Source organism: Liolophura sinensis, chromosome 10, assembly GCF_032854445.1.
Source record: "Liolophura sinensis isolate JHLJ2023 chromosome 10, CUHK_Ljap_v2, whole genome shotgun sequence".
Taxonomy (NCBI): domain Eukaryota; kingdom Metazoa; phylum Mollusca; class Polyplacophora; order Chitonida; family Chitonidae; genus Liolophura; species Liolophura sinensis.
The window spans coordinates 25,096,996-25,326,885 of record NC_088304.1 but is presented as its reverse complement, the minus strand read 5'-3'; the positions used below and the strand labels follow the sequence as shown (position 1 = coordinate 25,326,885).

Genomic DNA, 229,890 nt, shown 5'->3' with positions numbered 1-229,890 from the left:
ATTGGCCAGTAAAATCATCCAATGACAGAACGTCACTGAACAAATCCATCAAACAGTGAAACCTTCAGTAAAGAAATTGATCATCCAATCAAATGGGCAATAAATCTGCATATACATACACATAGTTGGTAATGGCCAGTAACCTAGACAACATTGTGAGTCATCATATTAGGAACAGTTCAATATGCAGACGGAGAATCAATATGTCAGTAACCTAGACAACATTGTGAGTCATCATATTAGGACCAGTTCAATATGCAGGCGGAGAATCAATATGTCAGTAACCTAGACAACATTGTGAGTCATCATATTAGGACCAGTTCAATATGCAGGCGGAGAATCAATATGTCAGTAACCTAGACAACATAGTGAGTCATCATATTAGGAACAGTTCAATATGCAGGCGGAGAATCAATATGTCAGTAACCTAGACAACATTGTGAGTCATCATATTAGGAACAGTTCAATATGCAGGCGGAGAATCAATATGTCAGTAACCTAGAGAACATTGTGAGTCATCATATTAGGACCAGTTCAATATGCAGGTGGAGAATCAATATGTCAGTAACCTAGACAACATGATGAGTCATCATATTAGGATCAGTTCAATATGCAGGCGGAGAATCAATATGTCAGTAACCTAGACAACATTGTGAGTCATCATATTAGGACCAGTTCAATATGCAGACCTAGAATCAATATGTCAGTAACCTAGACAACATTGCGAGTCATCATATTAGGACCAGTTCAATATGCAGGCGGAGAATCAATATGTCAGCAACCTAGACAACATTGTGAGTCATCATATTAGGACCAGTTCAATATGCAGGCGGAGAATCAATATGTCAGTAACCTAGACAACATTGTGAGTCATCATATTAGGACCAGTTCAATATGCAGGCGGAGAATCAATACGTCAGTAACCTAGACAACATTGCGAGTCATCATATTAGGACCAGTTCAATATGCAGGCGGAGAATCAATATGCCAGTAACCTAGACAACATTGTGAGTCATCATATTAGGACCAGTTCAATATGCAGACCTAGAATCAATATGTCAGTAACCTAGACAACATTGTGAGTCATCATATTAGGACCAGTTCAATATGCAGACTGAGAATCAATATGTCAGTAACCTAGACAACATTGTGAGTCATCATATTAGGACCAGTTCAATATGCAGGCGGAGAATCAATATGTCAGTAACCTAGACAACATTGTGAGTCATCATATTAGGACCAGTTCAATATGCAGGCGGAGAATCAATATGTCAGTAACTTAGACAACATGGTGAGTCATCATATTAGGAACAGTTCAATATGCAGGCGGAGAATCAATATGTCAGCAACCTAGACAACATGATGAGTCATCATATTAGGAACAGTTCAATATGCAGACTGAGAATCAATATGCCAGTAACCTAGACAACATTGTGAGTCATCATATTAGGATCAGTTCAATATGCAGGCGGAGAATCAATATGTCAGTAACCTAGACAACATTGTGAGTCATCATATTAGGAACAGTTCAATATGCAGGCGGAGAATCAATATGTCAGTAACCTACACAACATTGTGAGTCATCATATTAGGACCAGTTCAATATGCAGGCGGAGAATCAATATGTCATTAACCTAGACAACATGGTGAGTCATCATATTAGGACCAGTTCAATATGCAGGCGGAGAATCAATACGTCAGTAACCTAGACAACATTGTGAGTCATCATATTAGGACCAGTTCAATATGCAGGCGGAGAATCAATATGTCAGTAACCTAGACAACATTGTGAGTCATCATATTAGGAACAGTTCAATATGCAGGCGGAGAATCAATATGTCAGTAACCTAGACAACATTGTGAGTCATCATATTAGGACCAGTTCAATATACAGGCGGAGAATCAATATGTCAGTAACCTAGACAACATTGTGAGTCATCATATTAGGACCAGTTCAATATGCAGACTGAGAATCAATATGTCAGTAACCTAGACAACATTGGGAGTCATCATATTAGGACCAGTTCAATATGCAGACTGAGAATCAATATGTCAGTAACCTAGACAACATTGCGAGTCATCATATTACGAACAGTTCAATATGCAGGCGGAGAATCAATATGTCAGTAACCTAGACAACATGGTGAGTCATCATATTAGGACCAGTTCAATATGCAGGCGGAGAATCAATATGTCAGTAACCTAGACAACATGGTGAGTCATCATATTAGGAACAGTTCAATATGCAGGCGGAGAATCAATATGTCAGTAACCTAGACAACATTGCGAGTCATCATATTAGGACCAGTTCAATATGCAGGCGGAGAATCAATATGTCAGTAATCTAGACAACATGGTGAGTCATCATATTAGGACCAGTTCAATATGCAGGCGGAGAATCAATATGTCAGTAACCTAGACAACATTGTGAGTCATCATATTAGGACCAGTTCAATATGCAGACGGAGAATCAATATGTCAGTAACCTAGACAACATTGTGAGTCATCATATTAGGACCAGTTCAATATGCAGGCGGAGAATCAATATGTCAGTAACCTAGACAACATTGCGAGTCATCATATTAGAACCAGTTCAATATGCAGGCGGAGAATCAATATGTCAGTAACCTAGACAACATTGCGAGTCATCATATTAGGACCAGTTCAATATGCAGGCGGAGAATCAATATGTCAGTAACCTAGACAACATTGTGAGTCATCATATTAGGACCAGTTCAATATGCAGGCGGAGAATCAATATGTCAGTAACCTAGACAACATTGCGAGTCATCATATTAGGACCAGTTCAATATGCAGGCGGAGAATCAATATGTCAGTAACCTAGACAACATTGCGAGTCATCATAGTAGGACCAGTTCAATATGCAGGCGGAGAATCAATATGTCAGTAACCTAGACAACATGGTGAGTCATCATATTAGGACCAGTTCAATATGCAGGCAGAGAATCAATATGTCAGTAACCTAGACAACATTGTGAGTCATCATATTAGGACCAGTTCAATATGCAGGCGGAGAATCAATATGTCAGTAACCTAGACAACATGGTGAGTCATCATATTAGGACCAGTTCAATATGCAGGCGGAGAATCAATATGTCAGTAGCCTAGACAACATTGCGAGTCATCATATTAGGACCAGTTCAATATGCAGGCGGAGAATCAATATGTCAGTAACCTAGACAACATTGCGAGTCATCATATTAGGACCAGTTCAATATGCAGGTGGAGAATCAATATGTCAGTAACCTAGACAACATTGTGAGTCATCATATTAGGACCAGTTCAATATGCAGGCGGAGAATCAATATGTCAGTAACCTAGACAACATTGTGAGTCATCATATTAGGACCAGTTCAATATGCAGGCGGAGAATCAATATGTCAGTAACCTAGACAACATGGTGAGTCATCATATTAGGATCAGTTCAATATGCAGACTGAGAATCAATATGTCAGTAACCTAGACAACATTGTGAGTCATCATATTAGGAACAGTTCAATATGCAGGCGGAGAATCAATATGTCAGTAACCTAGACAACATTGTGAGTCATCATATTAGGACCAGTTCAATATGCAGGTGGAGAATCAATGTCAGTAACCTAGACAACATGGTGAGTCATCATATTAGGACCAGTTCAATATGCAGACTGAGAATCAATATGTCAGTAACCTAGACAACATTGTGAGTCATCATATTAGGACCAGTTCAATATGCAGACTGAGAATCAATATGTCAGTAACCTAGACAACATTGCGAGTCATCATATTAGGACCAGTTCAATATGCAGGCGGAGAATCAATATGTCAGTAACCTAGACAACATTGCGAGTCATCATATTAGGACCAGTTCAATATGCAGGCGGAGAATCAATATGTCAGTAACCTAGACAACATGGTGAGTCATCATATTAGGACCAGTTCAATATGCAGGTGGAGAATCAATGTCAGTAACCTAGACAACATTGTGAGTCATCATATTAGGACCAGTTCAATATGCAGACGGAGAATCAATATGTCAGTAACCTAGACAACATTGTGAGTCATCATATTAGGACCAGTTCAATATGCAGGCGGAGAATCAATATGTCAGTAACCTAGACAACATGGTGAGTCATCATATTAGGACCAGTTCAATATGCAGACTGAGAATCAATATGTCAGTAACCTAGACAACATTGTGAGTCATCATATTAGGACCAGTTCAATATGCAGACTGAGAATCAATATGTCAGTAACCTAGACAACATTGTGAGTCATCATATTAGGACCAGTTCAATATGCAGACTGAGAATCAATATGTCAGTAACCTAGACAACATTGCGAGTCATCATATTAGGACCAGTTCAATATGCAGAGGGAGAATCAATATGTCAGTAACCTAGACAACATTGCGAGTCATCATATTAGGACCAGTTCAATATGCAGGCGGAGAATCAATATGTCAGTAACCTAGACAACATTGTGAGTCATCATATTAGGACCAGTTCAATATACAGGCGGAGAATCAATATGTCAGTAACCTAGACAACATTGCGAGTCATCATATTAGGACCAGTTCAATATGCAGAGGGAGAATCAATATGTCAGTAACCTAGACAACATTGCGAGTCATCATATTAGGAACAGTTCAATATGCAGACTGAGAATCAATATGTCAGTAACCTAGACAACATTGCGAGTCATCATATTAGGACCAGTTCAATATGCAGGCGGAGAATCAATATGTCAGTAACCTAGACAACATTGCGAGTCATCATATTAGGACCAGTTCAATATGCAGGCGGAGAATCAATATGTCAGTAACCTAGACAACATTGTGAGTCATCATATTAGGACCAGTTCAATATGCAGACGGAGAATCAATATGTCAGTAACCTAGACAACATTGTGAGTCATCATATTAGGAACAGTTCAATATGCAGGCGGAGAATCAATGTCAGTAACCTAGACAACATGGTGAGTCATCATATTAGGACCAGTTCAATATGCAGACTGAGAATCAATATGTCAGTAACCTAGACAACATTGTGAGTCATCATATTGGGAACAGTTCAATATGCAGGCGGAGAATCAATATGTCAGTAACCTAGACAACATTGTGAGCCATCATATTAGGACCAGTTCAATATGCAGGTGGAGAATCAATATGTCAGTAACCTAGACAACACTGTGAGTCATCATATTAGGAACAGTTCAATATGCAGGCGGAGAATCAATATGTCAGTAACCTAGACAACATTGTGAGTCATCATATTAGGACCAGTTCAATATGCAGGCGGAGAATCAATATGTCAGTAACCTAGACAACATTGTGAGTCATCATATTAGGACCAGTTCAATATGCAGGCGGAGAATCAATATGTCAGTAACCTAGACAACATTGCGAGTCATCATATTAGGACCAGTTCAATATGCAGGCGGAGAATCAATATGTCAGTAACCTAGACAACATTGTGAGTCATCATATTAGGACCAGTTCAATATGCAGGCGGAGAATCAATATGTCAGTAACCTAGACAACATTGTGAGTCATCATATTAGGAACAGTTCAATATGCAGGCGGAGAATCAATATGCCAAATGCATCGATCTTTTAGGCGATCTGATAATTTAAAGTTCAGTCATGCCGTGGTAGCAGTCTTGGTACATGTACTTGCCTGTGTGCTTAACATAGGGTGACAGCTGGATTAACTATCCAACAGGGCAGATGGTTATGCCTTGTAATATGTAACTTTTGATTGATTTCATTGATAAATGGTTGATTGATTGACTGCTCCAACAGCCACACAAGTCTCATCAACCAGTTATTGTAACTAAGGCCCTACTAGCAGCAGAGAGTGGGGGAGTTCAAAACTCTGTCCAAGGCTGGAATTGATCCGACAATGTACCATGTGGTTTGGAGTTGTTCACCATAGGTACATCTCATACCCTTTGACTCAGACATGGCACACCAGACAGACAGCACTATAAACATGTCCACACTGAGATGGGTCTGCTGCAGGTAGGTTAGCATATACATACTCTCATGATATGAAATAATATTTAAAAGTGATGTTTAACAGCAAAGTAAAGAAATATTTAATACCCTGTCAAAAAATATAGACATATGTGACAAAACAGAATGTGAGGTATAAGATCACAAGATAAATGCTTTATTGTCAATCTGGCACATTCATAAAAGTATCGGTATTTTATATTTCTTTCAATCATTGAAAGTTCAAGGATATACAAACAAATGCCATAGAATAGTGCACATATCTTACACATGATTTAAGAGTAAAATGACATGTTTCCATCATGGCTGTTGGTTGTCCCATAAGAACACAAACAGATATTACGGTTAGGTTTGCTTTTAGATACAGACTAATGTTTATACACCGGTGGCTAGCATTATGGTGGGAGAAAACCCGAGCAGAAACTCATGATCATCCGTAGGTTGATGGAAGACCTCGCTTAGTATGATCAGAGAGGAAACAAGCATGCGCTGGACTTAAATTCACACCGATCGCAAAATTGATAAGAGGTTTGTGAGTCATTGTGTTGTGAGAACACGCTAACCTCTACGCCACCGGCTGAGATCTAAACTAAAGTCAATCAGACAACATGGACTGGTATTCTTGTCTACCACCCAGTTAAAAATGATGGTCATCATATCTTTTCAACTTTAAAATATCAATACTTATTAAAGTTAATGAAATATTCCATGGAGTAATTATGACTACTACCTTTAATAATTACAAGAAAGATACACAATTCACATGACGATATAGTGTTTTTTAAATTACATTTTTTAAATATCAAATAAATTTTGAAACATAATTACAAGGGGAATTTCAATATAAATAAAATTGGCTCTGCCTTTCAATATATATATATATATATATATATATATATATATGTTCTGAAGTCAATCAGGCAGAAAATTTATGTTTGTCATATCACATTACATGTATCAACAAAATATTTTGTTCACTTCTATTTTCTAAATAATTCTGACAAAAGTATTTAAAGTGAAGAAATTCATAAATAGTATTTTCAAAACAAGTACTGAAAAAACATAGTCCAACATTATTGGCAAGAGGTAACACTGCAAATTCTGAAAGACAGATGATCAAATATCCAGGGCACCCCCCACCCACACAAATTACACAAAAAACATAACACTGAGGTTTTGTTGTATACATCACATATTAATCAAAACTTACCTCCACTGAGACTAATAAAGAGGCATTTGACTATAACTGGCAATACTTCATGTAGTCTAATGCTTGATATCACTTGTACACTGATGGTGTCAAAGTAACATGGACTTGACTCAATGCCACATGTCAGTATACATGTATGATTTTAATCACTCTTAATGAATTAATTTTTTATTTCATTCTAAATACTTTATGAGCTTCATATAAAAAATATTTTCAGCATTTTTTTGACTCCTGTTCATATTATTTTCTCAAAACAAAACTGGCATACACATACTTTGTAACTTCTATACATATATAATCCATTATCTCAGTAATACAGCAGGATCATTACACTGTATCTAGTGACTATACTCAGACACAGAATTTCTTTAGATGCCTTTCTTGAAATATCTATACACACTAATGAAATCAAATACTAGTATGGCCCATAACACCCACCTTACAATCTGAATATGGTACTGTGAATTCATACATGTTTTTAGACATGGTTTCCACGGTCATTCTGATGACCCTTATTTGAATTTTTGTTTTTCTTCCTGTTAAATGCATGTGCACACTAACATTTCATGTATATCTACACATCAACCTGTGGAATATGATCTTATTCCAAATGTGACTGAGCTAGATGTAGATGAACATTTTCTCTGTGGTTCAAAATCTAGAATAAAAAATTTTTTTAAACTGTGTTGAACATAAACAAGATCAACATATCTACTTAATTTTCTCCCTGGATGAAAATACAGATTCAAAACATTTGTTTCAACTGTGTAGAATATACACTAGATGTAAGGTAATGAAGTCTTTAACTTAAATCCCATGTTGATATTTTCCACTAAGCTTCACCAGTTACAAAAGCAGCAGCTGATAGCACACAGACTTCTTGTAAGACCACATACAATCTTTTCAGGAATGCAAAACCCTTTGACTTCATGCATCCCGGTGGATTTGTAGTTAAAAAAAAATAATGCTCACCAATAATAATTATATCAAAACCTTAGAAATGGTTTGTAATACCATTAGCGCAACTCACTGTTCAAGGCTACAGGTAAGTTAAAACCGGAAAATGTGAAAAAATAAAATCAATCAATACTTGTAAAAAATATACTCAATACAAGACAGATAACATTGCACGGAATGATTCTAGGTGTTATTGTTCGAAGTCAAAATTGCCCTTTGTGTAATTGATATAATCCATCAATCAGATAATCAGGGGTTCAAATCCAGCTCTTGACACTTTGTCAGAAACTACGTGTGGAGAAGCCTGATGAGTGCTGATATACTTTTGTTTTCCTGACACTCTCTTAAAACATTTCTTCTTCCATGACGGCTGATGACTCCCGTTCCGATAGAAATCTACCTCACAGTGAACAAAATAAATTCTGCACTGTTCTACAGGCAATATTAGTTGCAACTGTACAGTGTACAGGTGGAAGGAAACTATAAGATTCCGCCGTGTTGAAGCGCCAATTCAAGAGGTAAGTCAAAAGCCATGTCAAGTGCTTTACAAAACATGGATTTTCTTTTTTTATTTATTTATATTTTTATACTTAAGTAAAACATTCCATGATTAGCATAAATTCCCTTACACTGATCGACACGACGACGACTTACAAGATAACTTGGTCTTTGTAATAGTCGATATGAAAAATCAACCATCCAACCCAATATATCAGCCATCCACAACATCATGTAGCTGTATACAGATATGACAACTCGGTAATATTACATTATAACTGAACTAATATACAGCCACATATGGGCCAACAGAAGTCAGCCATGACAAAGACTTTACAACTTGGTCATTTCTTATGGTCAACATGACAAGTCAACCACATATATAAGGTCATATGGACCAACAGAAGTCAGCCATGACAAAGACTTTACAACTTGGTCATTTCTTATGGTCAACATGACAAGTCAACCACATATATACGGTCATATGGACCAACAGAAGTCAGCTATGACAAAGACTTTACAACTTGGTCATTTCTTATGGTCAACATGACAAGTCAACCACATATATATGGTCATATGGACCAACAGAAGTCAGCTATGACATAGACTTGACAACTAAACATATACGGTCATGTGGGCCAACAGAGGTCAGCCCACGACAGCCTGGTCACTATAGGAAGATATGACTTGCCTTATAACTCAGAGCTTTGCTGCGTCATGGAATAAACAATTCTTTGTCCCCATAATAACGTACATGATCATATCAATATCAACACTCAATCACTCAATCACTCCACACAAAGGATCATAATATCTGAAATATTATCTTGATCTCCTAAAATTTTGTGGCTGTCAGGTATCTGTGCCATTGACAATTGCTGCGTCTGCTTGCCCTACTTCCTTCCACACCTTGGTGGCACCTGTGTCATCCGGTACGAGCACCTCCACAGAGTATAACACCTGCTTACTTCTGGCCCAGCTGTACGTGTTGTCAAAACGAAGCACATCTGGCAACACCAAACAAAGACGAAGCAGTGAATTCATTTATAAATACATTCAACAACAAAAGAACATATACACGTCAGGCCAGTGAAGGTGTATAGGCGCATAACTTAACATCAGGTGTTACAGGTGTATTACAGACACCACATTTTGTACAGGTGTATAACTTACAGACACCATTTTTTGTACAGGTGTACCTTACAAACACCAGTTTTTGTACAGGTTTATACATGTACTTAGACACCACATTTTGTACAGATGTATGACTGTCACCAGGCTTTGTACAGGAGTATGTCTTACAGACACCAGTTTTTGTACAGGTGTATAACTTACAGGAACCAGTTTTGTAAGATGTATCACTTACAGATGCCAGGTTTTGAAAAAGTATATCAAACAGACACCAGTTTTTGTACAGGCGTGTAACTTACAGACACCACATTTTGTACAGGTGTAAGACTTAGTCACCAGGCTTTGTACAGGTGTATGTCTTACAGACACCAGTTTTTGTACAGGTGTATAACTTACAGGAACCAGTTTTGTAAGATGTATCACTTACAGATGCCAGGTTTTGAAAAAGTACATCAAATAGACACCAGTTTTTGTAAGGTGTATCACTTACAGACACCAGGTTTTGTAAAAGTGTATGATTTACAGACACCAGGTTTTATAAAAGCATATGACTTACAGACACCAGGTTCTGTACAGGTGTAGAAGCCGTCCTCTGGAACCATGTGACTGTTGACACGCTGTGTCGGGATCACTTCCTCCATGTCACCTGCCTTCTGTCGAACACCATTCTCTGTACGGCGGTACACACCAAAACCAAGATCAAATCCCTCTGTGGTAAACTGCCACCTGGTCAGAGAACACAGACAGTTCAGCATTTATTTATTTATGGGTGTTAAATGCTACACTCAAGGGCTTTCCCTTTATACATAGGAGACAGCAACCAGTTTTAGCGACAGAGGAGACTGAGTTTATAGTGTTGTAAGATATTTTTACTGGAATAACTGACACATAGCTTCACAGGCAGAAAAGCAGATCCCATTTTTAGAAATATGTGAACGGATACAACGGGCTACAACCATAGCTCATGGAGGCTTACCGCAGTCCACTGCCAGCCACCTTTATGTCAAAATCCAGCTGTACTGTTGACCCCCGTTTAACAAGGACCTCTTTGAAGTTCAGGCTTTCAGAAGATTGCATCTTCAGGTAATACGACTCAGGAACTTCGCCTCCAAAACAGATCTGGAAAAATGTCAAGAAATGTCTCAATAGTCCAGTCGGTAAATTGTGGGGGACTAGCCAACCGTACGATGGGAAAACCACAAGCACCCCACATGTTCACCATTGGGTTACCTGCTGACTGATTTCAATATTTATTTATTTACTTGATTGCTGTTTAATGCCATACTAAAAATGAAAATTAAGACTTTAGGAATATAAGAATTTTTCACTTCTAGATGTGAATGGAGATTAGTTTTATGGGTGGACAAAGCTGGAGTGTCCAGGGGAAAACACCTAGCCATAGGTAAGTTACTGATGAGCTTTCCCACATGAGATGTACAGACGTGCACACAACACTGGTGGAAGATAACTGACTTCAATGAACACTTGACTGCTTATTGTTGCTGAGGCCCCACAAGTAGTGAGGGTGAGAGATTCTACATTTTATCATTAAGGATTGTATGATAGCTCCACAGGGAAACATACACCCCCGCTCAACACATACCTTAGAGGAACATTTCGGATCCCCGTTGTCATCGCATGCCGTTCCTCCCCAGTGAATAGGAAGCTGGTCTGCATCTATGTACTTCTTTAGCACATCTTTATAGTTGCCTGAAACCATCAGAGCATTTCTGCACAGTTAGAACACAGTAGCATGATTTATTTGTTGCAGCTAAATGATAGGCTCTAGAATTATTTGTGATTCATATAAAACAATATTTTCATACAGGTGCTTGTTTATACCTCTACCATAACCAAATTAATTCAGTTTAATTTGGTGTTTTGGACGAAATCTCATTTTTCAGTTTTCAACATTTTTCGTCCAATACTACCCCATGTAGTCACATACAAGTCCTACGGATTCAAGTTTGGGGCAACACTGCTTTTAAAAATCAGCCAGAATAATAAGTTAAAACCACTTACTTCCCAAAACATGGACCTTTTTTGCTGTTCCCTCATTTAGAAATGGCTTTACAATGTTGTATACTACCGGGAAAATGGTTGGTGCTGCAAAGCAAGAGATGTTAAACTTGGTGATATAAAGGTATGTACATAATTACATTTATTTGTACAAGCATATTTTTTGTCGGATTTGAGTTCAAACCCATAGCCAGAAATGTTTCATATGCAAAATGAATTGGCCAATTGAGCCAGTGACATGAGTGAGGGCCCCTGCAAGCCTATACAAGCTTGGCACAACTGGCTGTACATGTCTGTGTTCATATGTGCATGGAAGGAATGGTAGAGAGCCCAGACAATATGTGAATCTTGTACAAAGGTTGTACGCTCTATTTTGTACACTAAATCTTCCCACCCAGAGTGTTGTGCGTTGAATGTTGTACACTGATGGTTGAACACTGAATTGATGGTATATAGGTTGTATGTTGTTGCACACTGAATCTTGTACACTAAATTTTGAACCTTGCAAGTCGTACCCTGAAGGTTGTACACTGAATGTTGTACACTGAATGCTGTACCTTGAAAGTTGTACCCTGAAGGAGTGTTTTACACTGACTGTTGTACACTGAATGTTTTTCACTGAATGCTGTACCCTGAAGGTTATACACTGAATGCTGTACACTGAAGGTTATACACTGAGTGTTGTACACTGAATGTTGTACCTCAGATGTGATAGGTTGTACACTGAATGTTGTACCTCAGATGTGATAGATTGTTTACTGAATGTTGTACCTCACATGTGATAGATTGTACACTGAATGTTGTACCTCAGATGTGATAGGTTGTACACTGAATGTTGCACCTCAGATGTGATAGGTTGTACACTGAATGTTGCACCTCAGATGTGATAGGTTGTACACTGAATGTTGCACCTCAGATGTGATAGGTTGTACACTGACTGTTGTACCTCAGATGCGATAGGTTGTACACTGACTGTTGTACCTCAGATGTGATAGGTTGTTCACTGAATGTTGTACCTCAGATGTGATAGGTTGTACACTGAATGTTGTACCTCGGATGTGATAGGTTGTACACTGAATTTTGTACCTCAGATGTGATAGGTTGTACACTGAATGTTGTACCTCAGATGTGATAGGTTGTACACCGAATGTTGTACCTCAGATGTCATAGGTTGTACACTGAATGTTGTACCTCAGATGTCATAGGTTGTACACTGAACGTTGTACCTCAGATGTGATAGGTTGTATACTGAATGTTGTACCTCAGATGTGATAGATTGTACACTGAATGTGGTACCTCAGATGTGATAGGTTGTACACTGAATGTTGTACCTCAGATGTGATAGGTTGTACACTGAATGTTGTACCTCAGATGTGATAGGTTGTACACTGAATGTTGTACCTCAGATGTGATAGGTGTACATGCACTGTATACCCATAACAGTTAAACCCCACATGTTACCTTGACAGTCATCCTTACATACAATGGTCAGGCTATCAATAAATAATATTGTAACGTTATTGTAATATAAATAATGCCTACACATATTTGAACAGATGGCATATTAAAACATTTCACTGGACACATGAAATCAAGCATTCCAACTAAAACATGTGTTCTACAATGACATCTTTCTGTATGTGTGCTTGAAATAGCTGGCAATGTCGAGTAAATCAGCTGTAGTCATGTTAGCTATGAGCTATGATAATTCCCTCGCCCACATATTTACACTGTAAACATAAAATTATCTATTAATAAAAAATTCTTACACGGCAATGGTATGCAGCATGTTAGAGCCACCAGAAACATTGATGTCACGTCAACTGCACCCCACATATACAGCTAAAGATCGCTTAAATCACACCTGGCACGTTAAAATTGATAACAATGGTGGCGTTTTCGATTTTCTCAATGTCCACAATTTTGCCTGCCAAAAACAGCATCTTAGCATGACAAAAAGAGAAAAAGTTATGCTTTTACAACCCACGACAACCACACAACTGGCCATCTCCCACTCACTTGATTTGTTCTCTAAATGTGTTTAGAGGGTTCCAGCCAGCAGGAGGGGCAGAAAGGTGTCAATAACTGGCCGTCTCCCCACTACCCTATTTCTCCGGCTGGTTGAGGCAGTTGTGGGGACAGCACTTATTGGTTGCATTGTGGTTTTTGGTAGGTAGGAACGTATGTAGCTGCACTTTTCAAACTACACGATGCTTTATCTGGACTCTGAAGTACAAGTGTCATATATATATTTGTTTTCACTGGGAAGACCTTGAGGAAGAATAGTTCCATTGTAAGCTGACCAAGCTACCTTCAATAAATAGAGGTATTATTATGTACATACCGTTTATGACAAAGCATGTTTTCTGAGTTTCTGGGTAATGGTCCTCGAACAGCTCCACCATCTCACAGAAGAGGTCGGCGCCTGTGGTGGGGGGGAGGGGCAGACAGAGAATAAATGAATTTATTTATTTATTTGACTAGCGTTTTATGTCACACTCCAGAATATTTCATGCACTTACATGACATCTGCCAACATTTATGGTAGGCGGAAACCATTCGCATGTTCCATAGAGACCTTCCCATGTGCAGCCACAGAGGAAGCCAGCATAAGCTGGACAAATGAGTAAATGATTGTGGTTTAACACCTCTTCCACAATATTTCAGCCTTTAGTGCTAAAAAGGAAAATAGACATAACAGCATTACTGGAGGCAAGTGAACTGCATACAGATTCATTTTGTCTAAATATGTGAATTGGCAACATACCCAAGAATTGTTGATACATAAAATGGATGTGAGGGTCATGGGTGGAAGGGAAACAAGGGGCAATGGGTGGAAGGGAAACAAGGGACCATGGGCAGAAGGAAAACAAGGGGCAATGGGTGGAAGAGAAACAAGGGGTCATGGGTGGAAGGGAAACAAGGGACCTTGGGCGGAAGGGAAACAAGGGGTCATGGGTGGAAGGGAAACAAGGGGCAACGGGTGGAAGGGAAACAAGGGGTCATGGGTGGAAGGGAAACAAGGGGCAATGGGTGGAAGGGAAACAAGGGGTCATGGGTGGAAGGGAAAAAAGGGGTCATGGGTGGAAGAGAAACAAGGGGCAACGGATGGAAGGGAAACAAGATGTCATGGGTGGAAGGGAAACATGGGGTCATGGATGGAAGGAAAACAAGGGTGCAAGGGTGCGTTCAGGTTAGCTAGGAAGGTAAGATGATAACCTACTAGGAAAATGTATGTTACAGTAGTACAGAGCTACAGAGCTAAAACAGTATTTCACTGGGGTTTAAAACTATTCAATAAACAAAACTTCATCACATGCAAGACAACGGCTAGAGTCATTACATGAAGAAAACTACACAGCCGAAAGGAAATCATACAGCAGGGAGTAAACCACAGCAATCTGGCAAGTAACAGATAAACTTTTCCACTTCCCTCACAGACCCAGCTCAATATGTATGTGATACTGGTGGATGGTACTTCCTGTAAGACTGCCTAAAAACACCCTCCAAGCACTGCTAACCCATTATTGCCATCACAGCCTACAGAAGGCTGCCTAAAAACATCCTCCAAGTGCTGCTGACCCATTCTTGCCACCAGAGCTTACAGAAGACTGACTAAAAAATCCCTATGAGCACTGCTGACCCATTATCGCCACCACAGCCTACAGAAGACTGCCTAATAACACCTACAAGCACTGCTGACCCATTATTGCCACCACTAACTACAGAAGACAGCCTAAAAACACCCTCCAAGCAGTGCTGACCCATTATTGCCACCACAGCCTACAGAAGACTCCCTAAAAACACCCTCCAAGCATTGCTGACCCATTATTGCCACCACAGCCTACAAACAACTCCCTAAAAACACCCTAAAAGCAATGCTGACCCATTATTGCCACCACAGCCTACAGAAGACAGCCTACAAGCACTGCTGATCCATTATCGCCACCACAGCCTACAGAAGACTCCCTAAAAACACCCTAAAAGCGCTGCTGATCCATTATTGCCACCACAGCCTACAGAACACTCCCCTAAAAACACCCTAAAAGCACTGCTGATCCATTATTGCCACCACAGCCTACAGAAGACAACCTACATGTATAAACAACCTATGTGTACTGCTGACCCATTATTGCCACCGCAGCCAACAGAAGACAGCCTATAAACAACCTGGTTGCACTGCTGACCCATTATTGCCACCGCAGCCTACAGAAGACAGCTTATGAACAACCTACGTGCACTGCTGATCCATTATTGCCACCACAGCCTACAGAAGACAGCCTATAAACAACCTACGTGCACTGCTGATCCATTATTGCCACCACAGCCTACAGAAGACTCCCCTAAAAACACCCTAAAAGCACTGCTGACCCATTATTGCCACCACAGCCTACAGAAGACAACCTACATGTATAAACAACCTATGTGTACTGCTGACCCATTATTGCCACTGCAGCCAACAGAAGACAGCCTATAAACAACCTGGTTGCACTGCTGACCCATTATTGCCACTACAGCCTACAGAAGACAGCCTATAAACAACCTACATGCACTGCTGATCCATTATTGCCACCACAGCCTACAGAAGACTCCCTAAAAACACCCTAAAAGCACTGCTGACCCATTATTGCCACTACAGCCTACAGAAGACAGCTTATTAACAACCTACATGCACTGCTGACCAAGAAGAGTCTGCTTTAAACAAACCATTTATGCAAGTGTCCTAATTATCAAAAGAAAACCACTTTAATCGTTATAGGGTATACATCATAATTCATCTAAAACTCTCAGACTGAGGAACCAAGTTAGCTCAGTCTCTATAAGTAGGGGAGATAAAACTCATCTGGATTCGGAGCCGAAACACAGGAGATCCAGAATGATATATACAGTACCTAAGGTTAAAAGCTGCAAAAAAGAGATAGGATTACTTTCAAGCTGTACAAAGATCAACCTGATTGTTAACTGAACAAACAGACAAAAGAGATAAGATAACCTAAATTCAAATAATCGTTTAAGATAAGGAGACCGATCTTGCACAAAGTACAGGTACTGTAATTCTTCAAGCTTTTCGCATGTTTGCAATGTTTTTACTCAAGCATATTCTGAAGGCTTTATTCTGCAAAGACCGAAAAAATTATACTTTTTGTGAAGCCCAAAGTAGCTTTGTCTCAAAAATCAAATTTAAAATTTGCATAAATTGCACTAAAAGTTGCTCTTTTAATTGCGAAAAGGTTGAGAAATGAGTATATTTCTGTCACTGTATTCTCAAGTGTAACTTTCTATAGTCACATAATTGTTAACAAATAAGAGAAATTCCAGGAAAATATTTAGTTGTACCATATAGGTTGTGGGGATTTGGCTTTCCCTGTGCCGACTGAGATATCTCTGGACACCAGTGGAATGAGCCCCGAGGTGTGAAAGCCATAAGGCCACAGTGGGCTCACCAGGAAATAAAATCCATTTATTAATGGTTTTCTTTGACTAACAACATGTATCTGGTTTGTCTTGCGCAGTGATCTGTCCCTCACTGTTCAAAAACTTGATACCTGAAATGTGTTTCACCTGAAGCTTAGCATTTTTCAAGTGACACATTTCGCTTGATTTTCACCGATTCACCCAAATTGTAGGGACACTTACAAGATTTTTTTGAAGTCTCTCCAAATATCTTTAAAGAAAAATTTAAGTGTGGAATCAAAAGTATCATTTTAAAGTGTTTTTGTGTTCCTGAAAGAACATTTTTACACAGTTACCAAACTTATGGTGAAATACTGTAGATGGAGAATTCAGGAATCTGCATGTAACTGGTGTAAGGCATTTTTAGGGCAACAAAATGTTGATAAAAAAAGTGCGCCGATTATTTGTGCAAATGCAGTAAAAGATGTACGTGTCATTAGTGACAGGTGAAAAGGCTGAAGGGTTAGTACAGAGTCAATTTACAATGAGATTCTTGAGAGCACATGAATGAGAAGACTACGTGTAGGCTGCATACATTGTATTTTACCTAAAATTTCGCATTTTTCAAGCAAACACATTTTGCTTGATTCTGATTGATTCATTCATCTTATGGGGTCAAGTAAGAGTTTTTTTGTGAAGTTTTATTAATTTCTTATCACAAGAACTCAATCATCAGAAAGTGCATTTCTGCATGCCAAACATTAGGGAATTACACTTTATAACCTTAACAGTAGAAACTGGTTATTTTTTCACATGAGTGGCATTTTGTCCATGTTGAAGAATCCATATACATGTAGGTCACTGACATGTACAATGCTTCACAGCTTACTGTGGTCGAGGTACTAGAGGAGGACCAGGTCAACAAGTGTTTTCAGAACCTCAAGGAGCACATATATGCCAGTTACGGCTGAATGGATAACATACAAACTTCACATCAAGCAGTGATGACATGAAAAACCCAATATATCACAAAACAGGGGCACATGCGATGGGTCTCCTTTTCATTAGCTTATGTTCCGGTAGCAGAGGCAAAAAAAAAATGATAAACACACTCTTATTCGTAAGTGAATACACTGTACTGAGTGTTCCAGTTTACTGAATGATTCCTTACAATACAGGTGAATAAAACCGTGACGCCTCACTGGAACGCCATGCTGAGGATATGGTGTCCAGACAACCATACAGGTCAAACTTAATCTAACTGTAACAACACTGCTAACTTTTAAACCTCAGACAATTCCCATCGCAGTAATGAAGCCAGGTCTTCTGCCTATACACTCTACACAATAGGCATTCCATATGTTTCTGTATATCCTCCAAATGTGGACATTTCACAAACATTTGAGATATTTTCTGCAGAAGTTTTCATATGTACCTGGTTTCCATAAATGTCTTCTTCCAAAGTTTTCTAAATCAAATAAGCATGTGATCTGGTCCACTGGTCTACCTTGCTGCCAGCCAGGTGTGAGTAAAACACAAAGAAGAAATATGTCAGCAATAGGGTGCACACGTTTTATATCCCTACCTGGTTTCCATAAATGTCTTCTTCCAAACTTTTCTAAATCAAATACGATAACGATTTGGTCCACTTGTCTACCTTGCTATCAGGTGTGTAACATGCAAAGGAAAATATGTCAGGAATTTCAGTTTTTTAGCTCACGAACTACTTGCATAGAAGTAGTTGCTTATCAAATTTTCAAATCACAATTATGATAAATAAAAGAAACTGAAACTCTCAAATTATATGTTTTACAATTTTTATGGTTTCGTCAATTTTTAGTGATTTTTTGCAAGCAAGTATAATTGAAACATTAAACAGAGTAGAGATGGAAATCCATGTACTTGGGATGGTTGGGTTAGTTGGACACCAATTAGCTCTTAGTGTCTGGAGGTTGCATTATAGAGTCTTCTCCATGTCTAAAGGGGGTTTCCCAGAATTCTGTCTTCTCATTGTGGCTGACCTGACAGTGTTCTTTTCTTTTTAAAACAGAGTTTGGGTGTTTGAGTGAAGGAAACTCATCAATCTCTGCGTAGAATCAAATATCAGATCCAAGGGAGAAGGTTGAGCAGCAGTTATGACAACCTAGTTAAAGGTCAAGTGAAAATACAAATGTATCTTTTGCAATTAATATTACTTTCAGTCAAGGTTAGCCTTTCTTGCAGGTATTCATCTGTCTCTGTGTGTCTGTCAGCAACTTCACAGAAAACTCACATCTTAAAGAAAATTTTATGCACAGGATGGCTTTGGGTTAGAAATGAAATAAGCAGATGCCATTTTCTCCTGTGAAACAGTTCAGGTCGGGGAAGTGTCACAAACTAGAAAGCAAATGCCTCTTTAGAAAGGGGCGGGGTAGGGGCTGTGGGGTTGCAAACTAAATCAGTCCTATGCAACTTCATACTTTGAAGCGCAGATCTTCATGCAGCACCAGCCCTATCTTTTTACAAGTACATACCTCTTTGGTCAGCTGTGCAAACTTCCTGTATATGGTCTCCAGCAAGTGAATCTTGCTTTTAATAATATCTCGCTTTTTCACTGATCTGCAAATTCCTGAAATATGAAATAACATAAGTTATTTCCATCTTGAATTAGACTATGAAATTTGCAATTAACATATAAACAATGGTAACATTCACATTCCAACTGCAAATTTATTTTGAACAACCCAGCTTTGCCAGCTGAGGACTTGAACCAGCCATTTCTGGATGTCCAATCCACAATCCTACGAAGAGACTAGACTATGTGGACATTACCTCCAGGAGTTACAATAGTCCATATACTCCCCCAGTTTTGAATAAAAGGCCACCTGTCAATGGCATGTTTTATTATCTAGTACAGGGGCCTCCGTGGCTCAGTTGGTTAGTGCGCTGGCGCAGCGTAATGACCGAGAAGCCTCTCACCAATGCGGTCGCTGTGAGTTCAAGTCCAGCTCATGCTGGCTTCCTCTCTGGCTGTACGTGGGAAGATCTGCAAGCAACCTGCGGATGGTCGTGAGTTTCCCCCCTGGTTCTGCCCGGTTTCCTCCCACCATAATGCTGGCCGCCGTCGTATAAGTGTAATATTCTTGAGTAAATAAATTATCTAGTACAAGAAACGGTTTAATATGTTAAAAAAAAAAGAAACAATGTTATACATTTTTTCTGTTTCCTTTTGCTTTGAGAGAATCACATCTTTAACATGATCACAAACCTTTGAGGTCAATGTGTCCGAATGGGTCAATCCAGAGTAGTGCCCCTTCCTTGTCCTGTCCAAACAGTCCACCCGTGTAGTACTTCTCCACCACTTCTGGCACCGCCCAATCTTCAATGATCGTGTCTGCCCCGACTTGCTGTCTCCACACCACATCCTGAGGCAAAGGACATAAAGTTATCAAAATGTCACCATGATTTACTTAAAATGTATGCTTGGGGTTTTACGTCATACCTAACAATTTTGACAACACATGACACATGACAACAACTTTACTTAAACCTACAACCACTTGCTGAGAGTACAAACAAAACAATTGATAATCTGTTTGTCATATGCAGGAAAGTTAGTCGCTTGTTTGCAAAGGGCTAGTGGTTTAATTACTTCACGCACCCTGTTTTTCTCCACCCAAAAAACCGACCCCCTTAATAATATAAGTGAAAAGCTCTTCAGGGCAGCCTTTGACAATAATCCAATAAATCTATGTAAGTATATGTAAATATATCAATCCTTTCATAATGATGAATGAGCCTGTACTTACATTACGCATCATGGTCTCTGTTTTCTTGACATCAAATTCTCTGGCTGAAAATAAATGTCAAAAAAAGCATATCTCAGTATATAACAGCATATCTCTGCATGTTATAGCATATATGTACATGTATCTCTGCATATCACAGCATATCTCTGCATGTTATAGCATATATGTACATGTATCTCTGCATATCACAGCATATCTCCGCATGTTATAGCATATATGTACATGTATCTGCATATCACAGCACATCTCTGCATGTTATAGCATATATGTACATGTATCTCTGCATATCACAGCATATCTCAGCATATTACAGCACATCAGAGCATATCTCTGCCCACATGACCAATCCCCCAATCTACAAGGTTACTATAACAATTATTTATCAGTAAACATGCCACAACAGCAACATCAAAAGTCATCATGGACATATCAATATCAGAAGCAGGGTCAAGTATTTAAGTTCAACCAATATGTGCTTATTTTTTAGTTCATTTGTGAGATAAAACTACACAAGTTGGATAAAGTCATCTCAGGGTCTCACAAAAACTCTAATATTATCAGTCTACACAAAATAAGGCCTTCACAATATGCTTGAGTAAGACTGGATATTTATGCTGACCAAGGTAACTGAAGATGCTAAAAACACAGATGTCAAAATCTGCAATGCCATCAAGATCACATGGTGCAATTTGTCATAACGAATCTTTGTATGTATATGTATGCATGCTTGGGGGTTTTCAGTCATATGAAGTCATTAGATGTGTACATATATACATGTACTTTGTCTTCTTGTGGCAGGCCAAGTCCGTGCCACTGCCATTGAAGTATCATGCCAAAGACACCAGGCATGACACCCCACCAGGTCACATTATACTGACACCACGACGACCAGTCCTGTTTCCCTGCTCTAGCCTCTTAAAGCTGAGCACCAAGCGAGGCAGCAATAACCATTTTCAAAGTGTTTGATATGATCCAACCTGGGTTTGATCTCAGGTCTCCCGAGCCAGATGTTCTATCATCTAGGCCAACAAAGCAGTCTTTATAAGATCTGTACTTTTTGATTAAAGTCAACTGATAGTCAGTGTGACACAAGGTATGAATGAAGCTATACCTAAACAGTGTTTTTATCAGCAAAATACTGCATGCACATGTGCTACCAGCGATTCTGGGTGTAAAATACTGATTTAAAATATATAAGGAGATTGTACATACCTCTTAGCCACCTAAGCAAGCAGTGTTCATCATGACTGGGTGTCAATATGTCCTTCACAGCTTCTCTTAACTGGAAAATCAAACAGTCAAGAAAAAGTTGAAGGCAGCGCCAATGGTGACTAACATAAGGTGCTATTAAATAAATGGAAGGCTGTTTTTTGTTCGCTCTTTGGCTTATCCTTAAAGAGACTATACTGGAGTTTTTGAGCAGGGTTAATTTGATCAAATTTTTATTATTATGTTTTAATAGCCCAAAATTACTATTCACAGAATATCCGCCACATCTGTGCAGAATTAAACAAGAGCTGTTAAAGTACACTTTGCACAGAGAAATATTATTTACCTAAAACAAGCCATCAACAGAGCCTTGGTGGTGTACTTGAAGGCTTCTTTCAGGCAAATCATATTGCCTTAATTTTTAATCTTCTTCACAACACATGTAGCTCATAACACTGATAAGCAAAGCTTATCCCCATCCTGTAACTCTCCCGACCACCACCTCTTCCTGCCCATCTCACGTTCCCACCATCTAGCCTGGCCCTATGTTATAATCAGTATACAAATGTGCATCACACAATGATTAATACTAGACCAAGACCCATTTCCACCACTCCTGACACCACCCACCAGACACCACCATCCCTGACACCACCCACCAGAAACCACCCATCTGACACCACCACTCCTGACACCCCCCCTGACACCACCACTCCTGACACCACCCACCAGACACCACCACCCCTGACACCACCACCCCTGACACCACCACTCCTGACACCACCTCCCCTGACACCACCCACCTGAAACCACCCATCCAACACCACCTCCTCTGACACCACCACCCCTGACACCACCTTCCTGCCAGCAACCACCCTTGACACCCTCTCCCTAACCTCCTGACCGTTCCACCAAACCACTGCTTTGGGTGTGTTAACAGGCCAGCAAAGCTTGGCATGACCCAAATATGTCAGTTGACAGGGAGCACAACTTTCTGACAGATCTGAACAACCAGCTACACATGCCTCTAAGGTTGTGAACAAAAAGATGACTGTAACAGCCAGGAAAAATGAGACAGGTGTCACTCTTTGGCTTGTGGTTGAGTGTATGTGAACAGTATCTGATACACTGTACCCTTCTGTCGTAATACTAAACAGCCTCCCTGATTTATTTATTTATTTACTTATATATTCCCTTCTTTACTTATTTACCTGACTGCTGTTAAACCCTGGGCTCAAGTACAAATTTCCCCAAGGCCACACAAATTTAAATTGTTATTTTACGAGCAGACCGTATCTTTTTTCAATGTCAGAAATAAACACAAAACTTGAAAATCCTCGTGGAAAATATTAACTATCTCCGCAATTTCTCTTGTTGAAGACATACTGACACAATCAGAAAGCCTTGAAAAACAGGAAATTCACAAAATCCTAAAGATAGGACAACTAAAAAGCCAGATTTTCGTTGTATTCAAGCTGTACTCATGAGTATTTCACTTATATGACCGGGAGCAGCATTATGGTGGGAGGAACACGGCAGAGCCTGGGGGAAACCCACGACCATTCGCTGACAGCCCTTCCCACATCTCGGCCGGAGAGGAAGCCAGCATGAGCTGGACTTGAACTCACAGTGACCACTCCTAGGTCATTGCATTGCGTTGGCCTGCTAACCACCTTGGCCATGGAGGCCCCGCAGTTTTATAGTCGTAGGAAACAGGAGTGCATGGTGTAAACCACCACGTGTTGCCAAGCTACTGACAAACTTTCTCATCTGGGACTTACAGATAAACACACACACAAACACACATTCAACGGTATACAGGGTAGTAGACCAGGTTATAAACCATAGCATTTCCACATACACACTACAAGTATGTACTGGTTCATCGGAATCCTGCGTGTTCAGATCTACATGTACATCCTGCATAGATGAGGTACCTACTTCCTTGCTAGATCCACATCTCCATGTATTATAACTAATACATGTACCAAGCCTATATCTAGGTTAATCTATTTATGTACACATATTTATGTACACATATTTATGTGCACACATTTATGTACACATACTGTATATATGTGCACACATTTATGTACACATATTTATGTGCACATACATGTTCAAGTACAGTTAATGACAGAAAATTGCATTCATCACTAAGTTGCACATTTTACCTGATTCTGAGTGCTCTATTAATCTTACACGTAAAGGTGTTTTTAATAAGGTTTATTTGAAAGGTAGAATAATATCTTCCACCAGAAGAAATATTTTATGACCATAATTTGTCTATAAAAATGCACTTTTTGGAGTGAAATTTAAGGTTGTTTTAAGTCTTGACAAACACATGTACATAAACAAACACTTTACTGGATCTTCTCCGCTTGAGCAATCCCAGAAACATTAAAACAGGGTTATTCAGCTATGTCCATATAAATGAAGTAACAACGACAGTTACTGAACTAACGTACGTAAAATCGTACCTCTGAGATCGGTTAGCCATATTCCAAGCTTAGCTTCCACATTAACCACATTAAGTTAGGGTCTTTAATATTCACGAATAACTAAGTGATATGAAGTAAGAATTGCTGAAGGGTTACAGGAAACATATTTTTGTAGCATACAGCTTTGACATATTCAGGACAGCACAGGCGGAAGGACCGAATTCTAGGTAAGTAAATAGAAGAGTACAGATCTGTATTTCTGAAAACTAAGCTGGGGAGAATGAAACAGATCTCAGATCAAGTACAACTGTTGCAAATGCTACCCAATTCAAAGCTGAAAGTTCGTCCCCACACCTTACAGTTTTTGAACTGCAATCCTCGTGAACTGCAATCCTCCTCAACTGCAATCCTCATGAAGCAAGAAACACTGAGAAACCCACTTTTCGATCATATTTTCCCTGCAGCAGTGCTGTAACTCACTAGAAACAAAATATTGAACAAAACAGCAAAAGCGAGAAGGTATGCATCTACTATCAGACGAAATGAGTTGTGTACGAGACAATGTGGTGGCTGGTGACCTGTTCAAGTGAGTGAGTGAGTGAGAGATATTTCCTTTCTCATGAGTTACAACAGCAGTGTGGAGAAAATATATGACTGGGGAGCGAGCTTCTACAATGTTTCTGCTTCATGCGGAGCACAAATGTGACGTCAGGCCTAAACTGAAAGGTGCGGGGATGAACTTCAAACTTTGAATATGTGTATGTATACTTGGGATTTAATGTCGTATACTTAATAATTTTGCAGTCATATGACAATGAGAAGTCATTCAATGTGTTCAAGTATACTGTTTCTTTTCGTAGCAGGACGAGTTCACGCCGCCAAAGTGCTGCTGTCACTGAAGTATCATGTCAAAGACACCAGTTTATTGTGTCACCAATTATTTCAATTACTAGCTTCTAACTTTATCTGATCTGACTTTGTATACTGAACCATGGTCTCCATCCAAGTCTGGCTTGATGATCCCTACATGTAAAACCTTGCTTCAGGAGTTGAAGTCCAGCTCATGCAGGTTGCTGACAGACGTACCTTCCCACATACGGCCAGGTTTTTAAAGCCTGGTTTCCTCCCACCATAACACTGATCACTGTTGTAGAAGTGAAATATTCTCCATATGGGGATCTTAACCTCAATAGCAATTGCCTATAATTAACCCAGAAGAATACAACAGTTCATGATCAATCCAAAACCCAATCAAATAATTAAATAAATAGGCCTAAATAAAACCTAGCTACATGTATCATTAATTTGCCAATAATCTGTTTCAGTGAGAATAACTTTCCAGGCATATCGTTGGAAATTAACTAAATATGTTACCTGGAATAAATGCATTATGGTATTCATTTCAAATCGTCACGGCCTGATTGTTAAATGTCGTTAGGCGTACTTAGCCAAGCCAAGCTCTAGAAATAGACCTGCAAACATACCTTTTCCAAAGCCTCGACCTGTTTTGGGCTTAAATCCCCGACTCTCCCGCTCATCTTGTCTCTCACTATCAATGACCTTTCAGGCTGAAGTGGATTTGCTTGCCGTGTGAGGTGACATTTATGTCATGACAGCCTGAGGTAACATTCGACAGGTCTGTTTAGAAAACGGCGTTGGCGGATGACACCTGACCCTCAGTGACAGACGAATTTCCAAACCCAACACAAATCCGGCAGAATGACTATCACATCGAACAGAGTCATAATTTTAAAAAGGCATTTTATTTCATACCCATTGAAAATTAATTAGGCTTTTGTAAATTTATTCGTGCAAAATAGACAGATTCCTGGAGTTCCACACAGTTCTATTCATGGTCCTCTGCTATTTTTAATTTATATTAACGATATCGTGTTTGCATCTAACCTTGAAATTACCCTGTTTGCCTATGACACGAGTGCCGTTTTATCTGACTCCGATCCTGTACCGTTAAATATAAAACATAAACGAAGAATTCGATAAGCTTTATCAATGGCTGTGTAGTAACAAATTATCATTGAATATTAAGAAAACCAAATATATATTTATAACACCAAGCAGAAAAAATAACACACATTTCCAACATCATATTAATGTATAGCAACAAGAAATCGAATCTGTAACATCTTTCAATTTTCTTGGAGTAACGATTAACTATATATTGACATGGATGAAACATATCAGCGAAATTTGCAAGAAAATTTCATGTAATCTAGGTGCTCTCCCTCATATTAGATATTTTCTGAAGAAGAAAACGTTATATATTCTTTATTATTCCCTTATTTATCCCTTACTTACATATTGCAACGTAGTGTGGGGTAATACTTGCAAAACCCACCTCCTCCCTCTGATACGCCTTCAAAAACGTGCTGTTCGACTGATAAATTTTCCCCAAAGACATGATCATACTGGCCTATGGTTTAAGCAAAACAAACTATTGTCGATTGAATCTATTAACGTATTTCAAATAAACCAGTTAATTTTTGAAGTGATTACACAGTCCTGATCTTGTCCCTTCCAGCTTCAGTTCTTATTTTATCAAACAATCAGCGGTTCATTATTTCCCCACACGATCTTTGTCAGTCAACTGACAGAGGCCTTTCCATAAAACCAATCTCAGTTCTCATACTTGTAAGATAAAAGGTTCCATAGAATGGAATAAGTTGACCCCTCCCCCCCCCCCCCCCCTTCCCGACTTAAAACACTGTGACTGTTTCTCTTTTTAAATCCAGGTTAAAGTCCTATCTCACCGTCTATGCTTACCGGTACCGTCAGCCAGACTTCAATCCTTCCATTCAAATGTATATACGTTAAGGTAGATTGACTTTGTAAATACTGTCACTCTTAGCTTCAGTATCTTAATTACTATCACCTATATCCTCAGTTAAACTATGCATATCTTTCATTATATAATCATATCGATACGCATGCAGTTTTTATGGGTATGGGTAATTTAATACGGGAATGTTTCAAATACTCATATATTACCCTTAGCTCATATTTTGATATTCTGTTCCCGCCAGAGAGCGGTAGGCCTACATCATCATAACATATACACTTTCTTTACCAATGTCCTCTTAATTTATGTATGCATCTGATGCAATGTGTTTTGTTGGACTCTGCTGCATTTCTGGTGAAATAAATAATAATAATAATAATCTCTAAAACAATGTCCGTAACACCGATAATTTGTCATATGCTATTTTTTGTATGTGTCCACAGAAACGCCTACAACAGTCAGACATCAAAATGTACTTAAGGTCGGGTGACAAATTAGGTCACTGAGATCATACAGGTCTGATCATGTCACTGTCTTTTCATTTTGGAACTAATCCATGGAGAATAGTTTTGTGCTTATCTGACATATCTTTGACGTTGTTTTTTTTGCATTTACAATGTGCTTAAGTTTTGGGCTAATTTCTATTTTATGAGGGCCGTCTAAAGCCATTACTTCGATCTGTAACTTACGCTTTTATTGCAGAAAATTTTTTTCATCTTATTTTTGTGAAATCACAAAGTAGCCTTAAGTTTCCGATGCGACAGGAGCGTCCTCTTTTAGGGACAAATTCTTCATTTGAACCTAACAAGTTCCACTGAAGTTTTGGTCCTCTACATGCTACACTATTATGCATTGAGCCAATGTGGAAACTTTCCCATGGCACGAAAACTAATCACATGGCTTAAGCTATATGTACAGCCTGTTGTTATTCCTGCCTTATAACGCACGTAGTACTCTCATACACTCAAGACAAGAATGATCAGTTCGGCTTGGACCTGAGTCGCCATTAGTCGCAGGGGAAAGAGATATAACATCACAAAATTGACGCTGATTGGCTTATTAACTGAGATAGTATTTTATACCCAGAAATACACACTTTTGGCTTCCAGGATGTCACTTCCGATTTTGCAGAAATTGCAAGAAATCGGAATCAGCGTCATAAACTACATCAAATAGACTATTTCTCGCAGTAAAATTTTCTACAGCGTAAATATTATTGGCAAAAAAAGAGTTATTTGATCACAGAATAGAGATCGAGCGTGTACAATTTTAAACCGAGAAACTCGTGGTGAAAAATTTAAGTATGTCTGGGCTATGTGTAACATGGCCGCCACGCCGTCAAGAGATCAAAAGTTTCCAGAAGTTCCAGAAGTGCACAAATTCAGGTCCTTTCCTAAAATATACTGACGTTTCATAAATGGTAAGCGGTTTTCTACCCCCCCCCCCCCACCCCCACCCCCCACCCCCACCCCCCACCCTCGGTCACGGAGGACTCTGGGCGCATTTCGAAATCTGCGTTTAAACTTGTCATTCAGTTTTCATACATTTAACTGATTACCTGCATCGCGTCTAAATCTTGTACTTCATCAAATGTCTCAGTTTATCTTATTAAACATACTGAATAATATTCATGGCTGTGGTTCATTTTTATGGAAGATTCCTCATCATTGTTTAAGCAAAAAGTATTAATATTTTATTCACTATGCCCTCGGATCGCGAAGCGACCTTGGACTAAAGTCAAAATTTTAGACCACTTTAAAATGGTTATTTCTTTTGCAACCACGTCAAAATATTGCTTGTTTAACGTAAATTCTCGGTAAGGGAATTATTGTAAAACAAATTTCAGCTAAAATAACAGAAATGAACATACCAAGCTTAATGACTGAAATTGACTTAAGCCGAAGATCGCTGTGTGATCCTAGGGCCATGTCTAAAATGGGTCAGGTATTAAGTTTAAAATCAGCTGTTTAATGCCAGACAAGAACGACGGGAATGTGTTCACTTATACGATGGTGGTCAGTTTTATGATGGACAGGAAACCGGAACCACTTTGGCAAGCTGCTGGCAAGCTTTCCCGTATGCACACCATACTTTATAGAAGACCAAAAGACAAACGTGAGATTGTGTCAGCGGTCACAGGAGCGTCTCCGACCCCACCAGCAGTGAATATATTTATTTATTTATTATTTGATTGGTGTTCTACGCCATGCTCAGGAATATTACACTTATATGACGGCGGTCAGCGTCATGGCGAGAGGAAATAGGGAAAATGGGGAATCTACAGTCTTAGCCCGGGTTTGAACCCTCACCTCGTTTGCATCTCATCCAGTCGGTCATGACCCGCTCCTTAAAAGTAGAGTCGTTATTTGATTTGTTTGATTGGTGTTTTACGCCCTACTCAAGAGTATTTTACTTATACGACGGTCGCCAGCATTTTGTTGGGTGGAAATCAGTCACAGATGCCCCCTAATAGTATAGTAGAGTGACGCATGTCTGGTATATGGTTTTAGGGTGTCTGGGTTATTTGATTGGTGTTTAACGCCGTACTCAAAACCGAGCAATTCACTTAATGCTTGACAGCTGTCCGGTTTATGGGTCGAGGAAACCGGAGTGCCCAGAGTTCCGATAGTTTGTGAGTCTGCAGATGTTAGTACAGATGAGGAAACGAACTGGAACTATACGCAAATGGCTTTCAGGTTTATGGGTGCACGGAGGAAACCAGAGTGCCCAGAGTAAACTACCACACCCTCCAGGTGCCTCAAAAACCTTCAGATATCAGACCAAAGCTGAAGTAGCGAGAACTAGTCTACATATGTGGAGGGAACGACTGGTGCCACGTGGCATGTAAGTTGCTACTGTTTTAAGCGTTTACATGAACTGTTAAGAATAAAACCCCGACTGTGGAAAATTGACAAGAGACCGTATTTCGCCGGTTCTGTGTGAACATACATATATGCCAGCTATGACACTGTCGTGGCTGCTCTCGTGTTATTCTTTATGTTGAATGTACGTCTATAAATATGTTGCAACTGTACAAAAAAGCGCAGCCAGATTAATGGGTCGAGGATTGTTGTAAACTACCACACTTCACTATAGCTACCTCATACACACACTTTCAGACATCAAACCGAATGAATAATTATGGCAAAATGCCACATCGGCAATTTTTCTGCCACACCATGGCGAGACATCAAGCCGAACCCAATTCAGCTAGAGCTACACTGGTAAACTGTGCGTCTGCAGATCTTTGTATAGATGAGAAAAGAACAAGGAACTGGATACCATATTAGCGCATCATTTAATATATATGAATATATATTTTTTAATCGCCTTGACAATGGCCAGCAGTCTCTTGATGGAGCTGCAACATTAACTGCAGAGTAAAAATTTTATCGCACACACAACACTTAAACGCGCTACAATCTTCATCGCCGATCGTATCTGATTTTGCTTTCCTCTTGGCTCTGGTGAAAAGATTTGAAGAATCCTGCCGAACTGATAGAGAACCGGCATCTTTATGTTCTAAAAACGCCTGTGCTCCACTCTTCTCCACAAGTGTTAAATCCGTATTCCAAATGCCGGTACTGTTTACACTGTTGATGTCCAACAAACGATCGTTCTCGGGTGACCCAGTCTCTGACACTTCTGTTATTGGTTTGAAGGTATCCATACTTCGCTGCGGAGAAATCCTTGACACGCTAGAACTTGGAATTCTCGGCAGTACCGGGTTTGGCTCAGTAACGCTATGAGTCTGGTCAGTGTCAACAACGTTTAGGTCGATGTGAATAAGTTCTCTACAGTCCACGTTGGGAATATCAACTAGTTCTTCGTTCGGAAGGTCTTGCAATGCTCTAGGATTTGCCGAGAGTTGTTTTTCCAAACCAACTTCTCCTCCCATAACTTCACTGGTAGGCGTCTCACACCCAAAAGCATTTGATATGTCGAACTGACCAATGCCAAAGCTGGTAGCCAATTCCTTGCTTCCAATTTCACCCCCCTCCTCATGTTGACTCCCAATTTCCTCAATATGAGTAACTGTTGAGGAATCAACACATGGATTTGTGCAATCATCGATGGTTATTCTCCCGATATCAAGAACTGGGAAAGTCCCAATACCACGTGGTTGGCTTTCCATTCCAGAACAATCCTGTGATTCTTTACTGCTTTGTCCATGGCTATCATCTACATTTCTGGTGGTTGCATCCGCCGGTGTTCTACTACTCTGATCATGGCAATTTTCCAAAGACACGTCTTTTTCACTTGCTGTCCTTTCACCACAACCCACCATTCCTATGCCGTCCAAGACTTCAGGTGGCAGCCTTTCACTCGACGGTGTTTCACCAAAACTACCAGGGTTTCTATGCGCTAACGCCATCCCCAAAGCTGATGCCGGTTCCTCGACAGATGGTTTCGTACCATTCCCATGGCAACTTTCCATGTGCAATTTCATGCGCCAGTCCATATCAAATGATTGTTGGCAAAAAGGACATGCGTTTTCGGCTTCAGACATATTATTTCCCGAGTGCATCTTCCTCACGTGATGCCTGAGAGAGCAATCATTAGAATAGCTCTTCTTACAAACAGCACACACCAACAATTTCTCAGCAGTGTGTTTTCGCATGTGTTTTTTTCTGGCCCAGCTATCAGTGAACGAACGATCACACTTTTCACAGGGGTAGGGTTTTTCCCCCGTGTGGCTTCTCATGTGTCTCCTCAGAACATGGTTGTAGGAGAATTTCTGATGGCAGTATGTACACTGGAAGGGCCTTTCTCCTGTGTGCTTCCTCTGATGAATTCTCCAGGAGCTATGGTTGGGAAATGAGGCTCCACAAAAGGAACACTTATACACTCTATCACCAGAGTGCATCTTCATGTGCCTTTTGAGACTGTAGCTGTCACTAAAATCTTTATGACACTCAGGACATTTGGATTTTACAGCATCGTCCAAGTGGATTTTAACATGTGTTTTCAGGTGTGTGTTTTGTCTGAACCTTTTGTTGCAAACCTCACATGCAAACGGTCTCTCTCCATTATGGATTCGAAAATGGCGTTTTAAATTGCTGACGTTGGGAAAGCTTTTGGAGCAAATTGAACACTGATAGGGTGCCTTGACATTGCTAATAACTGGCACAGGACGCTTTACAAGTCTATCATGTGATGCAGTTTCCAAAGGGAACCGTTGACTTGCCAATAACTCAGGGTGTCCTGAAGCCTTGGTTCCAGATTTTACCTGATGCTTGGCCTCCAAATGCTTCTTCAAAGACCAACGTGAAGAAAGCTTAAGGCTACAGATCGTGCATGAGAAACGTTTTTCGCCGCTATGAACAATGACATGGGTTTTAAGCACTGAGGAATCAGCAAAGCTCTTGTGGCACACCTGACAGGTGAAAGGTTTCTTCCCTGTATGCGTCCTGTTGTGAATTATCAGGGAAGATGAGGACCTGAAGGATTTGCCACACTGATCACATGTAAACGGCTTCTCGCCTGTGTGCACCAGCATGTGTCGGCGGAGAGAGTAAAGCTTGGTGAAGGTGGCCTGGCAAGTTTCGCAGTGGAATGGCCTGGAATCCGAATGAACACTGCTCACGTGCGTGTGGAGGTGTGCTGACTGAGAAAACGCCTTTCCACACTTAGGGCATTTGTGTGGTCTTTCTCCCGTGTGGCTTCGTCTGTGGCGTGACAAGCTGCTTCCATCGGAGAAAGATTTCCCACACTGCTCACACTCTAGGGGTTTCTCTCCAGTATGCATCCTCAGATGCAGCCTCAAGTATGACTGTCGAGAAAATCTCTTGGAACAAATGTTACACTGGAGAGCCCGAGTGTCTGCTTGACTGGTTAAACTGCTGACCGAATCTGCCACCAGGGGCATAAGCATGGCGTTCCCATTCTCTTTGTCTGCAGACAGAAAGGTTGTCAAGGACACAGTGTTTCCAGTCTCTTCCAAAGGAACAGAAGGAGAAATCTGAAGTTCTGTCTCATAGCAACTTGGGTCATTCTCCTTGACAGAATGTTCAGCCTGTAAAAGAAAAATAATGTCATGATAAGTAAGATTTGTCATTCTCCTCGACAGAATGTTCAGCCTGTAAAAAAAAATTAATGTTATGATAAGTAAGATTTGTCATTCTCCTCGACAGAATGTTCAGTCTGTAAAAGAAAAATTATGTCATGATAAGTAAGATTTGTCATTCTCCTCGACAGAATGTTCAGCCTGTAAAAAAAAATTAATGTTATGATAAGTAAGATTTGTCATTCTCCTTGACAGAATGTTCAGCCTGTAAAAGAAAAATAATGTTATGATAAGTAAGATTTGTCATTCTCCTTGACAGAATGTTCAGCCTGTAAAAAAAAATTAATGTTATGATAAGTAAGATTTGTCATTCTCCTCGACAGAATGTTCAGCCTGTAAAAGAAAAATAATGTTATGATAAGTAAGATTTGTCATTCTCCTTGACAGAATGTTCAGCCTGTAAAAGAAAAATAATGTCAAGATAAGTAAAATTTGTCATTCTCCTTGACAGAATGTTCAGCCTGTAAAAAAAAATTAATGTTATGATAAGTAAGATTTGTCAATCTCCTCGACAGAATGTTCAGCCTGTAAAAAAAAATTAATGTTATGATAAGTAAGATTTGTCAATCTCCTCGACAGAATGTTCAGCCTGTAAAAGAAAAATAATGTCATGATAAGTAAGATTTGTCATTCTCCTCGACAGAATGTTCAGCCTAAAAAAAAAATAATGTCATGATAAGTAAGATTTGTCATTCTCCTCGACAGAATGTTCAGCCTGCAAAAGACAAATAATGTTGTGATAAGTAAGATTTGTCATTCTCCTTGACAGAATGTTCAGCCTGCAAAAGACAAATAATGTTGTGATAAGTAAGATTTGTCATTCTCCTTGACAGAATGTTCAGCCTGTGAAAAAAAAAATAATGTCATGATAAGTAAGATTTGTCATTCTCCTCGACAGAATGCTCAGCCTGCAAAAGAAAAATTATGTCATCATAAGTAAGATTTGATTACATTTCACCCTTTGACGTTTTAAATTGGTTTGGAGCTTATACGGTTATGGTAATCCTTATTGATTCATTACTGGACAGCTTTCTTGACCCAAAGATGTCACCCAGAAATCTGCAGTATATACTAAGCCATTACAATATTCTTTCGCAAACACTCCCCCCCCCCCCCATACACACATAAAAAAAAACGGTGCCTGACGCATATGTATAACATTTTAGCACAAAAGTAGATGCAGCGAAATCATTTATACTAAAACATAGTTGGCCTTACTGTTAAATTACAAATTGTATTCTGAGTTACACCTGTACATGAAAACAAACATGAATTCCTAAACTCAAAAAAATAATCTGTTAATTTTAACAGAAATTATGTTGTCTCAGTGATGTTAGAATGTATTATGCTACTGCAACAGATTATTTTGTTAAATTGAACACACATATTCGATTAATTTAACAATTCCATTACACTAACAGGATATTATGCTGAATAATGCAGAGCATTATGTTATAACAGAATACATTCTAGCATCACTCACACAACAGAATTTCTGTTACTATTAACAGATTCATTTTTTGGAGTGTATAAGGGAAGAGTTAATTCCCTTGGATACACTTGCGAAATTTGCGAGGGTTTTTCTTCTGTAAACCTTTTTGGACATATTTTGCTGATGATCAAGTTCATTTAGAAAACCCACAGTATTAAGACAATTCAAACTACGCTGTGTTTGGACAGTAATGACTTTTGTGGTAGTTTATTTTATGAGATTTATGAAACCTCCGTCTTGGGCTGTGCTTCTGAGAGACGGGTGGAGAGCATAGGTTGAGGTTTAAAATACCACACTCTTGCCTTCTACCTGACAGACTGCCACATAAGGTACCATGCATGCCTGGGTGAACTGAGAGGTGGAAAGCCACATGACTGTTCTTTTAGATCTTGACCAGAGTAATAATATGTTTCTTAGTTTACACTTTGTTTATTAAAGTTATCAGTGAGTTTTACCACCTTGGTGTATGAGTTCCACACTGTACGGCAGGTTCTGGTTGGTATGTACTTTATTTCACTCTGTTTGGAATCCTAACCTAAGAACCAGGGTAGGCCAAGGGTGTCAACTCAGTTGCTCCCGTTACACATGTAACAGCTATGACTTTTCACAAAAAGTTGATATCCTCCTGCACTCAAGCCTCTCCCATTAAGAATAACACATGTTAAAAGAAACTAACTCATTTTTCACCCTTGAGGCGCAACTTACATTGAGTGATGCTTCTTCTGGTAGAGCTGTGGGTACAAGATAAACAATTTCCATCATGAATTGCTATCACGGTGGGACAGGCCACACTGAGAGCAGAGACAATGTACTTCCCAATATTCTCCCATCAGTGGTTAACAGGCATTCCTACAGAGCAGCAAAGAGAACAATTTATACACAATTAATAATATATCTGATCTTAAAATGTACATACACAGTGTAACATACTGCACCTTCATAGAGTTTAAGAACAATACAAAACTTTCTAAACTAATATATTGAATTTACCCTAAAAACTGACATCAAAACATGCATTTTTAAAGCAAAATAAATGTGCTAAAGATGTGCTTTTGTGGGTGGCTGGCAACGGGCCTGCTGAGTCTACAGATTCGACTGTGCATGATGTATACTCAGTCTTGTAACTACTGTAAAATCAGTCCTCTTGCCTGACGGCTCACTATGTCTGTGGGTCCCATGTCTGTGGTTTCTTGATACTTGTAGATGAAACGGAGGGATCGACGTCGTGCTATTTTGATTACCTGAGCAGGAGGGAAGAATCAGGCTGTTTTCATGGCAAAAAGCTATGACGTCTATCAGCATCAAAGCAACAGAAATTCTGAATGTGTTGGCAGCGCAGTTTATCTACATGTAGCTGAAGCTCGAAAAATCGCACAGGTCTGTATAACGCGTGTGTACCACAGGGCACCCAATTTACGTCACCTAGTAACAGCCGAACGAATAATGTAACTACATCTTGTGATGTACAGAATACAAACTACTGCTCACCCAACGTTTATATACACAGCCCTAGATGTACATTTGATGTTGGTAACATATTTATACATACCACAGCTCTGGTATTTCCAAAGGCTAAATGTTTCAGTTCAAACAGTTCGTTGACACAGCGATACGCGAGGCAACAAAGCGATAATGTTCCAAACTCTAAATTGACTTAAGAAAAAAAAAATCCTTACCGGTACCTGGATTGCTTAACCAGCGTTCATAAAAACAGCATAAAACAGACTGCCCACCAATGTACATAAAACAGCCTTACCAAGATTGCCAACCAGTGTATACAAAACAGCGTTACCAAGATTACCAACCAAAGTGTACAAAACACTCTACCCAGATTGAAAACGATTGTATACAAAACAGCTATACTCAGATTGCCAACCAGCGTGCACAAACAGCCTTACCCAGTTTGCCAACCAGGTATACAAGACAGCTTTACTAAGATCACCTACCAATGTGTACAAAACAGTCTTACCAAGATTGCCAACCAGTGCATACAAAACAGCCTTATCCAGTTCGCCAACCAGTGTATACAAACCAACCTCACCCAGATTGCCAACCAGTGTATAGGCTACAAAACAGCCTTACCCAGATTGCCAACCAGTGTACATAAAACAGCCTAAGCTAGGCCAACCAGTGTATATAATACAGCTTTATACCAAAGAGCATTGACAGGGATTGCCACGGTCCAGCACATAATGCTTTATATTTTTCATAAGTAACGATATTGAATTGCATGCTTTTAAATCTTATTCCTATCGCGTGGTCGTCGTGAGTTTCCCCCGAACTCTGCCCGGTTTCCTCTCACCATAATGCTGGCCGCAGTCGTATAAGGGAAATATTCTTGACTACGGCGTAAAACACCAATGAAATAAATAAATAGATACTGCGTGGTCCCTTCCTACCAACAGTGCATGCAAAATGAGAAGTTAGTTCTCCAAAAAGGGCGAGATACTAATCCTTTGCAATAGTTAATTTTTCAAATAGATTAAGAGCGGCTAGTCATGTGGAATAGTCAGTATGGAATCCAAACTGACCACACGTCAATATTACGTGTCAACGAAAATGTATAAAACAGCCTTACCAAGGTCCCTACGCAATATTACAAAATAACCTTACCAAAATTGCCAACCAATATATACAAAACAACCTTACCAAAACTGACAACCAAAACATACAAAACAACCTTACCAATATTGCTACCCAATGTATACAAACCAACCTTACCAAGATTGTTAAACAATATATACAAAACAACCTTACCAAGACTGTCAACCAATATATACAAAACAACCTTCCCAAGGCCGCCAACCATGCAATTATTTTGCTCATATAACAACTCAAGGAATTTGCTAGGCGGATAAGTGAAATCAGTATTTAAATCGTGTACCATGCTAGTATATAAGTTGTCGATAAAATAGATTATTACATTCTCCGAGGATAGCGAATTACAAATTATGACACGAATGGAAATTATGGTGTCATGCACATAGGAATATCTTCCTTACAGGAACTCTATCGAGTTTATGGATGGAGTAGCCTCCACCGGATAGAGCTCGAAGAAAACCATTCCCCTTCGGCAGTTCTGGCGTAACGTTTCAGCCGAACCAGATAGAACTGGATTCGAGCACGCACTAACCTGATTTATCGATGTCTGATGACAATGACCTGCTAAATTCCTCGCACCTTGACATATATACAGGTTATTCTCTAACAGTTAAACCCGTGCCAACATAATCAAATAAATAAAATAACACAATCCCGATTGCGGAACAAAATAGTCGGACGGCTGGTGCGGTGGGTACTCCGTATACACATAGGCCTACATGCATAATCAAAAACCGTATCTGTGTCACGAGTAGAAGACAGACAACCACTGTATAAGGCCTAATGTTTTACCGATGAGCTATTTTATGATCTGTCCGATCTTACCCGGATGTCCGAAGTTACCCGAATATCCGAATTTTCGAATGTCCGAAGTTACCCTAGTTGTGTGAGCTTGGCCTGCGGGTTTGACGTGACAGACAGCTTGTTCAAACGCGGAGTTTATGTGTGTCGAGTACCTTGTACTAAAACGGTGGCATGTGACAGAGAAGTGATTAAGGCATATCTTGTACAGGTATAATAATGTATTCACAGCAGCTGAGGCAGGTGTATTGACGGGTGTCTCGTCCAGCCTACAGATATAGACCGTCTTCATTATAAGAGACGTTAGTTGTGTGCCACGATGGCAGCTACGGACACATACGATGCCATTGTCATCGGCGCGGGGGTTGAGGGGTCGTCTACAGCTTACCACCTCGCCAAAGCCGGTCGATCTACTTTAATGCTGGAACAGGTAAGGGACCATCTCCAAATTACATTTATGAACGGATACTTGGTGAGTATGATATGGAAACAACTATTTAAAAACGTAACTTTATTGTATATTTACACAGGCAAAGCTTAATATTCCGGCACCAGGGTAAATAACAGGATTATATGTTGTAGGACTAATACTTATCAAAACTTGTTATTTGGTTTGCATTAAGATGTGATTGGTATTTAGACTTGATTGGCTTTTAGAAAGACTTTCAATAACAGGTCCCCTGTATACGCACAGCTTATGCGGTACTAACACTCTGTAATACATGTGTCTATATTCAAAGTTTCCGCTGCCTCACACTCGCGGAAGTTCTCATGGCCACAGCCGAATCACACGTAAAGCTTACCCACAAGATTTCTACGTCCGCATGATGAGAGAGGCCTACGACATCTGGGCAAATCTGGAGGAGGAAACTGGAACTACCGTCTACAAGTAAGTACAAATAAAACGACAGAACATTAAGTAACCACAAGAACTTACGGCTGCCTTCAAATCTGCTTTTGTTTGCCATGGTTTAATGTCCCTTTCACCAGTATAGGCCTTATGGTCATATTATATGGGGTCTGTATTTCTGCGCTATATATTGGGCCGCTTGGGGGGTTAGATCGTCCGCATTGAATTCGGGAGACCTGCATGGGATCAAACCTGGGTTGGGTCAAAAATGGTATTTGTTGATGTCTCACATGACGCTCAGCATTGAGAGCTTAGGGTGAAGAATCAGGACTAGATGGTCGGGTGTCAGTATTATCTGACTGGGTGGAGTGTCATGTCTGGTGTCTTCGGGATGATACTCAAGTTGGGGCAGAGCTTTTGCGGCATGCACTCGCATGTCACGGCCACCTTGATAATGTAGTGTATATATATATAGACACTGCGTTGATAAGTTCAACCGTGATGATGAATAAAATGTCCTATCTTCAAAACAAACACTAAAATTCATCTTTACAACAGAACAGTACGCCTCGGCTTGGCGATGAACAGTGACCTTGAACATATGACCGCCTTTGTGCTTACTGCATGTGCTTGTATATTAAATGTGATAACAGCATTGCATTTGGGGTAATTCCTGACCAGTGACGCCTAATAAATTATAATGAACATCCCTGCATTCTTTTTTACCCAGTTCTGCTTGAGTTATATGGTACTAAGGGGCACAAACGTTCCTACCAATAAAGCATATACATGAACAGTTGGAATAAAACCCTGATTTCGGTAAACTGACAGATGGCCGGGTTTCACTGGTTGCGTGTGATCATTCGTCAACTATCACTCTGTAGCCACGGTTGTGATTTTACCACCTATGCTGTAGTCTTTCATATTAAACAATAATTGTGCTTTGAACTTCTTCTTGCCAACGAAAATGACTTTTTCCCAACAGGAAGACAGGCCTTATCATGATTGGAGAAGATGGCAGTCCGTATTTATCACGTTTGGAGCAAGCCATTCGGAGTTCCGGGGAACATTGTCAGAGACTATCCCCGGAAGAGTTCCGGATGGCTTACCCAATGTTGAGGTACCCAACCGAATATGGGGCGGTGTACGACGGTGTGGCGGGTATTCTTTACGCTGACAAGTCTCTAACAGCTTTACAGGTAAAGCAGGATACACTAACGCGATAAGATGATATGGTCTTCTGCATGTGTAATCCTTATTGTCACTATATTAATATGAGTAATATGTTCAGAACCTGGGCATCAAAGTAGACATTCGTATACTGGCCGTCAACCAAAATGGACTGTACATGCAGGTCAGTAATCCCACAACGAATTTCCAAATCATCATTCAACACAAATTATCAAAGGAGTAAAAAAAAAGTATATGAAGCATGAAATTATGACGGATTATTGCGAAGAGATGAATAGTCAACAGTTTTCAATGATCTTGGAAAGACGGGAGGTGTGTTCTAGGCGAATGAGGGAAGTCAGTATCCGAAGCTGGATACCTATACGTGCTTTGAGCGTTGTATATATTACATGCACTGGATTTATATTGATGTAAATCATATAGTATTTCTGCGAAGTCAAACATTTGATAATGTGGACCTGTATAATAATTGTGAATATATGTTTAATATTTTTCATGCACCAGTATGTACTTCTTCTCAATGCATGATATACCTTTTTTCTAGAACGTGAAAGTTGAGGACTCAGGAGCCTCTCAACAATGACACCGCTTTGAGTTCAAGACAAGGCAGGTTTTGAGAAGGTCTGCCAGCAACCTGCTAATGGTCGCTGGTTTCTCTCGAGGCCTGTCCTGTTTCTTCCCGCCATCATGTTGGCCACGGTTGTATAAGTGAAATATTCTTGATTATAGGTACGGTTTAAAACACCAATCCAATGAATAAATAATTATAGAATCAAAAGGGTGTTGGAAGGGGGAGATATAGCATTGGACACTTAGATTTTATACATACGCTTGGATTGTCTGCATTTTCTGCATTTTCCTAACTAACAGGAAATGTTTGTGAAAAATGGCGGAGAGATCCGATCTGGAGAAAAGATGACAGGGTTGTTCCCGGGAGAGATTGTTACCGTGAGGACTACAAAACGATCGTACAAGACTCGCAGCGTGGTCATCTGTGCGGGTCCCTGGGCACCTGAGCTTCTCAAGCCCTTGGGGTTACATCTACCACTTAAGGTATGTGTGTCTTGATTCTACATCGGTTTTGCGCATGTCATTGTTGAATATCGACTTAGATTGTAGCCAGTATGAAGGATGGGCAATGGACGATGCGTCTAATTCAGACAGACATTTTGCTCTGCGCACGGCCCAACACAAGGGAAATGTGACGTCATACAAAAAAATGTGACTTGTCATAAAGTGTACACACAGATGATGAAATCATGGCATTATACTGTATCATCTGCAAGTACGACAGCCATCCGTGAAGATGTAGGCGACAGTAGATTGTCGCACATTCTGGAGTCAAAATTAATTTTTATCGTTACAAAGGATTACATTTTCCGGACATGGCACATATTCAAGAGCTGAAGATCTGCCACCAGCTTGCGGATCGTCGTGGGTCCCCCCCCCCTCCCCGGCCCTGCCCAGTTTCTCACCACGATAATGCTGGCCATCGTTGTATATGTGAAATATTCTTGCGTAAAACACCAATCAAATAAATACATAGTTTAAGTGCCGAAAACTGGCTGCTACCACTCTAGGTTTCGAACTAGTAATATGTCAGCCGTTTAAATTGACGAAACGATGACGATAATGATTTTATTTAAAATCGCTTCGCCCGTCGGATGGCTGCGAGGAGTGTGGGTGTAATACCAAAGACTTTTAAAATGGGACTTGTTGCTGCCTGGTTTGACCCTCAGCACTGAGAGGTGAGAGTATAATGTGACTGGGTAGGGTGTCATGTCTGGTGTCTTCGTCATGATATTTCAGTGGCAGCACTTTGGCGGTATACTGTATGGAAGATACAGTATACATGTATATGTAAGCACACCTAATGATTCCTGGTCGTCATGTGACCGAAAATTGTTAAGTATGACGTCAAAAATCCATCCATCCATCCATCCATCAATCCATCAATCAATCAATCAATCAATCAATCAAACCACGTTCAGTGCTTAGCGGGCTGGCGCAGTACAGTACTTCAGAAGCCACAGACGCATGCGGTCCCTGTGAGTTCATGTCTACCTCACGCTGGCTCTCTCTCTCCTGTCGTACATGGGAAGGTCATAAATTAATTGATATTTCATACTAGAACTGTACAGAGCCAGTATAGCAGCATAGATCCAGGATGTCCACCCGTAGTATACATTAGAGAGATCAGCAATTCACGGCGTTTTGCAATGTGTGTTCCGGCAGTCTGCTTCATGGCTATTTCATGCACCCATATAGACGTTGCACATGTTTTTGCATGTTGCTAAGGCCAACAGTTCATAAATTTCAATTTTTGTGACGAAAATGCATTTTCTGGATACAGTAATTGTTCCATTATCTGGCTTCGTCTCGCACCATATGCATCAGTGAATTAAAATAAGTTCAACTTTCATGGACATCGGGGGGTCTCTGTGGCTCAGTTTGTTAGCGCGCTAGCGCAGCGTAATGACCCAGGAGTCTCTCACCAATGCGGTCGCTGTGAGTTCAAGTCCAGTTCATGCTGGCTTCCTCTCCGGCCGTACGTGGGAAGGTCTTGCAGCAACCTCCAGATGGTCGTGTGTTTCCCCCGAGCTGTGCCCGGTTTCCACCCACCATAATGCTGGCCGCCGTCGTATAAGTGAAATATTCTTGAGTACGGCGTAAAACACCAATCAAATAAATAAATAAATAAATAAATTCATGGACATCGCTAGTGAATGCAACGTTATGAAAACACTCGCGGAGTCGCGGAGTGAAACGCAAGTTTTTGTGTGTACATGTGTGGAAATCTTTTGTACATATGTGCAAATAAGAATTTATTTTACACACATATATATGCAAAGTGTTCCAAATGTACCAAAAAAAAAGACTTTAGACACATCGGGACTGGTATATAAAAATGATTTGAAGACTTTAGACCCACCGGGACCGGTATGTACAAATCTTTTGAAGACTTTAGACCCACCGGGAATGGCATGTATAAATGATTTGAAGACTTTAGACACACCGGGACCAGTATGTACAAATGCTTTGAAGACTTTAGACCCACGGGGACGGGTATGCACAAATGATTTGAAGACTTTAGACACATTGGGGCCAGTCTGTACAAATGATTTGTAGACGTTAGACACATTGGGACCAGTCTGTACAAATGATTTGTAGACTTTAGACACACCGGGACCGGTATGTACAAATGATTTGAAGACTTCAGACACACCAGGAACGCTATATGTACAAATGATTTGAAGACTTTAGACACACCGGGACCGGTATGTACAAATATTCGTAAAAGAAATGAGCATGTGTATGTATATGCAAATATATATAATTATCTGAATTAAATGAAACATTGAGATCAGTTTCAACAATTTCCGATACTTACCTGACACAACGTACTTTGACAGTATACCTGAACATTTAATTTAATTGAACTAATGCATAGTCTGAGAATAAATATCAGAACATCTTGTCATACAGTTCGGTCGAAGTTGATATATAGGCATGTAAGTAGGTTTAAGTTCCCATTTTTCCCTCCGTTCGTTATTGGAATAACCAATTCTTATTTCAGCCGGTCAGGATAACTGTGGGTTACTGGAGGGAGAGAAAACCCGGCGTCCTCAGCGCAGATAACGGGTTTCCCTGCACGATAGAGTTGAACGCAATTCACGGCGCAGATGTGTACAGCCTACCTGCGATGGAATATCCGGGGCATGTGAAGGTAGGGGGGCTGGGGAAAACTTCCCTTTTAGGCAAAGATTATCCCTCTTGCGCGCACGCACAATAATTAAGCTTACACACTGGCAATAGGAGACGGCTGTCAAAAAGTTGTAAGTTTTCACCTTCCATCTTTGCGATTGTATTATTTTCTATTTGATTATTATCTATGAACGATACGGCCTCATTGATATTTCAGAAGCGTACAACATGTGAAGTAGAAGTATATGTTTCCACATTCTTCTGAGCCATAACGCAAAGAATAGAATAATAGAAGAGCCCAAAACAGGTAATGTAGAAACCACAAAATAACCCAATATATATATATGTGTGTGTGTGTGTAGAGAAAGAAATAAATATAATACGTGAAGAACGTTCTAACACAAAGTTGGCAGTGCAGATCATGTCGCTGTAACAACCAGCACACCTTGTAACCTGAACCTGGATTTTATTAAATACGGCAACTTCTAATTTAGCAAATTAAAAATTCTCGTTCGGTTTAAGATCGTCTTACACACGGGACCAGCTATAAACCCCGACTTCCGTGATGGGGTGGATGATTCCTGGGTGCTGAACTCCATGGTGAAATACGTGAAGGAACACTTCCCTGGTGTGGAGGGGGAGAGACCTGGTATCAGGGAGACTTGTATATACACGGTAAGCTATACTCCTGGTACGTGAGGGAACACTTTCCTGGTGTGGAGGAAGAGAAACCAGGTATCAGGGAGACTTGTATATACACGGTAAGCTACACTCCGTACGTGAAGGAGCACTTCCCTGGTGTGGAGGGAGAGAGACCGGCATCAGGGAGACTTGTATATACACGGTAAGCTACACTCCGTACGCGAGGGAACACTTTCCTGGTGTGGAGGGAGATAGACCTAGTATCAGGGAGACTTGTACATACACGGTAAGCTATACTCCTGGTACATGAGGAAACACTTTCCTGGTGTGGAGGAAGAGAGACCCGGTATCAAGGAGACTTGTATATACACGGTAAGCTACACTCCGTACATGAAGGAACACTTTCCTGGTGTGGAGGGAGATAGACCTAGTATCAGGGAGACTTGTACATACACGGTAAGCTATACTCCTGGTACATGAGGAAACACTTTCCTGGTGTGGAGGAAGAGAGACCCGGTATCAAGGAGACTTGTATATACACGGTAAGCTACACTCCGTACGTGAAGGAACACTTTCCTGGTGTGGAGGGAGATAGACCTAGTATCAGGGAGACTTGTACATACACGGTAAGCTATACTCCTGGTACACGAGGGAACACTTTCCTGGTGTGGAGGGAGAGAGACCTAGTATCAGGGAGACTTGTATATACACGGTAAGCTATACTCCTGGTACATGAGGAAACACTTTCCTGGTGTGGAGGAAGAGAGACCCGGTATCAAGGAGACTTGTATATACACGGTAAGCTACACTCCGTACGTGAAGGAACACTTCCCTGGTGTGGAGGGAGAGAGACCGGCATCAGGGAGACTTGTATATACACGGTAAGCTACACTCCGTACACGAGGGAACACTTTCCTGGTGTGGAGGGAGATAGACCTAGTATCAGGGAGACTTGTACATACACGGTAAGCTATACTCCTGGTACACGAGGGAACACTTTCCTGGTGTGGAGGGAGAGAGACCTAGTATCAGGGAGACTTGTATATACACGGTAAGCTATACTCCTGGTACATGAGGAAACACTTCCCTGGTGTGGAGGAAGAGAGACCCGGTATCAAGGAGACTTGTATATACACGGTAAGCTACACTCAGTACGTGAAGGAACACTTCTCTGGTGTGGAGAGAGAGAGACCCGGTATCAAGGAGACTTGTATATACACGGTAAGCTACACTCCGTACGTGAAGGAACACTTCCTTGGTGTAGAGGGAGAGAGACCTGGTATCAGGGAGACTTGTATCTACACGGTAAGCTACACTACTGGTACGTAAGGGAACACTTCCCTGGTGTGGAGGAAGAGAGACCCGGTATCAAGGAGACTTGTATATACACAGTAAGCTACACTCCGTACGTGGGGATCTACACGGTAAGCTATACTACTGGTACGTGAGGGAACACTTCCCTGGTGTGGAGGAAGAGAGACCCGGTATCAAGGAGACTTGTATATACACAGTAGGCTACACTCCGTACGTGAGGGAACTTCCCTGGTGTGGAGGGAGAGAGACCGGCATCAGGGAGACTTGTATATACACGGTAAGCTGCACTCCGTACGTGAAGGAGCACTTCCCTAATGTGGAGGAAGAGAGACCAGCTTCAGGAAGACTTGTATATACACGGTAAGCTACACTCCGTACGTGAAGGAACACTTCCCTGGTGTGGAGGGAGAGAGACCAGCTTCAGGAAGACTTGTATATACACGGTAAGCTACACTCCGTACGTGAAGGAACACTTCCCTGGTGTGGAGGGAGATAGACCTAGTATCAGGGAGACTTGTATATACACGGTAAGCTATACTCCTGGTACGCGAGGGAACACTTTCCTGGTGTGGAGGAAGAGAGATCGGCATCAGGGAGACATATACATACACGGTAAGCTACACTCCGTACATGAAGGAACACTTCCCTGGTATGGAGGGAGAGAGGCCAGACATCAGAGAAATTTGTTTATACGCGGTAAGCTACACTCCTAGCTAGCCTGGATGTCCCCTGGGATCAACCCATCCTAACGCTGGCTTAACGTCGTTAAAGAGAAATACCCTTCAAAAAGGCATAAAAACCACACCAAATAAGATGATGATGGTGATGAGGAGGAGGAGGAGGAGGAGGAGGACGACGACGACGACGACGACGACGACGACAAAATCCTAGCTAGCTGTCTGGTACACGTGTGTCTACCGTTTGGAAATCGCTGATAAACTTCCCCGCGCATGAGGTACAAATACCCACGACACATGGGTCGAAGGCAAGTGATCAATGGACGTTAGGCTGGGCAAACGTTCACCTGTGTGTGAGCATCACCAACCCTTTATTGTTACCAAGGTCTCACAAGTGATTGAGTATAGGTGAATCCTTAAAGTATACATCTACTGTGTATTTCCGGTAAACAACAGAATGTGCCTCCATGCAGTCTTACAGAATCCATATTTCAAACCTGTCAATAAGATTAAGTTTTCGTTAAGAGTACTTTGTTTCACCGTATATATACTGTAATTTGCAGGTGACCCCTGATGAAAACTTCATCCTGGACACACATCCACACTGGAAGAACATAGTGATAGGGGCGGGGTTTTCAGGTCAGTGAAACGAACAAAAAACGAAACGTCAATCTTTCAATGAGCGTATCAGATAAGATATCGTGATAAAACTTTTCACCTCAAGACCGGGATACAAATAAATTACATCTATAAACTACAATATCTTTACAACTTTATTTTGATGAAAGAAAAATAGTAAATGCAATTTATCAGTCAATCTGTTTGCAGGTCACGGTTTCAAACTGGCCCCGGTGGTAGGGAAGGTGCTATCAGAGCTCGCACAGGGAAAGTCACCTTCGTACGACCTGACACCTTTCCGGATACAACGCTTCTTCACCAAGTCCTCATTGTAGTAACTGAGTTGATTGGTTATATCCCATAAGGTGTGCTCGATTGATAGCAACATGTGAGGAGTACACAGCTGATTACAGAACAAGTGAAATGAACACAATCAGTTGACCAATCAGTGGCCTAATCAGTGGCCTTTACCTCACCTGATTGAGTATATCCAGTGATATGTAAACACTTAGCTGATTACAGAGCAAGTGAGGTGAACACAGTCCATCGACTGTAATCAGTTGCGTGTACACACCTAACTGAGTATAAGCAGTGATGTGTAAACGCTTTATTGATTCTAACCTATAGGCTGGCCTCCTCTCCAGTCGTACGAGGAAAGGTCTTCAGCAAACTGTGGATCGTCATGGGTTTCCCCCCATCGCAATACTGGCATAAAAATCCTCTAAAAAAAATTAATAAACCATTGTAACCAGTGAAATGCACACATTTGGCAGACTGTATTCTGTAACGTACGCACACATTTGGTTGATTTTCCTGTGACGTGTATGCACACTTTTGGTTGACTGTATTCTGTGACGTATGAATACATTTGGTTGACTATTCTGTGACGTATGAACACATTTGGTTGACTGTGTTCTGTGACGTATGTGCACACATTTTGGTTGACTGTATTCTGTGACCTATATGCGCACATTTGGTTGACTGTATCCTGTGACGTATGTGCACACATTTGGTGGACTGTATTCTGTGACGTGTGCACACATTTTGTTGACAGTATTCTGTGACGTGTGCACACATTTGGTTGAGTGCATTCTGTGACGTATATGAACACTGTATTCTCTGACGTATGTGAACACAGTATTCTGTGACGTATATGCACAGATTTGGTTGACTGTATTCTGTGACATATATGCACACATTTGGTTGACTGTATTCTGTGACGTATATGCACATATTTGGTTGACCATATTCTTTGAAGTATATACACAAGAGTATGTACTGTTAACACTTATAGATACTCATCTCGTTAAAATCACAAATATCTTTCTTTCTTCCAGTCTGTCAAGTGAGCAATTCATCATGAGGAAAAGTCCTGGAACATGATGTATACACAGATCAAATACACGAACAAACTCCGTGTATATGAAATACTCGTTTCCCCATCTTTCTGCCACTTTTTTTCAAAAATAATTTAAACTCTCTGACTTATCTTGAATTTCGTCTCAAAAACTGACAAATTTAGATGGTTACCATTTACATTTTCTACTAAGGCTCCAAGAGCCCTGAACAAAGGATTCTTTAAACATTTGAAAATAAATGATTTGTCGGTTACATTTCAACATTTCTTTTCTTGAATTTGTTGCAGCGAAAGTGTAATCAGTATTTAGGACTTCGTTTTTCAGTGGTACTATTTTTAAGGTTTTGTTTGCTTTGGTTATTTATTTTTGGAAAAATGTACTCAATAATATTTCATCTGTACACGACGGCGGTAATGTTTGTAAGTGGAAGAAACGGGAGTGCAGGGAAGGAGGAAAAGGCATTTACCAGCAGAGATTTTCACGGCATAGCGAGCTTAAGTCTAGCTCATGCTGGCTTCCTCTCTGGCCGCACGTGGGAAGGTCTTCAGCAACTTGCGGATGGTCGTGGGTTTCCCCCGGGCTCTGCCCGGTTTCCACCCACCATAATGCTGGCCGCCGTCGTATAAGTGAAATATTCTTGAGTACGGCGTAAAACACCAATTATATAAATAAATAAATAAAATATCTAACAAAATAAAAGGACAAATATCGAATAATATTAACTTTTATTTCGAAGAGGTGTGGAAACGGACGTGATTGGCCATGACAATTCTTTTGTGACGTGTTTGGTAACTCTATAAATCAACTTTTAATGTGGAATTCTGACGAGGCTAAAACATTCAAAACAAGGTCTATGTGACGTCAGAGAAAGCATCTGCTTTCACAGTTAATAGAAATGCCTAACCAAGTGGGATTAACCAATATGCCGAGCGTCCTAGCGACTGAAAAACCAGGAAAGAATCTAAACCAATCTGCCATAACCCCTTCGCCCCACCTGCTAACTCGTGGGAAAAAAAAACCCTGTTATTGATTTAGTAGGTGTACTTTTACGATCAGAACTGAATTTCTATCGCCATGGTAAGTATGTTGTAAATATATTTGTGCCTCCGTGACCTAGTACAATCGTGCTTGCCCAGCACAGTGATCCAGGAGCCTCTCGCCAGTGCGATCGCTGTGAGTTCAAGTCCAGCTTATGCCGATTCCCTCTCCGGTGAGAATGTCTGGCAGCAAATTTTGGCAGATGAACATGAGCTTCCCCGGACTCTACATGGCTTCTTCCCACCATAATGCTGGTCGCCATTGTATAAGTCAAATATTTTTGAGCACGACGTAAAACTCCATTCAAATAAATAAATACACAATGATGAATTGTAATTCATGAATTGTAACTTCTGACTGTTTTTTTTCCACGAGTTCTATACTTGTCTTTTTTTTCTTTTTTTTTTTTTGATTTGAATGGTGTTTTACGCCGTACTCAAAAATATTTCACTCATACGACGGCGGCCAGCATGATGGTGGGAGGAAACCGGGCAGAGCCCGGCGGAAACCCACGACTATCCGCAGGTGGCCGTCAGACCTTCCCACGCAGGGCCGGAGAGGAAGCCAGTATGAGCTGGAAGTTCTATGCTTGACATTTCATGATCAAAGATACATGTAAAACAGGTTTTCTTGTTTAAGGTGGTACTAATCGTGCTAATTTACTACAGCTTTAAGTTTTGGCATCAAAATGCCAACCATGTCATTGCCTTCCTGAAGATCAGCAATCATCTATTTTTTTTCTGTAAGGTGGAATCATAAACATATAGCATCATAAACATATAGCATCATAAACATATAGCATCATAAACATATAGCAAACATTCTGACCCTAAGCGTATTTTGGGGAAATGGTGTTTTGAAAAGCGTAATGATGTAGACCAAGTAGAGATCCTTGACTTACCTGAAATGACGTAACTCCGAGTACCGGTATGGATTATATAAACACTGCACCAATGTAGAAATATCTGGGAATCACAATTAACTACACTTAAAAAATTAATGTGTTAATTTTAACCTAAAGTCTCTTGCTTGAGTGATGCTAGAATGTGTTATATTATTATAACACAATACTGTGTCATATTCAAGATAATATCCTGTTAGTATAATAAAATATTTATGTTGAATTAATTCCTTTGCTTTTCAATTATAGTTTTCACTGAAACCAGTAAGGCGTAAAACACCAATCAAAATCACTGAAACCACTGAGCACGTGAGGACCGTTTACAAAGCCTTCCATGAGGATCAGTATCGTATGTATTACGTCGCAGTGAACGAAGCGCTACATGCGTTTTGTGAATCAGGGCCCTGATAACCTCGCTTAATAATGGTTTGTTATTGATGTCAAGCATTTCACTCGTGTTGCACCTTTAATTTTTCGCCCCTTCAACCTGCTATATTTATTCCATCCATCATTATTCATATAATATTCCATCAAAAGCCTTCACTCTAAATTTCTTAAATGTTATAATCAGCATAGTTCTCTTGAGAGCAAATATGATGGGTGGCTGGGTGTCAGAATAAATTGTATCTGCATGTGCGTTCTCACAATTCCGACATCAATGGTAACACTTCAGTTCATCCGATGAATGTCAGAATTTATAAAATCAGCACACTGAATCAATCTATATGGACTAGCGTGGCACTCTGCTTTGTAATGCCGCTTAACCCGGATTTACAGTATACGCCATAACATGTTGAATAAAATCGACACATTAAAAGCAGTGAACAGGTGCAATGAAATATATATTGATTAACGACAATTTATAAATTAAAAATAAGGGTAGTACACAATCCGGATAGTAATCAAATGTATGCGCCTTTCGGGCATCATTGCAAACTGATAACTGCTTCTATTTTCAAGATTCGGTCCTAATTAACTTTAGTAGGTTTGTGTTATACGTCATTTTTGAAATTGGCCTTGCCATTATTGACCAGGGTCGTCCATTATAATTGACGTTTGGTGTTCAAGCGCGGCACAATGACACAGAAACCTCTCACCAATGCGGACATTGTGACTTGAAGTCCAACTCACGCTGGCTTCCTCTCCGGCGGTACGTGGGAAGGTCTTGCAGCAATCTACGGATGGTCGTGTGTTTCCCCCAAGGCTCTGCCCGGTTCCTTTCCACCATGATCATGGCCACCGTCGGATAAGTGAAATTTTCATGAGTACGGCGTAAAACACCAATCCAGTAAATAAATAAATCTTGCATACGGTAAATGACCTAAAATTTCGCCCAAAAATGTCCTAAAATATTACATTCGGAGCTGAAATTTACATTTTTTCCTGGTAGGATATCACTCTACCTTCCAAACCAACCTGAAAACTTCTTTGTAACAGAAATGGAATTCTCAGTATTAGGTAAAATGTACAACTTAGTCATGCCCGTTGTTTCAGGTCAGTTACCGTAGGTTATAAATGATTGATGAATTGATTGTTGATGAATGTCATAATCAAGAATTCTTTCAGTTACGCGATGGCTGTCAGTACTGTGGCTGACAAAAACCCAGAGTGTCCGGGATAAACCACTCACATTTGGCAAGCTACTGTTGAACATTCCCACGAGTGACATACAGACATGCACATTACATTCACACATGGATTTACTTCAACCATAAAACTGATCATCATTCCTGCAGGAAAAAAAAAATCCGTATTCAAACCTTTAACCCATAAACTTGAATAAAGAACATCTCAATCTCTCCTTATTTGTTCAAAATGTGCTCTCTTTAATCCAAACAAAATAGATCATGAATAAATATGAGAGGGGATGAAAATGAGAATTAATGATGGGGTTCACGTAATTCCGTGTAACAATTATTCAGTTTTCAACACCGTATTTTATATAGTTGTCACAAATTTATACAGAACAAGTTCCCCAGGGTTTGTTTTCACAAATATAGAGATCAATCAGCTGTAACATGTTAACAGGTTTCCTGGTTCTGGATAGGTATGGTACAAGAATATCTCGCTCAGCGTAACAAAGCTGGGTTTGCCTTCAGTAACATATGTGCATGTTTAACGCTGAAAATAAGCAGCAGGAAGAAGACAAGGTCTTGCACCAAACAGTATTGTGACACAGGTCAACAGGGAGGTGACAAAACTAGCCTGTAAATAACATTGTTACGGCCATTCTTTTTAAATAATGCGAATAGCTGGAAGAAACGCCATTATGTCCTTCTTGACCTGCTTCTCTTGTACAGAGGAAGTTCCAAGATTACCAAAAACTTGTTTCTTTTTCGCTGACATGTACGACAGGATTGCCGATCCTACGTCCAATCATTCATACATGAACTCAAAAGATGTCCGTGGTAGCACCCATGATTAAGCTCACCTACATCATGTATATACTGTCAGCCAGTCCGTGGCAATTCTGTGGAAAATGTTGTTCGCTGAACTTTCACAAATGTTCTTGTGACATCAGTTGCAACCTGGTGGTTCCATGATAACTGTCATTAGACTTAACATAAAGTACTTGCACTAACGTACATATGAACGTATATATAAATAGTTTTCCTGTTAGCACCGGGCTGTGCTGAAAATAATCACCCGCGGACAAAATATTCTGTTATCTTGATGAAACTTTTTGATCACAAACACTGCAGGCAAACTACTTATATCAACATTTTGCAGGGATCGAAATTAGATGTTCCAGCCGGCTGACCCCAAAACGACCATTGTCTCAGTGCTAGAAATATATAACTGAACCTAATGAAAGCGCCTGGTTGTGGTTGTCCCTAGCAAATTATGTCCACCTGGGGCAGACTTACAATGTTAATTTCGACCTTTGCTTTATGACACAAAATTTAACGAACATTCCTAGACCGGAAAGTAGGCTGATTAATGCAGCATTTTGTTATGGCTATTCACATAACACTAGGCTTTCAGCAAGGCTACTCAGTAGTTTTCAACAATGTGGCCTGGTTACACCCTGTTTGTTTTCAAAGATGGCACTCTATTTCGCCACCTTTTGCAACAAGATTTCTTGGTTTCACCTCATTAGTTTTCAGCAATTCCACTCTGTTTCACATCATTATATTCCACAATGTCATCTTGTTTTTACCTCACTGACTGTCAGCACTGGCACTATGTTTCACCTCATTATATACCACAATGTCATCCTGTTTTTACCTCACTGACTGTCAGCACCGCCTCTTTGTTTCACTTCATTATATACCACAATGTCATCCTGTTTTTACCTCACTGACTGTCAGCACTGCCCCTTTGTTTAGTTTCATTATATACCACAATGTCATCTTGTTTTTACCTCAATGATTGTCAGCACTGGCACTTTGTTTCAGTCAGTTAGTTTATGCCAGAATAAATCTGTATGTGAACCTGAAAACGGAAAAATGATCCTGTTTAGTGTCACTGCAGGACGACAAGAAGACCATTGATGAAGATATCAAACACGGCTGCCATCATGTTCCAACTTCTAACTTAAGCTCGCTGACACTCTTCATAAGGCTGCAGATGTCTTCATTTCTGAAAACAAAAATACAAAATTTTAAAATCAAAGAACACACCAAAATCAAGTATGTATCAGATGAAAGACCATTCAAAACTGTCCAGAAAAACAGTTTGATTCATGTTTTTAAGAATTTTTTTCAACAAAGTAAAACGATTAGAAAACATCCAATTCTACTGTGATCTCTTGGGACATAAAGGATACCGATTACGTCACATTCGTATTTAGGTCATGAAATAGTTCATTTCAAGGTCCATTCTGTGAAAGCCTTCATGTTTCTGTACATTTGTGCATTTCGATTCATTATATCTAGCAGTCTCCGTGTCAAGTGTCAAAAAACCTATGTGACGGCAGGGTCCCTATGTGTTCCAAAATGGCCACCGAAGAATCCAAAGTTTCAAATGCAATTCACTACGTCAAAAAAATTCTAAGAAATTAAATCAAACTACTTTCCTAGAGAGTATTTATTGGACTATAATCAGAAATATAGTTCATATTAGTGTTGAAAGACATAAAAAATCTTCTTGTGCCACAGTTAGACATGAAGTACCCACATTCGGGAAATGTGTACCTTTACTAACATACTCAGTCACATCCTGATCCTGTTCAAAAGGTCAAGGCCACACTAAAGACATTAACACATACAAATGGTGAAGAGTCTGGTTGAATTAAGGTAAGGACCACTAACCTATGACTGACAAGGTCGCAAGTTCAAATCCAGCCTCAACTGGCTACACACACTTTTAGCTTTACTTTTCAGGAATAAACGTTCTACTCACTGTTGATTCAAAACTTCTTTTATCTGCGATGACTGGTTAGTATTCAGGACGGAACTTGATGATCCTGCCTTTCTGGACTGGTTGATTTGGCGCTCTTGATACTGGCGCTTTATGCGAATCTGAAACAAATAAAAAGGGAAGTCATTAAAAACACAAAATATTACAATGAGATATGTAAAACTGTTCAACCTTTTTGCATGTTTGCATCTTAGGAAGGGATCAATTTGTGTTGACTGATAAAACCATACTTTGTGTGAAACTACACTTGATCCAACGGCATAACATTCCACTTATTGTTTGTCAACCGTTTTCTGTGAAAAATATAAAATTAGGTGAAGTTCCCTACCAAATGTCCATGAGGCCAGTGTTGTAAGGCACTAGATATAAGGCTGTGTTCACATGGCATGGTTTACAGTATGAACTCACCAAATGTAACTACGACAGTGGAATTCAAGACAAACACTTATCTCCTTATGGGAGCCTCCGTGGCTCAGTTGGTCAGCGCGCTAGCACAGCGTAATGACCCAGGAGCCTCTCACCAATGCACTGTTGAGTTCAAGTCCAGCTCATGCTGGTTTCCTCTATGTGGGAAGGTCTGCAGCAAGCTGTGGATTGTCGTGGGTTTCCTCCGGGCTCTGCACTGCTTCCTCCCACCATAATGCTCGCCGACGTCGTATAAGTGAAATATCTTAAGTATGGCGTAAAACACAAATCAAATAAATCAATAAATAAATCCTTATGACTAAAAGCAAATGGCTGTTCACCAAATCACACCCTTTGAGCTCAAAAAATAGAACTTATTTGTCAGGAAAATCATGCTTTTTTATCCAAACACTGTTATAAGACAACTTATTCCCACAAGGATCACCTGTTCTAGTTGAGCTTCCATATGTCTCAAGTTGTCCTTCATCTTGCTGAGATCTTTCTGAAGTTCTCGCTCAGCATCAGACAGAACAGGAAGTCGCGACTGGAGCTTCCTTGTCACACCGTCTATCCTGTACAACAGAGCAGGATAGATAGTTAGCAAATTACACAATGATTAGACAAACACAACCAAGGACATAACCACACACCTCCAAACCCCATCAATTTTACAAACTGACAGTGTGTCCTAATTCCCTAGTTTGGACTTACTTCTTTTTTGAGGATTTACCTCCCTTTAAAGCAGATGTCTTGCTCTTCTGTTTAGTATTAAAGCATACAAGACAATGGAAAATATTGCTGTGTACTTTGTCAGTTTTGCACTGCACAGAGGCACACTGCAATGATTATTTCACAAGTTGATCACCGTGGCTGTTTAAATTCCATCACATTAGTACTTCCCAATGCCGACAGCATTAGATAGTTGAACTGATATCTCCTGTCAAAGAGGGGAAAGGGAAATAATCACTGTGTTATGAAAACATGGAATAGTAGACTGGTCACAAAGATGATATATTTAAAATGCTGTTCCACTGAATGGCAATACCCACGACACCAGACATCATGACCAATATGCATGTAACCACAGCGTCTTAACACTGCATACAATAACAAATCTGCATTCAGAGAGAATTGCAGGTCCATGGCAATGCGGTAACCATGGCAACCTCTGAACTTATCTTCTCTAAGATATTCCTGACAAGAACAAAAAAAAAAAAAAACCCCAGTGGCGAGACTAGTAAATGATGCAGCTTACTGCTTTTTCACAGACTAAAGTAGATTTTCCATTCTTTGTTTGATATTTATTTATTTGTTTGTTTAATTGGTGTTTTATGCTGTACTCAAGAATATTTCGCTCATACGACAGCGGCCAGCATTATGGTGGGAGGAAACCAGAAAGAGCCTGGAGAAAACCCACGGCAATCTGCAGGTAGCTGGCAGACCTTTCCACATACGGCTGGAGAGGAAACCATCAAGAGCTTGATTTTAACTCTCAGCGATCGCATTAGTGAGAGGCTTCTGGGTCACTTCACTGCTCTGGCATGTTAACCACCTTTGCCCCCTTTTGTTCAATATGATAAGTTTTTACTTAGCTCTGGATTATTATTTTTGCGGACAAAGAACCAGGAAATCGAAAAGGAGAGATAACGCTTTATGGCTATTGTCCATCCCCACTTCACCCCCCACCTCCCTACTACCCCCTCCCCCCCACCCCACACACACGTGTATTGTTGTGTCACAACTCATACATGTTGACATTACCATCATCGAATGAAGCAGTAATCTGCCCATGTTTGCAACAGACAACGCAGATAATGGCTGTGTTCAGCCAATGAATAATCATCATTTGTAGTGTTTCTTTTTTACCCCTTGGCTTGACAAGATTATGTCCACCAGTCACACACCTCTTGAGAAGCTCGTCTTGTTTCTCCTGGGTCTCTTCATATTTCTCTGCCAGATTTTCGGCCATGTTCCTCATGCTACTTTTGGTCTGCTCCAAAATCTTCAAATCCTTCTGCTGTTGTTCCTTCTGTCGCTTCAAGATATTCACACTGTATAAACGCGATGAGAAAGAAATTAAAACTAAACGATTAAGAGTAGCATAACAAACCCAAACGAGTGTTCAGATGAACAAAACATGTGCCGCAACAAATTTATTTGTTTGAAATGTAGAAAAAAATTCCAGCAGCATTGTAGTCAGTATAACCCCTGAGGGGAATCTTCATCTCAAGTGAACAAAGGTGTCCACCTCAAATCCAATCTTTATGTGGAAAACAGTTTGAGTTGTAGCCTGGAGATAAAACCATATCTATCCATATAGTATATGTAAGGAAAATGGCTGTCTGGTTACCATGACAACCTCAAAAATGGACAAATGTGAGTCTTAACACATTGTCATCTGTGTATCTATGTATCCACCAAAAATTAAAATTCTATGCAGAAAACTGTTTTAAGTTCCAGCTCGGACAGAAAATTACATTTTTTCATATAGTATACATAGGGAAATGGCAATCTGGCAACCATGACAACTGCGGAAAGGAACAAATGTTAGTTGCAACACATCGTCATCTGTGTATATATGTATCCACCAAAATTAAAACTTTATGCAGAAAACTGTTGGAGTTATAGCCCGGACTCCGATAGACAGACAAAATCGCAATAACATAATGGCGGTCATATAAAAATGCAGACAGCATAAAAGAAAAAAAAAAAAAAAAAAAATAAAGACTAAAAAAAAATATATATATATAAAATAAAACGCACTACATCCCTCACAAAATGCACAAGCCATTACAAAACATGTATTGGGTAAAAAACAACGTTCACTTCAAAAACGTTTCCTAGTTATGTTGAGATGCACAAGTTTACAAAATAACATAAATGGACTTGAATCAAAATTTTTAATATTTCTTCACAATTGAGCCAAAATTAAATTTAATGCAACAATGTTTACTTGCAATAAGCTTCCTACTCCCTGAGATTTTCTTAGATTTTATATAAATCTATATTCAAGATTTTTCCACATCACATAGATGAATTGATGACCAGAGGGATAGAATGATGTACTGAAATTTCATAAAAATGAATACTGAGCAAAAAGAATTTAGATTTAGTGGTTAGAAACCAAACAAAGTCCTCACCGTTTTTCTACTTCCTCCCTGACCAGATCCTGTTTTTGGATGTACTCTTCACGGAAAACTTGTGTTGCTCTAGTAAGAAGCTCAAAACATTCTTGTGGGGAAAGGTCAGCTTCATGGCTTGACCTTGACAGAAAAAAACGACACAAATAACTCAAGGTCAACATTTTACAATGATACCATTCAAGCCACAAATACTGTACAAGATATGCTTATGTGTATTGTTTGAAAACTGCTTCAAATCTTTATGGCTATAAAACTCAGGTTAAATATGAACCTCTAGCTACCTATATAATATTTCTGACCTTTGGATGTCCATTTATAACAGGGTTAAACTACTCATGCAATCATTTATCTATTTATTGGATTCGTGTTTTACGCTTTACTCAAGAATATTCCACTTATATGACCAGCATTATGGCCTGAGGAAACCGGGCAAAGCCGAGAAGAAACCCATGACCATTCGCAGATTGCTGACACACCTTCCCATGTAAGGCCAGAGAGAAAGCCAGCATGATCTGGATTTGAACTCACATCAAGCTAGATTGGTGGGAGGCCTCTGGGTCATTGCTCTGTGCTAACCCCCTTGGCCATGGAGACCACCTGGTCCAATTAGGAGAAGACCTTAAGCTACGTGAAGCTGTGTTGTGTGTGGGTGACCAGGAATTCTTCACTGAAGGACAATAACACCCTGGGAGGGTCATCCAGCAATCTGCAGATGGTCGTGGGCTTCCCCTTGTTGTTGCCTGGTTTCCTCCCACGATCACATTGGCTGATGTCGTATAAGTGAAATGTTCTTGAGTGCAGCGAAAAACTCCAGTCAAATAAAGAAATAAGAATTTCTTGCAATAAACATGAATTTTTCTTTGGTCAAAACATCACATTTGGATCCAGTTCTAATAGTAAGGTTTCCTAATGAGTCTACAAGAAACTGTGCCTATCTGTCCAAGGGTAAATCTGCTCAGTCACAGTTTAATATTGAACAAAACAACCAAAACAGGAGTTTGAAGTTCACACTCTTTTACTGCTTAAGGTAAAAAACATACCCTTCTGTACCATGTGACCTGTGATATGATGGAATGTGAACAATGGAAAGAATTGAGATGCTGGACGTTTGTGTATGAAGTTCCCGAAGGAAAGTGGTGTCATTGATGTATCCAGAGCAATGCAAGATGGGTAATCAGTGCACCAATGTCAACAAAAACTGCCAAACATTTTTAACAAGTCACATGACACAGAAGGACTATTTTTACCTATAACAACAAGAGTTCAATCTTGTAACTCCCCTATTCTCTGCTAACGGAAAACATGGACACTCACCTCAGCAGAGGGTTGGAGGTCTGCCTCTTGAGTAATCCTCGAATGTGTTGTTCAAATGGCTCTTTGCTTAATCGCCTCAGGGGTGACTTCATAGTCTTACTGGGTGACAGTGACACCAGAGGGGTGGGGGCACTTCTGTATTTTGTGCTGTAACATACAAAACAAAGGCATTATTATTTCCACCTTTTTCTATGTATTTATATGTATTCATTTAATGTGTCTCATTATTGTTTCATTATTCATTTAATGTGTCTCACTATTGTTTCATTATTTATTTAATAATGTCTCATTATTGTTTCATTACTCATTTAATGAGTCTCATTATTGTTTCACCCATCTCATTAGTGTTTCGCCTCTTACTCAAGAATATTTCACTTATACAATGAAAGCCACAATTATAGTGGCAGGACACCGGGCAGAGCCAGGGTGAAACACATGACCACCCAAAGGTTGCTGCCAGACCTGGTGAGAGACTTCTGGGCCCGGTTGTTCAAAGACTTAATATCACATTTAACTTTAAACCAAGTCCTCAGTTTTGCACTTTACCCAAAAATAATTGCATAACAGTATATTAAATATGAACCAAGCCTGCTGCTGATAGATTTTAGCCTTTGGTCAGCTTTATTGGCTTCTGAATTTGTCTAAAAAATCCTTATTATAAAACCGACTCAATACCAGTTTTAGCTAATACACTTTCAAACAACTGGGCCCTGGATCATTATGCTGCGCCAACATGCTATGCACTAGCCCATGGAGGTCCCTCTTCAGCTTTACAGATTGTTTTCAAGCTGGCTTAGGATGTGACTTCTTACAATGATCTCAGCTAAAGTATATTATCATAGATAGAAAAAATGGAAAACCCTTTAGAGTTCGCAATTATTAAATAATGTCTTGAACATAAGACTCTGACATTTCACACGTATAAAGGAGGAATAATATTATTATATCATACTTAAGACTCACGGTTGAACGTGGATTTATTATTATTATCTATAAAACAATCTGTTGTCCAATATCAATTTTTCCTGACTAGTTACAGGGTGTGGCCATACCTGAGTGGCAGGGCAATAAACTCCATCTCATTAGTCAGTACAAGAAGGGTGGGTCCTGGGGTGTGGTCACTTACTACACAAACTCCGCCCACTGGTGATGAGGGACTGAATAAAGCATATACCAAAATCATTCATTAAATGTAATTATCATTCGTACAATCAATTCAGATTTTGAAACTGGACGACAACACGAACAACTCGCATCTGCCAATAATGGTGAAGGTGCCCACACAAGCTGGTGTTACAAGCTCAAATGCTTCTGAAAATTGCAGAAAACAGAGTTGTACTGTAAACAATAATCACTGTATCGCACACCCAGTAGACAAATATCTGATTTCATTTCCGAACTGCAACAATTCAACAGCAGTGGTCTCCCTTTGTGCCTAAATATCCTTGCTTTACTAAATTAGTGCTTGGATTCAAGTTGAAGGTCAGCCCCATTTTAAGTATTTGGCCCTTTACCAATCAAATTGTACGTTCCAGTTCACTGTTGCACTATGTCGAGAGGTACACATTGAGATGGCTTGATTTCCTCACAGTCTTTCACACACTTTAAATCTATCATGTAAGCAAAATAGTTTTGGGCATGGCGTTAAATAGACCAAGTCAAACAAATAAACATATGAAAAAATGTATAAAATGAAAACACTGCAGCCTAGTACAGTAAAGTTAAATATAGACCACATTACCTGCTGGCTAAGGGCTTGGTACAGACTAGATGCTCCACAACACACTCCTGGGCAGAAGATAGGTCCTCGTCTGTACCGTCTGTCACAGACAAAACACAAATAGCATAACATGTGCAAAACGATTACATATTATCAAAAAATATCAATAAAATTTTATACATAAAAAAAAAAGATTACAAAAAGAGAGCTACACTGAGCTTAGATAAATTCAGCTGTATTTGAAGCTGAAGTTGTTCATAGAAAGCTGGTCTATGGCTGAAAAGAAAAAAGAAGCCAAAATTATTTAATACAGCCTTCCACGATCAGAGATTATATACACGAGACTGTATTCACCATCTGAGCAGTAGTTGATGATGTTCGTGATCCACGGCAAGGCCACGGTGTGGACGCCAGCAGCGTGGGTACAGTAAAAGCGGTCAGAGCAGCCCGGATCTACAAAACCAGAAACACGGCTACAGTAGTTTTATTCCACTGGAAATATGTATATAAGTATATATGTATGTGAAACAGTTTGTAGTTCAATCAGGTCTTAACATACGTGTTATTTAGGGACAAGATACATGTACATCCATAAAAAATTCACAACATTTGACCTCATTCTGAAAAGACAAATGAGTTGAAAAGTTAAGGCCACGTATAAATCTGAAAATACTTTATTTTCTTTACTCTGATGTGGCTTCAGCCAACCAAAAAACATAGATTCATGTATTTATCTGACTGACGTTTTACTCTGCACTCAAGAGTACTTCACTTATACGACATCAGTCAGCATTATGGTGGGAGGAAACCGAGCAGAGCCCGAGGGAAACCCACGACACTCTGCACGTTAGTGGAAGACAAATATATACATCTAGAAATTTACATACAGAATCTAGAGATTCACACATCTGGAATAATTCTGGCAGATTGATTTGAGCGTATAAATAGCAAGTTGGATTATCAACACCCCATTTTGAAACGTACTGTGAATGACGTTACATTCAGTGCACGACAAACTTGCTAATTTCCTGATTCTGAGAAATCTGTTGATTACAGAAATGTTTAAGGTTAGTTTGGATGGTAGGATAATATCCTACTGGTGAAATGTAAGTTCCAGCACAAAAAAAAAAAATATTTTATTGTATTTAATTTTAGGTTATTTAGGGTATTTTAAAAACTTTCTTGGTATATTTTGTCTGGCTTCTGTCCAAACACTCACCTCGCTCCAGCCTGATTGGACAGCTGAAGTCATCATCGATGATCTCTCCTGTCTGCATTGACATGGTGGTCAGTGACAGCTCTATCTCCACACTCTCATACACACACATGGTCATCTCGGGGACATCAGCTGACAGAACTGACGAGTCAGGTGTCCGCCAATAGGACTCTGACTGTGCTCAAATAAAATTAGCATGAATTCAAGCTAAGTCTTGCAAGACCTAATTTGCTTAAAACCTAAAATCAAACATAGATCACAGAATTTACCAATGTTTCAGGACATGTAACAAGAACATGTTATTTCAGAAAAAGATTCAGTTGACTGTTACAAAGGTTTGAAAATGTACACGCTAATAAAGAAATAAAAATATATATTACCTGTGAATCCTCAAATATCATTAGCAACTGTAAATATAATACAAACGGTCAACCATTTACATTACCTGTAAATCATCAAAGTCCTCTTTAGACGGTGACAAAACACACAGGTGTAGAGTTCCTGAGCAGGTGGCAATGACCAGGATAGGGACGTCGCTGTTGAGGGACAGAATGGAGCAGGCGTCTGTTCCATAGTTGTCCTCAGCAGGTGGGAACATCCGCAGCGGGCCTTGTACCGGGAATTTATTCTTCGCTGGTTTGAGGCTGGCAAAGTCAAACATTGTTTCTTATTAACTTACTTATTTGATTGCTCTTTTACTTAAATAATGCACTGAAGGACTTTAGCCTTATATGGCGGTGATCAAATGTATGCCTGGGCACATCAACCTTTCTTCACCAGGTACCTGACAAATCCCACATTCCTTTACTGATTTATTCCTGTTTGACACCATACACATTTACTGGGCCAGAAGGTTTCAGACGCAGAATTTGGGTGGTTGACGTAACCCAAAAATCGATTACGGGTTTTAAGCCTTGAATAAATGATTCAGTTTTCACCATGACACGAAAAGAGACCAATTGTTTGCGCAAATTGGTTACATAAACATGTGGCTAATAAAGTCATGAACAGTATTTCCTTGGAGATTTTTTTCCTTTCGTCTACTGTAACTTCGGCAAAGTCTATAATAATTTTGCGTATGAAGTTGGTTGTATTGCAGTACTGTGCGCCATCATTCATGTCCAGCAGAATCCATGGATAGCACAATGGCTACACGTGGGGCCACGGCATGACAGGTGATCCGCATATATCAGGGTGGATCAGGAAGCCACTATAAAACATATGTGTCATACATGCTGAGAATCCATGGATAGCACAATGGCTAAATGTGGGGCCACGGCATGAGAGGTGATCCACATATATCAGGGTGGATCAGGAAGCCACTATAAAACATATGTGTCATACACGCTGAGAATCCCCAGATAGCACAATGGCTACACGTGGGGCCACGGCATGAGAGGTGATCCGCATATATCAGGGTGGATCAGGAAGCCACCATAAAACATATCTGTCATACACGCTGAGAATCACGTGGCCTCCAAGGCCAAACCAGCATGCGTTATATCCCTGAGTATTTTCTTTATTTGATTAATAATTACTTCTACAGTAAGCTAAGTGTAGTGTCTGTAATATCCAACTGGTTCATGAAGCTCTCACCATCCTTGTCTGATAAAATGGTTTCGTCCACAGGGTGAAATGATAAAACCACTGACACAAGGGAATGTCAAGGCTGACCAGCTCATGGAAAGTTGTTGGCTAGTGAAAGTTTACACTGAATGTCACCTTTCTCTGCCTACTGTTACTCTCTCCACCTACCGCTAGATCATTAAGAGCGCAATACATGGCTGACAAATGTCACCAGCTAGCACGTGTTGTGTACATAACAAAGGAGACATGTAGTTCGCACGCTCACTGTGGGAAAATGTAGCCGAAAGTCGAACAGTGCTTTCTTAGCCAAACGTTTTTTTTTTTTTTTTTAACACAGAAGCCTTCTCACGAGTTGCCTATACACCATCGCTAAGTTAATAGGTGGTTGTAGGCTGGACTTGACGGCAAAAATAACAGGAGTGGAGACGCACTGACCCGATTAATAAACAAAACCCAGATCTCAACAAAATTTGGTCGGAACAGAAGGCTGGTGACTCCATTTAGAACATACCGGCATTGAGTTCAAGTTCAACAGAACACTTTGTAGCATTACGCCAAATGACAGCTTTCGTTCACAGATGTATTAGCGATTGTGTTCTGCCCCAGGACAACAGAAAACAGACAACAGATAGCTCTAACAACTGACATGACTTCTGTTTTGTGTTAGCTGTCATGATATCCTACCCTGAGGATAGCCCTTAACCTTGTGTGGGCAACTCTAATATACCCGTTCAGAGCTACACAGTTCAAATGCTGCATTTGTGGGAAAGCTCTGGGGGACAGATCAGCGTAACAGATTTATCGGTCTGCACAATTACACTCCATGTAACTGACAAGTGAACGATTATTTCATTTGCTCCTAATTTCGTGGCCTACAGACAGATACTTACCTGCTGGTGTAGAGCATAGGGTTGGAATATGCCATCAGCACATCTCCATTCCCCCTCAGGATGTACACTGGCCATGCCGTCTGCTTCTGTTTACCCATTTCCACTGGCTGGCCGAAATCGAAACTGACGGCGACATCCCCCAGAACAGCCTGAAACCTCGAAACATTCCCAGCATCGCCGTCAGAAAGTGTGATAATTTCTATAGGTTGCTCAGGCTGAATGATGTTGTAAGTGCTGAAGAGTAAAATAAAGCAAAACAACTCAGCGATACACTTCACGCTTATCAGAATGTTTCCAATTCCGAAGACAAAGACATTTTACCTTTGGTTAACTACATGTACCTCAGTTCTTCATAGATACTTAAAAACACTAATATAATTGACCTGTAATTAATCAATCCAGGTAATTGGTGTGATGTCGTTAGTGTGACCCCTCCCTGAATACATTATCTGAGGTCAGCAGTGTGATGTGAATGGTATGATACAGTTACCTCGACCTCCTTGAGTACATTATCTGCAGTGAGCAGTGTGAGGTGGTTAGTGTGACCCCTCCCTGAGAACATTATCTGAGGTCAGCAGTGTGATGTGAACGGTATGATACAGTTACCTTGACCCCCTTGAGTACATTATCTGCAGTGAGCAGTGTGAGGTGGTTAGTGTGACCCCTCCCTGAGAACATTATCTGAGGTGAGCAGCGTGATGTGGTTAGTGTGACCCACCTGAGAACATTATTTGAGGTGAATAATATGGTTACTGTAACACACCTGAGAACTTCATCTGAGGTGTGCAGTTTGATGTGAACGTTGTGAGACAGTTACCTTGATCCCATTGAGGACATTATCTAAGGTGAGTAGGCTGATGTGGTTACTGTGGCTCACCTAAGAGCATTATCTGAGGTGAGGAAATGTGATTTGGTTCCTGTGACCCACCTGAGAGTATTTTCTGAGGTGGGCAGTGTGATGTGGTTACTGTGATGCACCTTGGAACATTACCTGAGGTAGGCAATGTGATTTGGTTCCTGTGACCCACCTGAGAACATTATCTGAGGTGAGAAGGCTAATGTGGTCACTGTGTCTCACCTGAGAACATTATCTAAGGTGAGCAGTGTGATGTGGTTACTGTGACTCACCTGAGGACATTATCTGAGGTGGGCAGCGTGGTGTGGTCACTGTGTCTCACCTGAGAACATTGTCTGAGGTGAGGGCTGTGATGTTATTTGATTTGATTATTTGAATGGTGTTTTACGCCGCACTCAAGAATATTTCACTTATACAACGGCGGCCAGCATTATGGTGGGTGGCAACCAGGCACAGCCCGGGGGAAACCCACGACCATCCGCAGGTTGCTGACAGACCTTCCCACGTACAGCCGGAGAGGAAGTCAGCATGAGCTGGACTTGAACTCACAGCGACGGCATTGGTGAGAGACTCATAGGTCATTACGCTGTGCTAGTGCGCTAACCGACTGAGCCACGGAGGCCCCAGAACTGTGATGGTTACTGTGACACACCTGAGGACGTTATCTGATGTCAGCGGTGTGACGTGGTCACTGTGACCCACCTGAGAACATTATCTGAGGTGGGCAGCGTGATGTGGTTACTGTGACTCAACTGAGGACATTATCTGAGGTGGGCAGCGTAATGTGGGTCACTGTGGCTCACCTGAGGACATTATCTGACGTGAGAAGGCTGATGTGGTCACTGTGACTCACCTGAGAACATTGTCTGAAATGAGCACTGTGATGTGGTTACTGTGACACACCTGAGAAATTTTCCTGCGGTGAGCAGTGTGATGTGGTTACTGTGACACACCTGAGAACATTATCTGAGGTCAGCAGTGTGATGTGGTTACTGTGACACACCTGAGAACATTATCTGAGGTGAGCAGTGTGATGTGGTTACTGTGACACACCTGAGAACATTATCTGCAGTGAGCAGTGTGATGTGGTTACTGTGACACACCTGAGAACATTATCTGCAGTGAGCAGTGTGATGTGGTTACTATGACTCACCTGAGAACATTATCTGTGGTGAGCAGTGTGATGTGGTTACTGTGACACACCTGAGAACATTATTGGAGGTGAGCGATGTAATGTGGTTACTGTGACACACCTGAGAACATTATTGGAGGTGAGCAGTGTGATGTGGTTACTGTGACTCACATGAGAACATTATCTGCAGTGAGCAGTGTGATGTGGTTACTGTGACACACCTGAGAACATTATTGGAGGTGAGCAGTGTAATGTGGTTACTGTGACACACCTGAGAACATTATCTGCAGTGAGCAGTGTGATGTGGTTACTATGACTCATATGAGAACATTATCTGCAGTGAGCAGTGTGATGTGGTTACTGTGACACACCTGAGAACATTATTGGAGGTGAGCAGTGTAATGTGGTTACTGTGACACACCTGAGAACATTATCTGCAGTGAGCAGTGTGATGTGGTTACTGGGACATTATCTGAGGTTAGAAGGCTGATGTGGTTACTGTGACACACCTGAGAACATTATTGGAGGTGAGCGGTGTAATGTGGTTACTGTGACCCACCTGAGAACATTATCTGTGGTGAGCAGTGTGATGTGGTTACTGTGACACACCTGAGAACATTATCGGAGGTGAGCGGTGTAATGTGGTTACTGTGACCCACCTGAGAACATTATCAGAGGTGAGCAGTGTGATGTGGTTACTATTTGCACTACCAGGGTGCCACTCAGCCTTTAACAACTTCATCTGTTTACGGTTTGAAAAGTACCGCTCCCCAACTGATATAGTTCTGAAATACAAAAAAAGAAAAAAAGAAAAGCAAAAACATTTTTATACTTTCTTGGATAAAACAACGGCAACTAACAAGGCTTAATTTGATATGATGCCAGAAATATTTTCATTTCGACCTAAATTTAATTGAACAACATTACACATCAATGGTATTACGTATCATGGCTTCCTGTTTGTCACACAAACAAGTCTTTTGTAGTAAACTGTAAAGCTTATTTCAACAACAGCATTCCCATACTTGCACAAGACGGCATCTTTCCCTCCTTCATACTCTGCAAATCTTCCCCACCGTTGAGGCAGCTCCAGAACGATAACGCCCCCAGGCCCAGCCAAGCTCAGGTGACAGCCACTGGGTGAAAACTGTAGTCTCTCCACTTCAAAGGATGGCGTATTTGTACACAGCAATGTCTGCAATCATGACAACATGATATCAATACAGAGTAATGTCTGCACCGGTCAAACAACACGAAAGAATGAATAAATGCTTGGGATTTTACATGACCTTCTTGTGACACCAGACAAGACACCCCACACAGTCACATTAGTAGTGACACCACGCCAACCAACCCTGTTTCCTTGCTCTAACCTCTTAGTGCTGAGCGTCAAGCCAGGCAGCAAGAAGTACCATTTTTAAAGTCTTTGGCATGACTTGACCCAGCCGTCCACTAGTAAGTACATGTACATTACACAGAGTAAAACAGTAAAATAACACTGAATTTATACTCAGAACAGTCAACCAACATGCTGTAAACTCAGGTATCTTAAACCCATTGTTAATACACCAAAATACTCATTCTTAATACTACAGACCATTAAAAATCAGTGTTTAAGCCAATAAATAATATTTAGATAAAATTATAATAATAAAATTATAAAACAATATATTATAAATAATATAATAGAGAAATCTCTCTGCGAATTGTATTAAGCCCTATTTACCCTGCATATGCAATGCTCAGGGTGACATGACAGGAGTTGTTCCCCTTGGGACAAGTCTAACAGAGCCTTGTTCTAAGGTCTGTAAAGCTTATAGATGGATGTTTAGGCTTTTGTGCCCTAACATTTTAGTCATATGATGACCAGTTCTGTTTCCTTGCTCTAACCTATCAGGGCTGAGCACGAAGTAAGGCAACAACAACCTTCAGACTTTGGTATGTCCGGACCAGGGTTTGATCCTAGGTCTCCCTCCTTTGAGGCAGATGCTCTAACCATTAGACCACTGAAACCGTCCTAGATTAAATTTGAATAAATGAATGAATGAAGTTTAATGTCGCATTTAACAATTTTTCAGTCATATGACGATGAGTAGTCATAAGGTGTGTAAGTATATATACTGTGTCTTTATGTGGCAGGGTGAGTCCATGCTGCCAAAGCTCTGTCGCCACTGAAGTATCATGCCAAAGACACCAGACATGACAAACCACCCAGTCACATTATTCTGACACCAGGCCAACCAGTCATGTTTCCTTGCTCTAACCTTTCAGTGCTGAGTGCTAAGCGAGGCAATAAAAAGTACCATTTTTAAAGTATTTGGTATAACATAACCCGAGTTTGATCCCGGGTGGACGCACTAACCATTAGGCCACCAAAGTGGTTGATTAATTTGAGAGGACAGTCAAGTTTTACTTGTTACATATTAGGATGATATTGATATTATTGTAACACTGAAACCTGAGTTGTAACATTGAAACCTGAGTTGTAACATTGAAACCTGACTTGTAACATTGAAACCTGAGTTGTAACATTGAAACCTGAGTTGTAACATTGAAACCTGAGTTGATTCTTAATGTGCATTTGAGCAGCCCAGCCCACTGGCCAATTCTAATACCCTCATTATTCTAATTTTTCGAACAGACATTACCAGTGACGAAAGTAGAATATTACATTCTTTACCAGTCTTTTGGAAAAGTAAAGAAATGAGTATGTCGTTCATTAGATGGTCTAACCGTGTGAGACAAAAGAAACGGAATATTTCTGCTATAATTACATATATATTGGCTAAAATGGGCAGGCGAGGAGTACCAAAAATTAGCAGAAATAGGGTAATATGACATAATAAAACAACTAAACCAATGCAGTTCGCCCAACAAATTAAAGATACCGTCTTAGCTACGCAGACCTCGATTTTACCCTATATCCTCAATGGTCTTGTCTGATCAGTTGAGGTTGGAGGTTTAATGATTTAAAACACGTCTTTTAAACATCAAGATGTAATGTTCAGTACCTAATAACTACTTGCATGACTTCATTATGCATTAGAAAAATTTCTTTCTCCTCAAGCCATAGCCGTTTTTTTTTTTTCATGAAATGCTGCAAGTTAAAACTACGCTTGTTAAGATACACAAGTATTTTACAGTTAATAACAGCCTTCCATTTACCAAAAGTTAGTTTTAATGTTGACTGATTTGAATCATCCAGATTATATTGATATGTGTTAAAAGCATTATGAATACGAAATGCATTTAAGGGTGGGGGCGAGGGGGGGGGGATTATAGGAAGGAGAGGGGCACAAAGTACTTTTAGATAAGAATTAATTCTCAAACCAAACCTGACCATAATGATAAACTGGAACAACTGAGAGATTGATTAAGAATTTTAGGAAATCAAAGCATTGTCACCCTGAGAAGGACAAAATGGTGCGTGCGGCCAGAATTTGCTTATCAGATTATGTTGTTGTGTGCAAAGTACACCATATACCACTTGACACAGGGAATTATCTTTTCCAATGGTTTGAATAAGATTAAACTATCAAAACAGAGACCCTTTTGTACAACTTCATTTATAAGGATGAGGTGACAGGGGGAGGGTTTTTAAGCTTATACATCCTGACTGGTTAAAGATCAACTTTGCAGATAACCAATTTAATTCCAAGTCCAAATCAGAATCACATATTGACTGATTAAACATGTATTAATTTTGTATTCAAATACACATTAATTCAGTTACAATTTGTTCCTACAAGTCTACTTTACCGAGTACAAATCTAAATAAATAAACAAATAAATACACTCCAGTTAGTTCTGATTAAACCGTCATTGATTTGATGGAAAAGAAATTGTAAAAATGAAGAAAGCACAAGTAGAAAGATCATTAAACTCTGTATCTGAAAATGTTATTGATTTTTTTTCTGTTCAATGAGTTAATACAATTACCATAAATGACCTAAAAGTTCGTCCCTGACTAAGTCGCTCAGTGTTCCAGTTCTGCTGACTTTAGAAAGGTGCTTTGAGAGGTGTTTGAAAGGCGGAGTAATATTATCTTGCTGGGAAAATGGGAATTTTCAGAAGTGTCAGATGTAATATGACATGATATTTATTTGCCTCCAAAAATGCTCTCTTGTAGTTGAAATTAGATACATGCCTGGGACGTTTTTACACACCGCATCAATAATGTCTGTCACAACATCATAAAATCTCTTTACACCTTTACGTCCATTTCGGAATAAAATTCTTGTGATTTGTACTAATTTAATGTGGGTCTGTTCATGAAAAAAAATGCTGATATATTAAATGCCTGTTTTAGCTGAAGATAAACCCCACCATACAAGAAAAACAGTTGACTACATGGCCTAACTTATCCAAAATATCACAGACCTTTCACTGTAACTTAAGTTGAATATATGTATATATGTGCACTCCTGTGGAGCTTAACAACAATCAAATAAATGAATAAATATATATATATATATATATATATGTATATATATTCACTCATTAGTGCTAATCTCTTGTGCTCACTATGTGTGACCGAACCCGATAGCACAGTTGGTAGAGCATCCGCTTCGGGAGGCGGTAGATCCAGGGTCAATCCCGGGTCGAGTCACACCTAAGATCTTAACAGAGGAAGTTGTAACTTCCTCCCCTGGTGTTCAGCATGAACGACTGGTTGACCTATGTCAGTGTAAAGGCTCAGGTGGGATGGTTTATTTGCCTTCGGTAAGTCGTCTCAGTGAAGCAGCACTACATAAAAGAGCGGTGGAAATATGTCCTGCAAGAGGGAGGCACATTACATGCACTCTAAGGTCTCCTTCGCCGTCATATGACTGAAAAATTGTTAAGTACAACGTTAAACCCTAAGCACTCACTCACTCTGTGTGTTCGAAGTCGGGAGACCCGAGATCAAACCTGGGCCTGGTCGTTCCTTAAACTTTAAAAAATGGTACTTGTTGCTGCCTCAGCAGTGAGGGATTAGAGAAAGGAAACATGACTGGTTGACCCCTTTTCCATATAATATGACTAGGTGGGGTGTCATCAATAGTGTCATTGGCATGATACTTTGCCAGCGGCAGCATTTTGGCAGCATGGATTTGCTCAGCCACAAGAGGAAACACCATATGTACATAAACCTAATGAGTCCTCATCATCAAATAACTGAAAAATTGTTAACTACAATATAAAACCCAAAGAATACAAACATACATACATGTACATACATACATGTGTCTTTATGTTTGTTTTGTTGACATATGAATCAAAGTAATCAACAACCCTAAACAACTTTCAAAGTTGCCTGCAACATGTCATCAAGGTGACATCAGTCATGAAAAATGGTACATAAACTTGATTTATGATGATTTCTGAAGGTAATACTGGAAGATGCTTAATACAAGACAGCCATGATGCATGCTGTCTTCGAGCATTTCAGTTCACCATTAAAAGCCATAAAATTAATTACATTAGACATATGTAATATATGATAAAAATGATGCTAAAACAACCAGCAATCAATGAAAGGCTTTTTCCATCTCAATATTTCATAAATTTTACAAATATTTAATACATCTGCCTAAAAACAGAGATCATTATTGAGTAACCATATTTAAAGTTCATCTATAAAACTGAGTTTCTGGTGTCTTAACTTTTCCCCACAGAATTTACTGTGTCAGATTTTGTACAAAAACAACACCTTCCAGATGGAGGATATTTTTTGTAAACTAAGTTAGGAAAGTATTAAACGTTGCAAAGTTATATTCTATCCCAGAGTTAATCACATCGATCTAAATTTCATTATTTATAAACTAAGGTAGAATTCAAAAATTGGTCTGTATTTGATCCAGTTCAAAGTAAAAATACAGACTCAAGACAAGGTAAAGTTAATGTTATTGTAAAGCAAGCATTTAGAAACAGGTTTCACATCATTATTCAACTGCAGAACCTAAATCAGTATTAGAAATTACACAACAGTAAATTCAGGTCCAAATATAATATCACCCAAGGATTTTTTCGTCTTGTGTGTCCTTCAGCTAACACTGCTCATTTGAACGTGTACCAACATGAAGTAAATGGAAGTGTTTTTCTCAGCCGCTAAAGAGAATTGATGAGTGATAGATAAGTTAAGCTGTTATCTCTTTTACCTTTTTCACTAGATAAGTGATGAGTCAATGCACACTATACCTCTGTAGCCAGCAGCCACATGAATAAACTAAGTTACAAGTAAACTCTGTCCGAGTCTAAATGTAACTTAGTGAAGGCAGTGATCGCACTGTCTGTTGTATTTGTTTTGGGCGGATCGAAGTACGTCGAAAAGGTGAGTATTCTATGGACAGACAGCTCAGTATATAGCCCCTGGAGATTGGCGGGCACCTTACTTCGATTGACTTGACTTTTAATGTTGTCATTTAACCCTTCGAGTACCTGAAACTGGCTTCGTTTCGATTTCCTAGCCAAATCGCCGGCACCAGAATCGTCTGCCGTAAGCTGTCTCAAGTTTGTATATAGACAACTAGCCGTGTGGCTGTCCCAAATGTACAAGTCGCTTCCTTGGACTGCGATCAGACCTCTAGAATCCGATCGTGTCTTTCTTTTCGGATCTTTCTGGTTTGATTCTCGTAAAATCGCGCTGATCGGATGGACATTTAGAACATCACTCCAATCGCTGGCGGCTGCCATATTGATTTGCTACTCTATACATCGAAGTTGTCCTCACTTTAAAACATTTCCCGTCGTTCTGCGTGAGTGCGTCACGAAACCAGCCAACCATACGGATTTTGGCGATTTATAATGTTTATTTAGCTGAAGTCTGGCATTTAACTTCGATGACTTTATCTGTGCATTTCCCATTTACGAATTACACGATCGGTCGACGTTTCAGTTTGAGAGTATATTCGATCTGAGTCGGTCATGTGATCAATCGATCGAGCCTAACTCCCGTTCAAGATGGCTGCGAGTGTGCAGTCGATGTGTCACTATTGGAAAAACTTTGATTTACAAGAGCTTCAGGTAACGTGGAATTTTGTTAATTTTTGTCACATGTACCATGACTGTGTGAGAGAAGGGTGTATGCGTGTTGTGAGAAAGTTTCAACGTTGTGGCGTTTTTCTAAAGGCGAGAAAGTCTTTCGTTTGATTGATAAAATATTAGCGATAATCAATATGGCGATCAGAGGATGCGAGTCTTTGTTCTGCTTGCTTCAGCCAGCGTGTGTGCGCGCTACGACAGGCCTGCGATGGCTATGTAGCACTTGTCAGTTCGCCTGAAGAAAGTTTCGGGATGCGATAGTGAAGTTTTGAAAGTTTTTCCTATGTTTATTTGGCGGCGAACAATCGCGCCGAGGAGTAGAGTAGGTCAGCGTGCGGGTGATGCGCGCACCCCAATGATTTTCCCGTCCGCTAGTTCGGCAGCTTAAGTGATGTCATCCCGAGCGAGGCAGGCAGGCTGGCTGCAGCGGGCGAGGGGGCCGCGCTCACAGCTAGACAGCCGTGCCCTGGACGGCCTGTAAGCAGGCCAGGGCAAGGGGAAACCGAGAAAACTTCAGGATTACTTTTACAGCTAGATGTATAGTCAGACTGAGAGAGCTGTAAGTTAGTGGTGGCACAGGCCAGAGCTGTGAGTGTAGAGAGAGAGGGGAGAAATGAAATTGCACTGACTGCTTGTGCCTCAGCGCTAGGTACAGTGATATTGTTTAGATTTTGACAGAGGCTCGCGTGTCTTATTTGTGTGCTGACTGAGAAAGCTTGGTGATGTGAAATGTTTGTTTGTTTGCTAGCTGGATTTAATAGTCAATATGAGAGAAGATCGTTGCCCCCCCACCCCCCCCCACCCGTAGCTAGCCACCAGTTAACTGCATTGCTGCAAATAGTTATGGGAACAGCTCAGGCACACATCAAATTGTGATGGATCATGCAGTTTTGAACTCCAACAGCTGTTGAATGTTAAATCTTGAGCTGGCAAAATTAGAGTGGTTTATTACAGCTCAATGTATTTGCCACAAATTCATTGTTTTTTCGTTCTTCCATGGCATGAGCTGATGAAATGGGATAGGTAGACAGTGCCTCATTTTGTTTATTCTATGCCCTCTCTGTCAGATTAAATTTTATGAAAAATATATCAGTGAAGCTTGTTATTATTGTACTTTACATGGTATTTAACTTTACATGGTATTTTACCAGTTAGTATCATTATTAGATTTTTGTGTAATTTATGGAAAGCTAACTATACATGTAGAAAGCTGAAATATTCCTGCTCCACCCATCTCCTCTACCCTGACCCAAAATAATAATAAAAAAAAGCATCCTAATAGTGAGTTATGAAAACTTAGTATGACATAGCGATTATTTTTCTTAATGGTGGTCATAACTTTTATACATGCTGCTTTTTTTTCTATTTTGTCAGATTTTTTTTCTGTTCTTTTTTTTTTCTCTGGACCACCTGAGATAGATAGATGTAATTTTTTAGTCATAAAAAGGTGGACATATCAATTCTTGACAAACCTGCTGTGTTGAAAAGCAGAAAAGTTGACTTAAACCAATACAGTGAAAAACAGATATTGATTTTGATGAGAGAAGTAAAAAGGTCGCTATTTTACTTAGTGATGTTGACAAAGAAGCTATTGAACGAAGTTGGGCCAAATTGCGCGCATGTGCATAGAGGAATCTAAAAATCATGTTGTTATAGATTTAGCCTTTTTCCTGCCTTTGTCATGGGCTATACAGGTCTATTGTATCAATCATGCCTAGATGAACGTCTTTATTGAGTCGCGGCAAGTCACAGATATCTCTGATGTCCTGTTACCGATTTTAATATTTCCATGAGCTATTGGCTATTTGCAAACCTCTTTAGGCTGTGTAAACTCCAGGTACTGTGAGGATTTAGCTTTCTGCACGCTTGTCGTCCGCACTGTTTGTATGTTTGAGAAATTCAGATTGTGTGGGGGTCGGAATCTGTTGGGATGTCTAACTCTATGTTCTTGTATCTGTCCATTATTGATCTCGCCGTACATTGATTTTTAACCATCCTCCTTGTTTTCCTGGGGAAGACATTAGGGCTTGTGCGAGATCAGATTAGTGGCTATCGATTGGCAGCCATGGATTGATACCCACAGTTTTTAAGACACTGCCCCCTTGAAGGCAGGAGCCGGGCATCTTCTGACTGCAGTTTGTACCTTTTTTCCTCCATCCCACCAGCTCCTCAAAGGGCTAGCAGCATGTCTAGTACATGAAGAGCTTCCTTCCAAATCACATCATATTGACACGACGACACAATGAGGCTACATCGTGTTTGCGACGATCGCATTGTGTTACTTACCCAGGCCTACTTAAGTACATTAAAAAGGCTGGTTAGATTGCGCAGCGATTATTGATTGATAGGCTTTTGGAGGAGCCACTGTGTCTTACTCCGTGTCAAATGCTAATGTCAAAGAAGTGGGAATTCCAGGCTAATGCTACAACAGACTTATGGTACACCTGGAACAAGGGGAGCTCCTAAACGTCACATGTCACCCATATAGATCAATATTCTGTTCTAACGACAAAGCCTACATTGACCGGCTATGCTTCGGAAAATATCGTATGCTTCCTCTTAATGGAGACTTGCATGGATGAGACTACAAATTTAGTTACTAGTGCTTATCGATCTGAGTGGGTCGATATTAAGAATAAAATTTTGTGTGTTGTGTCTATGTGGGAGATGGGAGCAAACTGCAAAAGGGTATTGAGCAACTGAGAGTTCGAGGAGGGATATAAAAATGAATTGAGTGACGGTAAGAAGAAGGAGAGACTATTATAACTGGTACATTTATTCTCGGCTGTCTAATCCAGTGGTGGATATTGATTCTGTTGATCTATTGTCCATGGCATCGGAGAATATACATGTATGTCCCCAGAATACCTGGTCAATGAGGGTGCTGTAGAAACAGCCTATTGTCCCCTCGTCGGTCAAGCGGTCACTTTCGGGTGAATGGCTCGCCTTAAGGACACTGTCTGCATTTAATCGAGAGGATCTGGCTTTTAAGTCACAGCTGTGTGACAATGAGAAGTCAAGATTTACCTGTGTCGGTACTTGATGGATTTATCCGGCCAGCTTAAACCCACCTGCCCACTCAGAGGATAAGGCATAAAGTTGGAGGGTGGAATTAATGATGTTCTGTTCAATTATGACAGGAATTAAGGTAAATTAAAGGCAGGTAGAAATTCTGAATGTCATCATCATAAACTGCAAAGATTGAAAAGAGCGCCTTTGTTAAAATTTTTTTTTTTTTTTTTTTTTGCTCATTATGCTGACGAAAGATGATATGATTTTTTTTTTTTTTTTTAACACTATAAACTATCATTGGATTTCCGAAGACTACAAAATTTTGATACAATAACATATGCCGTGTCTGGTGGATAGAGTATACTTTTCTCTAACATACTAGGGTTTTTTTTTTTTTTTTAGCAATGACTCCACACCGATGCGGCCTTGGTATTAGCAGTATCTGCGATTAGAGCTGAAGTCATTTTATATCGCAATGAGATAATACCGCTGTATTCCCTTTGATATTTAATTCTGCAAGATCAGACATACTATAATCAAGCTTTTTTTTTTTCTTACGAGTTTTGTGCTGTATGTATATTAATAAATTTATCTACATGATAATGTCCGTGTTAAACCTAGATACAATTTACATATTGTGTGTCATCATTACATATGTGGCATATTGTTTTTTATACTGATTATACAAGACAAAGATTATGATACAGATTCCATGCTTTTAATGCAGTAATCTCTTTGTAATTACATGTGCTGCAGGTAAAGATAAAAGAAATACATCATGACTGAGACAGGCTTAAATATTGCTGTAGCAACAGTTGCTCTGGTAATTGAATTTTTATTCTGCCAGAGCGACCAGTGGCTTTAGGTACGGCTTAAGAGTTCATTGGTTCGGGAAATTGTGATGTGCGGATCAATATATTTTCATCAGGAAAATTAACTTTGGCAGAGCCAAGCCCCAGCTGCACCATTGATTTATTGAGTTGATTGATGGCGGAGCATCGGTCTTCGAACAAGGTACGTCTGACTCACGGACGTTCTCGAATCTCTGTGGACGATCGATCACGCAATATTCTGGTCGATATTTAAATGGGTATTTGGCGATTGGGCTCAGCTGTGCTGTTTGGAGTCTCCAGCATCTAACATAAGCATGTTCCCCGTATATGTATGTACATGTAGATGTATGCCTGTACATGTACATATGCGAGTGAATTCCTCATTAAAAATCCGGCTTGGCAGTGTCATGTGTTCAACAGACAGGCAAAAAAAATGATAAATCATGTAGGGTCAAAAACCTATAAATTCACAAACGCTTTGATCTTAAAATTTTAAATAAGTTCCACAAGACTGCTTTAGTGCAAGAACACATCAGTAAAACTTGTACATAATTCAGAAATATTTGAAGCTGAAAATCTTATGTTAGCAGATGTGCCCTGCTCAGGTTGTTTTGAAACTAAAATCACACAGGTTGGACCATGTTTTAATCTATGCGTGGAAACAGACATTCGTGTGCCATCCATCAACCAATAAAGACATTCCAGATGAATAATCATAACCTTCCAGATGAAGACTGCACCATTGAGAGAAATAGACATTATTGTCCTTAATAACTCCTTCAATGCATTGACATGTATCACCTGGCAATGGACGTTTGTTCCTTGGATAAGGAGCTCGTCGGCTTCAGTCAACGACCTTGTTGACAAAACGCGGTAGAGGGCGCTGTTTGTGCAGTCTATCACTTGTTGAAGACCACTTGACTTCCACCCATTACAGAGCATGCATATTCATATTCGTATGTTACAAGTGGAAAAGTTCCCTAATATCTTGGCAGACATTGCTGGTTTTCCAAGGGCAGTCTGGTTTAGTCCACTGATAAAACCATCAGTTAGCACCATCAGTTGAATGAAAATTCTCCAAAATCTTGTTAAACTACCATCCAACCAATTAATCATCCATCTTCTCCATGCACTGCCTTTTTGCAAAATGATCACATGAAGCTCACTTGTTGATTCAATGCAGATCTCGGAGCTGGTGAAGCTGTGGACTGAGATTTTACACCAATGGTTTAGGGGGTAAATTTTTTTAAAAAAGGCTAATTCAGTTCAACCAAAGATCAGGTTTGCTGTGCATTGGGGTTGAAGGTGAATGGCATTGATGCTTTTCTTCATTCACTTGCCCACTATGGCTTTGTGTTCCTGTTTGAATCCTATAAGCCAGGATTCCAGTACAAGCTCCTTGCCAGCAGCCAGACAGCCCAATTAGAGGGTAATTGACATGCTGTACGGCTCTACCCAATAACTGAGGGATCTGGAACACAGAGAGACCCAGGTCTGGGCCTAATCAAACAACAGTGATACTGATAGGCCAATAGACTGGTCGAAAGTTCCAAATGCCTCCTGTCAACCAATTAAAATCAGTTTTACTTGTGACAATGATCAGTGGCTTTGATGGGAGGTTTAGTGATCCTTAACCGATGGACGTGTAAGCCACTTTGTGTGACATGTTTTGGTCAAAGTGTTTTAAGACTTAACTGCCGCCAGATAACATACTAGTACATGTCTCTTAGAAAAGATTCAATGGATATTTTCAATACATCTCCTCACAGCTTGATATCCGAACATCTTACATCTTTACTAGTGCATCCGAACATTTGATTGGTTAATTTGAAGCTTGTGCACTTACCAGTGCAACAATGAATTAAGAACTTCTTTACGCTTTAAAATCAAGCAGGCATCAAGGTTCTGTATTAATGCTATCAGTGCCTCAAACTTTGGGTAGAGGGCTGTAGTATGCTGTTGACAGCTTTGTGCGAACTCGCACTTAAAACAAGATTCTGTTGCTCCATTGCAGTGGCTTAGCAGTAAAGATGAAGCATTCTTGGACAATCAAGGAGTGGTGATTCATATCCTGTATTGTACATCATCATGCTGAATCTGTCAAAGTGAAAAGCAGCTGTAAATCAATCGCGGGGTATACATGTATACCAGGAGTGTACTGGAGATGTCTTAAATGGCATGTGTAATAGACAGTAGAACTGTTATCTGTAAAGTCTGTATGAAAACTTTAATCTAGTCTCTTTAGGTAGTAGTACGACGTTAAACCCAAGCACTCACTTTAGGTAGTACACCTGTAATTATAACAGGAATACACAGTTTCTCTTTTCTCAAGTCTCTTAATCAGTCTAAGAAATGTCACATTCATATCGTTACTGTTTTTGACAAAGCTGGGAGAGAAGTGTAATTTTGAATTTTACTACTAGGTACTGCTAATATCTGCCCTGATAATAAGAAGAGTTTACAGTTGAGTATGTTTTGTGCGGCATGCCAGTGGCAGCAGAAGTTCAAATCCTGCCAATGTGAATTTGTTGTTTACTTGTGGAGGGTTTAGAAGTGCTGGAAATGTGTATATAGTGATTTTGAATTCGTCACAGTTTCCCTGGCTTTCTGATGTTATCTTCCATGATATGAAATGTAAAATACATGTACATGTATGAAGCATCTGCATAATTATTTTGAGTGAAATCAAAATGTTGACTACAAAGTGTCCCATTTGTTTGAAGTTCATTCAGTATCGTTTGAAGCGAGTTGAGGTTAGCACTGCAATAATAGTTCTGCGATGAAGTTAGCAGAGACACACCTTCATAACAAAATGCAACGTAAATTTGCCCCGATACAGATACAACATGCAACGTAATGTATATTTATCTATTTATGTGTAGACGAGAGCTTTTACCTCAGGTACTGCTCATTCTCACACAGCCTTAATAAGACTCCAGTTGTTGCAGCTCTGCGCCAGGTCTTAAATCACATCTTTAGTCACCGTTTTTCTTATTTATGATGGAAACTCATAGCCAGAGTTTTTGTTACCATGGCAACGGATTAAGAAGTAAATGAAAAGCGTGTCCACAGAAATGGATGTGGCTCGAAGCAGTTGTATTTACTGTGGAGAAATGATATGTGGTGTGAAGTATTGAAATCTTTATTTAAGGAAAGTAATTAATTCAGTCAAGTTTAACAATTTACTCTTCCCAGTGGCACTTAAAAAAGGATATTACAACAAAAAGTAAAAAGTGTATTTAATACACTCATTATATGGGATATGTTATCAATATAAATACAGCTGCATTATGTCGTTAATAATTACTGCAGTGTCCAAATGTTGAAAGGCACAAGACGGCTCTAGCTGGTGTTTGATAGTGATAATTCTTGTGGTCCGGTTGGTCAGCAGGCTAGCACAGCACAATGGCCCAGGAGAGGCCAACCCACCCATGCAGTCGCTGTGAGTTCAAGTTCAGCTCATGCTGGCTTCCTCTCCACATATACATGTACGTGGAAGGCCTGCCAGCAACCTGCTGATGCTTGTGGGTATTCCCCCGGGGTCTGCCCGGTTTCGTCCCACCATAATGCTGGCCACCATTGTATAAGTGAAATATTCTTGAGTATGGCATAAACACCAGTCAAATAAATAAGTAAATATTTTTCGCTTTACATCGCTGTGACTTCAAGTTCAGCTCATTCTGACTTCCTCTCCAGATATAAGTGGGAAGGCCTGCCAGCAACCTGCTAATGCTTGTGGGTATTCCCCCGGGGTCTGCCCGGTTTCATCCCGCCATAATGCTGGCTGCGGTCATATAAGTGAAATATTCTTGAGTACGGCGTAAAACACCAATCAAATAAATAAGAAAATAAGCTTGCAGCAAACTCTGTTTGATTGGTTGAGTTTGCAGAATTGATTTCTTTGTTTGTGAATACGACAATTGTCCGTAATAAAAATACAAGGTACTGAGCATGATTTATTGATCTTCTTTTAGTGATGTATGTGTTGATGTGGAAAATCAATATGTACATGCACAGTCAGTTGTTGAATCATATTAATGCAACCAGTGATATTCCTAAAAGTTCATATTCAGCGTCTGCAATCTGTCAAGAAATTTGTCCGGTACTTTGCCCATTTCTTCTGTTTGAATGTTTTATGAATGATCAGTTTAAAGATCATAACGTTACTCAGAAAAGCAGCAAAAAAAGAAACTGTTCGGTTGATATACATGGACAAAAATCTATGAATGACAGACAAAAAATCTATAAATGAAAAACGTGCAACGAGATTTTATGCTGACAGAAAAAACTTCTAGTTTCACTGGCTTATGTGAAGATACATGTAATGGAAAAAAAATTTTAGAACAAAAGATGATCAGACATTTATATCAGCACAAGTGAATTCTTGTCACACTTTGAGTATGGGATTTTGATTGAATTTATAGTGATACCTGTGCTTTAAACTGGAGGTTTTGTTATACCTGCTGCTTTTGGCTGTGTGTTTATTATTGTACAGTTACACAAACATATCCATAATTTTCCCTGACTTCATGTTATGTATTACACCGCAAGCGGATTAGTTGGTGAAAAATACCGTCAAATTATTGGTAGTTTACCATAATCTTGAGCATGCTCAGTACACTGCTAAGCATTCATATCTGTACGAACCACATCGGAAAATCACTAGTCAGGTTTGATGGTACACATTCCTTTGGTGTACTCACATCGGGGTACACATTACATGTGTACTACATGTACTGGCCGTCCAGAGACAGTTATTATTGGCTGATATGAATTGACAGGTCCAGCTGTGCTCTCTCCCCACTGATTATGTCTCCCTAACTGTTGACTATCTCTACCCAGGATGTGTGTTTCCCATCACTCCTGGAGGACAAGTTTGGCCCCTTGGCAATGAACAGATCACCTTTCTGATCTCAAAGCAGGTCAATTCCTGAACTACATGTGCATGGACTTCTGATACACACGGCACACAACATTGTACAGTGCTGACAGTGCATGCTGGCTCCTAATTCTGTTGTCATGATGTCTTACAAGAATATTTTTGGCCAGTGTTTTGTTGGGTTCTTTTTGTTGTTTTTTTATCAATCTGCCCCTTGCAATCAGTACATGGATATTTATCTTTAATGCGATCTTTTCACTTTTTTTCTGAATTTTTTCCCCCATTAATATGTACAACATTTAATTGTAATCAGATCTTTCCCCTTTTTATGGCTTTCAGTTTATTCTGATCATATCATTTCATTTTTTTTTTTTTTTTTCGTTTTTGTCCCATGATTATTTGATTGTGATCAGATCAGTCGATAAGTCTTGCAACTTTCCCATCGGTTATATATTATTTTATCATAGTAGGTCACCACAATTTGGCAAATTAAAATTTTTCTATTTAGAACACATTAAACTGAAAAATATTTTTAACCATGTGCCGTGATTGGTTGTAGACATGTATGGAGTTTGACAAGGGGCAATATCTTAGCCAGTCATATTTTCCTGTCAGCTTCTGTATCGGTCAGTTGCCATCATTTAGTGTGAACATAAAAACTTAAGTACTATTTTAAATCTGCTAGAACTTTGGGTTTTCGAAATGCTTGCTTTATGACTTTTGGAAGCTCTTTTGCCTCTTTGTGAAATCCTTAGGCTAGAACCATTTTAATACTGTTAAAAGTTGCTATGTGGAATCGATCAGCTGTTGTAAACTCAAAACCTGTGACGTCCACACATTGTGACTTTCACACATTGTGACTTTCACACATTGTGACATTTGCTATTTTAACAATGAGAAGCATCATAATTTTGTAAAACTGCACTACTTGTAGTTTGATGTTGTATATACAAGTGTCTGACCTACACATTCTGTGCTGGGGATATCAGATAGGTCGAAGAATGCTGCTTTCCATACTGATATGTGAATACAAAAAATTTTTCCAGAAAGTAATACATGTTGGCTGATGTCATTATTGTTTGTTCAAAATTGACTGGTACATTGTCTGACTCATTCTTGTTGGCTGTAGAACAATCCAGCTCTTATTTTCAGGGAAGGGGACGCTGGGGAGAGGGGGGAGGGATGGGGCAAGGGTATATGATGAATGCATGCAGCCCTGAAAGTATGTAATTTCAATCAATTGGACTTGACTAGCGGGCAAGTGGAGTGTGGGAAATCGCAGAGCGTAAATTCTGCTGGTATATTGATAGTATGTAATTGGTATATGTGCCAATGACCTTTGACCCCGGAGAGACGGAATTGAGCAGATGGTGATTTGAACAATTTTGAATTATCGTACTCTTATATCTACAGTTTAGATTAGCGCTAACAGAAAGAGGATATTCATGTGGTCTGATATGAGGCATCATTCATGGAGGAAGTATATTATCTAAATTATTTGAAAAAGTCAAACAGAAAAAAAAAGGAGACTGTGGGCTGACTGTTGTCTGAAAGTAATGTACACTACGCAACAACAATAAGAAGCTCCAATAGGCTTGTGTGTAAGTGAGTATACATGTAACTGTACATGTACATATAAGTTCACCTGATTGGTCCTGATGACACACTGACAAACGCTCTGCTTGTTCTCGAATGACTTCCCTGATGACCCAACTTAGTCATGTGCGTTGGTATAGTAACCAGAATTTGCGGATCATTACATATTTATCTATCCTACGAACTTTTCTCTCCTACCCCCCCAACCCCACCCCCCTTTGCTTTCCCGCTATCTTGAAACCTGGCTTCAGTCTTAAGTGGAGATGTGTACATCTGAGTGTTTTCTGTACACAGTTATTTCTTAAGGATAAAGATGATGGATCTCTAGCATGTGTTCGAGCCACTGTGATTAGTGCTTAGGAGTTTTTTTTTTTTCCCTCTCTGCTCCCCTTTCTCGCATCCCTCAGCGGCCTTTCTTGTTTTTATTAGCCGCGACGCCTGGGTAGGATTATGCAGTCACAGCCATATCCATATGTGATTTGTGGTATTGTATGATTGGTCGGACCGAGGCAAACATTTTTCATGGCTTCTGCTGTGTGATAGTTTACTTGTCTGCTCCACCAACTGGACTTTCTCTCTGTTTCTTTCTGTCACTGTAGTAACTCAGTCCCACAGTCATAGCCGTTTGTCTTTGTTAAGATCAGGTTTACACGTATGTACTATTCTCAGTATTTTGAGGACCAAAATGAACTTGTGAACCTGTATACTCAGCAACTGAACCTGAATCAGCAACTCTTTTGGTTGTAAAGCCTTGTAATGATTATTCAGTAACATGAGTACTTGTTAACACATATGAATACACAGAGCCACAAACTTCATATCTGGGCTTAACAACTTTCCATATTGTTGTATAGATGTATATGGAAACTATTGATTCATATAGGACTGAAACTTGAAAGAAAAAGTTTGTCTGGGCCACAGCATAAACTTGCAGACCTTTTAAATGTTGTTGTGGTTAGAGAATTCCAATTCTGTGAAGATGCACATCATGGTACGGTAATGTCCTTGAAAGCTGGTGGGAATCTTGAACTAATGGAATTGCACGAAGTAAAATATGCAAAATTTCAAGGCTTCTCCCAAATTAAGAATTATCCTGTATACTTAAATTGTAATTAAAGTATCGAAATCCTAATTCATTTGTGTGATTGTCCACTGTATGTTTGTGATTAAATTATTTGGAGATAGAACTTTTGGTGTTTGGAGTTTTCTTCATTTTGTTCCACTTCACAAAAGTATACTTTTATTAATCTTGGTAAACATCTCAGATTTATCAATCTAGGTCCTTCCATTATACACAACAAGCAAACACTGACAGCTTTAAGAGCTGAATCGTCATTGATCATTGTACCAGAATCCAGAACATGTAGAGATAAAACCAAAACATCACTTGTGAAACAGACCGTTCTTTTGTTTAATTAGGAGAAATATAGTAAGTGTTAAAGCTGGTCTATTGTGCCCACATGTTTGTGTCCCTGCCATGTGGTATTATGAAAGCAGATTAATTTCAGGCCTCTATTATTGGAGAATGTGGGTCAGGGGTAGCATTGAACCAGTCTGTCTGCTCTCAATGTGTATGCAGCCAGATAGATTCATCAAACATTGACTGTGACCTTACTTAAGAGATGTTCTCAAAACCAGATCCAGGCGTACTGCAGGGTTGCCTGCTGGTAACCCCTCTCAAATGTAATTCTGCTCAGCATAGATTATACATACACAGGTTTGATTACTCTACGGACTTGAAAATCGTGTGTACACATAAGGGTGGGAAAGGTGTGATCAGCAGGGATTGGGTAAGGGGAGGAGGTGGAAATTGGGAACGGGGCGAATACTAACTATTAAACGGCTGACAAATGACGGAAAATAATTACTTTAACATTTTGCTCAGCCCAACTTGTTGCTGAGTTTATTGATTACATAGTGCTGGAGGGGATGCCTTACATGCACTGACCCATACAGCGATGCTCATTATTAGCATACAATTACAGCTGCAGACTGCATGTACATGTGTAAGCGCTACATTCATATATGTCAATTATATGAACCGGATATTGTTAACAAATGATTTACCATTATTATGGAATTACGGGTATCTTTCATTGATTTCTGGAGTTGTTCCGCTTCCACACTGTCCCTTATGTACATGGGATACCATCAGGGTCAGTATTGCAGTACTTTTACGCTTATAGAATTATGTGCCATGAACCCATAACTATATTTTGTGGACGTTCTCATATTCACATGTTATCAGTACTACTGTAAAGTATTTATTATTCGCTGAGATTTATTTTTGCAGATTTTTTTTGCCAAAAAATATGTTCGCGGGAAAGAATTTTTGCATATTTAAGAGAATAGTGAAAAACAGATATTAAAATGTTAAAATGTAGTATGGTTGAAATTATTCAAACACGTTTTTTTTTGCAGGAATTATTTTTTTGCGAAATCCGCAAAAATTAGTTAATTCACAGTGTATTATTGCTCATGTCAGAAGTTTTTTGTAGATGCCAATTTAATTTTCACTCGTGAAGGATTTTTAACTTTGGGCAATGAGTAATATGAAGGTATGTGTACGTATATGCATTGCCCTTTGTTACGTGGGCTGTTAAAATTGAGAAAAATGGTTTGCTTGATTAAATGTTTTGGTAAGTTTCAAATATTTAAAACAGTATTGATGAAAACCATACTAACATGTTCATACAGCCAACCCATTTATTACTTGTGTATTTTCAACATGATTGACTCATGCCGGCTTCCTCTCCAGTAGTATGTGGGAAGGTCTGTCAGAAACCTGCGGATGGTCGTGGGTTTCCCCCCAGGTTTTGTCCCGTTTCCACCAACTGTAATGCTGACCGCCGTTATATAAGTGAAATATTCTTGAGTATGGAATAAAACACCAATGAAATAAGATAAATAAATCAGTCAACATCATTGGTTTACATAGATATTATTACATTTTTCACGCACTGTTTGTTTTTTCACAAATTCTAGTTAAATGTTGCCAGACTTCATCTACACATACAGTTACATGTATGTCAACACTCCAGTTTAACACAACTGTCATAAAAACATACACAAATCTCAATGTTCACAAAACCTCTAACAAAAGCCAATGTGCAGGAGGGTGACAGTCTCAAGTGGTGGCTGAAGTGGTTTTAACTTGTCCACATGGAGAGGCTCTCTCAGAAGCTATTGAAGGGGGTACAGCATGTTGTGTAGAGGGAAGGGACAAGTTTGTAAATATTTGCAAGGGCAGGGGTGCACTGAAGTCACTGGGACCCCAGGGCCTGGTGGAAGCCCTGGGTATGGTTCTTGTCCTTGTAGCTGATGGTCAAATGATGGAGATCAGGTGAAACCTGATAGTTTCTCTTCAGCTTTCCACTTCCCACCATCTTCCCTAATCCACCTCCCACCCTCCTCCCTACTCAATACAGTGCAGTATTGTGGGCTGTAAATTTGCAAAAAGAGATTGTGTTTGGTTGTAAATTTGCTGAAGTTTTGGTGATGGGTTGGCTAAAAAAGAGGTTGTGTTAAATTGTAAATCTGGTGAAGTTTTGGTCATGGGTTGGCTAACAAAGAGATTGTGTTAGGTTGTAAATCTGGTGAAGTTTTGATCATGGGTTGGCTAAAAAAGAGGTTGTGTTAAGTTGTAAATCTGTTGAAATTTTGGTGATGGGTTAGCTAAAAAAGAGATTGTGTTAGGTTGTAAATCTGCTGAAGTTTTGGTGATGGGTTGGCTAAAAAAGGGATTGTGTTAAGTTGTAAATCTGCTGAAGTTTTGATCATCGGTTAGCTAAAAAAGAGGTTGTGTTAAGTTGTAAATCTGCTGAAGTTTTGATCGTGGGTTGGTTGAAAAAGATTGTGTTAGGTTGTAAATCTGCTGAAGTTTTGGTCATGGGTTGGCTAAAAAAGAGATTGTGTTAAGTTGTAAATCTGCTGAAGTTTTGATCATGGGTTGGCTAAAAAAGAGGTTGTGTTAAGTTGTAAATCTGCTGAAGTTTTGGTGATGGGTTGGCTAAAAAAGAGGTTGTGTTAAGTTGTAAATCTGCTGAAGTTTTGGTGATGGGTTGGCTAAAAAAGAGGTTGTGTTAAGTTGTAAATCTGCTGAAGTTTTGATCATGGGTTGGCTAAAAAAGAGATTGTGTTAGGTTGTAAATCTGCTGAAGTTTTGGTGATGGTTTGGCTAAAAAAGGGATTGTGTTAAGTTGTAAATCTGCTGAAGTTTTTATCATCGGTTGGCTAAAAAAGAGGTTGTGTTAAGTTGTAAATCTGAAGAAATTCTGATTGTTCAGGGCTGTAAATCTGATTACGTGTACATGTACATATATGTTCTGGTCACGTACATGTACATATGTGTTCTGGTCACATACATGTATATGTACTGGCCAAAAAAGAGGAAAGTTTGAGCATGTATATCTGCTCAAATACCTATCACCTGAACAAAAGGAGACCACCCATTAAACTGACCACATTGTACAAGCAGTATTTAATCAAATAAAGCAATCTGAAATTGTTGATGTGAAGAAATTAATATAATGGCAAATTTCAGCTCCAAAATGTGCATTTTAGGGACAAATAAATGTCACTAAGTCGCATTAATTATTGAAACTTATAGTTTTCCACTAGGAGATCATCCGACCACCCAAACTAACTCGAGCGCACCTGTTAAGGATCCGTAGAGAACTCTCAAAAATAAGAATAAGACAAAAGAGTAACTGAGTGATGAAATGTTAGGTCATCATTATCTGTGTATATTTTGTGACATCATCATTTTATGCATCTACTGTGCATGTATGCAGCAAAATGTCAACCTCTTACACAGGTTTTATTTAGGTTGTACACGTACATGTATCTTCTCTAAAGTGGCATATCTTCCTTAAGTTATCTTCCTTAACATTCTAGCTATACATACATGTACGTACGTGAAGCCCAGTTTAATGTGTACAAATTTACATACTGAGAACTGACAGATCACCAGTGGTCTCTCTCTCTCTACGTAAAGCTACAGTTACAGTTTGTATTTATGTACCATCGTGCATCTGTAGGAATCACGGAGGCATCATCTTTCCACCTCTGTGTTGCTTTTATCATGCGTCTTTTTATAGACCAGGCATTTATCAATCTTTCTTGTTTAATACAGGCGTTGAATTTCGCTTGATAGTTTTCATGGATGTTAGGCTGATTGCGTTGATATGTCTAGACACTCGTGCTATTTTTTGCGTCTCATTTTTTGATTTTTCCCCTCCTGTGCTCGCAGACTGGTTGCCTCTTTCTTCCTGGGGACATTAAATGATAGTTTTTCTACTCAGATTTCCTATGTTTGAAGGAAGTTTGATCTAATCTGTCTTGATCGATGTGTGTTATGGGAACTTGTAGATGAGACCTTTTAACCCAGCAAAACATGCCTTATTCTGTTAGCAAAACGGTTTTCCTGCTAGTCTAAAAACAGTTATACTTTATTTGTCCGAAAGTAAAGAAAGCCTTTTTCATAGGATTAACAAAAAGGACAGGTTGAACCCATTTTTTTTTTTTTTTTTTGCGTCTTTATGGAAAAGGAAAATATATCAATGAAATCTACATATGGTTTATAAAAATAAAAAACAGATAAAGACATTAACTTACCTTTATGATTTATACTGCACATGCACGTAGCAATATGATTTTTATTTGGATATAAACCTCACGTTTAGGTGTTGATTTTTTTTTCCTAATTATTAAGATTCATTATGTCATCTGTTATTTGGCCTCATTCCACCCAATTCAAGTCAAAGCTTTTATTGTAGTGTTTTCCATTTTTCTTTAGTTACTCAAGATCTGTCAGAATTGATATAGATTTAGGAGAAGAAATATTTTTGGAATTGATAATGACAAGTGTAAGACTGGTGTAAAAAGGGTGTAAAAAGTTCAGATAGAGATGAGAATTGGCATGTAGTTTGGCAGTTGCATATTAGAGATTGACATTTAATATATTTTGTAGGTGTAATACATGAAAAATTGATTCTGTCCTGTCATTGGCATTGTTGCCTAATGAATTACCTGTGTAGATATCGATAGTTTCAAGGTTTTTAACGAGCTGTGTACCTGTGTGACATTCTTTCCAGGTACAGACCATTCCCTGTATAGACTCTGAACTAATCAGCCTTGCTCTGAAGATGAGTGACAGTTGCTCTGAGACAATTGCATAAAGTTACCGACTCTGAGCACGCTCAATAAATTCCAGGGTAAACAATCAGAGCAGGATGCTCTAAACATTGGCTTTACTGAAAAGACAAGATGGTACTAGTATGAAGGGAGGAGGAAGTTAGGGGGGCAGGGGAGTTGGGGATGGGGGGGGCGCATGGAGCCTCTTCTGCCCGTAATGTACCGCGATATTGATGTAGACAATGTAGCAGTGTGTATTTACTTGTAAAGGATGAGCAGGGAAGCGATTATAGACTGGGGACGCACACAACGGAAAAGTCGATATATGACTTATATAGGATCGATGGCTAAGCTGCCTATTGACCAGCCCAGTCTTGGCCAACTCTGCGTATTTGTTTGTCGTGAATAATTAATAGAGCACTCCAGACTGCCACAAAAATGGCCATTAGCGGCATTGATAAGAAAAACACAGCACCCCCAAGAAGTCGATGCCGGGAGTATTGACTTAGAAGTCATCTTGTATCGATGTGTAGAAGTCACTGGCATCCGTCGTCGCTGTTAACCCACTATGGGCTGTCACAGGTATATACCTGGGTGTCCGCCTCGTATCGCCGCTGTGTAGTCCTTCCTGTACAACAGCCATCTTCATATTGGCTCGTGGGCTTCGATCAATCGGATTGTTTGGAGCCGCTGCGTGTACAGAGCAAAGCTTGAGCCCACAGCCATTGTTTGGTATCCACATGGAATGTTTGACTGTTTTAGCCACTGTTTGGTACTTTTGTTTCCCTATCACACTGTGATGTAAATATACATACATTGTGTACAACCTCGCGCCTACTATAACACATATGACGGATAATGGTTTTTTTTTTTCTGCATGTAAGAACACAGTCACTGGCTTCTAATGTTATGTACATATATTTGATCTTTTTGATTTATTTATTTGATCTTTTTGATTTATTTATTTATTTGTTTGATTTGGGGTTTTGCACACTACTCAAGAACATATCACTAACACTGTCCTACAGCAGCCGACCCTGTCTTGGACAGAATTTTCGGAAAAATGGCATTTCAACCCAATTTCAGTTTGAGCCCAAACAATGACACTCATAAGAATGCCAAGATTAAGGAACCAGTCTTGACTCTGTGATGAGTGGATCAAGTGTTAATATTTCTGCTATTTTATGCTACTGGTGGATTGTTATCAGCATATCAACTTGTGATATATGAGTACTTTGTTTGTTTGAAAATTTAAATGTTTCTTTCCACAGTTTATTCTTTATCAAGAAAATAACATTGATAATTTTTTATGAAATAAAGGGTTGAACGGCTGCTGGGCTTCTGTAACCTACAGTATTCAATGTGTGCAGATAACAATCAGCAGTTGTAAAGTTGTAGGTTGACCCTTTTGTTAGTTAGCGAGCCGTTGTTCATTGTGAAAAGCTGGCTCCTCCAGGAGTTGACATCACTCTATCACGCAGCAGCAACCTCGGCTTTAAAATCCCGTAATAATCAAGCAGTGATTGTCGTTAAGTTGTTCTGTCGACCATATCTCACCCTCTACCCCAAAACAGCCTGTTTTTCTACTGTGATTTCACATGTACATGTATGCGGCCTTGGTCGGTTTGTTTTAGTCAGACCATCACACAGGTAATCACTGGCCATTGTTTATGTCATGCCCCCCTCATGCCTTAACTCTTCACCTGACCTTCATCCACAGGTATTTTTAATCTCACGTTCTGCCCCTCAGGTGTGTCGCTCTGATCAGGTGCTAACAGTGTCTAAGTTAGCCACATGACCTGACCAATAGCTGGGCGATCATAATAGGCACACAAAACGCATCCAGCATGAAAGAGTTCAGATCAGTTCCCGCCAACAGATCACATTGTTCAGCCAGGCAAACTTTCGTACATGAAGCTCTCCCACTGTTCACACCCTTTGTAAATGTGAGAAAGTTCATTCTATGCTTTACTTGTACATGTAGGTAGTTGTATATTGTATATACATGTAATATAGTAAGTATATTACGTTCATGTTTAGTCCTGATTGCTTGCTATTTTTTTTATTATTATTTAAAAAAAAGCTATGGCACCATGATGTTGTGCAGTTTTCAGATATGAATTTATTTTTTCTTTTTGTGGTGATGGTTTATTGCTACATCTATCTTTGGCCTGCATGACTTTAGTATGGCGCAGATATTTGAAATACATGACAGTACATAGTTCGTATCGACATGGAGAGTGTGCATTTAATTTTTAGGTGTAGATTAGCCTGGGAGTCCTTCTATGTGACAATGTTCATTCTACCGATCCTTGCAGTTCACAGAGAGAAAGGTCAACGTCTGCTCCAATTTTTGATGTAATGTTTTGATGTAACTGTACAATTACTTTCATGATTCATTTTTATGCTTTCACTTTCCACTCCATGGAGCATTGACTATAAATACAAGGACTCTTGTTTTGTTAGTTAAACTGAAGTGTTATAGTTTGTTTGGATGAAGGGTGTGTGTGAGGAGGGGGGGGAGGTAGCATTCATTTTTCTGGATGTAACCAATTCATGTTTATATACATATACAAGGTAATGTGCTGCAGATTTGGGGAGAAAAGCCTACCTTTCTCTCGCTGCCAGTAGCAGTCTTGTTTGCTTTTAATATCTACAGGTAATTGGAAATATTTGAGATTATTGTCTCCACAGCGACGATAAGCGTGGATGAAGTCGTCAGCAGACAAAATTCTTGTCAATCTTTGGCCAGGTGTACGAAGTGTGTTCATTATCGTTGAGCTCTCGTCAACCTGCAGGATCCGGGGATTGGCCGCAATCGGTCTTCTTTTCATCTCACTGAGCCGAACAATCAAAGTATCTGTTTTCTTTACCTGATCACACACTTGCTGGTCTTCTTTCTCTGTTTGAGCTTGGCCACTCTGGGCCTCCACAAAGGATTAAACTAAATACACGCCAGCGTGCGGAAAAAATTTGAACAATTTTTGCGTTAACAGGTCAAACATTTGTGACCGGCCGTATCGGGCAGCATTATGCCCCCTCCTCTCCCTTTGCCTGCCCCCATCGGGAGTGATCGCCCACAGAAAATTACTGGAGATTATTTCTGCCATTAAAGGGGTCTTCAAAGGGCATGTATTCATGTATTCTTCATGCCGAAATTTCTTTATCATCTACTGATAAACATGTAGAACAGGGTACATTTTAGCATTGCATCCTATCATCAACAGTGTATTCTGAAGGTGTTGGTTGGAAACATGAGAGGTCACAATTTTCAGCGCTTAGTATGGCATGTTTACCTGAAATAATGACAATACTGTTACTTACACCAAGTTCTAAATGACTTTCTTTATTCTCACCTATTCATGCAGTGAAGAAGAATCGTCCCTGACATTCATAGACTTCAATTTACACCTTTTTGCACCTTGTTCAGATTGATTCAAAATTTTCAAAGTACATTATTGGAAATTGTTCATCCTCTTGTCTCATGCCTGGTCATCTCTTTGTGGTTTATGCATAGATGTGCCTGTTATCTCGTCATCCCACATCCCCACCCCCCTATCACATGTTGCCCCCTCCCCTCAGCTCCCCAGCTTTCAGCTTTAAGCTTTATCATCTATCGATACAATACAGTACTTAACATTGACCTGTATGCCTTGTCCGCCACCAATCAGATGGCTGCGTTTGCCGACACAAGTCCTCATTTACCCAATCAATAGCCTATAACACATGAACACCAGGAGAGCGGAAGTTCTAAGCTAAAGGACAACTAAATAACCCGTTTGGTTCTTTAGTTGCAGGGATGCACCACTAGTGGGGCCTTGTTTGCGCAGGATGGCCCGGCATTTAGCGTGTGTCAACTTCACTTGGTTAGCTAGTCATTTCACTGCCATTATTTGTCCATTGGAGTCAACAGTACATATCAATGAGTCGAGGCGGAACCGATAAATCCTCGGCCAGAATACATGTAGGTGCTACAGGTACAGTACCTGGATTATCCTCACCTGAAAGGTTTGAAAAAATGACAAGGTTGCTTTGAGTTTTGAAGGCATGCATGAAATGTAGGCCTAACCTTCATCTATAAAGTAGGTACCTGTACATACATTTTTAGTCGTCAAACTTCTGGGAAAAGTTGGTAACTTTATTTATATCCAAAATTTCGATAAAAATGCCTCACCTGAAAGATTTTAAGGTAATAATGCATAAAATATAAATAGTGTATACATTGGAATCTGGTTGGAAAATTATGTATGATTTTGCTAGATGTACGTTTTTGGGGGTTTGGTGGTGCAATTTTCTTTCATACCTTCCAGAATAGGTCTCCAGGTATGGTTTTAAAAAGTTTAAAGAAATCACCAGACTTAAATGTAGACTACTAGTATTTGTGTGTCACGCCTGTTGAAGAAGCCTTCTTTGTGTTTTACTCTGTCTTTATGGTAATGGTGCCCATCTACATTTCAACTTACCTGAACTCTGCCTGAATCAGTTGAATATACAATTTTTAAGATCTTTAGTAAATTGTAAGGAAAAAAGGCAATCAATGAAAGAGGCAGAAGGTTCTTGAGGGAGGGGTGGGGGGGCACTTTATTAGGTAAAAATCCTCTGTTCATGTTCCTAGGAATAAGGAACCTTAACTTCTCTAAAGTATCATGATATGTTTAATGAATAGAAATGACTAATTCCGTGAGTTTTTTTTTTCTGAAGTAATTAGTTTGATCTTTATAACAAAAGGAGTGTTAATGTACATCCGTAATGTTCACGTAAGTTATATCTCATAGATCTTTATTATGCTCTTTTTTTGGAATCTCTTTTTTTGTAGCATGTGCGCTGGAAAACTATTAGCTCTTCACAAGAAAAAAAAGTTTGGCGATCAGACTTATCCATAAGCAGGAAATTATGAAAAAACTAAAACAATCCCACTGATCGGCATAAGGAAATGAGTAGATAATGCATTGTAATAGGTATTAAGAACATTGTTTCTTTAGTAACCATTTCAGTGTTGTTTTTTTTTTCTTCTTAACCTCTTCATTGATTATGATTACTTGTGGAGAAAATCATCAGTTTTTGTACTTAGCCTTGTTATGTTTGTGAGTTACTTCCTCATATGGGGACATCACACACCAAGGGGCCCGTCATAAGTACACATGTACTTTGTTTTGTGCTGCACACTATACAGTAGGTATTAACAGGTTGTCCTTGGTCATAGAGTTCAAGATATGTTTACGTATTTGTATATATGTACAATGTAGGTGTATAGTTTTTGTCCAGCCACAGACAAATAAAAAAAAGAGCATTAAGCACCATATAAATAAATAATTTGGATTTAGATAAAGACCGATCGCTGTGGGCAGTTGTTATTCAAACAGTGTATTGAGGACAAATGTAGTTAATAAAATGGAGAGAAAAAAGAACTAGATTTGCAGCTGCTATATACAGTATTGTGTTAAAACACTGGTTGAAAGAAATAGCACAGTCCTAATAGCAGAAGCTTACCTCTGAGTCTCTGTAGGGGAAAAAATGAACTTCTTACAAGTGAGCAGTTCTTTTATCACAAAAAAAGTAAGCAAAGATAAAACCTGTTTTTGAGTGGCCTACACATTTGCTTTTGATTGAGAGTTCTTGTTGTTCCAGACTAAAATATGACTTAGGGAAATTGTTCAGGAAAACTTTCAAATCACTAAACTCAGAGTTTTCTTCAGCTACAGTTTGCCTGTCACTCCCTGTATTGTTATAACTTTCAATACAGTATTCTATGAACTTTGTTGGACCAGGTGTTCAGACATGAGCTTAACAATTGTACCTGGACGAAAAAAATCAAAACAAAATCAGCATATATAGGCTGTGTCATCATCGTCGTGGTTACGTGTTGCTGGTCCTGTGAGGAAGATCCCCCTACTGCCTATGTTGAGACATTGCGACTATAGATTGTGACTACACCACCCTGAATCCCATACCTGAAAAACAGCCTGATTTAAAGCTGCAGCCAAAAATAACGCAAACAAATATAAGCAATCCTTGTTGAATGAGCTTTGCTAAAGTTTAAGGCCAGTTTCAGAAGGTTACTTTTGACTGATATAAAAACTGACAAGCGTCAGTGTAATGATAAAAAAAAGGCTACACCAGAGGCTGTTCAGGGAAAAAAATCCATTTGCTAATCAAATCAAATTTTCTTTATTTACCGTGCAAGAACAGTTCAAATTATTGCCTTTCAGTAAATATTAGACTTTTATCTATATTATTTATAGTGTTAAGATTATTCTAAAATTTGAAAAAGTTATAATGTAACCCGCTTTGTGATTTTTAAGAACTGTATCACTGATTGTGAATGGTAACATGTGCACATGTGAGGCTAATTTTATTAAAGATAATTGTTTGAGCTATTTTAACATAATACCAAAAATGTTATTGGGATTGCCCTAATAGATTTTTTTCTCCAAAAATTTCCAGTATAGCCTCTGTAAATAAATATTTTCAATCATACATGTACTTTAGATCAATCATCTGGACACATAATTAACTGAACATGTAAAAAAAAGGTAAATTTTTTTGCCAAACTGTAAATTTTGACTTGCCTAATAATTACAAAAAATGCTGATTTTGCGAAACCTGCCTGGGCATTTGATTTTAGTAAATTTTGCAAAATTGCGAAAGATTTATCAACTTGATTTATCTTGTACCATCTGAAAAGCAAACCCTTTACATCATGTTATGTACAGACAAGCCCAGCATTGTAAAGTCAACAAAACATACTGTATGGTTGTAACTTTGTCTCCGGCCGTACATGGGAAGATCTGTCAGCAACCTGCGGATGGTCGTGGGTTTCCCCCGGGCTCTGCTCGGTTTCCTCCCACCATAATGCTGGCTGCTATTGTATAAAGTGACATATTCTTCAGTAGGCTGTAAAACACCAATGAAATAAATGAATAAATATACAGTATTAATATTCTGTATCTTGTAGTTTGCTTAGACAGGATGTAAAACATAACTTAGAAATGGATTCTTAGTTTCAGCTAAAATGTTCCTGGTCATATGGATCAGTTCCACGATGTTTAGTTGAGTATAAAAAGTTCAGAAAGCAGTCCCTTTATGTTACGCAGAAGTCTACATCTTATATAAATTACATGTAACCAAAGCACCCGAACAGCTGCCAAAAAAAAAACCAAAAAACAACTGAAGCCATAATTTTATTATGCAAATGGCTTTCATTGTGAGCTAATCTAGGTTGAAAGGTGATAAGTGGTACGATTGCAAAGAATTCGTTTTCTTCTCCGCGCGGAAAGTGAGAGAGAACATCCAGAAGAGACAAGTCATGTGTGTCCATCATTCCAGACATAACGCACATGAGTTACTAAGTCAGACGTTCAAACACTCATGTCCCAGTGGGGTTGCACACAAAACTTGTCTGTGTTCACATGGAAGAGGAGAGGGGAGGGGGGCAGAGATAAATCAACCATTACATCCAGTTATGAGTACGGTCATCAAGTTTTTCCGATGGTTCAGCTCACAAAAGCTGGTATGAACTTTCTAGCTTATTACTGATCCAGTCTATCACCCCTCTCCAGTTTCATGTCCCAGTGTGGGACGGGGCTCATGAGTAGGGGTATCGACTGCGAATACACACGTTGCTACCCTTTTGGGATGGCCTTTGTGCAGTTTGGATGTCTAGCTAAAACAAATTCTGTCCCAAGCGGAAAGCGATACTGAGATTCCTGAAGTGAAATGGCAGCTTCTCATTTGTTTCTCTCAGCAACCACTATCACAGAACTTCCTAGGTCAATTATTTATAATTTTTCTGGCAAATCTCAATGATATTATAACCAAGAGTCAGACTACCATACTTAATCTGAAGGTTACACATATTTTTACTAGTCAGTTAATAAATCAATGGCTGGAGTCAGTCATTTATGGAGCGAAAAAACTTTGATTTACAAGTTTTGTTAAAATATTCCCAAGTTTAGATTTATTTCTTGCACTGAAACAACTCAAATACAGTTTTCTAAACAAATACCATTTATTTTTGTCTTGTGTAAAGTGCAGGCACTGGTGGGGTTTAAACTTGTGACATCAGACACCACCACTGACCAATCAAAAAACGACCTTGACCTTGACACAAAGGCCATAGGTTTCTTACAGATTTTCTCTGGTCATAAAATAAACACCTGGGCCCGGTTTCATGAAACTTCCTAAGTCCAGTAAATTGCTTAAATGGGAGTTTTTTGCCTAAGTCCGGGACGGAGTGTTTCTCCTCAAAACTTAAGTCAAACGGTCCATGAGTATAGTGTTGTATTACGTAAGCAAAATAACTTAAGAAGTTTCGAGAAACTGGAGCCACTCTAATAAATACATTGGTATAAAATAAATGACAAGTAATTGTTGTTACATGTTTATTGCCTATTAATTGGTAGGAGTCCAAAACATTTTGAGGATTCAAAAATTTCTTTTTTAAAATGTATAAATTTGTATTTATGTTGTCTATGTTATGTATGTTCATACTCAGGAGTTTAGGATTCAAAGATGAACATGAAAATGTTAACAAGATTCATTTTATCACTTCATAGTGACATGAACCTATTCCCGTTAATCGCAATACATTCCTAGTTTCCTGTCACAGTTGTTTCCTGTCACAGTTGCAACTTCCTCGCTTGGCATTCAGCATGAAGGGGATAGTGCGACGACTGGTTGACCCGTATCAGTATAATAGCTTGGTTGGGGCAGCTTACTTGCCTGCGGTAAGGCATCTCAGTGAAACAGCACTAGATAAGAGCGGTGGAAATCCGTCCTGCAACAAGGAGGCACGTTACATGCATTCTAAGGATACCTTCATCGTCGTAAAAATTGTTAAGTACGACATTAAACCCCAATCTCACTCACTCATTCACTCACTCCTGTCACAGTCTGCACTGGAACTCATTATTTGGGTTTTGTCAGTAATCATAAGATAGCTGAAATATTGACAGTGAAAAAGGACACTTGTTCCGCCACTTTCACCAGTTTTCAAACATACATGTATTGTGACAGGAACCAAGGAATCAAGAGTCATTGGCCTTAAGTGTGCATTGTACGAAATATGCACTCCTACGGAAAGATTTATTTAGTTATTTATTTGATTGGTGTTTTACGCCGTACTCAAGTTTATTTCACTTATACAACGGCGGCCAGCATTATGGTGGGGAGGAAACTGGGCAGAGCCCCGGGGGAAACCCACAACCATCTGCAGGTTGCTGCAGACCTTCCCACTTGCGGCCAGAGAGGAAGCCAGCATGAGCTGGACTTGAACTCACAGCGACCGCATTGTTGAGAGGTTCTTGGGTATTGGCACTGAAAGATAGTCATATACATGTATGTGTATGTAGACAACTCTACTTTTCAGCCATGAAATTTTTTACCAGAAGAAATATGTACAAAAAGTAAATCAAACACAGATAAACTTGTAAACAAGAAAAGTTCACGGAAATTGTTGTTGTACCAGTGCTTTGATCACTCAATCAGTCGGTCAGTAGATCAATCACTGGAATCAGTCACATTGGTAAAACCTGCCATGATGAAAAGTCTAGGCAAAGTTTAGCAGTTTTGACAAGAGCATTTTGCAGAGAAAGCGGGATGTGAAAATGCAAAGGGCGAAGAAAATTGCTTTAATTATTTTGTCAGGCTCCGAGCGACATAGAGAGCCACATGTGTGTTAACTGGGATTGATCAGTCTGGCTTATTACCTCTCCGTTCTTGGCTGAGTCAGTCTAATGCGTAGAAATATGAGCTCCTCTGTCGGCATTCTTAAAAAAAAAAAAAGAGAGAAGACTTTGGGTAGGTACATGTACTTGTTAAAAACCAAAGCGCTTAAAGGATTTCTACCACTTTTTTTTTTCTTCCTCTTAGTGTTTTTTATTTTTAACCTCTGAACTAACTGCGATGATCTGATAAGTAGCAAAAGTGATCTTGGCAAATCCGCCAGCCTCAGTAAATTACCCGATAGTATCAGTATTGCCAGAGCATGGAGAGAAGCCAGATGATTGGAGCAAATGGGGGGAGGTGCATGATGGTTCAACTAAGGCCCCACAACATACCTACAAATAAAATCCGTCTCTCGATCTGTCTCTCATCGCCAGGCAGCAATATGGTATGTTGATTGGCCACATGGACATAAATCAAACATTATGTGGTACACAAGCATCAGTGTGTACAGCCAAACTGGAATTCTGTGGTGTAACAGAGAGAGAGTTTGAGCTGCCCATTATTTCCTTCGTTCTTCTGACAAAATTTTTTTTTTTTTATCTTTCTCTTTTTTTTTTTGTGCTTCCCTTTTCCTTACCAATGGGGTTTTGGTTTGTTTCTGTGCGCCTGTGAAGTGATTGCCACGGCAACACAACATGTAATTACTAAGATACATCTGCGTTCAGGAGATACTGCGACTTTTTGTCGTACCGGCAAAGAACTTTGGTCGATGTGTTACCATCTGGAAATGAAGCCATTCGTCATCGCATTCCAAAAATAAAGAAATCGCTCTCTTCAGATGATTTTATTGGCATAGACTAGGATTATTGCACTCTAAGGTTTAAGAACAGTTTTTTTTTTAGGATTGGCTTTTCTTATATATATGTACACGTAGTTTCTTACATTAGAGTTTGAAGAGCTCTCTGACAAGGGAGATAATTGTTGTAATCCATGACACACAGAATGGCTGTTGAGTTTGTACTGCTTTGGTTTGACGAACTGTTCAGCTAACGCATGGTGGTAGCATTAACAATAGCCTACAACTTTGGTTAAAGTAGAAATTAGAACTGTGTTTATGAATCTGATAAAAATACAGGTAAATGTATTTATTTGTATTTATAGGGAAAATAGATTTACATGTATTTTCTATTCCTGTCCAGAATTTATGTGTTCCCTTGTTCTTACAAAAAGTTGTTCTTTTTCTTTTTGTAGAAAGAACTAGACCTCACTGCCACAGAACTCGCTAGCAGACAAGACGAAAGTGACGCATCGAGAAAGAGGCTGGCGGAACAAAGTAGGGAATTCAAGAAAAACACACCTGAGGTAAAAAAAAATTAAATAGCAACCACTTTTTTATGCTATCAGGTGCAGATAGATAATCAAGGGGATCCGTATAAATTCCCATCTTCTCCCTATGAAATAATTAACAAAAAAAAAGAGTTAAAAATCTGTGGTGTAAGAGAAATTTGATGATGCTCAGGTCAGAGCTTATAGTACATGTAGCTAGAGTGTGATAGGAAAACATCACCGTGATTCATGTGAGAGACCCAAAATTCCCCCCACGACTACATGTAAGGGGCACATTTTGCCTGCTCGAGTTTTATTCAACCTAGAAAGGGTCGTTGTAGTTCAAGTCCAGCTCATGCTGGCTTCCTCTCTGGCCGTACGTGGGAAGGTCTGCCAGCAACCTGTGGATAGTCATGGGTTTTCTCCTGGCTCTGCCCGGTTTCCACCCACCATAATGCTGGCCGCCGTTGTATAATTGAAATATTTTTGAGAACAGCGTAAAACACCAATCAAATAAATAAATCCTAGAAAGGTCTTTTGAGGTGTAATTAGGTAGGATAGTATCTTGCTTTATGACATCTACATATTTTTGTCTGTAAAAAATACAATTTTTGGGGGCAGTTTTTTTTTAGGTCATATACTGTACATGTGTGTGTTTTTATGAAGCAGTTGTGTTCATAGTGATGAAAACTGTCTATCCAAATGGTCTACAAATTGAACTTACCTAATAATGCAGGTGTAGAGTACCACAGCAGACCTTATCTTCTGGCATAGGCATGTATACATATAGCCAGAATCTACATGTAGAGTGAACATGTCTTATGATTAATTGCCTATAGTATGCCAGTTTTATTGTTGTTGGAGATTCTTTATTTCAATAAGACTAAAGTTGGTTAAGATAGATGATGCTGATTTTCAAGTAGGCCAATTTCAGTTTTGCTACTTTTCTCAGATATAGTGCATGTACCCTAGTTCCTCAACCTCTTCTCATGTGAAAGAACGACTTTCAGTACAATTTATGCACATTTATAATTAGATTTTGGAGACAAAATTACATTGGTTGGATTGGCCAATCCCAAGGCTTCATAAAAGTATAACTTTATCTGTCTACACAGAGTAATGCCTTCAGAATATGCTTGCAAACAACACCTTGCAAACATGCGAAATGATTGAAGAATCAGAGGATATTATCAGCCTGGCTGTTTGTCTGTCTGTCTGTCTGTCTGTCTGTCCCTGTGTCCATCTTCTGTGTGTCCGTTTTCTGTGTTTGTGTTACTTAGTGGTACAAGTACATAATGTAGAATGGAAGTGATTAAGCGAAGCAAGCGCAGTACATTTATGCCATGCATGTAACAAAAGTAGGTTAGAAGACAAAGGTCAGAAATCTTCAGGTCGGAGTTTTTAAATTATCTGTGGTATGATTGGCAAAGCTCTGCTTTGTTTCAATGAAATCTCAGTTGTCTGCATTTAGTATTCCTATAACTTCTGACAGAAATATACTCGGTATCATTTATGAAAAGCTGATGTTACAGTTGGACCACCATACATGGTACATCCTTAGCTTTCCTACTAATCACATTTTTTTTTTTCCAGACTCAGTCCCAATTTTACTAGATGTAGACTATATCTGTGCGTCAAGTCCTGTGGATAGCTTCTCTATGTTATTATTGTACATGTATGGTAAGGTATCTCCTATGTACAGTAGGGAGATGGCCAGTGATTTTGCTAAAGATTGCTTTGACCTACATAATGAATGTATGCATCCTAAATTTTTCCACCTGGTCACGCTGTATTGTCTGTCTAACTTTTCTCCTCCGTGCCACCCACAACCAACGACAACCACCCACAACCAACGATAACCACCCACAACCAACAACAACCACCCACAACCAACGACAGTCATCCACATCCATACACAATGACAACCACCCACAACCAAGAACAACCATCCGCAACCAATGACAACCACCCACAACCAATGACAACCACCCATAACCAACAACAACCACCCACAACCAATGACAACCAACCACAACCAATGACAACCACTCACAACCAACAACAACCACCCACAACCAATGACAACCACTCACAAGCAACAACAACCACCCACAACCACCCACAACCACCGACAGTCATCCACATCCATACACAACCACAACCAATAACAACCACCCACAACCAAGAACAACCACCCACAACCAACGACAACCAGAGAGCAACTTGACTGTGCAAAGCACAGAGAATGGTTATATTTCTACATCATAGTGAATAATTTGGTTACAGATGTTTAAGTTATGCAATATCAAACAACAATCAGTTAATCAAACTTACATTCCGAATTTCAAAGTATTCCATTCTCCAGTTGATAAAACCAGATCATTGGTGGCATATTTTGAACTGGCGTTTTCTTTTGCTTTCTGCGTACCAGGGGAAAATTTAGAATGTATACGTTATCAGTGTTTCTAAGAGAAAATTAAAAGAACAAGGTCTTTATTCCATTTTAACTGGGAGCATTGATGCATGGATTTTCTGAGTGTAAGAAAATCAAAGAATTGAAGAACTTCACCAAATAAATATATTGAAGGGAGAAAGGAGAGAGGGTGAGGGGTGGGTAAAGATAACCAAACAAAAGGTTGGATTTTGGGGACGACATTTGAATAGATCGATGGAGTTACCTGATCTTTACCGTGGTACTGCTTTATTCAACCAGGTATGTAGACTGGAACGAACGACAAGGTGAAAATCTTTTAGACTTGATCTAGTGTCAGTATTTGTATCTGAACATGATGGGTTTTCATTAAGACGGCTTTCTATTGAATTCCTGTTTGGTATTGGATCTTTATACTGATCTGAGTGTGTGATGGGACCTTTGTGTTGAATGTTGATCATTGGCTTTTGAGGAGATGGATTTACATGTACCTTCTAACAGGCATAAAACCTTACCTTCCAGTGTACACAAGTCCCCAGGGTCTGAGTGATGGACATTTAAAATGTAACAAGGTGAAATATTACTAAAGATAGCAAAGAGCAAGCTTGCGGCTTGAAATTGAAATTGAAAAAAGTGTAAATAAGTAAGAGGATTTAGAAGCAGATCAAAAACTAAATGACTTGTCTTCTCCGATTTTATTTTCATTGATTTACCCTAAATGACCTAAAATTTCGTCCATGACTAAGTTGCTCAGTGTTCCAGATTCTGGGAGTTCTGTTGATTTTAGAAAGGTGCTTTGAGGGGTGTTTGCAAAGTAGGATGATATCCTGCTGGGAAAGAGTTAATTTTAGCACCAGATGTAATATCTCATGACATTTATTTGCTTCCAGAAATACTCTCATGTGGTCGAATTTTTAGGTCATTTAGGGTAAATATAGTAAAATTCTTGAATTTTTAGGTATGATGGAAATTTCAAATGCCATTTATTTGAAACACACTGTAGTATTGAGGCAAATATAAGTCACTAAATCACTGCTTTTGGTACTGAACTAAGATATTTCCAGTTTTATTTCAACCTTCCAACCAAACCTTAAAACTTCTTTCTGGCTTCCTCTCTGGTCGTAAGTGGGCACGTCTCCCACCAACCTGTGGATGTTCGTGTGGTTTGCCCCGGGCTCTGCCCGGTTTCCTCCTACCATAATGCTGGCCGCCGGCGTGTAAATGAAAAATTCTTGAGTATGACATAAAACACCAATCAAATAAATGAAACATCTTTGTAAGATGAATTTTTACTCCCAGAATCAGACAATGTAGCTCAGTTACAATCAAAATGTGAAGCCTAATACAGTACATGTACCAGAAAAAAGGAATGATTCCACCAAGACTATTTTTTATTTTTACCTGAATTTAGTCGAATTGATCACAATCTCCTTATATTGTTCTCCCCCTACAGAGCCTCATGTCCTCCCCCCAGCTGTACCCCCCACTCTTTTGTGTCTCCTCCCTGCCTTCCTATACATGCTTGTTGTGTAAAGATGTTATGGTCTGCCTTCTGTCCTGACATAAAAGCAGTTACTCCTCAGAAGTTCATAATTTTCTGCTGGTTGTATTGAAGCACCTGGTACAAGGGTTTAGGCAGATGGAAATAGCTGAATGTCAGCGCCCAGTAGATGTCCCCTCACCCTCTCTGTTGACATATCACATACAAAGCTGCTCAAAGCAGAACAGCCCGTAGATATTCTGCTAATATGCTAACAAACTCAGACATGTCTTTGGTTGGCTTAGTTTTTACAGGGAATAAGGGGACCTTTGCAACGATCAGAAATTTCATTTTCGCAGGGTTCTGCTGTTTTTGCTGTGGAGTCCTTCAGTTTTAAACAATTTTCTTGACAGGAAATATAATTTTGGGGGCTAAAATAAGTTTTGGTCAAGTTTCTATAGGTGCCATGTGGGATTAGTGTCTGACTGAAAGTGTAAGCCTGTGTATCACGAGGAAGATTAGTGCTTGCCAACAAATACTTGTACCTGTACCTGCAACTCCAACTCGAGTTTCATAAATCAAAGTTTTGGGGTCAAATTCTTGAAAACCCCATTAGTGTAAAAACTAAGTTTGATCACTTCAGAGTTCATTTTCAGAAAAGTATGTTTTTTTTTTTTTTTTGAAAGCCCAGGTTTCCCTGGTTTAGGTTTTTTCCCAAGCGCAGGCTTTTTCCCAGGTGCAGGTTCTTTCCCACGTGGAGGTTCTCTCCCAGGTGCAGGTTCTTTCCCAAGTGCAGGCTTCTTCCCAGGTGCAGGCCTCTTCCCAGGTGTAGGGTCTATCCCAAGTGCAGGTTCATTCCTGAATATTGTCTTATTTACGGCATTTTCAGTTGGTACATCAATGTCCCCTAAAGTTGCCTAACATTTTTGATGAGTGTCTTGGTACAGTCGGACTGCTTTTACCTTCAGCGAGAAAAAAGTTCGAGCTCAAAACTTCCCTGTGGACAATGTTAATACTAACATGGCTTAACACTCTGCAGAAGGGCACAAACCATACATGTACTTGTTGACCTGGGGTTAATACACATATACACTGTGACTGGATGGGGTGTCTCCAGCCTGATGTTTTAGTGAGGCAACATAAAAAATATCTCCATATTTGTATATTCCATATGAATGGAACCAGTCTGCTAAAGGTACAAGGAGACATTGTGGTAATTCTAATTAAGATATCTACGGCTTCTGACCATGACAGATTCCATTGAATCCTGTCAATTATATGTTGTAAGTTGCATAGGCAAGGACAGGCTCCTATGGAGTGAACTTGAGGCTCATGAGGAGGGGGGACTGTGGTGACAGAGGGTTCAGTGGGGTGGGGAAAATGACAGTAGTGTTTGCAAACTTATAATTATCAATACAACAGGGTGGTCATTGGACCTTTGGAGTTTGTAATATGTGTAGGTACATTTACCTGTAGATATGTCACTTTGAAGTTTTAGTCAGAGAAGCCAAGTCACCAGGGCTTATGGAAATTCTCTCTAACATTGCACAGGCTGCAAGCCGTAAATATCTTTTATTTATTAAGAAAGCATTGTTAAAGAATGAAAAATTCCAGATTTTTGTTTGTTGGAAGCTTTTGGGCTAAATAATGCTACATGGATTAAAAGAATTAGTCCCAAACAAACAATGTGGAATTTGTTCATATTTTTGTGGTTTTCTGTTTTTTTTTTTTTTCCTTCCTAAATAATTCTATATACATGAACTACCAATTTTATAGACGTCGGCTCAGTAATAAAAAATTTTAAAACTTAGGAACTTACTGGTTTGTGTAATAATACAGTGTTAGCTAAAAAACAAGGAAAACAAGAACAACTTACGTATAGTATAGATATGAGTGTCTTTACTGGGTCTGGGTCTCCCTCCATCTCACCATGAAGGAATCTTTGTTACCAGGGGGGGTAGGGATAGATAGCTCCAGTGAAGGATTTATTGCTTCTGGTATTGACATAGTTAAGGGTGATGCAGCCAGGATGGCACCTCAATAATCAGACTCTTCCAGTTTTATGTTGTTTCTGACATTATCATGGCTGGTCTACTATTCCCTGAGCCCCAGAGTTTTCACAGGCCCTACCTTCACAGGTTAGAGAAGTCAACTTTTTGCAGTTTCCATGGAAAGGTTCCTTCTCTGATATATCTAAAGAAAGTGAAGAGGAAGCTGTATATTTATATCGCTATAAGTCTTCACTTTTGTCTCTTATCACTCTGTTGTTTTTGATTGTGGGTATAGTTCTTTGGATGCAAGAAAAATGTTGTAAACAATTTTAAATGTTTTTTTTTTTTCTTTGTCTTATTTCATCGCCTTGTGATAAAACTGTATAGTTTAATTGTAGTGTACGCCAAAATTTTATTCAGTCCTTAAAGTTCAAAAGACTTAATCAATCCAGTAATGTACAGACATGTATTATTTTTTACATGTTGCCAGAGTACTGTGAGTGGACCTGCCTCTATAAATTACTGGGTTATTTTTATTAGATTGTATAAGTAGGTGCCTTCAATTCCGGATACATTGCTCTATAATAAAAGTAGTCTGACTTGCCCAAGAGTTAGGAATATGAAAATTCTTGTATGAAGTGCAGTTTTTGCTGGACGTCTGTTTGAAAAGTTGGTGGCTACAGGCACGACATTGCGTGGTGATTTGACCAGTGTGTGTTAGGTTAAAGGTCATGTAACAAGGCTCAAGTGTGGCGAAAACTTTATGCAGTACCTGGAAAATTTTGGGAACAAAATGAAGTTATATATATATGTATATATGAGGAGAGGGAGTTTTATGAGTGGGTGTCGGTATGAGTGTACTGTGATCTGACCCAGTTTTGCAGAGTTACTGGTGGTCTTCAATCAGTCTGTAGGCTGCATGGGATATGGATGTAGATGTATTGAGGAGGGCAAGTTTTTGAGGGAGGAAGGGAGTGTAGGGGGGGGAGGGAGGTGCAGGAGGGTGGCAGAGGGGATTTGGTGAGTCAGTATCAGTACACATATGGCATTGATTTCGATCAGGAGCCTGTGTGTTTGATGAATGATTAGTGACTGTTCCTTAAACCCCACTCCCCCTCTCCCCTGCCTCCTATCCCCACCCCTCTTTCCCTCATCTCCTAGGCTATACCATGTCTCTGTCAATAAGAAATAATCAGCTAAACACTGACTGACTGGCTGGCTGTTGGGCTGGATTGTGTGCTTTCTTTCTTTCTTCCTTTCTAAAGACCTTGTGGAGTGTGTAGGTACTTTGTGGTTGTGGCTAAAGTTTGGTGCCAGTTATATACACAGTTGTGTTAAACTTCACAGCTTTGTCTGCATGCTTACGGCTTCAAATTGGGATCACTTCAAGTTTGTAGATGAAAACATTTGTAGAAGTAATGATGAAAAAGCTGAGCGTCCAGGTGACATTGTTTTCTGTCATAGAATCTTGGTGTTCAGGCACACGTGAGAAGTTTTTACATTACACATTTGTTTTAAGGATGTTACTTGATTCAGTATCAGAATGGGACTTTCCAATGGTCAGAGTAAATCACTTGACCACTAACTAAGTGACTTTCTCCCTGGTTCTCCTTAATGGCTTTGTTTACATATGTTTACATATGCATGTGGGAACTTCCTTTAAAGTCATAAGATTACAGTAGGTCCACACACATTAGTTGGCAGTGATACAGTACACATCTGGTGACTGCAATACACACATTTGTTGACAGCAATATACACTCATTGACAACAATACAGTACACCTTTATTGACAGCAATACATGCTTATTGACAGCCATACACATCTGATGACTGCAATACACACTTGTTAATAGCAATAGAGTGCACCTTTGTTGACAACAATACACTTGTTGACAGCAGTGCACATTTGTTCAACAATACACATATGTTGACAGTAGTGCACACTTTTTGATAGAAATACAGTACATGCAATGCACATTTATTGACAGTAGTACACATTTGTTGATAGCAATGCACATTTGTTCAACAATACACATCTGTTGTCAATAGTACACATTTGTTGGAAAGGTTACAGTTATGATCACTTTACTAATGTCCAGATTCTTTGTGTACATATATACATGTCTGCTTGAGTACTTACTATTTTTTTAGTCATTATATGACAACGAGGAGTCATTAGGTGCGTTTGTATATTGTATCACCAAAGTGCTGCCGCAACTGAAGTACATGCTGAAGACACCAGACATGCCACACTGTACTTGACACCGGGCCATCCAGTCCTGTTTCCGTGCTCTAATATCACAGTTCTGAGCGCTAAGCTAGGCAGCGACAAGTACCATTTTTAAAATCTTTAACATGACCCGACGTGGGTTTGATGGATCCCCATTACTCAGTATGGATGGTGTAATACACGGTACAAGAAAATAAATACCATCAAATTGCCATCACTAGGTTTGTTGGGCCTCATTGGTGTAATTTTTGCCTTACTTTTGTGGTAAGTAGGAATAACATCTTCACCACTGGTTAATAGTGTTTGCAGTCGACATGTCAAAACTAAGCTGTCATATCCATGGTGGAACTTATTTTCCTCACTTATACAAGTCTTCTCACATGAGACGGTTGCTGGCGAGTTTAATGGGGGAATTCCCTTGATGCTGTCTTAGAGCTTCGTTGTTTCTTCTGATGTCTGCCTCCATTACCTCAAAACAAGTTTGGCGAGTTGCTGCGCAGCAAATTGATGCACAAACACATGGGTAATGAGGTCAAAGCTTGCGGAAAGCTTTTAACTTCATTTAGAGCCAGTGACAAATCAGATCATTTTCCAGTCACTTTTATCTAGGTCCTGTGCGAGTGTATTTGCTTCTTTTTACCAAAGATTTTCATAGAAAGACTTTAATTTATGTTGATCATCAGCGTTTACCCTAAATTCTCAACAACTCTAACCACATTGTGCATTTTATGGTGTTCTGTAATTCATTTAATATTAATTAATCATTTTTCAATGAAGCGTCACATTTTACTTGATTTTGATTGGTTCATCCACCTTATAGGGTCAACTTTTGTGAAGTTTGATTGATTTATTATCAAAAAGTGTTGGATCTCATTAAGGCCTGTATGTGAATCTGAAAGTGCAGTTTTACATTCATGCATTAGGCAACAAACTGCATTAGGAGGACGTTATTTTCTCTAGACAGCCTATTTTAGATTTTCGTTAATTTCTCATTTGTCTCTACTTGAGCAGTTCATTTTGGCTTTCAAAATCTTATTAACCAGGTTTTGAAATTGCATATAAATTTATACTTTTATACTGGTTAAATTTGTTGAGGATTTAGTGTAATTTCTGCTTTTTTTTTTATTATTATTTTTTTTTTTAACAATAACACCTTGATTGATGTTATGGCCACCTTTAAATTTGCTTTTTTGAACTACATGTCATTTACTTGGCTAGGCAATAAACAATTGTGCCATGCATACATTCTAGACTTTATTTGAATCTTGGATATACAAAAACATGACATGATGTCGTTTCAAACTTGAAAAGCAGTAAGGAATGTACATTGTGTTCAAGTTCATTGTGTTCATGCTTGTTGTGTTCATGTTTATTATGTTCATGTTTGTGGGTTAATGTACATTGTGTTCATATTTTGGTGTTCATGTTCATTGTTTTCATGTTCATTGTGTTCATGTTCGTTGTGTTAATTTTCATTGTGTTCATGTTTGTTTGTTCATGTTTGTTTGTTCATGTTCATTGTGTTCATATTCATTGTGTTCATGTTCGTGTGTATATATTTATACATCCAATCCTCCTATGAGGTTGACCACCATGTAAAAATGAAAACTCCTGGAGTATGACATTATACTTCAATCAAACAAAGAATTAAGTGTAACCCATTATCTTAAACTAACATTTGATTTGAGAACAACAGCAAAGGGTGTGTTTAGTGTGCTTCAAGAAATCACCCAAACTTCTTATTCTTGTATTTTGATTTGTCTTACGAGTTTTGTATGTATAAATCAGGTTGCTTTTATTGCATGTTAAGACAGTGGATTCGGAGGGATTCATCCCCTTCTATGTGATATCTATCCCATCCCCCTAACTACTACCCCCACCCACCCGCAGTCTACCCCAGCCTACTCCAGCCTCAGTCCCTTCAGATTGACTTTATTGGACTGGCCATTCACTGGTATAGCCTTCAAGACGGCCCTATATATATATACTTCTACTGTTCAATAAAAAAGATCAGCAAACCAAACATTCACCTGGTTGGTATTGACAAATCTCTTCCCTTCTCTCGACAGGATATCAGAAAAATCGTAGCCCCGTTATTGAAAAGTTTCCAGTCGGAAGTCGACGCACTCTCTAAAAGAAGCAGAGCCTCGGAAGCCGCCTTTCTCTCTCTCTACAAGAGGCTCATTGATTTACCTGGTAAGCCTATTGTTCCTCCTTCCCTGCCCATAACTAAGTTGTTAGCTGAGATCTCAGGTGAAAATGATCAGTCTTTAATTACTGCACGCTGGCCAGATTTACCTTCTGTCATGGCCCAGCGCTTTTCTGTTGGTACCTGGAAGATCAAGAGACTCTGAATCTTCCAAGACCAGCTTTGACCAATCATAATGCAAGACCTAACCAATCTGTGACTGTATAGTGTGTGTGTGTGTGTATATATATACATATATATATATACACACACACACTCACACAAACACGTGTGCTTCAATGGTGTGCTGTAAAGGTAATCAAAGATTAAATAAAACTTTTTCAAAAAGTTTTAAATGTTGATTGTTTGGAAATTAAATGTATTTACAAAAACATCTAATTCATCATCATTCTGTGTTGAAATGAACCAAAAATGTAAGGTCTTACTAATTATTTCAGTCAATCTTATATCCAGTTTTCGCAGTTGGCACATTATTTTTGGCCTGAGATTGGTCATTTGCCAAAGTTGTTACATGCACTTCTTGGCGTGGCACTCAGTTTTTGTGAACATCTGGGGTTTCTGTTACATGTAATCATCGGTCAATTAACATGACTGAAAGACTCACTAAAAAAAGACAATACGAAAAGAATGATCCTTCCCATTTTTAATTCTTTTGTACTTATATATGAAGGCTGTGTGCTAGAGAGGGTACCTGCATTGGGCCTAGAAATCTTCTGTTGGAGGAGGTAAAAGTGCTGTAAAAGATTGCAAGTCTCTTGAAAAGGAGGAAAGAAACATCTCAAAGCATTAAACAACAAAAAATTATCTGGTGAATGTAGGCCTCACCAGTTTAAATTGTTGAGCAAAAGAAAGATTTTTACAGTGTTGAAGGAGGGTATAGAAGTAAAATTTAAATGTCATGTAATTTTGAGAAATGTTGACTGTGCCAGCAGTTTTTTTCCAGTTGAAGACTTACTTACATGAAGGGAACGGCATCGGAAAAATTTGAAAAACATAAAAATATAGAGATCAGACAAAATGAATACATGGATTTTCAGTTGTTTTTTTATTCCATTTAGATTTTTTACTGTCCACTCGGCCATAAAACACAAAATAAAAGGTATGAGGGATTTTATTTTGAATAAATTGTTTTTGAATTGGGTCCTGTATTTTGACAACTTTGATGTTTTTTTGTTTGACAGACCCAGTCCCATCATTAGAAATCTCTCTGCAGTTCCAAAGGAAGGCGGAGCAGTCTCAAGATATCAAATCAGAAAACGAAGAGTTCAGGGAAGCAGTCGACGACAGCAGCCAGGGATTGGCACAAGCTAACAAACAAGGTGAGACATAAATTTTTTTTTACTGTGCTTAAAACTTCCTGTTTTAAAAAACAACACTAGACCAGATGTGTGTGTATATATATATTGATAAAGAGCAACATTTAAAGTTTTATAAAACACGTTTTTTTTTTTATTTTAGTGATGTAGGATAACCAAGATATCGCAGTTCAAAGTAAGCAAAAACACTCATGTAGGGAAAATCAAACGGGCCTCTCAGTTTTAACCAGTCAAGGGCGAGATATTTCTACCAACCAGGAAGGCATCTGTTCCGCTGTGACTTCACCAGATCCTAGTTCAGCATTTTGCCATGCTAAAGTAGCATTGAATGAGCTTAAAAAGCCATTGTCAAAAAAAAAAAAATGAGCAACTATCTTTCAGTGCCAATACCCAAGAACCTCTCAACAATGCGGTCACTGTGAGTTCAAGTCCAGCTCATGCTGGCTTCCTCTCCGGCCGTAAGTGGGAAGGTCTGTCAGGAACCTGCAGATGGTCGTGGGTTTCCCCCGGGCTCTGCCCGGTTTCCACCCACCATAATGCTGGCCGCCGTCGTATAAGTGAAATATTCTTGAGTACAGCGTAAAACACCAATCAGATAAAATAAATAAATAAATCACACTACAAAGGATTGTCCCGCCTCTTACACTCTTGTCATTTCTCTTAAACTTAGGGATCAGTTTTCCCAGAAACAACATCGTCTTGGGATACCTATTGTGTTAAAGGCACAATCATTTACTTTAAATGTTTGTGAAAAAAAGGATTTTTATCAAGATTCCTGAAAGTGTTCTTGATATTTAATGTTTTCATTAAAGTGAAAAACGTCCAAAAACCAGTAAAACACACCATATTCTGCTGTAATGCCTCAGTGCTTTTGTTCTACTTAAGTGTTTGTGTAAGAACACATACCCCCAAAAATGTACTTTGTGACAGAAAAGGAACAGAAGAAAGGAGTACTTAGCTTTAGACCACTTTAGTTTGTTGTACATGTATGCAGGAACTGGTTTTATGAGTTTTGTCATTGGCCTTGTTGCTTATAGACATAATCAAAAACCTAACTTTAAAGACAGATTCAAATTATTGCATTTGAAGATCAATTAAATGTTTTGGGCTTTTGATATATCTTTTAATATCCTAGATAAATGTCAAATAATCTGTATTGGTCATGATGGATCAACCCATTCAAGCCTGATCCTAGTTGTAATTTTATTTTCCCAGTATAGTTTGAAATTTCTGTTTTATCATACTGATATAGCTATATGTATCGATTACTCTGTTTCATTCTCTTCATTATATTTTACTCCTTATTGCGTTTACTTTTTCAACATGTCTGTCATCGCTCTACTGGTACATTACAAGCTTAGATCTAAATCAGTGAGTCAATCAATCTGTAGCCATGGCAACAGCCCGCCCTATTTGCAGGATCATTACTCTGTGGAGTTTGGACGACTGCCACCGATCTGTCCGGAGGGTGATCGATCCTGCCACTTGTGATCAATATTTAGAATGATTGATCGACAGTGATCAATTCCCTAATTACCAAGGGCTATCGCAAATGCCGTCTTTTTATTGATTACCGGTAAAATCAATCCATCCAAGGAGTTCAATCCTCACCTTACCTCTGCTACATTCCAATTCCAATTTCGTTTTCTCTGGGGAGGGAGAATTATGTTTCCATGTCAGGCCATGCTGATTTGGTTTCGCTACAAGAATCGATACAATTCACATTCTTTCCTCGTTTTCTTTGTGGCCCAGAACACGACAGCCGTAATTCCTGCCTGGAAGGTTTCTGATTGAGCAGACCTATCAGGTGGTTTTTGACAATTTTCCTACGATTTCCGATCAGATGCCGTATTGATGAAAAATCTTAAAGAGGGAGTGGGGAGGGAACTTTATTGAATTTGACGGAAAACACTTGCGTGGGAAATTATCGGATTTATGGCGCAATGTATTGAGATTTATCCATTGATTTTGAGACACTCAGGCAAAGCAGTCCTCCGTGGACTATATAACCTGTAATTTAATCAGACTTCTGGGAAGCTACAGTAAAACTTCCGAACTATATCAGTATTTTCTTTAGTGTGGTGCTTCCCAGAATTCAATAGAACACAAACTAGCCACTTTGGAAAGGAATCAGCAAAAGCTGCATGATAGACAGAGGCCTTTTGAACCGAGCTTAAGCACTGACGTTAAGGACAGCTAATTTGCCGTCACCAATAATCGAATATGGAGACACGATCAAATCTTGTATTGATCATTTTGAGAAGTGTTCAGTACCAGCAGTATAATTTTATAGATCTCTTTTAATTTCATATTGAAATATTGACTTACCCTAATTCCTCAACCTTTCGCATATGAAAGAGCATCTTCCAGTGTGGTTCATGCACATTTTAATTTTAATTGGCCAGTTTCAGGGCTTCACAAAAAGTATAATTTGCCTTCAGAATATGCTTGAATAAACACCTTGCAAACATGAGAAAAGGTTGAAAAATGACAGCAGATTTGCTGATAGCACTTTTCAGAAAAGCTTCCAAGTCTTTCAAGAATGGTCCATATTTGAACTACATTTTGGATTCATAGTAACCTAACCAGGTAGTTGATATCCAGCAGAGCTTGTAGTGGTAAGAACCTTCAAAACAAAAACAATTGTATGGGAAGGTCTGGCAACAACCTGCGGATGTCCGTGGGTTTCCACCGTGCTCTGCGCCGTTTCCTCCCACCATAATGCCGGCCGCTGTCGTTTAAGTGAAATATTCTTGAGTTTGGCGTAAACACCAGTCAAATAAATAAAATAAAAAAAAACAATTGTAGACACATTGTGCATCTGCTGATAGCCGTGAAACGTTGTTCAAGCACAATTACTGTTGATTAAAGCTAAGAGTCATTTATAATCTGGTGTATGTAACCTTATGTTTCTCTAAAACACTCAGAAGTAAAATTTTGGTTCTTAATGTCACAGTGTGTTTAAAAGTCTGGAAAGTTGGTAAATCATAAACTGCAAGATTTACCGTAAAAGTTAGTCTTAGAAAGTTGTTTTGAGCAAGCTTTTTTGTCAAAAACAGTGGCTGCACATTCTGTTATTTTTGTATAAAAAAATAGCTCAGTAGTATTTGTAAATCTTCTTACGCAAAGTGAAACAAAAAAAAGCTTTGGTAGAAACTGTTTGTTTGACTCCATGCATGTATCTGTAATTTAGACAGTAAATTTACCATACCTGTAATTATATGCTTGATTGTCTGTGGCAAATGGTCTGTTGTCTTGGTAAACTTTAAAGTTTGAATTAGCCTGCTCTATTTGTAGCACCTGTTCAACATTTAATGTCAGCTAAACGAAAGTTCTACCCGGTTTCTGCTAATTAGCAAGTTGATCTAAGAAAAACAGGTAAACAGGCTTCAAGGTTTGTTGTATTGAGTTTGAAAACAGCAAATGAAATGTGCTAACATTAAACATTATGTGGAGATAGTTTTAACAAAAGCGAGAGACCAGTGTGGCTGGCAGAGTTTTTTTGTCTGCACCCTGTTATAGACAAAGGTACATATAACTGAATTCTACTAAATTAAATGGTTTTCTCACAAGAAAGACGAGTCAGATTCCAAGAAGGCATTGAAAGATTGTTTGACTTTAAAGAGCCTATACCAGCCATATTTGGCAGAACAAAATGGGGGTGTTGCATATCCAAATGAAATTTTGCTGTTATTTAGGGTAGCTCAAATAATTACCTATGATACAATATCAGCCTCATCTGATCACACGTTAGCATTTAAAATTGGCTCCTAAATTTATAAAGCAGTTTGCAACTTTTTCAAACTTTAGAATCATTTTCTAAATTTGTGATCCAGAGTATGGGTTACACAACCCTATAAACTTGAGTAAGAAACAAACTCGCAAACACTATTTGGATCTTATCAGTTGTGACCCTAAGTGTGGAAATGAAGATGTCAATTTATACCCTTAAAACAAAAGTGATTGAAATTTTAAAACATGTCTGTGGACATGAAAATATTTTTCTGTTCCTGTCCACATTTGCCACGTGGCTGCTTGCAAAAAGGCGAGGAGAAAAAGGTTTGCGGTACAGGAAAAGATTGGATTTGTTTTGTCAGTTAGTTTCAAATTCTGGTCAGCTTTATAATGATCATGCATTATTCAGGCCCATAGTCCAGTCAGCGTGTGGTCTGGTCGGGCTGTAACAGGTAGTCGTGTCATGGAATCTCATCCCAGGTAGAAATCGTTAACGAGCTCAGGTAAAAACCACGGGTGATCAGAAATTGACGCCCATTGTAGAACTTCTGCTTAGGCAGGTACGGCATGCCCTTACAAAGGTTAAATGTTTATTAAAGGCAAGGGCATTAAAGACGCGTCGCTCACTGTAGAGAGGCTCTGCATGACGTTTTCCATGAAATATTTAAACCTCACCAGCAACATGTGTTTTGTACGCTTGTAATATATCTGTGAAAATTCTTAGGTCTTTTTATTGCTGGAAAGCAGAGAGAAATGCTTTATTCAACTTGATAATAAACGCATTTATCATTATGATGCCTTGAGTATTGAAAATATTGAAACTGGTTGGTTCATTTGGCTGTCATCTTTTTTCACAACTACCTGTTTCTGGTGGATATTCTCATTTGTTAGTCCAGTTCACCTGTATGCTCAATACAGGTCAAATTCAGGTGTTTTCGTAAGAACTACCTGTGTTAGGTTATCTGGGAATATACAGACACCTATCATTAGGTGTAACAAGAGTTACGCTCCCTCTTAACACGTCCTGCTATGATAGTACATCAGTAAGGTCCATCAGGATTAGGTAATGCAATATCACTGTATAGCCCTCATTTTATTTTGCCTACATATTTACATTAAGGTTTCCACCTTCTTGAATTGATTACCAGCAAAATCTGACAAGAGCTACATGTGTATTAGATGTTAAAGAAAGTAGAAGGCACTTACCAGAATATATGTATATGAAATGTTATGAATATGTTTTTTATGCATTACATGTACTTATTAATATTGTACCCCCAACTGTACTGTGGAAAGAGTCACATTGAAAATGCCTACAGTAGTAATTGAAACTTTAAATTCAGAATTCGCTTGACAATTCAGTAAAGGTGATAGCTAAAAGTCCACTCTGCCAGTCTTTAACTACAACCCTGTTATGGGGATTTTTTTGTTTGTTTGTTTGTTTGGTTTTGGTTTGTTTTCTTCTCTTTACGCTTTTTTTCTGTCCGTCATTTTGTGCATGGGTTGCCCAGCCAACAGATTTGACATTTTTTCATGTACTTACATAACTGTGGCTTGAGAGTAAACAAACTGACTGCACTTTGTTGACTGACTTCTGCTTTCTGCCCAGATTCACCTTAGCTTTGCATTATCCCAGTGGAAGGCCACATCATTTCAAATTTTTGTTTTACAGGCAAAATTTTTGTCTTTTTTTTTTTATGGGTATAAAAATTAAAAAAGTGGAAAATCATCTGATTTGTATGAAAATTGAACCATTCCAGCAATTGTTTCTGTTAAATACTTATTCACTTGATCGGAAAGCCTTACAATTAAGATAAGACACAATAAAAAGATGAAATTTTCAATTTTATTTTTTTTTTCAATTTTCTCTGTGTCAGCTCACCTGGGGAAAAAAGCAAAATGAAGTTGGTCTCTCCTCGCAGCATTAGCAAACTTTATCAACTGGCCATTTTGTACCTACAGTACACCTCTACATGAATATATCCAGAAATCACTTAACCATTATTTTGGCTTTTCCATTAACTATAAAAGCGTTTCTTACTGCAGTTTTGTTAGAATAAGGGAAAAAGGTTTTCAAAAAAACATTACGTTTTAAAACATTTATATATTTTTAAATTTTATTCATGTTTTTATTTATAGTTGTTTAATTACAAAGCATTTCACAGTAAAATGTGTTTTATAGACAATGGATAACCTGCAGATGTGCTTTCCATGTCCTACAAAATCTTTAAGTAATTTTTCCCCTGGACTTGTTCATGTAGGTAGCAGCCTGAAACTGATTTTGTGTGCGGTGGACAGTCTTACTTTTATGTTTAAAAAAAAAATTATGTTTCTGCTCACTTTTCACGTTTTTTTTTGTCATGCTCTTGCAAACTGTTCTGTTGTGAAAAAAAAAAATAGTACGATTTCCCAAAGAGAAAGATCTTTGATGAAAAATGGACGACGACCAAAACTTCTTACATGTAGAGATTTGCAGATGTCTTGTAAACTGAGGATATTGAACAAAAGTGTTATCCAATTCTTACAGGTACAGGTGTCATCTCAGAATGCATAGATGTGCCTTCAGTGCTCAATGTTCCACACAGTTTATATTCACTTCCTACCTTGGTAGTGTAGGCGAAGGACAGTTTTGCAGATGTCTCACTAATGCAATAATACAAATAGTTGAACCTGTTACACGGAAAGCCTAACTCGATTATTACAGTGATAGTTTTGTTTTATAAAATGCGGAAAAGGATCAGGAAGGGTGAGAATGTGGTGCTGTATTTAACGATGGCCTTGTTTGACACTGACGCATTTTTTTTTTCAAGTCATGCAGTCGGCAATGGAGGTGGGTTTTTTTTCTTTCATCGGCAATTCTGCGATTAAGTGTGCAGATGTTGTTAGATGCCGATATCAGATCACCCATTTCCGTGGAGATCAATGTGAACACGGGTATGAAAAAGCTGTGTCAATGCACGCAACTTATTCCAGTCAATCGGTTTTTAATTGCCATGGAGGCAATGCTATCATGCATTCACGCTGTTTTGTTATACATCACTGTATTAACCTCTGCCATCACCATGATTGTTCCCGAGGTTTATTGCTCTGTGACGAGCGTTTAAATCAGTTGTGAAGCTCTGTTCTTGGTTTTTGGGTAGAAAAGGGGAAAAATCATCAAGGTGAGTTTATATTGGGGTAAGGGGCTTGACAATCAGAATGTTCTGCAGCAGACGTTTGGACACTCTGTACCAAATTGTTTGTAATCCAGTTTGGACAGTCAGTGTGAAAAAATTGCCCAATACGGACGCCCCTTTTTTCTTCATTCAATTAACTGCTAAAAAAGCCTGAAATATAAGAAAATGGGAAAAGGAGCAAAATGTTTAGTTTTCAATTTACACCTGCGTGCCCATCAGAATCATTTATTAATTATCAGTAAGTGTCACGTAGGCTCTGCAAGTTCAAATCTCAGTTCTGCCAGTTTTGTTTTTTGTTTGTCAGAAAGCAGGGTGCCAGTATTTGCCATATTTGAAGTTAAACTCTAATCCAACAAATGAAAATCCAATCTAAAGAAAAATTAGACTTTTGATTTGAGAAATTCGTGTATGCATCCTTCTTTAATCGGAGGGGATAAATCAAAGCAACGAGAGTTTGAATATACACGTAGGTATCTAACATGTACATGTCCAACAGTTGATCAGTATTCACGTTCATAATCATCCTTGTGTTGGGAGATTAATTCCAATCAAATAAACGAAATTACACTTCTCATTTTTACTCTTTGCACAGCTGGATTGGATGAATTCCACCAGTGGGAGATTTCTAGTATATACACGTACATGTGCCATGTGCAGAAAGGTTGATCAGCATTCAGTCTCTCAATAATCCAAATATGTATGATATGGATCAGTATAAATTCAGAGATATTGATCCTTGGAAATAAAGCTGAAATAGACAGTACGCTGATCGCCTGTCATAATAGTGGTTGGGTTCGTATGCCCATAGGGCCCGTGGTTGTGGTAAGTAGAAAGAGAGAGGCACATCTGTCGCTATCAATACTCAGTATTGAATTGTTCCTGATACATTCACATATTGATTGATTATTAATCTGTGATGTATGGCCGCGCCGTACTTAGTCCCCCATAGGGACAGGTCATAAGATGCGATGACTTGTATGCGGTTGAAAATCGACTGCAAATGATGTCATTTGGGAACCCATCGCAGACTGGTCGCCACGGTTACGGGACATGTTGCAAGAAAGGTACAGTCTGCTTGTCACTGAAGCAGCTACACATGCCAGATTGCAAAAACTGTGGCATGGCATGGCATGCAGTTCTGACACAGCTGAAATGTGGATAGCAAATTTTTTGCAATTAAAATCGTAGTGTTTGTAGGGAAAGAATTGTTTGTCATAGAGGTAGAAAAAATTTATATACATAGATATGAATTACATGTCTTGTACAGTATAGAACATCAAGATACTCAACATTTTAATATAATTCATAGGAAATCGAACTCTTCCTGTCTACATTTATGTAAACGTTTCTCAGTAATAACCTCAGGCTACCCTTAATACAACAACAACTTGATTTCAGAATTTTGTGTTAGTGATGGAGAAATTGGAATATACTTATATTTCATTTTTCTGCAGATGTTGCAAAATTAATGTCCCATAACAAAGCATTGTAAGGTGAAAATCAGTGAAGAATGTTGGAATATGACCCTAGCACTTGTTACCTGAATAACGGTACCTTGTCCATTGCACTCCCCCCCAAAAAACGTGACTGAAACATCTTTATTGTGTTTACATTTATCGCATTTAGCTGAATATGTATGATAAAAAACTGATAATGTTGTGGAACTTAACAACACTGAAATTATGAATGGCGACGCTACGGGCTGTCAGGCATGTTCATGTTCTATAAAATTTATATTATGTTAATATAGAAATTATCGTAAGAATGCTGAACAGTCTCAGCGTGTTAGTCTACTGTAGTACCAGTATATACACGTGTTTTAAATATTACATCTGTATGCCATTACAACATATGCCACAGTCTAAACTGCTATACGTATTTGACGGAAACATAAGCAATTAGCGGAAATTGTCAGCGGATATGCGAGTCTCTTCCAGCTAAGGTGAGCTGTAGAAGGAGTCAGAAGTACACTCGACTGATTGTCCTTTGTTAGGCATGGCCTTAGACAAGCATCCCTTACCGATCGCCTATGATCAACCAGGCCATATTGATCGGCTACGATTATTACTGAGCGGAAGGCCCTTATCGCAGCTATCGGGGGCCTAGGCCGAAACCATTTCTCTAAAATCAATAATGCAAGGGTCGAGGCGACAGATGTGCCCCTATGGAAATTTTTACCAATTATTCTGTGAAATCAATATCGTGTCGAGTTTGAGGTAAAGTTTTCTGGCCCCCCCAGGGGGACGACGAGACCTGGCAGACTGCGAGGAGATGACCCCCTCCCCACCTCCGGCATACGGGCTGGATTACACCCAGTGTATGCCTGTATATGTTGTATAGATTTATCGCTCCAGCCTTTAATCGATCCGGGTAGAGGAAATGAAAATTAGCTAATTCAGTCGGATGCCACTGGCATTAGTTTATTCCCAGCCTGACCCAATTATTGGTCATGATTACTCTATAACTATTCTTTCCGGTTGTGAAGCTGTGGTGCATATGCTGATATAGAATTCACATCAGTCTGCATAAGCGCCGTGCTACAATTTACTGCCTTAACGTGTACATGTAGATATGTAGATATACCGATGACCTATAAGCCAGTCCTGCACAATTACCCTGGAGTGAAGGTGTAAGAGTTATCTCACCATGTCTTTGCGACCTCTTCCTGGCTGTGAGGTAAAAAGGTTTGTCTGAAATGTAACCTGTTGATTAAAGGTGAAATTATTTAATGGCTCATAATGCTTAATAGGTATTAAAAAAATTAATAAGAACCATTTACACGACGTATATGCAATCACTACATTACACTATTGCTTTCTAATTAGCATTTAAGAATTATTTGCCTGGAGAAAAATTCTATGGCATTTTTTATGTGATCAGATTGTGACGGTCTTGATTTGGCTTTGTTTGTTTTTTCCTGGTCGCTGTTAGTCAAGATACACCCGTGTACGTATAGGCGAAAGAAACTGGGCTAAAGAAGAGCTAGATTAAAGAGTTTGTGGTTGGGTGATCAATAGTTGTGAATTGTTTGGTCCCTAACTTTCTGGGAAGTCAGTAGGATAAGGACGACATGGTCAGAGGAGTTCATATCTCTGTAGGTTTGGCTTACAGGGAATTTTCGAAGATTATCGAGCGAGTTCGAGGAATTCGCAGATTAATGGCCAGGCATTATGGGAAATCAGTAATCCCGAGACGCGATGCCGAAGGCTAGTTGAGATGACTCGGTTATTGATTGGCTGATCTGGGTATTGGCGAGGAAGCAGACATCCAATCAGTCAGAAGAATCAATCCTTCAGCGTAAATGTGACAGCTGGTCTGAACTGGGGGAATTATATCCCTGCCCCCACAAACCTCCGACAGCAGCTTCCCTTGTGTAAAAAAAAAAAAAAAAAAAATGCTTTTTTGTGCAGTGAGGCAGTGAATAGCCATTGAATAGCTATTTAGGAATTAAGGACGGCAGTGGAAATCAATAGAGAGGCCAGTATAGGCTTTATCTCTGAAACTGTGAAATATCGGCTGTGTTTTGTTGATCAATTATGAATGAGTTGCCTTAGGGAGATGAAGGACGGATGGTCGGGAGAATGGAGAAGGGTGAAAATGGAACAAAGCTGCTGGGAAAGCTTTGCTGACCAGACTGTATTAAAGATGTAATGGAAGCTTGAAGAAGTGTGAACTTGAAGAAGGTTGGGTAGGCCTACACATATAATTAATAAACTTCACGGAGATGTGACCTCCATCTTGGGATTAAACCTACATGTGTGTAGTTCTTAGCATCTTTACAGGGTTTTAGTAGAAATATTTTGATGACATTTTTTTCCTGTAGGTACCGATAAGGGTATCTGTATGAACTTATTCGCTTTAAGATTTTATGCCCCCTAAAAAAGCGCATGCTGTATAAAACATAAACACATTGTAAGTAGTAAAAATACATTGTTTGTGAAGACATCAAGCTGGATGTTGTTTAGCCGTAGGTGATGGATCCATAACTTACAGGGTCAATCCCAAGTCTCAGTGGCTACATGGACTGTGGTTAAAGACTAGCCTTAGGTGATGGATCCATAACTTACAGGATCAATCCCAAGTCTCAATGGCTGCATGGACTGTGGCTAAAGACTAGCCGTAGGTGATGGATCCATAACTTGCAGGAACAATCCCAAGTCTCAGTGGCTGCATGGACTGTGGCTAAAGACTAGCCGTAGGTGATGGATCCATAACTTGCAGGATCAATCCCAAGTCTCAGTGGCTGCATGGACTGTGGCTAAAGACTGGCCGTAGGTGATGGATCCATAAACTTACAGGATCAATCCCAAGTCTCAGCGGCTGCATGGACTGTGGCTAAAGACTAGTCATAGGTGATGGATCCATAACTTACAGGATCAATCCCAAGTCTCAGTGGCTGCATGGACTGTGGCTAAAGACTAGTCGTAGGTGATAGATCCATAACTTACAGGATCAATCCCAAGTCTCAGTGGCTGCATGGACTGTGGCTAAAGACTAGCCGTAGGTGATGGATCCATAACTTACAGGATCAATCCCAAGTCTCAGTGGCTGCATGGACTGTGGCTAAAGACTAGCCGTAGGTGATGGATCCATAATTTACAGGATCAATCCCAAGTCTCAGTGGCTGCATGGACTGTGGCTAAAGACTAGTCGTAGGTGATAGATCCATAACTTACAGGATCAATCCCAAGTCTCAGTGGCTGCATGGACTGTGGTTAAAGACTAGCCGTAGCTGATGGATCCATAACTTACAGGATCAATCCCAAGTCTCAGTGGCTGCATGGACTATGGCTAAAGACTAGCAATAGGTGATGGATCCATAACTTACAGGATCAATCCCAAGTCTCAGTGGCTGCATGGACTGTGGTTAAAGACTAGCCGTAGGTGATGGATCCATAACTTACAGGATCAATCCCAAGTCTCAGTGGCTGCATGGACTGTCACTTTAAGAAAAGTTAAGAAAGTTTGTTATAGGGGCCTGTGGATGTACAGTGATCGACCCTGATTTCTCCCACTGATAAAAATGTTTGCTTAAAATATTGTTGGATATAACTGCCATAGAACTTTGCCCAAAAAGTCTATGTATAGAGGTGAATAAATCTCATAAAATATTACTTTTGGTTCCGAAACCTACACCACAAACAAACCTCCAAACACCTTTCTAAGATCTTTAAAAATCTCTCAGAATCAAGCAAAATAAAAAAGTTAGTCATGGACAAAATTTTAGATTTATGACATCAAATTGACTAGGACGGAAAGAAATTTACCTGTGTATTGACAGGCAAAAAACGTTATTCAAGTTATCATAGAAAACTAACCCAAGAATGTTGAGAATATTGACACATGAATTCAAACACAGATCAACAAATCTTTTAAATGGGTATAAAAATGAGGTGAGACAGCAGAGAAGAAGCAATGTGCCCTAGTTTGGGCTGTAAAAGTAAAGTTGAATAGACCTCAAATGTTCTTTGTCTGCTTGCCATATTGTACGTGGGTCCATCATTGAGACCAAGACATCAGTGACCCTTGAGCTATATTGGCACCCAGTGTGAAGTGGGAACAACGAATAGGATACTGTATATAGATTTTCATTTACCGTAGCAGAAAATCACGAGCAGCCTTTGTAGCTAGGACAAGAGGCCAATGTGGCAGTGCTAGAATGTGTCCAGTTTTATCACATCAGAGCGATTTCAATTTGTGAATGAAATGATAGTACGGTGAAGAGGCCCATATCTGGATCCCTTTTAAATCTGGAAAGCATTAGGGCTCCCAAACTGTTGGGCACCCAAACTAATCAAGCTATATTAAAACTAACAAGAAAACTGAACAAAAATATGATGGTTTATCGGTAAAAAGTTTAGTTTTTTCATACAAATTTCTTTCGTTCACGCACTCTGAGAAAGCCTGATTTTGAGTTACCTTTTCTAAAAAAAATTGCAGGCACAGTGACGATGTCACCTTTAAAGTTTAGGATCAGAATCTTCAACTTCCTTTCTGTATATGGCCCTGACAGATCATCTGTTAGTTTCTGGCGGAAAGTGACGTCGGCTCAAATGCCTAATATACTCACATTTTTTCCATTAAATATGATAATCATAATATGTGAAGAGAAACATAAATTTTAGAGTGGGGGAAGGCTATTTTTTCTGTTGTTGTAGCTATAACCATTATAACCATTCTCCCCTCCCCCTGAAAAAAAAAAAAAAAAAAAAAGCTTGACTTGGTGTTGAAGGATGTAGGGCCGCTACATATCATTAACAGTAAGCTAATGACATTGAAAACTAAGGAACAGAGAAAAGATAACTTCTAGAAAAGACGAAGGGTTTCATGCACCATATGTGTACCATATTCTTGTAACCGTTAATCTCATGACAAAGAATATTTACAATGTCCAGATTAGTTTTGGACAGGAAAGAATGTCACAAGTTGCAAATCATTATCAAAACAGCTATATTTAGATTTGTCTTTAAAAGCTATGTTGTATTCAGAGTAATTCGTTGAGTTAAAGGACAAGACAGCACCTTCATAAAACATATTTCAACCGAAAGCAGGATTCTCAAGTTTTTTAAGAAGTATCGTCTTTATTATTTTAATGAGATTTCACCGAATAACATGTAGAACTAAATGTCGGAATTGCACAAATGGCTGGTGTGAGTCAAGGCAGTCACAGAATAACATGTAGAACTAAATGTCAGAATTGTACAAATGGCTGGTGTGAGTCAAGGCAGTCACCGAATAACATGTAGAACTAAATGTCAGAATTGCACAAATGGCTGGTGTGAGTCAAGGCAGTCACCGAATAACATGTAGAACTAAATGTCAGAATTGTACAAATGGCTGGTGTGAGTCAAGGCAGTCACCGAATAACATGTAGAACTAAATGTCAGAATTGTACAAATGGCTGGTGTGAGTCAAGGCAGTCACCGAATAACATGTAGAACTAAATGTCAGAATTGCACAAATGGCTGGTGTGAGTCAAGGCAGTCATCTTGAGAATTTTACCCAATCAAAACACGTTGCTATAAGATTGCGTGGCCTAAGCTGTGACGTAGCCTTTACCCATTAACTCTATGAAGTGACATATGATAAGACACTACTACTGCATTAGACATCGTTTTGAGATCATTTACAACGGTTTAGATACATATAGCCGAGGGGCCATTTCACACAGATTACATTCATTTTAGCGTTTGGTCGGCAATTTCTAAATAGAAATATTAGAGTGGGTGAAAAATTCATCAGGGTTGCCAAAGGTTTATGGGAATGAGGAGATGGCTTCTCACTCGACAATGCTTAAAATTAATTAATTTTTATGATATAAATTTGTTTCTCTCTAAGTTTGTTAGAATTGAAGAATTTAAATTTTGCTCCTTTATCTTTCTTGGATGCAGGGAATGATATTTTTTTTTGTTTTATTTTATGGATACTGTAAAATTATTGAAATTACGTGTTTAAGCTAAGGTGTTTTCTCTGAAGTCCGCAATAACTAGGTCAGCACTGCTCTCATCTTAGAAGCCACCACCACAAAACTGAAGCATAAAATCCAGCGACAGTTGAATGCCTAGATCAGCCTCTGTCGTAGTTGTAGTTGTACAACAATACTATTTTAATTTTGTAAACATTTAACAGGGGTCAAAATCACCAGTTCAAAGTCCGCTGGAGGCTTGCACCTGAACCAGGAATTCCCCTGGCCCTTGTATCTACAGGCTAGCTAAACTGTAAATGATATAGCAGGCTTACTGTATCAACAGTTCAAGCAGTGGAAGAAATATCCTTCCAGTATGTCCAATTTCCGAGAAAGCTGTCTATCATTTGGACCTTCATTGCCAAAAGTCCGCAACTTTTATCTGCCCTAAGCTATACTGCTTTGACTATAATACGGAGAACAACTTCAACGTTAAGAGAGGTAAAATAAACGTGACATCACCTTGCTGTTGATAATGGAGACGCACTGAAGTTGTGTAAAGACAAAGTTTCACTAAACTTCTTCTGGATTGAAACAAAAAATTAGTAAATAAAATATATTTAATGCCAGTTTAAGATACTAGGAATAGTAGTCTTTCAGTGGACATAAACATTTGTCAGGTGCTGTCTTTCACTTGACGTAAGAATGGGACAATCTGTATATTATATACGAATTACTCCTGTTGACTAAACTCAGTTGACAGTTCACTCGTTTTTATTTTGTTGAATTTTACAAGTTGGAATGACAAATCACCTCATGCGAACAGGTTTCATGTAATGTACGGTGTGCGTGGGAGTGTGATGAGAAAAATATATATCCATAAATTTGAACCATCGACACTTCAACAGGTTGGCATCTAATTCATGCAATGGAAGACTGCAGCTATCATTTACAGCTGTGCCTTCAATTGTTATCAAAATAATTTTATTGTGTTTTCCTAATTTTTTTCCATCCCAGGGTCCACAAAGTGTAGTTATTAGCGGTTTCCATGACAACTATATTCCACCCATTTCTGTGGTAAAATATTTAAAGGTTTGCTTTAGGGCTTCTGGTTTTTCAATAATTCCTACAAATGCCCTGTTTTCAATCAATATCTCCTGGTGCATTTTTTTTCATCGTCTGAAATTCTGCTCAGTCCATTCCCAATAACCAATTTTCTGCACAAGCTGAATAATTGATTTGCTGATCAACCCAAATGGAGAAAATCTTTTTGTTTCATGTAGAAAAAAAACGGAAACATTGAGAAACGACTAAGATAGCCTTATTTGTTTAATGTGTTCCAGAGCCATATTATCAAACAAACACAGCAAAATGTTGTGCATGGCTAACCGCTCGAATGTGAGATGAAAACTGATGAGTTAGAAGAATTACAAAATGCTGTCTCCGATTAGCCAAAGTGGTTGTCTCCCTTGAAGTTAATATTCAACTTGTAATGTTGTAGAATTTAAATAAGATACAGTTATAACGCCAACATGTATATGTAGCAAAGACAAAAATATTAGGTATTAAGAAGTCAGTACTTTCCGATAATGAATGTACTTGCTAGTTATGAACTGTTGTCAATAGATAAATATTCCATCTGCCTATATTTGTTTCTACACAGTATACCTAGCTGCTACATTTTTATGCTGGACTGCCTGGATAAGACAAACTTCAAAAGAGAAGAAATCATAAGAAAGGTACCACAATCAGATGGAAGAGCATCAAAACTTGCAAATATAGTTTTCGGGTTTATTTTTTTTTTGGTTTTGTCAGGAGAAAAGGGTATTTGAAATATTTTTGTATAATGGGTATCTGAAAGCACCTTTTGTTGTTTATCAGTGTTGCATAATAATGCTTAAATAAGGATGTGGTGCCTGTTTAATAAAATTATTTGAATGTAAATTTTTTGTTAATACACAAATATATACATTTAATCCGAAGTATGATAATATTTAAGAATGTATTTAAAATATAAATATTACCAAATCCAGTTTGAACACATTTGTGAGTGTAGCTGAAAAGATTAAACTCTAGCGCAAGTGCATATATTAAACATGTGTTACATCCTTATTTATAACATTATTACACAAAGACTATATATACCAAAATACGTCCCAAACACCCACCATCCAAAAAATATATTCAAATGTCTTTTTCCCGAAAAAAATATGAAAAACCACATTTATGACTAACTTTTTGCACTCTTTCATCTGAATTTATGTTTTCTTAACCTTTAACATAAGTAATAATCAATCAGTGGCACTAAGATTCGTGCAAAGTCTTTTATGGTAACCTCTACTTGTAAATTCCCATGGGTCTCGAAAGATTTGCGTGAAAGTCAAGAAGCACTGATACTTAGGGATTTACTGGGGTATCCACGCTTAAATTTTCTCAGTTAGTTTAATTTCACATGAGTTTGTTTCCTACGTTAAAAACAACAATAAGCATATATGTACATATATGTAATATGTCTTTTGTAGTCTTAATGTACTCAAAATTCTCATTATTGTTTGTAAAAATTTGAAATGCATTCGGATCTTTTGTTATTCATTCTACCATGACATTTATATCTTTAAGAACTGTTGATAGGAACAAAGAGAATTTCTGCGAAGCTGCCAAGAACTCCCACTTTTTTGCAACAAATTCATGCTTGTAATGACTGATCTTATCAGCCGGGTTAGAAAGTCGTCATACTTGAGCAAACAAGAATTTGAGCACCTCATCTAACAAAGATTAATGTCTAAAACTCGTTTTGCCCTTAATAACGCTAAAAATTCATCACGACAGACAGATTTATCATGTTTTCATAATTGTTCAAATTACTGAATAATATTTTTTATTATGAAGATTGGTTTGTTTTGTGGCCATTAGTTTTGTAGATGGGGGAAAAAAGAAGAGAGTAGGTGGGGTTGCATTCTTCAGCCAAGGGGAAGTAACTGCACAATGTTATGATGTCTTACAGATTTCACTCCCTTGTCATTGTTACCATTGAAACCCTGAATATGGTTGAAGCTGCATGTTTCCCAATGACATGAGAGATAGTTTATTTATCTGAGTGAAACAGCGTTCCATTGAAAAACTTGAAGCTTGTGCAGCAGTTGTCAAAACAATTGGTCCATCCATATTCGTCAGACCATAATTAACACTGAAAAATAATTACAAGAGTTTCTACTTTGAACTCTATTATAGCTAAAGGTAAGTAAAGTCCATCTGCATGATGTGGCCTCTCAAAGAATGTTCGGCAAATATTATTTACTACAACATGAACGTCTGAAAAATGTTTTGCGAAAAAGTTATTTAGAGTTGATATACGGTGGAGAAAATTGAAGAGCTGAACGCTTGTCAACTTTGGAACTTGCTGAACAGATGGTCGTGGGTTTCCCCCGGGGCTCTGCCAGGTTTCTTCCCCCCATAATGCTGGCCACTGTTGTATATGTGAAATATTTTTGAGTGTGACGCCAAACTCCAATCAAATGAATCAATAATTATTATAATGAGGCATGTTTTCATTAGCTTACATGCTCAGAAGTACATCTGTAATGCAGGATTTATTCGGTGCAGGGGAGAGGAAAAGTGAAGGTGGTGGATAGGGACATTCCCCATCTGAAAGCGTGCTTGTCATTTCTTACTGAGTACTGGCAGACATTTGCTGACGGAGAGCAGGTTCCACCGGTTTTTTCACAAATCTTTTTGACCCAGGATTCATTGACACACCTTTTACTTTAAACAACTAATTATGTTTTTAACACGTAAGACACCATTGAACGATAACTGTTTTACACTGAATTGGGTTTTTTTTTGATGGTTGAACTATTATGTATGGGTCATCTGTCAGGTATCCACAATCTGTGTCATGACAGACCAGCCCTTCAGCTCCGGGCTATCTCGCTGTATACCTATTAATTACATATCAACTCAGATCATTTTGTTTATCAATTCGCCCCCCAAAAAATGCGGAGAAAAAAAGAAGAACATTATGCGAACAGTTTCCTGATCACTTGTTTTGCTTAATAAAAAATACCCTGTGGAAATGGGTCCTTTTTTTTCCAGCTTCCTTTAAGTTGCCAAGAAGAAAGAAACAAAAAAGCAATAAACTGTTGAAAAAATGAGGAATTTGACTTACTGAAAATTAAGATTACATTAAGGTATTGATTAATGAAGCTTTTTCGTTTGGTAAATAAGCCTTAGTTGACTAGCTTTTATTATTTTGGTTTCCTTTTTTTTTCTGTTTTATAGCTTGTGGGTTATTATTTATCTTGACCTACTCCCAGTACATGTATAGTCAGTCATGAGATAGCGTATGCCTCGCTCATAATTTTTTTTACGCCTACTGTATGTCGTGTGAACTAATAAATTGCTGACAGCAAGAAACGGTCCTAAGACCAATTAATCTGTGTTAGTCAAATCACATGATCTTTATTACGATATGGCTTGAGGTAACGAGTCAGACATTGTCATTGTCAGTTTAACCTGGCAGCTGATGAGAAGCATTCTTATCTTCCGTTTTTTGCGACCTTTAAAATTCATTTGCTTATTTAGAATTAAACATGTGTAATACCTTCTTCTAGTCCTACCTCCATTTACCTACAATTTCTAGAACCATGGTTGGGGACTCCACCAGGATTTGAACCACAACTTTGAGGATTGTAGCTTGCACTTGTACTTCTAGACAAAGGGAATTTGTCTTTAGTCTAGTGGTAGAAGCATAGCGTACAGTCCCAAAGGTCACTGGTTCCATCCCCAGATACGTCACCCAACACATTTGTCAGCATGTTTGACAGTCTGCCTTCATGACTGCCTGTACATGCCTGAAGATTTACAATGTGGGTTTTTTTTTTTTTTTTAAGTTATTCAAGTGTGTGACTTAAGCTACGAAAATGACACAGTTTAATAATAAGACGAAATGCAAGACAAATATTGTGGAAGAAATACATGGCTCAGTGCTTAGGAGTTGATACCTGTTGCAGTGTGGCTCCCGTAAAAAGATGGTGACTGGCAGCATTTAGTGTTTCCTTCTTTTTTTTTTCTTTTGGTGTTTTTTGATGGGTAGGATGTATTTCAGATGTTTTTTGATTCTATTTAATACATTTTCATTCCAGTTTTTCCCCCATTTCTGGCCTGTTTCCAAACATGAATTAAGTGTAATGACCTTATCTTTACCTCACGTGCATATCTCGCGTGCATATGCATCGGCCCAGATAGCACAGTTGATAGAGCGTCCGCTTCGGGACCGTTAGATCCAGGATCAGTCCTTGATCGAGCCACACCTAAGACTTTAAAAGAGGAAGTTTTAACTTCCTCGCTTGGCGTTCAGCATGAAGGGGATAGTGCAACGACTGGTTGACCCGTATCAGTATAATGGCTCGGGCGGGGCAACTTACTTGCCTTCGGTAAGTCGTCTCAGTGAAGCAGCACTAAATAAAAGAGCGGTGGAAATCCGTCCTGCAACAAGGAGGCACATTACACGTACATGCACCCTAAGGATTCCTTCGTCGTCATATGACTGAAAAATTGTTGAGTACGACGTTAAACCCCAAGCACTCACTCACGTGTATATGCATGTACATTTGTGTATGAACAAATCAGATAAGTCACATTTGCACATGTCATATTTGTCAAGAGAAAACACCTCTTTGACTGATAAAATTTTTCTTTCTGTGAAGCAATGAAACTGGCGAATCCAACCAAAGTAGTTTTGTCACCAAAGTCAATGGAAAAATGTGCATTAATTGCACTGAAAGTTGCTTTGTCACAAGAGAAAATGTTGAGGAATTATTTCATGTATTTAACAGAGCAAATAGATGTGAACTACCACCCCATTGTCAACCTGAATACAAATACTCATTGTAACACTGTATCAAAACGAAAAATAAGTCTTCCAGTTGACTTAATTTATTTCCACCTGCACAAACACACAGGATGGATTGAGGCAAGGAATTGACTTGCACGTAGGTGTCAGGCAGGATGTTCTCAGGGTTTTCTCCTGACTCATAGTCCTGATCTACATCATAGAAATAAAAGAAGACTTTGAGATTTGTGTAAAACAAAAATCAAATGAATAAATTTGTTGATAGGTTACTGGGCTATTTGTGGTGAATGTTTTCATTAATTAATTTCTGGCAAAAAAGTACCCCTCATGAGTACATTTCAGCACATTTTTGTGCATGTTTTGTTGTGGTTGTTGAATGAAAAAATCAGAATGGTGAAATCTCTTATTTGTTCTTCACCTGTCATGAAGTTATCTCCCTTTATTGTCAACTTAACAAACGCCTCGAAACCAGAACTTTATTGTCTGTTTTTATGAAATCAGTTGTCAACCTGTACACAAAAGGCATTTGTTTAGCAATTGGAATTTTAACATTAAGAATTAAAAAAAAAGTATAACTGTCGTGTTAACTAACAAAGGTGCTCATTCAATTTTGTTTGATTTGGCTTTCATCTGGAAATTTCATATATTAACAAGTTGTGTTTGATACTTATTTTATTTAGGTAATCAGGTATGTTGATTTTGGAATTGACGCATCTAGCGATGATGATTTAGTGACAGGTGTCACACTGTTTTGTAATAAAAGACTTTCTCTTTAAACCGCTTTTAGTTTTTGACTCTAGGCATGTGGCTTATACACACATGCAAATGAAACATTACAACTAGGCTAGGATATTTTACTTTTCAGTGTCAAGAGTTTTCTGAAGTATCTCGTATCAGGGCCCGAACTAGACTTGTCAGACAAGTCGACACTAAATATGTTTTTCGATACAGATTGTTAGTATTCTGCCTGAGGCATATCACTCTTAATTTTTTTTTTCTTCTTCGTTATTTTATTATTACTCCCTGAGTGAATAGATGGTTTGAACGAGGAACTATAAATCTTAATGATCTTGTAATTGCCGAATGGTGGTCGGTTGAATTTTAATTTGCTGCCTTACAGCATTGATGAAATGAGCTCACAACCTACTCAATGAATGAGGAGTCTGTGACCGGTTTTTCTTGCAAACCCGGCACTAATTACATCTTTGTTAAGGGGTAATGATAACCATACCGAAGCGACACCTTCATTTGTAGCCACAACTCTTGTGTCGTTTTTTAGCTTCGGTAATTTGGACTCCTCCGGGTGCGTTACGTGTTTGTCAATAAGCAGATAAGCCTTGAATTTGCAATGATGTCTAACAAGGGGTTCGGACACACAGGTGTTGTTGCATGAAAATAGCGACTTTATCTGATTGAGTCTGACCTATGCGTCTATGTGTCGCTTATGCTAATTCCATTTACAAGCTTTAATAGACTGTCTGTCTTTTTTTTTTTCAATCTATAATTTGTTTGTTGGGTTTAAATTTTGTTTTAATTGCAAAACACCTTGAGGGCATTTATTAATGTTAAATCTTTTTTGTGGAATGTAAAACTTCCTAAAATTTTATTATTCAGGTATATACTTTACATAAAGCTGTAAGTGTAATGTTTTCACCAGGTGTTTGTACACGAAGAACAATGTAGAAAACCCTGAATACAGATAGAGGCGATTCAGTTGAAAACCATTGTGGGCAAAGTAAAGCCTAAACATAAGTCCACCTGATACCAGTAATTATCCAGCTGTTCATTGCTCAAGTGTATGTCCTCTGTATTGGATGTAGTACGCAAATTCAGTCTCTCCAAAAACCTAACTTAGCGCCTTACTTCCGTGACACCTCAGGTTTAAATACTTAATATGTGCAATCTCACCCAGGAACACGTCAGATTCACTGTCTGATAGTCATGTTTTGTGCCTGTGTCTGTCTGTCTGTCCGTCTGTCGCTCCGTCTGTCTGTCCGTCTGTCTGACTATTTCCTGGTTTGTGAGGTATTGTCTACAGTTTATGCCCTATGCGTACATCCTCTTCTACAGGCTTTAATACTATAATTTGTCATAAACAATACTTGCTATTTTTACTTTCAGAATTAACAATACAGCAGCTACGGGAGAAAGTTAAAGACTATAAAGAAAGACTTGAGTCTGCAAGAAAAGTAAGTTATAGTCTTTTTGTGGCCAGCGAGTGTAAACTTAGATTAAATTAAACTGGGGAAACAGTAGGTGGATCATTAGCTTCTTTGGCGGCAAAATTTGCTGGTGATATATAACACATAAATCGCACACCCACTAGGCGATTGCATACCCGAAAACCATGAAACATGTGGTGGTTTCAGACTGGGTCTTGTGTCATCAGGTGCACTCGTTAACCTTTTGGTTTGTCAAATAACCATGGTAAGGAAATGAACCCTAATTTTCTCATCATCTTTCCTCTCATTTGGCATTGAAAATGTCTTGATCGTTGTAACGAGTGCTTCCACTTTATCTGGACATATTTATTAATTTACTAACATATTTATTTGTTTATCTAGAGCAATGAATCTGAGCATAAGGTGACAGACAAGGGCAGACAACCCAAGGAGAATGAGTCGGGTCTAGAAAAGAAGCTTGGGAAAGCAGAAGAGAAAGTGGCATCACTACAGCGTGGTGAGTTTGAAAACTGCAATCAAAACTTTTCTGTAGACATGTTACCTGATTTTTATGAAATCCCAAGTCTATGACTAAATCGCCAGTCTAATCTCTGACCTGGACGTGTTTCAGTACTGGAAATGTGGGTCGTCCGTCTTTCTGTCTGTCTGTTTGTTCGTCTATGTCCGTCTGTATGTCCCTGTGTCTGTCTGTTTATGTCCATCTGTCAGTTTGTGTTCATCTGTGAGTCCATCTGTCAGTTTATGTTCATCTGTCAGTCCATCTGTCAGTTTGTGTTCATCTGTGAGTCCATCTGTCAGTTTATGTTCATCTGTCAGTCCATCTGTCAGTTTGTGTTCATCTGTGAGTCCATCTGTCAGTTTATGTTCATCTGTCAGTCCATCTGTCAGTTTGTGGTCATCTGTCAGTCCATCTGTCAGTTTATGTTCATCTGTCAGTCCATCTGTCAGTTTGTGTTCATCTGTCAGTCCATCTGTCAGTTTATGTTCATCTGTCAGTCCATCTGTCAGTTTATGTTCATCTGTCAGTCCATGTGGATGTCTTACATTGTATCTGAGTTTATTATGACGTAATTTACTCTTATTTTGGAAAGTAATAAGAGGAGGGCCGTGAAAGTCCGAGGTAAAATTGACCAAGTTCATTGAAGCTCACCTTGTTTTATATGTAGAGAGACACCAAAGATTAATGTCAACATTGTTTGGTATGCTATATTTCAGCTCAACTGTGAAGCCATCTTTAAGATGGTGAATAAAGAAATAAATGCCACGGACTCGGTTCCACCCTTATCTAATTGCATGTCCTATCTCTACAGCTTATGTTATAAGGGCTTACCTAGCTATAAAGTGTACTTCATGAAACTCTAGCCTGACTTATATACCTTTATAGCAGAGAGCACTGAGAAATCCAGCTTGTTCAATAACAGAAGACGAAAGAAAACCAAGCAACATGTTAAATTAGACTTTGTTTCTGGTGTACGGTGCTGAATATGGCTGCTAAGTTTTGCTAAATAGAGACCTCTTTACCAGTTTCTCTTGTGTCGGTTTACAAAAAAACTGATCTGTGGTCATAGTTCTTGTTGGATCTGTATGTGTCTTGTGATCTGAGAAGTACACCATCAGTATTCAGCACACCACCAATATTCAGGACACACCTATATTCAGCGCACCACCAATATTCTATACACACCTATATTCAGTACACACCTATATTCAGAATACAACCAATATTCAGCACACCACCAATGTTCGGTAGACCACCAATATTCAGCACACCACCAATATTCTGCTCACCATCAGTATTCAGCACACCGCCAGTATTCAGCACACCACCAGTATTCAGTACACACCTATATTCAGAATACAACCAATATTCAGCACACCATCAACATTCTTCATGCCATCAATGTTCATCACACCACCAATGTTCGGTAGACCACCAATATTCAGCACACCACCAATATTCAGCACACAGCCAACATTCAGCACATCACCAATATTCAGCTCACCATCAGTATTCAGCACACACCTATATTCAGTACACACCTATATGCAATACACCACCAATATTCAGTACACCACTTGCTAGGCTAGTGTTTTATATACTCGACCACCCTTATCTTCATTTCCCAGAATTCTTTTGTTTTCTGTAGTTACCATGGTAACTTAATTACAGTTGCTTAGTTCTAGGTTTTTATTACCCAGCAAACCAGGAATAAGGCATATTTTTTCCTGAGAAAAATATGAAAACTGATTTCAAAGAAGTGTTTTTAATGACAAGAATAATCAGAATACATTCAATTCAGCCCAAGGCCAACGTTAGACATCACGTATCTATGTAGAAGAAGGAAGTTTTAGTTTATCAGACACATTAGAATCAGAAATTTTACATGTGTGTGAATGTGATGAGAATTATATCCTTGTTTTGTTTGGAGAGAAGACGTTGATGTGTTTTTGAACTTCTGAGAACTGTTTAAAATCGATCCCGTGAGAAAATTAAGGAAAAAAGAGAAACAGAACTGTTAGAGAGTTAGAGTAATTATGTGGCGTTAATAAATGATAGACCAGACATAAAATTGAAAATTTCTTCTTTCCTCATGTGACGAAGTAGCATTCGTCAAGATCGTTTGCTAAGGTCATTTGCTCGACTAGGTCAAATGCTACAGTTGTACTGTGTTTACGCATGCACTGGTAATTGCTTCCGCCAACACTCATCTTCTGGATACATTTACATTCATAAGTGGAAAAATTGAAGGCAGCCCTAATAGGATAACTGCTTGGGAGAAATAGACCTTTATTGTTCAGAACAACAATCAGCGCAGACGTGTCACGTTAGATTGATTTTTATTGAGTCAGAGATAAATTAAAAGTCTCACGCTGTGTCGTCAAAATTCACTGCCTGCAGCCTCAGTAGCTCATTTTTCTAAAAGTTCTTCTCTAATTGTTCGATGTTAATGAGTTATATACGTGGTCTTTGTAAAGAATTGTTCAAGCAGATAGGTTTTGAACAAATTTATTTCCATATTTGATCAAGAAAATGAGATACCCAGGTCGTATTAATTAGCCATTTTTTGTCCCCTTTTGTGCGTCTTTTTTTTTTTTTTTACCTTGTAACGCATCATTGATTGCATGCCCATCAAGATCAGCTCCAGTCAGTAGGACTTATTTCTTCTCAAGACTGCCTGATCTTGTCGGCTTTATGCTGGAGGAGAAGCTCACATCTTGCAAACATCTTACGCATATCATTTTATCAGATGTGATCATAATAACCATTCCTTATCAAAACTGATCTTATCTCCCTTATTGCTTACAGTGCATTACGGATCAATCAAATGCCTATCAGATCTGATCAGTCCCAAGCCAGATTGAATGCTGATATCTGCCGGGGATCGCGTTTAATTGACCTCGGTGAAAACTTCCGAAAAAAAAAAAAGGGAAAAGATGAACGCACAGATCAACCGATAATTTATTATCTTTTGTCCAATTTGACAAAATTATTATCTTTGACACTTTTTTCCCCCCCCAAATCAATAGCTTCCTTTTTTGAATTCTGATCATTATTTTATCAAAAGAACAGATTTAATTTTTCGCATTTAGATTATGTTTTACACACATATGCTGTGTATGAATTGATAGAAGCTTGTGGGCTTTTTCACAGTTTTGTGGTATAGCTCAGCATCTCTAGCTCATGACCATATGTAGGGATTTGCTTTCGTGTCTTTTTTTTTTATTATGTGGTTACATTTTTCTTGTTACACTTATAGAGATAAAATTTGGTTTTAAAGAGGTAAAAGTTAGTTCGCTGGTCTTTCTATTGAACATTCCTCAGTATGAAGAGCTTTTATTGAAGAGAGTTATCAAGATTGTCCAAGGAACAAATAGTTCCATCTTATGGAATATAGAATGCTTAAATAGTACCAAATTTCATGCCCCCTAGCACCATTGATAAGGTAGAATAAAATAAAGAAATATGGTGATGTTAATTGCAATATATTTGGCCTCACTGATCCTTCGGGCATGTTAAGTGCCTTAACTCATAGGGTTTAAGTTTGTCATTCTCATTTTTTGGCAGTAAACATGGTATGTCTTTGAACTTTTATTTCTTCATGTTTTTTTTTTTTTCCAAAGGTATGGTTAAGCAATTAATTTGGCCTAAAATTTTGTCCGTAACGAAGTTAATCAATTCGTCTGATTCTGAGGGCTGTATTGATCTTGTTCTATTGTTTGGAAGGTAGGGTGATGCTCTACAGGAAATTTTCAGGTCTTTATATACAGAAATATTTGATTACATTTGTTTTGTTTTGTCATCTAACCATGTGCTGTTTTGGGTGGATTTTAGGGCAAATTCTGGAATTGGATAAGAATGATGAGATAATAATTACTGTGGCTAATTACCTTATTTGTATTAAAGCTCGGAAGAATTTAGGATGAAGAAAACGTTTTGCCAGAGAAATACATCATGGGATAATTATGACAGGCTTTGCATGGTTGTGTAAAATGAAAGAGAAACAGTTGTTTTGCTTTACAACTGTTCACACATCTGTTGTACAAATAACAAAAAAAAACATAAAATGATGTTGATTGACCATGTAATAAAGTGTGGAAATTGTCTTAAATTTATAAAAAGGAGAAACTACTTTCAAGCATGAGAAAACCCCGCAGCTAAATAACACTTTGTGTTAGCCTGCAATGTACATGTATGCAAGGTTCAGGCAACCTAGATTTAGGCCAAGGTAAGCCGTGTTTGTCAGAATTTCAATTCTTCATGATTTGAAGTGTAAAATTATTCAAAATTAAACTCAGTAACTAGAAACAACTTGCTTATCCTATTGAGGTCAACGGTTCAAATCCAAATGTTGCTAAATTTATATTAGTATTAACTTGCTTTACACTAACAGTTTTGTTCTTTGTCAGGTAAGGATGCCATTTAAATATTCACCAATAATTCACCATACCATGGAATGTGAATTACTTGTAACATTTGTTGTTTAATGTGACTGAGCATGTCCGATTTCCATTAAGCTTATATATGTTTCATTTGTTAAGTCATTTTGATGTAGAAGGCACTGTGTGAACAAAGCATAACCAATTCAAGAGGTTTTCAAGTCAGAAGCCAGATAATAAAGCTCCAAGTTTGTCTTCATCTTAAAAAGGATTTTCATGCTGGCTTCCTCTCCAGTCGTACGGAGGAAGGTCTGACAGCAACCTGCGGATGGTCGTGGGTTTCCCCCCAGGCTCTGCCCAGTTTCCACCCACCATAAATCTGGCGCGCGGTCGTTGAGGCCAAATATTCTCATCTACGGCGTAAAACACCAATCAGATAAATAAATAAATTAAAGGAATTTATACCTGTGGACCTTCCTGGGGCAGATTCCACACAGATGTTTCAGACTTAAGTCAGAATTTAAAAACTCTTTACAATGCTTAGTTTTTGATTCTGGAAATTTAGACACGTTTGTTTTTAGATGACATTGGAATGGGGGGTTGGGGTTTACAAAATTTTAATTTCCCAAGCCCAGAAATAAGCTTTGAGTCAGAAATGGTTTCATGTAATTCACCCCTGATGTCTTTCTCTTTCTCTTTATTATATCTTTAGATTGATTTGTATATGTTCTTAGCAGTTTTTCAGTTGTTGGTAGAATTCCTATCTTTTATCATGGGCCTGTGTGCAAGATGTCATGAAATCGTAAATGAGTATGTCGCATGTAGCCGTTGCAAATTTGCTTTTGTGTAATTATTCAGCTGAGTTCACATGTGAAGATCGTTGCTGTTAGTTCAAGTACAGCTTATGCTGGCTTCCTCTCCAGCCTACATGGGAAGGTCTGCCAGCAACCTACAGATGGTCGTGGGTTCCCCTGCAAGCACCTGTCCGAATTCCTCCCACCATCATTAACGTCACTCTTGTATGATTAAAATATTCTTGATTACTGCCTAAGTCTTTTATTTCCTCCCACCATAATGCTGGCCACCGCCGTATAAGTGAAATATTCTTGAGTACGGCTAAAAGCACCAATGAAAAAAATAAATAAATAAATAAATCACCAGTGAAGAAAGTGTTTGCATTATTCTGATCACAGTTGTTTGATGTCATTCACAGACATGAACATTTATGGCTGATCAAATTATCTTCAACAAAAATTTAATAGAAATTTGAATGTTATTCGATCTTGAGTAAGAGGAAAACCACAAATCATATAAGTAAATACATCAAGAAAATTTACCTGGAAAATTATGTGTGCTTCTACCTTTTGTAATATAAGTAAATAAAAATGAGGTCCGAGTAGTATATTAAGCCTGGATAGGTCATAGTTAAAAGGTGCTGTGCACATGTGCAGTGAATGTGACATACACGCAGGGCTTCAGGCTTGTTTGGTCTGCTGTAGGCACATAAATTCATTCTCCTCATCACGTGTTGTACCTGTGACTGGTGTCATCAATCAGTCAGTCAACCGTTGCTTGTGTGCGCGTACATCATTCACTTATCGCTTTGTAGTCAGTGGTGTGAAACGCTAGACTTTTTGAGTAGTCCACCTGTTGCAAGTTGGCAACCTTTGAAGATGACTAAAAGCTGATTTTTTTTTAAGTGGAAAGTTCTTGAGTTTGGCACATTGAAGAACAGTTAAAGAAATAAAGAAATGAATTAAAACTGATTTGTTGAGCGGTGTCGAGTGAGGTACGACTTCTAAAACTATGAGTGATAAATTTCTGAAGAACGTACGTGCTCACTGGAGTTAAGTCTGTTTTTTTTTTTTCTTTAGGATGGATAAATCACCCTTTTTGTTCGAGGCTCAGTGATTCTGTGGCGTACCTTGTGGACATAAATTAACATCAAGACAATTTACGTGATTGATTGAGTACAACTGCGATGGTTACATTTCAAAATTTTCAAAATTATCATTACCAAGGGGGAAAATGTAGAAATACTTGTTGAGCCTGTTAGATTAAGAGAGTGAAAAAAATAATGAAAAAAAATGTCATTTTTAAGGTCGATTCTGATTTTTTTCTCCTTGATGTAACCCGAGGAACTAGGACTGTCCTTTGTTTTCAATAATCACTGCGCAATGAAACACGTTTGGTTACATTGGCTTGAGAGTTTTATAAAGGGTGAAATGGGCTCTTGAAAACTAATGCAATTTGACAGGTTTTGACACAGGAAATGTGACAGGCTGTAAAATCTCCCTTATCTCACACATTTGCTTCTCTAATAACCCACTTTATCGCTTTTTTGTGTGTGTGGACAAGATTTCATAGATCTGATTAGAAAAATCCTGAGAGTTGAGAAAGTACAAGTCTTCACTCCTCACTGAAAGGGTTTATTTTTTAAGGAGTCTTACTAGAGACAAAAAAGTAACATCAACTAGAGAACAAACATAAAAAGCCTCACTCATTCCAATGGAAAACATGTTTTGTGGAGGTAAGAGAAGAAAATCAATCACGGTAAAATTTGGACAGTGTTTTTTCGTTTCCATGGAAATAGCACACATTTTTCCCTGAGTTTTGACTACTGTCAGCCATGATGTATGTATTGATACACAGATGCATAAAAGCTTTGTCATTCAGAATTCAAATTCCACCAACCTGTTTTCTGTTCACTTTGACATCCCTCAGTCAGTTCAGTCTCTACAGTCATTTGACTAATTCATTAACCCTTATTTATTTATTTATTTATTTGATTGGTGTTTTACGCCGTACTCAAGAATATTTCACTTATACGACGTGGCCAGCATTATGATGGAAGGAAACCGGGGGAAACCCACGACCATCCGCAGGTTGCTGAAAGACCTTCCCACATACTGCTGGAGAGGAAGCCAGCATGAGCTAGACTTGAACTCACAGCAACCGCATTGGTGAGAGACTTCTGGGTCAATGCGCTGCGCTAGTGCGCTAACCGACTGAGCCACGGAGGGCCCCCTCATTAACCCCGATGGTATGAAGTAAGACAGCGTATTATTTTTAATTTTTTGAACAGAATTACTTGAACCTTTTTGCTTATGAAAGAGAAACTTTCAGTGCAATTTATGCACATTTTTGAGTTGATTTTGGGGACAAATCTACATTTGTTGGATTGTCCAATTTCATGGCTTCAAAAAAAGTATACATGTAATATTGTTGGTCTAGACAGAATAAAGCTTCAAGAATAGGCTTGAATGATCCTTGTAAACATGCAAAAAGGTTAAGGAATTACAGTAGTGCTGGAGCCTCTGTGGCCGAGATGGTTAGCACGCCAGCACGGCGCAATGGCTCAGGAACCTTGCACCAGTGCGGTCTGTGTGGGTTCAAGTCCAGCTCATGCTTGCTTCTTCTGCGGCCGTACATGGGAAGGTCTGCCATCAACGTGCGGAGAGTCGTGAGTTTCCCCCAGGTTCTGTTTGGTTTCCTGGCTGCCCACTGTTGTATAAGTGAAATATTCTTGAGTGCAACGCCAAGCACCAATCAAACCAATACAGTGCTATAGAACATTTTAATCATATGAGTATTAGCTGCAGTTCTTAAAATAACCACAGTAGAATAACATATTTGATGGGGACCTCAGTGGCTCAGTTGGTTAGTGCGTTGGCGCAGCGTGACGACTCAGAAGCCTCTCACCAATGCGGTCGCTGTGAGTTCAAGTCCAGCTCAGGCTGGCTACCGCTCGGGTCGTAAATGGGAAGGTCTGTCAGCAACCTGCGGATGGTCGTGGGTTTCCCCCAGGCTCTGCCCGGTTTCTACCCACAATAATGCTGGCCACCATCGTATAAGTGAAATATTCTTGAATAAATAAATAAATATTTGATGATGTGTATGTTTGTCACCAAGTTATTTTGTGACATCAGATATACAGTGCTGATGTCTTCAACATACAGTATATGTATTTTGCTGTATAAACTGTTAATTTTGTGTGCATGTAATTGTGATAGTTATTCTGATAGCTCTTGGTCATTGATATTAAGGGTTTTGCACATTACTAACTTTTCCTCTAGGATTGCACTTTTTGGTGCTTCCTTTCTGGCCCCAGCAATTATCATGTGCTACATGTACCTGGTGAGTTTTGTCCTGACCATAAGTATTGAATTTTCCTCTCGTGCGAGCAGGCACTGAGCGTTGACATGATGGAAGCGCAACAAAGGCTCAATTCTTTGGGGCAAAAAACATCACGTGACAGTATCAAAGGAGCCCATTGGCTGAATTTCAGTTTGAAATTGATCATATTTCATTTTCATATGTACATGTACCCAAATTCTTTAACCGTATGAACTATGGAGTATAGAGAAATAATTGGTGCATTCTTGTGAAGCTTGTATTTTTAGTGATGGATTTTAGAAAGGTGTTTTGAGGTGCAGAAGGTAGTATATTAAAAAATATCAGTGCCAAAAATAATATTAAATATTATATATTTATAAAATGGTGAAATGTCAGGATCTCCTTCAAAGATAAAAGCGATATCTCACTGGGTCAGTTCGATATCACTTTTGTTCTTGCACACTCAGACACCATGATGTCACAAATGAAACATTTTGTTCGATGGCGTTCCAATGCGAGCGGAATGATGTCATAATGCAAGTTTAGTCAATTTAAACATTTCTTATGTCACGCAACAAGACACGACGACATACAAGACATCACATTTTGTTCTTCGTGCTATATACACAAGTCTGTGAAGGTCTACATCTAAAAACATTGCTCAAACTTGTTCAAATACATAAAATTATGATATTGTTAAAATATAAATAGTAAATAGGATATTGCAAAGTGAAGGTTGAATACCATAAATATTTTTCTCGTGCAAGGTGGATGTGATAACCCACTCTGTGCTTTGACTCTTGTGGGTTATCTTTTTTCACCTCTCACTCAAAAAATATTTATAATATTCAGCATTCACTGAACAATATCCTCTATTTATGACGTGTATTTTCCTCCAAATACTCGCATTTTGGTCCAAATTTTACTTTGTTTAGTGTATTCACAAAGTTGCCGTCTGGTTATTCTGTAGAGTTTGGAGGCATATCTCCTAGATCTTTCAAATTAAGTACCTAAATGTAACTTGAACTTTTCATATAATTTGTCATGAACCTTAAAACACGCTATACAGTTTTCAGAGTTTTGTCATGAGTATAGGAAATTATCCGAGAGAAGGAAGGAGAAACCCCATGTGTTATTAACGGGGTCTTGTAACTAATCTGCTGTAGATGCCCCAGTAATCAGCCTGGAAACCAACTCTTATGAAAAGTTATGCTACATGCATTTCTCAAATGACCTCCACACCACACATGACTAGGACTCTTGTCTGACTCTTTACTGACGCACTTTGTTCGGCTGGTGGAAGTGTTTTTGTTGTTCATTAACCACAAAGCATCTGACTGACTATAACATCTTGGTCTAGTTCTTCCTCACTATTCAAGGCCTAGCTTCAGTTTTGTGGCTTCCCGGCTTTAGTATATATATATATATATATATATATATATATATATATATATATATATATATATATATATTAGCCATCAGGGTTTTATATTTTTCACTCTCATCTCCTTCATCTGAGTGCAAGACTGGCTAAAAAGTCAAGATATCAGTTTTCTCAGCATTGATGAATGCTGGCTGATAGTTAGGCTGAGGCTCCACATGCACCAAATCCACTGAACCAAGAAGTCTGGCCCATATTGCCAGTATGCCCTCCACCATTATTTATATATTTTTTTTTTTTAATGTTTACTCATTTTTACTGTCATATGGTCTCCCCAAAATATCATTGTAACAGTGGTATGTTTTTTCAAAGTATTCTGTAAATGAGATTCAGCGCTATACCACTGTACCCCCCCCCTCCCCCACTCCTCATGAGCCTCATCTGTTTTACCAAAGTGTGCCTGATAATGTTACAATGTATTAGTGGCTGTGGATGTTTGTGATATAAATGTATATATATGTATATAAGTATATGTGTTGATGCAGACTTAAATGTTTCGAACACCAGCTCTCTCTGGAGCACTGGAGCATGACGATTGACCCCCCACAGGATGGGGGAATTCTCACCAAAACTTTTCAATGACCTACTTTGATATTATATGTGATCCATCGGTATATCTGTTCCTCTTTCTCTTCACAAACAGCTTTGGATGGAGTACAGTCGGAGCTGAGTCAGGTTCGAGCCAAATACGATGAGACCACATCAGCCAAGTAAGTCCGTCATTCTCTAGCTCAACTTCCCATATATACGTCTGTCTGACACTTCTCTGTGCTTTATCTACTGACTGACCTCAAAATATGTAACACATTTACCAGGGGACTTTTGTACCATTTTTTTTTCTTTGGTTTTGAAGTTCATAGTCTTTTGCACATTGTTATAGCTACCTACTTGATTGCATTTTTCTCTCCTACAGAAACAATTTTTTTTTTTTCCTCAACTAGTTCATTTTTTTTTCTGGGTGAGTGTGTTAAAAATTGTGAGGTCTGAATTGACCTGTCTGGCCAGTGAGCAAGTTGTGGAATGCCTGTAATGAAAAGAAAGCCTCTCTCACAATATGGCCTTTGTTGTTTGATATTGAACTCGCCATTGTTTTCTAAATGGATTCCCTCTCTGGGATGGTGAACAATAAAATCAGCTAATACATTTTGAGTCCATTAGGCCTATCCCAGAATCCCGCTGGAATCCAGGTCTAGTTGAGCCTAATTGAAAACATGTGATTGATTTCAAACTTTTTTACAGGGAAAGTTAGGCTCTAAAGGCATTAACTGTAGAAAGATGACCTAAGGTTACGTATGAAAGGCTGAATTGATGTTCTAATCTTAGTGGCGTCGTGCAGTTTGCCATATGCCAAAATATAAAAATATGTACTCTAAAATTTTTGTGTGAAAATGTGTAACTTCAGTGAAAACTTTAGGCATTTCGTACTTTGTTAGTGAATAGGTTTCATGAAAAGTTCACTTTTTAACTTGTATTATAAATCCACAATGAACAGTTCCTTTCAAATATGCACAGAGATCCGCGATGTAGACAGGTCGAACAGCATGAAGAACTAAAATAGGAGGCATGGTTTGGCACCTTGTCAAACGCCCAGGTCTCTGAGATGCATCTGTCTGAGACTATTTAGTGTAGACTGTGTGTTGGTGTGTGGTTTGACCGTGAAGTTAGGCCATGGTTTGGATGTACATACACATAGAATCATAAGAGGATAAACATCCCTGTAAGATTGCTTTACGGTACCCTAACTACTACCATAATGCTGGTTGCCGTTGTGTAAGTGAAATAGTTTTTAGTATGCCATAAAACACCAATCAGATAAATATATTTTCCCAGATTTTGTTTTAGAGCTTTAGATTATCTTAAAGATATTAGTCTTTTATTTCTTGTGTTCTGTTAAAAGTAAGTTTCTTATATTTTTATGTAAAATGCATAAGGTGATTGTCATATGCATGGTAGCCCAGAACTTCATGTAAATGTACATGAACTTTTAAATGATATCCATGTTAAGGTACACGTACTCCTCTGATTCCTATCTCTGGTTAATATTATCACAACATTTTGACCAGTCGTATTTCTTTGTCACGTTTTATGTTTTGAGAACTGTAAAGTGTTCAGGAGATGAGCCACTTCAGTTATTTCCAACTTCAACCTGCAATTCTTTTGTCATTTTGTATATCATATACAGTATTATCTGATTTTTTGGTAAAGATTGAAGTTTTTGGTTGCCTGAAGTCTCTATTTAACTCCTGTTCAAACCATATGGTATGAGGAGAGAAGTTAAATTACATGTATAAGAAGATGGAAGTTTTTGGATTACCTGAAATTTGACTACTGTTCTAATCATGCCATACATGTTATGCTGTGTTTAATTCTCTTCTTTTAAAAATGTAAATTTATTGTTATAAACCTTATTATTATACAGTATTACATATGCTACAGGTGTAGTATTCTCAAATATATACAGGACAGACATGTATAAAGATGAGGAGTGTTTCTGTTTTCTCAGTGGTATGTGTTTTGCCTTTAAAAGACGATGAACAGTTTTTGTTCTTGATGAAGAGCATTTTTGCAAGAATAGTGTCTTCAAATAACCAGAATTTTCCTCTAATGCCAGTGTATCAAATTATGCAGTGAGAAATTGTATGGAATGGCTGGGGAAAACAGAGTATAGTAGGTAAATGTGAGTTTGCTTTTTTCTCAATCTTTATTGGTTCCTGACATAGAGAGGCATTTTTGTTTAGGTATGAAGGAATTGCTTGAGGGACAGTATGCTTTCCTCGGAATGTGTCAAACTGTACAGTGAAACTTCGTGAGAAATCGGTATGGAAACAGAGTATAGTAGCTAGGTGAATGTGAGATTTTCTCAAGCTTTGTGAGAAATGGATAAGGGAAGCAGAATATAGTAGCTAGGTGAACGTGAGATTTTTTCAAGCTTTGTGAGAAATGGGTAGGGAAACAGAGTATAGTAGCTAGGTGAACGTGAGATTTTCTCAAGCTTTGTGAGAAATGGGTAGGGAAACAGAGTATAGTAGCTAGGTGAACGTGAGATTTTCTCCAGCTTTGTGAGAAATGGGTAGGGAAGCAGAGTATAGTAGCTAGGTGAACGTGAGATTTTCTCAAGCTTTGTGAGAAATGGGTAGGGAAACAGAGTATAGTAGCTGGGTGAAAGTGAGATTTTCTCAAGCATTGTGAGAAATGGGTAGGGAAACAGAGTATAGTAGCTAGGTGAACGTGAGATTTTCTCAAGCTTTGTGAGAAATGGGTAGGGAAACAGAGTATAGTAGCTAGGTGAAAGTGAGATTTTCTCAAACTTTGTGAGAAATGGGTAGGGAAACAGAGTATAGTAGCTAGGTGAATGTGAGATTTTCTCAAACTTTGTGAGAAATGGGTAGGGAAGCAGAGTATAGTAGCTAGGTGAACGTGAGATTTTCTCAAACTTTGTGAGAAATGGGTAGGGAAGCAGAGTATAGTAGCTAGGTGAACGTGAGATTTTCTCAAACTTTGTGAGAAATGGGTAGGGAAACTGAGGATAGTAGTTCACTTTTTGATTTGTTAACACACAAAGAAACATGAACTGTTAAGTTCAGTATTTTTTTTAAAGTTTCAAAACTTTGTAAAAGTTTTTATCAGAGAAACCTGGAAAACACGTTCTGAAGTTTGTCCTAATTTTTACAAAAAATTGAAGTTACACAACTATTATTGTTCTTTGCTTGCTAAAGGTGCAATAAGGTTTTTGGAATATTTAAATTATGTGGCTCATAAGTACAGTGTGTATAAACAAAAAATCTCTGTGAAAGTCCTTTGGTTAACCATGGCAAGTTATGCAAACGTGTGTGAAAATTACAGCTCAGTTAACTATGATACATAAATTTTCGGTTTGTTTGTCTTTTCGAGAGGAGGCAGAGGAGAGTGTACTTCTAAATTTTTTCAGTCCAAAAACAGATAACAGAAATTTGTTGCATTGATAATTTTTCAGAAACAAACTTATCAGCTTTTGACATCTCCACAAGAGTGAGCCCAAACATAATATCAAGGCTATCTCTGATTGTGACATTAGATGGTTTGCCGCCATTTTAAACTTTTGAGAGATCAGATTCTAGTTAATATGCAAATTACCTGGCGTTGGGAGTATGCCCGCACTGAATCTGATTGGGTAGATAAAGTCATACACATGTGCTGTTGAAGTTGACTCTGATTGATTGTTCTTGAGAGAAATGTACGTCATTTGTTTATAGTTAAGCAAAAACGAAAAGACTTCATGACAACTTCATATTGATTAAATATGCTAAAATTTTGACGGGATTGAATTTCTGGACAGATAACAGATAAACCAGGAAGTAATCCATGTTTTTGATGCTGTCAAATGCTTTTTACAAGATTTCAAATCAGGAAACAAAACTGTTTTGTAGTGGACATCTGTAAGTGTAACTAAACTTTAAAACTTTTTTTAAAGCTCTTATTGGGTGTACATAAGTGCGTACGGTGCTTATGTTGTGATACTTTTTTCCACATATTTATTGTGTGTAAAATATGTTTTCTGATTTGCCAAACTTTGCTACACATGTGTGATATATATCTCTGAAGTATGACAGTCCCAGAACTATTAACATGCATGTAGACTGATAGATAACAGTCTGAAGGTTTTAGCGTATCTACTGGTGAGGCAATTCAAAAGCATAAGCAATAGTTAAGAGAGAGTTTTGTCATGACTCATTTATTGATTGATTTATTTTTTTTTGAATGGAGTTTTACACCATACTCGAGAATATTTCACTTATATGAATGTGGCCAGTAGTATAAATATGCCTGGGGGAAACCCATGACCATCTGCAGATTGATGGCAGACCTTCTTACGTCTGGCCAGACATGAGCTGGACTTTAACTCACGGCGACCGCATTGGTGAGAGGCTCCTGGGTCATTGCCCACATGACCGATTCAATGTTGATTTCATCAACGGTGAAACAAATCTTGATGTTTCTCGTCATTTTTTGTTTAGGTCAGACGAAATTGAGATGGTCGTGGGTGACTTGGATCGAGCTAATGAGGTATAGTATCTTAATTCTGTCCACTGGTGTATACTAGTGAGTACATTTGTTAAAATGAAAGCAAAGCAGAAAAATAAAATATGTTAGCTTCAGTGGGAATAAAGATCTTTGAATAATAGAAGGGAGAAGCTTGTTTTTTTTCCCCAATGTAGATATTTTGTTTTGATTCAGGTGCAGTCAGATGCTTGTATGCTGCGTTTTCTTTTATAGCCACAGTTACAATAGTAGATACCATTGATGTGAAACCAAATTTTCCCCCTTTATTTGAAACGTTTTATTTTCACATGTGACAGAGGTTTTTGTGAAATTTATATACTGGTAGGCGTCTGTTTACTCATTCACATTTTATGCAGTGTTTGGGATGCAAGAAAGATTTTTTATGTCGTGGACACTTAAAATAGGTCAAGTCTGTCTTGTAACTAAAACCTTTTATTGTGTAAAAATGAAAAAATTTTGGAAAAAAAAAAAAACAAAACAAATTTTTTTCTTTACTAAAATGCTGTATATATCAGAAGAAAGACCATTAAACATTGTCTAAGAAAGTACAAATGCGTAAATTATTTGAAAACATCGTATTCTGTGGTTGTCTGTAGTCAACTAGTGGGTATTAGTGTTGTCACAACCTTATAGTTTGCTTGAAAATACCCTAATTCTTCTCATTATAGGGACAGACATTAGTAGTGTTGAAAGTAGAATATTACATTTCTTTACCAGCCTTTTGGAAAAGTATAGATATGAGTATGTTCATTGGTACAACCATACAAGGAAATAGAAACTCAATATTTCTGCTACAGTTTTAAAACTTTAAAAGAAATAGGCTAGTTTGTGTCAAAGTTGATTTTAACAAATACTTTCACAGCTACAGATTATGTAGCTGCATTTTGAATGAACAAATCTAGCAGTCTGTGTGTTTTATGTGGCAGAAAACAGTAAGTCTTAATCTTTAGAACCCAACTTACAAAACATCAGTGAAACAAAAGCTAATATTTATTTATATATTTTCTTTGATTTGGGTTTTTACTGACCCTGCTGAAGAATATTCGACTCTTGTAATGGCCATCAGGTTGATGGGTGGATGGAGAATACCAGACAAAATCCTTGTATTGTCCCCAATCATTTACATGTACCTGATAAACCGTCAAATAATGGAACAGACATAATTCTAATGATTTAAACTGTAATCCTTTCTGTATTGTACATGTATGCAGTTTTTGATAATAAAAGATCTTGTTCCATTGGCCCTAAAATTTTGTTTCTGTAGGAAAATCTAGTTTTTTAAGCATAGACGATCCATGTGTCTCTTTTCTTGATTATATACAAAGATTTCTGATTTTTTCACACACTAAGCGCAGCGATTTTTCTCCAGTTTATTACCGTAAACTATTAAAACGTCACCTTATTGACAAATATGCATAAAAGCACGGTATCCGGAGGGGGAAAAATTGATCAATAGAAACACACAGGACATGATAAATTAAGTGCCAATCTAATCTGAAAGGAAAAAAAGTGGGAGTTAATTCAGGAAAGAAATGATGTCGAATCTGGTAAATGTGTGTGAAACATGCCCAGGTCGACAAATGCCAGGAGCTAAATGACGAACTATGTAGACACATGACTGAGCGGAGTAAGCCTATGTCAGTGCTTGAAATAATACCGCAGTAGCTATGTCAAGGGCAAAACATCTTATGAAGTGAAAAGGTCTGTGAGTCAAGTGTAAGTTTTGTCAAGTAATCGGCGACTTAATAATTAACAGCCATGCTTTTAAAACTAAATTTTCCTTAAAAGACTTAAATCTTTACTTTAATTGCCAGATATTATTGTACAGGTGAATAGTTCTTAACAGCCTGAGCATTTATGTAATAAATATGTTACAATGTTTAATTAATTTTATAGTTAGAATAAATACATTGTATAAACTATTGTCGCCCTGCTGCATGAACTGTAGCATAAAATGCCGATCAGTTAGTCCAGAAAATCACGTGAACATGTAAGTTTCGTCTGATCTGCTCTTAAATCGCTAAAAAAAATTTTCCTGATTTTTCATCAAGTTGATTCAGAAGTGTGATGTGTTTGTGAAATTTCTATGAAATCATAGATGGTTGTATGCAGTACATGATAATGAATAATTTTTCGCTACAGTGAAATTTTGAAAATGCCAATAGGTTTCAAATATGATAGGTGATGTAATATTTTGATTCAGCTGACAAATCTCGAAACAAGTTAAAACTTTTGAATCTAAGAAAATGACGGGCCGGGGATTTTGGGGCCGATAGATCGTGGCTGTGACAGATCGTGCGATTGGGGAATTAGACAGAAGGGAGGTAGATCGACAACTGTGGCCAGTTCAGTCATGCACACATTTCCTGTACACCTTATAAATCACCTGCAGCTATCAGCAGAGACGACTTTAAACTCCGGTCCCGCTCCTTCTGTCTATTATGTATGACTTTCAGAGCGTGGTAACAAACTAATTTGAAAACAAAGATCTGAAAAGCGATAATCAAATGTTATGCTGGTTTGACACATAATGCCGGGTGAGGACAACAAGGCTGCTATTAATCAGCGCACACCTTTGTCGTCAGTAATACATGCGAATTGCTATCATTAATAAAACTCTCTCAGGTGATGGGAATGAATAGCGGGAAAATTTGGATGATGACGACAACGACGAAAAAAAAAGTAATATATCAGGCAATGTAACTGTGAATTAAGAATCATTAAAAAAAAATCCCTGTCTGTCTGTGATAAGTTAATGGAAGATATCTAAAGTTGCTAATGACTTGAAAATTATTTTTATTTGTGCATGGAAAACTTCAGCAGCCAATCCAGCTGTTCATTATTATTTACTGTTAAGCAGATTGAAAAAAATTTATTGCTTTTACTACATGTAATTTAGGACAACAGTTCACTTTTTTCCCCTCGGATATTAAGGGAATGTAGTTATTAAGAGAAACAAATTGGATCAGTTTTTGCAATTTTAATTCGTGTTATATGAAAGTGATGTTCATTCAAGCATCTGTATGATTCATGTAGTTTGTAGTCACTATAATTTTTCAAATGCCTTTCAAGACTTCGTGTAGAAAGTTTCTGCGTTTTGACATGTTACATGTAGTCTCAAGAAATTGTTTTAAAGCAGAAAAAAATTAGAGTGAGAAAAATTTCTTTAAGTCAAAGCAAGTTTTTGGGTGGGTTTTATTCATTTGTGCTGTGATTTGGTGTTGGTTTAAGATTGTCCGGTGAGAAATTTATAGTTTAATGGCATAGTTTGAGACTATACAGATTATTTGTCCCCTAAAGTGACGGAAGTCTTCAGCAAACTGTGGAGAAGAGTATAACACGTTTTACTTAATTCTTAACTTTTTAGGAAGCTCAGAGTAGGTCAGTACTAAGTCTTTATAGCAATATACGCTATCCATATTTGTGAATATATATCATTGATAAATCTATGTATACTTTTAGAATTCAGTTTGACATTACATCATGCCTCGGTCATCATGGATGAAAAAATGGAACCAAATACATGTAATATGTCTGCAACGAACTGAAACTCCACCTCCCATATCATGTCCTCTTCTCAGATAATGTAACCGTAAAGCGTTGCCAAACCCAGCCCATGATTTTCCCAGATAATGTAAAGCGTTGCCAAACCCAGCCGATAATGTTCCCAGATAATGTAAAGCGTTGCCAAACCCAGCCCATGATTTTCCCAGATAATGTAAAGCGTTGCCAAACCCAGCCGATAATGTTCCCAGATAATGTAAAGCGTTGCCAAACCCAGCCCATGATTTTCCCAGATAATGTAAAGCATTGCCAAACCCAGCCCATAATGTTCCCAGATAATGTAAAGGTTGCCAAACCCAGCCCATAATGTTCCCAGATAATGTAAAGTGTTGCCAAACCCAGCCCATAATGTTCCCAGATAATGTAAAGCGTTGCTAAACCCAACCCATAATGTTCCCAGATAATGTAAAGTGTTGCCAAACCCAGCCCATAATGTTCCCAGATAATGTAAAGCGTTGCCAAACCCAACCTATTGTGTTCTCAGAAAATGGAAAGCATTGCCAACCCAGCTTGCAATGTCCCCAAAGAAAAGAAAACCTTGCATTTTCCCCCGTTATTTTCCCCCAAAATGAAATGCTCTCAACCCACTACTGCTGTGTTTCCGAATTGTGAAACTTTTCTTCTGGAGGAGGGGGGAGGAGGAGGGGAGTGGTGATACAATACTCCTTGCTGTGTTAAATATTTCCATTAAAGCAAACTGTTTTGTTTTGTCTGCAATATATAGAGGGCCACTGCAGCTGAACGCGAAATTGAACAGTTAACTCGTCAACTGGCATCTGCAACTCAAAACCTCAACCAGGCTGAAAAGATGCAGAATGCTCCAGACATGGAACAGGCTATTGACATTCTGAAATGTTCCAGTCTGGAACTGGAGCTCGCTTCTAAGGAAAAAGAGGTAAATTTAGTACCTAGTACACTGTAAAATAGTTGTGTTTAACATTGTCTGTGTGGTTTTAGCTGGGAGAAATGTTGGAATCGGAATGTGCCACCGACATTTGGATGGTCAAAGTAACATAAAATAAACAAAGTGACATAAATAAAAATCTGATAAATTCTGATTGGTTTTCCCCATTAAAATTATGATCTAAACTATGCACTTACTATTGTTTGTTTTAATTTCAGTCAACTAATTAAATAAAATTTGACAAATTGAAAGCAACTCTATTTAACTCTATTTAGGCTCAGGTTATACCTCTGCTATATAGTATAACTCTAGTCATAGTCATTTAATTGGAAAAAAAATTGTTCCTCTCCAATTGTATGTGGGAAGTTTTGCCAGCAATGTGTGGATCCTTGCAGATACTGCAGGCTCTGCACAGATTTCCCCCACCATTATGCTGGCCGCCATTCATTAAGATAAATATTCATTGATTGAGGTGTAAAATAGCAATCAAAGAAATAAATTTGCAAAATTGAAAGAAGTGCGGTTGTGTCAGATCTTATTTCAAGTCTTTTTCTTTCATTTTGTTTCTTCTTAATCGTTTAAAACCCAGAAGGAGGATGTCAATTTTTTTTTGTTGCAAATCTTTGAATTTGTCTCCAGTGCTATTTTCACCGAGACAGTCAACATATTGACCAATGAGCTTGCAAGATGAGCTCCGGCTGGTTTGAACTGCACTTGTTAAAGTCAAAAAGCATTTTGAGGTAACTACTGAAGAGCGGTGGATTTCTCGAGAACTTCAGTGTCCCCCAATTACAATCCTGACATCGGTCAAACAAGTATTAAAATATTCTTGAGTGTGGCGTTATTAACACCGATGAAATAAATAAATATAATAAATGTAATTTTGTTGATCACAGATCAGTCAGTTGGTGAAAGATGTTGAGAATCTGCAGGCCTCCATTAACAAACTCAGGGAGACCAGTGAAACTCAGGTGAGAATGCTCCTCATGATCAAGCCATCTGAGAGCTCAATTCCTCTTAGAATCTGCAGGCCTCCATTAAAAAACTCAGGGAGACCAGTGAAACTCAGGTGAGAATGCTCCTCATGATCAAGCCATCTGAGAGCTCAATTCTTCTTAGAATCTGCAGGCCTCCATTAACAAACCCAGGGAGACCAGTGAAACTCAGGTGAGAATGCTCCTCATGATCAAACCATCTGAGAGCTCAATTCCTCTTAGAATCTGCAGGCCTCCATTAACAAACTCAGGGAGACCAGTGAAACTCAGGTGAGAATGCTCCTCATGATCAAGCCATCTGAGAGCTCAATTCCTCTTAGAATCTGCAGGCCTCCATTAAAAAACTCAGGGAGACCAGTGAAACTCAGGTGAGAATGCTCCTCATGATCAAGCCATCTGAGAGCTCAATTCCTCTTAGAATCTGCAGGCCTCCATTAAAAAACTCAGGGAGACCAGTGAAACTCAGGTGAGAATGCTCCTCATGATCAAGCCATCTGAGAGCTCAATTCCTCTTAGAATCTGCAGGCCTCCATTAAAAAACTCAGGGAGACCAGTGAAACTCAGGTGAGAATGCTCCTCATGATCAAGCCATCTGAGAGCTCAATTCCTCTTAGAATCTGCAGGCCTCCATTAAAAAACTCAGGGAGACCAGTGAAACTCAGGTGAGAATGCTCCTCATGATCAAGCCATCTGAGAGCTCAGTTCCTCTTAGAATCTGCAGGCCTCCATTAAAAAACTCAGGGAGACCAGTGAAACTCAGGTGAGAATGCTCCTCATGATCAAGCCATCTGAGAGCTCAGTTCCTCTTAGAATTTGCAGGCCTCCATTAAAAAACTCAGGGAGACCAGTGAAACTCAGGTGAGAATGCTCCCCATGATCAAACCATCTGAGAGCTCAATTCCTCTTAGAATCTGCAGGCCTCCATTAACAAACTCAGGGAGACCAGTGAAACTCAGGTGAGAATGCTCCTCATGATCAAGCCATCTGAGAGCTCAATTCCTCTTAGAATCTGCAGGCCTCCATTAACAAACTCAGGGAGACCAGTGAAACTCAGGTGAGAATGCTCCTCATGATCAAACCATCTGAGAGCTCAATTCTTCTTAGAATCTGCAGGCCTCCATTAAAAAACTCAGGGAGACCAGTGAAACTCAGGTGAGAATGCTCCTCATGATCAAGCCATCTGAGAGCTCAATTCCTCTTAGAATCTGCAGGCCTCCATTAACAAACTCAGGGAGACCAGTGAAACTCAGGTGAGAATGCTCCTCATGATCAAGCCATCTGAGAGCTCAATTCCTCTTAGAATCTGCAGGCCTCCATTAACAAACTCAGGGAGACCAGTGAAACTCAGGTGAGAATGCTCCTCATGATCAAGCCATCTGAGAGCTCAATTCCTCTTAGAATCTGCAGGCCTCCATTAACAAACTCAGGGAGAAACTCAGGTGAGAATGCTCCTCGTGATCAAGCCATCTGAGAGCTTAATTCCTCTTAGAATCTGCAGGCCTCCATTAAAAAACTCAGGGAGACCAGTGAAACTCAGGTGAGAATGCTCCTCATGATCAAGCCATCTGAGAGCTCAATTCCTCTTAGAATCTGCAGGCCTCCATTAACAAACCCATCGAGACCAGTGAAACTCAGGTGAGAATGCTCCTCATGATAGAGCCATCTGAGAGCTCAATTCCTCTTAGAATCTGCAGGCCTCCATTAAAAAATTCAGGGAGACCAGTGAAACTCAGGTGAGAATGCTCCTCATGATCAAGCCATCTGAGAGCTCAATTCTTCTTAGAATCTGCAGGCCTCCATTAACAAACCCATCGAGACCAGTGAAACTCAGGTGAGAATGCTCCTCATGATCAAGCCATCTGAGAGCTCAATTCCTCTTAGAATCTGCAGGCCTCCATTAAAAAACTCAGGGAGACCAGTGAAACTCAGGTGAGAATGCTCCTCATGATCAAGCCATCTGAGAACTCAATTCTTCTTAGAATCTGCAGGCCTCCATTAACAAACTCAGGGGGAAACTCAGGTGAGAATGCTCCTCATGATCAAGCCATCTGAGAGCTCAATTCTTCTTAGAATCTGCAGGCCTCCATTAACAAACCCAGGGAGACCAGTGAAACTCAGGTGAGAATGCTCCTCATGATCAAGCCATCTGAGAGCTCAATTCTTCTTAGAATCTGCAGGCCTCCATTAACAAACCCAGGGAGACCAGTGAAACTCAGGTGAGAATGCTCCTCATGATCAAGCCATATGAGAGCTCAATTCCTCTTGGATACAACTTCTTCGTTAGGTTGGCAGCTTGAGAGCTTCAAGTCGGAAGGTTTGATGGGTACTTCCATCTCCCCCCCCCCCCCCCCAACAAACCCACCCCACACCCCACCCCCACTCAAGTTAAATATTGAATAGGCATCGAAATGCTGATCAAATAAAGCAGACAGCATTTTCCTCCATAAATTACCGTCTATTAATGTTAAGACATATTATCATTTCAGTTAGGACACCAACCAGATAGTTGAGTTACTCCTATTTTTTCTTCAGTATTTTTCCCGATTTTTCCTTAAGGGGAAAAGACAGCTGAAAATAATTTTTGTATGGTGTATGGTGGGTATTTGTGAGCACATTTTGGTATTTAAAGTCTTTGTTTAATAATGTCATAAATAAGGATGTAACAAAGGTTTAATAAATATTTTTGCACTACAATTTGTTCTTTTCAGTACCCAATACAAACCATACAAAAATATTTTCAAATACTCTTTTCTCTTTAAAAAAAAAAATCCAAAAAAATATTAAAGATCATATTCGCAAATAAGTTTTGAAGCTCTTTCATCTGATTTTGGCATCATTTTTTTGTTTTTGTTTTGCTTCTGTTATTATTTGTTTGTCAACATTCAGATCCAATGGATTGTGAACTCCCCAATTAAGTGCGATCCTTCAGTTATTATTTGTTTGTCAACATTCAGATCCAGTGGATTGTGAACTCCTCAATTAAGTGCGATCCTTCAGTTATTATTTGTTTGTCAACATTCAGATCAAATGGATTGTGAACTCCCGAATTAAGTGCCATTCTTCAGTTATTATTTGTTTGTCAACACTCAGATCCCGTGGATTGTGAACTCCTCAATTAAGTGCGATCCTTCAGTTATTATTTGTTTGTCAACACTCAGATCCAATGGGTTGTGAACTCCCCAATTAAGTGCAATCCTTCAGTTATTATTTGTGTGTCAACATTCAGATCCAATGGGTTGTGAACTCCCCAATTAAGTGCGATCCTTCAGTTATTATTTGTTTGTCAACATTCAGATCCAATGGATTGTGAACTCCTCAATTAAGTGCGATCCTTCAGTTATTATTTGTTTGTCAACATTCAGATCCAATGGATTGTGAACTCCTCAATTAAGTGCGATCCTTCAGTTATTATTTGTTTGTCAACATTCAGATCCAATGGATTGTGAACTCCTCAATTAAGTGCGATCCTTCAGTTATTATTTGTTTGTCAACATTCAGATCCAATGGATTGTGAACTCCTCAATTTAGTACGATCTTTCAGTTATTATTTGTTTGACATTATATGGACTTTTGCTCTTAGATCGCTAAGCTGGAGGAGGAAGTAGCGTCCAAATCGCGTGCTTTCCGCAGTCTGGAGGAAAAAATGAGGACACAAGAGGATTACGAGGAACTTAAGAGAGAGCTCAAGTAAGTTCATCACATTTTTGGATCAAATATATTTTAAATACAGGGAGAAATACTCAGAGGCTATGTTGTGAAATATCCATTGTTCGTGGGAATGGAAATTCATTCAGTGGTTGTCAAGTGTGAACTCCTTATTTTGCATAGGAGTATTTAGATGGAAATATTCCATGGCAAGTGTTAAAGTATCAAATTCACTATTCCATGGCAAGTGTTAAGGTATCAAATTCACTATTCCATGGCAAGTGTTAAGGTATCAAATTCACTATTCCATGGCAAGTGTTAAGGTATCAAATTCACTATTCCATGGCAAGTGTTAAGGTATCAAATTCACTACTATTTTTGGAAATTTGTCAGTGAAATCCTGGAGGATATATTTTTTAAAGGTTTTGAAGTGTGTTCTTCTAGGTTTGGTGACCATATTGGATTTCAGGCAAAATCTTTGAACATCTTGTCAATAACCAGTGGACAGATCCTTCTAGGCTTGTAGAGCAATACATGTATTTGTTACATAAGGTTTGAATAAGACGTCAAAATCTGTTGAACATATTAGAAGGTCACCATTGGTTAGATATGATGTCATAAAATGTTATGAATTTTAGATAACTATAATTTTTTTCTGTGTATTTTGGGCTCCTAACCTGTTGTTTGATCAGTTTTCATAACTTTTGGAGATGTTAGGGTTTGAAGTGACGTGTTCGCTTTGTTACTGAATGGCTGTTACAAACATGTCACAAACTGCTCTGTACTAAAAGAAGAAGTGAAACCGTTATTAGAGGCTGCTTGGATGCTGCTAAGCTGCAGGCAGTTCTAGACTTGGAGTTTTTGCTCCTGTTCGAGTAGATTAACCTCAACAGATGTAAAACCAGGTTTATATGTCATGACCAGCTTTGTTGCTAAACAGCGGCCTGCATACAACATATTTCAGCTTGCAAATCAATACATAATAAAGATTACAATTTTTCAACATCGTCATCACCGAATAAATTGAGTCGCTCATGCGTGGAGACATAGTTAGTAGGGTGGGTTGAAAGTTGTGGGTGGTCCGAGCCAAGATTAGGTATTTGTTGACTCTAAAATACCCCAACTTCTGTGTCACAGGTAATTATCTATTGGCCTGTGTGATGAAACTAATGAGGCAGGCTGTTGTAATTAGGGCACCTTGGTATAAGTTTGAAACTCTTCCTAAGCAATTAAAACCTCCATAAAAAATACGTCAGACTTAATTGTATAATTTAAACCATTATGTAAACTTTGATATTTCAATGTTAATCTTTGCGTCAGAACAAGACATTCCTATATCAGTCTTTAACCAAGATGGTCCGTTCTGGTCAATAAAATGATGTTTAACACAAAATGCCAAAGAACTAAGAATACCACTAAGCATTGTAAGCTGACTGGATAGCAAGACTACACAAAGAGTGATCATCTCTGTTCAGAGTTAAGATTTATGCTATTATTACTCGTGTGAAAAACTTATACATGTATATTCGTAAGGAGCATTTTAACAAGCCTTTTATATATTCCTATAAAAGGATTACAATCTCTCTTATTTTGCAAGGGCCATTAAACAGTAGAGGTTTCATAAGTTACTAAGTAAAATTGTTATAAACAATAGAAGTGTAAGCTGTCACCCCTGTCTAATGCAGATTTTCATTTCAGTAAACTTTCTTTTAGCGTGGCAATTGGAAGCTCAGCTCCATGTTTTAGTGCTGAAGAGAACTTTTGTTCAGTTAATTATTGTTTAAAAAAAAACAGCATTGTGAACTTAAACATCAGATTAGCCGTTCCTAGTTTAAAACAACAGTGTTTCTTATTTTTTTTTTTCACTTTTTCTTTTCTACATAACATTTGTATGAGGATTATTTGAAGATTTTCGTGGCCTTTGTTATGTGGTTTGTATAAACAGCAGTCTATAGTAACACGCAAATAATAAGCCTTAAGTGCTGATTTGAATATTCAGCCTTATTAGGAAAAGCTGTGTTATAAAACTACATGTATACATTTACCTGTGCATATGAACCTTTGGAACGTGCGATTTTACCTGTGGTGGTGGAGCATGATGCAGGTGGGGGGGGGGGGGGGGGGATTGGGGGGGTGCAAGGCTTTATTTAAGACCATCTGTTTGTTAAAGTTGTAATTAAGTATCATGCGGAAATTTGGAAAGGATGCAGTGGAAATCAGATGTAGTCTAATTCCCTCACAGCATATTTTTGTTACCCTAAAAGGTGTTGGGTTTTGGGGGATATTTTGGGTGTCTGTTCAGTGTAAAGCATATGGAAGTATTTCATGAAACCTTTCTTTCTTCTTCAGTATCCTAAAATCCACGGACTTCCGGAATTCCAGAGAAGGGGAAGAAGCCCAGGGGAAATCTCTGGAAACCTTGTTGTTGGAAAAAACTAAAGCTCTGCAGTCCGAAAGTAAACGGTCCAAATTGAGCAGCAGAGATGTCCTAGGTAAAGGTTGAAACCTTCTGATTAATAATTTTTGTGTAAAAATTCCACTGTTGGTACATAATTGTAATCCCTATTACAAAACATAGGGATTTGAACATTGTACATTGATTTTTGCTGATGAAAATGTTGATCCTTGTTGGAATATGAAGAAAGAGTTGTTTTCACGTTCTAAACTTTTGTGTTTTCTTCTCAGCTGATTCTCCCAGCAGCGTGAAAACCTCCGAGGATTTACCCAACCTGACCACTCATAGGAGAACATCGAACTCCGCGCGAACGAGGGCCAACAGTGCAAAATCCAGTGGTGACGCCAGGAATTCGTCCAATCACATGACACCTAGCCCCGTCTCCAGCATGAACGGCAGCCATAATCATTTGGGATCCCCTCCCCCTCAGTTTTATGGACTTCACGGTCACCATGAACTTGTCACCCGATTGAACGGTCCGAAACTGGACCAGAACAACGGGCCAGGCCTAGAAACAGCCATTGTGGCTAAAACTGTGCGTGAACTGCTCAGCATTCATAACCTGGGACAGAGGCTGTTTGCCAAACATGTGCTTGGGCTGTCCCAGGGAACTGTCAGCGAACTGCTGTCCAAACCCAAAAGTTGGGACAAACTCACGGAAAAGGGTCGCGAATCTTACAGGAAAATGTACGCGTGGGCGAGCGATGAGAGGAACGTAATGGCATTAAAGGAATTATCCCCTCGTAAAGGTGAGTAGCAAGTTTGTTTCTTTCTTCATTGATTTTACTCTCTTTTTCTCTGATTTTGTGGTACAGAGGGTTGGATTTTGTCTCCCTTAGTGTGGCCTTCAAAATTGGAGGTAGCAAAGATATGCATAGTCTTATCCACCAAGTTTTCGTCCAACATGGAAAGAGCGAAATCGTTTGTCCTCTTCTTCTTGTGGAATATATGCACTGTCCAGGAGCTCCTCCAAACCTTCTGGAAGATCTTCTGGGAGACTTGCATAAGCTTTTGGGGAACCAGGATGCCCTTTGTCATATTTAAAAGAGGTGCATATTTAACCCAAATATTTTCCAACCCTTCAGGCTCCAGTGTTTCTGTTTTAATATATTGAATGTCTGGCACTGTATCAAATCTCAAGGGGAGGCAAGTCCTATGAAAAACTCAATGGAAAGTCTAACAAGCAAGGGGAGACAACTTCTTCTTTAGACACTTGTACTAAAATCTCATTAACAGAGCAGAATTTGTCTAAGTTTTATAGGAATATAGTTGGGTCAGTAAATGAGTAGCTCGACCTTAATAGCAAATAGGGCTGACTAGTTTTTGATTGTGAGATTGGATATTGTGACTGTGAAGGGACCATGTGTTGTACAGATATGAAAAAGTCTTGCATATTGCAGTAAACAACCATAAAATAAATACATGAAAACATTCACTCATAATATGTATATTTTTACACCTGTCCTATCTGACTACAGGTACTCAGCCCCTTGTGCAAACGGTCAAGCGAAGACTAGCGGCCACAGAGGAGAGGATAGCACAGATCTTATCCCAATGCCAAACAGGCGATGCATGGCAAGAAGGGCAAGAACATGCAGATGGAACCTGTAGCACTTCAGGTTCATGTAAGTAACAACAACAACTGCGTCTGTACTTGTCTCTGCTTTGTTCCCACATTGCAGATATTTGCAATGAGGCATTGGCTCACACCTGAGACTCAGACTTCCTCTCTCTGCATCCTCTCTTGGCATGAGTAGATATGCCTAGGACTGATTGTCCAGGTGTGAGTTAACAGTGACGGAGTTTGATGTCAGGTTTGAGGGCCTTGATTGTCCAGGTATGAGTACACAGTGACAGAGTTTGATGTCAGGCTTGGGGGCCTTGATTGTCCTGGTGTGAGTATGCACACAGTGACGGGGAGGGGGGGGGGGGAGGATGTCAGGCTTGGGGGCCTCCCTCAAGGCATTCCAGTGAGGCAGCACTAAAGAAATGTTTGCAATGAAGTTTGCCTAAAACATGGAAACAATGGCATTGGCTTGGGGCCTTGATTGTCCAGGTTTGAGTACACACACAGTGACGAGTGGGAGGGAGGGTGGGGGGGGATGGGATTGTCAGGCTTGGGGGCCTCCCTAAAGGCATTCCAGTGAGGCAGCGCTGCAGACATGTTGGCAATGAAGTTTGTCTAAAACATGGAAACAACAGCATTGGCTTGACGGAAAAATTGTTTTGTTAAAAGCATTGAATAATGTAACAGAAAATTTCAAACTTAGGGCTTTTATTCTGCAACATTACACCTGAATATCTGATGACAGAGAACTGTAGTATGCATGTATTGTACATACTACAATATGTCCCCTGATGTACACGGTGTTGTTGTTGTTGACAGGAGCAGCTTAACCCTGCTATGGTGGCCAATATCTATCAGCAGGAGATGCTTAAGATGGCCCGAGCTGCAGATTCTCCAGATGGGATCGCAGTCAATGCCTCTGTAATGCCACATCGTGTTCCCCATGCCCATAGCAACGGGCCGATCCACCATAACAACCGACGTAAGGAGAGCCGGCTGCGTTCACCGTGTGGCTCTAGCAATCGTGACAGAGAGGCTCATGGGAATGGCCACTCGCACCAGAGCGAAAACGAGCAGAACGCACAGGAAATGGTGGCAAGGATATACCGCGCAGAGCTGGCAAAGTTGGCGCAGGCGGCAGAGAAAGCGGGGAATATCGCGGCAAGCACCATGTACCAGCAGGAGCTGGCGCGCATCGCACAAAACGCCCAGCATCAGTTACAGCATCAGCGCAGTGGAAATGATGCGCAAGGGCATTCTCGAGTCAAAATGGAGATGTCTGAAGAGGAATCCCAGGATTGCGATATGCCCCAGGACTTGAGCAAACACTCGCGTCACTCGATGGAAAGTCGAGACTCCGCCTCTGCCAGACATGCCGGCAGTGCCTTCAAACTGGTCCATCCACGCCTCAATGGTCATGCTGGATCTGATAACCCTAGTTATGGCACGCCAATCCCGCCTGACTGCGTGTCACCGTTACAACGAATGCAGAACATTGCCAACTCACTTATGTCGCGGAATACCCCTCCGTCTGCCAACCAAAAACCTCTGAAAGCGGTGCTGCCCCCTATAGCACAGGAGCAGTTTGATAAATACTCAAACATCAACACGGAAGAATTAGTGAAGAAAGTCAAAGAGACGTTGAGTCAGTACTCCATTAGTCAGCGCCTGTTTGGCGAAAACGTCCTGGGCCTCTCTCAAGGCAGCGTCAGCGATCTCCTGGCACGACCCAAACCCTGGCATATGCTCACTCAGAAAGGGAGAGAACCCTTTATTCGGATGCAAATTTTCCTAGAAGATGCAGAAGCCATCCCGAAGCTTGTGGCGACTCAGTACCGAATTTCCCCGGACAAGTTGATGCGCCACGAATCCTCTTCCCAGCAACCTTCAGATGGACGTGAGTATTGGTCAGATAACTTTTACTGTAAAACATGATGCTGTTGTTGTTGTTGTGGTTTATTGTGGTGTTCTGTGTTCTCTCTGTCATTCAGTATCCTGTATAATGAGACTATGGTGGAAGTGCAGATGAAAATAACATTTGAACATGGCCTTTTTCAGTTGTTTCATCTGTTTTCTTATAAAATAATGATAAAAATGAATTTGACAATGATAACTGATATATACATGTAAATGACTGACTGGCAGTTGCGGTCATGCTAGAGCCTTGACAAAAGAACATATTGGTCTCTTGTGGAATGTGGCTTTCTCCATACATGTGTGCCGAACCATGAAATTCTTTTATTAGAGATCCAACATGGCCGTGCGTGCGAGCCAATCAGTGTACATGTACCAGGGACAAAATACATATTATTAAATGCTTAAATTCAAATTTAGCACCAACATCTGTAGTATACATGTAGTCTCATTTAATCACAGGCTTCTTCACCTCAGCTACAAGTTCCCCAAGCTTGTTATATCTCATATGTTTATTTTTATTCCCTCCCTGCCCAAAAGCCTCTCCCTTTTAATTGGTTGAAATCTACATGTCATGTACAATGGTTACAAACAATATCCATAAAAAATGTGTTGAGATCAAAAAGACAGAACTCGAACTGGAATCAAATATGATGCAGCACATCATGTCATGATGAAAGGAACGTCTCAAAGTCTAATTTTCATGTTTTTTTTCTGCATATAGCCAATCATTGTTATCATCATTGTCTTATTATCATTGAAGATAATTGAATGGCCTTAAATTTGAAGAAGGGAAAACAAAGAACAATGCACATCATTAAATATGTGTTTTTTTTTAAAGAATGGGAAGAAGTCACTGTCCCTTCATTAAGCTGTGTGGAAGCTTTTTAATTGATGTGTGTGTTTTTAAAAGTTTTGATTTCTATAAATTAAGTGAAAAGCACTTGACAAAGATTCACAGGACAGGTTTCTATTACCAGCACTGATGTGTGTATTGTGAACTGTTTCTACTCTTTCAAACACTGCAAACTAAGTTTTGGGTGAACCTCAATTCTGCAATAGGTCTACATGCAAAAATGAATCATGTCTAAATGATACACATTTCTTCATTTTTCCCGCTGTGGCTTAAAATTGGTTATACAAATGGGGTTAACTTTGTTGCCCTCCTCTTCCTTTTTAAAAAAGAATTGATCACAAATGCCAGTGATTAAAAACTAAAAAAAAAATTGTAACACATTAAAGGTGAAATAGAAACATGATTTGTTGAGTTATGTGTCTCGTAATCAAGCTGCATGGGTATATTAGACATTTTTAGACTTTTTTAAGAGTTTTATATTTAGAATTATAGTAGTAGTTATTCACTTTTGTGGTTCTTTATTTGAGTTTGGGTTTTTCTTTCTGTTCTTTGTTTTTCGGTGTAGCCCTGTCCCCTCCGCCCGACACCCCTCACTCTCTGTCGCGGCCTCCCACGGTCACACCTACCTCGCAACAAGATCCACTGATTGAAGCAGCTGTCTGCGGACACTACTTTGGCTTTTACACCAACTCCATCTTTGAAATTGCTGCCATGACCCCTGACCTTGACACGGTTGACCTGACAAGCAAGATAAAAGACGTTCTTCAGTTCCACAACTTGGGCCAGAAACTGTTTGGGGAGGCCGTCCTGGGCCTTTCCCAGGGGTCCGTCAGTGAGCTACTTTCTAAACCAAAACCTTGGTCCGTACTCAGCATTAAAGGGAAAGAACCCTTTGTTCGGATGCTTATTTGGTTGAACGACCCTTTCAACATTGAGAAGCTCAAACTGTACCAAACAGAGGCTAAAGGTGGGTCGGGAGGTGCTTTCAGGAAGAATCATCGTTTTGTCACCCAGAGGTCTATGTGACGTCACAAAATTTTGCTCAGTCATTGTCAGAAAGTCGGCCATCTTGTTTTTCTAATTCATCCCCTAATGCAAATATTTGACCTTCAGTTTGATCAAGGTTTGATGGAATGAAAAGACAAGGAATTAAGATGGCCTGATTAGGTTTAAACTTTCCAGGTTCAATCCATAAGTGTTTTTCAGTCTTACAATTACTGACAGTTTTGAAAATTCTGGTGTGAAGGTCATTGTGCAATGAAACAAGTCTGATCACCAAATCAAGGAGTGAAAAGTTCTACTCCCTTTTCTGAAATATGTAAAAAATTTTTAAAAACATAATTACATGTATATATATTTGAATAAAGCATAAGTTTGAGCTGATTAAATTTTTTTTTCTAATGGTTAAAATATCTAAATTTGCTGTGTACATGTATGTAGAAAACTAAACAAGATGGCAGTCTTCACATTTCCAGATGACTGGTGGCAAAACGTTTACACTTTCTGCAAATACCATAATTCTTCAACCTTTTTACAGACGAAAGAGCCACTTTCAGGGCAATTTATGCACATTTATAATTAGACTTCAGAATATGCTTGAATAAACACCTTGCAAACATGTGAAAAGGTTGAAGAATTACAATAATTCTAGAGCCTATCCAATAACGAGCCGTGTCAGGTGGTGGTAGCGTTCTGAATCACACTAGCACCACCCGACAACCGAAGCGGAAAACTTACAAAATGTCAGCGCTCGTTTGTTGGTAAGCTCCAAGATTTGTCGAACTCCAATTACAGGACTTATTTATATGTTTTACTTTTGGTGTTTGAATTAAAAACTAGCCATTTTAGTTGATGCTTGTACATGTATTTTTATTTTTGTGGGTACACACTGGACATGATTTAGAACATTTTTGTCTGTCTTTATTTTGTATAATGTATGCAAACAATTAGCCATTTTAAGCTCTTCCTTAAAAAAAAAAATTCAGTTTCTTAATTGGCACACCACCCACGTGCCAATAAAAAAAAATTGTATTTGTATTAAAGGTACATATATGCTGTTATATAATTGATTGATTTATTTATTTATTTGATTGGTGTTTTACTCCGAACTCAAGAATATTTCACTATTCACTATATGACGGCGGCCAGCATTATGGTGGGTGGAAACCAGGCACAGCTGGTGGGGGAAACCCACGACCATCCATACGTTGCTGACAGACCTTCCCACGTACTTATATAATTGAAGGTAATTGAAGGCTGCATTGATCAATCTAGTTTTTGTCACCCCATATTTTAACCTGGGCTATTAACTTTCACCTGATGATGGGCTGAAGCCCAAGACGGTGTCAGTTTTTTGTGGAAAAGACCTAACTATTGAGAGTTTGCGCTCTTTTTTGTCCATGATTAAGCATAATGATGTTGAGCTTTTTTTTTTCTTTTTGTTTCCTTTCAGCAAACAGACGTCGTAAGAGTAGCATGGATGAGCAGAGAAGTTGTGAAACTCCTATCAAACGTCCTCGCGTGTTCTTCACAGAAGATCAGAAAGAGACGCTGCGAACAGCCTATGCAAATGATCCCTACCCTAATCAAAGCACAATCGAAGCTCTCGCCAGTAATTTAAGTGTGGGCGTGAAAACAGTAGTAAACTGGTTCCATAACCACCGCATGCGTGCCAAGCAGCAGATACACACTGGAGGAAACTCAAACAGTAACAGCTTTGACTACAACCCGCTGTCTGTCAAATCAGAGCCAGGGGAAGATAACTCTAACCTCAGCGACGGGACGTCAGGGTCTGGCGACACTCCGGCACCAGCAGCCTTCAGGCAGGGCTCAGGGGGAGAGGAAAACAACCAGTGGCTATTCCCACAGTTTGAGCTGGTGAGAGGCTCTCAGCCGTCTGATGTCACAGCAGAGGACGAGACAACAGACAGTCGGACACCAAGTCATCTGTCAGAGAAGGAAGGTGGCAGGGTGAAGGTAGAGGACACGCAGGCCCCTCTCATGGTGGCTGTTACCAGTCAAACGGGGGTAAAGAAGAGGAAAAGTTCACACCCCAAGTGGGTGTACGAAGGCACGCAACTTGATAAAACTCAACAACGAAGCCCAGTGGGTAAGGCCACAGAAACCCCCTCAGAGGATGTGGAGCAGGATTTTAGCACAGAAATAAGCGAAAAGGTCTCGCTGGTGAAACACGAAGAAAGCGAGGAGAAGGTGGAGAGCGATGTAAGGGGAGACAACTCCGCTTCACCGGTAGATATATCCGAGTCGAAAGATGAGTCAGCAAAGTTCGATAAATCGCCAATGAGCGACAACAAAAGTGAGGACTGGGACCAGAGTGAAAGTAAAGGCGACATGAGTCAGCGTAGCCCAAGTGACAACACCAAACGTGAAAAGGACTGGGAAGACTGGTGACCTTGGTAGAAGACTGCAGTGAAGCTCCTGCGGCAGGATTAACTATAGTGACTGCTGTTTATTTTTGAATCTTTTTCCTGACGATGTGTCAAAAATCACAGCTTCAGAGCTGTTAGAGTTGATATTTTCAATACTGTTAAAATACTGATGGGTGAAGTCTTTTCTTCTACAAGATCAGCTCATTTGCACAGATCGACTGAAAGTGGTGCATGAAGGTGAGGAGAGGTGAAACTGACCGAGGACCTTTTTTTAATTTTATTTAGGCCTCGACTGCAATACTGGACCCCATTGTTCCATGGGTTTATGGCCATAAGTTTCCATGGGAACGCTCCTCAGGGGAACCAGAGACAGGTGTCAAAGTTTGTGTCAAATATATATATATATATATATATATATATTCCTTTTTCTATTACTTAATACAAACGTGCCATTACATTTTAACATTTATTATTACATGTATTACTATTATATATGATCTACTAAATCTTCACACTTTACCTATATTAACCCACATTGATGTACATGTACGTACAGCCATGTGATGTGTGCCAGACTAATACAGTTGGATATTTTTTCTCATATTGAAATACGTTGCTAAGGTCCTGTTTCACGTACTGAAGAATGCATGCTATTGTTATTATTATTATTATTGCTGATTTTTTTTTTTTTTGTGTGTTTTTTTTTTGTTTTTGTTTCTTTTTTGTTTTGTTTCTTTTTCTGTATTCGGCAATTGTTTGTTTGTTTGTTTGTTTGGACGAGTTTATCCAATTTGTCAATGTGAAACAGTTAGTCATCTTATTACGGTTTTATTGTTTATGGTAGGAGTTCATAGTGCATTCAGTGGGTATAGACTACATGTGGTTTGCTTCACCATGTTGTTTTTTTCCACCACATTTTGCAATATGTAGAATGACGTGTAGACATATATACCAATGTACATATGTAATTATAGGTTCTCATCCATGCTTGGCATAAAAACGGACTTATTTAATATTGAGCTATATGTAGTGTTGGAATGTGGACTTGACTTCGTTGACTACGTTAATTTACTTACCCAGATATTATTGATAGTCAGCAAAATCTGACGTAATTTGAGTTATAGTTGAACACATACTGTTTTTTCATCCTTGGTGTTAACCGAAAATCATAGAAACAAATTCTGAGGCTTTTTTGCAGGTTGTGTGTTGCACTGCTTAATAGTGGTTGATACATCTTAGTCTCACAGACGAGCTGTGAAGTGTAACTGCCCAACAGTTCGAGATTGCAACAAATCTGCCTTTGAAATACTGTAGACTTAGAAATTCTACGTTTAATTGTCAGTATGTTGCGGATTTTTTTTTGTTTGTGTGTTTTCGTTTGTTTAATACTACAGATTTAGTTCAGTATCACAAGAGTTTAGTAAATGACTTTAAAAGAGAAGCAACCATTCTGAAAACAAATTAGTATTGATTGAATCTCCAGCCATTTAAAACTTGGAAGAGTTTGATGTTCTCACTGAGAACATTTTCCAGGCTTGGTTCTCTCAGTTCCAGCCATGAGCCATTTTAAGGCTCATTGTTTTCTCACTGAACCTTTCTCAAGTCCATTGTAAATTTTGTTTTTCAGTTTTACACTTTCTCAGTTGAGAATATGGATGGTAGCTGACAAACATCACCCTACATTGAACCTGAAACATTCTGTAGACTTTCCACATTTTTGTTGGAAAAGTTTATCAGATAACAGGAATTAAGATCTGAAATTGTTTAGCTAACAAAGCATTTGATCTGCAAATTGTTACAAGACTTGCAGCTGTGATGCGTGCTCATAAACAACTGTATGTTTTCTTTGTTTTTTGTTTTCTTTTTGTTATTTTTGGCAGGCAGTGTACAGTATATTTTTGAAACATGTTTCAGTTATCGACCCTGATCTGAGAATTACATGTAAAATTCAAGTTCACACTGGTGCCTTTTTATTTCGCTCTTGATTCTCTCACAAGGGATGAAAGTGGTGCCTTAATTAGTGTCAGTCTCACCTGGGATGTTTAGGTAAACTCGATTGCCAGTGTTATCTGAATTAGTGGACAGCTCACCTGAGACGTTTAAGTAAAGCTGATTGCTTTCATTATCTTAATTAGCCAATCTCAAGTAGCCATTATTGTTAACTTGGTAAAGTTATATGATCACCACAGCAAAATCCTTGTTTCTTGTTTATGTCATTTAATTGTTAATCCGTTTTGGCTTTTTATATATTTTCTGTTACCCTCATTATCAAGAAAGGCCATATTGTTAAGAAATTTGGTGTTTTGGTTTTTTTTTTTTTTTTTTTACTGAATCTCACGAAGGGGCCAGGCCAGACATCTTTGCAATCATTTCCATGAATTTATATGACTGAGGTTAATAAGAACTTTGTAGAAAATAATGCCCAAATCTGATCAGATAATCTGTTTTGATCTGGGGTTTTTTTTCTTGGCTTTTATTATTTTTTTTTGGGTTGTTTTTGTGTTATACCATTGCAGGCTAAGTTGTATAGCCTTTGTAATGAGTAGAAACCGATACCTCATGCAACCACATGCCCCAGTTATCCAGTGGTTACTTAACCATGGGGGAATTCATTTTTTTCTACATTACTATGAGATTTCTCAGATATGTAACGACTGAATGTGTGCCCTAATCTAACGGTTGTCATATGCTTGCGTGTTCTCATGAAATCACCCAGCTATTATTAGCTCTACTGCATTGTTTTATGTTACACTAACATGGCTACCAGAGGAATTCCAGCACATCGCCATGGTAACATCGTTGTTGTTGTTGTTGGTGCGGTATTTCAGTGACGGAGGCGGTAAGCCCAATGTACGTTTGTGTTTGTCTTTTCCTACTTGTAGTTTGCCAACACGAAATCCATTTTCTGTATTTATGTGCACCCTAGTTTGAGTTTTTTTAAATGTTAACTTTGTAATCTTATGAAATCCTTTTTAAACAATTATGTAAAAGAGCGGGTATTAATTATTGGACAAGTAACATGTCATGGGTGGGTTTGTGTGAACATCCGGTGCTTCTTGTTTATGCTATGTAATCACTAGTCTTGCTAATTAATGCTTAATTAATGCTTAATTAATTCATATTTATGCTGTGCAATTTAAGGTCCTAGAAAAATATTTCATTCTCAAACCAATTAACTTTTTCCTTTTCTGACCTTTTTTAACCAGGATTCCGAGTATGTAAGGTACCATTCTTGCTTAGGGCCTACATACCAATCTTGCTTGGGGCCTACATAGCATTCTTGATTGGGGCCTATGTACCATTCTTGATTAGGGCCTACCTTTGACTTTAAACTTTCCACTTGCACATGTTCACTGCCCCTATTCTCATAATTGGAGAAATTAACATTATTCATAATTTTCATATATTTTCTCTTTCCTAGGAGAGCAGTTTTAAATGGCTATATATATTAAGAGACATAGTAGAAGTAGGCCTATGTATTTTGTGCAAGATTTAGTTCTCGGGTTGTCCTATTTGGTATGGTATAACGATGTATGTATGCATGCGTGAACTGTCAAAGGTCTGGTTGTCATGGATACTAAGAACATTATTCAGTATCTGTATTTTACTATTCAGCTGTAATTGGTGCTATCTACGTTTTCGTCCTCATTTAGGTGTATGTTATTAGTCGTGCAGGGTCATCATTGAGAAGTGCCCCATTTCCCAATCCATATCTGTGTAGTATTTTGTTTAAAAATCTTACTCCAGGCACTAAATCAGTTTTCTTCACCTAAATCCTACATTTATAAAGTGAAAAAAATTCTTGGGCATGGCATTAAAAATCCGTTAGTTAATCTTTAAATAAATCCAAGATATAAATGTATGTACTCTACATGTACAGTGCTGTTAAAGTAGGTTGTGGCCGTTAAACAGATGTTGACCACAGAAACAGTTTCTTCGACACAAAAGGGAGACCACTATATTCAGAACTGAATTGATTTTTTTTTTCTTCCAGTCAAAAAAGCACAAGGCATCGATCATTTGACTGATAAACCATTGTTTTGATATTTTGTTTGCCAGCAGCATTTTGAACTGTAGCTTATTGTAACCGTTTATGTGACTGAGTTCTTTGATTAGGAACTACTTTTAATTGTTTAAGGCCACCTTCTCAGTTCTAAGCCTGTTATGTGCGAAGAGCAATTACATGTACGTATTTATCCATCAGTTTTGACACGCTTGATTCAACCAGGATCTACTTTTATGCCTTAGTCCCTTAGCTACAGTTCTAAATCTCTAATCTTCAGTTTCTGTTATGCTCTAAGAACACCTTTTTAAAGTGCAATTTTGACATCCTTCATTGAATTGGGAACTACTTGTAACAGCTTAATTAACTTTGTCTGATCAGATCTAATTCTTGGATCTTCTTTTTCTCTGTTTTTAAGCGTATTGGGCAATTATGCTTTTCCTCTGCAATTTCGACATTGCTGCAGAAGCCCCCCAAATTGTGGGTCATGCAATGCTTTAATGAGACAGCATTAGAAAAGTTAGGAACGCTTCAGGATTATAGCATTGAAACAATGTTGTAGTGGGGCTAAATTTTGGATCTTAACTCACAGAATTATGGCTCTCTTTATATATAGATTATTAAATGTCATTGTTGACCTCTAAATGATGAACAGACGATAGTGCTAGGCTTACCGTATCCCGACAACTGCATGGTTTAACCAGACGTCAGTTCTGCAGATAGTTTCTTTACTAAAAGCGGTATAAATCTTTAGGTATGATCCGCAAAGATTCAAATTGTTTTGGATTCTATTTAATACAACACGTATTGCATGTTCACAGTTTTATCTTGAATTGGACAAACTCTTACGTGTACATTACAATATCTTCTCTGTAATTTAAGACACCCGATAATTAAGACACTCTGAATTAAGCAGGAAGATCGCGGAAGGTATACTTTAAAGTTTTAGTGAAATGAAAAGTCTACTTTGTTGAATTAGCCCTATGTTTCTGTCTGTAATGATACATGTGCTTCCAAATTTCCTCCACGGTGCTTTTTTTTTTTTTACCGTCCGCATCTTTTGGAATAATCTGTAGGTTTTGACGTGAAATCCTCAGATATCATGTGTTTGACTTGATCTTATCATCATTGCCCCTGCATCACGAATCGATCCTAGACTTAAGTCAGTATTTTGGATCGCTAAATTTAGAATGTTCCTTTCTGTTATTTTAGCTGAAACTTATTATACAATAACTTACGACAATTTACAGTGTCAGGTAATATTTTGACCTTGTTACATCAGAAATAACAGTTTTGAAGTGATTTGAAATTTGGACTTATGTCTAAGATTGCTTCACGATCTCAGACCAGGGATCAACAGTAAATGTGAACACTACATTTATGATTAATTAAGCTCAATCTAACTTGTAGTCTGATCAAGAGCCTTCTAAAACCTTCCTCTTTGTCTCAGATAATCAAATACACTCTTAATTTTGCAATAGTAATTAATTTTTTGTTGTTTAAGTTTTCTGTTTGTTAAGAATTTTCGTTGTTAAAAAAGTGCAATATGATTACTTGAAGATTACAGTTGGCCATGGATAATTATGGCTTAGCTAAGCTAACCCTAAGTACAACCTTAACAATCAAAACTCTTGTGTACTAACATTACACTTAAGGTTTGTGGACTGGATTCTGATCCTGGTATCAAACATTTGTTTTGGGGTTCATGCCTATGGCAGACAAGATCTGCTTCAGCCCAAACTTCAGATCTCTGGTCACATAGGATTCTTTTTTGAATCATCATCTTGCAAAATCAGAGTTTAGATTTCTTAAAAAAATACTCAACACATAGATTGTGTTAAAATAAAATGGAGATGTTCCATATTGCGAGTGAGAGATTCTGAAAAAAAAATATGGATGTTTATTGTTTTTTTAAAGTAGGCATGCTTTTGTATGTGGACTGTTTTGTTTATGTAAACTTTGATTCTCAATGAACGAAATCCCCACTTCTTCAGAGGTTAAGGTTGTTTGAAGAAGAGGTTGCGACTTTTTCAAACTCACCTGCTGTGAAATCAGACATTGATGTCAACTTTATTTTGAATTCATTTGGCTCATTGTTTATAATTTACTGGTATCTTTTTTGACAATCAGTTATTGGCTGTATATATCAGTCCAATAAAAACAACTATCTGGTGCTACAAGCACTTGTTGTTCCCAACAATACCTACATGTACTTATTTCGTCCTGGCTAGTCTGCTAGGCTAATCAGATGTCTAGTTTCTTTCAAATTTGTCTTCCTGGTCAGTGATTGGCTGTTTGTCTGTTTAGTGCTTATGCAATGTTCATGTTCATTGAACATCTAGATGAGCAAAGCATGAATATCTTGTGCCTTTTGTAAAAGATTTTTAATTCGATATTGTTGATTCCTCAGTGCTCACTGCTGAGAAATGAATGACCTTGAACTGTAAAAAGTATCAGTTTAAAGACGAAAATTTCTCACTTTTACTAACCGTGTGTGCCAGTACTTGTATAATTTACTTTAAATACTTCTCAGTTGGATATGGAGCAGAAGTTGGAGGTATTACATCATGTCCGTGACTGAGGAGAGGTACAATGGTCAAATGTGATACAGAATCCCACATCTCCACTTGAACTCCCTTTAAAATAATAGAACTGAGCACGAGTTTCTTGCAACGTGGGAAAATCCAACCCTGTTGCGTGATTGAACTGATCTGACTATTGTGCCGAGATAGTGCTGACACAGATTTTGTCATAATTGTTGTTATTATGCTCTAGTTCAGCTGCCATTTTTTTTTTGGCAGATTTTTGCTGCCCGGTCACTGAACTGTCAGCCAGAGAAAATTTTAGGCTGATTCTGGTCTGATATTAAGCAAGGGTTGATTGGGACTATCAAAATGCAGTTGAATTTTTTTTTTTTTTTTTTGCAGCCTTTTGATATCTGTGTAGACTGCTCGCTAATTTCCTTGCTTTTGTCTTGACGTAAGTGTCTTCATAGTAAAGACACAAAAAAAAAACACGCAACTATATTTTAATAAGCAGATTGCTTTCCTTATAAACTGCCGTATAATTTGTTCAGGAATTAATTTTGCAATGTTTTTTGTTCCTGTTTTATAACTCTTTCTGGTACGACCACAGTACTACCCTTTTAAATGTTGTATTAGATTAGTCTTGTATATAAATATATAGCTGTACTTAAGTTACCATTGTTATTCTGTTTTTTTTTGTTTGTTTGTTTTTTTTTGTGTTTTTTTTTTTCTTTTTTTTTTTTTGTGTGCAGATTTTAAACCCTCATATTGGATAAATTTACAAAAGTGTGTACAGGAAAACACCAACCTCGGCATACATAAATATATATATATCTATATACATACATATATTCTATAAACATGTTTGTTGCACCCTGCAATATGCAAGACTTTATTATAATATGAAGATAATACACTGAACATTAAGTTAATAGTGGCATTTTTTTATTATTATGATAATTATTTTCTGTTTTCCCGAATTTCCTTGATTTTTGTTTTTGTCTTCTTCCCTGTCAACTCTCATCTTCATATTGTATTACTTTCGCCAGTGCATGGTGATGTTACCTGTCCTTTGCCTTACCATCAGAAACTTTCTGGTGCATAAATAGATCTTACAACTTTCCATTGTTTTCTCGATGGCTTTTCATGCGGAAATGGGTAAGCCTGCGATGGACCAGCACATTCAGTGAGAAAAAGATTTCAAGTTATACATGTATGATATATTGTATTTTTGGCCTTTCTTAAGGGCACTCACTGGTGTGTTAACTTAAAATTACTCGTTACATCTTTTTTACATCACTGTTGTTTCGAAACTATTATCATGAAAGAATTAACTTTTCTAATGAATAAAATTGTTTCGTAATAAAATCGCGGAAGACAATTACACCATACAAAAAAAAAAGAAAAAAAAAAGATTAACACTTAAGAAAACTTATAACCATTTTAATCTCTTATATTTCTACGCTATTATTACTGACAAATTAGATATGTCTAGGAAAACAATTTGCATACTATTGTTTGGAAGTGAAGGTGTGGCTTCCTGGTGGTGGGGTTGCCATCGGGAAAGGGAAGCTACTCCTGATGTTCGAGTGAGCAGGTGCAATGCTGCACAGTGTACATTGGCATGCAGTTTATCTAGTCCTTATTTTTGACTGTTGGATGTGCATTTATAAGGGTGTACACTATAGGTGCTCACTTTATCAATAAAGACATTTTTGATGCAGAAAAAAAACATTGTTCGACGTCATTTTTGTTTTCTAATAATTTTAACAGGATCCTGACATGTTTTACATGTACATGCTTGTGATGTGTTTAGTGAAGCCCTCAAATTGGCCAATTCAACCTATGTGGTTTTGTCTCCAAAATGAAATTGAAAACATGCACAAACTGCACTGAAAGTTGCTCTTTCATATGCAGAAAGGTTGAGGAGTTAGGGTAAGTCTTAAAACTATTTTATTCTTGCAGTTGCAGCAGGAATTCGAGCTTCTTTTACTGTATTCAAAACGGCCATGTTCCTGTGTCTGTACTCCAGGCTGTGATTAGAATCCTCTGAAAATACACTTGGTTTCCTCCAGTAAGCACTCAGTTTTTATAGGCCCCCGCCTGTCTGTCCGTGCATCTGTATTTGTGTCTGGGCTGTAACAGTTTTCTCCGTAGAGTTTTAATTTCTTGTGGATACATACATACACAGATGACGATATGTCACAACTCACATTTGTCCATTTCTGCAGTTGTCGTGGTTACCAGATTGCAATTTTCCTTATATATAATATGTGAATAGAACTGATATTGTGTCCGGGCTACAATTCCAACTGTTTTCCGCCTAAAGTTTGGATTTGACATGGACACTTTTGTCCATTTGTGATGAAAATTTCCCTCCGGTGTTGTACTCACCACAATGCTGCTGGTATTCTTTTATACATTTCAAACAAATGCATTTGTTGTGTTCACTTGAACTCTTGTTTCCAGGCTGTTGTCAGTTTTGTTTGTGCTTAGTTTTACACAGGCTATGATGAGCTCGCTCCAGTCTGCCATCGGTTGCCCTCAAACTGCACACAGTTTTATCCAGCCTATGATCAGTTTTTCCCTATCAGCATCCAGTTTTCCTATCAGCATTCAGTTTCATCCAATCAGCATTTAGTATTATCTAATCAGCATTCAGTTTCATCCAATCAGCATTCAGTTTTATCTAATCAGCATTCAGTTTCGTCCAATCAGCATTCAGTTTTATCTAATCAGCATTCAGTTTCATCCAATCAGCATTCAGTTTCATCTACTCAGCATTCAGTTTTTTCATCCAATCAGCATTCAGTTTTATCTAATCAGCATTCAGTTTTATCCCATCAGCATTCAGTTTTATCCCATCAGCATTCAGTTTTATCCAATCAGCATTCAGTTTTATCCAGGCTGTGATTAATATCATCCAAACTGCACTAGGTTTCATCCAGGTTATGATCAGTTTGCACTCTGTCATGCTGGTTCCTCTCCTTAGATGGTCTGCCAGCGACATGCACATGGTCGTGTGTTTCCCTAGGGCTATGCCTGGTTTCCTCCCACCACAGTGCTGGCCGCCATTGTATAAGTGAAACATTCTTGAGTACGGCATAAAACAGAACTCAGAAAAATAAATAAATGATTAGTCTCGTCCAATCTGCATTCAATTTAATCCAAGCTATGATCAGTTTCCTCCAAGCTATGATCAAGTATGATCAGTTTCGATCAGGCTATGATCAGCTCCCTCCAATCTGCCCTCACTTGTATCCAAGTTTTCTCTGCATTAGCATACTGCAGACCACTGATTTTATAATAGCTTCCGTCAATATCCCACATATCTGAGACTTTGTCAGTAACTTGCCAAAGGTCGATGGTTTAATCCTGACTCCACCCATAGAACTGACACTGCATGATGGAAACAATTTATAAAGCAGTGTAAACCCCGAGCAAACAAGCAACTTTAGTCAGTGTTCATGGTTTGTAGAAAGAACTTGAAGAAAACTGCTGGTCAACAACAACAATGCTGCAGAAAATTCTCATAGCAAGATAAATTACCCTCCAGGAATAAACTTCGCAGAATAAACAATATCATCCATTAGTGTTTAATGAAGACCAAAATTTACACGCACAACACAGTTTAAACAGTACTGTACCCCAGAAAAAATCTTTGTTCAAGGTCATAAAAATTTCACAAGGTCCCCAAATAACGACCAATAAATAATTTTACATTTATAATCTAGCAATCTTGGATTATACAATGTATAGCTAGTGCACCCTTTTATTACTGTTTTTTTTAAAATAGTGTACACAGCAATATATATTGTTTTATCAAAATGTCAATATTTTGAAAATATCAAATGAAATAAACAATTCTTAAAACCATCACAAGGTACAAAAGGAAGGAAACATTATTTGGGAGACTGTTAATGTGTACAGTGAAAATATTTTTCTTTCAAAACTGACAGATGGACATGAGCCTATCTAACATGTCTAACAACGTGCTAATCTCATTCTGAAGCATAAGTTCACTAGCTTACATGAATTTCACACGTCATTAGGCTTGGGCAACTTCCTACAGTTCTACGGACATCTGAGCAGAGTGTCCAGTGTCCTCTTTGATGTCCAGTGTCCTCTCTGGTGTCCAGTGTACAATTCTAGTAGATGTGGATGAGTTTTAACACTTACTGCAAATCATAATTCAGATGTATATTCTTGTGTCTGTCGTATAGATGTATACAAGTAAATTAAATACAATTCTACGCACTAAACATTTCTAAATTTAGAGAACTCTTCAAAACATTAAGCCATATGTAGGAAGGTCTGCCAGCAACCTATGGATGGTCATGGCTCTGTCCGGTTTCCTCCCACAATAATGCTGGTTGCTGTGGACAAGTGAAATATTCTTGAGTGCAGCGTAAAACTCCAATCAAATAAATAAATAAATCAAAACATTGTGCTCTTCATATATACTGTATTATAGCTATAAAGGTTAAGCATTTTTCACCAGACACATTATATTTGATTCGGACTGATTCATCCATCTTATAGGACCATTTACGGGGTTTTTGTTAAGTTTGATTAATTTCTTACCCGAAAAACTTAATAAATGTTGGCATCAAAACTATCATTTTCCTGCCTTTATGTGTCCTGAAAGTGTATGTGTGCATATCAATTTTCAGGCGAAATACAGTACAGGTAGGTCTTAATTACATATATGCCTGGATGAGCCTTCTATGGTGCCCCAGTTGCACTTCTTAGCACATTTCTCACTCACAGTGTATATTACAACGTTACCGCACATGCATAACTCTGCAAATGTGTCTGTTTTGACTGCCAGAAAACAAGAAAATATATTTTTCGGATTTTAATTTGTGGTATATTTTGACAGCTGGATCATTACTGTATATGTTCTTTGTGAGGGTGAAGTGGAATATCAAAAAAAAAACAAAAAAAAAAAAAATACAAAATCAAACTGCTCTGGCCTTGCTCTGTTGGAAGAATACATAGTACTTTTGAAGTTTCGAGAATTTACTGTCCGCTTCCATGAACAACAAGCTCATTTCAAAGTTTTATGTAAATAATTTGTGCAAATTTAACAACAGTTGATGTCGCGAAATCAGGCCTCTCCTTAAAAGAACAGTCCATATTAAAAAGATAGTATAGTATGATCCTTCGAGACAAATTTGAAGGATCAACCACCAGAGGACGACATTCAGACCTGCAGGTCTTAGCCAAAATACCAAAATCCCTGAAAAAATTCATAATTCAAAAACCATAACTGATATGTCACTAGTTCATTGCATATTGATGATAATAAAAAGACAGGTAGAAAGCTGAAATATGCACAAAAATAGCAGTACATCTATGATATTTTCAAAATCAAAAGAAACAATGGAAAATGTTAAAATGTACCATGGTAAAATAAATGCCCTGAATACAACTGGTCTGAAAAAGTTTCAGGGGAGAATTATATGAGTCAATTATAAGACTAATTATTAATTAGTATTAATAGTAATTGGTATTATTAACTAAGAATGAATGCACTGAATGATATGTACAAATTGAAAATGAAAAATGTGAACATGAGTGAAGAATTATTTAAGACAAAATCAATTAATGCCCTGAATTTTGCCCACATATGGAAAATTTATGGGTAAAGAATGGTTAAAGTCAAGCGTAAGACTAAATGAATTAATGCCCTGAATAATGATCTGTACAAAAATGAAAAATTTGAATTTGAATGAAGAATTAGTTAAGACGAATTTAATGAATGCCCTGGATTCTGCACACATATCTGAGTATGAGAAAAGAATGGTTTAAGTCAATCATTATATAAACTTACTTAATGCCCTAGATTCTGCACACTATCTGAGAGTGAGTAAATAATGGTTTAAGTCAATCATAAGACAAAATTGCTTAATGCCCTAGATTCTGCACACTATCTGAGTACGAGAAAAGAATGATTTCAGTCAATCATAAGACAAAATTACTTAATGCCCTGGATTCTGCACACATATCTGAGTACGAGAAAAGAATGATTTCAGTCAATCATAAGACAAAATTACTTAATGCCCTGGATTCTGCACACATAATCTGAGTATGAGAAAAGAATGATTTCAGTCAATCATAAGACAAAATTACTTAATGCCCTAGATTCTGCACACATATCTGAGTATGAGTAAAGAATGATTTCAGTCAATCATAAGACAAAATTACTTAATGCCCTGGATTCTGCACACTATCTGAGAGCGAGTAAATAATGATTTCAGTCAATCATAAGACAAAATTACTTAATGCCCTAGATTCTGCACACTATCTGAGAGCGAGTAAATAATGGTTTAAGTCAATCATAAGTCAAAATTACTTAATGCCCTGGATTCTGCACACATATCTGAGAGCGAGTAAATAATGGTTTAAGTCAATCATAAGTCAAAATTACTTAATGCACTGAATAACGATTTGCACACATATGAAAAATCTGAATCAACAACAACAGGACTCATATGAGTAAAAATGGATTTGAATCAAAGACATCCAATTTCAGTAAAATATAGAAAATTTTGAGATCGGGGATTGTCAGATTTAACATTAATAATAAAGACAGCTGTATATAAAAATTATCCAGTCTATAGTACATGCTATGGGTATATACCCCTTTCTAACATCTTGTAACTGGAGATTTAGCTACTACTGCTTCATTTCACAACTTTTTGGGAACATTTAAACCTCATGTGAACATTCAAGTATAGAATCTGGCTAGTATGGACCCCAGTTAAAATCAATGTACATAAAACTGTCATTGTTCATGAAATTCAAGCTGAGCATTTTCATCTTCACTTTTAAAAGCTTTAGTAATGATAAACATAAAATACTTCTCTATCATGATTTCATCTGTGAAAAATGATTCACAATGCATTGAAAGATGAAAAAAAAAATGACTCCAAAAAGATGAAATATGATTGAAAAAAGATTTTTTTTTGTTAAAGTCTACTTTTAAGGGTGTTACGTTATGACACAGATTTATGGACTTTTGCAGAAGAGGTCCAATGTACAATGATATTATTTTCAAAGATAAAACTATTTAATCTTACACGCCTATTTGTAAACAAAACCAATCAGACTGTGGCAACTCTGCAATCCACTGATTGCTGCAGTAACACATTTCGGCAGGCAAAGTGGTGAATTTTAATGATGGCAGTATGCCTATCTTGGTCATCAGCCAAAAACTGGGTATTGTTGCGCATTAATTTACAAAAAAAAACAGTGAGGTGTACTTTTTTTTCAATTACAACCACCAAAAGATCATAAAAAACTTATCAAGTTCACTAAGGCCCTTAACTTCCTCAAGTTCATTACTCCTGCCTTCGTTTGTCATCAATCAAGGACAACATTACTGAACTCATTGACCTTCCCTTCAGTGTCAGTTGCATCGGTGTCAGTTACTTGTGGTGATCCGTCAGTTGACCTGTCAGTTTGAATGGATCCAGCCATGAGTTGCCGCAGCACCAGTTTTTTGTAAACGCCATCTTTTTGCACAAGTTCCTCGTGTGTTCCTTTCTCAGCGATCTCACCTTTATCTATGACAATTACCTGTTAAAAAGAAAAAGTTTTGAATATTGATGAAGAATTGATCATTAATAGTTCTTATTATCAGATGAAAAAGAAAACAACTCAACAAACCCTGACAGAGACAAAATCTCTAATGATATTAGTGATAAAAAAGAACCAGAAATGGCAAGAAGACTAGAAATGGCCCAAATCCAAAACAACACGTTTCTTCCAAGCACTGTATTTGTCACATCACTCCAAAGTCACATACAGTGACAATGTAAGGTGATACAAATTTAATTTAGTGTTTTAGTGGAAACACCAGACATGACACCGTACCCAGTCACATGATACTGACACCAGACATGACACCGCACCCAGTCACAATATAGTGACATCAGACATGACACCTCACCCAGTCACAATATACTGACACTAAACATTACACCTAACCCAGTCACAACATACTGACACCAGACATGACATTCCACCCAGTCACATTATACAAACACCAGACATGACATCCTACCCAGTCACATTATACTGACACCAGACATGACACCCAACCAGTCACATCATACTGACACCAGACATGACACCTTACGCAGTCACAATACCCTGGCATTATACACCATGCCAACCAGTCCTCTTTCCTTTCTCTAACCTCTTTTTACTAACCCCCAAGTGAGGCAGCAACAAGTACATGTAACGAGTTTTAAAGTCTTAGGAATGAGCCAACCATGGTTTGATCTCAGAGTCTCTCAACTTATGGGAAGAAACACCTGAACATCCAACAAGAATGTGGACAGAATTACATTTGGCAATGACAAAAATTTAACATTTCAGAAAAACAATTTATTGGTTTTCAACTTCGTCCTAATAGAAACTTTCACCTGCATGCAAATGACAAATAATTCCCCCTGTTATTCTGTGCATTGTACAAACTGACATTACCTGTGAGGCATCCCTGACTGTAGACAATCGGTGTGCGATGACTAAAACAGTGCGCCCCTTCATGGCCCGGTCAATAGCCTCTTGTACCAGGTGTTCACTCTCAGCATCCAGAGCGCTGGTTGCCTGATAACACATACACATGCGCATATCAGCATGAAATACTGGTGTACAAAGCCTAAAAAGTATTGTCCATAAAGATGGCTGCAGGTGTATTATAGTTTTTTCAATGTTGCTCTCACGTTTACTTGTATTTATTAATTTATCTGATTGTTGTAAAAGAATGTTTTACTCACACCACAGCAGTCCAGTTCATCAGTAGCGGGAACTGGGGTTCCTTACTTATTCATTTATTTATTTGACTGGTGTTTCAGCCAAGAAAATTTCACTTATATGACAGCGGGCAAGCACTACTGTAATTCTTTCGCATGTTTGCAAGGTGTTTATTCAAGCAAATTCTGAGGGCATTGTTTTGTCACTTGCTACCTTGCTACTTTTTGCCAGAGCACGGCAGAATGGTTGAAAGGCAACATAACAGCAGCGCAACTAGGACACGCAAGTGACTGACCTCATCCAGAAGAAGTAACACAGGGTCCATGAGAAGAGCGCGCGCGATCGCAACACGCTGCTTCTGTCCGCCTGACAAACGCACGCCCCGCTCCCCAACCATCGTCTTGTAACCATCTTCGAACGACATGATGAAGTCGTGGGCGTTGGCTCGTTTGGCCACTTCCATCACCTGTAGAAACATGAAGGAAAGTTGACTTTTCTTTCTCAACGTGCTTTTTTACACCCTGAACATTTATTTCCACCTTATCGCAATGTCAACATTTTATGCACTAATCTTTCAAAAAAAAATTGGATCAGTTTTTATGAAGCCGATCAGTTGTATGGATTCAGCAAGCGAGAGAGGCAGGAAAAACCATCGGCCTTTGGCAAGTTACTGACAAACTTTCCTGGCTATGTGACATACAAATACAGCCTTACAACCGACTAGTCCCACAAGAGCCATTGACGATTTACTGTCACCAAGGCCCAATGAACAGTGAGAGTAAAATAATCTAGAAATATCCCTTCATGGCTGAAACGTTTTCGCCAGCAATTCTCAACAACTTGTCTATGTACCTCCTCATCAGTAGCTTCGTCTCTTCCATAGGCGATGTTATCACGGATAGAACATCCAAACAATGTAGGTTCCTGGCTCACCATGGAGATCTGTTTGCGGAACCAATGAGGATCCAGTGCCTTGAGATCAGCTCCCCCTGGAAGAGAGAAGGGAAACAACTCTGGTACCAAAATATCATCATTACAAATGGCAAGAAACATCAAATCACACTGAGGACTACATGTACCTACAAACTTTCTTTTTACCTACCATATTTACTAATAGAAATGCGTTTAAAAAATATTTAACATTAAGAAACTCTAAGAACTGATTGGCTGACTTTCTTTTCTCTGTCATCTCAGTTTTAGTGTGAGCTATTTTCAAGGCTGATGCTACACTTATTCCTGTTATTCCGAAACATTCAGAATATATGTACACATAAACTGACATTGTCCTCCATAACATCAGAAATGTCCAGGTGATACAAAACATCTCCATGAAGTTTTTCCATGAAGTTGAGAAACCTTTTTAAAGAAATGCATACAAACAATGAGCCGGTACATTTGAAGAAACAATATTCATTCAGCAGACTTAATACACATCAAGTTTCAAGTGGATTGGATTTTACAGGGGTCCTACATGTTTACTGCTGTCTAAAGGGAGATAATTCTAGAGAACACTAACATGTAAAACAGTGCTAAAAACTTGCATGAATAAGGTCTGGGTACCTCTTATAAAATGGCTGGTGAATATCAGGGCCCGTTTCACCAGCTCTCAATAGTTTGACAGGTCCCCACTCTACATTCACACTGTTGACTTATTTTACTGAGTTACAATGAACAAAGTAAATATATAGGAAAATTGCTACTATCATCTTATACTTAAGCAGATGTGACGATATTTAGACAATGAAATGTACCTAGAGTGATGGTCCCTGATTCTGGGTCATAGAAACGTTCCAACAGGCTCACGATTGTGGACTTCCCGCCACCAGAGGGCCCCACCAACGCCACCATCTGACCTCGCTCTATCTCAAAGGATACACCCTGAAACAATGTAAGTCTAAGTAAACTTCTGTAATCAAAGTGAATTTGTTTGACAGTAATAATTTTACTGGCTATTCCTCTACATAAAAAAGACTTATTTAAATGGTGTCTGAATTCTAGTGACTAAGTCTATTTTTCAAAGTAAACTCTATAAAACTGTAACTACCACAGCTGCTAATAACATAGGATATTTATTCATTTGATTTGTATTTTTATGCCCCTTTACGTAAGAATATTTCACTTGTACGACGAAAACGGCAATCATTATGGTGGGAGGAAACTGGGCACTGCCTGGGGGAAACCCATGACCATCCGCTGGTTGCAGGCCTTCCAACATAATACTGGAGAAGAAACTGACCTGAGCTGGTCTTGAACTCAAAGCAATCGTATGCTGCTAATAACATAGGTATTCAGATAATTGTACTCGTGGGGCCCGTTTTTATGAAGTACGCGCAAACCCACGACCATCCGCAGGTTGCTGACAGACCTTCCCATGTATGGATGGATATGAACAGTTTTTAATACTGATAAGGAAAAAAAAAACTTTACAATCTTTCTCCTATTTCCTTAAAACTTGCAAAACTTGTGTCTCTCTGAGAGTCTTTGAGATGAAACTATAGCTGCAAGATTTGGGAACTCACAAACTATGGATTGTTTGAAGGTGTACAAATAGTTTTGTAAATCTAGAGAGATAGATCTCAAAACATTATGATTTAGCATTTGACATCTTGAGACATAAACACTGTATGAATAAAGATAGAAAAAAAGGAAGATTGCAATGTTTACACTGAACAGTGACACCCTGAAAATATATATATGCAAATAAAAGTATACAAGTAGCCACTGTACCTTCAGGACTGGAGTCTCAGGACGAGATGGGTAGGTAAACTTCACACTGTAGAATCCTGTGTCTACAAGTCACAACCAAACACAATGACGGAGTTCAAATATATGCATGAACCAGGTTTAAAGAAATCATACTGTAGACTGTGAGAAAAATATTAACATATGTTAATCAAGTCAAATTGTCTTCATTTTTTCTTCTGAAAAGTCGAACTTGTAAACTCTCAGAAAATAACATTCTTGCCAACGTCAATATAATGCAAAATTGTTATAATGTGGGTCACTGTACAATGCCTTACTACTTTGTAGATGGAGCCAGAGTTAATGAGCTAAAGTAATTTAGTCCCAAGCTTTGTAATCTATCGTGCATTCCCGCTTAACCCGAAGTTGTGGTTGTGCAGGAAAATGGCACCTTCAGCAGAGCACATTTAAACTCAGAACTGTTGACTTCACCGGTACATTGACCATCATTGTGAGGCAGACCCCTCTATCTCTGCCTTGTCCATTACTCACCCCCTTGTAAGCTGGGCAGGGTCATTCCTGTGTCCAGGGGAATGTCAGCCTTCAGGTCCAGCAGGTCAAATATCCTCATTGATGCACCCACAGCCTGAAACACATTTATTTATTTATGTATTTGATTGGTGTTTTTGCCGTATTCAAGAATATTTCACTTATACATGACTGCAGCCATCATTATGGTTTGAGAAAACCTGCTCAGCCTAGGGAAAACCCACGACCCTCAGAAGGATGCTGGCAGACCTTTTCATGGCCTGAAATCCACTAATGTCATCTCTAATAATGCAGAGTTATTGATCATACATTCCCATGTTAAACACTTCCACATTTCTTATACTGTACATACATATACATGTTCATGTTAAACACTTCCACGTTTCTTATACTGCACATAAATATACATGTACAGTATAAGAAACGTGGAAGTGTTTAACATGGGAATGTATGATCAATACATGTATGTTCAATAATTAATAATGTTGTCTGGCTGCATGGCCTGAGTAATTTTCATTTCTTTAAATCACAAAATGAAGATGCTCTATACACAGCAGAGGCCATTATGTCAAGATTTCTACCCTCATGTAGAACCTGAAAAGACTTACGCCGGATAGCAATTTGTGATAGCATCAGATATTGTATGAGTTGTCTCACCTTTTGTAGCACACCATCATGAGTCTCCACTATTAGCATGAATTATTTGTTAAAAAACTAACCCTTCCAGCATAATTATTTGTTAAAAAACTAACCCTTCCAGCATAATTATTTGTTAAAAAACTAACCCTTCCAGCATAATCATTTGTTAAAAAACTAACCCTTCCAGCATAATTATTTGTTAAAAAACTAACCCTTCCAGCATAATCATTTGTTAAAAAACTAACCCTTCCAGCATAATTATTTGTTAAAAAAACTAACCCTTCCAGCATAATCATTTGTTAAAAAACTAACCCTTCCAGCATAATTATTTGTTAAAAAACTAACCCTTCCAACATAATCATTTGTTAAAAAACTAACCCTTCCAGCATAATCATTTGTTAAAAAACTAACCCTTCCAGCATAATTATTTGTTAAAAAACTAACCCTTCCAGCATAATCATTATGCCCCATTTCACAGTGTCAGGTGGAGCTTGACAATGATATCCTTTTAAATCGATTAATTGGATTGTTTTTTTATTTTAATAACGAAAATTAAACCATAATGCTGGCCCCCACTGTATATGAAGTGAAATATTCTCGAGTACGGCATAAAACACTAATCAGATAAAAAAAATAAATAAATATTAATAAAAATGTTAACATACCTGCATAAAATCACCATAGAGAGATGAGAGTATGGCAAATCCCAAAGCCACCTGAAGGGTGTACAGCAAAAAGGCTGGAAAAGTAAAAAAAAAAAACTTTTTGTGTGTGCACACTGAACTCCCCCATCCTAAAACTGGACAGCCTTTGATTTATTTATTTATTTATTTATTCATTTGATTTGTGTTTAAATTTGTGCCCTCAGGAAACCTAGAACCATCCCTAGGTTGCTGGCAGACCTTCCCACATAGAGCTGGAGAGGAAGCCAGAATGAGCTGCAAAGTTTTAAAGTTCTTGCATTTAAATTGCTAGGGTAGGTCACAACATACAATTCAGTCCTATTTTGATACCATTTTTAACATACATTCCCACTGCAACACACAATTTATGAAGTCATGAATGTTGATTTATTTATTTATTAATTTGATTGGTGTTTTATTTATTTATTAATTTGATTGGTGTTTTAGGCTGTACCTAAAACATGGGAGGAAACTGGACAGAGCCCGGGGGAAACTAACAACCAATGTTGTAATTTACAATAATCAGTATGCACCCAGAGCATCATTAATGGAACATCAAGTTATTATGGCTTCCTCTCCGGCCGTAAGTGGGAAGGTCTGCCAGCAACCTGCGGATGGTTGTGGGTTTCCCCCAGTTTCCTCCCATCATAATGCTGACCGCCGTCGTATAAGTGAAATATTCTTGAGTACGGCATAAAACGCCAATCAAACAGATAAATAAATAAATCCAGTTATTATGCTTCACGTGTATGCTAACCTGGAGATCAACACATGCAGAACTTTTTAGCTCACCACACTTAAGATTCCTTTAACTGTTTTTGCAGTTCATGCTTGGGATATGACATGAGCTCCTGCTGTAGTTTGCACAGATGAGCTAACAATGGACAATTTGCACTATATCTTTATCTTGCTCTGTGGATTTCAAACGTTCTACACCATACTAAACCACACAGCCTTTTAATCTCCCTAATTAAGGGCTTACCTGTAAGAATTCCAGGTGACAAATGCCCCTCATTAACGAGCTTGCCTCCATACCACAGCACAAGGGCAATAGCTCCGTAAGACAGGATCCCTATTGTCCCATCAAACATGCCTGAAAATTCAACAGTCAAACTGTGAGTCAGTACAGTGTCCAACAGCATGATCATAAGTAGTAAAGCCAATATGATAATACATCTAAAAGTAGTATATTAAAAACTGGAATAAAACCATTCAACAACATGACAAGGTCTGTCAGCAACCTGTGGATGGTTGTGAGTTCCCCCGTACTCTGCTCGGTTTCCTCCCACCGTAATGCTGGCCGACGTCATATAAATGAAATACTCTTGCGCATGGCACAAATAAACACATCAATCATGCAAATAAATCACTGAATAAAACCTGTCAAGACCAACATTAAATGTCTTCAATCTGAGACAAGGTCTGGAGCAGAGTTACTACTAATCCTATGGCAAACGTTATTTGTATCTTTATCATTTATACAACAGTGAAATGTCAGGATTTCCATCACCAATAAAAATGATATTTCACTCATTGCTTATTTGTAAAAAAAAAAAAAAAATATTAAATGTAGTTTTGGTGGCAATGTAATTGCCATTTCCCTCCATTAAGCATTTTACAGCTACATGTATTGATATATTCTTTAACTTCAGTGAGGCAATGTAGCCATAAATCCTTAATCCATTCAATCATGAAATTCCACAACTGCAATTTTATAAGTGCAATCTGGATTAAACATCTCCTGAAAAACATATCTGTCTCAGATTAAAATCTACAGCTTACCTTGAATCAGGGAGAGTTTTTTGCCCTCTTGATAACTTTTGTCGATATCCACCCCGTAACTTGCCATAGACTTGTTTTCAGCAGAGAACGTACGGACGGTTCTTACACTAGAGAAGCTTTCCTCTGCAATGACACCTGCATCGGCCAGTCGGTCTTGGAATGTTTTCCTCAGCTTTTTAACGTACATGCCTAGAGGGGTAACAGAACAAAAATGTGGGCAATTTTAGGTGAACTTAATGTCTCATCAGCCTCTGCTCTTTTACATATAGGTCAAAGAAATCTGATGGTTGAATGGTGAAAAGCTGTCCTTTATAACTCCCTCTAATGAATCCTTAGGGAAAAAGCAGAAACTTGAAAATGTATCACTGGAATTTTAGATAATTTTTAAAGTTATTATACATAAATATATATGTATACAAAAGTACCACTTTATGATTCTGAAAAAAATTTAGTTTGCAAATTCCACAATACTGTCAATTCCGAACATTCCAGATAAGGTGATTGAAAGAAGCACTTAAGTTAAAAAAGTTAAGCAAATTGGTCAAATTCTGCAAAAAATGTTATGGGTGACAACATTCTAATGGTTACACAGGGCAGCTTCTACAGCCACAATGGGAACCACAGCCAGCAGAATCCCTGTTATCACTGAGATACTCACAATAGGCACCACAGCCAAAAGAACCCCTGTTATCACTGAGATACTCACAATACTGGATAACTCTTATAGCCACAATGTGGATCATAGCCAAAAGAACCCCTGTTATCACTGAGATACTCACCACATTGGACAGCTCCTATAGCCACATAGGCATCAAAGCCAAAAGAACCCCTGTTATCACTGAGATACTCACCATACTGGACAGCTCCTATAGGCACAATAGGAACGATGGCCAAAAGAACCCCAGTTATCACTGAGACACTCACCACAATGAACAGTTCCTGTAGCCACAACAGGCAAAACAGCCAAAAGAACCCCTGTTATCACGGAGATACTCACCATACTGGACAGCTCCTATAGCCACAACAGGAACCACAGCCAGAAGAACCCCTGTTAAGGCTGGGTTAAGGATAAACATGAGGAGCAGAGATCCAAATATCTGCAAAAGGTTCCTCACCAGCATGGAGATATTTACCTGGGAACAGGAAAGTTATTTTCACATCAAGATAAAATAGAAATTCACTTTCACCAAAGTCATTTTGATGTGGAGACAATGGTGGTCACTTCTTGAACTGGAGGAATCTAGATTGATTTATTTGATTTGCATACAATATGTGTTTTTCAAATGCAAAAATGCCTCACAAGAACCACCAACCAATTACTGTCTTCGTGTCCCAAAGAAAACTGAAAGCTGGATGATGTACAAGATTCCTGTCCACGGCAAGATTTGAAGACACACCTCTTGTGTAAAACTCTCCCGGCCATTCAGAAGACATCCTACATGTATGTGACTATGGTAAGGTTTAACACATGTATGGATTAAACTGAGCCAAGTAAGTGGCCAAATACCAGAAAACAAACTCTAGTAATAAAGACGGTTGTGAAATTTGAATCTTCAGATAATTTTCGACACTGTCGCAGCTTGTTGTGTTTACCCCGCTTCAAAACCAACAATTTGAAAGCACTGCAAATTCATGCAGTGACAACGTCATTATACTACAGGACCCACATTTATCAAACATCCTAACACTTTAGTCAAAAATTCAAACACAGCTACAATTAAAATGTTTTGCTCTAGGAAGTTCAATATTTGTACACTGATTCTTCATTGCCCAACTGAGTTTACTATTCTGAGTTTAAGTATTTGCAATGTATGACTTAAGTTGGAAGTTGCTTAGTAAATGTCAGCCCAGGGCTCTACAGTCCATACCGTGACGGCATTTGACACCACTTGTGTATCTGACGACAAACGATTGGTCAATTCACCAGTTCTGAAAAAGACAACACAAAAAGTAATCCCACTCTTTTTCTCAGTAATCAGATTTACATGTATAAAGTCCTGCCTGCCTAATCGCACCTCCACCCCTTCTCTCTCTCTCTCTCTCTCCCCATGCCCCCCCCCCCCACGTCACAATCAACCCCTTTCATTGCTAGTCCACCCCTCTTCCCCTATCAAATAGACTATTCTTCCGAAATTCATGTTCTACTATGTTTGAAAATGGTCTCAACAACACATACATGTAAGGCAACATTTTGTTTTTCTAAAAAATCCCAAAATGGACAAACAGAAAATTCACCTTTTGATTTTTTCTAATCTTTCATGTTTCGGATGATTTTCCTGTTTTTCAAGGCTCTACAATCACATAAATGTGTCTTTAACACGAACAATTGATGGGACAGTCCACATTTCACATAAATCATGTAGGTCTGAATCACAATCTTCATAGAAAACGTGAAAACATCGAGGAATGAATCTTACCTAATTGATTTATTTATTTATTTATTTGATTGGTGTTTTATGCCGTACTCAAGAATATTTCACTTCTGCGACGGCAGCCAGCATTATGGTGGGAGGAAACCAGGCAGAGCCCAGGGGAAACCCACGACCATCTGCAGGATGCTGACAGATCTTCCCACGTACGGCCCGAGAGGAAGCCAGCATGAGCTAGACTCACATCGACCGCATTTATCTAATGGAAGTAGTCTTCTCAGGTGCACACACTAATTACTAGTAAAAAAAAAAAAAAAAATGAAAACAGCTGCACTTAAATAACCCATAATTCTTATACTGCTGTGGATGAATGGAAGACCATTTCATACCTGTTCGTATCAAAGAAAGCGATATCTTGTCTGATGATGTTGTTGTACAGGTTTTTTCTCAGTCGAGCCACAAACCTGTGCCCGGCCAGAGTGAAGAGCCAGGACCTAAACATGGAGCCTATAGCGCCCCCTATGTAGATGCCCAGGAGCGTGAGAACTGTCATGTTAAGGTCAGCTGAAGAAAACAAGGAGGTTTGGATGATGATGAAGCAAGTTGATGGAGATGGAGTGGATGAGTTAACAAATGAATGAATGAATGGTGTACCTTATCCCTACTTTAACAGAACTGCGTCATAGGAATGGAAAGTTGGACACAAGTTTGTAAGATCATAATACTAAGGTGTATTAAAATATCAGTTGACAGTTAATATGTATTTTTCTTTGGGACACAAAGGATATAATTTCCAGATTTCATTAAATGTCAAATATTTACAACAAAAGCCTGGTGATGTGAAATTTATTGATTTGATTTCAGATTAACATTGTTTTCTTTAATGCCATACTCAAAATGTTTTCAATTCAATGTATTTATTTATTTATTTGATTGGTGTTCTACGCCGTACTCAAGTATATTTCACTTACACGACGGCAGCCAGCATTACGGTGGGAGGAAGCCGAGCAGAGCTCGGGGGAAACCCACGACCATCCGCAGGTTGCTGGCCGGAGAGCAATTCAATGTACTTGTAATATATATTAATTTATTTTACTGGGGCTTAGCGCTGTTCTTTTATTAACCTGTGGATGGTTTTATGGATAGAGGAAAACCATCGAGGTGCCCAAGCCACTGGTCAGTCTTACACTCCTCTCAAGTTTTCAGGCAAGCAGTAGGAAAGCAAGACACTTATCACAACCACATCGTGTTTAAATCTTACCCATAGATTTCTGTGCAGCATCCACCACTTTCCCAAAAAACAAAGGAGCAACCATCTGTGCTCCGCTGGAAACAAGCAAGCCTATCACTCCAAAGCCTATCAGCCCACATTCCTATCAACAGATACATTTACCATCATACAATGACATTAAAGAGGGTCTTCATACAAGGGGAGACAACTCTAAACCATCAATAAATATTAATATTTTGGCTTTCTCACAATTTCTTACAGATATTTGCATAATCCCATGCCTCCTGCAAAATTTCTCACGAATGTCAAAAAATTAAATGAAACAGCTTTCTCAAGTTTATTTCACAATTAAATATGCAATCATTAAAACACTTTTAGACAGTTTTTCCGCCAAGGATACAACTGATCTGAGTAAAAAAAATGTTTATAATACACACCGATTTCGCCAACTTCACTAAACGCATGATGCTTGCAGATTTCTTCTTCGGTTTTCCTTCCTCGTCTAATTCCTGGCCCTCGTCATTAAAACGATGAAGAATGCGCTGTAGTTTGAGACGTCGCATGGCTACAAAACTTAACAGAGCCACAACAAGCTCGACCAGACTGAAACATGGAGCTGAGATAACTAAACCATAATATGTGGGGTGCAAAGGGACGAAGGCTGGGTCGTTTAGAAAACTGTTCAAAATAATCCCACCTTTTGTCACACAATAAGCTAGAAACACGATGGCTGCTAGCAAAGCCGCTGTGTGAAGCAGACGTACGTTACGTCTGCGTGTCACCTCATACGGATGGTCAATCAGTTTGACCGTCTGCTCTTCCAGTTTCCAGTAAATCAGGAAAGTCAAAATGACCTTCACACTGGCCATTAGGGCAAGGTCAAACACAGACTGCTTGTAGTGGAAATGTAATATGTTGTCTACAAAATAGTCTGAGTTGCCTCCTGAAAAAGAGAAAATAAAAGGAAAATTTAAAATTAGTCTGTAAAATTACGCTCGCTTCTTTTACAATCTATTCTACAACAATCTATCATTCAATATAATACTTACAAAGGGCCTTTCTGTGGGTATAGAGGTACTGTCAAAATTTTTGGTGTCTGTGATCCATAGACATAGCTGTCTTATTTCTACAGACATATATTTGACACCAAATAAACATCTGCATACCTCAAATAAGCCCTGGTCGTGGGTTTCCCCTGGGCTCTGCCCGGTTTCCACCCACCATAATGCTGGCCGCCGTCAAATAAGTGAAATATTCTTGAGTACGGCGTATAACACCAATCAAAAAAAAAACAAAAAAAAACAAAAAAAAAACAAGTAAGCACAATACATGTCTAAGAGCCCTTAATTTGGCCATAATGACCTCTTCGAGAAAAAAAAAAATGATAAAAAACACTTATGCATTGGCAAAGTTTTTGATGCGATTCTAAAGCCAACACTGAATGCAGTTAGGCATTTGTGGTCTCTTCATTGATGCTTATTCCATTTTTGGGCTTTCCTTCACTTTAAGTAATAAAAAACCTGTCTTTCAAACCATAAATATGTAATGATTCATTCAGTAACAAGTGCAAATTCCCAATAGACATGACATCCCACACACAGACGACACTGTTTTACACTTGTGCCCCTCGTTATGATAACGAATCATGGTGGCAAACAGGATGTCAAAACTTTGATTGACCAATGGACACACAGCTCTTTTTACAGCTGCTTGCCACGCACGGATTTTTTTTTTTTTTTTTTTTGATTGGTGTTTTACGCCGTACTCAAGAATATTTCACTTATATGAGCATTATGCCAGCATTATGGTGGGTGGAAAACGGGCAGAGCCTTGGGGAAACCCACGACCATCCGCAGGTTGCTGGCAGACCTTCCCACATACGGCTGGAGAGGAAGCCAGCATGAGCTGGACTTGAACTCACAGCAACTGCATTGGTGAGAGACTCCTGGGTCATTACGCTGCGCTAGCGCACTAACCAACTGAGCCACGGAGGCCACGCCACGCACAGATAAAAATTCTTACCAGTTAACCATAACACCACGGACACTACTCCATCCACCATTGTCAAGGCTCTCACGAAGTTTGTGTAGCGCAGCGTTGGTAACGTGTAGTACTGGCGTGCCACAGTGGTCAGCGGCGTCTTGTCATCTGCCAACTCGGCAGTATCAATCCCATGATGCCCTGTTGTGATGATGCCATTTTCCTGCTGGTTGATAGACCCAGGTCTATCTTGATCAGTCGCCATGGTTACCATGTAGTGCTTATCACCTTGCCTGTTATTTGGTTTGAATTAATAATTAATGGTCTGGAAAGAGAAAATAATAATACCAAATCTTGAAAATTTGCCAACCAAAAATAACAAGTCCATGCACTAAACATTATGCATGAACAGACACTAAAATTTATTCTGAAAAATATTATAATCTTTTTTTGAAGCAGCAATTAAAGATTTTGTACACTTGAAATTTATATCTTTCTGATTTCTTGCCTAATATCAGGTCCTCTACAACAAGCACAGAAACTGTCAACAGAGTTTGTTCTGCAAAAAGTATATTTCAAAACGAAAAGAGAGTAGGCTAACAGCTGTAATCAACATATGTTTGTGTTTATTTCCCTATAATTTCAATCACCCTGTAAAGTAAACATTCCACATCAAAACTGTAAGCAAGCAGATGGCATAAAAATGAACACAGTTCAAATTCAGTCAACACCAATTTCGTTTTATTACTATCTCACTCTAGTAGACAAATCAATTTCTTATCTTAAGCTAATAATGAAACTTTACATTTTAATGAATTGATGCAAATTTTATCAACATAAAGTTTCCATCAAACAATCTTGTTAAATGTCATTTTCTCTGCGTAGGAAAAAACATGAACGGAGCATTTCTAACCATTTCTGGCTTTTGCATTCTTCTGTATATAGGCATAGCTACAGATTTTTTGGGCTGGCTAGTGGGCTGGCTATTTACAGGCTTTCCTACCTGGATAGTATGTCTACCAGACATTGCCATCATCATCATGAGATCCAGGTGATGCATAGTTATAAATAGATACTTCTGACATGTTAAGTAAAGACTTGGTGAGCCAGTGACACCACACGATAAATGCAAACATCACATTTATTATTTCCTAAGCACTGAAACATATGCACGAAACAGGATATGACAAGAGAGAGGTGGGTAAGTGGGGGGGGGGGGGGGGAGGACAGAGGCTGTACCGGTAAATAAAAACACATAGTGGGAAAAACTGACGTCATTTCCTCAATGTTGCCTCCGTACCGGTACCTCAATTAGGCCTATTATCAATACTAGGTTATTATTGTTTGCACAAAACAACATGCACAATACTGTATGTATATTGTCATATATACTGTGAAAATCTGCCGCATGATTTTTAAACAATCTACCATAACCTTACTTCATTAACAACAATGCACAATTATAAACGCCTTGCTTTTTTTTCAGAATATTAAACTTACATGTTAAATAGCTTTAACTACTCACACAGTTTTGGTCTGAAGAAGAATCCATTTTCAGTCAGTATATACTGGTATAACTAAAATAGTTTTCATTTGTACACTTCAACCTAATCTAGTGATATATGGGTCAGTATCTAGGACATGCCTCCTTGCCCTGCACAGTACATAATCGGACGGGATTGATGCACGTGTGTAACTGTCTATACATATGTCTGCCCTGTCACTGTCAGCCTACAGGGGAATTTTAAACTTGCGAGTGCTGTCACTTTGTAAAGCAACGCCAATTTATTGAAGAAGCAGCTTTTCACAATGAGCATCTGAAACCCCTCTCAACTTCAGTGAAGCACACGCCCAGTCATGCAAAAATCGAACATGCCGGTAGCTTTAGGCCAATCAACACGAGCAATCAAAAGAGTAAACCGTTCTTTACACCTTACCTGCTCAAAAACAACGTTCTGTCTGGTGCGGTCAGAGGCAGACTAATGACTGATGAAATCTCATTCTTGCTCGTTATATGTTATCCTGGTGTTTATCACCCAGTGAGTAGTTCTCGCTTCATCTTCAATTATTTTACCTCCTTAGACAGGAGAACTCCAACATGCGTTATAGTTATTTTTACCAACACTTCACCAAGGTGATGTAATGGGGACCCGCGCATGTTTTTGTCTGTACAAGGGCATTGGTCAGATATATATTGCATTTATATACTTATGTGAGTACTAAACGTATGATGCACACTCTTATTCTTACAAGAAGGGGTATACTCAGGCAAAATAATAAAATAAAATAAAACATTTTTAAAAATTAATTAATTTAATTAAAAATTAATTGAATATGCATGTCAATATTGTAGTAACACAACTAATTCTCATAAAGAATGGCGTATCTTTCTTTCTATTTCTGAAGCTAGTATTTCAAACCGGCCCACTTCATTCATCTGTTACGGGGTGAAATGTAATTACCGTGCAGTGCAAGTCGTGTATATTGTATACTGGCATATATCATAGGGTGACATAAAATATAATGCTGCTGATATATTCATTATTAAGTTAAAAAGAATTTGTGACATAACACACAGAAGGTAGTGATTTGTCGGGTAGTTTTAAATTTACATAAAATACACACACTATACATATAGATGTTATGCATACTTGATAAAAAGCACATTAATATAATTTAAATAATAATTTCACAATTGAACATATTTTACATATACCTTTTCTGAACCTAGTCATTTGTAGTATTATAGCGTATAAAGTATTTTATGGCATACACTGTTTGCATAGGCTTAGTCTTTTGTAGGTTTGTAACGTTAAAACATAACCCCATGTATGAAAGCTCCTGCCACCAAAGGACACAGCATATAAAAAAATGTATGTAATCTAGCATATGGAAAAAAAATGAATGTATTTCGAGCTTACTTTTGTCTTCTCTCTGTTCACATTATATCATTTGACAACGATTTAACTTTTTTTTTCTACATTATAATTTGAGTGTTGAGTAATAAAAGAATGTTCATGTGTTTGTGCCAATTATACAATACACTGCAGCTGTCGATGACCGCTTTTATTTCCATTTGCTCGGGAACCGCGAGAAATTCGGTCAGCTGTTGATTTGACCTCCGACCTTAAAACGTCATGTCGCATTCATGCGCTTGCGTGTTCGACTTCTGCCATTACTTGGTTGCGTTTCAGCTGGTGGCCCGTTCTTTGTATCCTTTCTCAATGTCGCGAGAAAGTCAGTCTGCGCTGTTATTGAAAAACCAGCTTGCTGGTGAGTTAATCAGAGTTTTCCTACCAGTTTTACAAGTCATGGGTTTAACCCCGTAGGGCAGTGGAGCCCCACGTTTTCTCGAACACGAGTGAGAGATATGCGGAGTTGTTGTGATACGCACTAAGCCATCACTTCAGTCCAATGGGGTACACGTAGGACGACGAACTGTTTGCTTCACTTACTCCTTGTGGAAAAGTTGTTTAAGTTATTTTTAGATGAACAGCATACGCAAATAGCAGTTATATATGTGTGTGTATGTGTGAGTGGATAAAGTGGTTGCTGAACCACGATTGTTATCAATGATGGAGATGCTAACAGTAAATAACAGTAAATAAAACGATGAAGATTTCAAAACCAAACTCAACTGTTTACTGTCACAGATATTGTGATATACACTGTTGCTTTTTTAAAAGTTTAGATCAAATTAGTCTTACCTTTAATTTAAGGGTGACTCATTTGTCAGATATAGTTAATGTACAATAAGCAGTATTATTTGCTATTAGACTTCGCTAGTTTTAGCAAGGTAGGGGTAACAGATTGTGGAAAGGCCAATTACTTCACCTTGGATGTCTTGGTTTGACACCAATGTTTTCAACAAATTCCAGAGATGCCTAAAGTTCTGAATGAAAGACACCCGGTAGTTATCTGCAAATGGACATTGGTTTAATCAACATCCAAAAACACCCCATGTGTCAGAGTGACTTTGCAGGGCCATATCAAGAGTCGTTTTAGTTCCAGCAAGGGTTTGGGCTCCCAAACTAATCAAGCTGTATTAGACAAGTATCGAACAAAAATGGGAAATGGTTTACCAATATGAAGTTTCCATACAAATTTCTTTCATTGTCAGTCTTAAGAGCTCTCAAAAGTCATCATTTTGAGTTGCATGTTAAAACCTTCAAAGGTTGGGATCAGGACATTAAACTGATCTCTTGATATAGCCCTGACTTGAGACACCAGACACGATCATGACACAAAATGACAGATAAACAAGTGTTTGTGAAGACAAGCTGGTCACACTTTAATGAGAAACTCGTAAAATTCCTTTCTGCCTGTATCAAGACGGCCCAAAGCTGTGAACTCAATGTCCTTTCCTTTATTGCATCACAATTACAGGTGAACATGTGACGTTACAGGACCTGGGGCCAGTTTCATGAAGCATATGTAGCGTTAAGTATCCCTTAGCTAAGTGCACTTTATATTTCTACAACATACATTGCCATGGTAGTTAAGGGCTTACTTAACTAAGTGCGCTTCATGAAACTGGCCCCTGACATCACTTTGTCACCTAAGCAACCTAAATACAGGGTCAGACAGAGTAATATTCACATGTGGATCAATCTCATACAGTCAGTAATCTGATCCAGTTCGCTCTGGGTCAGTGAAATTTGTCACATGAATGCGAAATCTGCTGTTTCCATGAACCTGGCGTCTTTTGTCTTCCCAGACAACTGTAGCTGATACATCATCACGAATCACACACCGTTATGATAATCTCTATTTCATAGGCTTTGAAAGTATGTATCTTTGTATGGTAAGTTTGAGATTTTATGCAATCGTTAATAAGAATCTCACTTTCTCCTTCAGTGTATTTACAGGTATTTAACAAGTCATTGTTAAAAATTCCCTTGTTTTGTCTCTTTGTGGGGCCTTGGAGACAGTATGTCAATGAAGGCACTTGTGTGGCGGCTCACTCAGCCTAATGTTTGTTGAAGACCGCTTCTCATCTGCTAGTAATATACATGGTGTGCATATCTTACTTTACCTGTAGGAAAGTTTCTTTATAACTCACCAAAGACAGGTGGTTTAACCCATCACTGTTCATATTCCGTAGCACATAACACTGATCTCTATCATACATGTCTTATACCCTTTTTCTTCTAAAACTTGTGACACCTGGTCTGCTCATGTTAGCCCATATATATGTAATTCTAGCAGGAATATTGAGTTTCTTTTTTCTCACATGGTAAGACCATCTAATGAACAACATACTCATTTCTTTCCTTTTCCAAAAAGCTGGTAAAGAAATGTAATATTTCACTCTCAACACTACTAATATCGGTCCTAAATTTTAGAAGAATTAGAGCAAGTTAAAAATTCCTGACTTGAGTCACAGTCAAATGATTCGCTGTCGAAAAGAAGACGGAAAGGAGAAAAAGAACTCTGCAATAAGTACAATTACCTTGTACTTCTAGCAATCTGCATTGTTTGTCCTGTGTTTACAGAGCTTAGGCGGCGACCCATGGAGGGATTCTCTGCAGGCCTCATAGATGACGATGATATTTACAAGTGGGAAGTACTGGTCATAGGACCTCAGGATACTTGCTTGTAAGTCTTGTTCAAATGTAGATATAACTTATAGTGATGTCTAAGTACTAGACATAGGGTCTCAGGATGTTTGCTTGTAAGTGATAGTAATGCCTATGTACTGGACATAGGGCCTGGTAATACCTTCTTGTAAGTGTTCACTTGTACATGTGACTAACAGTAATGTCTAAGTACATGTACTGGACATAGGGCATGGGGATACCTGTTTGTAAATGTTCACTTGTACATGTGACTGACAGTAATGTCTGTGTTCTGGACATAGGGCCTGGGGATACCTGCTTGTCAGGAATGTTCACTTGTGCATGCGGCTGATAGTAATGTCTGTGCACTGGACATAGGGCCTGGGGATACTTGCTTGTAAGTAAAGTTCGCTTGTACATGCGGCTGATAGTAATGTCTGTGTTCTGGACATAGGGCCTGGGGATACCTGCTTGTCAGGAATGTTCACTTGTGCATGCGGCTGATAGTAATGTCTGTGTACTGGACATAGGGCCTGGGGATACTTGCTTGTAAGTAAAGTTCGCTTGTACATGTGACTGATAGCAATGTCTACATGTATGTACTGGACATAGGGCCTGGGGATACCTGCTTGTAAGTGGTATTGACTTGTACATGTGACTGAAAGTAATGTCTGTGTACTGGACGTAGGGCATGGGGGATACCTGCTTGTTAGTGGTTTTCACTTGTAAATGTGACTGATAGCAATGTCTATGTACTGGATGTACATAGGGCCTGGGAATACTTGCTTGTGAGTGATGTTCACTTGTACATGTGACTGATAGTAATGTTTGTGTACTGGGCAAAGGGCATGGGGGATACCTGCTTGTTAGTGGTTTTCACTTGTAAATGTGACTGATAGCAATGTCTATGTTCTGGGTGTAGGGCCTGGGGATACCTGCTTGTAAGTGATGTTCACTTGTACATGTGACTGATAGTAATGTCTATGTTCTGGGCATAGGCCGTGGGATACTTGCTTGTAAGTGATGTTCACTTGTACATGTGGCTGATAGCAATGTTTGTGTACTGGGCATAGGGCCTGGGGATACTTGCTTGTAAGTGATGTTCACTTGTACATGTGGCTGATAGCAATGTTTGTGTACTGGGCATAGGGCCTGGGGATACTTGCTTGTAAGTGATGTTCACTTATACATGTGACTGATAGTAATGCCTGTGTACATGTACTGGACATAAGGCATGGGGATACCTGCTTGTAAGTGTTCACTTGTACATGTGACTGACAGTAATGCCTATGTACTGGGCACTGGGCATGGGTATACCTGCTTGTAAGTGATGTTCACGTGTACATGTGACGGATAGGAATGCCTATGTACTGGTCACAGGGCCTGGGAATACCTACTTGTAAGTCTTGTTCACTTGAACAATTAAGTAATAATGATGTCCAAGTAAAAATTTGGTCTGTTTGTTAGTGTGAGTGTACTCATTATTAGTGCATGTGTCCTTGTCATTAGTGCCTGTGTACTTGTCATTAATGGCACATATTGACTTGTTAATATACTTGATGAACTCTTGTTGTCATCTCCCTTGTTTTTCTGGCTTCATTCACAGTGAGGGGGGAGTATTTAAAGCGCATCTGATATTTCCCAAAGAGTATCCTCATCGACCTCCAAAAATGGTGTTTATATCAGATATCTGGCACCCAAACAGTGAGTATTGAATATATATATAAATACACCTGTATGTTAAAATAATATATTGACCTTTTTGAATGACTGTCCCACATGAGTTTATCAGTCACCAGTTGGTGCCTATCATTTATGGAAACGCCCCTTTGGAAGATGTGGTGACTTCCATATCATCTGTCTTATTTAATATTGGACCAGGGATACTTCACACAAATAACCTTGATTTAATATTAAGTTACGGGATCATACTTACCACTCTTACCGCTTTCTCCAAGGGTACATTATCAAAAATGTCCGGCACCTGTTTTAAGATTTGGTATTAAATTTAATTCTGAGTGTATTCCTAGTTTTGAGCATAGCATCTGGGTTCTGTGCAATGAGCAGGAGGTCATAAATAACATGGAGCTGAATCAGCAAAATGCTGATTTCTAGTGTTTTATGTACTACAGGGTTCTGGTACTTAACTCTCAAATTTGTGGTTAAGACATACATGTACTCTGATTACTTCTCCAGTTTTATTTACCTGAAACTGAAACATTTTTCACAGTAAAATCTTACTCAGGGGCCAGTCTTGCCTGGGTTAAATTCGCTTTGTTTTACACCTTAGTGAGTGTCTTGATAGGACCAAGGAGAATGTTGAAGATTGGCACAGAGTAGCCATGAATTGACATTGTTTAGTTTGTGTTTCATGTGTCGCTGTGTTGTTGTTGTGGTTTCAGTTGACAAAGACGGCAATGTGTGTATATCAATCCTACACGAGCCCGGGGATGACAAGTTTGGTTACGAGAAGGCCTCTGAGCGCTGGCTACCAGTACATACTGTAGAGACAATACTTGTTAGTGTGATATCAATGTTAGCTGACCCCAATGATGAGTCACCAGCCAATGTAGATGCAGCAGTGAGTATACAGAGAAATGAGGCTTACGTGTAGAATAAATGACCCCAAATTTGGCCTGTGACTTACATAGCACTTTTTTCCTGATTCTGATTCTGTTTTTCTTAGAAATTTTGTTCTGGGGTTTGTTCGGAAGGTAGAGTGATATTGTGCTGGAAAAATGTAAGTTTCATCACCCGAGGTAATATTTTATGACATAATTTTGCCCATAAAAACACACTTTTTGAGGGGATGAAATTTTAGGTGATTCACCGTGTATCTGTCATATCTGTGTTATGATACTGTATGATTATTTTCATTACTTATCGCTAGCACAGTTGGTAGAGTGTCCGCTTCAGGAGTGGTAGATCCAGGGTCAATCCTAGGTCGATTCACACCTTTAAAAGAGGAAAATGCACCTTCCTCGCTTGGCGTTCAGCGTGAAGGGGATAGTGCAACTGACCCATATCAGTATGGCTTGTTTGGGGTGGCTTACTTGCTTTCGGTAAGCCGTCTCAGTGGAGCAGCACCAGATAAAAGAGCGGTGGAAATATGTCCCGCGACAAGGAGGCACATTACATGCATTCTTAAGGATTCCTTCATCGTCATATGGCTGAAAAATTGTTAAGTACGACGTTAAATCCCAAGCACTCACTTGGTACATTCAACTGCTCTCACTGTTCATATGGGCCTTTTAGACAAGAAGGGCTTGTTAGACAACACACTTGTAGGGCCATTAGCCATAGTTGGGAGACAACTTCTTTGTCACCAGTATGGCATACGTGGAACAAGTGGAAAGTTCATCAGTAACTTGCCAGAGGTCTGTGGGTTATCCCAGGTTTTCTCCAAATATCAAACCATCTTACCAGTGAAACATTTTTGAGTATGGCATTAAACAGTAATCAGCTGAACAAATAATTTTAATAAATAAGGAATAAATCTTCGCAAAGATTTGTACCTAGTGTCCGGAAGCTTACTTAGCGTTAAGTAGCTCTTAGCTAAGTGCACTTGGTACCTCCACACAATCTATCTGCATGGTAGTGAAGCTAAGTTTTTGTTTTGTTTTTTTTTTGTTTTGTAGAAAATGTGGCGAGAACATCCAGAAGAATTCAAGAGACGAGTTACTCAGTGTGTGCGAAAAAGTCAGGAGTGTTGATCTTCGTGTTCAGGAATTATTAACCTATATGCAAAAGGTGAGCACTGATAGCCAGACAGTGGTAATAGTGTAAGTGTGTGGATTGTTTAGTACGGTGAGATCTGTGTGATACAGTGGATTGTTTAGGACAGTGAGATCTGTGTGATACAGTGGATTGTTTAGTACGGTGAGATCTGTGTGATACAGTGGATTGTTTAGGACAGTGAGATCTGTGTGATACAGTGGATTGTTTAGTACAGTGAGATCTGTGTGATACAGTGGATTGTTTAGTACGGTGAGATCTGTGTGATACAGTGGATTGTTTAGTATGGTGAGATCTGTGTGATACAGTGGATTGTTTAGTGTGGTGAGATCTGTGTGATACAGTGGATTGTTTAGTACGGTGAGATCTGTGTGATACAGTGGATTGTTTAGTACAGTCAGATCTGTGTGATACAGTGGATTGTTTAGTACGGTGAGATCTGTGTGATACAGTGGATTGTTTAGTACGGTGAGATCTGTGTGATACAGTGGATTGTTTAGTGTGGTGAGATCTGTGTGATACAGTGGATTGTTTAGTACAGTGAGATCTGTGTGATACAGTGGATTGTTTAGTACAGTGAGATCTGTGTGATACAGTGGATTGTTTAGTACAGTGAGATCTGTGTGATACAGTGGATTGTTTAGTACAGTGAGATCTGTGTGATACAGTGGATTGTTTAGTATGGTGAGATCTGTGTGATACAGTGGATTGTTTAGTGTGGTGAGATCTGTGTGATACAGTGGATTGTTTAGTACGGTGAGATCTGTGTGATACAGTGGATTGTTTAGTACAGTGAGATCTGTGTGATACAGTGGACTGTTTAGTACGGTGAGATCTGTGTGATACAGTGGATTGTTTAGTACGGTGAGATCTGTGTGATACAGTGGATTGTTTAGTGTGGTGAGATCTGTGATACAGTGGATTGTTTAGTGTGGTGAGATCTGTGTGATACAGCAGATTGTTTAGTACGGTGAGATCTGTGTGATACAGTGGATTGTTTAGTATGGTGAGATCTGTGTGATACAGTGGATTGTTTAGTACGGTGAGATCTGTGTGATACAGTGGATTGTTTAGTGTGGTGAGACCTGTGTGATACAGTGGATTGTTTAGTACGGTGAGATCTGTGTGATACAGTGGATTGTTTAGTGTGGTGAGATCTGTGTGATACAGTGGATTGTTTAGTACAGTGAGATCTGTGTGATACAGTGGATTGTTTAGTGTGGTGAGATCTGTGTGATACAGTGGATTGTTTAGTGTGGTGAGATCTGTGTGATACAGTGGATTGGTTTAGTACAGTGAGATCTGTGTGATACAGTGGATTGTTTAGTACGGTGAGATCTGTGTGATACAGTGTATCTCAATGACTTCTGGGTCTGGCAGCAACCTGTGGATGGTCATGGGTTTCCACAGGGCTCTGCCCAGTTTCCTCCTACCATAATGCTGGCCGATGTCGTATAAGTGAAGTATTCTTGAGTATGGCGTAAAACACCAATCAAATAAATCATTGACTTCTGATATGTCTGTCTCTCACATTTTTGACATCCAATATTATAAATTTGGCTGGTGTCTCAAACATTTCATATCCTATCTTTTAACATGTACATGTCAGTTAAACTTTTGACGCTTTAACTTTTAACGTTAGCTGGTGAAATTTTTGACAACTTATCTTTTAATTTGGTCCTGTGTGCAAGGCTGAGTGGACTGAATTTTGGTTTGTTTTAGAGTGTCATCAACCAGTGCTGGAAGTCTGGGTATTTTTATATGAAATGGACATGGGTGATGATGATGATGATGGTGGACAGCCTTCAGCTCACCCGTCAATCCTTGTCATCGTGTCACACAGACTTAACAAACAGTGTGCGAGTCCATCCTCACCTGTGTATAAATGTTATATAAACAAGGATCATCCACAACAAAGTGTACCTCATCTGCGAAAGTGAATGTAAAGCTGAAACTGAAAGTAAAACCAAACTCCAGTAGTACGTCTGAGTCTTCGTCACGTTCTTGCAACTTTTGTGTGTATATTCTTGGGATGGATGATCAGGTTCAGGAACAGCAAATGCATCTGCTATGGTAGAGAAAATGAAAGTGAAACCATCTACAGTAGGACGTCAGAGTGGTGGTGACGTGATGCTCTCGCACCTTGTGGGTATATTCATGGGACGAATGATCGGGTATGGATTCAGTAACAGCAAACACATCCTCATCGGGAGAATCACTCATCATTTTACGATTGCTGTCGTCGAACCTGATTGACTGTCCAGTGTAAAAACGTCTCCTCCTGTATGTTTATGTAAATAGGTTCGTCAGTATTTACATATATATCTCTGTGTGTGTGTCTTGCATTTACTGTATCTTACTGTATCCCCAGGAATGCAAAAAACTGCCGTAGGCATGGGAAAGTGTTTATCCTAAGCATTGAGAAATTTAAAAGCCAATTCCCTTTAAGCTTCTGACAGAAATAGTGCTCTGTAAAATTTGTCACCTTGGTACAATGATGAGTCACCAGCTAATGCTGGTACAGGTACATTGCTTCAAAATAGACTGCTTGTTTTATGGGAAAATGTCAACATTCTCTTCAATATCAGAATCGCCTCTGAGCTCTTGTCATAAATACATACATACATACATAGAGACTGATGCCTCTGAGCTCTTGTCATAAATACAAACATACATACATACATACACACATACATACATACATACATGTCGTGTAGCAAATTGAAATAGGTCTCAGGTCGTTGTGAACTTCTGATGCCGTAATTCAGGAATCTTACAATTGTTAGAGCAGGAATAATTTGCCAACAATCCATCTGTTGGATGTCTCCACTGTTTGGGAACAAAGATGCTGCCAGTGAAGAATTTGTGCATGCTTTTTCACTGGGTGTTTCATCACTAGGATGCCACAACAGTGGTAGTACTGGTACTGTTGCAAAGCAAGAATACTTGACATATCTTTGAATGCTTAAAAACATGTTGCGCGTAAGCTTACCTAAACATTGCAGTCACTGGTTGGGGGGGGTGGGGTGGGGGGGGGGGGGCTGGAGGGGGAGGGCTTAACAGGCTAGCACGGCCAACTTACACAAAGCACTCTTAGTGTAAAGGGAGCCATTTCCATAAAGCCATTCCTGACTCGAGTCAAAATTGAAAAAATCTCTAGCAATTTTTACTTTTTGATAAAAATTACTAGCTGGAAGAAGCTGGAATTTAGACATATTTGTCTTAAGATAACATTCATGAAGTGGTCAAGAAATTAACTGGTCCAAGACTAAGAATATCATATTTCAAGGTTTGACTAGTAGAAGAGTCAAAAATGGCTGCGTGGAATCGTTCCCTGACTGCCATGGCGAGATAATTCCTACCGTGCTTGATCGCCATGGTAGTTAAGAGGACTTCATGCAAGCAGACCCAGGGGTTAATTCCACAAAGACACGTCCGACTTCGGTCAAAACTTCAAACATTTTCAGAATGTTTAGTTTTCGATAATGGAAGATAAAATTGTGACACATTTGTCTTAAGATAATGCTGATGAGATGCTCGAAATTTTAATTTGCAGGGCTCGAAAATAAGCTCTAATATCCTATTTTAAATTTTTGACTTAAAAGTCAAAACTGTCTTTGTGAAATCAACTTCTGATATGTTAAATAGTGGTTAGCATAGCGGCTTAGGCCCCATCTGAATCTTATATACACATACATACGGATTGGATAAGCTGTATAGATTTGATTAAGGTGCAGATTTTGTAGACCTCATAAAATAATATGTGTGCCCGTCTAAAATGTAGAAGTATTATCATTATTTCTGTTTTGGAGCTGAGCACTTTTTTATGTAAACGTCTCTCTCAGTTTTTTTTTTTTCTTAAAATATATTTTGCTTGAAAGCTATGGGGGTCATCTACACGTATAAACTGGATTGTTTTGCAACTTCTAGAATTCAGAGCTCATTTCTGTTAAACTTTAAAAACTTGAATAATTGCAGATTCCAGAGTCGTTTCTGTCAGAGCAGTTTGAGATTACCTGTCCATTCACTTACTGTAGCAGTTACAAGAAGTTATCTTTTGATTGTGTGTATGCATTTGGCTGTATTGCAAAAAGTGTATATCACCTGTAAAAACAGTAACCAGTAATTAAGAAATAGAGTTTGTTAAAATTTCACCGGCATTGGTATAGGCCGGCGTGCAAAGAGTTTTTTTCTTTTCTGTTTTGTTCCACACGCATGAAACCAGCTTGTGGAGATACATGTAATAGCCAAAAAGTTGGAAGCTATGGAAAGATAACTCTTTCTTCACTCACCTCTTCCAGTGATATAGGACTGCAGGTACATGTATGATTTACCATATTTATCTTCGTGTACTGTTAATTAGACTCACCTGTTTTGAACTTTCAGGCGATTCTGTAGGACTTTTTCTATACTGCTGTATACATATTTAATTATATTAATTTTATTTGAATGCCACAGCTAATGTTACAAAAATGGATCACCCTGTATTTAACTTGTCTGATTGATTTTAAAGGGAATTCATGAAGAATGGAAAAATGCTGTTGGTAATTTGGAGGAAGTAGAATATCTGATGAGCTATAAGGCCTTCATCAGTATTGTGTATGACCTGGTCCCTGTGTACAAACCAGCAAAGGAAACTGAACAGGGAATTCAACACCACACCCGTCCAGGCATATCACTCGCACGAGGCAGTGGCAAACAGATGGTGCAGTGAAAGAGAACATCGTAGGTATATGGAAAATTAACAACGGTGGATGATATTCGGAAATCGTAACTTGTGATACAGAACAGTCTCCGCGTGTATACATGTGTACGAGCTGCCCAGAAGCTTTGGTATTTTGGTATGCTGGGTAATAGCTACATGGAGGTTTTACTTTGCATGTACTGCTTGGAAGGAATGGTTTCATTATGCTTGTTGATAGGTCAGTGGGCAATGGTGGCCATAGATATGGGCTATACCACGTTGTGATTAGTGTTTTACCCAGACACTGTTCTCTCTCAGTCTTGAGCATTTCAGGGCAGATAACTCCACATTTGTTAATAAATAACTGTTATGCCCCCCTGAGCTGCTACAACACTGCCAAATCACTATCATGTCGTTGGCAAGACAGCAGATGTGAAATGGCACAGTCACTCATATTCAATATCATTCCACCCAAATTGTGCCTTCTGCGAGGGAGAAAAAACCAGCAGTGATGTTCGTCAGCTCAGGGCTGTAGCCCCAGACCATAAGTAACGAGATAACATCTTCATTCCATCGATTTACATATATCTTAATGGCAAAAGATAGCAATTAATGTGTTCTGTTTGAGTACAAACAAGGTCTAAGGGGCCGATTTCACGTTACAATTTTAGATTTAAGTTAAAACTTTAAAATCTCAATATAGTTTGCAGTTTATGGTCCCAAAAATTCAAATTTTACAGGTGAGGTTAGTAAGTGTTCCCGATTTTATCTTCTTGGTCAGAAAATGTTTAAATCGTATTTGCATATTTTGGCTCCAGTGGAAACTTTGTGGAATTGATCCTTGATGGGCATTAGGCCTACTTAACTGTATTGTTTTCTTTTGGTTATAAATGTACATGTGCCATATTGTTCTCAGCCAGTTACATTGCTTTTATCCTCAAGGCTTTGATTGGCTCTCAAGTGCTGAAATCAATTCTAATCCAGTGTTTGTGTGAAGCGTTAAAAATTAAGTGGCGATTGATTTCTGGAATGAAATACATGGTCATTAAGAATGTGTTTTACTGACTTTGATTATGAAGTCATCCTACAAATGACCTTTTGGCTCAGATCATTTTTACAACTGGTAATAGTTTCATATACATGTACAAAATGCTGTTACCAAGATCGCAAATATCATTTGGATCTCCAGTTTACATTGTAAAATAGAGCTTTATATAAAGTTGAATTTATTTTGAAGTTAGATATATTGGTTTTATTAAAATCCTCCAGGAAAAATCCTTACGAGCATAGTAATACTAGATTTCTTTCTTATCTTACCTCAGTGAGTGCTACAAAAGTTTTTGTGAAAAGGCAAATTATGAAGTTGAATACCAGCTTATCCAGTGCATTTGTAGTCGCTGAGAAATAGAAGTTTGTTTATGCAGAAATTGAGTTCCAGTATCCAAAATAACAATTTGCCTGCCCTTCTTCATGCAAAAAATTTGAGTAAATGATTAAAAAAAATAGAAAATATGCATGTATCAAGTACTGCAAAGCTTGATGACCAGTCCGAAAACAGTCCTATGTAGGTATCTTTCTGCCACGTCAGCCTTTCGACATTCAGTGCACATGTACTAATTTCTACTGCCAGAAGTCCAAAGCGGGACGTATTACATCATTTCAGTGATGCTGGACAGTCCACTGCGGAGTCGTAACACAACGCCGCAGTGGGTTGACCCAATACATCACAGATGAAACTGCATCATACGACAAAAGACTGGTGATGTGCAATTCCAAATTTACAGTAGTGCCACCTTTTGTGAGAGGAAAATCTGTCAGTACCCCATTGTTTTGCCCCTTCAGAACTTTTGGTTCTCCCATTTTAACCATTTCAACCCTCCTTTGACTGTTACTCTTATGGGAGAATGCATGTAGTACAGCTTTCAAAAGATTCATTGCAGATTCCATGGCTCATCCTATTTAAATCAGTCAGCTTTACATGTAGTTGAGTTTTAGTTATCGTTCAAATAAGCAGACAAAAAAAAAACTGATGTGAAAATGCCTTAATTCCAACTTTAAAAATCTTAAAAATGTAAAATAGACAATTTTGATTCTATAAAAAAAGTTGTTTCCTGTACAAAAATTGGCTAGGCAATGCAATTTCTTATGTAATGAGTGTTAATTTGTGTTTGGCAAAACCATAGAAAAACTCAAGTGTTTGCAACATATGGGAAGACGTTCATGAACATGTATTACTGTATATCAGCAGTCTTCACATATTCAGATGTTCTAAACATAATTTGTCAGTTGATCAGGATAATTTATTACGTGTTTCTCACTTCACACCTGAGTTTTGTTTTTCGTGTTATGTTTTCCTTTCACAAAAACAATAAATTATCATCATGTTTATGTGAAGAGTTCTGAACTTTTTTTTTTTTTTTTTTTTTTGTTGCCTATTCCTTACCATGAACAGAGTTACATTACCAGACACATATTATGCAACTACCATACTTGCATAAGAATCATAGGCGCTCTGGTTTCCTCCAGCGATGAGGAGACGGTTCAATCCCAGCCATGGACTGGGACTTTTTACATTCTTTTGCTCCCACTTTTCACAGAGCCAGCCTGTTCAAAAGAAGTGGTTGATGGCCCTTATGGGATCGTTTGCAGTCTTAAATTTTATTTAAGTCTTCCACTGTTATGGTGTGGAATGCTGTTTCGCACGTAGAAAAGGTTCCTCAGTAGTTTGCCAAAGGGCAGTGGTTTAACCCAAGTACTCCCTTTCCCTCCGCCCAGAAAACTGGATGCCAGCATATAAGTGACAAATTTTGGAGTACGGGTATGAAACAACAACAACAATCAAATCCAGCAAACATACATGAATAAGAATCTAATTAAGCACCTTCCTCCAGATTACACCCTCAAGTACCAGCAGTCCAGTGTTCAGTATGGTGGGGAGCCTTATTAACTTCTCATTTCCTTCTGAACAAAACATTACGCTTAACCAAATTTCAAACACAAGATCTCTGCAGATAGAAGACATGCTTGTACAATACCATGGAAGAAAATAAGCTTTTTATGTACAAATCTTTTCCATTTATTTAATGCACCAGTACATAATACAGTACATGTGTACTTGAACATTATTACATGTTTTACATAATTTATGCAAGTATACAATCAATACTCATGCTTTTCTGTATTTATGACATGAAAACAGTGGACTTCTTGCTTTTGTCTTACGTCATACTGTTTAGTGTAGCTATGTTAGATAAAAAGTGGCATAAATTTAGAAGTTGTAATACGTTGTAACAAAAGCAAGCTGCTAGTTTTATCGACAGCCACTTGTATTTCAAGGTTTTGAGGTAGCAACACTTGTTCCAAGCCTAATGGTAAACTTTCTTTATAACATTTGTGTATGGAGAGATACCAAAATGATGCTAACTTGAATACAAGTTGTTGTTGTTGCTGTCCTAAAAAACAGCCATGTAATGAACAAGTGCTGTTTGTTAGTCTTAAACAACTGACCCTGTATACACCAGTAAACCAATACACCAGCAAACCGATACACCAGCAAACTGATACACCAGCGAACCAATACACCAGCAAACCGATACACCAGTAAACCAATACACCAGCAAACCGATACACCAGCAAACCGATACACCAGCAAACCAATACACCAGCAAACCGATACACCAGCAAACCAATACACCAGCAAACCGATACACCAGCAAACCGATACACCAGCAAACCGATACACCAGTAAATCAATACACTAATCTGGCTTTCATGGATTCCAAGTCCCTTGACGCGGATATCTCAGTTTTATCTCTACATTGGGAATTTTACACGTCCTGAAAAACGACAGTGACTTTCAGGACAAGCTATCCACATCGATGAATCTCTCTTCCACTCTAAGAAAATGGTTGAGATGAAGTCTTATGACAGAAATATTAAAAAATCTACGTTCCCTGAAACTTCTGTCACCATCAGATCACCATGTTGTCTTAACTATATATGTAACTGATACAATCACGTACATGTATCCCACATGTCTTCCTGATTTTTGATTCAATAAAAACCCCTTTTGAGCAAGATACTGACGTATGAACAGGTAAATCGGTTTCCAAACATCCCACACCATTTTCTTTAAAAGAGAAGGAAACTACAGAATTTCACTTTCGTACAATACCAAAATAACATTTCATCCACCAGTCGGTGGTAACAAGGTCCTGTAACAAAATAACGAAGTCACAATTACTTCATTCAAAGTCCTGACGTTACGTTACACACAGGTACATGTAGGTATAAAGTTCAATGTAGAAAACCATTTTAAGATCACATCACGAAGTATGACACAAAGTCAAACTTTCCCCACTCAACGTTAACTGAACCCCAGTCTGAGTATGTGAACCAAACTGATTTGATCATACTCGGGTATTTAGAGGGTTATGGCCCTTCAACAAGCAATGCACTGTCATTCACTGACGAAACTGTCTAAGTATTGGGCACCTGTAGATTGACAGCATTTATCCGGTTCAGGACTCGTCTATAAGCTTCATCTATTTTTGGATATGAATACAGTATTTCGTCATTTCTCTTAAAGCTTTCTCATTCCTTCCCTTCCATTCCTTTTTGCCCTTTACTTTTCCTTTAAGATGTATGTTGACGACAAATGTGACTTTATGATGTAAAAGTTAATGAGTGAGACATGAATTGTAGATAGCCTCGGCAAACCGAACCAAAACTGACAAAATGAAATGAAAACGGAAGAATAACGCAGCTAACTCGTCAATGGACGAGAAAGGCCTGTCAAATTTGACCTACTGTTGGATGAAAAGCTTCATGCTGGAAAACAGTACATGTACAGGGATACAAATCAGGTCAGTCATGAACGTGAAAACCAAGGTATCATTAGTGATAATTTACACAGAACATTTGTGCTATTCTAATTCTTAAACATTTTTGCATGTTTTCAAGCATAGTCTGACGCCATTATTCTGTGAAGACTGATAAATTAAACTTTTTCCGAAGCTCTGATACTGGCCAATCCAATCAATGTGGTTTTGTCTCCAAAATTAAATTATAAATGACCATAAATTGTAATGAAGGTTGCTCTTTCATATGCGAAAAGGCTGAGGAATTGTGTAAAACTGAACATGCGCATAACTTCAGGCCGTCAACAAGGGAGATAACAATGTACTTTCAAATAATGAGAAATGTAACAAGGACCGTTCATTTTTGTGTCATTCACAACGAGATTCACATTGTCAAAAAGCTTGTGTATATCTCCTCTTTCAAACAAATTGCACATATTGATGAAAGCTGTAATTTTAAGCTCCATCTTTTCTTGTGGACTTTATCAAGCATCTCTTGGATACAGCATTGTCCACAGGATGTCTTCAAGTGTTCTACAGGGTGAAGAAATCTTTGTGGAGAAAGCTCTTCTTGACTGACCTGTATGAATATTTCGCATGGTTACCAGGACGGTGCTGTATTAGCTAATCTCCTCATCCTCCTGTAAATAACACACACAAATAAAAATTGTGATTAAAATTTTTCTGAGCTGCATATGTATTCAAATTTATCATTGGTCAAAATAACTTTTGTCTTCCATTTTGAACTGAAGAATATTTCACTTCTAAAGACTATAGCAGTGGGTGTGGATAATACGTGTTGATGTTCCACTAAATTAAAAAAAAACAGAGAAGCAAAATCAGGATGTTTATGGTCAGGTTGGGCCGACTGTTTTGTAAGACCTGTCCATTTCCTTACCTTGTATTTCTGTCTTGGTCTCGGATTTTCTTCTCCATTTCGGCGTCTGTGAGCGTCTCTAAGAATGGACACCACTGATCAGCTTCATGTTGATTTCTAATGGCAACTTCCACAATGGGTAGAGGTGCTTCACTAAAGAAACAAGAGGAAAGAAATTCAACAATGAATTAGGTACATTCTATCTTATACACTACGTCGACCCAAAATGTTTGTTTTTTTTTTCAATTTGTCTTCTTCAGGTTGACTTCCAACAGTAACATATGAGTGCCCAAAAACTGCATGTTTCACTCTTACTTGAAATGTTACTCTCACCCTCCAAAACAGTTACAGTATCTGACCTAAAATATTGTTTATTTTTACTTATTTTGTTCTTAAAAAGCTAATTTATGGGTTTTTCCCCCTGTTTAAAGCAGAAAAAGTAATATTTGATGTCCTATTTTTGCATCTAAAAATGCACTTTTTCAGATGAAAATGAAGTGAGAAGCCTTAAATGAAGTCTTTCCTATCCACTTATTTATCTACATGTATTTTTTTTTTTTTTTTTTTTGTGGGAACAATGTTGATTATCATCATAATTAATTTCTAGGATGTATTTATTGCCTGCGCTCCTCTGACACAGACTCACCTGAATGCGTAGGTCCTCTGATGCCAGCTTAACTGTCCTCGTATACTATAAGCTATCGCTGTCACAAACTCGCCACCCAAACCTTCAGAAACACCAGAAACAAATTCAATACTGATACAAATTCAATGATCATTTACACATTGGATTAGTGTTTTAAGCTGTTCTCAATTTTTCACTCATATCACTGGGGTTAGGTTGATAGATGGAAGTAAACCAAGAAGAACCTGAAAAAAACCAAGAAGAACCCGAAAGAAACCAAGAAGAACTGAAAATAAAATAAAGAAAAACTCAAAAGAAATCAAGAGGGACCCATAGGAAACCAAGAAGAACCTGAAATAAACCAAGAAGAACCTGAAACAAACCAAGAAGAACCCAGAGGAATCCAAGAAGAATTTGAAAGAAACCAAGAAACTGAAAAAGACCAAGAAGAACCCAGAGGAATCCAAGAAGAACTCAAAAGAAATTAAGAACAACTCAAAAGACACCAAGAAAAACTCATAGGAAACCAAGAAGAACCTGAAAAAAACCAATAAGAACTGGAAAAAACCCTAGAAGAACCAAGAGGAAAGCAAGATCTTGGACGAGATCAAAAGGAAACCATAAACCAACCTGGAGGAGACCATAAAAAGACCACGAACAACATACAGGAAATCATACAGAAGATGGAAGAAACAGCATCAGGCTAGGTGCCATAAAACCCCCCTAACGGTGATGATCTATCAGGGATTATATAAAAATATTAACATTAAAATTTCACCATTGTTTGGAATAACTGCATCCATGTTACTAATTTATTGTTTTAAACTCACCACAGAATAGATGTTTCTATGTTTTCAAGAATTTGATTCAGTCACAAATGTTGAATCCTCCTTAGGTATCAATGGGTTAGTTTGACTTGGCAAAATCTGTGTGGTTTCAAAACGTCAGTTAAATAGGAGAAGACAGGTACCGGGAGCTTACCTAACTCAGCACAGAGTTTATTAGCAAACTCCTCTGGGCTGTTCTCAGGCTCTGCCATGTCCCACTCAAACTGGTCCACCAGGGAGATGTTACCTACGTGAACGTTCAACTGAAGCAGACACAGCATCAACAGATCATTCTTACTGATACACACAGTATTCATTTATTTATTTAATTGGTGTTTTACGCATTACTCAAAAATATTTCATCTTAACGATGACGGCTGCTAGCATTATGGTGGAAGGAAACTGGGCAGACCCTTGGCGAAACTCCTGACCATCTGCAGGTTGCTGCCTGGCTGACCTTCCCAGGTACGACCCTAAGATGTAGCCAGGAGGAGCTCTCTTACTGATTCAATACGCATGGTATTAAAATGACCTTGATTTTCAACATTAAAAGCTTTGTGTTAAGTGAGGCAAATAAGTGTTTTAGAATATTACCTTTGAAACAAGCCCTTTAAGTATCCCTTTTGGATATTGGCAATCAGTCAGCAAAGGCTCCACAGAGAATTCATAAAAAAAAAATCCTGCCAGAACAGTCCAAGGGAAATACGCCAATACTGGACGAGTGATTTATAGTGCAAAATTTTAGTTATTTACGTGCGGAAATTACACGGCTGAGGGCTGCAGGTGCAAGCTGTCAATTACGTCTGTTTACAGGTGCACACAGTTATGGACTGTACTTATGTGTAGTTTGATACTAAAAGTCTTGTGCTGAACATATCAATACGGCCTGAAAACGGCTGCATAATTGTCAACGATCTTGCTTGCTAATGTTTTAATAAATGTAACTCATTACTAGCATAACTATTCATTAGAAATCATTGTACACGTACATGTGTTGGTGCTCACAAAACACTTCTGTAGTACTAACACATTAACACTGAAAACAACATCTCCCAGACCTCTTCATGTATCCCATTGGATGTCTCACATAATACAATACCTTAAGTATGACCCTTTGATCTTTCTGCTCGTCAAGGAGATTATCGGTGGGGAAGGCTTCGATCTGCTGACGGATAGCTTGAGCAATACTCGGGACAAAGTTGAGAGGATTCAGGTCCAGATCATCACACAAGATCTCAGCAAACTGCTCAGGTGTGATGATGCTTTCTGGCAATATGAAAACAATTAACAAATTAACACCAACCAAGTAAATCAAGGCATGGTTTTCCAGACTCATTAGCGAACCATTCAGTGCTTTCTAGTCAGGTGTTAACTGTGCATATGTATAAATTTGCTTTAAGGAGCCCATAAACTCTGCAAAATGATTCTCTTCATGCCACCACTGATCAGACATATTTTCACTAATCAGATATGACAAAAAAAAAACTTGTAAGTGGCCTTTCAGGTTCTGAACCATTCAGAATCAAGAGAAATGTGTCACTTGAACAATGCTAAACTTCAGATGAAATACATACACAGTAGTGGGAAGATCTGCCAGCAACCTGCGGATGGTCATGGGTGCTGCCCGGTGTCCTCCCAACATAATGCTGGCCACCGTGGTATAAGTGAAGTATTCTTGAGCACGGAGTTAAACACAAATCAAATAAAATAGATAAACATACACAGTATTTCTGTTACTGTGTGTCATAAAATACGGTGTGTGCAAATTCACCAAAAAAACGCACAAAAAAGGCCTTAAAATGGCACTTTTTGATGCCCATGCTGGAGCTTTCCTAACAAGAATTTAATCAGACCTAACTAAACAACTCTTCAGCTGATCTAAAAGGTGAATGACCCAATCAGAATCAAGAACAATGAGTCACTTGAAAACGCTAAACTTTTAATAGGTGAAATACAGTATTATAATGCAACAACTACCACCTTGCTTCAAAGATGAAAGCAAACGTAGAATTTGTTGAGACGTACATTTTTACATTTTCACCAAGTTCATGGATTGATTGATTCATTGACTGATGTTTAAGCACTGCTCAATGAGAGTCTCAGGGTTGAAACGAATATCACAAAGGAAAGCAACTTCAGGCAAAGACGACATAATGAAAGACCATAAACCTCAGTCCACGATTTACTTCTTTGTAACTTTTTCAAACTTGTAAAATTTTAAGGTGGCATTTTCTGATCATATTGGGACTCGTGACATCACATCAGGTTTTAGCCACTGAACACATACAGACTGCTACATTTCATCATTCAACCTGCATACACATGTGCACATTGATATATGAATGCATTTGCTGAATACACCTTAGAAGGAACTATTTCGGGGAATGTAACATCACTGATGCCTTCACTGTCACTACAGAAAGCCACAGAATATGATTTATTTATTTATCTGGTTGGTGTTTTACACCGTATTCAAGAATATTACACTTATACGACGGCGGCCAAGGTTATAGAGGGAGGAAACCGGGCACAGCCCGGGGGAAACTCACGACCATCCGCAGGTTGCTGCCAGACCTTCCCACTTACGGCCGGAGGGGAAGCCAGCATGAGCTGGACTTGAACTCACAGCGACCGCATTGGTGAGTGCCTCATGGGTCATTACGCTGCGCTAGCGCGCTAACCAACTGAGCCACGGAGGCCCCCCATAGAATATAATGTTTAAAAATTATTTTTTCATACTGCTGCAAAAATTTTAAAAAATTAAGCGAATTTATTTTTTTCAGCTACTTAATTTTAGAGTTTTCTTTACTTTTAAAGGGACATACTGCCGAAAGAAATTCAGAACTTTTGAGTTGGTTCAGCTAAAAATAAAACTGAGTGACATTTGACTCCTAACTAAACCTCCTAGCCCTCTATTTTCCACAAAATGTCAATTTAGAGAATTATAGGGAGAAATGCGCGACTGGTCTACACTGCCCACCCAACGAGATATCATGCAAATGAGGCAGCGCAAAGATTCCCACAACGCAACATTTGCTCTTGGATCGCACATGTAAACATACGATACATTGAAACAAGTTAGAAGCCTAGTAAATCAAATACAATCTTCCTTTCTACTCATAATGTTTTACAAAGTACTCATAATAGCCAACGACAGAAATGAAGTTACACGGTAGACTGCATAATTATAACACAGTGCTGTGTCTGACATTTCAACTTCCCAAAACATCTCTCGTCATCTAGAATTGGGGGAGGTAACTGACTTTCCAAATACAGGGCTTTAGTACATTTGATGGTCAAAAGGGAACCCCAGAAAAAACTAAACATTTGATCATTCACTCAGAATCAGATAGGTGCCAGTAGACATCTGGGGTGAGTGAGTGAGTACTTGGGGGTTTATCGTCCTGCTTAGCAATTCTTCAGTCATATGATGATGAAGGAGTTCTGAGAGTGCATGTAATGTGCCTCCTTGTTGCAGGACGGATTTCCACCGCTCTTTTATCTAGTGCTGCTTCACCGAGACGACTTACCGAAGGCAAACCAAGTAAGGCGCTCCGCAGAGCCATTATACTGATACGGGGCAACCAGTCGTTGCACTATCCTCTTCATGCTGAATGCCAAACAAGGAAGTTACAACTTCCTCTTAAGTTCTTAGGTGTGACCTTACCCAGCACTGACTTTGGATCTACCGCCTCCCGAAGCAGACGCCACAACTGCGCCCATCGGGGGGTTGGTAGACATCCAGAAGTCTCAACTTTATGTAGATGAGGTTTAAAATAACAGCACAATTTTTTTCAGTGTCGGTAGTACGTCCCTCTAAGTAGGGATGAATGCTAAAAAGAAGCACTAAAGAGGCTTTTAAATGACGCCAAAAGAAACCTAATCACATAATCAACATCCCCAAAACCCACCGTTTCTGTTCCAGGTGAAGCAGTCCCTCAGTTTCTGTCCGTCAAACTCCATGTCCAGTCTGACGGGGACCAGCATCTCCTGAGAGTTGGCATTCTCGTGTATCTGAGCAGGATCCGTGTCATCGTAACTGGTAGACAAAATCAATTCCCTCTTTCGTAAATGGTTTGTTCAGCTGATTGATTGTTAAATACTGAATAATTCAAGAATTTTTCACTTATTCAATGAGGTCAGTTTTATAGCTGGAGGAAACTGGTGTGCCTGGGGACCAAAACCAGCATCCTTTGGGCAAGCTACTGACAAACTTTCCCTCATGTGATGTACAGATTTTGAATTCCATACTGGTGGAAGACAGCTAGTTTTCACCGATTGTGTAAGGATTATACCAATGGACCCACGAACTGAGGACCATGTACTGTCACCATAGCAAACGAGTTGTAGGTGGATTACAGTTTGTGCTGGTCTTAAAAATGTTTCATTTACATGACTGCAACCTGGTTTTAGGAGGGAGAGACTGGGTACGGCTCGGGGGAACCATTCACCATGGCCAGGTATAGCACAAACTTACTAATATAAGGACAAACTAGTAGAACCTGACAATCCTTCATCATGGCCACCAAGTGTCATGACGAAATAGCAGGCCAGAACTGGATACAAACACTCACATCAACTGGTCTATGCCTAGTGCTCTGAACTTCAGCACATTAGACCAATTGGTCAGCAAGATGTTTAGAACAAAATCTGTTACACTACATATGTAGCATTATGACTCTGTGACGAAAACTACCGCATCATCACTATGTGACAAAAGGTATCATCTTTGATACTGTATGACAAAAAGTATCATCTTTGTTACTGTGTGACATTATTTATTTATTTGATTGGTGTTTTACGCCATACTCAAGAACATTTCACTTATACGACGGCGACCAGCATCATGGTGGGAGGAAACCAGACAGAGCTCGCGGCAAACCCACAACCATCTGCAGGTTGCTTGCAGACGTATGGCCGGAGAGGAAGCCAGCATGAGCTGGGCTTGAACTCACAGAAACCGCATTGGTGAGAGACTCCTGGGTCATTACGCTACGCTAGCGCCCTAACCGACTGAACCACGGAGGGCCCACTACTGTGTGACAAAAAGTATCATTTTTGATACTCTGTGACAAAAAACAATGTTACCATAACTATGTGACAAAACCAATGGCACACAAACAGTGATGTTATCTGGACCAAAAGTGTCATCATTAGTGAGTGACGAACAGTGTCATCATTTAATAGTGAGTGGTAAAGTGTCCAACAATAAGTGTTCTGTGTCACGAAGACAATGTTATCATAACTGTGGGACAAAAATAATGACTTTATAACTGTGTGACAAAACATCATTATAGCCAGGGTACAAAAACTGTGTCGTCATTCTGACTGATACACTGAATTTATCATACCTGGAGGAAGAAACACGGTCATCAAAGCTGTGGGACAAAAACAGTGATATCATTCCTCTTGAACAAAGCACTTCACAAAAAGCCTTACTGTAAGCTACAACTACAGGTAAACCAATGAGTCATAGGTCAGGAGCCTGCTGGTTGCTGCAAAACACAGGACAAATACTACGTCCAGCTTACCCTAACTTTTGAGGAACTTTTTTGGAGGTTCAGTCTGGTTACCCATTAACAAGCATATCTTTCATGATGGTTCTACACCAGGTGCAATTTGCTGCTTTGGAAGATGGGCCCCAGCAGATAGGAAAGTTCACTAACCGTAAACGACGAGAAGACTGCAATTTTCTCAGGAGGACATACATACCAGATAGGAAACGTCCTCATCTTTGGTTTGCCTAGCCTGTTTCGGTTGATGGGGGTGGAGCATGGAACAGCATCCAGATGGTGAGAACTGCTGGGGATGGCTGGCACCCAGTTACTGCGCTTAGCCTTGTTATCTCTGCAGAAAAAAAATCAGGTCACTCAAAGAATAGTATTTTATCAAGACTAATATTTATTTATTTGACAGGTTTTTTAAGCCATGCATATTTAACATTGTTTCACTTAGACGAGAAACAGACATCAATATGGCAGGAAGAAACCACTACAATGTTGCAAAGCACATCTTCCCAACGTACGACTGGAGAGGAAGCCAGCATGGGCGGGACTTAAACCCACAGCGACTCCTCAAGATTCAAGATAAAATATTAACTTATTTAAATGATCAGAGTTTATGGGTAAAGAAAAGTTTATCGCAAGAAAAATTGCACCTTACCGGACTGCTGGTTCACTGCTAATTGAGACGGCCTTGAACTTGTCATCATTGCCCATGATGATTTCATCAACCTCACTGGCCTTCAGCAAAGTGATGTTGGTCGCCAGGGAATGCTGGCCAAATCCTAATGAACAAGACAAAAAAAAAAAAAGAAGAGCACAAAATAATTATGAGACAAACAGTGTTTTTCAATTATTAAAATAATCAAATGATTTGGCTATAGTTTAAAAGAAAAGATAAGAAATAATTTTCAGTTATTTTGGAAGAAGGGTGGCAACAGATCTAAACAGCCACATTAATTTTATTTTTTGATGTGCTTGGTAACTCTTCTTACAAGCAACTGGAAACGTGATGTGCCGCTTGTAGCCATGGTGATGTACACACATACAGCTGCATCCTCAGTACAATTAAAAACACTAAAGCATAGCAATGTGTAGATAAGTCAGCAATTCTAACTTGGTATTACATATTTTACTCCAAACAGCCAAATGACATATTCAATATTTTTTACATACAAGATTATACATATGTATATATATATATATATATATATATATATATATATATATATATATATATATACACATAAACCAGCAAAAAGCCAAGCAGATACACCAAAACCCAAAAGCTGTGAACTCACCAACAATTTGTTTACCTAGCGTGGCGATTTTCTTCCTCTCTTCCACAGTCACTAGCCTTCTCCACATAGAAGGGTACTTCTTGTAGAGAGAGCCTCTGAACAGGCGCAGGTAGTTCCCCACCTGAAAATGAAAAGCAACAGAATATATATGAATCACCATGGAAACCAAATCATTATGAATTTTTGTTTTTATAAATGTACAATTATTACTTAAGCTGGCGTTTGGTGCTGAAACTGATTCAACAAAAATGCACTCCACAACAGCTTGGAATGTAATCTTTGCTTCTCCCTAACAGGAGAGCTATTTGACAAGGATTGCAACCTTAGAAACTCGACACTAATCCTTCACCAAATGTAAATGGGGTAAGGGTGTCATCCTGAGTGCATCTTGTTGCTGTTGTTGGGAATTCGGTACTCTTCACCAAGTTCCTTATCTTATTTTTATTAACAGCATATCGTTAGTAATTTGTATAAGACGAATCAGCATTTTCAAGAGTTCCACAAGATAAGATGGGGCATATCGCAGACTAATGCAGCTAAAAGGCATGATTTTACAAAAGCTGCTAATGGGGATGTTGAGCCAACAGGCTGGACTGTGCTACTGTAAAATTAGTTTGTTACATGTGGTCATATGTGTTATGGCAGACGATCCCACATGCATTCTCCAGACCAGCAACCTTTGACACCTGTTGTGATAGGTTCTCAGCACCCAGTCATGTGTCGCTTGCTAACAACAGCGGCCCCATGTACAAGCGTCAAATAATGAAGATAGGATGACAGAACAGATGTGAGACCACTTTAATTCACTTAATGGGCAGAAGAAATGGGCACTTTCCTTGGGAATATCAGGTCTATAAGCTAATAACATCAAAAAGAAAAACATAGGCCTATTAATTGTATTGAATTACCCCTTGTTTACTGATCAGCATGTCGCCAATTTACAATGCATGCCTGCCTTTATTTCTTGTTGCGCCGGCACGGTACATGTATATACCTTTGCAAATGGCCTTGTGGGATTAGCCAGTAAAGTATGCCACACACAGCCCCCAGTATACTCCCCTATATTTTACCCTTGATGGGTTCTAGTATTCTTAAAAACAGTAGGAAGCTGTGAGCATATTGAGTGTGTATATACGATATATTACAAGTGAGGATGGCAGATGGATTTGGCCACATTCCATTTTGATGCACCACATGATGGTACACTGCAATTAATGCTGCCTTTGCAAAAGTCTCCATAACTAGTGGTTTACAGGTTATGTAGACCAACATTAGCAGAAAGCTAATGAACGTTCAGCAGAGGCATGTATTTACAGCTGTTAAGCCTCCTTAGCAATTCTCTTAAACAGCGGAGACTACACATGCGCACCTATGTCGACCATCAGTGCTTCTGAGAAATATAGGAATATAGTGTTCACAAAAATCAAACTTGGTAAGAAACTGCTTATGAGGCCCTAAATTGCCACATGGACTAATTCAGTTAAGTATTTCCCCAATCTTACTTTTATTAACAGTACATCTGTAGCTGTATGAAAAGGTGATTTTATGGAAGTCAAACACGACCAATTTGAGATATTCTTGAAAAAGGCCCATGTATTTCAAATGAGCAATTTTCTCAATTTTCAATCATCGTTTTAAAAAAAACACCTGTAAAACCTGTCAGCACCGCCAAAAAGTAGCGAAAAATTCGGAATAATTATCACTGTCCTATACAAACTATATCTTCCATTGCAACATTCGTATAGATGTGATTAAAATGATCACTTAGACACAAAAATATGATCTTACTATATCTTTGTTACGTGCAGAATTTGGAGTTGACACTTATTACTCAAAGTTAGTGCGCATGATGGAATACTTTTCATGACAATTCACCCTAAGCCTGGCTGGCGTACCGGTACATATTGTGAGGCGTGGTATCATACATTGAACATCAAAGGCTGCAGGGCCATAGTCAACCCAGCATGAACTCGCTAGGCTCCTGAAATGCCGTATCGATTTGCCTTGTTCACTTAAGAATATATTAAGTTCATTCTCCCAGAACACATCACACTTTCTATTGGAAAAGCAGAGCCACATGTCACACATTTAGGTTTTATTTCACAAATTCATCACTTTGCTTCATGGCTCATTTGCGGATTATTTCCCTTGTTATTGTACGAGGATCCAAAAAAAATCAAACAAACTCATCTTTATTCACGATACAATTTTAGACATCCAAGTCATAATTCGCCTGAAAACAGGTGAGGATAGTTTCACTGAAAAGTTTTCGGCTTGCACATCCTTCAACAACAACACACCATAAAGGGCTTAGATTTCGTATATGTGAACCAGTTTTCCATGGCTACAATCCACCGATTATCCACTGATTTACGACAGTCGGTTAACACATTTTATCAGATACTAGATAGTTTACCTCGGAACCAATATAATAATGTTCTCCATCTTCCTCCAATTGGAAACATTTCGGTTTATCTCCATAAGTCTTTGTTCCAATCACCATCCCTGTCCCGGCAGACGCCATCTTACTGCAGCGCCCTCTGGAGTGAAGGAGAGGAACACCCATACATGTATAAGCACTGTGAGCATGTAAAGAATCCATTATCGCAAATGAAATTAAAAGAGACATAACGAAAGAAAATAAATTTAAAGCAGAAATTGGATTAAATAGTCAATTGTTACTTGGCCCAAATGCGCTTTTCTATAAAGAAAATAAATAAATAAAAAAACGACTTCCGTAGCAGAGGCTTGTTGTCCAGAAATAAAAGCATTCCTAGCTACTTGTATGTATACAGAAATTAATCTACGAAGTGCATGCTTGGGTACCTCAGTGACACCTACCTTGCCATGGAAATTTAGTTATGTTAGCATGATATGCTTACATGTTCAAGTGTTACAGGGGCACACACAGCTCAAACTGAAAAAAAAATCATACAGGTCTCCACAGCCAAATTAAGAAATATGTGTTTTCGAAGGATCGGTTTTTGGTTGGAACATAAAATGATATACCGCAGAAAATTTGGTAAAAAGAAAAAAAATAGGTGGGGGGGGGGGGGGGGGGGGTTGATTTTAAGGGTCTCTATAGTATTTATTCATTTCATCGTTGCTTAGCGCCATTATAATCAAGATATTTTGTCCTTAAGTTTTATATACTTTATGAATGGAGGAAAACGGTGTGCCCTGAATAAAACAGCTTATATAGTGGCAACATGTACTTTCATTTACTTATTTTTTATTTTTTAATTTTTATTTTTTTTTGTGGGGAGAGGGGATAGGCGCTCAAACAGTTGAATTCTAAAGTGGGCATTATGGACCATACTATCAGAGGTTAGGAACTCTGACGTCACAGGAAGTTTTTTCAACTCTAATCATGACGATGGATGTCGGAATAACTCTTTTTACCCATAGGTGAAAATTACTGAAATAATATTCCTCAAAATGTCTTCCTTCTGGTGATCATCAATAAACAAGGGTGATTTGACGTCAGAGTTCCCATAGTATGGCTCACAAAGCCCACCAAATTAGTTTTCAAAAATTTAAATGCCTTCAACAATCTTTTTAAAAAAATTAAAAACATAATTGAAAGTATTTTTTTGCATAGTTTTCAATGTCCGTATGATGAACATTACTTTATATCTTAGCTTTCTTTTACTTTAACGAACCTATAAGACTGTTCAGAAGCCACACCCTGCATGCATATGCTACTGACCGTGTGTTATCATCATGCGTGTTTGCCAGGAATGTATATAACGTCCCACCAACAATATGAAAGTGTGTGAATCTATACAAATCAGATTTATTTTATTTTTCAAAGGAAAAATCAGTTCATCAATCGAGTAATGAAGATGAGGTGATTGAAAAATTTATTTATTTATTTTTTTATCTGATTGGTGTTTAACGCCGTACTCAAGAATATTTCACTTATACGACGGTGGCCAGAATTATGGTGACAGGAAACCAGACCTGCAACCGTCCTGCAAAGAGGGCGCACATTACATGCACTCTAAGGATTCCTTCGTCGTCACATGACTGAACAACTGTTAAGTACGACGTTAAACCCCACGCACTCTCTAGAAATGCTGTAAAACACTGTATGGGCGTAGATAGCAGTTTTATACACAGACGTCAAGA

General features: G+C 38.7%; 8 protein-coding genes across 12 annotated transcripts; 3 read left to right on the top strand and 5 right to left on the bottom strand.

Annotated features, from left to right (window-relative positions):
• Window positions 1–6,926: 6,926 nt before the first annotated feature.
• LOC135476716 (SEC14-like protein 2) lies at window positions 6,927–26,299 on the bottom strand. Of its 2 annotated transcripts, none has more exons than XM_064756831.1 (12): window positions 26,147–26,299; window positions 22,225–22,294; window positions 21,013–21,056; window positions 20,472–20,628; window positions 19,738–19,832; window positions 18,810–18,885; window positions 14,175–14,255; window positions 11,834–11,917; window positions 11,415–11,521; window positions 10,788–10,930; window positions 10,368–10,537; window positions 6,927–9,687 (listed from the first exon to the last, which is right to left on the bottom strand). In XM_064756831.1, exons 1-12 carry the CDS (start codon window positions 26,198–26,200, stop codon window positions 9,533–9,535), a joined length of 1,236 nt encoding a protein of 411 aa, XP_064612901.1. In that variant the 5' UTR covers window positions 26,201–26,299; the 3' UTR covers window positions 6,927–9,532. The 2 variants fall into 2 exon arrangements, with proteins under 2 accessions (XP_064612901.1, XP_064612902.1); XM_064756832.1 differs by lacking the exon at window positions 18,810–18,885 and adding an exon at window positions 18,660–18,735.
• A 4,030-nt stretch (window positions 26,300–30,329) lies between these two features.
• Window positions 30,330–38,468, bottom strand: LOC135476495 (zinc finger protein 595-like). Of its 3 annotated transcripts, none has more exons than XM_064756531.1 (3): window positions 38,445–38,468; window positions 35,724–35,867; window positions 30,330–33,475 (listed from the first exon to the last, which is right to left on the bottom strand). In XM_064756531.1, exons 2-3 carry the CDS (start codon window positions 35,778–35,780, stop codon window positions 30,782–30,784), a joined length of 2,751 nt encoding a protein of 916 aa, XP_064612601.1. In that variant the 5' UTR covers window positions 35,781–35,867; window positions 38,445–38,468; the 3' UTR covers window positions 30,330–30,781. The 3 variants fall into 3 exon arrangements, with proteins under 3 accessions (XP_064612601.1, XP_064612600.1, XP_064612599.1); XM_064756530.1 differs by lacking the exon at window positions 38,445–38,468 and adding an exon at window positions 38,152–38,287; XM_064756529.1 differs by lacking the exon at window positions 38,445–38,468 and adding an exon at window positions 36,568–36,633.
• On the top strand, window positions 38,295–49,236 carry LOC135476496 (peroxisomal sarcosine oxidase-like). The gene is made up of 9 exons (XM_064756532.1): window positions 38,295–38,850; window positions 39,161–39,309; window positions 40,256–40,469; window positions 41,332–41,514; window positions 44,039–44,188; window positions 44,689–44,841; window positions 47,363–47,438; window positions 47,628–47,782; window positions 48,755–49,236. The coding sequence occupies exons 1-8, from the start codon at window positions 38,740–38,742 to the stop codon at window positions 47,750–47,752; spliced, it is 1,161 nt and encodes a 386-aa protein (XP_064612602.1). The 5' UTR covers window positions 38,295–38,739; the 3' UTR covers window positions 47,753–47,782; window positions 48,755–49,236.
• A 3,874-nt stretch (window positions 49,237–53,110) lies between these two features.
• On the bottom strand, window positions 53,111–74,014 carry LOC135477022 (nucleoporin 88-like). The gene is made up of 16 exons (XM_064757170.1): window positions 73,760–74,014; window positions 68,365–68,534; window positions 67,999–68,124; window positions 65,352–65,585; window positions 63,320–63,518; window positions 62,878–63,049; window positions 62,013–62,111; window positions 61,680–61,758; window positions 60,991–61,095; window positions 59,939–60,085; window positions 58,622–58,744; window positions 57,386–57,532; window positions 55,927–56,053; window positions 55,059–55,177; window positions 54,011–54,296; window positions 53,111–53,942 (listed from the first exon to the last, which is right to left on the bottom strand). The coding sequence occupies exons 1-15, from the start codon at window positions 74,012–74,014 to the stop codon at window positions 54,233–54,235; spliced, it is 2,166 nt and encodes a 721-aa protein (XP_064613240.1). The 3' UTR covers window positions 53,111–53,942; window positions 54,011–54,232.
• Window positions 74,015–74,281: 267 nt separating this feature from the next.
• Window positions 74,282–170,605, top strand: LOC135477021 (homeobox protein cut-like 1). The gene is made up of 18 exons (XM_064757169.1): window positions 74,282–74,344; window positions 101,735–101,845; window positions 112,014–112,140; window positions 113,335–113,472; window positions 135,758–135,843; window positions 136,201–136,315; window positions 146,898–146,964; window positions 151,249–151,297; window positions 155,583–155,753; window positions 156,659–156,733; window positions 160,338–160,444; window positions 162,752–162,894; window positions 163,088–163,606; window positions 164,336–164,432; window positions 164,695–164,752; window positions 165,244–166,321; window positions 167,760–168,161; window positions 169,647–170,605. Exons 1-18 carry the CDS (start codon window positions 74,282–74,284, stop codon window positions 170,603–170,605), a joined length of 4,365 nt encoding a protein of 1,454 aa, XP_064613239.1.
• Window positions 170,606–180,550: 9,945 nt separating this feature from the next.
• LOC135477020 (uncharacterized) lies at window positions 180,551–197,937 on the bottom strand (the record flags this gene model as incomplete). Its single annotated transcript, XM_064757168.1, has 16 exons — window positions 180,551–184,695; window positions 185,608–185,730; window positions 186,173–186,343; window positions 186,730–186,866; window positions 187,629–187,755; window positions 188,605–188,666; window positions 189,112–189,205; window positions 190,413–190,486; window positions 191,413–191,523; window positions 192,213–192,401; window positions 193,210–193,345; window positions 194,081–194,141; window positions 194,971–195,145; window positions 195,843–195,954; window positions 196,250–196,755; window positions 197,835–197,937. Coding segments are annotated over 16 exons (2,397 nt in total), but the record flags the coding sequence as incomplete, so codon positions are not given.
• Window positions 197,938–200,958: 3,021 nt separating this feature from the next.
• Window positions 200,959–209,774, top strand: LOC135476486 (probable ubiquitin-conjugating enzyme E2 7). Its single transcript, XM_064756518.1, has 6 exons — window positions 200,959–201,065; window positions 203,288–203,390; window positions 204,957–205,054; window positions 205,753–205,931; window positions 206,989–207,100; window positions 208,808–209,774. The coding sequence occupies exons 1-5, from the start codon at window positions 201,017–201,019 to the stop codon at window positions 207,061–207,063; spliced, it is 504 nt and encodes a 167-aa protein (XP_064612588.1). The 5' UTR covers window positions 200,959–201,016; the 3' UTR covers window positions 207,064–207,100; window positions 208,808–209,774.
• A 5,662-nt stretch (window positions 209,775–215,436) lies between these two features.
• LOC135476341 (SWI/SNF-related matrix-associated actin-dependent regulator of chromatin subfamily B member 1-like) lies at window positions 215,437–228,273 on the bottom strand. 2 transcript variants are annotated; one of them, XM_064756340.1, is made up of 10 exons: window positions 228,176–228,273; window positions 225,760–225,880; window positions 225,120–225,243; window positions 224,670–224,804; window positions 222,869–222,996; window positions 220,057–220,223; window positions 219,112–219,220; window positions 218,152–218,233; window positions 217,527–217,658; window positions 215,437–217,269 (listed from the first exon to the last, which is right to left on the bottom strand). In XM_064756340.1, exons 1-10 carry the CDS (start codon window positions 228,260–228,262, stop codon window positions 217,230–217,232), a joined length of 1,125 nt encoding a protein of 374 aa, XP_064612410.1. In that variant the 5' UTR covers window positions 228,263–228,273; the 3' UTR covers window positions 215,437–217,229. The 2 variants fall into 2 exon arrangements, with proteins under 2 accessions (XP_064612410.1, XP_064612411.1); XM_064756341.1 differs by having other exon boundaries at window positions 225,775–225,880.
• Between the last annotated feature and the right edge of the window lie 1,617 nt (window positions 228,274–229,890).

What these genes read in the sequence shown, in the direction of transcription:
- LOC135476716 (XM_064756831.1), bottom strand. Translation starts at nt 26,200, where the DNA reads ATGAGCGGGAGAGTCGGGGATTTAAGCCCAAAACAGGTCGAGGCTTTG. An exon ending in AGGTCGAGGCTTTGGAAAAG is followed by an intron (nt 22,295 to 26,146) that starts GTATGTTTGCAG and finishes TTGATTTTCCAG; the next exon opens with TTAAGAGAAGCTGTGAAGGA. An exon ending in AAGACATTTATGGAAACCAG is followed by an intron (nt 14,256 to 18,809) that starts GTAGGGATATAA and finishes CCCCCACCACAG; the next exon opens with GCGCCGACCTCTTCTGTGAG.
- LOC135476495 (XM_064756531.1), bottom strand. Translation starts at nt 35,780, where the DNA reads ATGATGGAAATTGTTTATCTTGTACCCACAGCTCTACCAGAAGAAGCA. An exon ending in CAGAAGAAGCATCACTCAAT is followed by an intron (nt 33,476 to 35,723) that starts GTAAGTTGCGCC and finishes TTTCTTTTACAG; the next exon opens with GCTGAACATTCTGTCAAGGA.
- LOC135476496 (XM_064756532.1), top strand. Translation starts at nt 38,740, where the DNA reads ATGGCAGCTACGGACACATACGATGCCATTGTCATCGGCGCGGGGGTT. An exon ending in CTACTTTAATGCTGGAACAG is followed by an intron (nt 38,851 to 39,160) that starts GTAAGGGACCAT and finishes CTATATTCAAAG; the next exon opens with TTTCCGCTGCCTCACACTCG. An exon ending in GATAGGGGCGGGGTTTTCAG is followed by an intron (nt 47,439 to 47,627) that starts GTCAGTGAAACG and finishes ATCTGTTTGCAG; the next exon opens with GTCACGGTTTCAAACTGGCC.
- LOC135477022 (XM_064757170.1), bottom strand. Translation starts at nt 74,014, where the DNA reads ATGGCAGCCGCCAGCGATTGGAGTGATGTTCTAAATGTCCATCCGATC. An exon ending in CCTATGCTCTACACCAGCAG is followed by an intron (nt 63,519 to 65,351) that starts GTAAGTATCTGT and finishes TGACTTTGCCAG; the next exon opens with CCTCAAACCAGCGAAGAATA. An exon ending in ACCTCCAACCCTCTGCTGAG is followed by an intron (nt 58,745 to 59,938) that starts GTGAGTGTCCAT and finishes TTTTCTGTCAAG; the next exon opens with GTCAAGCCATGAAGCTGACC.
- LOC135477021 (XM_064757169.1), top strand. Translation starts at nt 74,282, where the DNA reads ATGGCTGCGAGTGTGCAGTCGATGTGTCACTATTGGAAAAACTTTGAT. An exon ending in TTGATTTACAAGAGCTTCAG is followed by an intron (nt 74,345 to 101,734) that starts GTAACGTGGAAT and finishes TTCTTTTTGTAG; the next exon opens with AAAGAACTAGACCTCACTGC. An exon ending in ACTTGGATCGAGCTAATGAG is followed by an intron (nt 151,298 to 155,582) that starts GTATAGTATCTT and finishes TGCAATATATAG; the next exon opens with AGGGCCACTGCAGCTGAACG.
- LOC135476486 (XM_064756518.1), top strand. Translation starts at nt 201,017, where the DNA reads ATGTCGCGAGAAAGTCAGTCTGCGCTGTTATTGAAAAACCAGCTTGCT. An exon ending in ATTGAAAAACCAGCTTGCTG is followed by an intron (nt 201,066 to 203,287) that starts GTGAGTTAATCA and finishes CTGTGTTTACAG; the next exon opens with AGCTTAGGCGGCGACCCATG. An exon ending in CAGCCAATGTAGATGCAGCA is followed by an intron (nt 205,932 to 206,988) that starts GTGAGTATACAG and finishes TTTGTTTTGTAG; the next exon opens with AAAATGTGGCGAGAACATCC.
- LOC135476341 (XM_064756340.1), bottom strand. Translation starts at nt 228,262, where the DNA reads ATGGTGATTGGAACAAAGACTTATGGAGATAAACCGAAATGTTTCCAA. An exon ending in ATTATTATATTGGTTCCGAG is followed by an intron (nt 225,881 to 228,175) that starts GTAAACTATCTA and finishes TTTCATTTTCAG; the next exon opens with GTGGGGAACTACCTGCGCCT. An exon ending in GACCAAGACAGAAATACAAG is followed by an intron (nt 217,270 to 217,526) that starts GTAAGGAAATGG and finishes TGTTATTTACAG; the next exon opens with GAGGATGAGGAGATTAGCTA.